The 268,863-nt window shown below is 35.3% G+C and overlaps 2 protein-coding genes and 1 long non-coding RNA gene across 8 annotated transcripts; 1 reads left to right on the top strand and 2 right to left on the bottom strand.

The window, feature by feature from the left end:
• Positions 1-14,832: 14,832 nt before the first annotated feature.
• On the bottom strand, positions 14,833-18,205 carry LOC134529652 (uncharacterized). The gene is made up of 2 exons (XR_010074651.1): positions 17,431-18,205; positions 14,833-15,031 (listed from the first exon to the last, which is right to left on the bottom strand). It is a non-coding gene; the product is annotated as an uncharacterized LOC134529652 (long non-coding RNA).
• A 12,319-nt stretch (positions 18,206-30,524) lies between these two features.
• LOC134529650 (afadin) lies at positions 30,525-209,423 on the top strand. Of its 5 annotated transcripts, none has more exons than XM_063363968.1 (33): positions 30,525-30,850; positions 44,432-44,548; positions 54,360-54,552; positions 56,288-56,397; positions 60,138-60,300; positions 65,130-65,416; positions 70,739-70,868; positions 97,153-97,314; positions 98,029-98,276; positions 99,776-99,900; positions 103,475-103,705; positions 104,027-104,306; positions 106,219-106,364; positions 111,220-111,316; positions 115,624-115,914; positions 117,236-117,385; positions 120,851-121,102; positions 122,865-122,996; positions 123,236-123,301; positions 127,935-128,008; positions 131,707-131,825; positions 157,419-157,538; positions 161,723-161,906; positions 162,976-163,305; positions 164,961-165,099; positions 167,176-167,328; positions 173,026-173,402; positions 175,221-175,308; positions 178,871-179,062; positions 185,486-185,683; positions 186,626-187,348; positions 189,339-189,439; positions 192,415-209,423. In XM_063363968.1, exons 2-33 carry the CDS (start codon positions 44,432-44,434, stop codon positions 192,731-192,733), a joined length of 6,297 nt encoding a protein of 2,098 aa, XP_063220038.1. In that variant the 5' UTR covers positions 30,525-30,850; the 3' UTR covers positions 192,734-209,423. The 5 variants fall into 5 exon arrangements, with proteins under 5 accessions (XP_063220038.1, XP_063220041.1, XP_063220040.1 ...); XM_063363971.1 differs by having other exon boundaries at positions 30,547-30,850; positions 117,236-117,379; positions 161,726-161,906; XM_063363970.1 differs by having other exon boundaries at positions 30,547-30,850; positions 117,236-117,379.
• LOC134529651 (protein unc-119) lies at positions 209,406-267,537 on the bottom strand. 2 transcript variants are annotated; one of them, XR_010074650.1, is made up of 7 exons: positions 267,217-267,537; positions 255,470-255,553; positions 219,002-219,112; positions 218,805-218,919; positions 218,532-218,704; positions 214,964-215,150; positions 209,406-211,661 (listed from the first exon to the last, which is right to left on the bottom strand). XR_010074650.1 is itself a non-coding variant. In XM_063363972.1 (6 exons), the coding sequence occupies exons 1-6, from the start codon at positions 267,353-267,355 to the stop codon at positions 215,032-215,034; spliced, it is 741 nt and encodes a 246-aa protein (XP_063220042.1). In that variant the 5' UTR covers positions 267,356-267,537; the 3' UTR covers positions 209,406-215,031. The 2 variants fall into 2 exon arrangements, 1 of the variants encoding a protein (XP_063220042.1); XM_063363972.1 differs by having other exon boundaries at positions 209,406-215,150.
• Between the last annotated feature and the right edge of the window lie 1,326 nt (positions 267,538-268,863).

The raw sequence follows: 268,863 nt of genomic DNA, 5'->3' as shown, positions 1-268,863 counted from the left end.
GGGGGCCGGCCCGATATTATTAAAACAAGTTATACAATACTTTTAACAACCAAAAAAAAATCATAGCAACCGAAATTTGAAGTATCCCTCCTGACATATCATAGTTATTATTATAACTTTACATAATTTTATTGGTTAAGTTCTTTATGTCACTGCTCGCTGGGATTCATTAAATAGTTTCTTTCGTTGGCGGTAGGGAGAAGTTATATTTTAGAATATCATCCAGGGCTTCAAGTTGGACATCTGGCCGGGAGGAAGCTCTTCTTAGAGAGAAATGAAGCAGGAGGTCCTGGACAATATGCTGGGTGCAATTTCGGCGCCCAAATTTTGGACCCTGTCTGAAACACAAGCCAAATTCCAAACGAATTAGACCTGCTTCCAGACAGTCAAACACAGTCGGCGCGAAAAGGCCAACAAACGGGAATTCGGGGAGGAAAAAATAGACCGAAGTAACTCACCAAACAGGGTATAGCTCCAGGGCTCAGGAGATGTCTCGCGCCGACATCAGAAAGACGCGAACCGAGAATTCCGCGGATGACGCGGTAAAAATCAACATTTAGGAAGATAAAAACAAGTAATAAAATTTTAACTAAAACATGACTTGTTTTCTAATTGTTACTACTGACTAGCTACTACTGAAATGTTAAGCTGGGATCACATCCCTTAAGACAGCTGACTACATTCCTGATTCGAAACGACTTTGTCGTTGCTGCGAAAAGCCTCTTAACACAGAGGATGCCGAGATGACGCGGTAAGTAGCCGAAGTCAGTGTACTAAGTGCCGCGATGGCAGACAAAACTCCTAATTAAAACGGGTGGTAGGCCCTAGGGAAAAGATGGGGAAGCTTCGGCTCTGGACCGAACACTTCCGGAGGTGACCGAAGGTGTTCGTAGCCACGACTTCAGTTGTCTGCGCCGAAGGGCGACTGCTGCGGTTTCTACCGGCAGGCACAGAAAGCAACATACAATCGACTTTTACAGGCCGCGAGCAGGAAGCATAGGGCCTTATGGTGTAGCTGGTGTTGCACTCTGGCAGCCTAACGGGGACCGAAAGGGGGAGTTCGGAAGATCGCCCACAGGTGTCGCGGGCGTCCGCTCCACGAGCTGGCTCCCAGAACAGACGTTACTGTTTCTGCCGCTAGATGTCGTGGGCGGTCCATCCTTGCACACAAATTTTTTTATGGCAAGTCGTCCTTGGAGTCGGTCACTGCCTGGCGGGGATCACGTCAGGTCAATGGTCCTGACTAAATTCTCAGAACTGAGGGGGGCGATGGGGGGGGGGGGGGTGAGCGGGTACAAAAACGCAACGATGGCTGGGAACGGGGGTCCACGGGATACTCGTTGCTTGCAGGCCAGAAGCTGCTCTATGCAATTTTTGTCATGTTGGGAATTAATATTACAAACCCCGGACGTGACTGCAAGCGGGAGAAATGTCATACGGGCTGCTAACGTCTACATTCGACTTGCAAAATATCAGATAGGTCCCTGAGAAAAGGTGCCTCGGTCCAGTGGCGCAAAGTTTAACTAGGTCGAGTACACCAGCCTAACAAAGTGTAAATCACCCTTTTGTAACTAAATGATATAGAAAATAAAATTTCCAAAAATAATTTAAAATTATAATAACAATTTTAAAAAAATAAGTGCCAAAATACCTAATTTCCGGCACACACCTCTATCACCGACACCAACTAAACTAATTCACGATCAAAAGTAATTCCTACAAAATATTTTTTTTCCTAGCTTGCTTAACTGTCACCATTTCTCCTTCCTGTGCATTACTAGTCATGAGAGTTTGCCTTGCTGTTTTGCCACTTAACCTCACTAATGTATTATAAGCAAAATGCACTGTGCTTTTGTTAAAATATTTTCTGTGCTGGTCACTTTCAGTAACCCTCCTACACATGTGTATATTATAAAGGTACCTGTCCCTTTTAGATAGGCCATCAAAGACTATTTGAGGCCCAATTGATGTGCAAACTGACAGTCCCATTTCAGGCTGAAGAGGGAGTATTGTCTCATCAAGAAAAGTGTGTGTGTCTGATGGCAGCAGTAAACTGGATTAATGGCACTAGGGATGATTGGTATAAAATTAATTATGTCTGAGCAGATGCTATTTATATAATCACATTGTTTAATACAAACATGTAATATTTTGACGTGATAATGGGCGGGGTGTCGAGGAGCAGTGGCCAGCTAGATCTGTGTGCTGTACTAGGTGTTTACCACTTGTGTTTTCCTCTCCTCACGCAGACATTATGTCATCACACATCATGCCAGTGGTACTGCACCAGTTGGGAGTACTGGCACTGGGTGGGCTGCCAGCTGCATTCCCTGCATGGCTCATCCTGCAAGGTTTGCGCGACTAGCATCGTCTGTGATGTCCCGCTGCGTGGTCGGCTGGTCGTTGCTGTGGGTGGGGGTTGTACTTAGGGGACGACTGGGAGTGCGTCCTCTGGCCGCACTTCCGGAGGGACTCAGCCCCGTCGGTCAGGGTGTCGTGATGCTCTTGCTCCCATGCATCGCCTTCATTTCCTGTATATGTCAAGTGCTGCAGCAAGAAATGTGTATTGTCGATGCTCGGTCGTGTTTCTCAAGAACAGCCGAATCTCAGGCAACATTAGTTCAAAGCCAATGGGAAGGAAACCTCGGGTCGGCTGTCAGAGTGTATGCACCCGTAAAGATAAAGTTTTGTATGGACAAAAAAAACTCTACGCCCTCGCTATGAATTTGCGCTAGTTAGTTCAACTCGCTTTGACATCGCGCATCGTTAAAGCATGACTCCACATGTTTACTGTACTGAAGTTCAGTAGGTAGCTATTATTCGCTGCATCTATTAAGTCACATTATAACATATGATTTAATGAACACCACTTCTGTGCACAATAATCTAACTGCGCAACAACCAAAACACAATTTTTTAAAGATTTATTTCACAAAATTCGGTAATCTCAATAGTAATCATAGTAAAATGATTAAATGCTGCAGTAGATGGATGTACCACCCACGCCTTCTGTGCTTGTACTACAGAAAGTAGGGTGGTGAAATTTGTCAATAATAGTTTTAAGTTTATATGTATGGCTTGCAGGTATTACAATCCAAAAAGGAATTTTTAATACTTAACCATATTTTAAAAAAATGGAGGAGAGCTTTGCAGATTGGGTAAATCATGGAATAAAGTGTTATAATAAAATAACCTTAATATGTCTAAATATTTAGAAGTTTGTTAATGTTTGACTAATGATTTTTACTAGTATAGTATAATAAGATTTTTAGATGTCACAAAAATAATAATTATTATTATTATTTATCTGTCCCACAATTTTAAGTAAATAACTCTGTATCGAAGGCAAGGTCTGTTTTGAATTAATTACAGCTGCAGGAAAAATACTTCACATAATATTAGTTGGTCCACATTTTCCATAGTAGCCAACCCGACTGTTAAAACCTAACATATGATGGGGTCCACTTAATGTTTTAAACACATGCTAGTAATTAAACATCAACATAAGAACTAACAAATTAGTTTATTATACAACATGAATAATTTTATTGAATAGAATAGTGTGCTTTTAATTGAAACAGACTGTATACTATATTTTTAAGCAAGGGAATGCTTACATTTAGGCTATCATTAAAGTCAATACCCACAAAATTGATTTTCACCATCATAACATCCACTTACGTAAGTGTTTCGTCGGTATGGACAATCTTACCATAGAGTTTCGCTTCGTACAAATAAATATCACTAATTTAGGGTGGTATTGAAACATGTTGCAACTTGATATATACTGTCGCATCCGCCATTTTTTCTGGCCTCGGCCAAAGTGACACCCTCAGCCCGGGTGCACCACGACTCGCTACCCGGTCTATGGCCCACAAGGGTTAGTGTCACCACCTGCCCACAGATGGCAGAGGGCTGGCAATCGTTATTAAGTGAACTTAATAACTCACCTATGAACAACTAGGGCGAGGTTAAATGTCATGTACATAGTGATCGGATTATGATAAATTGTATAGTTAAATGTAATGCTTACACATAGGTATGTGAAGGATATATGTTAAATCTCTGTATAGATAACCATGATGGAAGTGTAGACATTGTGTATATGTACTCGGGGTCAACCAGACCTGGCAGCAACATTAGCTTTTAAGTATATTTATAGGATATAAAAGATATTAAATTTAAAAAAATAAAAATTAACAATATTTTTTAAATATTTTACAAAAAAAAAAATAATCATGAAAAAAAATTGTGGCGAGGGCTTATGCCTGAACCACACAACCACTCCACTTACTAACTTTACATCCTGTGTTTCAGGTTTAAACAACGACAGCCTGGGGGCTAGCCACCACAGCATCTGGCTTAGCCTGTCTTTGACTGAACTATTCTTGGAACGCAATAGTTCGGTCCCTAAAGGTACGTTTTGCAAGGAGCGTCTCTAGCGATGATCGCTCAGCGATCATCGCGAGCAACCGGTCAGATGGTGTTTACATACATTTGTGTTGCCACGAGCGTTGATCGCCAGTCGCTAGCATCGATCGCGGGCCTGCTTCAGTCGCTGGTCCTGAGGCAAATATAATCGCAGTCGCGAGCGATTATTCGTCAAGGACGGTACGCTGCTCATTGTCTTCAGTCAACAGAACATCACCGAATGCAAGTTTATTTTAGTATTCTTTGGAAAATAATTAAAACGCAAATACTTTTATCAAACAAAACAATAATACTAATTTGTTTTTAACATTCTTACTATTTTTCTTCAAATTTAACTTACTGAAATTAACATTTCTCTCCTCATTTCGTTGTCAAACCTTCGTAAACGTACAATTATTGTCCCAATTAATTCTGTAACAATTTATTTTTGACTGCAGGAGCTTCTCGAACATAAGTTACAACAATGTTGACAATGTCATTGAAAAAGCTGATGACATAGACACCACAATCCAAACCTTGGAAACACGAAGACTCAGTTCCTTTACAAGTTCCCAATCAACATGAAACCAAGATTACATACGATCAACCAACAATCATCCCTAAGAAAACAAACTATAGAGATAAAATTTTGGTAAGCATGGAAAAAAGAACAGAAGAGAGAAATAGAGGTGGGTCGCAGAGTATCAACCAGATACTTTGTCACTGATACGCGCCTGTATCAGGAATGGCAAACGAGTACACTATTCAAGTATCAAGTACTTTAGTATCAGTGTAGAATTCGCCTTGAACAACACCACGGCCAATGTGCGCAGAACCCGATCGCAGATGACGGTCACTTGGGCGGAGCTTGTAAAAAGGGGAGGGAGCGGCACGACGAATAAGGGATAAAGAAGGGAAAGAATGTAGGGGAGGAAGCGCAGGGGAAGGCGTTGAAGGAGAGGCGCAGAGCGAAATTGTTACAAGTCGTTTTGTTTATTGTCCTACTTCAAAGTACGCTCAGTGCGCAGTGCGTGCTTCTTGCGAAGACTGAAGACTCTAGTTAGTACGCTAATAGCGATACAAGACCAAGGACACTGGTTCTAGATCCATCATCCTTAGTTGATAGATATGTGGATCCACGATCTAGGGAGAAAAGCTAAAACACCGTCTCGTTCAATAATAAAACTAATGAAATTTTAATATTAAAAAGTACATTAATAAAAGTTATAATATTTATATTTGTGCACCTAACAGCTATGAAAATGCAAATAAATTCTCAGTTGACCCTAATAACAGATGTAATCAACATATGGACTTTCTTTTTTTGAAAACAATTAGTAACTAGTGTTTTCATACATTAAAATTTTACGATTTTATCAAAAATTAAAAATAAAAAAAAACAGATAGGTACATTAGTGAGCATACTATATCAATAGACATTTGAGTTACATCAGGCAGATAGCAGTGCCAATATCGATAAAAAAAAAAACACTTTGCAAGTTCAGTCACTATTTAACAAATAGTTTTGCATTATAACTCAGTTTTTGTTTACACAAATTACACTTAGCAAACTCATTATTTTCCGTGAAAAAATTCCACACAAGTGAAGTCTTTTTCCTGCACTTATCCATTCCTTATTTCACTATAAAGATACTAACTACAGAGCATGACAGCCCGCAACAATGTACGGTGTAATAGACGGCCAGGACGAACTGAGGTGAATGTTGAACTGATTGATACTGGCTGTATTTAGGCGGGCATGAGCGTAACAGAGGTAGAGAATTACTGGACGTGATAAATAATGTATCAGAGATACCGATACCTTTTGACGGCACGGAGGATGTGTAACCTGTAACGAGAATGCTGATACCTTGTTGCTTCCTGGTACCGCTACTGCTCTATCTGATACAGAAGTATCAGATACTTGTAACTAGTACATTACTGTATCAGTATCAGGTTGGAACAGATACCGAAAATTGCTGTAACAACCCACCTCTAGAGAGAAGTGCCTTGAGCAAAAACTTGCTTAAGGAAGATGAAGACGATGACATCGACTTATTTTTCAAAAGCATTGCAAAGTCAGTGAAAAAATTGCGGCCAGACTTACAACAGCGTGCAAAGCTCCAAACATGGAACATAGTTAGTGAACTTGAAATGCAGATGTGGAATTTATCTTCAGGAATAGCTCCATCACCGGCAAATGATCCTCCATTTTCTATTTCTTCTCATGCTACGTCTTCACGCAGCAATTCCTATGAAACTTTTTTACCATATCCGTATCCAATGGAGAAGAATCAAACTCATATTTATTCTTCGTCTGTTGACTGTGGTTTTACTACATTACCGATTCATTCACCGCAACCTGCCGCCAAACCTGCAAAAGTTATACTTCCGGTTCATGGTACAGAATATCGGCCGCCTTTCCAGAACATTAATAATAATGAGCTCTTTTGTAACAAATGTTTTCAACTAGTCCATTGAATAGATATTTAGTATTACTTTTTCATCTCATTTAGTGAGTATTTTCAATTATTTAAAAAAATTATTTGATTTGTATAGTTAATTTATCCTCAATAAATTACATTTGAATAATTTTAACACAGAAGACTGGAAAAAAACCCAAACATTTCAATAGACTTATTTAATATTACGGCGATTTATTTGTGAAATTAATCCACATTACAATTAAGTTTCTGAAATAATTTTAGCAGAAATGTTTTTATTTCATTACAATATTCCTAGGAAGTCACAGATGTATTTTTTCCAATAAACGGTTCAGTGATAATTTTTTCTTACCTTAGTGTGATGGCAAGTTTCTCATTAGGTGTGACAGGGTATTGACTTACGTTGCAAGCTAACTTCTGGATGTCATCTTTTATCAAACTAAGCAGAAAATCGAACTGGGATATTGAAACCCTAAAAAATTCAGAAAATTTCTTGTCGTCTACACGAAGATGATTTGCTATCAATGTCTGAAAGAATCCCTCTTCATTTCTAGCTTTAAATAACGGATGTTTCTCAAATCTTGGTTTTGCGCAGGATTGAAGCAATTCTTCATCAAACATTTCCTCAACCAAGAGGTACTTAATTAACGCCTTCTTTCTCTTACTCAAACTCATTTCAGGCTACATCAAAACGCACAGAAAACTCAAAAAAACCACCCTTGCACAACTCTGCTAACATTTTGCCGAAAAGACGCTTTTGGGAAAACACATCACAGGCGATGATCGCTGAACGATGATCGCAGAGCGATCATCGCTAGTAACGCTCCTTGCAAAACGTACCTTAAGGCGGCCAGTAGTGTACTAACCCATGTAATTACTCTTTTGTTCACCAACACGACCACACGATGATATGCCTGTGCGAGTGTCGGCCAGGACTACCTATTACATGCACATATGGGCTAACTACCCATGCATGTTCTGTGTTCCTAGGGGTTCGGAGGAGCGGCTCGCACAGCTTTACAGTACACGCCACACCCGAATTTAACTAGGTCACTTGAAATTACAGTACTCAGACAAGCCTCTTATGCACACCAACACGACATTACATCACGCCAGTTAGCCGATCTAACTGGTGGGGAGCTTCACTCCCCTGCCGAATTAGGTACACGTAACTTTTATAGCATTACACAACCTACCAGCGCACACACAGGCCCATGTGCCAACTTATCCCACAAGACACGCACCCCCGCTGTCGATTCAAATGATTCTTCACCAGTGTGGCGTGCACCTGATTTACTATGCACTTAGCGAGTATAGAAACTTTGGTTTATGGCCTCGCCAACGCTTACTGCCCCGGATGGCAATATAATGAATCGGCGACATGGCAGCTCTCCTATCCCAGAGAAATCTTGGGTATCAGGGTGCAGTTGGTGTGAAAGTTTGCATTTCTGTTTCAGTGCGGTTTTCTGACAATTTTCTTTTATTTCAGGATGCTTTGAAACTGCGGACTTTAGCTTAGATTTGATTTATTCAGTGCTCTTGTTGGTAATTTAGGTTTAAGAGTGACTTTGTCTCTAGTGCCGAACCCTCTTCGGGTAACAGGGTGGACTGCTTGAGGTTTAGAATGGACCCAAGCACCTGTGTCTAGCCGCTGACAACTGTGCTGCATCTTCGGTTAGCCTCGGGATGCTCGGTACACCCGACACTCCTGACGAAAATAGACTGCAAAAAAAAAGGACTGCGCGGAAGAAGGGGCAGGATTACCGTCGGCGGAAAAAAAAAGGTCAAGTTAAAGGGGCTGGGGGAGTCAGCGTAGCTGACCAGGCCCTTGAAGCCAGACGTAAATTTTCGTGTAAAATGCCCGCTTTGTCCTGACAGGTTTACAACGAAAGATGACATTGTACAGCACTGTACTAGGCAGCATGATATTTCTGTTGTAAAAGAATCACTTGAATTTTCTAATGAATGGGATTTTTATGCTTGGAAGAGGAAAATAGAGAAAGATGAGGCTTGCGAGTTTGTTACATGGCGGTCCAAATACACATGTAAATCAGATGGTTCCACAAAGATGATGTTTGTGTGCTATCGTGATGGTTATTTTAGGTCGGAAAGTAAAGACAAGAGACACGAGAAAGTTCTGAGAACTAATAAAATAAATGGTCACTGTCCTGCAAAAATTGACGTTACATTCAATGGTACTTCAAATAAAGTAACAGCTCTATTTTGTAAAACACATGTTGGCCACCAGTCCGACTTAGGTCGCTTGAGGCTCTCCGAACCTGAAAGACATGACATCGCAAGTAAGATTGCTATGAAGATTCCATTTGACATAATATTCGATGAAATTAGAAATTCTATTACCCACGACCAGGGCCGCAACTAGGGGGGGTGGGGGGCAAGCGGGGCATACGCCCCGGGCGCAAAGCTGTGGGGGCGCCGAAATCGCCAGCTTGCATTGTAATTCCTACTACAAGTGGTAGTGGGTTGATGCATGGAAGTTACAGTAGCACAAAAACTGTTACATGTAGGTATGGAAAATGCTTAAATAGCACCATTTTCCGTGGGAGGGCCCCTGGACCCCCCGCTTTATTGGTGTGGTATGTGCAAAAAAAGAGGGGGGGGGGGGGGCGCATAAATCCATTCATGCCCCGGGTGCCAGAGACTCTAGTTGTGGCCCTGCCCACGACCAAACAGAACACATACACCTTTTAATGAGGAAAGATCTCTTCAACATAGAACAGCAGTATAATCTGAAAACCGAAGCTGTGCTGCACGAGTGTTGAATCGTGGATTCACGAGATGGAGGCTGTTAGGAACATAGTTTGTATTTACAAACCTCAGGGCATTCTTTTAGAGACACACCCTCAGTTACAAGAGTATGATTTTGTTCTTATAATTATGAACGAAGTGCAACAGGAGCTGCTCAAGAAGTACGGGAGTAATTGTATATGCTTTGACAGCACACATGGTTTGAATTCGTACGGATTCGAACTGACAACAGTTTTGGTACTGGATGACATGCTACAAGGTTTTCCGTGCGCATTCATGTTTTCGAATAGAAGCGATGTACATATAATTGAAATATTTATTTCAATTTTTAAAAACAAAATTTTTTATCTCACTCAAACCAAGCGTATTCATGTCAGATATGGCAGAATCCTTTTACAATGCATGGATGAAAGTAATGAAGCCACCTAGATTTCGCTTATTTTTATGTGGCATGTCGATCGAGCTTGGCGAAAGAACCTTTGTAAAGTAAGAACCCGCGAGATTCAAGCTGAAAGATACAAGCTCCTCCGAACACTACTCGAAGAGCGAGATAAGAATGCTTTTTCTTCTATGTTTCAACAGGCTTTTATAGACTTACAGAGTGACCCAGAAACTTAGTCGCAACCACAGCACTAATACTGAAAAAAAACATAGAGCAAAGGAAAAACATACTTTTGGAACATTTAAGGAAAATTCTGGATTAAGTTGAAGTAGAAGACTATGTTCAAACTGTCGAAAAACAATTGAAGCCTATTATTCCAACCATACGGGCGCGAAAATCAAAAGCTACTTTCGTCCCAGCTGAATTACCATCTTCTTCCAAAGTAAAGAAGTTCGAACCCCAAAGAAGATTTTTTTCCACAAAAAAAAAATATTCATCTAATAAAAATCTTTATCACTTACCAAGCCAGCAGATGGAGAGCAAGAAATAATTGCAGCAAAACTGCTCCTGAGAAGTGCATCCCCGCAACTTTAGAAAATAGTGCCATTGCATATTTAAACAAATTTCAAACGGCTTCCCAACTATTGTTTTTGAAGTGTTGTCTTTAGTATGTGAAACTAAGTGACTAGTATTGAATAAACAAAGTGTTTATTTTTCTTTATAGAAACTCATGTTTAGTTAATTATAACAAAATTTTGTGTTTTAAAAACAATCTCTGAAACTTCAAAAAATATGCTAGAAAACTCGGTGAGTTTGTATTGCATGTTTTTATTTTATTTTAATAATGCTTATTTCACCAATTTTTTTTTAAATTAAAGTAGGTGTGATAGTTTAACACTATTACTGATATATATTGTAAGACATGCACTATAAACATTATAAAACAGGAACGTATTAGGTATAATAGCTTGATTTACTTAAGTTATTGACTTCTTAATTTTATTGTTTATGACTTCTCTCATATTTCAAGCGTTCTATTCTTGAGAACATGGGATTTTCCACTTTTTCAAAATATTTACTTTTATGTGAAAGCGGATAAAAAAGGGTCTACATTACGAGGCACTAACCCATGACATTAGGTTTGTTTGACTCGGTCTCTTTTTGACCTGTCAACTCTCGGGGCGCCCTTTTCCGGAGGGAGACCTAAGATGCACATAAAGTTTGGACCCTACCCGAACTTACCCGAACAATTCACCTTCGGCCAACTTCGGGATTTGTTTAATTTTTGCGCGGGAAAAATGAAATAAGAGTGAAAACATGGCCCACGAAGATAGTGATAGTGAAATAGCAAAATTGTTTACAAAACGTTTTGAAAATGAACCTAATCACATCTTTGGGTATTTGGACTCAAAAGAGGTTTTTAAAAAGTTTACAGATGACTTAATAAAATTAGGTCATTCCTACTGTGTCTGGAACAGTAATCATTCCACAGCTGGTAAAGATTATTTTAATTAACACCAGTTTAATAAATATATTTATATATTAATAGAAAGAGAGTTAAGATTTTTGTGAAATGTGGTAAATGGATTTTCCAGGAGGGGGCTGTTTTCACTTCAAAGTTTTTTTTCTTCCAAAATTCGATTTCTGTTTCTTGTTAATGGGCTTGTCAATAATTAATGGTTTTCATTATCCAAAATTACTTCAAGCATAGCTGTCACGGTCAAGACAATGCCTCAAATCCCGCAAATTCACAAACTCTACATGTTTGTGTTTGCCTTGCACGACAACAAATTGTCAACAAATTTCTACTGCATTACTATTTTACTGCTCTAGGTACTCTTTTACAGATGATCCAAAAATGTATTTCCAGTACTAGCAGGGAAAGTTAGCTAATGTCCCTTCCATTGATTTCTTCGGCTCACCATTCACAGAGGAGAAATACCTTTACATGGTCCCAACTATCGACACACGAAAGAAACTGTTGACCAACTGGTAAATTGTATAAGCAATTATGTGTGTATTAAGCTGGGTTTTATATAACAAATATGGTAATTGTTTCGTATCCCGTATCCAAGTTTATCCCTCGATCCTGAGTTCATGATCCTGTAAATATTGATCCTATGGCATATAATGCTTCCTGTTTTAATTTAGTATGTCAAAAAAACTCTTAATATAACAATTTTATCTTAAATTTTTAGAAACACTTAAAAACAGTTTACAATTTTTTTTATTTTTTATTTCTTAAGTAAATAAATATAATATCTATGAATTTGGTTCCTTTTAGTACAATTCAGAACATACTACATTTCAACTGACATCATCATGTAGTATCTTGGCTTACTGAATTTATTTAACCTTGGATTACACAAACTCTGTTGGCCAAATAACTTATAGTTACTTTTCCTTTTTGCAAAGATTACTGGATTCGTTTCTCCTCATTAGTTATTGTCCATACAGGTAGACAGTTTGGAAAAAAGTTTATCTTTTAGGATTTCGGCCAAGTAGACCACAGGAGTATCACCTGGTGGTAGAATGTAAAGTGTAATACACTTTGTAAGAATAGGGTGACAGTAATGCCAGTATAGAAATAATACAGAAATTTCTAAGAAATATACAGTCTGCTTTCTCACCAAAGAATGGAATTATTTATGAAAATAGGCATTAACATTGAGTATTTTTTCAGGGTTGCTACACATTTTTTAAAATGAAATTCCCTGACTTTCCCAGGTTTTCCAGTCCATTAGAGAATTTTCCAGACCATCACATATGATGGTAATCGTGTTCGGTAATTTATTTCAGAAGTTCTTAAACTGCAATTTTTTTCCCAGCATGTAAGCTGCACGACTAATTATTATTTTTGTAAGAGAAGTCATTCCAGAAAGTGACTAGTTAGAGCTTGTTTTCCCAATTTGCTATGAAGCAGTGTCTTTTTTTAAAAAAATTAGAAGGTACAAAACCTATCTGTAGTACATGGTGATAATTCAGGACCATTGTGAGTTGAAGGTTGTTTTTTAAACTTGTGTACTTCGAAGACATATACTCAATAAACCTATTAGCCAGGTTTACCAAAACGTAATTTTACTTTGATTTTTTTATATGAATTGACAAAGGTTCTAAGCTATGTTCTTATTTAACCTTGATAATTCCAACAACAAAGTCTAAATGTTAATCTTCCCAAAACAGAAATTATAAAAAGCAAAGTTATTAAAAGTTCTATGTGATTGTAGATTCTATGCACAATATAAGTAAAAATACAAACAGTAGTTTTTAAACTAACCAATATTATTAAATAGATAATAATGAAATAATCACATAATCAAGGCATGCCATGGAAGTTATAAGAATTTTAACATTGCCCACATTAATTAGTCGAATTCACCTAATTATTGATCACAAGGTACATCACAGCATCATGCTATTTCAAGATCAGGCCGTATCAATTAGTTTAAATAACATGACACAAGGTCTATTGTGGATTGTTAAATGCAGTTTTATCTGTCATGACAGAATTAAAAATTATAGGAGGAAGTAACATACGTAACTTGAAAAATTTATATTTTAACAGCATGGGAGAAAGTGTTGTAAAGTAAATTCCAGATATCTTTGTGATTTCCTTGACTTTCTCAGCGTACATGGAATTTCCTGACTTATCCCTGTTTTCAAGGTTTGCCCTGACTGTAGCAACCCTGTTTTTGAAGGTGAACATTAATCTCGTGCCATTTTATTATTTAATCAGTAACATCCCTGCCCAAAATAACATTTTTTCTACCAACCTATACCACATACAATTTTACATGTTGTATTAAAATCTGTGTGTACAGTTCAGAAAGAAATTCATTTATGTACTGTGACACATTAGCAAAGTAAACATTAATTGTTAAAATGTATAAATTCTTCCACAATCTTGTATCAACAACTACCAATTTGCTTGCAAGACATCTTCATATTGCAGCGGTCAGGTCTGCTGCCTTCCCCTCCCTCCTTTCCCCTCCTAGTGTTGTGTACTGTTTCTCCTCGCCTCCCCTCCTGGGGTTGGCGCATGCGCGCTGTGACGACTTAATATAAGCAGCTGTCAGGGTTTTATTCGGGCTTGTCGATCCTACTTCTCCAGCTTCATTAGCTTCTTTTGTCAGTCACGAGCATGTAGTCAGCTAGTCTTCTTTTTTAACGACGTGTAAGTGTATTCGTTCTTGTGAGTGAGGCGGTGGCCCTTGCCTTAATGTAACTTGAACGTTTTGGCTGTCTTGTTTAAATTCTCTTTCGGTCGCCACCTAGAAAATTATGTTTCGATTAACTTCTCTGCCGTGTCTTTTTGTGTGTTCAGTAATTTCTATCAGGTAGTAACTGTTCTACCCCTAGACGTGGACGTTGTAAAGTTATAACAGTATGTAAACTTTCTGGAGTCTGTATACCAAATTTATATGTATTAATATTCACAGACAGCATAACTTATTGTTATTGTATTACCGTCAGTATTATGTATTGTGTACCTTAAGTAGGCTTCTTGCCTAATTAAATGAAAACCGTTTAAATAATAATTTATGTATCTGAAATAATCTGTCCCTTTGCAGTCCCTGTTCACAGATACATTTCCTTAGTCCATGCCATGGCCCCTCTTTGATTATAGAAAGATAAGCTTTCAATATTAAAATGTAAAATAATGGATTATGAAGGTCTGGCAAAAAAAATCTTTGTACTTTATTTCCTGTACAAATGACAGAATTATTTTCCTGTATGAAACACTTAAACCTTCTTTGACAAATTGTTCACATTGGTAGCATTGGAGATGTTACTGACATGTCTTGTTGAAATAAAAGGTTGTAAAAATACACTTCCTTTTTTATTCCACAAACCTATTTTTATTCCAACTTTCTTAATAACTATCAATTAAATGACACAAAAAAAAACATTCTGCGTGCAATGAAAAAAGCATAGTTATAATGAGTATAATTAATATAAATTCTTCTTTTCCATGGAGTGTCCAAGGGGTTTACTGTAAAGCTAATGGTCTCATTTCTTCTCATGCCTGCAACAAAAGGTACACAATTCTTAATTTTCATGGGTGTCTAAATAATTTAATATATGTCATGATTCTAATTTATTCACATGCCTGCAACAAACAGAAGCAATTTACAAGTACTGAGTATGTCATAATAAGTCATACAAATGGCACTATGGAGGCAGGCAAAGTGAATAACAGAAACTGTATAAGAAAAAAGTAATGTTTATGGCAACATAATACACACCAGGTGGTAAACACTACATTTCGTATGGTAAATTTAGGTATACCTTGATATGCTCAATACTTTAGGTATCTTATTTAACAGACATTTTTCTACATCTATTCACTCCTTTCTCTATTTTTTTCCCCAAAGACATCAAAAAAAAAATTTCAAACATTCTGTTATGCAAAAAAAAATCAAATTATGCATCAAAGAGAGTGTTTTGTATTGTAATAACAGTAATGTAATGGCAAAAAATAGCACCTACACAAATTAATTCTCAAAAATATGCAAATTTGCTTGTAACAAAATAGTTACAGCTCTTTTGTTTCTCAGGTATGTAGAAAGTATTTCAGAGTTAAAGGCTTTTAAAAACATGTAAAAAAAATAATGAAAACAATAATGTATGTTTATTAATGGACTTTTTAACTTGGAATTTATCTCCAATGGATCGGAGGGCACAATGTTATTTCTGCAGGAATGAAAATTATTTGTAATTTGTATTCATAATTTATTTTCTTCACAATTGGAGCAAAAAATTTAGTATGAAAGTGCAGATGAAGCAGATATTTTGATACCGGTAAGCAGAGCGTAAAATGATTGGTCAGAAAAAATGTAGGGGGAAGATATGACATCACTGAAATTGACCAATGATTACAAACTTGGAGAAACAAAGAGAAACATAGTATGTAATATTAAGAGTGAAATGCTGAATATTGTCAAGAATGTACTTAATAAAATCTTGTAAAATTGAAAAAAAAAAAAAAAAAAAAAAAAAATAGTAATGTATTCTAGTACCCGAAAATGATACGTTGCAAAATCTTCAAATATCAAAATTTTATTAGGCCCACTTACTTGAATAATCCAGCCCTGGGTAAAATTTTCGGGTCACAGCTTTACCGTAAATAAAAAAAATAAAATTTGGTTAGTACGTTTCTTTAAACAGTAAAGACATTCCTTTACTTACCCCGAAAACGGTGTTTCTAAATTAAAGTTGGTTTTTGAGAAATCACTGTTTATATGTTACATTACAATGCCTGTGCACTGACTCAGCTGCCGCTATGTTTTGCTTTCCCGTGTGTGTCTATATATTTTGAATAACTGAAATCAAATATTAAGAGTGGTCGGTTAGGTTAGCTACATTTAAACACTTTAAAACACTATGGACGGTTAGGTTAGTATAACTACATTAAAATAAACAGAGAAATATATTTAATGGTCGCTTAGGAATTACCATTACGAATCAACGATGTAGTTATCCTGACCTGAACAACCATGCACACGATTTCTCAGTATTTTTAATGTAGTTTTAAAGTGTTTTAATGTAGCTCACCCCACCTAATCGACCACTCTCAATATTTGAATTCACTTCTCCAAAACATACAGACCCCACACACGATAAAAAAAAAGGTTAAACAGAACCACACAATAAAACAATAAATATGGTGACAGTGCAAGGCATGGGTATTGTAATGTAACTTATGACTGAATATTACTAATAATTAAAAAAAAATTGGCGATCACTGGGCTACCAATTTCTATCTATAAACAGTAGTTTCTCAGAATAAAGTTGTAGTTTTCAAACCTTGTTTTAGGGTTACATAAGTAGTGGATAGTCTGTAGTGTTTGAACACACTGTGGAATTTTATTATTACTTTATTTATGGAAAAGTCTGTACTCTAGAAATTTACCCAGCTCTGGCATCATGAAGTTAAAAAATATTCTGAATTACATCGAGTAAACAGCTACCACACCAGCGACCCTGTAGGATGCTTTCGATATCCTAGACCCATGTCTTTAAAACCTGAACAAAGACAATAATAATAATAATTTTCACGTGCAACTAAATGCTAGTACCGTCCAGCTAATTCAACAGACAAGGACAGTGTGTTAGCTAAAATCGAGCTATATAAAATTTAAAAAAAAAATACATATAACACACGAATATATCAATTTCCTTAAAATTCTCCAATATTTTGCGCCAGCCATACAAGATTCCATTGTTTATCTATGCTAAAATATATTTTGATAAGCATCATGTACTTATTTTAAACGTAAATATGACGAAAGATAATAAATATTTTTTGCATGTAAGGAATTATTTTCCAATGCCTAACTTAAAAACTAAACTATTTTCCAGCAAATAAATTGTATCTTAATAACATTTATTTAACATATAACCAAAAATAGCTTATTCACTTACCTGAAAAGTTCTATATCTATTATGTGAATGATATAGCCGTGTTTATATTTTTGTATCTGAAGGATCAAAATAAACTCGAGGTTGGCCGAATGTGAATTGTTCGGGTAAGTTCGGGCAGGGTCCAAACCCTTATGTGCATCTTAGGTCTCCCTTTTCCGGAAGCAGTTTGGTGGATGGTCGTTTTACTCGCGGGGGCAAGTTGCTCTCAGGTCACTCAGGTCATGCTCTCGATGCTCCTCCTCTCGAGGAAGAGTTGCGAGGGCAAGTCGTCTGCTGGTTGTTTTGGCGCGACTTTGACGATGGAGTCAATATGTTATCAAGCTACATTTGGTGATGACGGTAATATTTTAATAGATGACGACATTGAAGCGGAAAAACATTACAATATAACTTATTCGGCGTCCTTTATTTAACAATCAAAAGATTTGCAATAGTTTCCTAGTACAGGTTAGCTTATGCATACCACAGGCGGTTTAAAGTCAAAAAGCAATAATTATATATTTTTTTTTACCTTTATCAAGCTCTCTCATAATTTGTAGTCCAATATATGGTAAATCAATAGCTACTTCATCTTCAGATGAACCTTCCATTTCCAAACAAATTTCTCACGATGTCTGCTATATTTTCCGCCATCATTGTTTTACAACAAATCGCGTTTTCTTCGTGTATTAAAAGTTACTGACTCTTTTTTCCCTCAGGTCAACTTGCTCTCAACTCTTTCAACTCCCGAGGAGCACGAGAGACCTCGAGTCAAACAAACCTATTATTCCTGAGTTAACTATTAGAGCCCGTCTACAATAGTCCGAACCTGTGCGTGGTCCGTGTCATCCGAATGTGAGTGACGTCACATTGTCTCACCGAAAACTTCCCTGTCCACAATTGCGATGTCCGATGTCCGAATGTATTGATTTCTAAAGTTGTCACCAGAGCGCAGTAAATGTGTCAAACCAAATGTTTTTTGTTTATTGTTTTTATGCTTTGTAGTTTGAGATTGAACTTATGAAAGTTATGTAAGTTATAAGTGACTAACAACACCTTCCATTTCCTTCAATAACAAAAACAAACACCATGTTTTCAGACGGTAACCGGAATTTCAAATATCGTGAGTGTTCTGTTCTTTTTCTGTGTCCGAAGTACACAGGTTGGGACAAAAAGTTCAAATTGACGAATGTCTTCGGACCAGGTAGGTTCGGACCTTCGCCCACTTGACGCATGACGTCAGGGGGTCACGTGGACCAATCAGCGACGAGTTTCCTTCGGACACAGTTTAGGACATTGCAATTGTAGACGGGCCATTAACCACTCAAGTAAGAACTCACCAACAATTGTGTATGTATATATCTTATGTGCAATGCTTATTTTATATTAAAGGGGCAGTTTTTGGCAGTTAATTAACTTCAATCATTGTCTCGTCGTTATTAAACCAAACAATTATTTAAGCTATGCAACTAACGGTAGGGCCAATGTCTGTCCGTGTTCAAATTGGTCATTTTGTAATTTGTGATTTAAGAATTTTAATTTTATGCCATCCCCATTCTTTGTTTCACAGCAGTAATAATGCATAATATGGTTAGATAGTAAGTACAAACTATATACCGATTCATGTAAATTATTTTAAATTTTTATTGTAATAAAATACATCTTTAATTGCCTCATACGTAACTACGTCATAATTTTTTTTCAATAAAGGCACTTTATTTGAACACGGAAACTGAAAGTGTGAGCGCACAAAAAAATTTGGTGGTGGTTGTGTCGTTCATGCACTGTCACACTCACGAGCAGCGGCGTGATTTCCCGAATAAAGCCGAAGATGCGGCACACTTGTCAGCAGCTAGACACAAGTGACCCAAGCAATAGTTCAAGCCCATCCCGAGCCGGGGGAGGACCGAGGCCAGAGAATCGGATACGTCGGGCAGGTCGTCCAACCATTCCAATAGTCGTAGACGTAAGACCAGTGCTTTTGATCCCCACAAGTGCGCAATAGCAGTAGGGAAAAGCCTCTGCTCACAAACCCGGCTGGACTCGAACCTTGTTTCACTTAATGTTCGGAAGCAACGCGTGACCGGAACCTCCCCTAGCGGACACACCAGCTCTCCAGAGCTGACCAGTGACATAGCATTTTCCTCTGCTCGTCCGAAGCTCCAGGCTCTACATTATGCCCCTCCAGGTGAATCTACTGTATGGCTCATCCCTGAGACGCCACCTACTCAAGTGATAGATGTCGCTCCCATCCAGGGTGATCATCAACTGCTAGATGAGGCAACTTCTTGCGGGCTCGCATCCCCTCAGCCTCACCCTGTCGCTGAGTCTCACCTAGAGGAACAGATGGATGACTCCTCCCAACATGGCGCCCCCTCATCGCGAGTGTTCGGCAGTTGGTTCAGCATCCTCACAGATTTTGATGATGGTGGCGATATGTCCACCATAGGTTCCGCAGCCGACTGGGCTTCCAGTCGTGACGATCTCAACACTGGCTCACAGCGCGTCAAGAACCCCAAGCGGAAACCGTCCCCCAGACAGTCATCCTCCGATGACTCTTACACCAGGGATTCTGCAGCAAAGACAGCTACGAGAAAAGATACCTCTCAGGGCACATCCCATCCACTCAAGCTCCAGAGGAACACCACCACTCAACCACCAAACCAAAACCAGAGTAGTCTTGGCCCTATTCGTACCGAGCACCCTACTCATCTTGGCCCTACTCGCACCGAGCACCCTACTCGTCTTGGCACTATTCGCACCGAGCACCATCCTTCTCGGCCACAGAAAATCCCCTCGATCTACTGCCGTGGGTCACTGGCGACAAGCCAATGGTTTTCCTTCGCTCTTTGGAGCAACAGTCGGGAACTTTTCAAGTGCTCCAAGCAGGGCACAAGATCCGATTCAACCTCTCTATACCTGCAGTTCACACATCACTTCTTCAGCTTATTGATAAGGAGATGGAACCCTTTACCTATCCAATGATGTCGGCCCGCAATGCGAAGGCATTATTTCGGCTGCCCCAAGGACTTGACACTCAAGACATTGCGGATAGTCTGGCCTCCCAGGGCTTCTGCGATGCCAAGATCTGGAAACTGGCTGACCCCAAAATCACCCGATCGCTGGGATACATGCTGCTCTACTTGATTACCCTTGAGGACCGCAAACAGGAACGAGAACTACATGCCATTCGCCACATCGGCCCCTTTGTGGTGAAAGCGAAGCACTACACACAAAATGGCCCTACTCAATGCTTCAACTGTCAGTGGTAATGTCACTCAACCCGGGCCTGCTACAGGAAGCCTCTATGTTTGAAGTATGCCGAATCCCATTTTAGCAAGGACTGTACTCACCTGCAGGACCGCATCCCTAATTGACCTAACTGCGAGGGCCCCCATGTAGGTGGCTCACAGTTGTGCCCTCGAAGACAAGCTTGGAAACAGGCAAGCATTAAGGCGATGCCACTTGTGTCGAGCTCCCAAGCTCCAATGTTTAAGACCTCAGATTTTCCGGCCATACCATTTGCTTAATTCCCCGGCGAGGCCCCTCTGCCACCTCGCAATTCATCGTGTTCTCGAACCATGGTCAAGGGACCTCCACCACTTGAGTCTCCTGTGGTGCAACGACCTCCGTCGACTTCCGGTCTAGGAACTGCGTCAACTACTAGACAATTTCCATGTGTTCGTACCCATTGTGAGGGCGGCAGTCCAACGCCTGCACGGTGCACGTACTACCGGCGAGAAATTCCAGATCTTGTTCGAAGTTCTGTGTTCGTTCTTTGATGGCAACATGGCTTAAGGTCGCCACTGTTATCATGCACTCTGTCGCTTGTAAGATGGGGGATCTTCTCGAGCTGCTACAAACTCGTCACCCCGACATCGTAGCCCTCACCGAGACATGGCTCACTCCGCAACATTGACCGTCACTTCCCGGCTACACCATCTATCACAAGGACTGTATTGACCGAGGGGGTGGATTCATACTACTCGTGTGTTCCTCTCTCTGTTGCCATCACATTCGGCTGCCTCCTCTGGACACTGTCGAGGCATTTGCCATCCGCCTGCAGAATGTGAACACTCCGACCACCGTCGTCTTAGTCTACATACCACCTGGGCATCGGTTTCCCATCGCGGACATGGAATCCATCCGTCACCTGGACCAGCGTGTTCTTTGGATGGGGTATTTTTATGCCACACACCGCCACTGGGGCTGTCCCACAACCAACCGGAGAGGCACCCATTTCTACTCCTACCTACGTCTCACGCTGCTGTGCATATTTCCCCCGCAAGAGTACACATACTATCCAGCGGCTGCCAACCGCCTACCGACTATTCTTGACTTTTTCATTACCACCAGTAACCTCATGAACACCGATGTTACCATTGTGCATGTTGGTACTTCGGATCACTATCCAGTTATCGGCCACATCCACCTTCAAACTATTTTTCGTAATAAAGCCCCCCAGGTTCAACTTCCAGCAAGCTAACTGGCGCCAATTCCAGCAGCTCATAACGCGCGAATTACTCCTGGACTTCTCCATCTGTACTCCCTGAGATCTGGTCCTTCGGGTCGAACAGTTAGCGTCAATGATCCAATCTGCAGCAGCAGCCTCCTTCCCCCTGAAGGGCTCTGCGGCGCACGACAACCCCTTCCCACCTTATTTGCGGACACTACTGGACATTCGTAACCGAATTCGAAGACTCTGGCAACACACACGGGACCCGCTCCACCAGCATGACTACAAGATCTTGTGGTCACGTTGTCGAACTCTGTATAAGTGGTGGTGCGCTCTCGAAGAATAACGCCGACTTTGTGCTATAGCTCGCAGGGGCGATACAGTTTGGGCTTTCGTTCGCCGCTTCCAGGCCTCCACACAAGAGGTGCCTCCACACAAGAGGTGCCTCCGCCTACCTCTGGCGGGCGCACTGCAAACACTGAAGAAGAGAGGGCAGATGCGATTGCTGTGCACATCACCACCACCTTTCCTGCTGCACCCATGCAACTTTTATCATCCTCATCATCATCGGATGATACACTGCATGCTGCCGAACCCGGGCTCTCACATCGCTTCCGCCATTGGCCCCTACACCGGAAATTAAGCTTGTCACCCCGCGCGAAGTTCAAATGGTCGTTTCGAGCCTACGCACTTCGATGGCCCTAGGTAGGGATAGTATTTCCAATGCTCGTCTGGTGCATCTTCCGTGGGCAGGGATTGTGTACCTCACGAAACTCTTGAACAGCATGACAGTGCTCGCAGTGTACCCCACTGCGTGGAAGACTGCTGTCGTTGTGCCAATCCCCAAACCGGGCAAACCCCCGGAACTACCGGACTCTTATAGACCGATATCCCTTCTCTCGTTTCTCTCGAAGATCGCCGAATGGATTTTCTACAATCGTCTTTCCACTGTGGTGCTAGAGAAACACTTACTGCCAAACTTTCAGTTTGGCTTCAGGCCTAACCAATCAACGACCCATGCTCTCGCTCGTGTGACCAGAGTTTTCATACCGCCTTCAACAAACAGCAGCGGTGCGACTTAGTGCTGCTGGACCTCAAGCGTGCATTTGATTCACCACGGCGGCCTCATCGCGAATCTAATGGCGGCAGCCATTCCCCACCACCTCCTGAGACTTCTTCATTCTTTCCTCAATGGCCGCACCTTTTGCGTTCGAGTGTTGGACTGCGTCTCTCGACTGCGCCCCATAGCTGCCGGGGTCCCACAAGGATCACTGCTCAGCCCGCTCCTATTTGCTCTTTTCATTCGCCTCATCCTTGTACCGAGGTTCACGACAATCACGTTGTATGTAGACAACACGGCCTGGATCGCGCAGCTACACGGATGAGCAACTCGGTCATCGCCTACGCACCGTCTTAGGGATCATCAGTCGCTTCTTTACATCCATCAGCATTAACTCAACACAAGCAAGACACAAGCTGTGTATTTCTGTCGCCTACGAGATGACCACATGCAACAATTTACACTCGGTGGTGCTTACATTCTTTGGCAGCCTACTGCCAAATACTTAGGAGTCACGCTGGACTCACACCTACTCTACCACACCCACATCAGGATCGCAAGTGGTAAGGCGAAGGGCGCCCTCCACACCCTCGCCACAGTACTCAAGCCTGGCACACCACTGCCGTTGCCACTATGTGTGAACCTTTTCCTGCTGTACTTTGTACTGCTTCGCACTTACGCTGCCCCCATTTGGACTACCACCAGGCGAACTGCCTTTCGCCCTCACTACGTTGCTTTCTACCTGGCACTTCGGCTTCTCCTCGGACTACCCCTGCAAACTCCTCGGCGCATTTGGTTAGAAGAGGCGAACATCCAGAGCCTCCCCTACTACCTTCGTCGTCAAGTTGACCGCTTCGCCACCTGACTTCCAGCCCACCACAATCCCCTCTTCCGGGCTTTAGCCGTACCTATACCCAGCAGCATCATTGCTCCGTTTACAGCGGACCACCTCCAAGAAGATTACCAGGTTCATCTCTACGACTAGAAGATTGGCACTCAACAAGCCTCCAAGAACTCGGCATGATGTCAGTGGTTTTTTTTACGCCGGGACCTCCGGTTTTTCCCATTCATCACGACACCTGACACACAGGAATGCAGTGTTCACCCATGCCACCTAGAAAGGGTGAACACTGGAACCAATGACAAATGGCCCCAATGAATTAATAAAATATTTCCCCAACACTTTTTACAGTCAGTAGCACCATACCTGGTGGGAATGACTGACAATCCTATCAACCTTTAGTCTTAGACATAACACGCCTCGGACTAATGAAGGCAGGCCAAAACAAAACAAAACAGTGGCAAGAGAAATTGGAATATTATTGCTACTTCCTTCCCATCTCCTAAGCTCTAGAATCCCTCGCTGGAGCGATCCTTGAGATTACGCTCTAGGTCTCCTATCCTCTCTGGAGTGGTCCCCGGGATTGTGCTCTAGGGCCCCCCCTTTTCCTCTCTATGCCTAGTAAGCATGCAGGGCGTAGGCACCTCCGACAAGGATACAAAATTGTCTTCAGATGATAAAAAAAAAAAGTCCTGAGCTTAGTTGAGAGGTACAAAACTGAAATAGAAAGTAAGTGGACATACACTGTTTAAAGTAAAGAAAAGTATGTTGCATGGGAAGAGTTGGCATTTAATTTTATGTAAGATACCTTGTTGTTTGCTATAAATATATTTTAATAAACTTTATGATAAGTTAAAACATGAAGCAAAAGAGGCACATTCCAATGAGAAAATTCCATCATGAGAACTGGTGCTGGACCAAGTTTTGGGTGCAATTATTGATCCAGTTCTTTTAAAGATGTATACTTTTATAAGGAGGAGTTTTACTATTCCACAGAATCCCTTTAACGACGATTTTGTATTTGGTGGGACAGAAAATGTTATTATTGAAGGTTAATATACCATTACAAATTTCTTGCTTCACATTAGTATCTTTTGATAGCCAACCTGTACCATAATTCACTTTCTAAACTAATTCATCCATTAGTTTTGGTTATTTATCTTTTACTATGCCATAAAATGTCAAACTGCATCATCAACATGGATGCCGGCGATGGTTCAATTGGATTCAAAGATGGCCTCTCACTAGCAGTCTACATTTCTCTACATCATTGGGCTGATTGCATTCAAATACAACATATTTTAGAATCTGGCATATATGCAAACTATGTTTATTGAAAATTCAGGTCATCCAACGTGTCAAATTAACATGGCTGTGCCTGTTACGAATTTGGTGATGTCATAACCTACCAAATTTATTTGACAAAACATATTGAAAGGTGTTGAAAGCAGAAATTTGACAATGTGGGAGGACCACCTTAAGGATGGAGATAATGACAATGATCATCCTGCATTTAATTACCTAACTAAACATTCGAGCCCATGAGGTAAGTTCAAAATATAAAATAAAACAAATAGGATTAATTAAAGAAGCTGGGATGACGAAGATCATTTTATTGAGAAACAAAGATTAAATCCTCGGAGAACGGATGACATCGTACCTCGGGTGGCGATGCGTTGCGACATGGGTCAGCGATGGCCACCAAAGTTACTGGAAAGCACATCTGATGCCAAGTTGAAATAACGGTTACTAGCTCTTTCAAATTTGTGATTAACATAATAATATTAACACATAATTGCACTCCTAAATTTACAACAATATTATTTCAGCCTCAAAGATATAATGTGAATTTCATTTATTATTAAGAGTACAGTTCAAAATTTATAAAATATTGAGAGATTTCGGCAAGTTCGGGTCCATCGCTGCAGAGTTATAAATAAAATAAACATGTTAAAGTGTTGCTGGCTCCTTAAATAACATTACACTTGGTGATAAAATAAAGAAAATTAAAAATATGAAATAGTATTTTATAAAAGAACAAGGCACTGTGTACCCATTTGTCATAGTTTGCGGTATTGGAGGCTCGCTATTTAATAATACACTACACTCAAATTGCTGGCAGGAGATTTGAAAGTACCATGGTGGTAGAGGGGCGTGAGTGGTAGTGGCAGTCCAGGCTCTGTGGGGGCAAAGCTTCAGATGATATTAATGTTCAATAGGAAATTTCACCCAATCAGATATGCCTATAAATTAAATAACTATCCACTTTCTATAATTCTTTTCATTAAAGACGTAGGGCCAGCAATCCAAGACACAAAAATAAGGGTTTAGGTGTTGAATATGCTACAACTATACCCTAACCATGTTCCTAGTGAATGATAGAACATGGCCAGTCCCTTATTTTTAGGCAACCGATTTTGTTATCCTATCCATTGCTATTGTGTTGCCCAAATTCTGCGCATGCACAGAGCTCAATTTTTCGTTGATTTCGTCCAGATGTCTGAACAACATCTGGTACCATTAACTAGTATATAGCAAGTTTTATGATCATCGAGGGACATACCAAGCATGTTTGTGTACCAAATGAAACTTTATAATAGCGAAACTATCCTGGAATACATTTTGTGCATTTTAATGGTCATAAAAACAAATATTCGCAACTTTGAATTTACTTGCCAAAATAAAAATTACACAATTTATTTCGCCTGATAGTGCTTATATATTAGGACTATTAACATAACAAATGTATCGATAGTTGGAAAACAACCACTAGAATGCTTTGAAATCAATTTCTAGCCTCATGCAGGGCATAGTTTATTCTCTTACAAGGATTGATTTTGGACCCTTTCTGGAATGTGGCCTGCGTTTTAATTTACAGTTATATACAGACAAGATAATGTGCATTCTCTACCTTATCCGAACGTCTTGGAATACCGCCCTAAAATGTAATATCTAGAATGTGGATACATCTACTTCTAACAATGCTATAGTACACCATATCCTGACAAGTCCTAACTCAGTGATTACGCCACATTGTACCCAGTGCACTCGCACCCACCCAGAGCCACACAGTGAAGGGGTTAACCACATGACTGAGGAGCGATCACGTGACTGATCACATGACCTCCCTCCCCTCCCACCATCCAGAGTGAATTAGAAGTGACCACTAGGTTCTGGATCGTCGTAGAACATAGGGGAAGGCGACCCGATGGGTATATAAACTCCTGACAGGCCACCAGCTGGAAGAAGACCTGCTGCCGCCCTGCTTGGACCACCAAGAAGATTGTCACTGCCTGAACGAACACTGAAGTCCATTATGGGACTTAGTCATTTTTCGTTATCAGTCGGAGTTAGCCCATTTCGCAAGGAGCAATGCCAGAGCAGCGCGAGATAGTCAGCGACTAAGTGCTAAGTTATTCAACAACGAGTAGTATCGTCTGTGTGGCAAACAAGATACTCATTGAAAAAGTTGTTAAGGAGGGCACTTTGTATTCGTGTGTCCAAGACAGAGTCTGACAATAACAGTGGGCACCGATACAGACAAGTGCATGTAGATGACAGTGTGGGCAGACAGAGGCAGGCAAACCAAGGACAGCTACTCATTTAGACCGGAGTAGACCAGTATTGACACACACATCGTACCTATAGGAGTGTGCACTTTGAAGTTATGAGGCACTAGAGTACTAGGTGCGGACAGCGCTCATGGGATTCGTGGCCTGTCCTTCGCAACTCTCTTCGCAGTCGTCAAGGGAACTTCATCTCGGGGACAACTGTGCACCAATGGTCCACCCACGGTGTGTAAGAGAAGCAGGGTGCTGGATATGCTGGTGAGCAACTTACAGTGGTGACTCGGCGAGCGACGCCCAGGACAGGACGACCCAACGAGTAGTATTGAGGCGAGTGTCCGGCTGTTTTGAATCTGATAACACGAGGGGTCTATTTCACGTGAATTTTATTGTAAGCCACAAGGCGGCTTAAAACTTAAGACTGTTAAAACACAGTAATATTTAAGGAAATATAAGACTTAATATTCTTTTGTAATTTATCTTATATATATTTATATTTAAGGTACTTTGTGTCTCGCTGTGGATGCTTAGAGGAAAGCGAGCTTAAGAACTTCAGAGATATTCTATTCTTTTGTAACAGTTAATACACTGTCATTTTATATGTATGCAATAATATTTGTTGACATATGCCTTAGCTTTGTGTTGACAGCAAGAAGGCATATTCAAGTGGGACAAGTCCAAGAAAAAACAATCATATTAGAAGACAAGTTGAGTGTATCGTAGCAACATGTTTATTTTTCTATTGCATTATTTCTTCATGTTAATAAAATTTGCTACTCTCACAACATAGTTTCCTTGTGTCGCTCTAACTCCCTTGTTTCCCCTACCCGGGGACAATATAGTGACTGTGGTAAGGGAGCTGGAGAAGGTGCAGCGAAGACTGGCGAGGTGGGTGATGGGTATGTGGCGGTGAAGAGATGGGCAAGAGGGTGAAATTCATAGTCCAACTGGAATGATAGAGCTAGTGTGGTGAGCATTGCTGAGGAAGAGAAGGGTGAAAAGGCTAGTCAGACTGTATAAGGTGCTAAAGGGTGAGAGAGGCCAGTAGCAGCTGGGAAATAGGGTACTATGCCCGGCAGATATCTTGGCGTCTGAGCTCCCTAGTCCTGTCTGGTGGGGAGGGGAGGGCGAAGAGGAAGCGATAACCCGATACCCTATTGTCAAGGTCAGCGGCCAGGTTTGTACTAGCAGAACAGAATACATTCGGCGCGTGACTTCCTACACTATGTAAGTCTATATCCACATCCGTGGGGGCCCCAGGGCGGTAAGGCCTTTTGGCTAAGAGCGCTGGGTTACCAAACCAAAAGTGAGAAATCCTATGAATTGTACTTGTATTACATAAGAGTAACATTGTGTAAATTGCAGTGGTTGTGCTCGAATATTTGTAATCATCTGTCAGGAAAAGTAACAAACTATTATCTAAACCTGTAACGTTTTACTTTGTTCCATTAAATATACTTACGGTGCCTGCTAATTATTATGCTAACCAAAATTAATTGAAATGTTAACTCAGTAACTAGCGAAAACCAGACACGATTTATTTTGGAATACTAGGTCACTTAGTATGTAAAATAAATTTAAAACTATGCTTCTCAATTCATTGTGTTCTCAAAGTTAATTAAAACAAAAGTCTTACAAGAAAAAGCAAACGACCAAAACATTACGCAATTATAGATCTCCGCGCGAAAGCTATCTCACAGTTGATGACCCAGGAGCCAGTCTAGCCCTTATCGTTCTCCGGTTTCCGTACCTAAAACGTTCCATTTAGTGCTGGATGTACATTTAAGTAAACATGGAGCTTGTTATGTTATATTTGCTGCTTTAACTAAATGTCAGTCGTTTAGGAAACACCTGACTACCAACGTTAATGGCATTTAAAAAATGCTTGTGTATGTGTGGCTTTATATTTTAATGCACCTATAATCGATTATTTATTATAAATGTAAATACAATTTGCATTGTACTTCCACTTTAGAATGCATATTATAACCTTCAAAACATCATATATATTATATGATAGGTTTAATGTAAGTATGAAGTTCTCTTTCCATGATAATTGATTGTATTAGGTGACGATAAACCAAATTAAGTTAAAATTAATTACTATTATTACTATTCTTATTACTTGCTCTATGTACTCCCGTTTTCACCGTTCTGTCATTTCGTCAACGCTTCATACTCATCATTTATCCACAATAGGCTATCAAGACCTTACTTGTTAATAGCCGCCCAACTCACACACACCCTAACTACCCAAATAATTTACTCCACTATACACTACGTAACAGTAACGTAGTAAAGATATATTTCCATTGTTTATTAAATACTTAAAATATCTGTTTTTTCCTGGCGTAGTCTGTGGGTCATGTGGTTGTTCTTTGCTGACTTTACGAATTCCGACTATGGACCGTTCACTCACACCCGTGTACTTCGCTGCTCTTGCCGTCTGTCTCTGTAAAGGCTCGAGCAGACATTTATTTTTTGCTTCTTCATCACAAAACTGCATCACGGTTTTTATTATTTCCCGCTCTCCGCTATGTATCACTTTACTGCGCCTCTGCGAGCTGCCACCTTCGGCTTCCATTTTCGGGTATACACTGAAGGGCGATATTTTCCTAACAGCCACTACACGGCTCTCGGCTACGTGTCGCCTGTTTACCCCCTCTTCTTTCTCCGGTCCCGCTGTCCCCGCACCCCCGCGCTGAGAGACGCCAAGATAACTGCCGGGCACAGTATGGTACCTACTACATATAGTAGATTATAAGGGGCGGAGAGATCGCGCATGGACACTCCAAAAAGAATGGTGGCCAATGGAAAGGCGTAGGAAAGCTTTTCTTGGGAGGACAGGTAAGGAGTGGAATGGGCTGGATGAAGGAATGTTATGGGAGAGAGATGCAAGGGATCTGTGGAGAAAACTGAAAGTGTGTGGAAGTGAGTGAAAAGGGAGAATTTATTTCTTGCCACCGAGTGAAAGCCTATTTGTGAACGAACATCTAATCTAAATTATTTAAACAATATTTAAATCCAATATTTACACTAATAAATGAGTTCTCGAATCCGATAGACTGAACTGAAAATATTTGATTTAATAAAAAAAAAAAACAGTTTCAAAAATTATTTTTCATTGAATTATGTATATTTCTAATACATTAATTTATATGACTATTTTATGTAGTGGGAGCGTTTATACAAGACTTGTAAGGTGTGTCTTTTGGTAATTGCGTTATTTGTTTGTTGGATATAGCTCAGTTTTGAGAATAGTCGCTATGTAGGCTTAGCGATATTTGTTTATATGTTATTTTTTTTAGTTCTTCTGTCAATAAATTGTTATTTCAATTTTTTTTATTAGCAGTGTCATTAAAACAGCAAGTGCTTGTTTTGATTTTGTTTATACTCGTGGCAGTGATATTTCAGCAGTCCTTTAAGAAATAAATATTTCTCCAGAAAAGTTTACTTTCTTTCAGATTATTTTCGTTAGATGTACAGAAGCAGTATTGGATTCAGAAGCACATTAACAGGTTAGTTTAATATCAATTATTCGAGTAGCAGCAAAAATATACAGCATGTTTTTGTTTTAGGTTGCGTTGATGGGCGTAACTGGACAAAGAATGTCCAATACGTGACGGTAATGTTTTGACACAGTTTTTAGGTTATTATGTTTACATAGCTTAAAACCAACTGCTTAAAATTTTGGTTTATATTTAGTGTGTTTACATAAGTGCATTTCTGTATGCTTGCAATAGGCTAAGCATTTGTTGGTTAAATGGTGTTGAATGTAATTTTTGGAACCTCCTATATGTGATTTGTAATACAATCTAAATTATAGGTATTAAAAAGTGTTTATTTTTTGGCATCTTTAAATATTGTTTAGGTAGTTGTTTTGTTATAAAGTGTAATATTCACACTATTTCTTTTCTTGTAAAACTAGGTTAAGTAGTAAGCTGGACATGATGAACGTTATAATTTTTGTGTTCATTCAAGCAAAAAATAAATATTTCTAACGAATTAGGTATTTTAATTTTAAATCTGGGTTAGTGTTGATCACATTTTATACAAAAGAAAAAATTCCCTAAAGACCTGACGTAGTAATTTGTCTGTATTTTATGCAACTATATTCAAGAAATTCCTATGCATTCATCAAAATGTTTATCAGGATGTTTCTTAGCCACACATTGCAGGCTCTGGAACATTTTGGACCAGCAACAAGGTTAAGCAGGTAACTCATCTACTTTTAAACACAGGCTGAAGAAGCATCTCTTATGCATCTATACTACATGATTACTTAAAGGGTTATTCACTGAAAACTTTTGTGTAAATGGTATGAATGTATTATGGCTTTTATATTGATTACTGTTTTATCACAGTTTAACTTGCAGTAGCTAGATGATAAGCTATTTTACTTTCCATTTAGCATTCTTAAATTTGCAGAAATAGTTGCAAAAAATACTAGCAAATTTTTTTTTTTTTAATTTTTATGGAAAAACTAGAAAAATTAAATTAAGTTGTTGTAAAATTATACTAAACACATGGTGGCTAAATAAAGTAACAAAATATGGCAAGAATAAGAGAACTGGCCTGTTTGATACTTTCTGAAAGTTTATTTATGAACAAGGCAAATGAATGTGGCATGAAAGCAAATATGAGAATGGTACAGTTTTAATCATAAGGGGACGGAGTCGCCCACAGAAAAATTGCATTGCTGTCGTTTTTAGTATATTTTTTACTGGTAATTAGGAACACATACACACAATAAATTACCGTTATGAGTCACTTGGGAAACATCAGTTTCTAGTATCGAATTTCACTACTGACTTGTATATAAAAAAATCCACTATCTCCCTGCAGCTACTTTTCTGGCCTTTCGGAAGAAGATAGTTTATGCAAGATCCAAGAGTGAGAAGCAGAGATAAGGAAACTTGAGATTGTGAGTGGAGTGGTAGTCATCCTTTCTGGTTTGGCTAAACTGGTCAGAGTAGACTCACTCTTATGAGTTGCGACTTGTGACTATACAGTGCACACAGAATTGCTTCATAGTTTGCTGGCAATAATTATCTGGCATTACTTAAGAGGTAAGTCGTCTAAGTGTAGTGTATTTCATTATATATTAAAAGCATACACATTCACAAACAATTAAACCAGAATTGGGTAAATATGTAGTTGAGCGGTGTGCCGGAAATTAGGAATTTCGACACTTTTTTTTTTCTCTAATTTTATATAATTTAAATTATTTTTGGAAATTTTATTTTTCTTTATAATTTGGTATCTTTGGGTGATTTACTCTTTTTTAGGCTGGTGTACTCCCCTAAGTTAAACTTTGTGCCAGTAGTCTGAAGCACCTTTCCCAGAGACATATAGGATATTTGGCAGATCTAAGACTTTGTTGGCTGCCAGTTTGAAATTTCCCTCGCTTACAGGCACGTCCCAGGCCTGTAACGTTACTTCACTTCATGACTAAAACTGCATACAGCAGCTCTGGACGAGCTGTTACCATTTCTCAGAGACGAGCTGACCATAGCCTTTACCGTCACGATTACGTATTAGGTTCTCTCCTCGAAAAGCACGTCATGGACGCTCGTTCTCAGCGTCGTTGCACTTTTTGTCCACCCCCCTTCCCTCCTCTCGGTTCTAAGAATTAGCCTAAGACCAATGACCGGTCAGAAACCCCAGCAGACAGCGACCGTCTCCAAGGACGCCTTGCATAAAAAAATGTGTGTGCCAAGATGGACCAACCCACGACATCTCGCGGCAGAAACAGTAACTTATTATCTTGGCCGCCAGAGTGTAGCACCTGACTGTCCCTTTAACCTTTGGTTTGAGCAGACGCCTTGGGCGAGTCGATTCTTTTTTTATTTCAGACACCTCTCAACAGGTAGTGCTAAAGTCGGCCAGTGCTACCAACTTCGAGACATCAGTCAGAGTTTTTTTATGACGCCCACTCGGGGAACTTCGGAACCTTTCGGTCCGGACTCCCGTTCCCCCCCCCCCCTCCCCTCCCTCCACTTTTGATAGAACAGTTACTTTTAATTACGAGACGCGGTTCTTCGCGGGACACTTCGCGTCGCGACTGCAGACGGACCATTTTGCGATTATCAGCGAGTCGACGAGACACTGCAAGACTTCCATCCGGCCACAACCGACTATGTAGTCGCCTAAATAAGGGATGCTATCCCTATAATATTTTTCAAGTAGTTTAGTCCGTCTGCGTAGTACAAAGTGTAATAGTTATTTTTCTTTTAAATTTTTTCCTTTTGAAATGATGAAAACAACTGCGCCTAGCCGCGTAATCGCGGGATCCAGTTCCTGGCGGGCGACGCATCGGTAAACAGAAGCCAACTCCCCTGTCTGGTGAGTAACGATCCGCGACTTTCCTCAACCTCCCCTTTACTTTTCGGGGCATTTTCTGCCCCGTATACTGTCTGTGTACAAGTTCTGATCAGTTTTGATTCGGACTGTTCCAGACAGGGTCCGAGAGCCGGACGCCGAATTGGCATTTTCATCTCCCTTCCTCAACAGGACACAAGCGCCCTGGCATCATGTTCCCGCGTGAGGTACGGGAAACGAAGCTCCGACCTCCGGCGCCACTGTATTGTTCAACTTTTTTTTGAACTTTCCTAAATTACGCCGTCAAACAAAGTTAATCATACAAACATAATTTCTGGTCTTTAAGTACATACCTCAACTGGGATAGTTTAAATATATTTGTATTTTTTTTATTGGTTGATGTATTTTTAGTAAATGAAACTTTTGATAATTTCATGTACGGCCGGCCCATAATTTTCTTTCTGAATATACCTGAGAGCTGTTTAAGAATGTAATTAATATTGTATGTTAATATTTTCTTCTATTTGTTATAAATTTTCCTTTAATAAATTTGACGTGATTATATTCAGACGGAATCACACCTTGTTTCTGTTCATTACTAATAACATTGTGAAACCTTAAGATCCACCCAGCAAAACAAAAATGGTAATCAGACCGTGGTTTGCTGCTACAGCGGTATTTGCGAAAAAAAAATGTGTAAAAATCCGAAAATACCTTTATTAGATGCTCTTCAACTTCCTCTTTTCATTAAAAGCGGCGGAGGTTAGAAATTCCAAATACTTTAGGAGATATCAAATTTTTAAATTTCATCATATGTAGTTGAGCGGTATTTGTGAAAAAAAATGTTAAAAATCCGAAAATACCTTTATTAGATGCTCTTCAACTTCCTCTTTTCATTAAAAGCGGCGGAGATAAGAAATTCCAAATACTTTAGGAGATATCGCAGTTCTTATTTTGCTATACAAGACCTGTGTAATCATTCGACCGATGCAATTTTTTTTATTGCCATGTGTTTGTGAATGTCTAATTAATGAAAATGGTCGATTAGGTCAGGTCAGTTACATTATAAATACTTTAAAACTAAGCGTACATTAAAAATAATATGAATTTATTTCAATGGTTCTTTAGTTTTAAGGTATTTATAATGTAACTGACCTGACCTAACAAACCGGGACAAAGGATGAACAGTAACAACTAACGTAACATTTTTTTGTTACTTATTACTTGCGCAACAATAACAATCAAAATTAAAATTAGAAACGTTAAAAACTCGCCAAAGTTGGTGGCGGTAATTAAACACAGTTTTAAACAATAAATGAACTAATTAATCACGTATTGGTTCATTTGAATTCTGGCCTATCACGAACAATCACGTGACATCATTATCCAATAAAAAATAGATAGGCTACTCGTAAACAAGAAACAATGGTGAAAGCCACATGAATGCACTGGTATAATTGTGATGAAATTTAAAAATTCGATATCTCCTAAATTTTTTGGAATTTCTTATCTCCACCGCTTTTAATGACAAGAGGAAGTTGAAGAGCATCTAATAAAGGTATTTTCGGATTTTTAACATATTTTTTTTCGCAAATACGCTCAACTACATATGATGAAATTTTAAAATTCGATATCTCCTAAAGTATTTGGAATTTCTTACCTCTGCCGCTTTTAATGAAAGGAGGAAGTTAAAGAGCATAGAATAAAAGTATTTTCGGATTTTTAACATTTTTTTCGCAAATGCTGCCCAACTACATATTTACCCAGAATTGCACATCTGATGTGCATTTATCTCCATTGAACACCTTCAAAATGACCAATTACTGAAGAAAAAAAAACTGAAATACTCACAAAAAAAAAAAATTCTACTTAAATAACTAAATATTTTATCAAAACTTCAATTACTTAGTTGAATTGTAACTATTTACTTCTTTATTTGCTATTTTTAACATTTGTCTTTCCCTTGTGGAAAACTTAACCAAGGATAGACAAATCTTAGGGTATGGTAACTTAAGTACCTAACATTCTCAAGGTGCTTTCAAAAATCTAGGTAATATTCTAGAGTAGGTTCACTTTTGAAAATATCAAATTAAAATTTTGAAAATTGTATTTTTGAGTTTCATTCAGTTTAATGATTCGATTAAACATCATTACAATATTTCTTGTAGTTTACTGTTTTGAACAATTTAAGGTAGGCTACACTAAAAATAGCCTTCTATAAAATCATTTGAATGGTTAGTTAGGTAAGGTTAACTACATTGAAAATACTATAAAATCATATGATTGGTTTCATCTGTAATACCTTAAATTGGTGTGAATTTAGGTTAGGTTAGTGACATATAAAATACTTAATGGGGCTTTTTGAGCCAAGTACTATTCAATAATTCAATTTTCTGAGTCTTTATTTTGCTAACTCTAGAAAATTACCAAATTTATAGTGTTGGGTTAGCTAGGTTTACTCTTTTCACATGATGGAGTTAGTGAGAACATACTGTGTTAACCATTTAGTTTTTCGATGAGTAAGTAATAATTGCTTATAAATTTGTTAAGGCACCTTAAAAAATGAGATGATTTATGTTTCATTTGTTTAAGTACGGTACATAAACAGTTAAATAATAAGATAGTTTTCAGCAGATAAAATTACAATTTGTGGTTTTCAATACAATAATTTCAAATAATTTCATTTCCATCACAAATCAAAGCTATTTGTTACATATTTTTATCTGTGGATTAATTTGTTTTGATATACGACTTAGTTTTTTCAATGATCTTGTCAAAGATCTTGTCAAACAAACTGCTTCTACTTAGGTTTTTCCATATTTGTTTAGGTTTTCTACTGCACTTTTGTGCACATGGTCTACTTGTTTCAACTTATCCTATTATCATGCAATGTTAAATGTGAAGTGATAATCTAAATAATTGATTTAACCCGATCCAGATTTAGATTGTGGGTAAAATAGAGGGGTTCGATATCTGATTGGAAAGAGTAAACTTATACTCAGATTGAATTAACCTGGTAGAATTTAGTATCTTTTGTTAAAATTTACTGAGAGAGAAAAATAAGCAAGTATTTGGGTGTTCCCTAAGTTAATGTTTTTCTCCTTTTCCTAAAAGCCTACTGGTTTATATTTTAAACAAGTAAAAAAAAAAAAAAAAAAAAAAAAAAAACTTTGGTTTGTGGTTTCCAATTGATATTTTTTGTATGTGCAAGTGTTTGTGCAAAGGTATCGAACAATCATGTTAAATACAAATATAAAATAATACAGAAACAACAAACTAACTTAGCAAATAAACAAATATTTCTTCTATTCTTCCATTTTCTGAAACTGCCACAGGTTCTGTAGCATGTGTAGCTAGTCAGCAATAGCCAATTCTAAAATAAAAAAAAATCATTAAGTAATTGTTTAGTTTAGAGGCTCATTCAAAAGAAGTTGAACTGACTAACATAATACATTTTTTCTACATCTACAATTATAACTTTGTTGGGTGTTGCATATTGTGATTTTTTTTAAAATTCAGAATACCTTTACTTGTCAGTTGGTTTATATAATCATTATAATTCCTATTTAAGTTTCACAACAAGAAGTAAGGCTTGAAGTCAGAATTTAATGTAAAAAAATTCTGTTTATGTACATTGCATCACATCACAACCAGAGGAATGGTGAAGTAAAAATAATTAAGTAGAAAGAAAAAAATGGCAGTGGGATCTAATTTGCTATAGTGAAAACCACGTAAACAATGAAATAACTTGAGGATGGAAGTGAATCTGAAAAGAATTAAATTAGAGAATCAAGTATTCTAATAGGCAGTTAATCCAAATCTGTACCACACTACTTCCTGAAGCCCAGGCATAGCGAATGTGGAGGGCACACATGTCTTTGTGCAGAATTTGATCTCGTTTGTTAAATTTATTAAAAACAAAAGAGAAACAAAACATCAAATTCTTTTGGAATGTGGGTGTGCACTCCGCTCACAGTCAGGGAAGCAGAGTGGCACAGATTTGTGGAAGGACTAGTATGAATTTATTAATTTCCTTCTTAAAGTTCAGTCTCACATGCTGAGTTCATTTTTACATGTTTGTGTCGTGATTATTTATCAAGGGATTTTCCTGTGTATGTATTCTGAGAGCTCTCTTGCATTTATTGTTGGGTCACAAATTTTGTCGCAAGCTAGTTATAAGTCATTTTCAAGCTAGAAGGTGACGTTTTATCGCAATTAGATGATATTTAGTAAATATATCTATTGAGAAAATATGAGATGAAACAAAATGCAATAGTGTTACTATGATACATTTACAGGAAAATCAAATAACAGTAATGTCAAGAAAATTAAATCACAAATATGGTGTTTAAGACCAAGTCTTTGACTATATCATCTTGCAGAGAATTTGAACTATTATAATTTTACTAATTTTATCATCAATGTTTACTCATTTTATTGTATCTTACTGCACAGTCTTCTTCACAGTCTTTTCCATATACTGAATTTTTGAGAATTCAGTGGTAATAAAAAAACAAATGTTTCCATGACTTTCAATAATTTAATACTGATTGTTATAAATTGTTAATTAGGTTGACTCAACCTCACCTGTACCTTCGGTCATAGTCCTGACAACATAGTTTTTAAGAACCCAGCCATAATTGAAAAGCACATATTTGCGGAAGGTAATAATGAATAACATTTGTGTATTTTCAATTTGGTGCAATCAGACCTCACCCTAACTTTTGTTCATAGCCCTTTCAAACTGCATTTTTGAGAATTGTTGCAGTTAAAAAAACAAGTATTTGTATGAATTTTAACAATATAACTTTACATCTATCATATTTAAGGAATGGGAACATAAAAGAATAAAAATGCACAAATTCGTACTCATTTCGGAGATGGTAACAATCAGTTTCAGTGATCAAGAAGTAATCCAGATGCTAATGTTTGCCTGAAAATTAGCGCCATCATGATATTAGGAAAGTATTCAGATACATAATTGTGAATTATTACGAAAGTTCATACGGTAAAACTAGCAAAAACCACAACTGGCAATTAAACCATGTATACATTTATTTTAAAATGTCAAACATTTTGCTAACAATACTATCTTAAAATTATGTACTTAGCAAAGTATGTTACGTTGAATCAGCATATCTGGTTTCTTTGTTAGTTGAAAATACTTATTGCTTGATATTTACTAAGAACCAGGTAGCCAGAGTATCACATGTGTATAGTGGCCTGGATTGAGATATAGTTTTCACAAGTTGTAAAGGAATGAATTTTATCCTTATGATTTTTGCCCAGCAGTCTAACCAGCACGTCCTCTTAGCGAATAGCTTGAGAGGCAACCAACTATAGCGTATAATAGGTATCAAGAGGTGTTTGTGTGATAAAATTAAAATAGTAATAAGATTCAACGTTATACTTGTTTGCAAATGTGTATCTACTTCATACCACCATAACGAACACATAAAATATATACCAAACTAATTATTCTACTCAGTTCAATCTTTGTTACAGTTGCTACTAATTTTATCAAGAAATAAATATCAAGTGGTTTTACAAAATAACATCTGTTTTGGTATTGCTATGTTATGGCACAATTTAAACATATACACAGTATGAAAATAATTGATCGTGAATTCAGAGACAACCCAGTATCTACACTAAAAGCCTCTTTTTAGTTATTGCCCTTCAATGTAATTAACATTAGGTGTTTCTAGTGGTAAGGCCAATGACACAAACACAAATGTTGTTAGCTAACTGAATTTCAGTCCGTAGATTCGCAGATCGTCGTATCCAGGACCTCTGGATAGGTTCCCAATGCAATAATAGCAGTAGGATAGCTGAAAGAAATGTCTAAAGACTAAGACTCAAAGCTTCTGCATCAGGAACCAGAATTCAGCTAATTCCTCGTGAGCTCAAAAGCCTATAGATAGGAACATTCTCACCAGTATTGGACTCCTAGTAACTGGTCAGTTTAGTCTTTATCTTGAAGCACTGTAATGTGGTCTCGACCGAAGCAGTAGGAATCAACGGGTTTGAACAGACTCCCTGAATCTGACATAAATAAAGTCAGATGTCCTTAATTCTTTAATACTAGTAAAGATATATCTATGGTATGGTAGGTAATAATCTTCTGGTCACTCTTGCAGGGCTCAGAGGATTCGGAAACCCTCACATACAGGAACGACATCTTCGCTCCTTCAGTGGCGGACCTCTTTTCTTTATTTCCTTCTAAAATTAGCTTTTATCGTTCAGTTTGTTGTGACAACCTAGGAACAAGGCTGCTAAGAGAACTAACTGACTGAAGACTGAATTCATAACAACTTGGAGGAATGAAACCATTAAATAAACTTTGCTTGGTGCATGAAAATAATAAAATGGAATATTCAACCAAAGAAATATGTAGATGAGACTCCAACAAAGATTAAAATATAACCAAATTAATGACTAGCTGCAATGAGATATGGTTTTACCAGGTTGCTCTAGTTCACTTACATACTTACTTACATGATCAAATCAAAATGTGGATTATTTAAAAATAATAATTATGATGATAAAATATGAGAACAATTACTGTAAACATGCTCAATGTTTACAAGAGGTAAACTAAGAAAATATTTTCAAATATTTTTCCATTTTAATTCAATGAGAACTGATTTAGAATAGAACATATTGATTTTGTTTGATAGGGTATTACATCACATTTTTATGCCCAAAGGATTAAAGGGATGGGGGATCTATGATTACACGAATGTCAAAGGGATTGCTCCCCCTTTTATTTGTTAACCCAGCCCTCTTAGCCGTGTGGCCCTGTCGGCCTGGGGCATGGATACGGGCGTGGATACGGATACGCCGTATACGCGTAACAGGAGAGGTGTTAGAGATTAAGCTATGCCCAGAGGCTGAGGCTACCCATACCAGTATAGACACCACCGTCACCCCTTGCCTCACTCAGCTAACCAGACTAGTGCTTGCATCCCAAGCTCTAAAGACGAATTCAGCATTGCGAGCGCCTACCCCATTCTCCCATATCTCACTGGGACCCCTCAATCACCCAGTGAACCCGTGGTCCGGTGGAGGCCTATCCAACCTCTACTAGCTGTCCAGGCTAGCAACCAGAGCTGTGTCGTCACAACGTCGACCCCACATCAGGCTAGAGAACCCTTGGAGTCTGCTCCAAGCAATCGGAGCCACCACTACCAAGTACGTGGCCTACCCAACAAGAATCCATGGTCTTAGAGGAAACCTCAACGGCACACCATTCAAACCTGATGAATCCTTCCCGTACTACTACCAACTTGGCGTCGACTCGGCAGACCGTTCGCCAGCAGCTAACCGACGGCCACTCTTCAGAGTTACTCCACTGGATGTCCTCGTCTCCTTGGACTACCCTCCGACCTGCTGTACCTCGGCCTGGCCGATTTACAGCCGATTAAGGCCCGGACGTGCCTGAACTCATCCGGCGGCAATCGCAGGAAGCCCTGGCTAGAAATGATAACCACAGTGCGTATGCTGGAGGGCCTTGGGGTTGCCTCGGTACCCCCCCTCCCCCGACCACTGAACCAGGGGAACGTATCACACCTAGTTGAGCAGTTTACAGCTCTTTTTTAAGCCCGGGTGCACCCGAACACCGCAGCGCCATACTCGGTCCTTCCATTACCATAGGCCTGATCCATTCACTATGGGGCCCTTTGGGGCCGATGCACCGGGGCTCGGCAGTCGAACCCCCTAGTAAGGTTTCAATCGCATCTGCTGTTGCCCGCAGATTCAGCCAATCCACCATTTCTGGTCCCATACATGCAATTGAGGATGCACTGAGGCAGGGTTATGCCCGGCATTGTCCTCTTCAGTTAAGGCGATGCTATGACCAGAGGTTGAGGCTACCCATCCCAACATAGTCACCACGATTCGCTCCCAACAGCGGTGTCCACGTGGAGGCAGAGGATTGCCACTTGGTGTGGAGAGGCTATATATTCGCATCCTTGCACCCATTCCGTGAACCTGTTGGATCATGTCTCGGATACTAGAGCCGGCAACAGCTCCAACACCTCAGGGGACTATCACCTTCCCCGCAGGTTCAGGTCCACTCCCGCTTACAGTTGGATCCCAACCACTTGGCACCACTTTTGTGCACAAAAATTGGAGTCATGCCAGGTTATTGTGGTCAAACCTACAATTCTTGCCACATAAGAGTGAAACTTTAGTGATCATTGCTACTGGGGACTTTTTAACGTGTTGACATTTTGTGTAACTATGCACAAATGTAAACATTTTAGCTTTCAGTTGTTTGGAGATTTTTTTAATCATGGCCTAAATGTGTACTGTTGGACAAAAAACTCTCTTAAGGGCGCCGACTACTTGCGACAAGAAGAGTCGCGTGTAGCTTTAGAAATACAGCTGCTATAAAAAACTAATTAATACTTTGTTAGGCGGTTAAGATATATAAAGCATATAAGAACTAGTAAACAGCCTATAGCTGTGTCAGTTTCTATATTGATTTTTAAAGTGTATTTTGTAATGAATGTATATAGCGAAAGGTTTTTAAGCAAAAATTTGATTATTCAAGAACTGATAGTATTATAGAGCTATATATATAAAGATAAAACCTTTTATATTTGTTCCTTCCAATAAATTGATGATTACGGAGCTGAGGCAATGGAGGGGAAGTAGATTCATAGGGGAGGTGATAGTTGCAGCTGTGATGCACACATAGTATCAATGTGATTTCTCGTGTTCAGCTCTGTGCATTATCTCTATGGCCTCAATCAAATGCAATCAAATTTGCCACTCGCTTTGCTCCAGCAAGTAAAGTTAAAGACCTTCTATTATCACTACTGATTTGTAATCACTGTGTTTTGATTTATAATTGAAGGCCCGATAAACAGTGGAAGTACATTATTAACAGTATTATTATTGATTAGTTAGATTTTAAATAAGAGCAACAAAAAAAACTAAGAAATGATGCCGAAATAAAAAAAACTTTGTGAGCAAGCATAAACAAGGTTTACTTGTTCAGTAAAATCAACATTCACTGAGTTATTGACATACCCTAAATGTGCATGGTTTTTCTCTGATTAACCTGAAATAACTCAGGCATATAGCACTTGTAAGATGTTATCACATCGCCTTTATTTTTTAGCTTTTTAATTGCACAAATTACAAATTATGGTATTCTGTAAGGGTTCATGCATCAGTACACATTTAAAATGTATCAAAAGCAGTACTATGAAGGGTTTTTTTTGGACGGGAAAACTTATTTTATTGGACTTCTCGTCAACAGCAAGGTCATAGGACATGTAAACAAAGAATAACTCGGATCAGGGATATTTGTAAAGGAATTGGCAATAGGTGTGCAATGTGCTGATTAGTATAGTTTGTAATTGTGCATATGATTAGCATTATGCATATGATGATTTGATAATATTTCCTTTAAAAAATGTTAAAAGTGGCTTTTAATAGATATTGTAGGTAGTTTTCTAAGCAAAATTTTATTTTTTAATTTTTGAACTCATCATTAAAATTGCCAGAATTTTTTTCTCATCAACCCTGAGAATGAAATTGTATTATTAGTTCTATTATTATATTGCAAGGAAACACCAGATGTTCTGGTGTCTTGAGATGCTACTTCACTGTTTTTCATTGTAGACCTATGCTATATATTTTGCATTTGTTAATGTTTGTAATGCTTTGTATTGTATGTATTGAAGAAAGCATTCTATTAAAACTTTATTTGTTTTGAATATGGTTTAGGCTGACATTAAATTATACTTTATTATTACTAAAATGATCAGTATATATATAGAAATGAATGTTAGTTATATCATTGTATGTAACCTAGAATTATGTTTTTGCAAGAAAATACATTTTCGTATCATGCACCCTCTATCTGGTAAACCATGTGTTTGAACAATCAGATCCATTGAGCTGTAAAAGAAAAAAATACAGTTTGAAGGCAGTTTTTTTATGTTATGCATATTAACATATTGTTTAGGATTATAAGAAAAGGAGGGGGGAAAACTATTTTTTTTAGCATTCAACTTTAAAATTTAGATTGATGTGTGAAATTTTACTGGTGAAATAAGTAAATTAATTGCATTAATACAAACTGCAAAATATTTCGTATTGTTTTAAATTGACTTTATGTAGTTTTATTAGTTTTAGTTTAGTTTATTACTTCCATTATATCCTGTGTATAAAAATTTGCACAAAGATTTTGGGACAAGTCTTATTATACAAAATGCATTAATACAATGAAAACAAATTAAATAAGCAAATAAACAATATTTTCCTTTTTATGGAGCTGCCACTGTCTTGCAGGAAGTGTACCTGGTCATAAATCTAAATATGTATGTATGTATGTATGTATGTGGGTATGTATAGTAAGACACCGGACTCACAATTAGAGAACCTGGGTTCAAATCCTGGCCCGGCCATCCTGATTTTAGTTTTCCAAAATCACTCCAGGCAAATACTAGGATGGTTCATTGCAATGGGGTGTGGCCCTGTTCTGTGAAGGTGTGTATATAAACTCTAATGACCTGACTTACAACAAGTTACCTAGTAAAAAAAAAATTGCTTCTAATACAAACATGAATAATGTTGCTCCCCATGCTGCTTCCTTCTAGAATAACTTATAACTACATTAGAACTTGAGGTTTCTGGGAGTGATTTAATTACTTTCTCCTTGTCTTAGCGAGGAGGAGGATTGGCACTGTGAAGCATTTACTTGACTGACTTCTGATGGCCTGCACTGTGATTTGTATAATAATATTAGCATGTGGTTTCAGATGAACTCTGTGGAAGTCACGGCCCGAAAACAACAAGAAAGAGAAACATTGCGCAACGTGATTGCGCAATGGAATGCCAATCGCCTGGATTTGTTTGAGCTATCCGAACCAAATGAGGTAGGTTCTGTGCTGTTTCTTTCTTGTTTTACTTGTAAAAACCTTTTTCATTGATTATGTGTTTATTATTAAAAGAATAGCAAAATATTGGATATTGGATGTCATTTTGTAATAATCGGCTCAAAGCCACTTAGCCTAAGTTGTGCCTCTTTTATGTGACGCTCATAAATTCCATAGTTGGCCAATATCATGAATACAGTACATATGCACCGAAGTTGAATGTACACTATAAATAGTAGGTACTGCACAGAAAAATAGTGCATTCATAAGAAAGCAATTCCTATGCACAGCCAATCATCAAAATCTACTTCAGTGTGTCACCATTGTTTTGTTTACATTCTGAACCATAGATGATTGAAACATTAATTTTAAAGATGAAAAAAAGAAAATAGTTTTGGAAATATAAATTTTTTTGTAGTAGGTAAGTGTCCCCAAGTGGTTAGAAACACAATTTAATAATATAAATACCTAAGAATGTGTAAACATTTAAAATGGAACATTTATGTGGCATGTGCCACTTTTTTGGTACACAGTTGATTTCTTTTTTTGCATTTTAATTATTGCATGTTATTTTTCAAGTTACCTTGTATTATGGTTTTTGATGCTGTTTGATTTCATTTGTGTTATATTTTTATTTAGTTTTGACATTTGGTTTATAATCCTGGTAAATTTTGTTGTATGTTTTGCTAAGGTTGGCTACGTGATTGTGAAAAAGTAAATGAACATTCTATAGACATTGAGAAGCTAATTTATAATTTTAGTTTATTTTAAGTATTTTTATTGTGTTGGTTTTAGGTATTTTTATTATTTATTTTAATGGGCAGCATAAAACATACTTTATATGTCTGATAATACGTTGGTGTTTGGTTGAAGAGTGCAATCCAGTGACTACTTTCTGCCACGTACAAATACAGTGCTGTGTGGCGGCCGAGCCGTGAGTCGCGAGAGTCGTGTGTCGCCGGGCGGACGGAACTTTGCGTGCAATGTGACACGTTTTACCCGGCCCACGGATGTGCTGTTTGATTTTTACTGGGCGTGTAAGAGCTGAGCATGGCTTTTGAAGTGTTCGAAAGTGCTGTATGTGAGAATTTAAAGAAATTTTGGGGATGCACGAGACATGTGATGATCAGGCGCGCTGTAAAAATAAGCAGCAATTTGGTGTTTTGCAATTTGGTTGTCATTCTGGATCTGTGTGTCGTCAAGTGTCAGCTGTGGACTTCAGCCACAAGATACCTCCTTTTGTGTGCAAGGCAAGGCTGTGTCTGGTATGCTTTTCAATAAAGTTGCGAGAGACAATTTTACGAGGTACTGTATAGATCATCTGCGCACTGCCCAGTGCATCATCAAGTAAGTCACCCGCCCACTCCTGATAAAACATTTAGCACAACGTTAAACAGGTTGCCCAGAAGGATGTATAAGAACAATCTGAAAAATACTTAAATAAAAAAGGACTATTATCGTTCTATTTTGTAACTTTTAGGTAATATTTAATCGTTGTAATTTTTTTAATATGTAGCTCACTAATATGTATTTATATGAGTTAAGTAATTGTACATGGCATATTTAATGATAAATGTAATAGTATTGAAATATTTTATATTTAATATTTTTCTTTTAAAACATTTATATCTTTTTAATCATGGTAAACTGCATAATTTGTATACAAGATGCAGGCAAATACACTTCATGAAGTATATAGGCATTGTACTGAGTACGATCATATTAAGGCTTATTAGGCCCTCGGCTACGAGAATAAATTTCCGATGATAACACATCTGTTGGTCGTTTTCAGAAACATAGGGCAAGAATGAGAAAAAAGTTCAACTGTTGTCCGTAGGATAGCGCCATGTCAGGTCATTTTCTGCTGCCTCCGTCGAACCTTTCCTCCTCCCCATCCCCCACCCCTCCCGGGTCTTTTCTTTATCTTTGACACCAAACACTCGTGTTGACACCCGATTCACAGAAATGACGCTCAGCTCGTCCCATCCCTGGTTGTTGCCAAACTGCAGACGGAGCGATAGAGTTGGAGTGCAGTCTGCAGCATTTTCGGTTCTGTCAAAATGCCAAAGTGGCGCAAATTTATTTATTAATTTATTTATTTATCGTCTTTATTGGTGGCGAAGTTAAGGTGGTACGCCTTTTCTTACACTTAACTACTTTTCTGCAATTACATCAAATAGAGGAATATTAAAAATTAAGCATTATATAAGCATATGTTGACTAAATATTAAGAACACAAATTAAAATTTTATCTTAATGTTCAAATATTAGCTATTACAAAAGATTCAACCATAACTAATTTAAAGTAATTAAAAATTAAGCATAGACATACATAAAAAGGAAAGTGATTAAATATACAGCAAATAGTATTTTTAAAAAAATAGGTGCTACTACATTAAAACCAGTCACTCGCACATTCACACGCAGATTCAAGCAATAGGGTAGCGGCGAAGTGGTCATGGTAAGCAGTTGTTACAAAGATGTTTTTTCTGCCTGTACTTAAAGGAAGCTAGATTTTTTGTTTACCTCGTCGCTTGGTCTAGACAACCAATTTTTTTTTATCAAGAAACTGAATAACGGTGTTAAAAGTAAGAAATCGTTGGCAAATTTGGTACAGACATCAAGAGTGGAGAAACACAGGTGAGTTAAAGCAACACCTATTATTAAAAACAGTTAGACAAATGGGTAAAGGTCTCAGGAACATTGTATTTAAATGTTTCTTAATGCCTAACGAAAAAGACACATTTCCGTAGAACAATCGCATAGCCAAAAAAAAAAAATTGGTTGTCTGTAAAGTCGGTTTACGGACGATAGTTTAACGTGACAACGTCATAACAAAATATTGATGAAATGATTGCATACTTTTATAAATAAAATTGAAACCTTTTTATTGAATTATCACTATTTTGTATGGATACAAAGGAGTGAAATGAAATCTACAATTTAATTGATAGATTTACTTTTATTTGCACTCATTAAATCAAATATGTTTATTACTTTAACAAAGAGATTATTTTAACTATAACTTTTATACATGTTTGCTATTTAACTTCTTCCAATCTGTGTTATTCTGTTAAGGATAGGACGATGATAGGAAAAGTAAAAGTAGGAAACGAATGGGAGTGTTTCAAGTTTAATCTGCCTCGAAAAAGTTAAATGGATGATTGTTCCTATCGAGTGGAAGAGAGATAGATGCGGCGCAAGCGTACAATAAGCGTAACGTGACACAGCGAAACGGGACAATGTGCGTTACGGGCCTTTTTTTCGTGCGTGCAGCCGGCGTTCATCGATTTATTAGACGTCACGTCAAAATAATTTATTCACGACTAATTAGTAGGGCCATGAAGTTCGCGAAAAAATTCTAATGCCCATTAGACCGCAAGAAGGTATGCCCACGCCAACGGTTTCCTCCTTGTGACTGTTGGCCGCCTGCAAGAGAAGACAGCCCTATTTCACCGTGCCGTTCAGAACACGTTTTCTCCCGCGCTGGATGGCTGTGATTCATGTACTAATAGTAAGCATGTGCTTGAACGAAACTGAACCAGTCACGAAACATAGACAATACTAGTGTTTTAACTCTCAGCTAGTCTCAAAATCTTTTCGCAGAAAATGCATGCACTTATTAATAAGGAAGTGATGAAGATAAACTTAGTATTTCTGCACTATTAAAATATAATTAATGATTGCTATTTTTAGATTAAAAAAAGATACCTGATATCATCATAAGGCTGATGATATAATAAGTTGCGAACCAGCATTCGAAATTTTACGTTATTAACGTAAGAATAAATCGTCCGTCCAGGTATGGCCATTTTGTTAATGCTTTGTCACTAACACTAGCCTATACCACAGAATAAACAATTGGTAACAGAAGCGACAAGATGTGGCTTTATCCTTGGTTTGTGCGTACCAACACTCTGATTGGCCAGTTGCTCTCGGGGCGTACACGAATGTAAATAAACAATGTTTTCCTATTGAAAGTAAGGGGTTTATGATTTAATGAATAGTTAGTGTGGTAGTAAATACAATAATTCGTCTAATTTCACAAATATGTTTGAATTCATAGTATTTAGAGTATCCATGCATGATTCCAATCAACATTATTCTTTTGTATTGGAATAAATAAGCTAGTTCTAGCCTTGTGTTCCGTGATTCAGGGAATTGTACAGTAGGTACCGAACAAATTTATTTCAGAAAAAATGTATAATTTTTGGTGAAACTTGTCCACATGTTTTTAAATAATGATTGAAAGCCAGTAGGTGTCTTCTTGTCCGTCATCTCGTTTGCTGGAAAGAATGCATGATATTTGTGTAACTCTCTGTGCTTGCTGCCATGCAACGTGTCTCGATGCTTTTTTTTTTGCCTCAATGCACCTAAGACTACAGCAATCAAAATGTAGTGTGATTTTTGTCTATAATTTAATATGCCATTTATATTACAAATGCCACACTTTACATACGTGTGATTTATTTTCCTGTAGGCCTAATGTAATATTGTTGAGAGTGAATTCCTTTAAGTCTTTGCTTTTAATTGGCCCCTACGTTATGTAGTTAACACGTAGCAAACATGTATTTACATACTTATAATATAATAAACTTTGTAAATGCACATCATGTCTATTTTTAATGTTGGCCTAAATAGCTAGCTATGTTTTTTGGCTTGTTAACTAAGTGGAATCTCATAACACAAATTATTTTAACATTTAAGTTTACTTAACCATTTTCTTATTGACACTAACTGAAGAAACTTTCATGTCTGTAAATTTTAGCTCTTAATGGGAGGACAACATATCAGTATGTCATTTTGTTTTGCTTATTTTGTCCATCTTGTCAGATCTTCTGTGTGTACACATTTGTACAAAGATATTAGACGTAAATACAAAACAAAAAAACCTTGCATAATGTTAATCAGTGTACGCAAATGTGAAGCCTACATAATTTCCTGTCAATTACTATAAATAATGCAGTAGAAATATATACCAGTAATTAATTGTTTGTAATCGTGCCTAGCCACAAATACACCATTTCATGATATGTTCAGTACAAGGTTTGCTGGAAGCTTCCAAGTGACCTGTTCTAGTAATCTACCATGCAGGCAGTTGGAAAGTTTATCTAGAGTAGGCTAACCTGTCACACAAATCTTGTTACTACACTTAAAATACAAGAGTAAATGTATTTGTAGAATTGAACACTTTTGAGAACTTTACAGCACTTCATTATCTCAATAATAATAATAATATTGGAAAAAAATTATATAATGCAAGATTTAAATACACAGTATAGGGTATATAAATTTGAGTGAAAATATAAGGAAGTTAGTTCCTTGTGGAAATATACACAACACTTTGTGCCTTAAGGAAGTTATGCGCTTTTGAAACTCAAATTTTAAAATTTCCGTGTATTACCATACACACAGATTTAGAAAATTCGAAACATTGCTTTATATTGTTGGGATATTCTGATTCACAGCAAATAGTAAGTACGTAAGTATTTATTTCCTCTTATGTTTTACAACTGTCATTACAATTCCTTAAAATAAACGGGGAAAAATTGCAAAACATTTCACGAACTCCACATTAACTTACGTCATGTATACCCTTGAATATAAATAATAGCACGCACAAATAAAACAAACTCAAAAATAGATCATCGCAAGTACACACTTAAATCATTTACAATGCCTGAATTCACTCGCAATCACTAACTAATACAGTACTTAATTCAAATCCGACTAAACTGCTATCCCGGCATTGGCAAAACGCGCCCCGAAAAGATGGCGACCAAAAAGTAAACAAACATTGAGCGAGTTCGGGTGTAAACCCACTCTGTCGCTTCTGTTACCAATTGTTTATTCTGTGCCTATACCGAGGCCACGTAACATATTAACATTTGCGAGCGATATTTTGAATGCATTGACATTACGTTAATAAACTTTAACCCGCTGCTCTTAAATATTATTTTGAATAATTTCATTAGCGTCTTTGAAGTGTTAAATGGCACAATCATACGAACATTCAAATACACAACTGACTTACAGGTATTAAGACTATATAGATCTCAAGTTCTACCGGACAGTTGATTTAATTTATGAGCTAGCAAACATTCGAAACGTAAATTTATTTGTACATTTGTAACGGTGTGCTCATCGTATCTCGCCAAGATAGATAGGAAAAACCTGAATGTTATTTCTGTTAAACGTAAATACTGAATTTAGGAATACATGGTATTTATTTATTTGTGTTTAATTAATATATTAGTTTTAAAATAATTTTATTATTTTGTATTCCTATTTATGATTCTACCAAAAGTAAATGTCAGCTATTCATGGGTTGTGTATATCATGACAAATATTTATTTTTTTCACTAATTGATATTTTATCTTTTTACAACTAATGTGCATAGTGCAGTGCACTAGACACCACAACCAGTGAGGGGTATTGTGTTAACAGTGTAACAAAATAAGTAATAAGATAATAAAAAATTTGTAAAGTGTGTGTGGATGTATTATCATATTAAGATAAATGTAGGGCTAATGAATTTTGTGTTTAATGTTCTACAAGTTATGTTTGTATAATGTAGTTTTTGTTACAGTATTAAGAAATTATAAAAAAAAGTTTCGTTCTACGAGTTTAGTGTTTTGAAATTTCGTTTGTGCCACTTCAATGCATCAATTATTTCTGGTAGTATAGTAATTATGATGAATCGTTTATATGCATTGAAGTGTTAAAATTACAATCATGCTGCTAAATTATTAATGTTTTATCCAAACTAGCGTGTACTAATTTCAAATTAAATTTTGTGAAATTCCCTTGTAATAATTAGACTGTGTGTTGCTTGGGTCATACTTCCAATAAATAACTTTTCCGTGGAGAATACAAAATTTTATGCTAGGTTATTTCATTGTTTCGCTATTGCTTTGCTGGATCATTTTTAACCAACGTTCAAAACTTGTTTTCATGGCAATACAAACGTAAAAACATATAGTATTTCTCATGCTATTCGTTTATTGCTATGATGGTTTATGTCAACAACTTTGTGTGAAATTGCAAATATTTTCTTCATTTCTAAATGTTACTATCCGATTTCTGCTTTCCTGACAATAGGTAAGGAAGTAATTTCTAAATAGTGTAGCTGTGTGCCCACATGAGGGCTGTTTAATATAATTATGTTAATATAAAATATGTAAATATATGTAACTATAAAGAATATTAGTTCAGTTATAACCAGTTATTTTTGTGTTTTGCACGAGTGTTCCTAGAGAATTCCTTTCGTTGTGGTATTTTTAAATGGTTTCAACCAAAAGTTTGCAGTAAATGTTATTGAGTACAATTCAAAACATGTTTTCAATTGAATGATGGGCCGATTCGGGTATTTATTTATATATATACGTATTTTAATTTCTCTTTAATATTTTTTTAAACAAAGGCATTATTAAAATTTTACATTAATGTTACCTAAGCTCAAATCGTTAACGGAAACAATTTTTGACTTGTTTTCTATATTGTCATTAGTATATTACTACATACAACTTGTCAAACGTTTTAACGCACCTTGCACCAAACCCTATGCCTAAGCGTTTTTGAGTTATATTTTTTTCCGCTCACCCAGTTGGTAATATTCCTCAAAAAATTAGCGACGATGTTTCGGTGGCGTGTGACGTAATACGTTAATGGCATAAGCCACGGACTTTCTTAATCTTTGTCCTATTAATTTAGTACTACATATTTTAATATTTGTTCGAATGAAAGTCATTAATAATTTTCTTTTTACACAAATACGTTACATTGACTTCCTTTATGTCCCCAGTTCTCCCCTCTCCCATCACCGTGTTAAACGTTTTTCATAAACAAACCTTAAACGCAATGTATTAAATAAAGAACAAAATTATTTCATGCATTGCCAAAGATAAAATTTACTGCAAATATTTTTTGAATTGAGATATTTAAGATTGTATCTCACTTTGAAAGATGGTGCATAGAATGACTCGAGTCAGTTGAAAATCTACAAAAGGAAAAGGTCCTTTCACAGTGCATCACTATAATTAAACTGCTTAGTACACCTTGTATTGAATGCCTTACACTTGTATAACTAATTCATGTCATTTTGAATGTTATTATATTACCCGAAGTAACTAATAAATCCATTTATTTATCTCCATATCTTGCCTGGACCGCTCATATAACTGGACGCCTGGACGTTTGCCCCATTCGTTCCTCCCCTCCAGACGGCTCATTACAAACAGGTGTAATTAATATCCGAATGGCAAAAACTACTACATATCGCAATATGTTTAAATGAACATTGGCCCCTATATGTGTATTTTTAGAAAATCTTACAATAATAAATCTTAAAAAGGCTGTAAGCAAGTAAAAGGGTCCATAAAATTGTTTAAGCAAAATAAAATGATTTTCTTTTGTATCTTTTTTTTTTGGTTGAGAAACATAAATCGATAACAAATGTAATGACTGATACAAATATTTGCTTGATGTTCATGTTCAATGTGTAAGTTTTCAGGATACCATACATCGTTGACTTCTTAATTAGCGTATTGCGGCCTCTTCACATCACTCATTATGACCTCCCTCAAGATTTATAAAAATTATTGTAGCCACACAACACTCTGTGCCCAATATTGCTCGGAACTGCCACTTGCTTGAGCAGTCTAGCCTTCCTGCCACAAGGACATCTGGCAACGCTGTCCTGGGCCCTACCTACCCCCCCTCCCCCCCCCCCCCCCCCCCGTGCAGAAAGAAGACCCTGTGATCCACCGCCGATAGCATGTCAAACGACACCTCGGCTTCATTCATACAATCTTGGAGAGAGGGGTAGGGGGAAAATACGTGGCGAGTCTAAGCAGTTTGCCTCTTTGCCGCGAGAGCGCTGCACTGTACGGCCTTTGAATATTACATCTGTCTGAAAAATGCAAGCTTTTGTCTTAGCTGCTCCAGAAAGAAAGCTACGCAATTAAACTTCAACATTGTTGAAGATATACATAATTTAAATGTTTAACAATGCTCGTGTGGTAAAAACTTTCTACCTTTTTGATACAAACTCATTTAATTTAGTGTTGAAAGTTATTAGAGCGCCACTTGAAAAAATGTATTTTCATCTGAATTTAAATCTCAATATTTTAAATTTTTGAAGCACAGTTTTAAGAATCTTTTTGCATCAGGGCATTCTTTATACTTTATTGTTTTGTAAAAACAAGTTACTTGAAAAAAATGTTGCACTTGCTTCATGCTGGAGGTTCTGCAAAACATGATAAAATTTTAATTAAATTGTTCAAAATTCATTAATATATTTTTTTTATTTTTTATTTTCTTCACAGGAACTCATATTTGTAACGTAATGAACAATTTCAAGATAGGAAATCTTTATCTGAGCAATTTTAATTTAGGGATCAATACCCCTTAAAAGCACCAACAAGTAAAACATATTTTTTTTCGCTAACACCTGTTACTTGGCCCTCCTTAAAAAAAATTTGGCATTTTTTTCTCTGCTCACAGGCTTGCAAGTAATGAGCAGCTATCATGATAATCGTAGTGTTTAACAACTCACTGTTTTTAGTGATTTAAAGTTGCAATGTTTTGTTTACCATGTGTAAATGTGACTGCTCCTAGCAAGTTGTCGGGACTGTCACTGCCTTCTGTCCTTGCGGGGGACAGTGACAAGTATAGTCACCCTAGATGCCCTCTTCCGCATTAGTGTTCTTTTTATAATGTTTCCAATGTTTTTGGGAAATTTAATGAGGTGTTTTCCAGGAGCTAAGTATGTTATTGTATTATTAATGTTTGATGTGTTTTTTTTTACAGGACTTGGAGTTCCATGGGGTAATGCGATTCTACTTCCAGGACTCAGGTCAGAAGGTGGCAACAAAATGCATCAGGGTAGCTTCAGATGCAACTACACAGGCAGTTATCGAGACTTTAATAGAAAAGTTTCGAGCAGACATGCGTATGCTCTCATTACCTGAGTATGCACTCTATGAGATTCACGAGAATGGAGGTAAGCGTGAGTAAATTATAGGTAGTAGCTTATTCTGGCTGAAAGAATGTTTCCTTGACAGCGTAGCATTAGAGATTTAATAGATCATTAGGTTGTATCTGTGGAAGTATTAGCAGTATCCTCCATCAATTATTTATTTATTTCTGTGAAACTTCTGGACATCTTATATCAACTAGAATCTTTTATGATTTAGTGGGAGTTGGAGATATCTTGTGTGTAGCAGTGTGAGGTGTCATGTTGTGGTGCCCCTTGAAACTCATGTGTGTGTTATCTGATTCCAAGTGAACCAGGTGTTCCTGGACTATTGTGTATGTAAAAATTTTGCTTGAGTAAGTAATAGGAACACATTCCCAAAGTTTAAAGAAAAAATTTCAAAAACACATGAGAATGCATGAATATGTGCACAATTTTTTTTATAAAAATGTCACTTGTTGGCAGCCAAGTATACCATTCATGATCAATTAGTCAACTTTGGTTTCTTAAGTGGTCATCTGTAATACCCTCAAAATTATTGTGTTTATAAAATGTCACATTGATTTATTTTAGTGATGGGATTTTCGATACTTCGATACCTCGATACCTTTGATACTTGACGGTATCGCAAAGTATCGAGTATCGAAACTGTAAGTTCGATACATTTTTTCGATACCGGAATGCTTGTTCATTTGTCTTGAATTAAGTTTTGAGTCGCCATCGTACAAAATACAACTACAGTAGAACCTCGATGATACTTCCCGTTTCATACATTTTCCCGTGTCATACGCCGATTAATTGTGGTCCCGCCGAAAGTACTATATTTACAATGGTTTACTTTCCCGGAACATACACTTATAAAATCATTAATTTCCCGTTTCATACGTTTTTACGAAGCGGAAAAGTCCTAAAATTCACAAATTTTTTGTTAGATATATTCCTCCTGATAAATTACGTTTTAATTAATGCTTTTATTTTGAAAAATGTTCATTGTTTACCTTTGCAAACGTAAGAAAATAACTATATCGCACCATAGATATGAATAGTATCAGGAAAGCTGTGCACTTTGCTAGTAGCATCTATGGCCAGCACCAAGCGAGACTAGTGGCGCAAACTAGCAATGATTATGAAAATGGTGCACGTGCTTTACCAAGGCACGGATCTCATATTTTATCCTTTCATTAATCTTTGAACTGAATATACCCTTTTGTTATTGTTTTCTTACGATCGGATTGTTTTGTATTTTACGTTTCTCAAGTTAAAATTTTATTGAAAATTGTTCTGTTGCATAAAGTTGTTTGTAAAATGAAACAAACAAGCAAAAATTTCTGATTTTCTTTTTACAATAGCCTAATTTTTTATTTCTAATTTAGGTTTGGTGACTTTTCCCCCCCTTCAAGAAAGGACTTCAAACATTTTGTAAGGCCACTGTTTCTCATGTCAGCTTTACTTGATTTTGGACTGTATTTTACATTTCTGGTGGTTTTATTATATGTATATATAATGATGAATTGATATCTTTCATTAATATAATGCAATTATTTACACATTATGTATTTAAGTTTAATCTGACATTGTGCTGGTATGATAGATTGAATTTATATAGTTTAAAACTAATTTATGTTATTTGTAATAATTGTTACTTAATGGGAAAATATTTTTCCCTGGAGTATCGAAAGTATCGAACTGAAAAAACAATACAGAATCGAGTATCGAAAGTGTGGTATCGTCCCACCTCTAATTTATTTTTTATCTTTTTTAGATGAACGAAGGTTGGGTATGGATGAAAAACCATTGCTGGTGCAACTCAACTGGCATATGGATGATAGAGAAGGAAGGTTTCTGCTGAGGAGAATTGATGACACTACCATTGTGAGTATATTTCAGTAAAGGAGAAATAATTTTAGACCAAATAAAACTACTGTAAGTAACACTAAACTATTACATCGACATCTGTACCTTAACGGCCTCAGTGTTTCTAACCCAGTCCTACGTTTGATTAATGGACATCCTTCATCACCACTAGTTCGACATGCTCAGTTTATTTAAGAACCTAATCTTCTGACTTTCTTCTCCTGTCTTCCCATCAGCTGTCATCTTCACACTGCCCAGAAGTCAGACTTCTTGTCTAAGTGGCAGAGACAGGCAACAGCACAAATTCAGGGAAACAACTGCTAACGTAAAAAATTGAAGGGGGGGGGGGAGACTTTGTGGGTTCCAGGACCACTGAAGTTAAGGCCTGCAGTATCCCTGTGAACGTAAAACACAGTGGCCAGTAGTGGATAAAACAGTGCTCTCAATAATACAGTAAGTTTGGGATTGAGAAAATGTGACTGATGTCATATAAAAAAAGTAACTTTAGTGGTTACTTTTCAGTAGCCTTCATAGCTTACAGTTATGCATTAAGTAAAAAAAGAAAAAAAAAAGTATAATTTATATAGTTTTTCATGCTGGTGAGCTAGTCAGTTTGTGGCAGTGTACACTCTAAAATAGTCTAATACACCTAAGACTGCATGTTCATCCAAATTTTTTTTTGGAAATGTGCCGAGAACCAATTTTACCAAAAGTGTGATAGGCAATTTTACTTACTACAACATGGAACTAGTTTAGTCAAGTACACTCCGTTTTTCCTAAAAGCAATTTGCATTATACATTTTTCATTTTTCCATAAAGGTGATTTACCAAGGCGGCATTGTGCCAAATTGCATTCTGTCTATGTCGTGCCTAACTGCCATTCCCGTTATTGCCTTTTGCCTAATGAAAACACTCCTAAAATGCAAGTTTTTGAAGCTAGAAAAAGGAAATTGAATTATGCTTAATTTCATTTTTCCTAATATTGTTTAGCCTACAGGATTTTTACCAAACAGTATTTTGCTTAAATTTTATTACTTTAGTTGTATCTACCTACATTTCTTCTATCTCTGTTTTGCCTAATTTTGCTGTGCTGCTGGTATAACTTCATGTCATCTAATTGCCTTTTTTACGTATTTGCACTTAGCTATATTTCTGGTCCTAAAAATTTCATTTTCACTATAGTTTTATCTCAGACAATCAAGTTTCAGTTATTATTGTTTTTTTCTCTTAAGGAAAGTGAGTGCTGGAAACTACTTGAGAAATCAATTTATTTTTTCTGTGCTAGTTCGTTAGTTCCCTAGCTTTAAAGATATAAGTTATGTTAGAGTTTGAGACACGAAGCTTCCCGGGTTTCTTCGTCAGAACCCAGAGAGAAACCCAAACCACCCAGTCCAGCACCACTAACTATCAGATGATGCTATTCTATGATGATGAAAAAAATATTTGACTATATCGGAGATGCAGCCACAGTGGGGTACGTGAAATGCCTTGTGTGTGCTGCAGAGGACACTAGGGCACGGAAATGACTTGCTGCCTTGCAGGCCGTAACTGTCTCTATCTGCATGTGTGGCAACTGGGGTGAGCCTCTTCTCCATCGTACCTAGCTGCAAACGGCTAGGGTGTGGAGGGCACTGGTACCAGTTGCTCTTGCTCATACGTGTCACCTGTCGATGCTTGCACGTGTCCAAGCAGACGTGGCAGAGCTCGGGTTATAGCATCTCCTGGAAAACAGCACCTGCAAGGCCACAGCTGCAGTTGCTGTCTTCAAATCTTTCTGGAACCACAGCCAGGCACAATCGTACTTTTGACCGAACTTGTTGTCGATGAAAGTTGATTTCAATTGCGCTATAGTCGGCTACCAGCACTTATGGAACTCGGGCGCAGGTTTAATCTGTTTAGGCTTTGGTCCTGCACAGGGCTGTTAGTGTACCCTGGCTGCTCCTGGTGGATGCTGAAGGGGCAGCCCTAACTGGTGCCGCCCAAAACTGCTCGAGCTCGCTCCTACGCTTGCCTCCATGCAGCACACTTCCTATGGAAAGGGACACATTTTGCCATTGTCAAAGGGAGTGGGTGAGGATTGGCATCCCTCTGTCTTGCTGACTCAGTCTCTTCATGTCATTTATAAACCCTAATGTTAAAATGTGGGGGTTACCATAAATGAGCAATTGTCAAATTTATGCAATAAATTACATACTTGTAAGTCTTAGAACTCCTGGTGAGCACTTGTTGGAATTATACCTACTGTGGCAGAGTGAACTCTGAAACACCACCACTCCTGCTCGGATTGTTAAATGTACTTCAAGGCTATGCCTTTGTGAACGTCACACACGAGGTTAAATTTACCTTAAATTGCATCATGGATGGCGTGAATATGGTGCCATCTGTGCATGTGACAGATGCGTGATTGAGTAATGGCTTATTTTCTCTATACAATGATGGCTAAGTAAGGCACGCTGGTAATATGGCTGCAAAGATATTTATGCAGGTTACATGTCATTCATCCTATATAGCCCGCACCACTTAGTTAATGAAGTATAATCCATGTTTCTTTGGTGATAGATAAATTTTCAACATTTTGCAAAGCAAATAGAAGTCTTAACCTGTCAACCAATATTTTAGGATCTTTCCACGACATGGAAAGCACAGTTATAAAAAAAGATGCACATTTGGGACGTACATTCAACGAAAAGGACACAATTTTAGACGCACATTCAATGAAAAGGACACAATTTTGGACGTATGTTTACTTGTATAATCTATTTTTGTTTTGCCTGATTGCAAACAAAAACAAAAACGGCAATTTGCTTCACAGTGATTTTCCCCAAATGCAGATTTACTGAGAGAGTAAGAAAACGCCAATATTTCCCCTAAAATTTTACCTCTACGATATCCCTATCTTATATTCCCAAACAGAATTTTACATAACTGGGGTATGCCTCATGTTGTTTTCCTTAACTGCATGTTATGTAATGGTGTTTTGCCAAATTTGTAGGCAAATTTACATTTGGGGGAAAAGAATCACATATCTAATCAAATAACTGTTGTGTTTCTGGAACAAACTCTTTTCTGTCTTTTTATATGTGAGTTATTGAGTAACACAGCACCTATATATTTAAAAAAAATATGGTTAACTTTATTTTTAAATTAGGCACACATTGTTTATTTTTTTAAAAAGTCAGTAGTTATGTTCATCTCTGGCATTTATTAATATAGACATTTGGTTTTTCTTGTTTAACATTTTGATGAATAGCATTATTACAACACTCAGGAAACATTCATTATATTGCCTGTATTCTGTTTACTTTTGTAGACTCGTTTATATTTACCTTCCTGTATTTTTATATTCTCCTATGGCTTAGCTGTTTGCCGATTTCTATGTAGGTTTACTTTCTTTGTATCTGATGTCTTTCTTTCTGATTTAAAGCTTATGTTTTGTGTATCATTTTGAGCATTTTCCATGGCTTTCAGCTGTAGTATTTATTTTTCGTAGTGCTCTGTTATACATTTTTATAAATTTTGCTTTTTTTGGCTTATTCCAATTTCTATTATTTTCAATATTTCTTCATTTCATTATCCTGCATTATTAGCTTTTTATGTGCTAGTAATGGTAACATGGATTTCCAAACTCTGTATAATATATCTTCTCCCTTGAGCCCATGATTTTACCAGTAGCCAATTTCTTACTCTCACTGATTTTACACTTTCCAGGATTTTCGATACTTTTGTAGTCTTTTAACTGATATACTAATTTTTTTCAGGTACCTGCAGTTGGCTTTACCCAAGATTGTGGGTCAAGTTTCCGACGGAAACTGTCAAAACGTGAAAAGAAACAATTGAAAAAGATAGAGAAGCAGAATAAAGCTAAATCGCCCAGTACACCGAATGGCAATGATTCAGGAGTAGCTGAGAAACTTTATACAGGTTAACTTAATGTTTTTATTTTTATATTTTAAGTAACTAAGAGTGTTTTGAAATGAAAAGTTGTAGTTTGTCACAAAGCAGTATCAGTTACAGAATTGTTACAATATTACCTGTTGCTATGTTTTTCAATTAAGTCATCAAAAATTGGTAATTCATTTTTTACTCCCAACATCATGTGTAACCATTTGTGATCCTTTTCTCTGTTGCTTTATTTTTAATACTTGAGACACATGCATAACACTTCAAACACTGTTCAAGCAGTTGTACTTAGTCCAAATATTTAAAACATATTCCAAGAAATTGGTGAAGACCATCCAAAAATTATTCAATAAGTTTCAGTAATCTGTAGTCTACTGGATTAAGAAAAGGTCAATATAACATTTTTAATAAAATCATACTAGTGAAATGCCAACCCTTTGATGATTCCTTCACAACAATCACTAAGGAAAAAAATATGATTTCCAAAATTTATGTGACAGTTTGCTCTGTGATAAAATGGTTATTAGTATTGCTAGTGACAAGATAGATGCAATAAAAACTACTGGCTGAAAAAAAAAAAAAACTAACATTTGATTAAGCAGTGAAAATCTGCAGTGTGGCATAACTTAAAAAACAACAACTAAGTAGTTCTATAATGTCATATCATTCTGCAAATATTGATACAGTTTGCTTAGAACAAGTGGGGAAAAGACTGCAATTGGTTATAAAGAGACAGTTATCATCAACAGACTTCCAGTGCTCCAAGTATGGGTTTATCCATCCACACAGTGTCCTGCATTCAAATAAATCCAGCAGGAAGTATGGAAAAAAAGAACTTTGTGTACAGATGTGTAGGTCAAGGCAAGTGAACACAAGACCTAACCAGAACACCTAAGATAGGTGAGTCTGAAGACCCATTTATGGTTTCATGTTTTTCTAAAGATAGAAGGCATCAGATTGAATGGAAATTCGAACATTACTCACCAGTTGCAGTCAGGTTGGAAACTTGATACGAATGCAAAGTGTGATATTTTACCTATCGTAAGTACATACACGTGTAAGTTAAATATCTCTCCATCAAAAACAAAATATCTAGTCATTCAGCAGAGACTCAATACCAGTACTTCATGAAGCAAAGTCATGTGTGGTAACTAACAGAAAAAAGTTGCCATGGTGCATAGTTTTTGATAGCTGAAAATGGACATCACTGTGTTTTGGGAAGGAAAATCATATGAAAATCTGTGTTTCATCAAAAAGACTTGAAACAATTGACACTAATGGCTTATTGTTTGGTGTCATTAGAGGTTTAAAGGGTTTTGAGTATGATACAGATCTTATTGATCAATTGAATGTGAAAATGTACCCACCCAAGAAGGTTCCTTATCCTATACGAGATAAGGTTAAGGAAGAACTGGATAACATGATATCCAATGATATAACCTATCACAGAACTCTCTCCAGCATCTGTAGAGATGGTGGTAGTTAATCAAAACATACAGGTTCGTATATATATTAACCCATTTGACATCAACAAAGACTTGAACAGGAGACAATTTACTCTTCAAACAATTGAATAAATCACAGTTGTTTAAAAGGATCAAATTACTTAACTTTGTTGGACTGCAAAAAGGGTTTCTGGCAAATAAAGGTGTCAAGCAGAACATCAAATACCGTACTTTTGCAACAACTTGGGGAAGATATGCATGTAATTTGGATTAGTTTTGGCTCCTGAATTTTTTCAGAAAATTATGAATCACACTTTCACAGACACTGAAGGTTCTGTGGATGACATTTTAATCCATACTTCAACCTAAGATTAGTTAAAAGCCCCTACAGGAAAAGCTATTCACAAACTGAAGCAAGCTGGATTAAAACTAAATTCCAGCATTTGCCTAATTAAACAAGAACAGTTTAAATGCCTTGGCCATATCCGGTCAAATGAAGGAATGTTACCAGACCTGTAAAAGGTTAAAACCATTGGACAAGAATTACAGAGTTTTTTTGACAGGGTAACTTCTCTGTCAGAATACATCCCAAATGTTTATGAACTGTTGGCCCCATTTTGACAGAATCTTGAAAAATACATGGCCAGGAATTGGGGCCACAAAAAAAATTAAGCATTTGAGAACAAGCAAAGTTTATGGTCCCACCAGTGTTAAGGTATTACGAACGTACAAAACTAGTAACACTGGCTACTTGCATCTAGATACATTCAGTGGGAACAGTAGTGGATCAACCAATATTGTATGTTTCAAAGCACTTACTTAAGTCCAACTGAATTACAGCCAGCTGGAAAAAAAATCCTTGCTAATTTAACGGTGGGCAAGAAATTTTATGAGTTTATCTGGGGTAATCAACATTTACAAGTGGAATCGAACCATAAGTCAAATTTTCAAAATATCTATTTCTGAATGTATTTGGAAGGCTATAAAGAATCCTGCTTGAGGTACTTTCATGTAATCCTACCATGACACAAAAAAAAGGTTCATAATAGTACATTGGAGATACCCTCAACCAAGGTTTTGACAGTGTGGCAGAAACTCTAGTACCACCTACCTTTGATCTTCATGTCGTGATTTCAGTGACAAACAAGTGAACTTCAGACCTAAAGAAAGTAATAAGACTCAAGTGAAGAACTGTCAGACATGCACAACACCATACTACATGGATGACCTAAGAAGCATAGCCTGTTAAGATCAAATATTCAAAAATACTGGAATGAAAGAGAAGAAGAACGTGTTTATGATGAAAGAATATTCAAAATGGACTCATACGTTTATCCCAGAGACCATGAAAGTGCTTGTTTTACACCTGTGTCATGCTTACAAGGGAGTCCAAGGCTGCTTGAAACTTCTAAGAGATCATATTTTCTTCCCAGGAATGACTTAATATGTTCAGAAATGTATTACTTGCCCTAAACTACAAAGACTCTTCACAAGAATGGCTTAGTGAAGTATGGCCTATGGATATGCATTGCTTCTAACCTATTCTAGTTTCTAAGGTTTTATTACTTGGTCATAGCAGACAGTTACTAGGGTTTTTTGATTTAGTTCATTTGAAATATACTACAAGCCAGCCAATAATCAGTAGATTGAAGCCCTGGTTTTCACTGTATTGAATTCCAGATGAACTTAAAATAGATGTAGGCCCTCAATAGTCTTCTAGAAAATTCAAATCTTTCAGGATTGAATGAAACTTCAAGCTGCTCATATCCAGCTCCCATTTACACCTTTCAGATGGATTGGCTGAACGTTACGGAAGTGGCCAAGGTGGTCCGTTTTGATAAGTCTGTAACATGGTGATGATAATGTGACCATTATTGGTAGTTTTTGCTGCCATTTAAGAGAGTGGATATTATTCACAACTTGAGACATTGCTGCATACTCCATCACTGCCTGACCAGATCATATGGGTGAGCTTAAGAGAGGTATGAGTGCAGGGAGGATCTGAGTTCAAATCTCGGTCAATCTATCCTGATTTTAGTTTTGCTAAAGTTCTATAATCACTCCAAATAAGTGCTGGGATAGTTCCGAACCATAAGCCATAGCCAAGTCCTTGATTTTTGGTGTTGTGGGTTTCCATCTGTAGTAACCTCACTTTCAGCAAGATGTAAAATCAAAATAAAAACAGTGATAATTTACATTGGAATATAGACAGTTTTAGATGATGTACCAGGAAAGAGAACTTTGGTAGTGAAATAAGACAATGAAAGGAATGATATGAAATTTGACCACGTATAAAGTAGATTGGAATATGAAATGAGTACCTTGAAGGTGCAGAAAGGGTTTTTTCAGTGACAAGATGAATGTGGTGCAATAAATGAAAGAAGAAAAAAAATGTAGGAAGCTTACTGCTAGAACCCATGACCAGTGACTTGCAAATTTGACAGTGGTCATACTTTGATTTATTTGTTTTGAAGGGGATCGCAATCAAGAACATCTTATATGTTTGTCTGTCTTCCTATAATTAACAGCACCGGTATGAGATGGTTACGACTCTGAACGGCTGACAGCAAAAACAGCGTACTTACTACATCACCTCTTTTTAAAGGACCCAGCACACTTTTTATTCCACTCTGCACTGAAAAGACAAAGTGTGGATTATTCCAGGCTGGTGTTAACCCTAGAGCTACACTTAAGGACATGTACCACCGTATCCTATGGCAGGATGTCATGTTCGTTGTCTTCGCCCATGCCATTACTGAAGGAGATGTTTCACAAGCCCATTTGGTCTATTGAAGTTTAATTTCTGAAGTGTTTGTCTTTATATTTGGTATAGATAGCTTTAGAATGCCTAAAGCCACATATAAAGTATTTTAATGTTTAAGGCTATGATAAATGACTTTTCTACTTAAGTTCATGCATTGAGGCCTTGAACAGTTTTGGTTCAAGGATTTTTAGGAGTGGGAGCAACTTGGGTATGTAAAATCCTTGGGCCTAAACGGAATGGTGAAATTTTTTAAGATGAATGTAATTACTTTAGAGACTAGTTTGTAATTTACATTTATTAAGGTTGTAACCAATGTTTACTAAACCAAATTTGCAGTTATCAAATCATGCTGTAGTTTTAAATGCAGTAATTCATTATGATACTGGAATTTCTACTAAAATTCTAAGCAAATGATGCAAGAATAATGTTTCAAAGTGTTGTGTTTCAGTATGTCAGTTGTCGTCATTATCATCTTATACTATGTTGTCCAACCAAGGGCAAGTAGAAAATTACATTAGTCCAGATTGTTATGTTGGCAATTTTTATTATTATATCATTGTAGGCTACTTGTTTCTGTGAGATTATTTATTTAAAAGCAAGAAATATTTTATCACTAACATGAACTTTTGATACATTTTTAGAGCTTCCAGAAACAAGTTTTACACGGTCCATCTCAAATCCTGAGGCTGTGATGAGGCGGAGACGTCAGCAGAAGCTGGAGCGTAAATTGCAGCAGTTTAGAAGCAAAGATGGTGGGCCCGACACTGGTGGAACACTAAAAATATATGGAGAATCCTTGTGTCGTGATGTGCCGTACAAGACACTGCTTCTTTCTGTTCGAGATACAGCACAACAAGTTGTTAAGGAGATGCTGGCCAAATATGGACTTGAAAAAGAAGTGGATCCTCATAATTTCTGCCTTGTTCAGGTTTGATTTAACCCAAAAATCTAAATAAATTGTTTATTATTCTATTACTGGAATGACAGTAGTTAATAATGTTAATAATGGAGGCTTATTTAATGCCAAAGGTTTAAAATGCTCAACTTGATTTATCTTAAGTCATATTTACAACCAGTCTTAAGTAACCTAAGACCTAAAATATTTACATTCATTGTGCATGGATTTTAATGCTATACATAGGTGTAGCAATATAGTCAGACTTTTGACCTTGAAATAAAATCCTGTAAAATCAAGACATGATGTAAAGCATAATTTAAGCTACAGTAAAAGCAAGATAATCACTGTGATTTTTGACATAACAAGCAACTGCACTAACTGCTAACCACATTTTATCAGAAAGAGTTACAAAATGATGTTACAAAATGATGACTAAATACATGTCTGTGAAACAGCCCATGTATGTGAAAACAGTATACACTGTAGTTTTGAAAGTTGACATAGTTCAGGCTTTCTCAATCCAGATTTTTGGGAAATAAAAATGATCTACAAGATTAATTTTTAGTTACATTTTAATTTAGTGTATTTAATTCATTTGCTCTTGTTACTAGAGATGGACGAGTTGCAAATTTTTGGGTCGAGTCGAGTCGATTTCAATAATAATAAATACCTTCGAGTCAAGCCAAGTTGAGTCCACACTTCATAATTTTTTTTTAGTCCTTAAAAATCGAGTCAAACTCGAGTGATTAGAGACATTTTTGAGAATAATTTTATGTTCCTGGCGTTTATGTTGCCCAGCGTTAAGAAGACTACGTCTATGTGTGGAAGGTGTTCTAGGGAGGAAAAACATAATTCAAAATGAAATTTAAGAAAGGAATGCAGATACTCACTTGCTACCTGCATTTCAGTGGAACGTTAAGTTAAACCTGAAATAAATTATATAAAAAGTAAGCTGGTTTGTTGCTCATATTTAATGATTAATAGCCATTTTTGAATGGATTTTTAAGTAAACTAAAAGCAGAAAAAGTAACAAAGATTGTTTCTGGTTCTCGAAAAAAAAGTAAAAGAAGAAAATAAAACTGGCCAGTGAATAGTATTTTCTTTCTAGCAGTTTACATAATTTTGCTGATTAAAATCGAGACAAAATTAATCTTTTTTGCAGGTGAATCCATTTGAGATATTTTTTTTAAGCTCATTTCATTGCCCCTAAGGTGTGATCCTTGGACCAAAACTAATCTGGTGTAAAACCATAATAATATAATTCACATTCCATTGAACTTGGCTGATATTGCGTGCCGAATGTCTGGTGGTGGTTGGTTGAAGGAGTGGAGCTGGATGCTAATCAGTGTGCAGGCTTCTGGCATTCACGCGTCTCCTGAGAACTCAGAGAAAAGTACCCACAGGGTAGTCTGGTGGGAAGATTTAGCTATAGAACCAGAATCCAAAACTGGAAGATCCGAGACTGGAAAACTACTGCGCACACAAGAACAGGCAGTTATAAAACAAAAACTCGTAAAGAAACAAGCTGATGGCAACAAAATTTTCAAAATATAAAACAATAAATTTAGTGATAAACTTAGGTTGGTGGTTCCACTTACCGCATAATTGGGGAGGCATCCAGAGTTTAATCCATTGTTGATAGATAGTATATACACTAAATCTTTAGGTAATTTTTTTAATGCCATTTAATAGCCATGCCAAAAATCATGCATATTAACTATAAAGTTACCAAAACAAAAAATGTCAACAAACAAAATTAACTTATTATTAGCTTTATTTTCTTCTGCCTTTTTCTGGTTTATAACAAATGTCCCATCTTACAAAAAAGGCTATTTTTAAGCATTTTCAAAATGTCACTTAAAAAATTTATTTACAGAAAAGACATTTAATTGCATGTAAAATAAATAATTATTTTTTTGTAGATAAAAATAAAGCAGTCCGTCATTTTTTACTAGATGATCAAAGATATGACGATACATAGTGCAACACTTAATGGTTCATGCCAAACAGTGATTATAATGATTTTAGCTGTAGATTTTAATTCCAGACCAAATATTTTACTTTCTGTATTTGGTTTTCTATGTTACAAATCTATGACATACACCAGGTCATTCCAAAATGGCATCTTTTTCAATGTTCTGAAACTTGAATGTGGTAATAAACATTTAACTTTTTTCCGGCAGTTAATTATGTAAACTTATTAGGCCTGTGCAATTATTTGAATTTTGGAAAACGAATAATAAACTATTCAATTCAGCCTCGAATACTAACACTTCAAAATAACAAATATTAGTTTTCTTACGAACATTTGAATAGCACACCCTGTGAGTTTGTCATTTGTCCGATATAAATACTCTTTTTTTAATGTTTTCCTAAAACTTCATAATCAAAAACATGAAAAATTAGTGATGTTTTAAACATGCAACAAGTTCTCAAAGTTTTTTTTTACTAATGTATCGCTAAACAGTAACAGAAAAATTGTGTGAACGATTCAAAACACTGCTTATTTGTAATTTGAAATTTGAAAACAAAATATTATTTTTATTCATGTTTGTATTCATTTTGTCACACACACCAGAGGTGGGGAAAAAAAATATCAGCAACCATTGCCTACAACACCACAAAACATGGACACTTCATTGCAATGACCATTAAAAGAAGTAAACGCCATAGTGTCAATGGCTTATAAATCAATAATCACAAATGATCTAACAACATGCAACACAGTAGTTGCTTACTTGTATGTATCTATGATGAAACAGACATTGCATCCCAAAAAATTTATAAAAAAAATTAAATAATGTTTTTGGATTCCAGAGTAAATTAGCAGAAAGTGTATTTATAATATTTCAGAACTAAGATACAGTTTACCTGCTGCCATTAACAACAAAAAGTGAAGAATAAAAATGGTTTAAATATGTAATTATGAGCTTATATAATCACTAATTTTGAATACACCATTTTAAAATATTCACTTTTTTTGTGAAATGGATTGCATTGGATTTCTCAGTATTTTGCATTTCGTGAAAATTTTCTGGATCAATATATGTAAAGTAGCAGGTTCGGGAAAATAAGGCAAATAGGAACTGAAATGAAAGGTTGGTTGGTTAGGTTAAGTTATGTTAGCTGCATACATAAAACCAATTTTTCATTTCATAATTTAAATATTTTAACAAACATTTTACATATAACTATTGTAGCTGACTTAACATAACCAACCTTTCATTTTAGTATCATTTGTTTAATTTACCAGAAGCCACTACATTACACTTTAACTTTTTTTCTCCTATGTATTTGTTACATGATGTAAAAAAAAATTTTTTAGTGCGATTCTAATCTGATTTTTACTATTCTAATTTGATATTTGTATTAGAGAACATTTTGGTATTCGTATTTAAGAATAATTCGCACAGGCCATAAAAAATTTACCATACTTTAAAAAAATTGTGATAATGTTAATATGAGATTACTCAGTAAGGTGTTTGCAAAATAATTGTACATGATTTTATGTTCGTTGCACATGTCAAATATGTATCGTGTTATAAGAAAAGATTGTCAAGTTTCGTCTTGTTGAGTAAAACGTACTCAACTTTTAAGTCGAGTGGAACATCCCTTGACTCTGCTCACTTTATCGACTCCACACTCCTGTACCATAATAACTGTTTAGTGTATATCCTTTTAAAAACCCACTCACGAATGGTGTCTTCAGTGATATATCACTTGCATAATATTCCTTATTTGGTATATTCTTTTGCAACCTCCTGAGAGGCTAAGTCCCAGCAGACTACAAATTTGTGCATGACGACAAGATAAACACTTCACCTAAGCTTGATTAGGCAGCCAGAGAGGTCCTGTGTTCTGAAAGCAAAGTAAACAAGAAGACATTTCAAGTGGTAACAATGATAAACGTAAATATTTATTCATGTATAAATACTTCTTAGCAATTGGAATAAAATAATTTTACCATGGTACAAATAATCAACAGATATCAATATATCATGGCTCCATTTCCAAAATAATTGCAAACCGATGGAGTAAAAGGTATATAAGCAAGAGCAAAAGTCACAACATGAATTTAAATTGGCGAAAATATGATCATAATGAATATACGACCCGCATGTTCAGGGTAATGCAAAGGGGGAAAAAACCCATGAAGACACCATAAGGCAAAGTTAAAGGTGTAGTAACATCTATAGTATCCAGTCAAAGGGGGCAGACAGGCGAGTCTGCCATGTGGCAAATCACACTTCAATAAGAACACAACTAGAACTATTAACATTACGTTAAGCCACACAGAATTCAAACATCCAGAGGCACTGGACAACCCAGACGGGGTAACGAGCTGACGAACTAACAACAAAGCCCAGACGGGGCAGAGAGAGTACAATCACTAAAGGAAATGTCAATACAAAATAAAATATTAAAGTAAACAAGCACTCAAGAGACACTCACCTGATACAGCCTTGCTACATTTGTACACATCACAAACAAGAAACAGTTTAGTTACTTTCAAAACAAAATTATTTTTAGAAAAAACAATGATGCGCTGAACATTATACATTACTTTCGCAAGGGCTGGTACCCAGCATTGTTAGCACAAATAAGGAACGTAGCATGAAAACTTAGGTCACTGTTCCTGCTGCACCATGTTACGTCGAACTAGCAACTCAGTAGGAGCTGAAGCCTCCACAAGCCCTAGAGACCCGTCCCCCTGGTCACTGACACTTTATAGCATAGCCATGACACAACCGAGCAAGCGCACGGCGGGGAGAGAGGAAAGTCGGAGAGCACATCACTAAAGCAAAGGTAGGTCGGCGAACATGCAGAGTTTGAACTGAGTTAGCAACCGGTGCACTCTAAAACACTTTTATTTGATTTTTTTGTTTTATTTCACCACTTTTAGATTAAGCTCTACATTTTTGCAATTGCAGCCAACTGCCTATCTTGGCTCTTGTGAACAGACTCCACTGTCCCTCCCAATCTGACACTCCGTTGTTTTTCCTTTTTCACTTTCAACTACCGGGTGGTTCTCTTTTTCACCCGTCAGAGGCACAACACATCACTGACACGATGCTTCGCCAGGAAGAGCTAGCACGGATTGAAAGTTGTCTTTCATAAGGTGCCGTAGGTATGACGCCCCCGTCATGCAGACAGCGTTCATTTAGGCCATCATAACAGCCGACGATGTGTCTTCCTTTAATTTAATACTGGAAATAATTATTTAAAATGTGTCCATTAATATATTATCGTTAAATTTAAGGTTTTACCTCAATCCTATATACTCAGAAGTATTGCTACTTGTGCTAAAACATTGTTATTCTAGTGGTACATGTTTATGTATTTTTTATGTAGGTAAATACTTCTGCATCAGCTGACAATGGTGAAACCAAGGAGTATCATGGAGGCAGCAATAACAGAGAGTATATTTTGGATGATGATGAATGTCCACTTGCAATTTTAATGAACCATCCTTCGTCGAGAGGTGAGTTCATTATTTTGGCTTGAATTTATTGACAACAAATATAAATGTTATTGTTTTGATTTTTTTTTAAATATCAAGGTTTTTATTATTAAATAAAGGTTAATTTACTAGTAGATTTGCAATATTATTTTAGTACATGTAATTGTTAGCCAGTTAAAAAAAATTGAGTTTTTTTCACATCTTAAAGAAATTGGATGTTTTATGTTTTTTTTAAATATTTTTTCTTCTATATAATTATAATGCATCAATTGCAGTGCTTAGATCAGCAGAGATGAAGTGTTATAACAGTTCCATCATTTGAAAGCAACTATGGGACATCTTTTGAACAGAACTTTAATATTTGCATCACAAAGCAAGGAAAGGTTTGCATGTAATAAACAAGAGCTTAGATCTGTTAAGTGCCTGGCTTACTATTCTGTTTTGGAAGCTGCCACAGGGATATTTTTGTTACTGCCAGGGACATGGGATGTTGATAGAAATTGGAAGGGGATGGGTGATGACATGTAAATTTACGGTGGCATTTATCGGAGTTATACTTTGGGCACATTGGGGGTGAAAGTTTAGTATGCAGTGGAATGTGCATGCCCATGCAACATAAGTTTAAGGATGAAGTCCATTGTGTATCTGTGTTCAAATGCAAGCCATGTAACTTATCACTGGGTTTATAGTTCATGTAACAAACAAATTAAAAAAATATATATATTGTTACGAATTGCTGAGAAATAATATTCGTAAGGATAGCTCTATTTAATTAAATGTCTCTTTATTTACTATACTAGTTTAAAATTTACTATATTATCTTAAAATGTAAACATTCCAATGTCCATGTGCAAAATGATTAAAACTTGATTAATCTACTTAATTTAGATACATACCTCTTGTCCTTCGTGTCTGTACACTACTGTCCCTACTACTCACTCGCATGCACTGTGTTTTTAACTCCGCCTTGTTTTCGTCACCTCTGGTCTTCCTCTTCGCCCACGAAGTCGCAGCTCAGTCGCTCGTCCCCGGAGAACTGGCTTACTGGATGTTATCACCAACCAAAACTCACTGGTATCACTACTGTTTTGCTGCAAGGACTCACCAGTATAGCTGCGAGGACTCAAAGTATTGCCGTCAGCCTCTCGGCTGAACTTTCTACCCTGCCGGACGCTCTCGTCGGCAAGGACCTTATATAACTTGTGCGAAAGTCCGTCAAAATGCCTGGAAACCTCCTGATTGTACTACATCACGAGGGCAGCAGCTGAAACTCTGCTAGTAGCCTATTGGTATCACCAGCAAGCCCATGACACTTGAGCTGCATACCACAGGTCAGGCTTGACACATGACACTGCTTCTAAAGCATGTACTAGGTCTGAGGAGGAGGGGTTGATTGGAAAGGCACAGGCTATGATGCTCACGCCACATATCACTAGTCGCACTGGAGGGGGAAAGGGTGGGTTTCCCAGAGGGCCACGCCAGGCCAGCCGTGCTTGGGTAGATGGGGCTAGCTGTGCTGTAATGATATGCTCATATGTATTTTTAATATTGAACTAATAACTACAACTACTAGTACCATTTGTTTTAATACTGAAACCAACCAACACAGTTTCTGCAATTTTTTTTTTTTAAGGTTTACTTATAATTGTTTGAGAATATACATGGAGTCAGTAATATTTACCACTTGGTTGGTTCTCTTAAATATGATGAAATTTGTGCTATCTGTTGTATTATATTTTGTTGCCAGGAAAGAAAATGTTAATATAGCACTGAGTATTCCCAACTAGCTTACAATATATTTTCATGTTGTGTTATTAAAATTGCTTTTGGTTGCAATTTACATTCCTCCAAATCAAAAATTAGACTAAATTCTCCATTTTTTGTTAACGTTGTTTACTTCTGTAGACAACAGTTGGAGGAGCTTTTTTTGGTAGAGGATAGACATTGTTACCAAAGATTCTCAATGAAGACTTTAATGTAAATTTTGGCGTACAAGATTCTAGGCTGCATGTGGAGTTGGTCTAAGAGCATTTAATTATAACAATAAATAATAATCTTATCTTTAAATGACATGACATGGTACCACTATTGGTGCTGTATTCACATGATATCTCAACAATGTGTATTTGAAAATATTTATATTTTACTTATCACAAACCATTTGTAACACATGTACAACATCAGTCATCTGCGGAAGAAGCTACAGAAATTATGTAATTCTGAATGAATAAATTGACTGCATGCTGTCCTTTGTCGTGGAAGTAAATCTAAAAGGTAATAAGTCATTATTCTCTCTTAATACATGACAATGGAACAGCTGTTAATAATAATTTATAAGTTTTTAAAAGAAAGGTTTTTAAGTAATTAAATCCTTAATTACATGGTTTTAAAATTTTGATAATTAATTTCTGTAAGGAAATACACATTGAAAGGAAAGAGAAAAAATAAAATCCTTTTATAGAGGTAACGATGGTGATTCTTACCAACCTTGCGTACTGCTCCCAAGTATGGAAAAATATCTGGAAGTACCAAAATTTTTTTTTAAATAAAGCTTACTTAGATTGTTTTGTTTTTAAAATCTTGAAAAAAAGTGGTCCTCAAGTTCAGTAAAAAGAAAAGAAAAAGCAGCATCCTAACTATTCTATTTTCAAAGTAACACACATTATTATTTCTCAAGCATTCAGTTTGTGTTTTGACTTGGACACAATTTTTGTCCATTTTCAAGTGGCCAGTAGAAAAAAAATTTTGAGGGAAATTCCTTCAAATATATTTCTTTAGTTTAGTAACAGTCAAACGTACCATTAAAAAAAAATATAGAGAAATATAGCTGGTTAAGTGACACACTTCACTTATGGCAGTGTACGCTGTTTGCTTTTCAAATTCTTTCCGTTGGTTGGTGGGAATAATAGGTTTGTCAGGATTTCGGAGGGGGAGGGGTATATATCCTACCCTCATCCCCATACGCCCCTGCTTATAGATGCCTAAGTTGTAAGTTGGCATGGAAAGGAGCTATTCTAGATTGCAAATCAATTTCTTCTTTAAATTACAGTAGTTTTTCATGGTTGAAAAACATATTGTTAAAAGGCAGCTAGTGATGAGCCGGTACGCCAGCCTGTGGGAGGGGCGCAATTCAGGTATAGCATATCCCTCCCCTATTGCTGCATGGCACGGCGCTTCTCTGTCCCTCTCGGAGGATTCGGCATGTTACCAGAGTCCCGTCCGCGGAAAGTGGCCCAACTAGGACGCCATTGTTCTTGCAGCTTTGAGTGTTAAGTCGGGGTATCTTCGACGACGCGACACTTCGGATCAAATCCATGTTACATCTAAGTATGATTTTAATAGCTTCCATTGAACTAGTAGAAAACAAAATGTATGCACTAATATCTCAACTGTATGGCAAGTGCGTTTATTCGATGAACAATATCAATGATGATTTGGTATAAAAGTCCAATTGTCATGTTTATTTTTCATGTATTCATAACACAAGGAAAACATTATGCAAACACTTTTCTAAGTTATTGTATCTCCTGACCAAATTTAAGTCAGTTTATGTACCTGTGCCCAAAATATTTTATTATAATATTTGTCCAAATAATTTTGATGGCATTTCGTATTTAAAATAAATGTCTAATTGGGATTTTGTTATATGTTCTGAAACGTTTTGATAAACAAAATAATATTTAATAAGTTTTAAATGATATTTAATAAGTAATATTTAATAAGTTTTTAACGCACAAAATGTGTACGTATTCAAGAAGGTATAGGTTAGTGCAAAAAATATTGTATCTTTTAATCGTTTTTGACAAACACAGGAACTTAATTCTGAATTAAATGACACAGTTCGCAAATATTAGGGAACTAACCGTAGGATAAAATACATTTTTTCTTCAAAAAACTTAACTTTATATTTTCCTAAATGACTGTAAATACATTTCAAACTTATATTTATGTATTTGGATGATTATCTAAATTGAATTATTGATAACAAAATCCTTACAATCGTTGTGAATTAAAATATTTCAGATTATTACAAATATATTTCTCAAATTTTTTTTTGATAACACATACGAAAATTTAATTTTAATCATCAGATTTTAACCATGAACAGTTAATATAACATTATGCATTTCATAGAAAGAAAAATGATTAAAATCACATTAATTTAGTTTTAAATACAAAAGCATCCAGTCGTAGAAGCAAAGAGACTTGAATAAATGAATTACACTTTTAATATATTTGATCTAATTGTACGTAGTAATAAATGCTGACTGAGTTAACTACATCTGGATTAACTGCAGTGCGTTTTCGCCAATAAAAAAAAATTCTTAGTACCTTGTATATAATGTAATAGTACTACTACTTCTAACAATACTGTTATTATTATTGCATAACCATAACATAACATTTAGCACCAAATATTTTTTAGCGCAATGTAAAATTTTGCATCACAGGTTTACCAGGCAATATCTACATTTTAAAACTTAAAAACATGCGTGTGCTTATAGAATTGAAAAACGAATATTTATGTTTCGAAATGATTGTTTATGTGAATGATACGCCTTGTGTTTCTATAATATACTCGAATGTTAACGCATAATTACGGTGTATAGTAATACCATAAACGAGAGGTACTGAAACAAATATTGGAATATTCCGCATTATACTTATAGTTACAGCTAATATTGGTAAAGGGGGAGGGGATTGAATTCTTTTATATATTTTTTTTCATGAGCTTAAAAGTTAAAAAGAACTACGTATCTACAGAATAATCAATTATCTTTTAAAATAAAAACTAATGTTTACATAAAAGTAGTGCCTATGTTCGAAACGAAAGATAAATATTTACTCGTACCGTAGTATTGGCTCAAAATTTTCCCTTGGAATAGCTAAAAGACATTTATTTTTAGCGTCTTCATCTTGAGGAAATTTAAAAACGTGCCCTGTTGGCCCGTTGGTATAATTTCCTCTACAATTTGGAACACAGCAATTGTACACCATTCTAAAATATTATGTAATTGCAGCGTGCACTTGAAACCATCAACACTGTACGCAAACTGCCGACCGCCACAGAAATCACAACGCAACGCGTCAAGGCAAGTACAAGATGACTGCCTCGCTCATTCAGGCATGGGCGTCGCAACCGGGGGGGAGACATGTCCCCCTCAATAATAAGTCTCCAATTTCATCCCCTCCAATATATTTAGTTTCTTAGTTATATTAAAAATATGATTTCTGTGATATAACCCATATGTTGTGCATGGTGCATTTTGTCCAATCGTGGTAATGTGATCACTTTTTAATTTGATCTTCGTGTATAATCAAAATCAGGTCCGATACCGAATACAGATATGTTAACTGTGTTTTTACAAATTTGTTCTCTGAAAATATTTTTTTAGAAAAAATAAATTATAAATTGCAACAACTATAATTAGTATATTTAGGAAAGAAAAATGCCTAAAAACCACCTTTTTGCACCTTAAAACCCCGCTTTTTTTTTTCCAGGGGATGGATATTCCTCAACAACTAAATCAATTGCAGTCCCCCCAAAAAATATATCCTTGCGACGCCCATGGTTCAGGTAGCAGGGCTAAGGGTCCGGTCAGGGGTGTAGAGTAGTCGGCCTACTGTGCGTGACGTCACCAGCGCTCAGGCCTTGTTGGCCAGCCCCGCCCTCGGGGGACGCGCGCTGACGTCACGCGAGCTGTGGTGCGGGACGGCTCAAGTGCGCCTGCGCAAACCCACGCGGGAAACCTTGCTATTCACTTACCCCGAGTCAGATGCCCGAATATTCAGCTTTCGTGCATCTTCCAATTTTTATTTTCTGTTGTGAGGCTGGGTTTATAAACTTCGCAAGAAACGCAATAGCGCAAGGACGCAACAAAAGCCATAAAACTACAGTAGTTGATGAAACATGCAAGTCGCAAGACATCAGCAACCCTACAATTGAAACTAAGATGGCAAAAAAAATTTCATTAATAATATTTTTCATGAAAACGTGTGAAATCCTTTATAATTTGATTGACAGTTTCATTTTATTTTTTTACTGTGCAATATTTTCGTAATGAAAACGTCATGTTTTGATATAAATAAAATCCTACCATTCTAGACACACTATATGTGCAGATTTAAAAGTTTTCGGAGCGCTCACTTTAAGTACAGAAGGTGGAAAAGCAACAAGCCGAAACCCAAGTCATTGATTGTTGGTCGATTGAGTCTTGTGTAGTTTATCAACATACATTTTTTTTTGTACTTTTTGCGTGTTAAGTTACTTGCGTAGTTTATAAACCTGGCTTAAGATTAAAATGTTGGATTAAGTCTGTTACATACAATTTCTATTTAAAAAAAATGTGTTATTTCTTCCCGGGAGGGTAGGTTTTCTCATGTCTAGGTGATTGGGTAAGGACAGCGACATTTATAATACTCTAAAATCGTGAAAATGTATGTATTCCCGCAAAATATATTTTTTTTCCTAACCTAACTGAAACTAACTTTAGTTTGTAAGAGGGTCCGGGTTAGGGAGGAACCTAGGTGCGTCTCAGACCGAAGTCTATACGCCTGGCCATGCTGGGGAATAGTAATGCATCGTGTGCTTTGCTCGAGGATTGGCCAGCCATGGCAGCTATTGAAGCCATGACTAACTCCCCTATCTTAAATTTAGTTTAAAACTATGTTAATTTGGGAACAGGTAAAACCTGTATAGATACAAGGAAAACCTTGGGCACAGACGTGTGGGGTGCAATTTGCACGTATTAAGTGTAGGAGAATACAGGAGACAGGATGGTCTGGATGAAGAGTTGGACGAGTCAGAAAAGAGTACAGGGGAGGGGGACGCTGTGTCCGTTTTCGTTCTTTATTCCACTTCTGGATTTTGATAACCAGGGACGCAAAGCGCCGCTGGCGGTGGGTGGCTACACACACCACCACCGGCCTCCATCTGCACCTAAACTAAGGCAAGAAGATAAGCAAGCTTACAAACCAGGCACTGGATTAGCACACGTTACACTGTGTGTATGCCCTGCAGAGATCATCGAGGCTTGAATTGCCAAAGAAGTTTCACTTCTATCACGTATCACGTGTACTGAGTTACGCACGCTCTTTTTTGTTTGCTTTTGGGAGCACACACTGCTGGACGGTATTGTATGCTAGGTACCTACGCTACTTATACTAGTTAGTATTCCACACCACCTATACTAGTATTCCACACCACCTATACTAGTATTCCACACCACCTATACTAGTATTCCACACCACTTATACTAGTATTCCACACCACCTTTACTAGTATTCCACACCACCTATACTAGTATTCCACACCACCTATACTAGTATTCCACACCACTTATACTAGTATTCCACACCACCTTTACTAGTATTCCACACCACCTATACTAGTATTCCACACCACCTATACTAGTATTCCACACCACCTATACTAGTATTCCACACCACCTATACTAGTATTCCACACCACTTATACTAGTATTCCACACCACCTATACTAGTATTCCACACCACCTATACTAGTATTCCACACCACTTATACTAGTATTCCACACCACTTATACTAGTATTCCACACCACTTATACTAGTATTCCACACCACTTATACTAGTATTCCACACCACTTATACTAGTATTCCACACCACTTATACTAGTATTCCACACCATCTATACTAGTATTCCACACCACCTTTACTAGTATTCCACACCACCTATACTAGTATTCCACACCACTTATACTAGTATTCCACACCACCTATACTAGTATTCCACACCACCTTTACTAGTATTCCACGCCGCAGTGCTGCCCTGCAGAAGCCACTTCCTCGGGTTTGAATCTGAACTGCCTATATTTTGACATGGAAACATCTATTCGCTCGTTACAGTGATGGTCGAACTTTCTTGTGTGACAAAATACCTTCAGATAACTACGAGACTTAATAGTGAATGCGTTCAACAATGGTTGAGCCCTCAACGGATGGATCACGTCTGCACGTGTGTGTCGCGCGGTATTTGTTTCGTCTGTGACGTCATCGTACCAGCGTAGGAGTATGCGCGTGATTGTTACGAATTAGCTTTGTGTAAAGTTATGAATTGGGTGTAGCGTGGGAACGCGTTTAGCCAGGACATTGATTCGGCTGTTGTTGTGAAGGGCTTGCGGAGCTCTACTAGGACCCAAAGTAAGACAAAAAAATTGGTTGTCTGTAAAGTCGGTTTACGGACGATAGTTTAACAAGACGTCATAACAAAACATTGATGAAATGATTGCATACATTTATGAATAAAATTGAATCATTTTTATTTTAATAATAAAAGAATAAATACTTGAAATTATACTAGTAATCAGATTTTTAAAATGCAAGAATAATTAACCTTTATTGCCGAAATTGTTGTTGTAATAAGCAATGAAAACCACATTAACTTTTCACTTCACTTTATAAACAGTCGACGAAACAGTTCACGTGTAGATGACATGTAATTAATTTTAAAAACTGGCGTTTAGCTATAAAGTTTAAATATAATTATGAACAAGTTTTCATATAAATAACTGTAATCAAATATCTATCATCAATTATATGAATCACCATAATTTTTTAGTCAATTGTAACATGACCTATTATTACTGCACTCGCCGACAGATGCTACTTTTTTTAATAATAAAAGAATAAATACTTGAAATTATACTAGTAATCAGATTCATTTTCTTACGTACATTTGACGTAGAAATTATTTCATATTACACAATTATAAACAAAGTTTTAAGTTTTCACTTCTGTCGGTGCGGCGCAAGCGTACAATGAGCGTAACGGGACACAGCGTAACGGAACAATGTGCGTAACGGGACACTTTTTCGTGCGTGCAGCCGGCGTTCATCGATTTATGAGACGTTGTCACGTCAAAAATATTCGCTGAAATATAAGTGCAAATTGGTATTAAATTGAAAATACATGTCGATGTCGTCTCATATGACTCGTAAATATGCTTGGAATTGTAGGAAAAAACACTTCAAAGGAAAGCTCGCGTCGAAAGGAATACAAAAAGTCGAATAGTTCAGTGACAAGCGAGTGTGAGAGTTACGGAAGCGTCGAAAAGGAAATGAAAAAAAAAAAAAAAAAACTGCGCAAAGCGATTACGTAGCTGGTACATCAGACATACAGCGGCCGGCGACAGTCCAGACTTCTACGGATCATGCGCAGGCGTCGTTGGAAGGCAATTCAGAAAACGGTGATAATATTATCATCCCGACGTTTTCACGTAAAAAATCTGCTGCGTGGACACAATCTGCGCCTTTCTCTATTTTTTTGAAGTGAAAACTTCTTTAGCCGCGTTGAGCGATATTTGGCAGGGGCAAAACTTATGGGTTCGCGTCACCGACATGCTAGTGACGTGTTGCGCCAGACTGGCGAATCGCAGCGGCCTGTGTACATGTATACGCATATATACGCTAATACATATATATATGTATATACTCGACTGTATCATGTGCGTGTTGGACTCTTTTTTAGATGGGTAAAATCTTGTGAGTTCGCATCACCGACATGCTGTAGTAGCAGTAAGTGAAGTTAATTTGACCACGTGACCTAGGTCTGACATCACTGGTAAGTCATAGCTAGGTAATGAATTTTTACGTAATTTTTACATGCCACTTACATCTGTTGTGACTAAAAAAATGATGTAAGGATAAATTATATGCTGACATCGTACTGATATAATACCAAAATAATTTTATTGCGTACATTTGACGTAGACATGTTGTCATATTACACATTTAAAAACGAAGTTTTAAGTTTTCACTTCTGTTGACAGTCCCCATGACTGGCTTTTTTTTTTTTACAGGAGCCCTGTATTATCATGACATATGCCTAGGGGCAGGCATTTTTCGCGAATAAATCTTAACGCCTATTAGACTGCAACAAGGTATACCCGCACCAGCGGTTTCTCCTTTGTGATTGGCGGCCGTCTGCGAGAGAAGTCGTTGCCTTATTTGACCGAGCCACTCAGGACGCGTTTGCTTCCCCACTAAATTACTGTGATTGGTGTTGTGACAATCGACGTGTGCCTGAAAGAAATTCACCCAATCACGAACATAGACGATGCTACAGTGTTTTAACTTTCAGCTAGTCTCGGAGTCTTTCAGCGAAATATGCATGGCCCTCATATGCCTATACTCTTATGTGTAAATTACACTGTTATTTACAGGACAGAACTGTCAGCAATTGTATATTCTATTTCGACCGCGAAGTTGCACGAGCGATGTGTTCGGGTATGTTCGGATATGTTCGGGACTGATCGGGGGTCGATGAATCGTCGGCCTCCCGCACGAACACGGGCGGCCAGTCGACGCGCGGCGCAGCTGACGACACAACTGCCCCTTCGAATGATTTAAGCCATCCTCGTTTCCGGCGCCATGATTGGCCTGTGGTCCTTCAAAAACCCGTACCATCGCAACATGAAGTGCGAAGTGCTCCTGGGTTAGTTTTTGAGGCTCATTGCATTGCTACGTTTGTGTGCACCGTGCACTTTTCTTTGTACTCTTCTGCACGGCATCTCGCACAACCTCTACCAAACAAACAACTTGCAACTTGACTTTTTTTTTTTCATCTTTTTGTGTACTGTGTGGTAAACGAGCACTAATTTAAGAAGTTACATTTGATAAGTAATAGCTGTTTCACAATTGATCTTTATGAAGACAAACATTGTGTTGTCCCTCTCGCTGGAAAAGGAGGGGGGGGGGGGATGCAGAGTAAAATAGAAATTTACGTTAAAAAAAAATGTTTTGTAAAATAGTTAATTTTTTGTAAAAGTACAAGAAAATTCTGTAAATTATACAGCACATTATTTGGGGGGAAACAGAGAAACTGCTGCATTTAGACAAATGAATGTAACTGTTATCACTCAGAAACTGGAACAAAAGAACGTCAAACATGTTATCCGAAACCAACAGCTTAGCCCAGCTGGTTCGTGAGACCTGCAGGCAGTGTTTACTGTAATGTCACAAGTGGTTGCACTTCCTCCTGGTAGTGACCTTCTAGACGTTACTCGAATTAGCTGCCTTTATCTTGCATGCATTTATTTCTCAGTTTGCCATGAGATATAGTCCTTTTCCTAACTTATTAGGTTGAGTAAAGCAACAAAGTTCGTTGTACTGTTTTTCTGTCAAAATTAACATCTACGTTAGTCCAGTGAGTCAGTACCTTTCCGTCTCGGACAACTGCAAACTGAAAAGAAAAAAAAAACTTCATTACCTTGCCATTTATTATTCTTATTTCATAAAAAATGTCAATTTTTTATACTGGCCACGAATTCTAAAATAACCCCGATAATAGGGCGTCATGGTGTGGAATGAACTTCGCTAGGCTCGATGTGAACTTACCCGTGTAGTATAACAGGTAAGTGTGTGTATTCGTATATATGTATATATATATATATATATATATTTTTTTCCTTGACGTCTCGTCGAGCGTGGTCGTCGGACGGAGACTCGCGGCGACACAGACCAAGGGTCTTGTGAAGGACAAATCGGCCACGGCCTGTTGAGAGGCTTGTCTGGAGTGACCTCATGACCTCAGGGGGAATCAGCCATCTCGCTGCGCTGTTCGCAGCTCGAGCACGTATTTGCACGTGTAAGCTGTCTCTGTTCCGGATTTCAATTGCAATCAAAGTAAATTAAATGAAAAGAGGGTTGTCTGTAATGTCGGTTTACGGACGATAGTTTAACGTGACAACGTCATAACAAAACATTGATGAAATGATTGCATACTTTTATGAATTAAATTTGAATCATTTTTATTGAAATATCACTATTTTGTATGGATACAAAGAAGGAGTGAAATGAAATCTACAATTGAATTGATAAATTTACTTTTATTTGCACTCAATAATTCAAATGTTTATTACTTTAACGAAGATTATTTTAACTATTACTTTTATACATGTTTGCTATTTAACTTCTTCCAATCTGTGTTATTCTGTTAAGGATAGGACGATGATAGGAAAAGTAGGAAACGAATGGGAGTGTTTCAAGTTTAATGTGCCTCGAAAAAGTCAAATCGATGGTTGTTCCAATCGAGTGGAAGAGAGATAGATGCGGCGCAAGCGTACAATGAGCGTAACGGGACAGCGTAATAGGACAGTGTGCGTAACGGGACACTTTTTCGTGCGTGTAGCCGGCGTTCATCGATTTATTAGACGTCACGTCAAAAAAACTGAGCAGTAGACAAACTCGAGCAGTGATACAAGAATTCCGTAGCATCACTGCTGTGTCATTTCTACCTCCCCCCTACCGTCTCCCTACCGGTCGTTACAACTAGCATGTAGCATGCTCCGCTACGTACCTTGTCATCTTCCCCTTCGACCGCTAGCGCATGCGTTGGAGTGGCGTCGCCGCTGACGCACTCTCCTGCTCTACCGGTTCCCCCACCACAGACATAACTATTCCCCTCGTGCGATAGTAATTTTCGTAACGCTCGAGAATGGTAGCCCCCTCAGCAAAGAAGTTTCACGTCAAAAACTACTTGTAAAAACATCCAGCCAGTTTCGGGCCGAATCTTAAAGATGCGGTACGTAGATACTTGCTTTGTCACACACGTTTATAGTCTGTGTCATGCCAGCGCACATCTGACAACATGGCATGGGGGAGCGCTGCTAACTTTAAAAGCTTTTGCGACTGCTCTCCATGTCGATCCAAGGGATGGCCCAGTCATGCATGACGAGAAATAAACCGTCTAACAGACCGTTTCAAGGAAATGTCTCAAATTTGAAAATAGAACCAATGGCCTACGTGTCCTTCTGCCTCTGTTGATTTGCCAGCGGTACTTGTGAACGACCTCGCGCGGTTGTCGTTCGCAAACGAACAACGCGGGGTGCTGTGCAGGCTATAATTTGAGACAGTTGGCACTGTGCGCGACACAGGCGCTACCCAGCGCTTGGCCCCGGGAAGGGTTGCACTCGGAGCGCGGCGGCAGCAAGGGGCCAAGTGTGGCCAGACGTGGCCAGACGTGGCCAGACGTGGCCAGACGTGGCCGCACGTGGCCGCGCTGAGCGATCAATGTCGGCCTCGGGGTCGCACGCGCCGCCTCCAGCCTAGCGCCATAAATAAATTAGTGCTTTTTTGACGTGACAACGTCTAATAAATCGATGAACGCCGGCTGCACGCACGAAAAAGTGTCCCGTTACGCTCATTGTTCCGTTACGCTTTCGGCGAGTGCAGTAATAATAGGTTATGTTACAATTAACTAAAAAATTATGATGATTCATATAATTAATAAGATATTTGATTACAGTTTATTTATATGAAAACTTGTTCATAATTATATTTAAACTTTATAGCTAAACGCCAGTTTTTAAAATTAATTACAAGTCATCTACACGTGAACTGTTTCGTCGACTGTTTATAAAGTGAAGTGAAAAGTTAATGTGGTTTTCATTGATTATTACAACAACAATTTCGGCAATAAAGGTTAATTATTCTTGCATTTTAAAAATCTGATTACTAGTATAATTTCAAGTATTTATTCTTTTATTATTATAATAAAAATGATTCAATTTTATTCATAAAAGTATGCAATCATTTCATCAATGTTTTGTTATGACGTTGTTACGTTAAACTATCGTCCGTAAACCCGAATGTACAGACAACCAATTTTTTTTTTAATACGGCAGGACTACCTATTGTCGTACGTTCTTCCGACTCGGCAAAACTTCTTGGACACAATTAACGGCTGTTTATTATAAAAGTACCTCGGAAATACAGCTTAATGAAAATTAATTCATAGGCTTCTGATCATGTTATTATTTTGCTTTAATTTCTTTTGAGATTGTTTTGTATAGTTTAAATTTCAAGGTTTTTTTTAATGAGCTCACAGTTTTAATGCTCTTAAAGTTTCTGATTTTTTTTCGAAATAAAATAGAATTTTTCCATTGCCAAATATACTGTTGGCAAAGGAAACTATTTAACATACTTTAATAATAAAAAAAAGACACAAAGCTAGAAAGCAACGAAAGTTCTATCAGTCCCAGAAACTTTTAACAACAAAAAATGGGCAGGATTGAAAACGAAGAAAGAAAACGGAAATAGGGCTCTACAACCATGATAAGTTCACATTAGGAACACTCATGCATGCAAAATAATTATTAAGTAAAAAAAGGACTGTCTTACGTTCTTTGTAATTGATTAATTTTTGCTTTGTAAAAAAGTCATTTGAAATTGGCGTAATTTTTGTAAATCGCCAATCTGCGTGTATAACAGTTTCTGACTTGTAACTGTGGGACGTAAATCATCGAATACTTTATTTGGGCGACCTCAAAGCTAGAAACAGTGGTGCTGGCTGAACAAAACTGACTTCTGGAACCGCCTTAAACCAAGCCATGTGGTGCTGCCACCATATTAGTTTAATTTTTACCCGCTAGAGTGCAGTAGTATGTATTTCCGTGCATCCGCCATCTTGTCGGTCATATTGATCGCCATCTTGAAAATCTGTAATTATTTAGTTAAAAATTTAGAAAAAATTTCAAAATTCATCAAAAATATCTTAATAAAATAATGATTAATTCAATCGATGTAGTCCTTGGTTCTATTCTTGGTCAGTAATAAGAGAAATTAAAACGTGAAGTAATTGTTGAATTTCTTTTTCCCTTACGTTTCGCCGAGCTTACTACGATCAAGGACTCTATACAAGACAGCTGCCCGACAAAATGTGTAACTCGCTATCACTATGTCTACCACGGAGGCCTTTTTTTTTTTTTTTAAAGATACTTGGAATACCTTTTAAACAGGCCATGAACAATGTCAGATGTGTAGGCCAAGCGACCCCGAAACATGAGACGTTCTTCTTCGATACTCGGCGTACCTTTCAACCAGAACATGTCCAGTGTCAGGCGTATAGACCAAGTGTGTCCGAACCACGAGACCTTCGTCGAAACTTTTATATATTTCAGCCAGTTATGTCCTATTTCAATTATATAGAACACATATTCCAATAAAACATACATTGAGTAAATTTAAGCATCCACAATTTTGCACTTAAATTTCCTCCACAGCTCTGAGTACGCACAAAAAGGGCACATACTGTAGCTGCCGAAATATGTAGGTATATTTTTCTATCTGACTCCAGGCGTAATAATTGTTTAGTCTGCCGTCGATAACAGTAAATAGCGCTGAACATACAGTAATAAGCCGTTTATGTATATCTTACGTCGTTGACGTATTTTATAGGCTTAGAGGTGTTTAGAAACAGAGTTCACATTTTTTTTTCTCTCAACAAGTAGGCATTGCAAATAAAAGAAACAAAATAAAGCTGGCTAGGCTGTTATGGAAACACAGACGCAAGATTTTTTTACGTGATTTCGTCTTTGCTTGTGAATACTGTCAGCTACGTCGCTGACAGCGCTTTGCCCGCCGTCAGTGGTTGCATGCCGTCATGTAGGCCCATTAACTTAGTTGCTTTTGCGTGTGGCCGCGCCCATCACGCACCATTTACGGCGGCCAGTTTCTTCAGTTGCTTGTACGGTTCAGTGAATGGTATATTTTTGAATTCCTTTTGATTAGCTGCATCATTTTGTGTACATCGTTCCGATTTCTTCACGTGCTTTCTACACAGCGATGCATCGTTGAACTAACCTCCAAATGTGCTTTTGTCCAAAGAAATATCACCTGACTGGCCACATGTGTATAGGTTAAGGTGGGTCTACACTATATAACAAAAACATGTTATATTTGTAATATGTTATATAACAAGTTACACAACTTGTTTCATAGCATGTTACATAACAAGTTAAATAATAAGTTATATAACAAGTAATACAACTTGTTTCATAACATGTTACATTTTTTAAACATGCATACCAGTGTGGACAAACGGCCAACATGTTATAAAACAAGTTATTTAATTTCCTTTGATCTTTACCGACACTGCATGGGAAACATATAACTTGTTTTATAACACTTATTTTGTTATAAAACATGGTGTTATATAACATTTTTCTTCATGTTTTCATAACAAGTTATATAACTTTGTTGTATAACTTGTAATATAATTTTCATTCTTTTCATTTTGTAACATGTTGTATAACATTGTAATATAACATTTTATAACTTGTTTTGTTATACAGTGTAGACCCACCTTTATACATACAATTTTGTCGGTATCGTCTGGACATTAACTACCACGATACCCTTGTATCGTCAGCTCGCAACAACGTTGCGTTTTGAATTCCACAGAGTCACGGGGCTTGCGCTCAGACTGTGGCGCTGCGCGCAAGCGTCCAGGGAGGTTGGGGCGATGCCGTACAATTTTGTATTCAGGAATTCAAAACAAAGAATTTTTGCAGAGTTGTTCGAACACGAATATCAGCATTTATGTGGTCAGCTATAGTTACCGTCTTTATAACATATGATTATTTTGTTGTTAATATTTCGCGTGTGTATGTGGGGAAAAAAAGGGTGTGGGGGGATGAGGGTTGTGTACCTGATACGGGCATATCGAAGGGAGAGAGAATGCGTGTATGAGCATTAACTTTGGACTACTATCCAATGTAATGCCGATGTCTTGTGTGCACTTGCATTTTGTGTTACCAGCTCATGTAGAGACAACTGCAGAGTACCTACTAGTTGAACTCGCCAACTTGCTCGCTTAGTACAGGTTCGGCAGGCAAGTGGTATTTTTATGCGTTATTTTCTAATTGCAGTATATTTGGTAATATTTAATGAAGTGAAACACTAACTACATTGTTCATTATTTAAAAAAAAAGCCGTGCTTAATTTCTCGGAATGAAGTAGCCGATATACGCAATATTTTAACCGTCATGTTTTCCAATATATTGTCCAAGTTGATTTATATTCTCTATTTTTTAATCTCTGACGAAACTTAGGGCGCGGTTACACGGGACCCTGAACTACTTAAGGTGAACATGTTTAAGTAAACACGTTTACAAACGCGAAAGTGTACGGTTACACGGTAGTTGCTGAAAAGTGTGTTCAGCTCTAAAACCGATTGTCTACTGTCAACGAATGACTGTTGTTGATCTCTATTTTGTATCCAGAAAACGCGGGATTTTCTCACTGGTTTATACAGTATTATCAGCAGAAATGGAATGTGTTTTCATATTGCTCAATATTTTATTTTACAAATCGGGAATTCAAAACAACATGCACAGTAAAATTTCTTAAACTTATTTTTTATTATTTTTTGAGCGAGAGTACCTATCTCAGTTTTAAGAAAATTAAGGTCAGGATCAATTAAAAAAATTATATATATATAATTACCTGTTGATTTTTTTTGTTGCATTCGGTAAAATATTACTCGAACTTGTGCCAGGAACACTTTTCATCTTGAATTTCTGCAAAGGACTGTTTATATTCTAAACAGCCAATCAGAGGCTAATGTAGAAGATATGTCGATCTGTACTACTTTGCCAACCTGTTTAAGTTAAATGGGAAATGGCCTCGAACGAAACATGTTCAGACTGTGTGTAACCGCACTCAACAGCTGAACATGTTCACCTGAAGTAGTTCAGACTCCCGTGTAACCGCGCCCTTAAAGTGCTACAGTAGTTAGTCCCGCAATTACTGTAATTATCAGACTATCGACAGCTAAACTCTCGGCGACTCTACTAGCCAGGTGGCTGTGAACGAGGGAGGGGGTTGGGAGGGCGCCAGCCTCGCTGAGGTGCGCCCATCAGGCGAGGGCCTTGGGTCTCGAGTTACAAGCATGATGCATCCTTGTATCCGAACATATTACAAGTCTCATTCTGGTCGTGCACAGAGTAGCTTCAACACTGTGGGACCTCCAGGATCACAGCAGGCTCTGCGTCATTTGCTTTCTGACTCGGTGCTACCAAAAGAATTTCGAGTCATACCGAATTCCTGAGGTTTTTACTGAAAAGTTAGAAAATATTGTGTGGTAAATATTTGCGGAGAATTTTTTAGTAGTGTTTTACGTCGCACAGTGTTGCACAGAGGCTGAAGGCGACGGTAACCAAGATTATAGTGGGTCCCGAACCACTTGAGTAGGTATCAAAGAGTATATAAAGGATAAGAGTTTTAACTCAATGTTATTACGAGCGAACCTTATCGAGCTCATTTGTTTGCCGAACATACCCGAAGTACGGACCCCAATTGTGCCAACTGCTAAACACACTAAATAAATAAAATTTGATTTGTCATCGCTGCCACCATCATGATAAAATTATTTATTAAATTATATTAAAATACAATGATTAAACAAGTTGTACACGTTTTAATTAATAGTACACCATTTTATTACTTTCTGTAGTACATTTTTATTAAAATAATGGTCATTTTTTTATATTACAACGTTTGCAGCATGTTAGACCGAATCCTCGGAATTATTCGGTAAGGAATTCGTTGACCTATTCGAGTTGGAGGGGCCTGGTAGGTATTAAGTTGTGAATAAACCCACGACCGTAGGGCCCGTCTAGCGGAGGAATGTGCAACGAGGCATTGGCGGGAGTAGCCGCGGAAGAGATGCCACGACGTGGACACTGGGTGACCCAAGATGGCGGGCGAGGCCGGGCGGGGCTGTGACGTGGACGCGTGACCTGGCGCGCGAGGGGTGCGTGTCGCCATATTGATCCTCCCGCACGCGCGGGCCGTGCCCGGCGGGCATGAGCGTCCTTGGCATAGTTTCCCGTCACACGTGTGCGTTGCGGCAGAAGGTTCTTTCTTGTGAGATGGCGCAGTGGTAAGGCATGCTGGTCCAGTATCCTGATTTTAACATTTCCTTGGATGGCCACTGCCCGATTGCTCTCCCAGTTTCATTGAACTATTTTATTTTATCGTATGGCCGGGGGTGATTTGAGATCTAGTTCGGCCGCCATTTTTGTAGACACACTGTCATCCTGCTCTTGCAGTCCGTTGCCCAGAGTGCACCATCTTTGAGGTTGTCTACACGTCTCACTGGTGTTGTTATGAGGACGGAGCATTGGCGGAGTGGATTGGTGGGGAAACCCCAAATGCTCACGGCAACGTCCGCCACATTTCCTACTGGCGAAAAATCCGGGTTTGACCTCGTCGGATCACGTTTTGACCACTCAACCACCTTGGCCCCTCGTGAATAGTGATGTTGAGTTTATTACAACTAAACCTGGTCTGAGATGTAATTATTTTTTTATTTAGAATATACAGTCACATTTTTTAGTTGATAAAATACCTATACCCATACATCAGCGTCGTTGATATTTACATTGGCACAAATATAATGGATAATGGAAAACGATAGTCACTTCATGGTCTCCATTCCTCTCCTTTCTTGACCAACTTGTGCAGGGTGAAGACAAAGAATTTTCTGAAGACTGTGCTGTGCCAAGATATGGCTTCAAACTCTTTCCCAGCAATTTTAAGTTGTTCTGGGGCCAGATAGCATTTTTAACTGTGCATGGGTTCTCCAGGTGTGTGGTCTGGCTGTGATGAACAGTGGTATGTTAACGGGCTGTGGAGTTCCAGATGGACGGGTGAGCATGATGAGCTGGTTAGAGTAGCAAGATGATGTAGCATTCTCATACTACTGATGTAACATGAGAGCTAGCAACAAGATACGCACTGCCCACCAGACTGCCAGTAATCCATAATTTTGGAAGAAGTCAGCACCATGATTGTGTTGGTCTGATCAGCCCTTAATGAAACACAAGACCAATGCTTGCCTGGACCTTAATTTAATTGTTGAATCCAGAAATCCAAAAGTTGCAATTTATGATGAGTCATTTGGATTAAATGACATAATTGGACTCGGGCCTTCCAGGTAACCTGACATATGAAAAAAATTGGTTGTCTGTAAAGTCGGTTTACGGACGATAGTTTAACGTGACGTCATAACAAAACATTGATGAAATGATTGCATACTTTTATGAATAAAATTGAATCATTTTTATTGAATTATCACTATTTTGTATGGATACAAAGAAGGAGTGCAATTAAATCTACAATTTAATTGATAAATTTACTTTTCTTTGCACTCATTAATTCAAATATGTTTATTACTTTAACGAAGAGATTATTTTAACTATAACTTTTATACATGTTTGCTATTTAACTTCAAGATCGTCGAGAATGTTTTACGCTTTTTCGCAATTACACATTTAACGACGAAGTTGTTCGTCGTGAAATTAAACGTAGAATTTAATAAAAATGCCCTTGCAGTTAATAAAATAAGTATTAGTAAGTTTAAGAAAGAATTTCGGCTTTAATCTCCAACCCAGACGCTCGTGGTGCGCTGGGGCCGAGATTAAAATTCGTCTAGAATATTTTACGTTTTTATGTCTTCGAGTGCTCAAAATGATATGCAATTGTGGCCCCGGGCACGAAGTTTTATTTATAATTCATTAATAATAACGCCCCTCGCGATAAACAAAGGAAAATATGTATTAACGAGTGCCTGGAAAATATGTATTAACGAGTGCCTGGTTGTCGTGGAAGCTAATAGATAGCGCGATTCGTTCGGTTTACGTCCGTCACCGTAGATAACAGCACCGTAGGGGAATAATATTATTTCGTTTTTATAATACGATTTTATAAGAAATACGCATCCCAAATACACCAAACTTATTTATAATGTGTTACAATATTTTTTAAAACATTGTGCAAAAGATCCCGGGTGTAATTTGAATAATTATGTGTAAGTGTAAAACATTGTTCGTACAAAAAACGTATTTGTAAATTCAACATTACTTTTAAATAACCGTACCGATTGTGCTGAAAATCGGTGGACGATCGTTAAATTACATAATATTAATAATTCAAAACGTCGAAAACATGATTGAAAAGTCAAATCGATGGTTGTTACAATCGAGTGTAAGAGAGATAGATGCGGCGCAAGCGTACAATGAGCGTAACGGGACATATCGTAGTGGGACAATGTGCGTTACGGGACACTTTTTCGTGCGTGCAGCCAGCGTTCATCGATTTATTAGACGTTATCACGTCAAAAAAGCCACAAATATCAGCACCTGTGTCAACTCTAATCTGTTGCTTGGTTTCTTAGTCTGTAATGTAAAAGATGGCTACTAGAAGTTGGGATTGTATTGTTGGCCACAATACATGAGTCCACTGGTAGTGGAGTGAATACAGGGTGCGGTACACTTTTCCAACTCATGTCCAAAGTGCTAGTGGTACCAGCAGAGCAGGCCTGGGTGAGCTCTTGGTGTTGTAGTGTTGGCATAACGATGCAAATTGAGGAGCTGTCACATCGAATGTGATGTTGACTGTGGTAAACTGCAGCTGCTACAATCTCCTGCCTCAGTGCCATAACAATTATTTCTATTTTAGCTTTCATGAGCAACAAAATGACCCCAAGAGAGGTGGCATGTGTCTTTGAGTTGGCATCTGCAAGGTCAATCAGCGACTCCAGGGATGTTCAGGTTTGTGAGCCAAAATCGCTTGTGCAGGCTTTGGGAGGTGGCCCAGCCACAATTACTCAAGGAGGAAGTCAGTGACTACTATTTTTGAAAGCTTCAGAGGTATCTTAAGAGTAGTATAAAACGGAGAAGTCTGGTACAGGGATGGGGAGCAAGGAGCAGGTCAGTGACCGGCCGCCATCTTGGATTTATTTCATGGTCGCCATTTTGGATGACTTTGAATTGTTACTGCTTGATGGAAATTTAATACTCAAGGTGTAATTTGACTTCTTGAGTCCATTTTTAACTAAAAGCTCAAAACATAATTTTTATTAGAACATTATTTTAAAATATAAAAAAAATTATAGAACTTATATAGTAAAAAAGAATGCCATACCATCTGTAGTCCCTGGTTCAAACCATAAAAGGTCAAATTAATAAATATTTTTAAAATATTTGAAAAATTAAAAGGAATATATAACAAATTTATAAACATATTTTAATAAAAAAGCTCTTACATCATGTACTTTAGGTACCGAGTTAAATTATTGATTGAATGTACTTGTTATAAAACAACAGCTTTCAACAAACAATTCCACTAAACAGACTGACTACTACCAAGAATTATATATTATGACAGCCATCTTGTATCCACCATCTTGGATTTTCTTGTCATTTGCTAGGATGTGTTACCTTAATGTTGGTTTATTTGTTAGTCAATAGAGTACAATATTGTCAATCACAGGATCATCGACTATCGTAGCATCTGCCATATTGACGGCCATCTTGGCCGCCCTCTTCAAATCATTTAAAATTTATCAAAAAATTTGAAAAATATTCCAAAATTAATAAACAATTTACCTATCCATATATTTACTGATTAGATTGATTGCAGTCCTTAGTGTGATGCTTGGTTGATGAAAAAAAAGTAATTTTAGCTTAAAAATACTTATTTAACTAAATATGAACTTACCCAGTCATTATTTGACTACTTGCGATAGCTTGAAATAAAAAACTCAATACTTTGAAAAAATTATATTACATAAATTTTACTACTCCACTACATGTACATACAAGCAAATTATTGAAGTCTTTAGTGTTTCCGAATTGCTGCATCTACTACCCAGGAATTAAAGCAAGATGGGAAGCCTCACCATTTGAAGTATCATGTATCGTGTACCCTTTTTCTTAAACCAATCCTGCAATCAATCTAGTCAGTGTATTGATAAGTAAATTTCTTATTAATTTTTGGAATTTTTTCAAAATTTGCATAATTTTTAAATAATTTCAAAATGGTAGCCAATATAGACGACAAGATGGCGGATGCTACAATAGTAACAATCTGGTGATTGACTGTACTGCACTCTTATCGTCTAACAAATAAACCAGTATGATTGATGGCAGTGCAGCCTAGCAAATGAAAAAGAAAATCTAAAATGGTGGATCCAAGTTAGCTACCATAATATAATCTGGTTTACATAATATATATTTCTTATTAGTAGTCATGGAGCATTTGCACGGGTAGAGTAAACAGGATTGTAACTAGGGCAAGTAACAGGATCAATTACATGAGTAGAGTAAACAGGATAACATTACTTGATGTTACTATTCTGTTTACGCTACCATTATAATCAAACCCATTACTTGCTCTATTTGCTATCCTGTTTATTCTACCCGTGTAAATACTCCTTTAGTCTATTTAGTGGAATTATTTGTAGAAAGCTGCTATTTATATTACCAGTACATTAGCCATAAATTGAACCCAGTACCCCAAAGTCCATGGGTAAGAGCATTTTGTATTAAATTTTTTTTACATTTATATATATACATTTTTAAAAATATTTTTAAAGATATTTTATTACATTGACCTTGTTGGGTTCAAACCAAGGACTCTGAACTTTATGGCGTAAGTTATTTTTTGTTAAATAAATTCTATAATTTATAAAGAATTTTTTAATAAAATTAATTTTTTGAGTTTTTAGGTAAAAATGAACTTGAGGTGTCATGGGTGTCATGGTATTAGATTTCCTTCGAGGAGTTACATTTCAAGGTCAAGGTCATCCAAGAGGATGTCCATGATGTCACAAATCCAAAATGGCAGCTAGTCATTGACCTGCAGCCTGCTCTCCAGCCACCACCCCTGTCCTAAACTTCTCCATTTTATATTACTCTAGACCTGTAAAGGTCTTAATTTGCTGCTCTCTTCATGTTTTAGGAGTTCTTTTTTCATGTGTTTCTGTGTTGCACTCATCTGGCTAAGTTACCTCTGTGTTAAAAGTTTATTGTATTTGTATTCTGGATATGGAGTTCAAAATGAGGATCTTAATAGCAATTTGATTGATATAAATAGTGGAAAATGGATAGTCACCGAAGATTGCTGGAGTGTCCTCAAACCAACTGGGTCAAACTACTATGGCATGAGCGTGGCACAGATACCAAAGTGTCCCTGAACTATGTTGTTTATTTTTCTAAATGGCCGCTACAGAACACAGGAATGCGACGTGGGTGACGCAACCGATGTTCCGACGCTGCAACGTTTTACGACACCAGATGTGGATGAGACAACCAATGTTCAGCACTGTAGCACATTAGCTGATGCGATATGGATGTTGCAACAAATGTTCAATATGGTAGCGCGTTAAAATGCATGGTGCCGATGATGCAAGAAATTTTTGAAGGAGTGGCACATGTGCTCGCGCATAAGGGTTATCAGTCATTCGCTGCCGAGTGCACAACCAATCTTCAGTGTACATTGAACGACTGCTACTGCATCTGGATGTGAAGACTGTTGCTCTTGTTTGCTGGTAGACAGCCCGGAGATTTTCCAGCATCCATTGTGTGGTGGCAATGTACCGCCATGTCTGGAATTTGAATGTCTTAACCACTGCATTACTTTGCTCTACTGACACAAGTGCAGGCGTGAAGTGCCACATGACCTCTATTTGCGAGGAGGCAGTGAAAAGGTGTACAGTTTTTTATAGTGCTGCATGCAACTACGGGATAGTGGTAACACTTTCATTTTGTTTTCAATTGTATAGCAAAGTTCAATACAGGCTAAGTGAAACAATAAATATTAAAACCAAAATTATTCATATACTTAACATACTTTAAAAAGTACCTAAATAAACAATTACAACTAGGGAAAAAAAAAACCATAAAAGTTTTAAATTTTATGGTCAGTTGTTGGAGTTCACTTCAAAACTATTAGCGCAGTTTTCTGGGAGTCTTTACGGTAATTTTGAGGGGAAAAATAGTCTTTGATAGATTAATAAATGAAAATTTAAATGTAAAAAATCATAAGTAAGCCTTTGTAGATATTCAGTGAGTTGATGTTATGATATAGGAACTTAAAAAATGCAGTTTTTTGTAGTTTTGAAGTGATGAAATATTTTGACCATTAGGAATTAAAAATGGTCTCCAAGACTAATTTGAAGATAAAAATTATTAAAACTGTGTTCTATGCCATCAATTTAGATGTAAATATTCAGGTATCTTATTTCGAAAGTGATCTAGGGATTTATGTTAATTATTTTGCAGTAAATTGTTGGGTCACTGATTAATATACCGTAAGGGCACTTCACTAATTGAAAAATTGCACATTATTTATCGTGAAGCACCTAAAAGATACGAAATATCTAATGCACAAGCTAGTTGCTGGCACCTTCCCATTTCTTAGCTTCTAGACCTCAAACACAAAAAATACTATCCGACAGTTACCTTAATGGCTGTGACATAGCAAAAATAACAGGACATATCATTGTTGTGTGTGTTGGTAGCATAATTTGTTTTGGGCACCAAAAAATAATTAAAAATAATCCATAATGCTTCTCTTGAAATTGAATTTAATTAAAATTTAAAATTGTTTGCATTCTACTTGGTTATTTACATTAGTTTGAAATGTAAATAGAAAATATGCTTGCAGTAACTTCCTGCATTAATGTTGTAGAAGAATGGTGACTAAAGCACACTGCTTATAGCAGTCAGTACTTTGCACTGTGACTGGAAGGCTACAGGTTGCTTGGTGTGTAAAGTGATGAATAATGCAGTGCAGAGAAATTTAATGATTGTGGTCGGGGTTGTGCTATTTATAAAACTTAAATCTTTTTGACTTTGTGATGAAGTACAAATTTTTCTGTGAGTGTTTTGCCCTGAAAGTCCATGAGAAAGGTCACACAATAATTGTACCCATGGAGCAAAAGACCCAGCTGCCTGCCTGGTTTTAATAAACACAATGGAAGGAGGAAGTTTAATCTTAGAAAACAGTAATTTTGTTATGTGCAACAAAATGATAGTGTCATGTTTGAGCAAGGATTTTTTTTTATCAAGATGATACTCCGATGTTTGATTGGAAAGTTATAAGACTTAGCTTGTCATTTAAAAATGGCAGTACTTACAAGCAATTGTGATGGTCTCCTTCAAATTTGTCCCCTTATGACTGAACACACTGGCTCCAGCGTGTTTTCACTTTTGGAGCATTCCTGGAAATCTTCTTTCTTAGTGGTCTTAAAATACCTCTCTGTATTTTCCTGGACATCTTCTTTATCAGTTCCCTTCCAGCATAAGTGTCAGTTATGAAAATAGAAGTCGGCAGGGGATTAGGGGGTTGCGGAAGCACAGGAACTTGGCCAAAAATTCCATGATCGAGAATGCTCTATGATTGGAGGTGTTGTCTTGGTGGAGGAACTAATTTTTTTCTCGCCAGAGTACAGGCCTTTTCTTTCGCAATTTGTTGCGAAATGTTAAGGACTGTTATGTAATATTCAGGTTTACCGTCTACCCCCATAGAATATATCTATAATAGCAATGTTACTTTGTTTTGCTAACTATAGGCAAGTAATTACAGTAAGTCTTATAATTTAAAGTGTTTTTTTAAAAAATACATATTGTATGTAATCAAGAAGTTCCTGTAAGAAGACAATGCTATTATTGTGTTGACGATTTTATCGTATTTGTCAGGTTCAATCATGTTCCACGTGCGGCGGAGGCCAGCAGATTACCATCCTCGCAAAAGGAAGAAAAAACCTCAGCAAAAGTGGAACAACAAACCTAGTGATTCTTTGGATTACCGTTATGAGGATAGCCTGGACCGATTACCTTACTTCCTTGAGTTAAATCCAGGTGAGGTTATGGAATATGTATATACATACTAAATGTTTTCTTTCTCCCAATGATCATTAAGATGTTTAGTGGTATGGTTTAAAAAAATTAGCTTCAAAATATTTTTAAAAGCAAATACACCATACATTGAGATTTAAATTTTTGTTTAAAATTTTTATTATTATAAACTCTAAAAGTTTGATATTTCATAATAAAAAATTTTATTCCGATGGTAGTTACATAGGTTTTATTATCAATATTGATCTAAATTTGTGCAATTTTTTGTTTAAATTATTTTAAGTAGTACCTCATAATCTTCTGTTTAATATTTTTGGTGCATTTAGTTTTAGACAGAATGGGTCACAAGGTCATTTTGTGTGTGTGTGTGCGCGTGTGCGCGTGTTGGTGTGTGTGCGCGTGCATGTGTGTGTGTGTTTGTGTGTGTGTGTGTATATATATATATATCTTCCTCTCTCCTTTTCAGCGAAGCTGTCTCTGAACCATTTGAATGGCTTTTTGAGTTTTGTTTTCCGGACATGTTCCCTAACAAAAATTTCTTGTTTTGGAATTACCTGTCACCCATTAAAATTACGCCCCGCAATTTGCGAACGTGTTGTATGCAATATAAGATAATATTGGTTATTGAGATGTGGCATAAGTATTTTTAAACAGGTAAATTTATTGTTGGTTTATTTCTTTTAACTGATAATATGACATGTTTTTGCCTTTTTAAAGATGGGACTGATGTAAATGGTACACCAAAACGTCACAGACTCCATCCAAATGTGACTGAAGTTGGAAGTGAACGCTCCACAAACAGCCATGGACAGCAATCTCAGTCATTGCAGTTATTTGGTTTCAATGTCCAACCTCGCCACTGTGTTATTGCCAACACGGAGGGCATAGTGACCGTCACACCTTGTAGTGGCAATGCAGAGACATATGTAAATGGACACCGAATTTACGAAACTACCATATTGCAGGTGTGTATATTAATTTTAAATGTATGTTGTCACTGGTCTGCTGGATACATTATATGTAGTTATTGTAGTTTTGATTATTTACTATGACAGTTATTCAGAACATTGTTGTAAGTTATGAAATAATCTGATGAAATTGGCTTATTGCTTGGCAATATGAGACATGCTTGGTGCATGAGTGCTTCATGTCACTGAAGGTTTGTAAGCTTGTGGAGCCTCACACATCCTTGGTCTTGTTGCAGAGTCAGAGTGGAAAACTGGGTTTTTCAATCCTGTCAAAAGTTTGTCGGAGTTCTAGTGTGCTATGTTTGATTGACAGCTCTTTAGGGCTACACTGTGGCATAATGTGTTGTTTTAGTAGTAGTATATTTGCAATATCCTTTCCTTCCATATTTAAGTTTTGACTTTTGTGGACTATTCCCGTGTATTTGGTCACCATTTCCTTGCATTTGAGTTTTGGAGTTTGTTACATGAATGGTGCATTAGGTAGGTTTTCCTATTCTTTAGTCTCATATGTGCATGATTCATAAGCAATGTTCTGGAAAATCATTATGGAACTTTTTTGTTACATTGACTATTTTTACTGTCCTTTTTTTTTTTGTAGGCATTTATGTGTACTGCAATTTATATAATTAATATTTTTATTTCCTGGTAATTAGATTTGATTGCATACCATCGTATATTTTGTTGCTATTGCTGAGTATATTTCACATGATAGATGGCTATTTGACTGAAGACTAAAATTTTAATTAATTAGTTGGGTTGACTTTGATAAACTTAATAAACTAACCATTTTAGAAAGTTTTTTTTTGGAAGAAAATTACTATTTTTAAGATTTTATTGTAAATTCTTAGCCAGGTTTTTGCCAGCTGGTGAAACATGAACTATATCACACCTTTCAGAGGGTGTATTGCTGTTCATGAGACCTCCTTTCAGCAAATTTAATCCAACATAATTGGTTGTACATTTGCAGCTGTTGGTATGATTCACTCTTCCATCGACCCCCATTTCAAACATTGACACAATTTGATAAAAGTAACAAACTTGTACAAGATTGGTACATGAGTTACATGATGTGTACATAGTTGCTATGTTACATAGAGAGTTTTTAGAGTCTTTTTTAAAGTCATTTCGTATAAGAATTGTTAAAAACTAATAATTTTTGAAAGTGTGTGTATGTTTAATTTATTTTTGACATCACTAGTTGTAATGTATAAGAAATTATTTAAGTATAGTAACAAAATGGCCAGCAACAAAACAGCAGCTTACTGTATCATGAATATTACAATGGTATGGTTTTTTTATTGTATTTGTGAAAATTTATCATCTTCTTAATTATGTTTCCAGAGCAGTTGTTGGGATTAAAAATGTCCATGTGGTGGTATCATCTGTCTACATGTTGTTACCATGCTATAATTTAACCCTAAGTTTGAAATCCTTTGCCCTCAAGTTTGTTACTGCAAAAAAACTAAGCTGTGTGAAACATGTATTATTATGTTTAGAATGGAGTAGTGGTGAAATTTGGCCGCATCCATAGTTTCCGGTTCATAGACCCTTCTGTTGAAGAGAGATCACGCCAGCGCTATGACTCTGCACGACAGGTTCATGAATACAATACTTACGAAAGGTCAGCTCAACATCATATGTATTATAATTTTATTGTAGTGAAATAATTGAATGTTGGGTATGTTTGATAGTTTTAAGTTGTTAGACTAAAGTTTTATTAATAGAACTAGATGCATTCACTGTATTAACCCAAAAATTATGGGACTCTGAATATAATTTGACCCCAAACTTTTAAATTATGAATTTACGAAAAATATTTTATGGGGTGAAAATCATAATTTTCCAACAGCTTTTCTGGTGCCACTTCCTGTCAGTAGAGTGATTTACAGGGCCTTTTTTGAAACAGCAAGCTGACAAATAGAAGAAAAAAAGAGTTTTATGGCTGTAGTTCTTAAGCCATTTGTGAGAAAGCAAAGAATGCTGTGATAGATGGTGGTTTGGTCAGTGGTTGGTCACTTGGAAGGAAATAATTTGGGGAGGGGGTGCGTTGGCTAGCAATCGTAGTGAACTGACTCCCTCTCAACTTCATGGCATTCCAAAGTGTTATTCTGCCTCACCTGTCACACCTGCTTAAACCCACCTTCTCTCCAAGGTTCAGAAATCTGAACACAAGAGTGGACTAAAGTGGCGTAAGTGACTCGGTTCACAGGCAAATCGTGTAGTTTTTCAACTAAGCAGAGGTTCAGGCGGCAGTAATTAATAGAGTTCGAAAGTGGCTTAAGTGTGGCAGTTACGAGGCGGTCCGTTTGGTTTTTCAACTAATCTGTTCCCATCACTTTAAATACACATCTTTCAGTGGCAAGATACAAGTTTTCATTTTTAATGCGACCCTCACTTTTAGGTTTAACAGTTTTGGTAAAAGCAATCACAGTATATTCAGGTAAATATGGTACATTGGACACCAATTAGATGTACAGCACGTTACAGTTACTTATGCAGAAAATATATACAGTCAGCTCTAGATTATCTGCTTTGCGACTAATGCACTGCGACTATAGAACAATAGAAATAGCTTATTCGACTATCACGAAATTATGAAAAAAATATAAGAAATATCAATAAATTATCATTTTTACTTGCAACCATAATTCAAGTGTAGGGGTTGTATTGTCGTCCGTAATTGGTACACCTTAGTATGCTAAACAAAGCAGTCAAAAACTGATTGAAAACTGCAGTTGTGGTTTAAAACAACTCTTGTAACATAATTTGTACCACCGTTCACCTCGTGAGACAAGTCTGTGTGCAACATTGTAAACGACCATAATAAATATTACCACAGTATGAGTTAAAATGCTTCATTATACCTGTGTAACTTTTGCTTTAACTTGTGTTTATCCAAGCTTTAAAGTTATCTGCAGCATTTCTCCTTTTTTTCTTCCATAATTTTAAGTTTACTCTGATGCAAAACAGAATACATAAAACACTTGATTGTCATATTCTCATCAGCATTTATTTTTGATGGTGGGCAAGCCTTTTCAAACAATTTGTTCAAAATGAAATAATATATAATTTGTGTTGAATAAGCCACTGTTTTTGTTGTGATAGTAAATACCATGAACATTTGGGAAGCTTGCTGTGATGTCACAATGATAACATTAAATTTTCAGCCTGCAGCATGTGCTTGTTAGGTACTAAATTACAACTACTTACACAATGGTGCTAAAAGTTGTTTATGCATTTATACAGGCATTTGTTAAAAAATTAACGAATTGCATACTTTTCGAAAAAAATAGTTTAATAAAACAATGGATGGCTATTCCAAACCCAATATTTGTGTGGAAAAATTACAAGACATTTGAGAGTAACTAAAACTGTACAGAATTAGTGTGTTTTTGCTAGAGGACTAAATAAAAAAAAATTACTTTAAAGTTTCAACTGATAAAAAAAAAAAGTAAAATTGTATCAATGGCAAATGCAGTAAATCCTATCTTAGAAAGTCCTGCATTATAAATTTTCCCACATAGTAAATTTCTATTTTCCACTCGTTTGAATTTCAGCATATGGCCACATATATTTATATTCATCTTACTTGTACTGTTAATAATACATCAACATTAACCTGAAAAAAAAGTGTTTGAAAAGCACCATTATTCACAAAACTATAATAAAATCAAAGCTTTTAGCTCAAGTTCAGTGTTTAAGAAAAGAGTCATAGATATTGTGACACGTGATAACTATAGAACATTCTGCACAAAATGACTACTATCCAGTAGTGCTGTACACATGAAGATATCCTAAACTAAGTGACAATCAATTGTTAACCAAGCATCTATGATCTTTCAACCTTTTTGTACTGGTAGAGTTGTGGTTAGTTTGTGCATCCATGAAATTGAAGGCTACAAAATTTTTTTTGCCCTTGTTTATTCATATTCAGTACGCGGTCTAAAAGTTTTGTGTGAATCTTTATGTAGTTACTTTTTTTTAAAAATGTAAAGTGTGTATGGTAGAAAATAATTCTATTATGGATTCCGGCTATTTTAAACATGAGTTTTGTATAATTATGTACTTTATTTATACAACATGAATATTGTTTGGATAGGTTTTTTTAAGTTTTTTGGAAATTAGTAACTTATACTAAAATTACATAAGTCATTGTTGAGCCACATTGGGTTGTTAAATTTTGAGTATGCTGCATTCTAATACTTTTGTTGACTTTTCATTCTAATTTCCATGGTAAGAAAGTTTACCAAGCCTTTTATTTGGAAATTTTCTTAAGATTTTATTGTGCACAATATTTAAAGAGGTTGTGTCCAACCAAAAATTCTAACACGAATCTGTCTCTCAGATTAGTCATTAATGTTGAATGAAAACTTAAAATTTGATGATAATTAGTCCTAAAAAATGCAAGGGAAATGTTTTTATTTAAGTGCATAGCATAGAAAATAATACACAATGTAAAACTTATTAATTGTGCTTTAATCATTTTGACATTAATTATTCATACATGCTGTATTTTTTTTTTTAACTTTTTTCAGTTAGAAGCTCTGGTGTTGTCAGGCATGCTATGTAATTATTTAGAGCACGTAGTAATTATTTTCATCATAAAGTAAAATAATTCACATTATGGTAATTTGGGTGAAAGCAGATGACAATGATCATACAATTTTTGCCTACCTCAAGATTTGGCCAAAAAACTCATTTTAGAAATGACATTTGTTTTCACCATCATAGTCCTCACCAGAACCAACTGATGTGGGTTTTTAGAGTAAATGTAACTTCTGCTGAGATTTTTTCTTTAGCGTGGAAAATTCTGAACATTTAACCTTTTTAATGTATTACTTTGTAACACTGGAAAACTGAAAATAAAATATTTAGAAAATCTTTGTGCAAAGTATGTAAAAGTGGTGTTAAAATTCATTACAAAATTTCATTATCGGTATAAAAACTACATAACATTGAATAAAGAATATTTCTTTGTGTTTGATCTAACACAATTTTTATCCCAATTAGAAAATAAAACCCGTTTTAATTTTTAATTTAAAAAAAGGTTTTATTCTCATTTATTCAGTGCTGCAATTTTTACTGTAAAATTATGTGAATAATACCATTATAATGAATTGCTGTCAACAGCGTATGTTTAACATTTTTCTGCATTTGTTCTGTCGGTTTACTTTTGTATTCTTTGCTTTGTGTAGACAATCATCACGGGAAGATATAGTTCCCATTGGCTCGCCAACGTCTGTCCCAAATTCCAACAGTATTAATACTAACAGCCCTAGCAATGGGGGTCCTAATAGTTCCTCACAGAACTATGAAACAACTTTTGATGTTGATGGTAATGTAGAAACTGTTTCAACATCAAGTCTTGGGAATAAAGAAGAAACCAGGTCTCGACGATCTGTTAGCAGTAGCAGAGATGGAAACAGGTAGGTACTGAACCATCATAGCTTTTCCTTCTCTCCAGATATTAACTGTAACTTACTAAGTGTGTGACTTGATTTCATGTCTGAGAAAGGCTTTCAATTATTAAGACATTTAACTTGTTGACATTTACATGCCTATTCAAATGTAATATGACTGTGAGTGGTGTGTTTTTTTTTAATTTGAGAATATTATTGTATATATTTTTTAAATGTTTTCCTACAATTTGTTGTCAGTTAGGAATACTCACCATTTGTAGTAGGTTAAAATATTTATAAAATAAAAAAAAATTGTTTTAATAATATTTATTTGTGGAAAATGTGCAGATTTTCAAACTATGAACGTTACCCGCGGGGAACTGATCCAATTCTGCCAGCTGTGCTTGAGTTTCGAGAAGAGACTGAAGAAGCATTTCTGCGTGCAGTAATCACAGACTTGGATATATCTGTTACCCATTTCAAGTTGGCACCCACATACACTCTGTATTTGGTGGCTCGATATCGTGCATCAACTCACTACGCACACGAGCTCACGCCTACCGAGCGTGCACATCGGCTGACAGCATTGCTGACTCGTGTAGCCAACCTTATACACGGCGTTATACAGGTAATGCAATAATTTATTTCATAGTTATCAGCGATTATTGTGAAATTAATAAACTTTTGCAAGTAGAAACAATCAAGAATGCCACTTAAAGAACTCTTCAGAACTCTAATGAGAATACGTATTTTCTAAATTTTTTTATTGGCCTTTAGTGTGTTGCTTTAGTGTATGCATTTAACAAATAGTGGTAAATTGTAAAAAATGGTAATTTTTATTCATGTTTCACTTTTAAGTCAACTTTGGTAAGACTATCAGTGTCAAATAATTTTGTCATACCAATAGTAATGGCCATTTAAATGACACTGGCAGAATTTAAGAGACTGAGTGATTTTCGGTCACTTTACATTTTTACCCAAATATTTTCATTTTTTTTAAAAATCTCAATAGAATTATGTAATATACACAGCACCTGTACCAACAGTCAAAGTAATGATCCACTCAGCAAAATCATACCTGCATATACTACAATCCAATAAAACTGGCATAACTGTATAATATACTAAAGCATGGAAATGTATTCAGTTAAAATATATTTCTCTTGTTACTGTAGTGGTGTAAAAGTACATCTATCCAACATCTATCCATTATTTAAGTGAACCAGCAAACCGTTAAGATGCGTGCCTCACAAGATTGTTTGTCCTGAAATAAAAATACTTAACCTCTAAAGTTGGCAGGATCATAAACATCTAAGAAAATAATAAACCAGCTCTACTTAGTAAATCACTCATTTTTTTGTAACTTTTTTATTTTATTTTTTTCAATCCTTAAATGAACCTAATTTTTTCTATCTGGGGTTCTCATTATTATTTTAAAGTCTTCAGTCTTGATCAAGCTTAATGAACACCAGCAGGTAGTAAGTACATCACAATAATAGCTCAGGTTGCTTTCCCGTATGGTTACAATATGTAATTATTGCAGTTATTTATAAACATAGCAAATATCTTAATAAACACAGAAATAAACAACATGTACGTAAAGGAGGATGATTCCATATAACAATACATACAGAAGAAGTACTTTTCACTCAAACGGTTGTTGGGCATAAATGTAACTCCGCACAGAGAAATCAAAATATACACCGATTTATTGATTATTGATTGTATAAAGTTCATTGTCTGGCCACTTATATTCACTTATTTTAGTATTGAAACATACTATCTATGGTGATGTCATGTTTTTAAACAACGAATATTATAGACATATAAAACTTAAACAATAGTTGGAAAAATCATGTATGCTGAGATTTTTCATTGCTTACTTGCCATTTCTGACTCTAATTATATAAATCATTGTAAGTTCATTTTTAAACATCAATTCACAGTTTTGCCAGTTTTTGGAAGTGGATCTTCATTATTTTTTAAAATGTGATAAATGCATGTTTCTTGTAATCATATTTATTCCAGGCTTTACTTTAAAAAGTAACATCAGAATGCAATTCATGCTGAAATATGTAAAGGTTTGATCACAATTTTTGATGGGGAATGTTTATTCTAGTGTATTAGTTTTTAGCTTACTTATTAAAGTGTGTAAAGTTTTTATAGTCCCGTGCGCCATGTTGATTTAAAAATTTTTTTTTACAATTAGTTTCTGTAAATTTAACACACTACTTCTCTTAAATTTGTTGTTCTGTTATGAACATTTTTAATTGATACTTACTAAGTTTAATATAGTGGCGGTAAATAGTTATGCAAATGGTAATAATTCAAATTTATTGTGACCTTGTACACCTATTGTATTAAATTTAGTGAATATCTTTTGAAAATATTTGTGACAGGACAAAATTGCAAGACAGATATTGTGTTCAAATTTATACAAATTTCAATTAGCAAATTAATGCCATAAGCATGAAATTTTCAACTTTTAAATTCTCTGACTTTCATTGTGTTCTGTACTAACATATTTTTTCTGTGTTTAGGCTAAATATTCCGATGCCAAATTTTTGGCTTTCTGGATGGCAAATTCTTCTGAATTGTTGCATTTTCTGAAGTCTGATCGCCATATCTCTGCATTTTCGTTAGAAACTCAGGATATCCTCAGCGACTGTGTGCAAATTGCATTCAGGTGAGAACTTCACTCGTATTATACAAAGGTACTCCAAATAAAAGCACCATAAATAGAAAGTGCTCATTTTTACTAAATATGTTTGTTCAAATACATACATAATTAAAGTTTTTGTCAATAATTTGTAATGCAGGTCAAATGTAAGAAAGTAGTTGGTACTGCTGGACTGAATAATCCAATACTGGGATGTGGCTGTAAAACTATTAACCAGTTACAAAGAAGACTTCACACTATAAATAAGTAAATATTTGACATAGGGACAAAAACATGCGGTGACATGCAACATTAGGTCCATTGGCAGCAGAGCCAGATGGGGGAAAGTGAAGAACTTGCACTAATATTGCTTAGAAGTTTGAAGTAGTGCTATTTCAAAAACTTAGGGCAAAATATCATATCAAAGCTAAATAATTTATAAATCTTCTCAAGGTGAAATTTAAATGACTCATGTTATCAAGATTTTTTTTAGGTAAATTTATTTTTTAAAACCTAATTTTTTATAGTTTTTATTTTTATATATATTTTTTTATTTTATTTTATATTATGTTATTCAAGAAATATTAAAACTTATTTCTATGCCTGTGCAAATATTCAAATTTTCAATTACAAATAGTTTATTATTCATATTCGATTTGACTTTGAATACTAAAACTTTGAAATAACTAATATTTCATTGGCTAAGAAAATTTTATAAAGCATACTTTAATGTGTTTGTCGTATACCAATGTTCACTGTTGAGATCAGTCATTTGTGTGATATAAATACCCAGTTTAGACTTTTTAACGGGACTAAGTAATCAAAAACATGAACAGTTTTTGGTGTTTTAAACATGGAACAAATATTCAGAGTTAATTTACTATTGTCTCGCAAAACAGTAGCAGAAAAAAAAATTGTGTGGATTATTCAAAACTCTTGAGTATTTGTGTAATTTAAAACTTGGAAATGAACTATTATGTAGTTCGTTTGTCACATGGATCAGTAGTGAGGAAAAATGATTAAAAATCAACTTTTATGGATTAAAACACCAAACATTGGCACTCTTTGCAATTGTCACTATAAGAAATGAACACGACTGTTGCAACTTCATTTAAATTGATAGTCACAGTCAGTCTCCCACAATACGACACATTAACAGCCTACCTGCTATATGTTTCTATGACGAAGCAGACGTTCATACTCAAATCAAAATAAACATTTGTAATTAATGGTTCCGGATTCCAGAGGAAATTAGCAGAAAATGTTTGTAATGTTGCTGAACCAAAATACAATGTACCACGCTGGTGTTAACAATGAGAACGCATGAATAACTAGAGCTAGTTTTATCATTGTTACGAAAATACAGCATTTAAAAAAAATAATGTTGCATTTTTTGTGAAATAGGTTGGATTTTGCAATTCGCTAAATTTTTTCTGGATCATTATGTGGAGTAGCTCAATCTAGGATATAAGGCGAATAAAAACTGAATTGAAAGGTTGGTAGGTTAGCTGCATAAAAACACATTTTTTTCTTTCAAAAATTTGAATACTTTTATAAATTTTTTATGAATAATTATTATAGCTTACTCAAGCTAACTAACCCTAACCTTTTTTACTTCATTATTATTTGTCTAATTTCACAGAAGCTACTACACTGCATATTTACCTTTTTCATTTCCTGTTTATTTGTTACCCGATGTGGAAAAAAATTTTTAGCGGGATTCCAATTTAATTCTTACTATTTAAATTCAATATTTGTATTTGAGAATTAGTTGCTATTGGTATTCAATTAGAAAAAAAAATTCTGATATCTGCACAGGTGTACTATTTCACCAAAATAGTGTAATTTTTACATTGATATATGCTTAATTTTGTTACAACAAAATAATTTGTAATAAGCATGTCTCTGACAGATTTGCTCAGGGGGAAAAAAAACATTTGTTTGTTGAAAATCTGTCAACATAAGTTATCAAATAAAGTAGTTGATAAGAGATAAACACACAAGAGAAAAACTAATGTTTCCAATTCATTTGGTCCATACATTATGCTACAAACTTAATGCTAAAAGAATAATTAATTGAATTTAGCATATTAATAAATTGAAATTTTCATATTTAAGTTAAATTTTTATTTTTTGCCATTTTATTATTTAACTTATATTTCAGTGTTGTGTGAACTTTTAACTGGCATTTTGTTGCTATACGTTTAACTGACATGCATTTAAGTTTAATTTCAATTCACCATAAAATCTTATTCCTACTTATGAATTGTGTTTGCAACTAAATATTCATATTGTATGCAAAAATTTTGATTTCAAAGAATTAATACAATTTTTTTTTCCATTGAGTAAAGCATTTTGTATTTCAGTTTGTTGAAGGATTTTAATCAGTGTATGTACAGTGAACCAATTTTAAAAAGTCTTTGTTTTTAAGAAAGAAATACAGATTTAAATTCACTGTTCTATACACAGATTTGGTGGAATCCCAAATTCTATTGCTCTTAAATATGCATAGTTTAGTAACGTTAATAATGATTCAAGATAATCAAACTACTTTCAAAATATATGTTTTTAAAACAGTATTGTTGATGCTGTTATTTGAAAATTAAGTTAAGTTCTTGTAAATGTCAACCAATAATATCCATATTTAAGTACACCAATCCCTCACTTAGCATTACTAATGTATTCCTAAAAATGTTTGTGTTATTCAAAATTGTATATTCTGAAGCATGTCTCCATAAATAGCAAGGCTAAGTTACTTAATGTGTTCCAAAATGTGTAGGATAATATTCTTTTCGTAATAGAAATGCGTAGAATAACAATCAATGATAATTATGTCACACCATTTATCTTTATTAGTCTACCATTGAAGATTTTGTATGACAAATATGACTCCGCGTAACGGGAGATAGGTGGTTATGTACCTCAGTCAACTGGTTTGCTTGCCCTCCCGGGCGTGACCGTCAACTCACACCACTTATCTTTACACAAACTTTCCAAACCATCCTTTACTGGCAGTGAAACTGGTATTACGGTGTAGATATTTACATTATAATTTTTCAAAAATTAAATTGCTTATTCGCGTATCACTGTTTGGTTCACACCAATCCCGTCAGGCCCTTGATTTTTTTTGTTGCTTTGTGTTTGTGCGTGCGAGTTCCCTGCCACTTGCTAGACTGATGTTCATCACGACCCGGTCTGTGGCCGGGCGACAACGGTACAGCACGACGGCATACACGCAGACGTAAAAACATTTGGTCCTTTGCACTCCATAGCCGCAAATGAACTTGTCATAGCTGATGTTTGTACAACAGCCGATAGTGTAGTCAGACCTTCGCACGCATCTCTTCTCCCCTCGTATAGCTAATTGTATGCCACAGCACATCTGTTGTTTACCGAGTTGAAGCAGACTTTGTGGCGTCATGCCAATTTTTTTTTTTTTTTTGCATGTATCAATTTCGTGCTAATTGAAATTTACATACTTGCTATTCAAGACTGGGGCAGTAAAATTAACATTGCGGTAAATGAATTCGCGCAATTTGAAGACATGTTAAATGAGGGATTGGTGTATTGCAAATAAACTTTGGAAAGATGTCTGATTACCAGCTTACATACAAATCACAGGATGACTAATGTACTGTGTCGGGTCTTTGGTTGCTGTGATCACTAACTTGTCCTGCTTGTATAGTGAGAGTGATGAGATAAATCCCCACCCTGAGATACCTACGTTAAAAATTATGGGGAACCGGTACTGTGTCCACAGCAGAAATTGAAATTTGAAAAACCAGGCATGAAACAAGCAACATGTATGCTGCTATCTAGATGGATATATAGAAACTAGTGATGCATGTACTGCCACTAAGCAATCAACTACCAAAGCTGCTTTTTACCTGTTCCTACAATATATATATATATATTTTTTATGTTGTCGAGTTATAAAATTTAGGTTTTTTTTTTTTTTATTGATTGAGAATAATAAGGTATTGCATTTATTATATACCAATTTAAAATCACGTACTTTACCTTTTATATTAATGAATTTTACTATATAATTTCATATTATTAACCATAAAATTGTAATTGGGTGTTTTAAGTATAATACACTGCTTTAATATTTTTGTCTTGATTTTAAATGTTTTGGAGTCCTTTGGTATTTATGTCAAACTAATGTATTTCCAGTGCTAATATATAATTATAGTATGTTGTAAGTCATATTCAAGCATTTCCATGCCAAACGACATGTTTTACCACTTTGTGTCTCTTGTTAAAAAATACTTTTTTGTCCAACAATTTTGCACAACAGTCCAATAAAATACTACTTAATCTGTATACGTGGTCTTAGCCAACATACTTCTGAGATTAAAGACCCAAACTGATTCAAAGGACAAAAAACTAGCTGCTTTGGTCACACCTACATATTAACAAGTTCTCTGATGTCAAGGCTACAAATTACATGGGATCAGTGTTTTAAATGTAAAACCATACTCTTTCTTTAAATGCCTTTTTTCTGGTTGTAGTCACATGCAAATGAAATGGATGACATCATGATTCTTACAAATTATCCTACTTTTTAACGGGGAAAAAAAAATAAACCATCCTTATTTTATGAATTAGTAATAAATTGAGTAGGTGGCATTTCATCTTTACTGCCATCATTGAATACAAAAATAATACTTAATTTAAGTTTCTACCAGGGAAATGAGAAAACTGAATTTTGTAATTGCATGTTTATTTTTTATTTATTTTTGAAATCAACTTCTTGTCTTGTATTTTAATGAGGCCATTAGTGATGTTAATGTGTTAATGCTTGTAGCCTTTTAACTCATTTTCGATGTGCGTCAAACATTTTGATTAAATCAATGCCATTATTTTTGTTTGCCTACAGGAACTTAGTGTCCTCCTTACAAGGGGAAGTTGTCTCTGTGATGCCCAGCTTCATGTCTGAGGAAGACGATGGTCCAGAAAACGACAACACATGCCCTGTAAGTACTTGGAGGTTTTACTCAAGTGACTCCTAAAGGGTGAACAGTAATAATAAGAATGATAGCCAAACATTGGGAATAAACAGTTTATAATTACATGGTTATTAGTTAGACCATCTAAGAATTCTGATCTCCTTAGTAGCAGAAAAGAGGGTACTAAGCGGAAAAGAATATTGTGAAGTTTGTTTTTAAAATCCATCCTTTAGTTTTGTTATAGAAACTGCTTGACAATTTATTTACCTCATTGAATCCATTTTAAATTATTTTATTGATTAGAGTTCTTGCTTTCATTCAGGGTATTTATAGTATTAAGGATTTTGTAGGGATTCTTTCGGGAAACTTTAAATGTGCCTACCCTCAGTAAAAAATCAACCTTTGACTTAACAAATCGTTGGCATCTACAAAGTCCTGCTACTGTGGATTAGTTTGTGTAGGATGAACATGCAGAAGAAGCTCACAACAAGATTAAAAAATGTATTTGAGACTACAAGTAAGACAACTATAAATAGGTCGCAGCAGATCACTTATCCATCGCCAAACATAGCTTAGATGTTAAAAAATCTTAAACCATTCTTAATATTGACAATACATGAAAAGGACAGTAAGAGAAATGGTGTAAATATTAAAACCTAAACAACATCAATGAGCACTGTGCTCTGTAAGTTGCTAGGTTTAGTTGCTGAGCAGACTGCAGCAAAAGCAATGTGTTATAGAAGTTTATTCACAATAAAAGAGCACAAGGCACCTTAACAACAATGCAAGAATTTTTTTTCCACAGAAATATAAATCCACATAATTTCAGTAGGCCTATGCGAAGCTTCGACTAGTGAATTAATTGATGCTCTTTTCAATATTTGATTTGACTTAACTAGAAAATTTGCTGTTCACTATATTTGAAGCATCATTTCTGATATAAAGCTTCAAAACATTGAAATCCTAAGATTTGCTCATGTAAAATTTTTTTTTGAGTTATATATGCTTTGCTTGAATAAAGTTGGTTACTTAAAAAAAAAACAAAAACAAATGAAAACACTCCATTTGCTTTTATGAATTTTCAACATTAATATTCTGCATGGTTATTTTATAATTTTTTTTTAATGATGTTATATTAAGGGCCTAATTGGTTAGTCACTAATTCAGTTCAAACATTACAAACATTAAAAGATTTTTATTTTTACTTCAATCCTTTATTTGGTAAAATAATTGTAATAAAGCTTTGCTAAGGACAATATTCGAAATTCAATTGAACTTTGCGACTGTTCTAAACTTTTAATTTGATATTCGCTTTGCAACGAAATCTAGTATTCATACGGGCCTAAATTTCAGTGAATTAACTTTCCTATTGAGACACTTTACAGTTACTTTTCAAGACTTTCATTAACTGTTTATAATTTTATACTGATGTATCATTTCAATTTATGTTGTTTCAAATTCTCATTTGATAGCAAGTGAAATTGTGTGTAGAGAGATTGTGGTTGTATCACTGATTCTGTAGACATATAAACTCTCAGCATGTTTGTTATTTTATATAGCTATGATTTTTGAGCAGTTTACTATTTTTGGTGTTTAAATCAACAACTTCAGGACATAGGTGTGGCTACAAGATGACTTGACAACTTCCAACATTCTGTTGATGTGTATTGATGGAGTCTCATGTAATGAGACGGCATCTAGGAAGCAGCGGGATGATAGCCAGCTCTCATGGTTGAGGGAGGGGGTGGGGGCTGGAATATCAAACTGCTCTTCGGCCAAGTATCTGAAACTCCCCATGTACGTCTTCTTGTTTCCATTTTTTCCATATTTATGCAGTAGTAACATTGGCAATGGCTAGGGATCCTGAAAAAACATAAATAAAATTGATCAAAAGCTGTGTTAAAATAATGCAAGAGCAGTGTATAAAGTCTGTACTAAAATTTGAAAGCGGTGCAAAGAATTGGTGTAAAAAATTTAACATTAAAATTCAGTATCAAAGGTTCATTTTTGTCTTTTATTCCCTTAAAAATTGTTTTATATACACTGTGAATCGAAACTTAAAAAAACTTTGGGTAATTCTAAAGAAAAGCCTCCTTTCCAAAAAAGTATTTAAAATGCTTTCTTTTACATCTTTTTTTTTTTTTTTAATCATTCTCTAAGAAGGTGTTTTGATACTTAAAGTAATTGAAACGGTTTAACAAGTTGTTGTGTTAGCTACATTAAAAGTACTATGCCATTGTGTGAATGGTTTGCAGGTTGCTACATAAAAAATTCTGTAAAACAGCTTAGCTACATTAAAAATATTTTAACACTGAAAGGATGGTTGTTTAAGTTACCTAGTTATATTTTAAATTAGTAATTCATAATGATCTTAAGTATTTTTAATTTGTCTAACCTAACCATCTACACTATTTTTAAGGACTCTGAATTCAACTTACCAAACATAATAACTCATTAAAATGGTAAACTTTTTGAAGTATTTAAGCACCTTTTTAGAGAATGTTTGAACTATATGTCAGGAAATTAATAAAAAGCAGTTTTATTATTTTTTCCAGAGAGGAGGATCTTCTTCAGAATTACGGATTAAATATACACCTAATTATCTCTATAACTTCATAAAGTTCTACTAAAAACTAAAATACCTTACTGTTTAATCATTGATACGTGTTAGATATTAAAAAAAAAAAAAAAAAAAGCAATACACAATACACATACATTTGTCATAACCTACACAATTTGTACATTTCTAGATGTATTAACAAATTAAGTAATTTTAAACAAAGGAATGGGGCTAAACGTATGTAACACAATATAAATATGTTTTATCATATGTTAATTTAATAATTATTTTTTGGCCTAAATTGTAAAGTTACAAAAAGGTAAAATGTAAACACACTAGAGGATAGGTTATTTTCGTATTAACGTTTTTTGGTGGACAAAGTTTTTCTCAGCTTAAAAAAAAAAACTTATTGTTTGTGTCACATCAAGTAATTAAAGAAAAGTAACATAAAGCCTGGTATAATATAAATTCCCACTTCTTAACCAAATAACCAACAATATAATAAACAAGATGTATAACTCCACGTTGTAGGCACAGCACAAAGAGCATGGACAATGTCCAAAGTAACATGTTTGAGGCGGTCATAAATAGTATAGATTTGTGCTGTGGTAGAAAAAATACTACGTTTGAGATATTGAATTACTCCGTTATTGAAATTTGTTTCTTGTGTTACAAATCTATGAGCAACGGCATGACGTTTTCAGAAATGGCATCGATCATCTCTTGAAACTAGTTGTATTTTACGCCGAACTTTGTGTTTAATCAAAAATGTTTAAAGTTTGTGGAAAACTTCCAAAACAGGTGAATTTTGTAATGTTTCGCGAATTTCGAGGTTCACAAAATTTTAGGGTTCCTACCAATGACACATGTACCAAGTAAACACTGCTTAGCCAAAATAAAAAATTCTTTAAAATTCTTTAAAATTATTTTTTAATGAAAATGCACTTTTTTTTGCAGCTTCTAGAAGCCATTATTACATTACCTGAATGTATGTTTTGTTTTCGTGGGTTTTTTATTTCTTATTTTCTTGTGGTCTGCAGTGCCACTTTTCATTTCAGTATTGAGCACAGGCAGTATTTCATAAAGTTTTGATAGCTGATATGAATAATTTTTTGGCTAATCTTTGTGGCTGCAGCAGCTAACCCTAATTAAGAATTGGTTGGCAATTTGTTCACATCCAAAGTTTTTTGTTTGTGACATCCAGCAAACCACAAATTGAATTAGGTGTTTTTAATTAAAATTAATTTTGCTTAACACTTTTGAATCATTTTGAATTTAAAATTACAACTTTATCATGTCTTTATTTCTTTCTTTAATTCTATTTTAAATTAGTAAAGAGATTTAAGTTAATGACTTGTTGATGATATATCTGCAAATATTTACAGTGATGATTAACCTTTGTAGCTATAGTCCATTTCAGCCAATCTGAGCACTCAGAATCAATTTATGTTTCTAATGCACAATTTTACAAAATTTTGCTTCAAGTTAGCCTTTGCTGCACTCACTATAGTAGACAACATATGTTAGAAAACAAGTGATTCAATAATTTTTTGTCTTATTAACTGATACGGTAAATTGCACTATTTTTTAAGAATCTACAAAGAGGTATAATTTTTTTGTATAGTTTCGTATATGAAAAAAAATTCTAACTAAATATTCTTAAGTCTATAAACTTAAAGTAAATTGTGTTTTATCAACAGTGTTTTATTTACTAGCTTAATGTTTTTTGTAGATGAGGAACCAAAGTTGAAGAAAAATATGTTTTTTGTTTCAGGTATTGCAATTGCTCTCGTCTACAATGGGTATTCTTCGTCGTTGCCGCGTAAATGCCGCTCTTACTATACAGTTATTTTCACAGCTATTCCACTTTATAAACATGTGGGCATTCAATACTGTGGTGACATCATACAGCACTTCTCACAATTTGTGTTACTGCACCCGTGCGTGGGGCTTGCGCCTTAAATCACGACTGGCTCATTTGGAAGCTTGGGCAGAGAGACAAGGTCTTGAACTTGCTGCTGATTGCCATTTGGCAAAAATTATCCAAGCTGCCCATCTACTTCAGGTATGGATGGTGTAAACCTCTTGTTATATTTTTATTGTTTGGTGGCAGCATTTATAGATTAAAAATTATTATATATTACTAAATGATTTTAATATTATTTTAAACTAACAATATAGTTATTTAGTAGTACAATCACAATTTAGAATGTAGAATAAAGGAAATAAATAATAGTGGAAAGTGGGACTATTTCTAAACTAATGCCAGTTTTTTTTTTCCTTATCAGAGTAGATTAAGAAGATTGAAACACAATACATGTATTTTCATAATTTATGTATGGCTGATAGTGCAGCACTTTACTTGTCAGTAAAGTAAATAGCTTATGAATTCAAACATCATGCTTATAGTCAACTTGGAAATTTGGTAGATCTCGCTGTGAACTTCTGGTTTTTTTGGGGTGCTTGACACTGTAAACAATCTTTGGGTTTTTTGCTGTTTGTAGTTACTAAGATCATAGTTATGTTCACCGTTTTGCTTTTCCCATGTGGATCCATACTATAACAATTGCAGCTGTTCAGCCTAACTTGTGCATGCAGTATGGGTGAGACAGTGATTTTATCCGATGAAGTATGCCTGACTGAAAGTCATTTTTAATTCATTTATAATTTATAATAATTCATTTTCATTTGTTGCTTCTAATAAGAACAGTTAAAACAAATTTCATGGGTGTTATTTCTTTTGCAATGCACAGTTTCTTGTAATTTAAACTATACCCTCATTTACACTTTATCTACTTTTATTTAATTTCTTGTTTTTCCTTTGTTAAGTATGAAATTAAGGTTCTACTGTGCATAAATGGACATATGTACATGTATATTGTACATTATTTGAAGCATTTTTGCAAAGTGATACACCTACATAAAAGTAGGCTGGCTTTTCATAAACTTTTAGTTTTTTATGTGCACTAGTATTAACAAAGGAAATGATTTTCAGATCTTTAATTTATACTTTAAGACTTTAATTGAATAGTTGGCATAAATTTACCAAAATCTGAGGATGCTCTACCATTTTTTCCACAAATAGTTGACATACATCATAACCTCAATTTCCCTGGCTTCAGCTGTTTTTTTTTGGTATGTCTGTGTGTTATTTTATGACAGATTAATTTTTTTGCTATTAATTTTTGGGGTATATAAAGTACTTCTTTAACAATGATATGGTTTTTTTTGTTACAACGCTTACATATCTTTAGGCGTGACTTTGTTGTTTAATATTATAACATGTACTTTAGTACATAACAATTTTGTAAGCATGTTGAAACTAGAAATCAAACGTAATTGTGATTGTCTTTGGTCTAACCGAAAATGTATTTGACTATTTTCAGGCTCCAAAATACAATGCAGATGATCTTGCCAACTTGAGTTCAACATGCTTCAAATTAAACTCCTTGCAGTTGCGAGCATTACTTACCAAGTATCAGCCTGCCCCAGATGAACCAAGAATACCTCAGGAACTTATTGAAAATGTGGTGAGGGTGAGTTTTTATGTCTCAGAATAAAGGGTAATGCATATTACCTAAAATTATTTGTATAAATAATTTTCATTAACTTTTGAATTGATTTTATTTCACAAACATATTAGTCCAGTAACCTTTGCGGGGCGGGCATCTTGCAACAGATCTAGTAGTTCAAACTTTTTTCTAAGTTGTTTATGATGTTAGCCGAATGAATAATCCAAGTTTGACCTAGAGCGCCGAACGTAACATTGTCAAAAATAAAAAAATTTCCAAAAAAAAAACCCCACAAAATGTTCTACTTTTCTTCAGTTTTTGGTGATTTTAACCCTGAAGGACTAGTTTTTGATTATAACTATGATATGCTTTTTTGAAGATGACTAAATTTGCTACAATTTGGGATCAAAACCTTTTCTGTAGATCAAATATTTTCTGAAATACAGATTTTCAAATTATATCTTTTTTTTTAACTCTTGACATTTTTAGCAGTATTTTGTTGTTCTGTGGGAATTTTGATAATTTGAATATGATGGATGCAGAATAAAGTAGTTAAGAAGAGGCAAATGGAGGAGGATTTAAAATTAGTTTAGTACCAGACCTTCTAGGCCTATTTTCTTAGGTAGTAGAACTACATTATAATAGGCATCTACCTGGAAGGGACCTCGTCATCTTTATTGTTCCTTTTTAGACAGCTGCAGGTTGTGTGACTGGCCCCTGTCACTTCCTAACCCCCACCACTCCTTCCGCTTATACTCCCTACCTGACCTCCCCCTTTGTAGCACATCAGTTCTCGTCTGACCGGCTGGCCCACGAGTTGTCCGTAGTCTTCCGTGCTTTTGAATTCAAAATCTACTGAATGTCGGATCCCGGTCCCAGCATGAGTTTGTGTTTTATATGCAAGGAGAGTTTAAGTAAAAGTGAAGAAGTGTTAGTGAAGGTAATAAGGGTAAAAACCTTACTTGCGTCGAGTGACTTTTCTTAATAATCATGAAAATGTACGTTTATTAAAAGGTGTGGATGAGATATATGTGCACAGTGCTTGTCAGAAGAGACATAACAACCTGAAGTTGATCCAAGTAGCTTTTCGCCGTGGAGACACAGGTGTGAAGCCATAAAAAGCCTCATGATCAGTCTCTGAAGAGTTCAGTTTCAGAGAATAATGTTTTCTCTGGAGATGAAATAACTGAGGAATTCCTTTTGGCTCAAAGGAAGAAGAAGCCAGAGAAAAGAAACAATGTTATTACTGTGGAAAAGATGTCTCCCAATTCAAGAATATTGAAAGCAGCTGAAAAATTTGATCATGAATTTGCTCTTAAAATAAAAGAGGGTATATCTGAGAACACAAATTTAGTAGCTCTTGATGAGAGTTACCACTGGTTTTGCCAAACAAAGCAATGATTTGCCCGATATAGAGATGCTGGAGAATAAATTGTGGACAGATCTCACAAGAAGACATTGACGACCCGGCTCCAGGTGTTTGTTTACAGTGGAGAAACCGATGATACTCAACCGGGCTTTTCCATGAGGGAAAAATGTACATTAAATTCCAGAAACTAACATTTAGATAATTATTTTATTTACTTTATTTTATTTTTTCAAAATGTTAAATTTTATTTCAATAAATTTTTTAAATACCATAAACGTTCTTTGTTTTCTTATATTTTCAACAATATTATTTTATGTCTAATCATTTATATTTAGAAGTTATAAGAAGTTTTAATAAATATTTAGTTTATTAATACTGTAAGCTTATTTTTATACTGTGTACAATAAATTGAAACATTATGCTGTGATGGTTTTGGGCAGAGAGGTTTTTGTGAATCTGGACCTGACTGAATTACAACAAAGTATTTTTAATTTTGAATAAATTTTTTTTATTTTTATTTTTTATTTTTTCATTTTCTTGGCATAGTTATAATCTGAAACTAGTCCTTCAGAGTTAAAATGGCCAAAAACTAATGAAAGGTAGGAACAATTTTGGTTTTGTGGACTTTTTTTAAATTTTTGGCAATGTTGCATTTGGTGCTTGATGTCGACAAACTTGGATTATTCATTCGGCCAACATCATAAACAACTTAGCAAAAAATCTGAACTACTGGATCTGATGCAAAGTCTGATGTATATGGTTACTGGACTATATCTTCTGTAGTATTGTCATATGTCTCTATGTACAAACATGCATGCTTAGTCATAGTTTTTACTTGCACTCATACAGCGGCACTATTCTGTGTTTTTTAAAAATACATTATATTTAATAATTTGTAATAGATTTATGAATATGTAATGCCATATCAAAGGCTAAAATGAACTGCATCCCTCTCAAAAAAATATTACAAATAAACTACAGTGCATCTGATGGGAAGCAACCTGTACTATTATAATTATAAATATGGTGAGGCGGACTACTAAGCTGTGCTCATCAGATAATAAATTGTAGCAATGGAAAATAGTAAATAAAACTTCTGTAAATAAAATGAGTGATTTCTCTGTCAAAACTTTGAAAAAAACATTTTTCAGTAAAATGTTGAGCAAATTCCAATATTGTATTTTTATGAATATGATTTTATTATAACAATTATTGTCATGTAAACTTTTTTCTATCAAATTCAGAAATATTGTAGGCCTATTTAATACTGCAATAATACTAGTTTACAATAATCATGTAAAGTAAAGAAAGTGTGAATATATTTATGAAACTAGAGCTTCTAGGATACATAAATATTTAATGGTGCATTTCAAAATCGTGTAATCTTTTGAGAGCTAGTAAACAACATGGGTGACTGTTTGACAAATCTTACCATGAGACACTCTTTGGGTGCTGCAAATGAATCTAAATGGCATCAACTCACTGCATAGTATACTGCAGTTACATTTTGTGCTTCAACAGTAAAAAAAAAACTCTGTGGTTGTGCCATGTTCGCACAACTGGCATGAAAACGAGTGCAGCATATTCCATAGATTGGCAAATGCTGTCTCTATCCTTTGCAACCCTCTCCTTCAGTACAGGGCTGATGTGCCAAACAAGACCTTGAAATAAAAATAAAAACTATTGAAGTATGCCATAAGTGTGATATTTAATAAAAGGAATGTGTTGTAACAATAATGAAATGTTAATTCAACAGGTTTTTCTTGGTGAAAATGTAAATCAATCTCAAATCACCTGGTTCTAGCCATGCAACTTCGGTAGTGCCTCTTGATTGCCTTGACACCTGATGCTCGGTGGATGTCTCAAAGCCTAGGTGGTCTGTCAATGTCCTTTGGTTACCAAACATAATCATTATGAAAAAAAATGTTATTTATAATTTTTTTTGTTTTGTTTAATACATAATGACTTTGTCTGAATATGTGCATTACTTAAAACAAAGAATCATTTATAAAATGCCTGCCCGGGGGTACCATCTGGAAAGCAGTGATAACGTTATAGTTTTCCGGAGCAGATATTCTGACATCAAGACTAAAAGCATTTTAATTGTATTTTTGCAATAGGCAGCTGAGAACGTAGCAGATGAGCTGGCACGCTCCGACGGACGAGAGATTCACCTCGAAGAAGCGGCGGAACTGAAGCTGCCGTTCTTATTGCCAGAGGATGGTTACAGTTGTGATGTGGTGAGGGGGGTCCCACAAGGCTTGGCCGAATTCTTATTGCCATTACAGCAAGCAGGACTGTGCCGCATGACGGTGCAGCCAACTTCAAGTGGCTTGTGGACCATTTACCTGAACCAGGATCACAATGCCATGGTAAGTCCTATTTATTTGTAAAGAATTTTATTGAATGTATCTTACTGTATACATATGTATGTATATTTTTTTTATTCTGCAGTACTGATCATCAGCATAATAAAAAATTCATGTCCATAAAAAGTTAATGTAAACACTAGGATGTTCAAAGATTTCCTTTATACCTTTCGATTGGTTTTATACATCATTGAAGAGTGATGTGAAAAGGCTAGTGAAAAATGAAATGGCTTCTACAGTAGCGCTGCTCTAACTTTAGTACCGGTAATTTTTTCCTGTAACATGTCTTATCGTTGACAAGATTGCACTACTGTTTTGCATGACAGTAGTGAAGTAACATTGTATATTTTTTATGTGTTTAGAATGTTGAGAATAGTTTATGTTTTGAATAAAGTGGTGCCATACTTAAATGTTGTTATATGACAAACTTACAAGGTTTGCTATGTCAAATATTTGTACAAAATTTAATATTTGTTATTTCAAAGTTTTGAGTATTTGAAGTTGAATCAAATTTGAATAATGAACTATTCCTATTTGTATTTGATAATTTTGAAAATTTGCATCTGCTAATTTTGGCTTATAGTATTCTGAATATTAGTGGTGCGAGGCTTTTTGGCAAGAGTGGCTTATTCCAGAGTGTGGCTTATTCAGGTAAATACGGTAGTTACGTCAAAATATTACACAAAGAAATGTTGGCCATTGTTGTTACATTGCAGGTCAAATGATTCACAAGAGCAAATGCAATCATATTCACCACAGGAAAATAAAAATCCGGCACGGAAGCCAAAACGTTTTGGTCATCGCACCAGAAAAACATATTATCTGGAAGGCCACAGGATAAATTATTAACATTTTGAGGCTTGTCTCAGAAACAGTTGTGTGACAAAACAAAGTTGTTGAATAGGATTAATTTGCAGGAATGTGTATGAACGTCTATCTTAGTTGTTTCATAAAAAGTTACTGTTACTAATAGATACATAACACAATCAACGAAAGCAGCCATAGTATGCGCATATGTCCTGGAGACATTAATTTCCTTTGAGGATCACAAGTGACCATAACTGGATGAGAGGTCTGACTGCGCTGCAAAACTTTGCGAGCTGGCAGGGAAGGTTTAGGTGAAAGAAGTTGCCTGTTGTTTGAACTTGGTGTTGCATTGGTGGTGTGGGGAGGGAAATCCTGTTTCATTGCATCTGGTATGGTGGCTGACTTGCATCACATTGTCATGTGCTACAGAATACAGAATGCTTGTAGACAGCATCCTCAAGTTTGAAAAGGTGCAGACATTAATGGATTTATTTTTGGTGTACCCATTAGTAATGTAAATTACTTTGTACTAACTCATGTTTGCTGATTACAGCCTGAAATAACTTGGAGTAACTTAACATTTGCTCTTTGTCACACACTAAATAAATATCTCAGGATTATACATCAATTTACTTAATCACCATTGAATGCACTATTTTATTTTCATTAGCTGTTCATTCTTTTAAACTAGTTATTAATTCTTAAAGTAATTGTAATCATACAAAGTGCACAGTCCCCATCAGTTCATTAAACTATACTGTATAATTGCATTTCATATTTAGTGCATAACTAAAACTGTTCCCATATACTACTTGGTTTCTGTTTGTTAAGCTTGGGTCTCTAGCAACGTTACATATATAGTTACACAGTCATGCTGCTCAATCTCCTAAAAATAATTTGACTATGTTTTGAGCATGTTGAAATTGGATGAAAATAAAATTGTGCTTAATATTTTCAGGCCAGAAGTCCGAGTGCTATGAGTAATAGATCGGGGGGTGGGTTTCGCCCAGCGCAACCTGAGCCAGAAATCCAGGTCATCACACTCAATAAATCCAACAATGGCATGGGACTTAGCATTGTGGCTGCCAAGGTAAGTGGTTTATGCTAATTACAGTGAAACTCTGTTAAGACGTTAACTCTGACATTAAGCTTGAAAGTGTTTTTGGCATGTCGCTAAGCAAAAATAATAGAGCTTGAATCATTAGGTTCAGGCCAAAATGCTGGCAGTATTTAAAAATTAACCATTCTCTTTGTAACTACACTGGGTGAAAACTGCATTTTAGTAATTTTAGTATCGAAGTGCTCATATGAACTAAATTCCTTGTGTAGGGGGCTGGCCAGGACCGGCTAGGAATCTACATCAAGTCGGTGGTGAAGGGAGGTGCAGCTGATGTGGTGAGTAGTGGCTGCAGCTAGTTATAAAAATAACCGTCATACTTACACTAGTGCTGGATTAATTTTGCTTGGAAATCATTATGAACATTTACTTGAAATCTTTATGTTTAGTTTAAAATTGTTGTTCGCTGGCCAGAATAGAATGGTATCAACTTAAAATGTCTTTTGTGCCTCAATAATTAGTTTGAACCTGAATATTGGTTTGAAATTTTTTATTTTTACTGGGAAAATATTTAATCAACTTGGGACATTTTTATTGAATGTTATAAAGTGTTGGGAGTCAGATAAGCCCAGCTAAAGATGACCTACAATGATTACAGTACAAACTATCTTACATACGAGCACTGCAAACAGGAGATAAAAATTTCCAATTTTGTGGTTAGTTCTTTCACTTCAATTTAACAGTGATATAAATCATTTAAATAAAAGCATTTGGTAACGCTTTAAAATTCTTCACCAAAAACATTTGTCGAAATACGTGTCTATGCACTGTTGCAGAAGGTTCTTTTCACAAAACACCAACAATCGTTTTAGTTGCGCAAACCAGTAGCTTTAAAAACAAGATAAAAATAAAAAATAATCTTGATGAAAATCATTGGAAATAATGTCCCTTAGTTAAATTTTAGCTGGATACAACCCTTGGGGCAGTTTCTTAATGGGCAATCTCATGGTTGCTGTGGGTCGAATATTTCTAGTTAAAGTACGTCAAAAAATGTCAAAGGTATGGCCTGGCTTGGACTAAATGGCTGTTAAATTCTTTGTACTATATTTAATATAACAATTGGTGAGCTGTCCAGCAACACATAACCTTCTCTGAGTGACGAATGATGCAACATCCTTCTAAAACATTCTAGTTTCTATTGTAAATCCAAACATTTATTTATCTAATAATTTATTTTTACTTTTTACATACATAATTACAGGTTTTAGTCAACTATTTCTCATGACCTCAACACCCCTTCTCAAGTTTACTGGACTTCCCTTTCGATTGAGAATGAGTGATTCCAGACAGGTGTGGGGTTGACTCTTAGGGGAGAATATAATGGCCCATGACATGTCGCAGCTGTTGTCAGCTCTAACAAGCACATGGAAAGGGTGGCTATAGCAACATGTACAGCTTTTTGCCACTCAAGGCAACCCTCTGTCTCCTCGTACTGTTAGATTAGCAGAAGAGGGCTTTGCCAGTTCCTCTTCATTACTTGGGCATCTTCAGGTGGGTAACAGCATCCTTAAACAGGGTACTTCTGAGGTGATTCTCCTCTGCCAGATGATGGGCTAGCTGGCTTACAGTCTGGAAATCTTACTAGTGCCATGAAAATTTTAGAGTGCCATGAGCTGATCCAATGAAGTAAGTGGTCTCTGCTGAGGTTTCCTTTGCAGTAAGGCCAGGGTTGGACTGGTGTTGGACTTATGGTGGCAATGGTTGCCTTCAATGTTTGGAGCAAGCTCAACAGGAATTCCCTATCCCAGTGACGAACGGACGCAGTAAGAGGAGACAGAACTCTGGTACTATCCTGGAGATCTAGGTTCACAGGTTCTCTAGGTGGCTGGGTCCCATAGTGATGTTAGAGGCTGAGATGAGCACCAGCTAGCCATATATGTGGGGGTGCTGAGCCTGAGCCAACTAACTGGTTACCAAAAACTGTCAATTGTGCAGAAATGGTGTATCTATTTCCCTCGCTCACGGGTGGCGCAGGACAGCAAAGCTTCTTTGCTAAGAGCGCTGCGTTACAGAAGGAAAGGGGTTTGAAACACATGTATGGATGAATGTATGTCCAATGATTTCCGTTTCTGATATTGAGGATTTGACATGAATGGATATTTAAAATTACCTTGAATAAAATCCACACTATATGGCAGGAAAATTTAACTAGAGTGTAGAACGACTGTGAAGAGCTCATTTGCTAGACATTTATTTAATGTTTGAAGTGTAATAGTTAACTTTAAAGGCTTTATTTGGATTCAGAAATTTTACAGCTGTAATTTTTTTTGACAATGTATAACTATAATAATTAATTATCTGTATTAAATTTATGTTAAGTAAGAGGTTATCTAATTATGGGCACTTCATTTATTTAATTTGCGCTATAAGTGTTACTTTTAGTAATGTTTTGTCTAGTATATTCCAGTAAACCAGTGCATCTCGAGAAAATAATATGTGCCTGGTTTTTGTTATCTCTATCACTCAGTTGGCTAAATGTTTTGCCCCACACTGAGTGAAACAGGCATACCCAGTCCACGCTACCACGAGACCACTACACATTCGTCCTCTGGCGACAAGTAGCAAACCGTTTTTCGCCCCTCCTGCAGGAAAAAAGTACTGACAATCTTAGATGTGACATGGAGTTGTTTTCATTCTCTACTAGAGGGAAACCACCCAAGTTCCAGTCTGCCAGGAAGAATGATACACTCATCATGACATGTGGGAATTATGTGCCGGAGAATGTTTTACTTACAGTCTGAGAGTAGTCTCGTGTGTTACCAGTTGCCATCCAGTCGAACAGGCCGCTTGCCTTGCTCTACGTTTGTGTCGCCCAGTGTATGTCTCAACGCTACATACTCAGTGCTTGTTCTGCCTATCACTCTCTCTCTCTACACCACTTTCACTCCCATGGCAGCTGTTCACCATCCTCAGTCACGTCCAGTGTGTGACAAGCCCATGTTTAGCATGCAGAAGCATGCTGCCCATGCTGAACATAGGGTCTTCTCGCTTGGTCTGACCGCTCCCTGGGAGTGTCTCTCCGTGCCTAGTACGTCCAGGCTTCCATTCCAATCTCGCTCTCCTCCCCTCACCTTGTGGGTAGCTTCATGCCAGAACAAAGCCAGCCTTAGATCATGCAGACAATTCACTAGCATAACAAACAACAGTTTCTAGTCTGTTCCTGACATAACAAAAACAGTTTACTAAAGTCCAGCTCTGAGCAAAGATTTACAAAGTATAGAATGAGGCAGTTCACTTTATGGTCAGCATTCCATCACAGCCCCACCTTACTTTATGTTTACGTCTTCTGTGTTCACAATGGTAAGGTATATAAGATTTACTTCTGTGGTATGTTTATCTTAGGTATTGAATTTTTAACTGCTAAGTAAAAGAAACAATTAAAGACAGTTTTGTATTTGCATGTGATAAAGAGTGTGGCAGTAAGAGACTAAAGGATATTCCCTTAAAGCCTTCACGACTATGCTTGTGCGAATATTCAAATTTTCGAATACGAATAATAAACTACTTCTATTTGATTCAACCTCGAATACTTACACTTCAAAATAACTAATATTTGTTTCCTAACGAATATTAGACATAGCATACCTCATGAGATTTTGTTATATAAACGATCACTGTTGAGGTTAAGTCACTTCTGGAATATAAATACCCTTTTTTGATGTTTTCATGGACCTTCATAATTAAAAACATGAACAATAAGTGACGTTTTAAACATGCTCAAGTATTCAAAGTTTTATTCTACTACTGTCTCGCTAAACAGTAATGAAAAAATTGCGTGGACGATTTAAAACACGGCATATTTGTCCTTTCAAACTTGAAAACAAAATATTATTTGTATTCATTTCATTGCACGCACCAGAAGTAGGGAAAAAATAAACATACATCAACAACCATTGACTACAACATCACAAAACATGGACATTCCATTGAGATGGACATTAAAAGAAGTAATTGTCATAGTTTCAACGGCTTACAAATCAATCGTCGCAATTGATCTAACACCATGTGATACAGTAGCAGCTTACTTGCTGTATACATCTCTGATGAAGCAGATGCTGCTACTTAAAAATGAAAAATATAAAAAAAAAATAATAATGGTCTCAGATTCCAGGTGAAATTAGCAAAAATTGTTTTTATAATATTGCTGAACTAAAATACAATTTACCTGGCGGCCGTTAACAGCGAAAACTTGTGAATAACTAGGGTTTAAATATGTAAATATGAAATCAATCAATCACCAATTTGGAAATACAGCATAAAAAAAATTAAAGTTTTTCGTAAAATAGAATGCAATGGATTTCACTGTATTTTGCAGTTCACGAAAATTTTCTGGATCAATATGCAGAGTAGTAGGTTGTAGAAAATAAGGTGAATAGGAACTGAAATGAAAAGTTGGTTGGTTACGTTAAGTTAGGTTAGCTGCATAATAAAAAAAAAAATAAATAAAATATACGTATATCATATTTTAAATATTTAAAAAAAAATTCTTATAATTATTGTAGCTGACTTAACCTAACCAACCTTTCTCTTTAGTATTATTTGTTTAATTTTCCAGAAGTTATTACATGACATGAAAAAATGTTTTAGTGTGATTCTATTTCACATTCTTACTATTCGTATTCGATATTCGTATTCAATTCTAACTAAAAAAAAACTGATATACACGCAGGCCTATTCACGACACAAATAGTTTGAGGACAGTTGCGGAAACTTAGGTATACCGAAACAGAATATATTATACAGGTCACGGAGTGAGCATCCCATGCTGCCCTGTTTTCTCATAGCTATTAAAATACGCAGGTTATTTATATTTTCAAATAAATATTTTTAATGCATTTATAATAGTGTGAAAGTTTTGCAAGTGTTGATGTATAGTTGGTTGGCTAATGTGTTATGTGACTTCCTCTTCAGGATGGCCAGCTAGAAGCTGGAGACCAGTTGCTGAAGGTTGATGGTCAGAGCCTTGTTGGGATCACACAGGAGAAGTATGTGATTTTTTCTCTAAGACAGCATCACACTATTTTATATTTTAACTGTAATAATCATATTAATAGCTAGGTTATTAATTTATAAAATATTAAAGCATTTGTTTAACTTGAAAATTGGTGTTGGTTAAGACTTTGACAAAATATGTGTTACTTTTTGCCAAGTAGCGTAATCACAAAATATCATGGAAAACAAAGAATATAAGCTGTGGTTTTTTTACTGTTGGATGTGTATTAAAACATAGCATTGTAATTATAGGTTTTATATTTATGTTACACCTCTTCTTGTTCAAGTTGATGGTCCCCAAACTGTTTTAATGCAGTTTTCCATGCCCTATTTATTACATGCATTATAGCTGTTTAGTGAGAAATTCATTACACATACAAAATATATTTGTGGTAGCAACTCTTTCTTATTTAGGTGTGTAGAAAAAATGTGTGCATATGCATGCAGTAAATGACAGGATCAATATTTATGCTTGGGGTATGCTGCCTGATGTGTTCACTTATATTTGATACTAAAGACTTGATATTTTCTATGTCTGTCTTATCAGTGACAACACTTAACTATGGCCCACTGGCTTATTACAGCTATTATTAATTATTTTATGTTTATAGCCCATGGTTTATTTTTATAAAATTGATTTATGAACTTATTTTGAAATTTTTTGAAATAATGGTTGTTTTAGTTAATTGTTACTGTTCTATATGCCAAAACAATACATTAGTTTAGATCTTATCCAGGAAAATAGTCATAATTGAGACTCAAGAGTTGAGTGTTACTGTTCTATATGACAAAACAGTACACTAGTATAGATCTTATTCAGAAAAATAGTCTTAATTGAGACTCAGGGTTACTCTATATGACAAAATAGTACACTATTTTAGATCTTATCCAGGAAAATAGTCATAATTGAGATTCAGGACTAGAGGTGCTAATGTGCTATATATTAATGAAGGCTGCTGTACATGCTATAAATGAAGTTAATGTCAATATGATGCTGAAACTGTAATTCATAGTAAAAAATTACTTAAGGTTTTGAAGACAATTTGGTTTTTGTGTCAGACTATGTATTAAATTTTTATATGAATTCATTAGTTGGCTTCACTGTATTAATAAATGCTAAAAGTATAGTTTTTTTTTATAATTTAGCCTTTTGAATCATTCTGCTTTGGTGCTAAGTCTTGCATTCACATATTTGAATCTAGAGGACCCAAGTTAGAACCATGGCCCAGCTATCCTGATTTTAGTTTTCCATGGTTTCTGGAAATATTTACAGGCAAACGCTAGGATATTTTTATAATGTAGGCTATTGTCGGTCTATTTCCCAATATTCCTGATTCGTGTTGTGTTTTACTATCTCTATTGAACTTGTCGATGAGACGAAAAAGCCCAACTGAAAAAATAAATCATGTTGAGCTGTAATCATATTCTTATAAATTAATAAATTATTGGGAATTTTTTGTATTGACTTAGAAACATGTTTTCTTAAAACAAAATCATTGTCTTCAACATCTGAATTCTTACTCCAAGAAAAATTTTTTGGTGTTGCTGAATATACTTTTAGACTTTTATAATGTTCACGGGCAAAAATATTGAGTAATTAGTGATAGCATTAGGTCTATAAATTTTTACTTATATTTTGTGACATTCAATATTGAGTACGTATTTGTATGGCATAATGATTGGTCGAGTCGAGTCATTAAAATTCTAGCCAAGTTCTAGTAACTGCAGAAATTTTAGAGAATAATTTTATGTTCCTTGTGTTTATGTTAATGTACCATTAACATTATATTAAAGTTTATGTATGCCTTCAACAAGTTAGTCATCTGTGTTGAGAAAATAAGTAAAAAATAACTATAAATTATACCTATATATGAATACTTTAAAATTGAGTATTTTATTCCCACTGGAGTCTGGAAAACTCAGTAGCTGTGAAGTCCTTTGAAGTCGAGGGAAATTGTGTGGTTTGGCTTATTGAATAATGAAAAAATATTGATTGTAACTTTAACAATGTTTTACTTGTTTTAAATGATTTGAACCTTACAGTATCATAGCTAGTTATTCTAAAGGGTAGCATCTTTTCTATGGGAAAAAAATCCTTTTTTAAATTTTTTTTATTTCCTGACATGTTTACAAATTATTGTTTTCTAAAAGTGTGGTTTGATACATAAAGTAGTTTATCAGTAGTTCACCATTTTGAGTGGTTTGGTTAGGTTTTAAGTTTGCTACATTACAAATGGTGCAAATGATCAAATGAGTTAGGTTAGCTACATTAAAAATACTTTAAAATAGTATCGAAAGTGAGATTTGCAAGGTCAGCTACATTAAAAATACTGTTAATTGTTTGAATAGTTTGTTAGCTTGGATAAGCTACATTAAAAATACATACTATAAAACAGTAGGGATAGTTGTTCATGTTAAAATAGGTATCCTTTTAAATTTGTAGTTCCTAATTAACACACTGTAATGCTAGGATTAATGTACCTAACCTAACCAGTCCTTAAAATTGTAAACTACTTGTATTAAAATGCCAAAGACATGTCAGGACGAATAAAAAAAATGGAATTTTGGAATTTTTGTGGACAAAATGTTTTCCATAAGAATTATGTTCCGACTGTCTAGTTTCTTTTAAGAAGTCAGTCCGGTTTTAAAAACTGCGCTTTGCAGCATACTCTAGCAACATTAGTACATACTCAAAAATATACTTTTTAAAAATGTTTTATATTTTTCCCCTAAAAAATGATTGATTTCTTCCCCTAAAAAATTATCTATGTCTTTAAGTACTTTTTTTAATGCCATTAAAAAGGCTTGCCAAAAATAATGAGAATAAACTATTACCTTACCGAAACCAAAAATGTAAACAAACAGAAAATTAACTTAGTATTAGTTTTCTTTTCTTCTGCCTTTTTTTTTGGTTGGAAACCAAATGTCCTGACTTTAAAAACGGCATTACTTAGGCTTTTCAAACGTCATGTCAAAAATTTATTTGGGGGGCGGGGGGGGGGGGGGGGGGGGGGAGAGGCCATTAATCAATGGGTAAAAAGCGATATTATCTTTTTTTTAGACAGAAATAAAGCCCTCCACCGTTTTAACCAGTGCCAAAGATATGAAGATAAATGGTGCAACACTTTTTTTGTCCCGAGCAGTGATATTATTGATTGCCACTGTACTAGGTAAAAGCAAAAATGTAAATTTCAGACAAAATTTTATTTTTGTAGTTTGATTGCTAGGTTACAAATATATGACGTACAGCAGGCCATTTCAAAATTGTGTCTTTTACAGTGTTCTGAAACGTAAATAGTAGCATAAATGTTTTACATTTTTCGGTAAATATAATTATGTAAAATTAACTGTACTTTAATAAAACTGGGAAAGTGTAATTATGAGAATACAGTGTTAAGTGTTTGCAAAATAATGGTATGTGATTTTATGCTCATTCCACATGTCAAATGTGTATCGAGTTACAAGAAAAAGATCGCCAAGTCTCGTCCTGTCGAGTATCATGAACTCGACTGTTCGAGTCGAGCTTTAGCTATTCACTCTGTTTGGCTTGAGTTTTCGAGTCTGGTCTCATCTCTACTTATGTAATAATTACGTGGCTACTCATTGATTGTCATTGAAGGAGAAAGATAATCATGCACATATCCTTTTACCAACTCAAGCTGTCATTATATATTAATGAATATGTTCACAGAGCAGCTGAGTTGTTGGTGAGGACAGGCAACCCAGTGACCCTACATGTGGCTAAACAAGGAGCTATTTATCAGGGCTTGGCAACGTTGCTGCAGCAGCCATCTCCAATAATAGGGAAAGGTAAGCATTAATATTGCTATTTCATTCACACAATTTTTGATTGTAAATTGCACATATGTTTGTAATAAAAGAAATGGCCTCTTTTCTAGTTGGTTGCAATCTTTATAACATATTCTTCATTGTAAATATTTATCTGTTTTTTTTTAGTAGACTTAAAAGAAATCCATTCAAAAGATTTAAAAAATATCTTAATGATACATTTTTATAGCTAATATTTAGGATTGCAGGTGAGTATGGTTTTTTATATACCTCATTTAAAAATTTACAAATAATGCATGTATAAGTTAGCAAAGCTGGAGATCCGAAGGAATCATCTACCAAGAAATTGTTGAACCAATGTATACAATTTATTTTATTGAGGATTAGTAGCATTATTTTTTTATTTTCTCTACAGAATAAAATCTCAATACTTTTAAGTTTTAAATTTAATAAATGATTGCTAATGGAAAAATTATTTCATTCAAGAAGTGCATACGTAATAGCTAAGAATTTTTTGTCAGTAAAAATGTATCAGGTTGGTTAATAATTTTATTTAGTTATAGTGAATAGTTTAAGATTTGAAGTCTGATTTTATTATATAGATTTATTTTTATAGTATGGATTTAAGCTTTATTTATGTCTGGTTACTCATTTAGTGCATTCATTTGCTGTTTTACCATTGGTTAAACATAATGAGTTAAAAATATCTGAAGGTAAAGTTTAACCACCTAGTTTGGCCTGATAACTTTTTAAACACAGCTTAAAATTTAAAAAAAAAATCTACCTAATAAATGTCAGACTATATAATGAAAGATTCATGCTATAATGTGTTTTTATACCGTTTTTGAGAAATATCAATAGCTACTGGTAGCTAAGCGTTAAATTTAGAAATTTTGTTTCTTATTACAGAAATCTTAGACCCGGAAACATAGTAAACAATATCATCCCTCTTAAGTTATAAAATAATGGTGGCCTTATTTTTTGCATGTAATAACCCTAAGCTGTAATTAATTCTCACTGGGAGTTCTTTTAAGCAGTGCATTGAAATTAAAGAAAAGGTTTGTATTGTAAGAAGACTCTTGGTACGCTCTTTTTGAAAAGCATATATAAGTGTTAGAAGCTAAATTTGGATTGCCATATATGTAAGCAACGTGCGTTATTTACAATATGCTAATTATGATTTACCAAGGGACTATAAATGTAATACTATGGCAGAATTAGCATACATTATGTACTTATGTCAAATAGTGAAAAAAAGTGAAAACTCTCTCTCACAAGAACTGTTCAAAAGTTCAGCCATGATCATCAATACCAGCATAGAATTGTTACAATATTGACTGTTATGCACCAGGCATTGCTCATATGCTGTATGCAACAGCATGTTTCTGCTGGACAGGATCAAAAATGCATTTCCTATGAATTCATGTGGCCTCACACGATAACATCGGGGTCTGTCATATGAGATGATTATGCTAGCTATGACACAGGACCTCCCCGACCTGTCCAACAAGCATCAAGTACTTATGCATATTTTTTGAAAATTGTGCAGTTGCACTGTCATGCTGCTGCCCGATACCAATACAAATTTTGAGAGAAGTAAATTCTATTAAATTTTAATAGTCTCATTGAAAAATGCTTGAACATGTCTTCAATCTTTGTGAAAGGAATTGTAGTCCAAGCAAAATAACCATTTATGAAAATGACGTGAAATAGGCAAATAGCCTTACATGGAAGCGGAAGCCAAAACTTGGTAATCTCTAAAGATATAAAGTTGTGGATTTATTTTTGTCTTTTTTTTTTCCTTATATGGAATCACACACTGGGCATTATCATTGTTTTATGTATACACTGTGAATATAAATATTGAAATACAGTGAAACCTCATTAATAAAACTGTTTATAAAAAAACTCTTATTAATAAAAAGTTTGGTTAGTACAAATATGGTTACATATTTGAAATAAAAGTAACCTTATATTCTCCCCTATGAAAAGATTTACAAGTATTAAAGAATTATTTATACAAACATCACCAAATGATGATGAAAAACAACATGAAGTTAAATTTAAAATTAAAATCAAACAAAAAACAATGCCATCTCATTAGTTCTGTCTGTGTAGGATTAAGAAAACAGTTGAGATAGTAGATAGTCATCCAAAATGATGGTATGTCTCCTGCAAGTAATTTCTGAAACTTTGGTAAATTCTGCTGATGTAAATCCTCTTAACATATTAGTGCAGAGTTTATGACTGGTTCGAAAACCAGAAAAAAAAAATGTAATATATAATATATATATAATATAATATATAATATATATATTGACATGGCCAAAGCCTAACTGTCCTTATGCTAAGTGGGGGGGTTCGCATCGATACCTGTACTGAGATTAATTTGTGGGCGCCACCGTGCAAGGGGCACGGACCCGGGAGAGACTCTTTTTCAGGGCCGTGACGTCGCCCATGTGAGGCCCTAAAGCCAATCCTAGTACTCGCCACTTATTCGCTCTCAGCGTCGGGTACGCTCTTCACCTACGCAGTGGGCTCTTAGGGCATCCCACACGCCGTCACACTCAGGATGTTGAAATAAATAAATACAAATAAAATGTTATGCCCTGGTTTATTAGTTGCTACTTCGCCTACACCTTTAACTATATCACACAACGCTTGCGGCACGAATCGGTTCACGTGGTGTGACCTGACCATGTGGTCACACTCTACAATTAGATAACTAGCATCAAAAGGACCATAGTGGTCACTCATACAATTATTTAAACAGTCCTCCCGACCGAGAGAAGCCCCGAGGAATTACGAATGAAAGATTTAAGATGATTAAGATTTAACAGAATTACTTAGCAGTGCAGGCAAGCGGTGAGGTCCCCGGGGGGCTGATGCGTCTGCTCTCGGTCGGTGCTGGTGAAGGACTGGGGTGAGCTCAGGGCTTCGCTAGCCCAACATGGCGTCTTTGCGCCGAACCAATTACCGTTATACCTATTTACGATTACGTGCCACAGGAAGCTACAGGTAAAACATGAAACACTCTTAATAATTAGATTACCTACACCTAATGCATGATAAAAACTATTAATTAAAATTACAACAATATATTATTAATGATAACCAGTCCGGCTTCGGCGGACTTCGGTTCGCCTCGTGCATGTTCGGTACGTCTTTTCGTTGTTTATGGCTTAACTAAATATTAATTACTTAAAGTACATAAAACACTCCCGGCCGATCTGCCGTCACACGCCACTTGGGGAAAAATAAGCAAAAAAGAATTACAATGTTTATCTCCAGTTAAAGGGGTGTGGTGCACTGCTGCTACAGCACGCTATTCAAACAACCACCCGACCACGTACTCAAGACGGAGCGGCTGCCAGTACGGGAAGTGTGGCGGGGGATGAGGGGAAGGTGGCGGAGGCTGACCAGGCTTCTGGGGCGTAGGCGCGGTTGACGTATATATATAATTTTTTTGAATGATTTTTCTTGAATGCTACTTATAATACTTGAATGCTTCTTTAAAAATACTTTCTATAATATAGTGAACTTAGGATATTACAATTTGTAATAGTACATACTGAAAATATATTGTTAACATTTTTTTTCTTTACTGACTTGTGAATTCTTATAATTATCACTGTTTTACATAAGAAAAAAATTTTCATACACACATTTGACTATATTAGAAGTAATAAAATTGTCAAGAAATCCCATTAGATTGATTATAATTACACATATGAAAATAATCCCTCAATATAAAGCACCAAATAATTTTCAGGTTGTTATGTTCATGTAAATTTTGACTGCTTATGAAACTTTTGGAAGCATTCTGGCATTCACAGAGCACAACCACAGTCTTCGCACCACCGAGTCTCTTTCCTGCTGGCTTTACCTTAGAAATACTGGTCCTCGGTTTTCTGCTTTTTGGAATATTTTCATGTTTAATAAAAAATTTAATCATTTATGATAAGATTAGTTCATATTTTGTACTTGCTCAAGTGTAAGTACAACACGTTTCAAGCACATTCAGTCAAATAATTGTATACAACTCTGATTTGTCTGAATACTCAGACAATGATTCATACAAAGAGTCTGAGCTGCAGCCATCAACTTCTGAACCAGAAGCAGCATAAAATTCTTTCTATTCAAAAAAATTGTCACTTTTTCATGATATTTTTTCACATTAATGTCAGCTTAAACTGCAAGAGCAAAGGAACAGCCAACCCAGACCTCACTGGCTAGCTGTGGTCTGAACTGCACATACATTAAACACTTCAGTAATTTTTGCTGGGCACAAAGAAGAATTTAAGTTCCATAGAATGTTACTTTATAGGTTGTCTGTTTACTCTGATGATGGTCTTGTAAAAAATAAATGCAGTCACGAATAAAGTTTGTTGATTTATTATTCTCTTTTTGTCAAACAATGAACACGGCTGCAATTTTACCAAACTGTAGTATTTACACTCTGAAAACTAAAAACTCGCAGACAAACAAATCATCTTACAAAAATTGGTTCATTACTTGTTCATTATAGAAAATCCCACTCTCGCTAATGATGCACGGTACAAAGGGTTGTCAGAACTTTGTCTGCTTGGCGTGGTCCCCGATTTACAAAAACAGCTCCAAATGGGCCTACGCTGCTGCCTGTGGTTGAAAATTGTAATTAAATAAATATAGTTTAAAAAACTAAAGAAACATGCTTTTAAAGATTATCAAACTAAAAAGTAAAAAATAATTTTAAAATTTAATTTATGACTATAGTATATAAGCAATACTAGTATAAATGAGAAAAAAGCTTGAGGCGCTTTGTGCCATATTTTTTTTATATTAAGCGCCCCATGCTTTTTTCTCATTTATACTAGTATTGCTTATATACTATTGTCATAAATTAAATTTTAAAATTATTTTTTACTTTTTAGTTTGATAATCTTTAAAAGCATGTTTCTTTAGTTTTTTAAACTATATTTATTTTTAACTTTTTAGTTTGATATTCTTTAAAAGCATGTTTTTTTAGTTTTTTAAACTATATTTATTTTTAACTTTTTAGTTTGATATTCTTTAAAAGCATGTTTTTTTTAGTTTTTTAAACTATATTTATGTATAATTATCATAGGGAAATGAGTTACCGACACTACCTATTACCATCTGAGATAACTATTTGGATTTGCAACGTCACAAAGAAATGGTAAAGTCTCTCCGAATCATTTACAGTTAGATGTATGGATATAATCTTAGAATTTACCGGGAAAAAAAATTTTATTCGGCGTGGCCGGGAGTAGAACCCACGACCGCTGAATCCGAAAGCTGACGTCACAGAAGTCGCGCGCCTTAGACCGCCCGGCTAACGAACGTAATGAAATTGGTGGGACATTTTACTGTGATAAGCCACTCACTCTTAGTCGAAAGAGTTACAGACGGACAGACAAACATACAGGTGAAGCTAATATAAAGCATGTAAAATATCTAAAACAATTTTCCCCAGCGTGGCCCAGACCACAGCTGTGAAATTCTTCTCAACTCTACATTATATGTAAAATTTGGCGAGCTGTCTCTTTAACCATCTACTACCACAGATGCCCAAGCGACAATCAACTACGAGGCTACGAATCTGTATCCACTCGAAGGAAGTGGCAGATGAGTGACCTCTCCAACCACGAAAGCAGAGCAGTATACAAATTTCCTGCCCCTCGCAACAAGGCTTTTTCCATAGGGATTGCAACAAGAAAAATTTATGAAGTCTGGAAACTTATTTTTTAACCAATAAAAAAATTCCATCGAAAAAATACCAGCCAATCATGACACATGGCAACAGCAACCCAACAAACTCCAGAGTTTTTTTTCTCATGCTCCAAACTCTCTGTTTCTCTCACATTCTTACACAACTGGACATCTCTTACATCAGCTCGTTCAAACTAAGAACCAAGGGTGGAAAAAAAGTTAACATGCAAATACAAATAAAGAAAAAACAAGCAATCCTTAAAAAAATAAGTCAAAACACATAAAAATGTAACTACACATATAAGCAGATAAAAATAAACATAGCTTATTCACTATAAAGCAAGCAAATTTGTCAGAACTTAAAAATCATGAAATAGTGAAACTCATGATTATAAAACATATGGCAAACACACAAATACTTCCTAAAAGGAATAAAAAGCTGTTATTTAAATCATACCAGGAAACCTAACCACGATACTTAATATGAGACATACTAATAAATCATTAATTAAACCATTTAACAAGTGGGAAGGCTTAGTAACCAATGTTTTTACAAAGTTAGGCTTGAAATAAGCAGAAATAGATGATTTTACATTTCCAAATAAATTAACAGAGAACTAGGCAATGAGAGCGAATTTCATAAAAACCTGAACCGCACCCTTAATATCACAGTACTGAAACATTTTTTTTTTTAACCACATGTGTAACTACCCTGAAATAGTAATTGATTAGCTTTTAGAAACTACTTTTGGTACTGTATAAAATTCTGAGGAGATTTTCTTATAGCACACACTATGTTTTTAAGGAGTGTCAGCATGTAGTTACTGATATAAATATATTTTTACTCTGTTTTAATTTTCTTTAGAAATTGTAAAGAATTTGTGATTTAACTAACTAATTTTGCAAAATGTATTGGTTAATACAAACCTAATTATTACAGAATGCTTAAATTATGGTCTCTTCCACTTTACATAATGAGGTTTGACTGTTCAGCTACATTCATGTCTAAATGTTTGACAGCTTGAACTCATAACATAGGTATAGATATCCTTTGCATTTCTTAAAATTTATGTTTCATTATTGAATTATTGGTAGCAAATTAACATTATACAGCTGAATTCAGAGTTTTTTCTTTAATTATGTTTTTTTTTACATAGAGAATGTATACATGTTAACATAAATTTATACTTTATGCTGCCAGTGTACTGTTGCTTTCAACAAATTTTTTAAACAATAAATTTATGTTACATTTTTTTTTCATGTTATAAAGCGCTAGAATTTTGAGTATTAATTTTAATGTATAATTCATAACATATAGCCTTTTTTAAGTTAATAGTAATTATTGAATCTAAGAAAGGCATTATGAGTATGTCAGTTTTTTAATTTTTTTAATTTTATAACCTCAAAGAGAAGAATTAAGTTTTGTTTTCATATAAATATGCAGTGTCTAGTATTTTGAAATAATGTAATCATTTAAAAAATAATAAAAAATAATTATTTTTTTATGTTATAGTTTTTATTTTTGTGAGAAACATTGAGGCAGGATATTAAAAAAACATTGATTATGAGAATTACAGTTCTATTTTTATAAATCCTACATAGTTATTCATGTTTTATGTCGCTAAAAGTTTTACACCTTGTGTTTCATACATAAATTCTGTCTTGGTAGTACAATGTGATTACTGCATTAATGGAATAACATTTTGGAAAAGTATTATAGTTGATAACTTTCATTTTATAAGACATCTTTTTGGGTCTGTTGCACAAAGATTTACATGTTTACAACAATAATAATAATAATACTAATAATAATAATAACTATATAATAATTTTTATTATTATATAGTAAGCATACTACAGCTTGTAAAATTGTGTTGCACATAAACAATTTAAGTTTTTAAGCTAGAAATTTAAAACTTAAAATCTTAGTTTTTTTATAATTTACATATTGGCTGCATAGTAAGAATGTTTTCATGAAGTTACTAAAAAATATCTCACACTAATTTTATATTCAACAAATGTATTTCTTAAATTACAAAGTTGTATTTGTAAATACACATTGCAAGGTGATCTTTACATGATTCAGTTATTAGCTATGTATACTATTAAAATGTGACTTTGTTATTTTGTTTCGTGTGTGCCACCAGTCTAGTACGTACCCTATCTCGATTCCAACACATTTGAATACCTAGAAATTTTGTACTTTCAGTAATAACTTTGTAAATTCAATTTATTATTTTTTGATGCTCTGTATTTTGTATTAGTTATGTTGTTGTTATAATAATATGCATATTAATTTATCTGTGCAAACCTATAATTGATGAAAAATAATAATGTTAGTTTTCAACTTGCAGGTGAGTTTATTGGGGTATTTTTCTTTTATGCTTACCTTTATAAATGTCATAATGCAGAAGTTTTGGATATTTATTCTGTTATAAAGGTTTCTCTGTAAGATTCAGTCTCAATGAAGGGCTCCTACACATATATCAGAGGTTGAACATTTATTAGTTAGGAATGAATTTTAACTTTGGAAATGATGCAAAGTTGAATGAGAGGTTCGGAATGAAGTTAAGTAAAGTGGATTAATTAAACCAGAACTTGGATCGATGTTAGAACTGGTACCACAAAAAAATGGTGCTTTATAACTAGAGCACCAGTTATATCTATCTTTGCACTGGCTTGGAAGTAGAGCTCACACAGGGGTGGATATGCACTGGTTCATAATTCTACGGTTTGCATCGTGTCTTCCATAGTTTGTGAAGTAAAGTGTGTGATTTAACATAGTTTCTTTGCTGCCAGAAAACACTCCTTTAGAAATTTGTAATTCCTATTTAATAATAAACTTTCTACGTGTTTTTTGTGTGATTGAGGGTTCTCTCATATCTCTTGATGCACCTAGAATGAGTGAAGAAACTTTTGTGGAGAGAAAAGGTGGGCATTTCTTACACTGCATGTTGGTGTGTGGTGCTTTATGCATGGTTTATTAAGCTACTGCAAAATGGCCTGGAAGTATGCATGACTTTCGTGCTCCATGAGGCAGCATATTGTGGCAATGTAAGAAAAGGTCTTATTCCTAACGATGTACCCGTTGGGGATTCGCATACCCTTTAAGACAATGGCAGTGAAAAAAAATTACATTGTGATAGAAACAATGATGTAAAAAGTAGGTGTGAGCTTGAACAGAACAACTGGAATAAAACAACATTTAGCCTGAGGTAAATCATTAAGAGGTTGTGAGAACAAAGCATTGCATATTGCAATTAGTCTTGTACAGTATCAGATATTATAATTATGATAAAAGATGCAGTTTTCAACATGTGTAATAAATTTGATGGTTAGAAGTATTTAATTAACTGTACGTTTGTTTGCGCTATACATTTAAAAAAAAATATTTAATGATTAAGAAAAAATTATGCAAAAAAATGATTCTTCTTTTCATGTGTCTTCATGAAACCTCTCTGATCACATATTGCAATTATAAGTAAACTATTAGGAAAAAAAACATGACTTGCAGCAATATGTTTTTAATCCAAAAAAAGTTTTTTGTGAAACTTAAGTGCAAGTTTTTTTTTTTTTTTTTTTTCACAACTCTGAATATCTAAATAGTACCCAATTTCAGCCTAAATAAACACTTCCTATGACATTGGAGTTGATGACACCTTTGATCTTCCTGCTTGAGTTAGCAACATCATGTACATATGAAACACAAACCTGGTGTTTCACATAACTTAACATCTTGAAAGTATTAGATCCTGATTGTTGTCGATTTGGTCATCATTATAATGAAAAGAAAAATTAACACACATGGCTGAAAAATCAAACTCTAAAACATAGCAAATATTTTCGAAGGGTCTTGATAAATTGTTTTTGGAAAGCTTTTGCTCTATTAAGTAAAATTGTCTGAAAAAATATAAGTTACAAAGCAAGGCCTTACATTTCTTAAGACCTGGGTGTAAATATAAGTTTAGCCATTCTGATTTAATTTTTCATTGTTTCCCAAAATTTGTCCAGGTAAATACATAGTTGGTTATAAATGGCTGGGCTGTTGAATGACGGGATATTAGGACCAAATACACTACAGACTAATACCAGAAATTTCGCTACTATCAAAACAGGGGAGAGTTGGGAAAGTTACAGCAACGATCCTAGTGGCCTGAGGTACCAAGTGCCCGCAAATTTCACTTATTGTTCATTGTATTTTTAATAGGTCTTTAAAGTGAACATTTTCTTGCAACATTTCTTTTTTTTTTTGGCAAATATTATAGGCTTGAATATCCATTATTTTTCAAGATACAAACTATGTTCATTGTTATTGTGAAAATGGAAAATGAGCTTGAGTCACAAACAGGGTACATAAAATAATATGGCTATAGACATGGTGTAAAATGCTTGAAATATTAAAGTATCTAAAGATTGGCAGTTGAACATAATTTGTTAATGTTGTTTCAGTTTACCAAATTATAATTTTAGTGATTGTATTGGTGAAGTACCATATCCATAACTGGCACCAATTTAATGTGCTTCTAAATCGCCATTTTCCATAATGGGAGCGTTATATATTGAATAAAATAATTTATAATACAATTCCAAGCCATACTGTTAGCTAATTTTTTTATATTTATGTTCATCATCTCTAATCTATTTCAGATAATACTTTATCCCTATTATAAACTTTGAATTAAACTAGAGATATCAGAACATTTGCAGTAGAAATTGGGTGTGACAAAAACTTATTATATCAGTAGGAAAACTAGTTATTCATGGAGTGAATTATTTTTTTTGGGACAGTGGCACCAGTAGTGTGGGTGTTGTTTCAAAGGTCACTTTACTTATATATTTCTTTTTTTGTATGAGTATTCCTAAACAGTGGTTTATTCATTTTCTTTATGAGCTCCTGAAATGTCGTTAGCTCTACATTCAGTCTGCATTATTATTCTCTCTCTCTCTTTTTTTTTTTTTTGCTTAAGCGTGGATTCAGAGTTTTTTTTTTGTGGGGGGAGGGAGGGGAGTTTGATTCCAACAATTCAGACTTGGCACACTTCTTGGGAGCAAACTGGAAACAGAAAAAGGAAGATAAACTTTTATTCCTTAAAACGTAGTGATATGAGATGAAGGTATTAATTTTAAATAGTAAATTCCATTTTTACAATGATACATCTTGCAGCATTATCAGTAGTCCTATGTATAATGAGATAATATTAATGATTACATTATAGAGCATTCTAGTGTTCAGAAAAAATCCTTGACAATTATGACATAGTCCACTATAAACTGTAAGTGCCACTTGTTGTGTAAAAACCAATTTATTAAACTTATAGACTTAGAATACTCATAAATGTTACTTATCTCACGGATGCTTAACTCAGGTTTCTGAAGCACCTAATGGAAAATGGTTAAAGCAAGTTTTCTAATTCTTTGTGTGTTTCGGTCCATGATTTTTAATGATTTTGACCAAATCTTTTGGTAGCTGCAAAGACAAATAATTAATTCTATTATATACTAATACCTACATTAATATGGTTCCTAATTATTTAACTTAATAAGTTTAATGTGTTATTATAATTTAGATCAGCCCGGCTAGATGATGACCTTACTTGCAAAATTCATAAACACTTCAAAAATAATTAATAAATTGTTTGTTGATGTTTAAAATTTTTTGAGGTTAATTATGAATTTGTTTATGCTGTTTTTACTGAAGAAAAAGAGTTAGCAGAACGTTAATGTAGATGTATTTTTTAGATTTGCCCAAAAACAAAAAAAAAACAATCTGCCATTACACAATGTTTAAAACAGGTCTTCACAGTTTTCATAACAAACAAACTAACAAAATTTCCCTGCTGGAAAACATAAATGTTTATTAATTTTGATGTTGTACAAAACATTCTTAATACTCACTTTCCCATTTTACATTTAGTAAATAAGTTCCGAAGTCATTTGGTGTTGATGGTACAAGCCAAGGACAAAAGTATTCTTGGGATGATGGCAAAAAAATCACTTAAGCCCGATCTTGGGTTGATTGTGTTCACTGAAATTCTTAATACATGTCCAAAACGAGGTTATTTACCGGCGCAGCCTGGACCACAACCGTGAATTTCGTTACTTAGTACATATTATGTAATTTTTCTTGAGCCCCTGCCAAACACAACTTATTCAGGTGACATTGAGCAGAGAACTGGCGAGATGATGCCACTATTTCCAGCCAACAGGGTGGAGGGATTCACTTGACCACTGCCCAATCACAACATAGTTCTCATAATAGGAACCAATCACAACACATTTCACTACAGCAAAACTTCCAGAAGTCCATGCCTACTTTACTGTCTCTCTCTCTTACTCTAGTCATAAGCTCCGTGGAATATGCACAAATTCAACTTTCCCCTCATAAGAATACCTACGGAAATTGGCAGAAAGCCTCTGAACTGAAAAAAGGTCTGAAAAAACCATGGCGCCACCAAGTTGCGCGCCTGTCCTTGTCCTTTCTTTTACTCAAATAATACCAAATGTTCTAGAAAAGTTATTAAAGCTTCTGAATAATTTCAAACATAAAATATAGGCATTAAAACAAAATTTCAAATAAATAACATACTTAAAAAATACCCTCATACCCTTTTCTAAATAAAACATCTTAATATAAAAATTATTTACAAGAATATTAGTAATGATGAAGTACAAGTATAAAAAACTAGGTCACTATGACCTTAAAACTATATAATCAGCTGATTTATTATGAATGAATAAAACATCATAATTTTTCCTCAACAAATTCTATAGAAGCTGGGAAGGGCAGGGTCTTTCCATGTTACAATGTAAACAGTAACTTACAAAATGACTGTACAGATTGCAGTTATACACCACACAAATAAAGCCTGACATTGTAATTTCCTTAACAGGATTTTCCATTAACATTACAAATATTAATCAGCAATCTGTTTGTCTTGAAAATACACACCTACAAATGTAAACAAATGTATTATCTCCTCAAGCTGGCAGGGCAAAGGGTGGTACAGTTTTAACGTTTAAAAGCGCAAGCTGTCCAGGATTAGTCCCTATAATGTTTTTTAGAACTATTTTTGTTTGTTGCACATACTTTACTTGAAAACTTACATCTGGACATGCTTGAGTAATATGCTGCCTTTCAATTCCTTATCTAGCACCTACCGTATTTACTCGCATATAAGTCGCCATCGCATATAGATTGCACCCATAATTTGAGGTCTTGAATTTGGTATTTAAGATTCCCCCCATATAGTGAGGGTAGTTGGGGGGTGGGAACTCCTTGCCACCGGGCGGAAGCCTAATTGCAGGTGTAAATTATTATTATTATAGGTCGCACCGGTAATTTAATAACGCGAACGGCCGGCGCGCCGTGCACGAAAGAGTTAACGGGTACTGTAAAACTCCGCTACTACGAGAGCTGATAATGGCTTGATAAATTGTTGTAACAAGTACTCGTAATAACCGTATATAGAAAATTGAAGTCAAGTTAGATTCCTGACTTCTTAAAATGTCTTAATTGTAGACTATAACTCGAAAACAGTGCTTTGTATTGAAAAAATGCACAGAATAAAAGTTGTAGTAAATTTAAGTACGAATAAAAAAGGCCTGTTATGATTTTTTATATCTACAGCGGTTTTCGTTATGGGTTCCGATAAATACTCACGCTAAGTGAATTCACGTCACGCGAGTTCGGCTATGCTAGCCGGCTGGTTGTTATTTTCGTTCAAAACGTGGCGAAGGAACTTGTGTGGATCAGGTAGAAAACATTCGGCTATAAACGAAAAATATAAGAACAAAGCTATCCTGAAATGCTGTGACATGTTTTTGGAGTAGATAATCACAGCGACAGACCAACAGGATGCGCTCCCGCCCTTGCCGTCAGCGATGTTTATTTTGACAGCTCAAGCAATTATCTTTTCCACGACCCTTCACAGCGTAAAAAAAAAAAAAGAGAAAAAAAAACACGTTCGAATGCAGATGGAAAAGTAACTATGCAGTAAAATAAATATATTTACGGCCCTGCTAAATTTTTCTATTCAATAAAATTCGAGGTATTAGTGATTTTTCAGCAGAAACTGCTGTGTGACTAATAAACAACTTGTATCATAATAACTTAAACTTATAAAGTATTTATTAACGGCGAAGGACAGTCGTATAAGCCCATAAAAATATTTATTTTACCGAGAATGGACTATACAACCTGGCTTTTGCCGCACACGGTGTGGGAGGGGAGTATGATGCTGACAGTTTCTCACGCAGAAGGTTGAAATAAGGGAGGGAATGTGTTGAAATGTTAGTTGGAGAATTGGGGGGGGGGGGGGGGGGGGGGTTACATGGTTTGTGGCTCTGGGAGGGATGAGTCTTGAAGAATTAGCAGGGGATGGAGAGATAAGCGTCACTGTCACGTATGGCGTCAAGCCGCAGCTACCGCCAGCCTGGCCGGACGAGTTTCTTATGCTCTCGCAGAAGCTACCACAGTGGCTTTTCGTGCGGGCAGGTAAGATACATCATGACAGCTGAGACGGCTTTTCGTGCGATAGTGGACGCGCCAAGCTCGGCTTGCTTACAGTACAGCTCTCGCCAAGATAAACGTGAACACATAGCGCCCAACAAAGTGTAACAGATTGGTTTTTCAGCCGATTTTACTCAAATTTTCGACTTTCTCTGCTCAATTTTTTCACGGTTTCTCAAAAAAACTGTCGTATTAACGGAATGGACGCATCAGAGGGGGGTCGCATCGGCGGGATTCTACTGTATTGCAAAAAAAATTCCTCAAAAATTTAAAAAAAATTTTCTTCACACATAGGTCGCACTTCATTTTTTTCCCATCAAATCTGGCAAAATTGCCGCGACCTATATGCGAGTAAATACGGTATGCGTAATTTTCCAGCTATACCATCCATGTTTCTTCGGTTTATTTTTTAATAAGACTAATTTAACCTTCCGATAGGCGCACCTATGTTTCAAACATGGATTGGCGCAATGCACCTGTGAGGTGCTCCTCCTATTTCCACCAACATAAATCCCCACTACTGAAGAGTTTCATTACAATACCATGTAAATTTGAACTGTATATATGTAAAGATTTAAAATGTAAATTTAAAATTTATTTAACATAAGAATCTTCATAATTTATTGTTAATATTACCACAGTATAAATGCATAAAAAATCCAAAACAATAGCTGTAGATCAGTAACAAAGAAATTCAGGTATAATATTTTAAAATTATTTTTCAGTATTTAAATAAAACATAATTTAGTGAGATATGTTATGAAATATGTAAGTTCTTATATTTCGATTAATTCCATGCATTATTTACACTTCTTATTTGGTACATACACAATCCAAATCTTTGTGAAATTAATAGGTAATATACAAACTTTTCTTCTCGTATAAATGAGTCCAGATGGAAATATGTTTTAAAGTAAAATAGCATGATAAAATGAAAAAACAAAAGCACTAAAAATTCGGAGAACACATAAAATATAAAAATTGCAGACACTGTTTGTTTTTCAGCTGTCTTTTTTTTACCAACTCACAGGCCTTTTGCACTTATTCACTATCAACTTCCAAACCATCATCTGCAGAAGATGTCTTACATTCATAACAATCTTTGCAAATAATAGTGACATGACTCAAACACAAACATTTGCCACAAGTAGCGCAACAATATTTGGTATTTTTGCGTTGTTTGTCTTCGCGACAAGGCTCACACAATTTCCTTTTATTGTTTTGGTCGTTCATCTCTTGTGATTTGCTGTTCGATTCCCTACACTTGAGAGGCTGCTTGGTTACTTCTGTCAATCTGTGCCGAAGTGTTATGTGTAAATTCTGTTTTTCAGCACTGCGTCGTGTCATTTCTTCTGAAACAAGACCTTTGGCAAGTTGGCGTAAAAATGTCCTGCGGTTGGCTACAACATAACCGTTTCCAGAGTAAATGACTTGTGCGTTGATACCGGCCACATTGAGCATAGCAAAAAATATTACCAAAGGCCACCGCCGAGCATTTCTCGCCACGTTATACGTTGCACACAATTTATCCACCGTATCCACACCACCTTTAGTTTCATTGTAAAATGTTACGATGTCCGGTTTTTTTGAAGGCCCAGTAGAATCATCGATTGCATCGTCAAAATGAAGGCTGGATATGAGAAATACATTTTTGTTTTACCTAGGAACATAGGAAAATAAAGTCCCTTCTTTTCTGAATCCAAATATACTGGACTTTTCACTTCTGTTAGCCATGTCTTTGAATACGTCAGGGATTTGCCATTTATTTTTTTTCAGTGTGGCAACAAGGGATAGTTTTTTATCGGCCAATCACTCAAAAGTGGAACATCACTGAACCAATTATCAGTAGTAACATTTCGTCCTGAGTTGACTATGGGCGATACCATCCTATGAACAACATCTGTACAATGATTACTGACAGCATACGGTCCATCTGGTTGTTACCCAGCATATACTTCCATATTGAAAGTGTAATACATTTTGGAATCTACAAGTGCAAAGATCTTGATTCCATATTTGGCAGGTTTTGAGGGAATGTACTGGCAGAAACCGCAACGACCCCGAAATGCTTCTAATTTTTCATCAAGTGTGACATTCTCTCCAAGAGAGTAACTTTTCTGGCAATTAGCAACAAATGTTTCAAAACATTCTCGTATTGGTGCAATTCGATCTAGTTCTTTCCTTTCATTTCTCGTCTCTTTGTTGTCAAATCGAATACACCTCATCAAAAATCGGAAGCGTTTTAAGGACATGGTGAGCCTAAATGTTTCAACACCATCCCCAGAGGGATCCCAAAGGTCTTCTAAGTTCAGGCGTGACCCACGATACACACCAGCTAGGTACAACAAACCCATAAAAGCCTTCATCTCTATTACATCCGTCGAACGTGCATCTCTGAGGCGATTAAATTGAGGTCTTACAAGTTCAATATGTTGGTTTGTCCATGCAACAACAGAGTCGAGTATTGACTCATCAAAAAGAATAAGCCAGGTATCTAAAATGGTTTCAGCATTCATTGCTGTTCCTATAACCCCAGGGATGTGTAATAACAAATTTTGCTTACCTCTTCTCCTCTTGTTCGGACATGGGCATTTGTTCCATTGGTACGAATCGACGATCTTACCATTTTTCTTATGGTTTGCCATGTAGTAAGATGCATTACCGGGATCATCACCATCTGATTCATTACAGCTTTGCTCAGTGTCTGAATTTTCCTCTCGCTCGTGTATCTGATCTTCACTATCAGAATCAGATTGTTCTCCAAAGTCCTCATCTCCCGAAGTATCATCAAACAGCATACTATGGATTTTCTTGACGTCTTCAGGATTATCCAAGTTATAAATTATTTTTTTCCCAGCCATCCTGAAACACATATTGTAAAACAAACACATGAAGTCGCGTCACACCTACTAGGTGATTCTATTTTTTCAGTAGTTAATGTTAAATTCACAATCTTAGCTAATAAGTGTGTAATTGAATAGAATTAATAAGCAATTTGGTGAAGATAGCAATTGAAAATATCATAGTCGAAAAACTTACGTCAGTAGTCGCGCTGCACCTGCAGGGTGAAAATGGCTGCCACAGCCTTGAAGTAACTCCGTCAACAGTCATGCATGAACTAACCAGAGAAGAAACAAAAGTTAGGAAGCTAGACGATAGCAGCCCCCTCCCCGACACACGACCTCGTGCAGGGAACATAAACAAGATAAGAATGCACCTGTCAGGCGCGCGCGCCTAACGGAAGGTTAAGGTAGGTTCTCTGTCCACCTGGGTCTATCCCTTTGCACATCTATGTACAAAAATGTCTAGAAAACTGCTTTTTTAAATGATGTATTGGTTACAGTGGACTATCCAGGCCTCTGCCACAATTTCCAGATACAACTTCGTGTGAGTTCACGTTATGGGGTTACCTGAATGACAAGGTTTATTTTGGCTTCACCAGCATATGAAATTTCTTACCTCCGCACTAAGATTTGGTTTCTTAGGGTTTTACGTTGCACGGTTATGCAGATAGGCTTAATGCGACAAGTCCTCCAAGATTATACCAAGCTTCGAAACATTGGGTATGATTCAAGGCTCATAAAATTTGAATTGCTGGTGAACAGTTGTGGTCCAAGTGCAAAATCACTCACTGAGATAATAGATCATTTGTAAACAGTTTCATCATAAAATCTGTGTAATAGGTGACTTTTCCAAAACTAGTAGAAATTAAAGCAAATTGTGCACACTTTACTAATCACTAAAACACACCTTGCTAAAGGTACAAAAAAAGTTATCTCCATATTTGTTTTGTTTTTTGGCATTTGGATCACTATTACAATAACCACCCAATTTATAGTTACAACAAAGGCATGTCAAATTTTAAATTAATAAAAAAAAATTTGTTTTACTTCCAGTATGTAAAAGTTAAACAACTAATAATATGATTTAAATGTGAAACAGAAAATGTGGCCTTCTATACCTGTAATTTTTGCAGCATTAAATATATTTAGTATGATTCTCTACAAATTTAAAAGGTAAAAATGCAAGTTCAAATGTAACCATGAAAGCCACAAATTTTTAATAATCGTATACAGTTAAACTCCTAAATAATAAACAGCCATGGGGAAAGTAAAATTGTGCTCTATTGAGAATTGGTCTTTATTGAGAAATAGATAGTTTTATTTAACCTCACCTAATTAAAAATCTGATAAATTCAAATTTTGTAAAGAAGGGGTTTGAAAAAATATATATATAATTTACAAATTTGTTAAATATTATTACAGTTTATTTACCTTTAAACTTATTCATCTTCACATACACATCTCATGTAGAGCACTACATATGATGTAAAAAGTCATCAATCGTCATTCACTTTGGGAAATGTAATGTTGTTGCTTCTTGTCCTGCATAACCATTCAGCTTATCTACTGCTAACCCTTCAGTTTTTAAAAATGAATGTTTAATTGAAACATAACCATTGTCCATCCATAATTTTGTAAGTTTATATTCACTCTTTATAATTTATTCTATTTGTGTTTCTCCCACATCAAATTTACTTGCTATCTCACAAACACTAAGATGTTTTCGTTTCTTAGCCATTGTTCATTCCCTCCGAGGTTTCTCAAATTACGTTAAATAAAGCACAAAATTAAACAAATTTTTTAACTTTTTCATGTTTGGTAAAAGATGCAAAAATGTTAAAAGTTATCCACTTTGCCCATAGGGCCGATAGCACTGAGTTACTAGGTAAAGAATCCATATGTTAACACTAGCTGAATTGTGACTAATGTCATGCTGTGCAGTACTTTTGCCAAAGCGAAACCTTTCACGAACATATGATGTATATATTTTTATTGTCTTTATGATGAATAAATGCTTAAATTTTCAATTACGTAAATGTAAATAAACAACATTTTTATTCTTTAAAATTGTAATGTGTGCATATTGTTGAGAAAATTAAAAAGAAAATTTGGAAATGTTGATGTCCTTGTTAGTTGTTTTAACGTCCGCTAAACAGAGTTGTTACCTTAATAAAAGCCAGTGTTGGTGTGCCAGAGAATAGCAAGTGTCTGTTACTGGAAGTTTGACTGTGTGTTATTTCCCAGAGTAAAATGGTTAACTTCATTTCTATCAAATAAATTTACTTACATTTTATCTGATATTTTTGTACCTTCTCCATTTTGACTAAAAGCCTAGTGATTCAACCAATTTAAACAGAATTACTGTTTACTTTTTCACAGTAGGCTGGCCCTGATGTACACCCTATATTTGCCGTCCATTGGCTAACAAATTAATTTTATTCCACACAACATTTTTTTTGTGTTCAAATAGCTTGTTACTCATTACACAAATTTGTACAGGTGTTTTGTTGTCAAATCTTTTTAACAACTAATAGTTTTAGTTGCAACTCATATGGCTTACCCATTCTTAGCATTTAACAAAAATGCATTTATGCTTAAACAATTAACAGCTCCAATAACTGTAGAATCATTCAATAAAAATAAAAATAAAATTAATAAACATGTTATCCTGTTTAAGAATAGTCAATATTTATCATTTCATTTGAAACTTGTAAAATTTACTTGTAAAAATTGATTAATTTATATGGTAGGAAATAATTTTTTATAATGCAACACAAATTACTACCAAGTATAATTGTAACTAATAACTTGTAAATGTTAATTAGTAATATTATGTCAACTGTGCAACAGGCCCCTGAAGTGTTTTCATAAACAATATATAGTATATATATATTTTAATTTTGTTTGGTTGAATTTTTTATTTTGGTTATCATTAATGGTCTGTTATAGGTTTGTATGTTTTTATTGCAGGTTTAACTGTTTAATTTTATCTTTGACATCTAAAAACCAAATTTTTACAGTATAAGTTTGTGTGTACTTTTGAATTAATTGATTGTATTCTGTTATTTACTAATTTTAGATATAAAGTAGTGTCTCGATTAACCGAGTTAATGTGGACTGCAGAAACCTTGAATAAGTAAAATCTGGAATAACAGGATAGAATAACAAAACAGATTTTCTCCTTTGAGATACTTAAAATAATTACTTTAGTAACAATAAGAAAACCTTTTTGTTGTTTTAATCATGTAAGGGTTAACAGGACTTAAAAAAAAAAGTACTCTTAAACAGTTATTTCTTGATAGTTCATCAGTTTATTTCACAAGAAAAAAATTTATCAAAGTACTAAAATAGCATTTGTATAATGTACTGTACTATTAAATGACTATTACTGAAGTTATATTATAGTACATACCTTTTACACGCTTGAAAATCATTGATTTGCACATTTTGGAAAGAGTTCTTTGCATATTTATGTTTGATTGCACTGCCTCCTTCTTAAACGCCCTACTGTGTGGACCCTGCAAGCTAATGATGTCAGCTGATGACGTGTCATCTTGTTCTATGTAGAGTTGTGTCATCTCGATAGCGCTCAAACCATCAGTGTGGCTGATGCTGCTTGCTAGGCCTCCCCCGTTGATGTTATCTTTGTCAACAATAGTTTTTTTTATTTTGTGACACTAAATTGGCGATAGCCTCCTCCAAAAGTTCACATTGTTCATCATTTAATCAATTGCTTACATTTTTCTCTGACTATTTCTCTAACTGGGAGCATTTCCTAAAGGTGGTATGGAGGCAAATCATATTCATCATCTAAATAAATAGTCTTGGTTTATAGTTGGCTCAGTGGTATCATTTTTTGGCGTGATGTTTTTCAAGCTATTCTTCAGTGTAGATTTTTTCACATCACTCCATGATTCGCCCAATCAGTAAATGGCAACTTTGAAGTTAATATTATTTACAACTGTTCATTTTCTAGGTCATCAAGAAATTTTTTTCAGCAGTCTTTTGCTGGTAATGTTGCTTTATATTGTTTAAGATCCCTATTTGAGTGATTGAATTAAAGAAGTAATGCTAGGGGTCAAAACAGAACACTTATTTCACCACCTACCTATTCCCAATTATCTTGGAGTGCGGGTGCATTGTCTAGAGGGAGAAGAGTGTTATGTGGAAGAATTTTTTCATCACAGATATTTTTACACATGGTACAAACTGGCCAGAAAAGTGTTTTTTTTTAAGATTTTTAAGATTTTTGGTGTAATTTACCGGAAGATAATCCATGCTACTATTATTGAAAGCCCTGGGTTCTTTGACCTCGCGTATCAATATAAATTTAAATTAATAGTCAAAGTACTGTTTAGCGCACACCTGCAACTCTTTCCTTCCTTATTTTATTACAGAAGCTGATTGTTCCTCCTTAACTGCTGTGCTAGTCTTGCTCAGTAACATTTTGAAATTGAGTCCCATTTCATCTCACTCGTAAATTTTTTTGTAGACTTTATTGGGTTTTCTTAACTATACCATCTAATTTACTTACTGCACATGCATGGGTTGAAAACAACTCGCCTGAAATTTTTTAAAGCCTTGCGCTATACCACTTCTTCCAGCGATCTAGCAAAACCTATACTAGCATTATTCCTCTTCTCCATCTTGAAAACACTTTAAGAACATTGGACCAGATAATGGACTACCCTTACATCTCATGTGCTGAAACCATCAAACCATTGCCTTCAATGTTTGTTCATAATTACTATTATTCATTGTTTTCGTATATTTTATGATGTTTTTATTGATAATGTGCGCTGAGAGACCCACTCTTCAATCTGTGCCCTTTTCCTCCTCCACCAACACCCAAGCCATTTGCCACTTTTTTAAGGTTTCACCTTGATCAAAATATTTATTTGCATTAAGCTTATCTTCCAGAGAAAGAATATGTTTCCTTTTTGCACTTATTACTGTACTTTTAATAATCACTAGATAGATGAACCCTTCACTCACTGTGGTTGACACTTGACATGGCAAAAGAAGGGATAAAACAAAAGCGAACCATAGAAGTGGGGAGCCAAAAGGAGGCACTGTAACTGATACGGTCAAGAAACTCATACAGTCTAGTGCCAATTAAAATTGTTCAGCCAGGATAATACAGAATCTTAGTTAATTGAAACTCACTGTAGTTAAAAAAAAAAATATATATATATATATATATATATATATATGTGTATATATATATATATATCTGTAAAATTAATAAGAAACTTTTTTTGGTAGATATTTTAAAATATGGCACTTAACAATATCCAGGTTTTTATTAAATTTTATATTCTGCTTTTTTGACAGCTTTGATATATATATATTTTTCCCATACTTGTTATTAGCTTTAACCAATTAATCAGAAAAGTGTTAAATTTTAGTTAGTCACAAAATAAATACCCAGTACATCTTACTGTTCATTTTTGTATCTCATTAGCATGTATTTCCCATCTATGTAAGATATTTTTTCCTTGTAAATCATAGCCATAAATACACAATTTTATTACCTAAGTTAAAAGTAAACATCTTCTGATTTAATTTCTTGTAACTATTTCCTGCTAGACAGTAATTGTTTAAATTGTCCAGTTTTGTAGCATATTCCATGTATGATAAGCAAAAGAAAGTAAACATATGTTAAACAGATGTGAACTGTAAGCCAGGATTTTCTCTATTATCTTTGAAAGATTTGTGCAATGGGAGTGCATGACTTGATGTAAGCTTTTGGACATAACGCCATTGCTTAGCACATGTATGTCTGTAGAAGAAAACTACAAAAAAAAACATAAATTAAGGAAAAAATTGCTGTTGTCAGGATTTAACGCCACACAATACTCCACAACAGGAATGGTCAACAAACAAAGAAAAACAAAGAAAAATGGACTAACAGAACGGACATCCCTGCAGCACAAAACAATAGCCAATACTCAACCTACAATAACCAATCCGCTTTAACTCCAGACAGCCAATGGGGATTCAGCTTGTCTGTCATTGGCTAAGCAAGATGTAGTCCATTTTCTGATAAATACCCTCATTTTTTCATCCCCTTCTCAGTCGCACCTGTGTTCCTGTACCATGTGCGTCTCTGCCTGAGGACGGGAGCAGATAGCAGTTCCCGAAACGTCGCTTGTTTCTGTTTCAGAAAACTGTTGTGTTTGTTTCGTCTTTTCGTTTGGTCTTGTTTTTGTCTCGTTTTGACTGTTGTGCTGAATTTTTTTGGGTTCAATATTTTTGTGCTGTCATCATTTGTGGGGTTTTTTTCATTTCTCTTTTCTTTTTTTTTTGTTTTTGGAAAACTATTGTGTTTGTTTCATCTTTTCGTTTTGCTGTGTTTTTGTCTCGTTTCAACTGTTGTGCAGAATTTTTTTGGGTTCGGTATTTTTGTGCTGTCATCATTTGTGGGGGTTTTTTCATTCTGTTAGTCCATTTTTCTTTGTTTTTCTTTGTTTGTTGACCATATTCCTGTTGTGGAGTATTGTGTGGCGTTAAATCCTGACAACAGCAATTTTTTGCTTAATTTGTGTTTTTTTTTGTAGTTTTCTTCTACAGACATACATGTGCTAAGCAATGGCGTATGTACAAAAGCTTACATCAAGTCAGGATTTTCTCTAAAAGACTGAGACGTGCTAAATTTTATTCAAGGAGCAATCATGGAAGTTTGTGGCAGTATAAAACTAAGAAAATAAACGTACTTGAAAACTGAGAAGATATTGTCATGTGGTCTACAAATTTAAACATTTATATTAATTTTCATAGTCAAAACTGGAAAGCAACACATAAAATAAATAAATAATTTTTAGCTAAACATTGTGGGAAAACTTTGCACTTGTCGGTGTTTTTAATACTGTGTCTTGGAGTGGTTTCCAAAATGCTTTAAGAGAATGCCTTAGAAGACAATGCAGTCATGAAAGATAATCGGAAGTATAATGATTCCAATGCCCAACAAATGGCAGTTAGCCATGGTATTTGGAAAGGAAAATGATAAAGAGAAAGATAAAAATTTAGTAGGAAAAATGACTCTTTGATGTATAAATTTTGACAAATAGATTAATAGTACACTAATGAAGGCTAACATCCATTATACAGGTGTACAAGATATTTCGACATAATCATTCTTGTCAAATATTTTCCTAAACTTGCATCCTATAACAAGTGCTTGAAATATCATAAATGGTGTCAAATGTTTACTAAAATATTTTAAATACTTAAAAATGTGGAAATTATTCCACCCACCCACATAATTTACACCTGTATGACATGAGTCTCATGCAGTCCATGTATTGAAAAGATAGCGAGAATGACAAGTGGTCTTTGTTTTAGGATCTGCATGACAGAATCTGAAAATTTCTTGTTTTTAGAGGAATCCTGAAATATGTTTTAAAAAATGTGACAGTGCTGTATGATGTACTATATTACATCAGTGTGAAACTAGTAGAGGTTGAGAAAAATAAATTTTTTTATCCGAATTAAGGACATGCTACATCTTTCTAGATTGCATAATATATTTTTGCTTTCAAATTTTATGAAATACTGTTGGGTGTTACAGATACTAGCATGGGTATATCTAAATTATGTCAAGCATTTGATAATTAAGATAAGTAAACTTTAGATTCAAACACTTAAAAATAACAATACTTTTTGTAACAAATGACCATTCTTGCATGCTCCTGAAGGAAGTATTTGGTTTTCTGTGAGCATTTGGCTATTTTGTTTTGTTAAAATGATTTAATATGTGAGAGAGACTGTTTTAAATGCTTCACTAAGTAATAACGTACAGAACTAAAAGTCACATCAGTTTGAAACTCAAACCAACAAAGAGAAGTGACATGTTAATAATTTCATAATGATGGGTTGTTATAAAACACCACACATTCATTTTGGTGACAGAAGAAGAAGTAACTGCAGTGAGATGGGTTTTGATGGTGCTGCCAGTTTTTAACTCGCCATCGGCTTGGGACTGATGAAGATGGATGCAGTTTCACCAACTAACAGATATTGCAGTAAGCATAGAAAATTATCATAACAGCTTTAGGTGTGTTTCTGAAGCTTTTATTTTGTGGTCCTGTTTATGATATGTTTTCAATATAGTGTTATATTTTTTTCTTGTAGTGTCATGTTAATTTTATAATGAATTGATGTTATATGGACTTTGTTGTTGAGATGTGCCATGCGTTTTGCATCATCTGCATTGTGTATTTTAGTGTTATTAGGATTGCATGTGAGTGGAGCATGTTGTGGAGACTATTTGTTAATGTAACAGTTATTAGCTTCAATAATTTAGTTTTGGATGTTTTGAATTTCTGTAGCATTATGCAAATATGCAGCTGAAGTATGGATATGCTTATTGGAAGTAGGTCTGGAAGACTGTGAAAATAGCCTTCCGGTTTTTTGTGGTGTTTTCACATGCAAGCCTGAAAATGATTCTTCGTAGCTGTTACATGGTTTTGATGATAGAAGTTTACTTATTCATAGTTCCCTAGCTTAGTTTATGCATATTGTGTGGACAAAAATGTATTTTCTTTATAGGCCGACATCACAGTGAGAGAGACTTGTCATCTGGCATGCAGGGTAAACCAGGCATTCTGGGAGATCACAGACAGAATATGCCAACCATACAGAGTTCTAAGTCGGTACCATCTCTTAACAGTAAGTGCATTTTTTTTAAGTGCGTGATTTTAAATCATGTATGATAGTACTGTGATTGTGTGCATTGCATGTATTTTTTATTGAACTTTTCTAGCTAACAATTTTTTTTTGCTTATGTGTGTTAAGACTACTCTAGAAGAGATATGTATTTTGATTTTACTCCTTATTCTGTAGCCTTTAATTGAATTTAACAATGTTTATTCTAAAAAAATCTTTTTGGCATTCTATTTTTATTGATAAAATGTGTTAAAATACTTTTAATCATCTGGTGAAGTTTAATCAGGGTGTGTACTAGTTATTAAAAATAAAAATGCCTCAATTTAAAGATTTTAGTCAGGAAGTTACCAAAAGTAACTTCAGCAAATATGCTTTAAAGAGTTAAGTTTCAACAGCATGGAAATCTGCAGTAGTTTAATTTTTCTCTTGTAACCAAATTTTTTTTTATGTTTACTGAATCATTGGTTGGTTGGTAAGTAATGGCTATTTGTTTTGTTTTTTTAGATGCAAGTTATGTTTATATAGTTTCCACCCAATGACAAAACTGTCATAAAGTACAGTATTGTTAATAGTTTTTTAAAGGGAACCTCATAGATATAACAGTGCAATGGAAAACATATTGTTAGTTGCAGTTGAGGTACAGTTATACCAAAAACAGCCCCTTTATAAAAAAAATAAACATTGTTTAATTTGTAGACAGTATCATGAGCTTATTTCTTATATGCAAATAAGTGTGTTTTGATAATATGGTTTAATTTTCCCATTGGGACTCTGTACTGCATGGCCATAAAATTTTCATAGTGAAGTCATTCAATTCAGGCATGATAACTAATTCAACCTTAGTGATTCAAGCTAAGCAGATTAGCTATGCCTATTTTGTGTAAAATTGTGGGATTATTTTTTAGACATTTTGTATATACACCTAAATTTTCACTTTTTAAAGTAACTTTTCTTTTAGAATGTTAATGTTTGATTGTATGTTTTGATGGCTACTGCCATGGTGGGGTTGGGATACAGGGGTGACGTGATGACTAGGGGTGGCTGACAGTGGGTGGGAATCACAGGTGGTTGGGATTGCTCGGAAATAGTGCCAGCTAGCTTGTGAAAGGTGAGGAACTGCGCACTAGCCTGTGGAGAACACGAGATTGTAACGGTTCTCTGGGTTTGTGACATCAATAGTAACAATGACATAGGCAGCAAGGTCGTTGCCTAGGTTGTAAGTCCTCAGGTGGCCACTAACTAAACAAGAATAGAACCTAGCCCAAAGTTGATGAGCCTCACAGTCATCTACACGCAGCCATCCTCCTGAGATGGCTGCTGCGAGGTTGTGGCAGGATCGATTAGTGACTTTGCAGCCTCTCGACTGTTCGTCGATCCATTTTCACAGCAGCATGTCATAACGGTCTTAGTAGACTGGAGTGGACACCACATGCACCCCATTTTCCAAGGATGTTATCGTTGTCGACACCCTGTACACTTGCTGAGATGTGGGCACTTGGGGTAGGGGGTTTCTAAAGAAGTGATCGATGTACTGGAATGAGTTTTGCAATGTAATTTTTTGGAGGGAGGTGTGGACGAAGACTGGGCATCAAGGCTTGTGTGGTTTTTAAGTAGGACTATCTGGGGATTTAGTTTCATCAATTCAAGTCTCGGTAACGCTGGGGTGGGATATGAGTCGGTGTATGTCACAGCGTTGGTGTTAGCTCTGGATCTGGGTCTGTGGCATTGCTCTTCACCTGGATGGCTACTGGAGCATCTCACACTAAGGTACTTATACATCAGGCAGAGCCCCATCTATGTTAATTGTTGTGGGACTGTCTCTGTCAGGGAGGGTTAGTGTATCCAGGTCAGTGATATTGACATCTATCATTTAAGTTACTGGTCCATCCGGACCATGAGTCAGCAGGCGAGCTTGCTAATGACCCATCGGTTGGGTGCAACACCCCTGGGACGGCATCTTCGTCGTCTCCCTATTTCTCCATTTCAGCATGCACCATCAGGGAAGGGGGTGGAGTATCTGTCTGGCACTTCAGCACCGCAAATAGCTTTAACATTTTTTGTGTGGATGCACCCACAGTCCTGACATGTGCCCTTGGCATCTTGTCTTTACCCCAGTTATTTGAGCTTGGGGGGCCCTGGGGGTCACCCATTAGTTAATTAGGTCTGCTCCAGCATAAATGTCACCTAGGCACTTGAATCAGTTACTACATTGGGGCCTGCCTCTTGGCACCCTGCTTTTGCTGGGGCGATGGAAGATGCATCATTGTAGATGGTTTGTGGAGCATCCATTTGGACCAGCTGTAAATCATTGAGATAAACTTTGGCCGCCCGCCCGCCTGCCCGCTCGCTCGACCACTTTGATTAAGTATTTGGAGGGGTCATCATGTTGCCTGACAACTTCACAAGGTTTTGTCAATTTTGGGGCAAGGCCCACACAGTAGTAGTAGAGGCTTCCAGTTGACAGAGGAAACACCTCGGATGCCTAGTACATTAGCCATATTCCCAGCTCTCATGTTTGAAACTGCAACAACTCCACCCAGCAGGTGAAAGGGTCAGTCACAACTATGAGGAAGTGCAAACCCCAGTTGTGCAGGGTAAGTGTAACTGTGTGAATTGGCTAACTGCTCAAGCAGCAGCGCCAGGTGCTGTGCGTGTTCTTCCCATGTATGTGGCCATATGGTCACATCAAGGTATGCGGAAGCCAATTACCAGACATGGCCATCCAGCACCCTCACTATCATGGCCTTGCAAGTGGTTGGAGTGTCCATGAAGGCAAATGGCATGGCACAGAACTAGAAACGGTACCTGTCAGTGTCATGAAGGTTATTTTCAGGCAGTAAGTGTATGTGCCAATATATTCGGTGCTCTGTAATCTTGCATTCTTCAGTTTGGCACAGTGTACAATCCAGCACCGACCATGCGCTCCAGATTTTTTTGGTGGGATTCTGTTTTCTAATGTGTTACTTATCACGTTTCCACAATATTACAACTATGTACATACAATACACAGCCATAGGGCAACTTATTACTACTTATTTTATGTATCCTTGTACTGTATTAATTTATTTCCGTATTCTAGAGAAAACTATATCGACATTCTATACTTTCTCAAACCTGTAGATTTTAGAGCTTTTACTCTATTCAGATCTAGTTTTCTTGCTAGTGCTATAGAGACACTATCCATGATAACTTTTATTAGTTGGAGATTAATACTTTTGACGTGTTCCTGGTTTTCATGTAGTGGAGGTGTCAGCAGCTCTCATATGACTGATGGTAGACTGGGGTGGTAAGTTACAGTCCTCAAAAGGTCGCTCTGGGGAGGGAGAGGAGAAAAGCAGTGAATAAACAACCTAATATTCTTGAAGGTATTTATTTCCCCAGATTCATCGGGGGAAGGCAGTTTTGCTGGTGACTGATTGCCAGAGTTACATATACAACAATGATCTACTGGAGTTAGGTACATCAGCATCACACTAAATACATACCCTGTATATATTAGGGCATGGTACTACATAGTACATCACATACAAGTACATTTACCATCCTGTAACACAGTATGTGTTACATCAACAACAGGCTGCACATTACATTACCATAGGCCATTGGTGATTGCAGTTAACTGCCATTTATTGGCGGTGGTAAAATTTTGCATCCACCATAGATAACATCCTGCACTGCGAAGGGTTGTAGTGTGTCTTTAGAGGCTTGGTGCAAAATGGTGTCGTAGTTGGTTGCTCCTTTTAGGGGCTTGGAGCAACATGGCGTCTGCTCCAACTTCATAGGGTTGCTGACCGAGGCCATTGGAGTAAAGGTCTTGTCATTCTCATATGCAATGAGACAGAACACATTCATACACAAATGAAGGTGGCAGTCACTAGTTTTTATTAATAATGTTTTATGGTAGTCATTGCTTGTTCAGTGAGTATCTAGGTGCCTTCGTACATGAAAGCTCCCTCTACAATAAAATTCCAGCTAGGGCACACATTATGCTTTAATGAATCTTCTTCTTAAGTTTATCAGTCAAATTCAATTACGAGCTCCGCTGCAAGCATGGGGATGCATTTTGTGCCCCCAAGCTCTGTCTCCAACATGTATCACTATTAGGTAATGTTACCATAAAACTATTGTTAACAAGAGTGACAAATGTAATCATCACTAATTTGGCACTCTGTAATTATTTTTTTCAGCAGACACTGGTGATATGTTGCACAGCCCGACAATTCCATCCTCTGGAATAGCTTCCGGAAACAAACATGAAGTATTCAACCCTGGTTACAGCCGCACTTCTTCCACAAACTCTATTCCACAAAAGACTTACGAAGGAGGCCCGCCGGCATCAGTATTAACACCTGCAACAGGACTGCGCTCTAAGTACGTTCACATCTTATAGTTGTAAAAACTTAAAATGGAGTAAAGTGGTAGTAACTAGATAAAGTAAGTAAACTCTTGATTATCTGCGGTGGATTATCCAATTTGTTGTTTATCCACAGTACCCATAGAAATAGATCTCATTTCTGTAGCATGGTGCATGCACATTTCTTTCCATACCAGAATTTCACTATCAATGTGCATTAAGAAGTATGACTTCAAAAATGTTTACTTAAGTTAGTTAAATATTTTATATTAGCAATTTGATTTCTGTGACATGTTATAAATCTATAGTGTACCACGTGAACTTCATTTCAAAATGACATTGATTTTCAATGTTTTGGAATGTCAGTAGCAGGACAAACATTTTCTAGGCAGTGTAATTTAAGCTATTTGAACTGTACATGTGATTCAAAAGACATGGCAGGAGATTAAATACCATCTAGACATCACCAGAGCTAAAATTAGCACCCATACTTAGTAAGCTGAGTCTAAAACTTTAAAATTGCTGAACTTTTTACGACACCACATGTCTATAAACATTAAATACTTATTTTACGATAACAGTTTGGAATCCCGGTAATAAATTTGATGAACCTGAAAGTACCACATTGATCCACTGAGTGGCATGGATAATCTAGAGTTTAATGTATGTCAATGAAGTAAATATTCAAAACTTTTGACTCTTCTGTGTAAGCAGTTATAAAGAGTAAATAGCAAAACATTTTCCTTTAATGCTTGGTTTAGTATTTTTTGTAATATATTTTGGAATAAATTTTGTTTGTAATAACTCCCAAAAATGATGTAATTAAATTTATTGTTATAAGATATGTCTATTGAAGCAGAACTTTTATTGTTGCCACAACCTGAGGCCAGCTGGAAGGAAGAGTCTTGCTTTCCGCCTTCAACTTCCTGCTCTTTTGTAGGACACATTGTAGTAAATATTAACAAATTTTGTGAATAAACAGTAGTGTGTATATTACTTCATCTTTATCTTTTGTCATCATTGATTTTAAACATACTTATTATAATTAGTAAATACATAATGATGAGCGATTTGGTTTTGTTACAGGTCTAGCCAAAATTTAAATGACATGAGACTTCCACTGACAGGACTTGGGTCAAGGCAATCTTCAAACCCTAGTTTGCACCCACCTGCACATGGCCATGTGCAAGGACATTTGTATTCTAAGCCATCAGCCAACCATCCTCCAAACACCGCACCTCCGACCCATGTGATGTATAAGCATGGAAACACAGGTGTCCAGCACTACAGTCAACAAGGCGTGGAAGGAGAGCGGTTCTACCAAAATTTGAGTGTGTATCGTAACCAGGATACTTATAACAACTATTCTGCTGCAGGACAAGAAAAAGCACCAAGCCCACAGAATGTTAATGAAAGGTAACCTAAGATCATCTTACATATTGATATATTGTTGTGTACTACATAATGTTTTTGAGTAACTACATTAGTCATACAGCAGCTAAATAAAGAACTAACTCGATAATTCACTAACTGAAACTAAAATTGTATCACCTAGCAAAGTGTTTAGTATAAAATAATATGGCTACTAATCAGAAAAAAAATCAGAAAAGCAATTGCTGTAAGAAGATACAGCTGGAGCTAATCTGAAAGAGTTTAGGAGAGTTTAGGGCAAAAATAAATATTTTAAACTATTTAAATATTTTATATGTCAAAAATTATTTTTGATTTTTTGAATCTTGAAGGAACAAAATTAAGCAACATCTTCCTTAGAAAACAATATTTTACTAATCAAACAACATTATAGTACATTATATCAAAAATACAGTACAAACTATGAACAGAACAAAATAAGCAAACTCTACAAAGTGGTGAAGAAAATAAGTATAACATGGTCTCTATATCAGTTATATAAGTTCCAAAAATGTTACAATACTGAACACATGGTCACTGATATAAGTCATGGAAGGGCTCATATTGGACACAGTTTTTTGCACTGCATAGTGAGTAGGACTGTGAGAATATTCAAATATAAATAATAAACTGCATATTCGTATTTGTTTCGACCTCGAATACCAACACTTCAAAATAATGAATATTAATTTGCTTTCGAATACTTGACATTGCATGCTTACTTTGTGAGTTGGTCATACACCAACATTCACTACTGAGATGAAGTAATTTGTGCAATATAAATACCCTTTTTTGATGTTTAATAGGACTTCATAATCAAAAACACATACTTTGACGAAAATTGTTCCATGTAAAGTTGTATTTTAATGAAGTGCATACATTAATATTCTAGCTACGTAATATTGAATGCTTACTCCAATCAAACTGAACACATACAAAGTTATAAGAGGTTTATAACCTCAACAATGTGCGAGCTGCATCCGCCATGACACATGTTTTTGACAAAATTTTGCCAAACAAATCATTTAAATTTGCGTCCACAAATTTTTTAGTACACATTGTGAGATTGTCTTACATATAATGATTAACTATACATACCATAAATTCTGTTTATGTTAATAGTGTAAGTTTTATGTAATGGTTCATAAGCTAGCAAATATGGACTAAGATGCAAAAACCAAAGAACAGTCCTTACATGATTAAAATCTGCTGTTTTCTATTCCTTGAAGCATACACATTTTAGGTGAGGAATTTTTATTTCTGAGTCATCATCTATTGAGGTTTATTTAATCCTGAAGATAAGTCTGCATCTATTATTTGACCATATGCATTTTTTTTGTACTGTTCCCCTGAAAAACTATAGATAATGATTTGGTCTGTACTTTTTTAGCATAATTGTCACGTGGTTATTTTGTGAATATTATAAGTTTAATTTGCTACAATTGGAGAAGTCTATATTTAAAAAGTATTCAATTGATAAGAAAAAGTGCACAGATAATATGATTACAAAATCCAGTTCTAAAATATGTCTTACAGTTTATTTTTTGATTGACATTGAATAGCCATATATATTTTATTATGTATTTATATAACTGAGCAGAAGTAGCCTTGTAAATTTAACTATGTGAAAATGTAACTATTTTCATAATATGTGTTTACAGACCTCCTACCCAGCAATCACAGAAACCCTTTTGTGGATCACAGTCGTCTCTTCATCGTCCACAAGAAGTGATGCTTCATGATCGGGACCGTCCTGTATCTGCATACATCCCTCCAATTGAAAATACTTTGCAGAAACAGGTAAGGTTACAAGTTCAAATTAAGTTTAACAAACAGTCTAGAGCAAATTTTCAATATGGTGGGTCGTACTTGTTAGACTCATACTTTGTTACTCAATGAGAAAGAAGGCAAGTTAAATAAACACAGGAAAGTATTTTAAAATTGAAATGGCTGTGTATGAGTTAGCTATCTAATGACACTCGCCTGTCAGTGTGTGTGTGAGTATATGTATATGTGTGTGTGTGTATAATTGTTAAGTAATGAGGTCAGGGGTGAAAATTTGTCAGATTAGTGTCAGGGGGTGGGTGGGTTGGGCAGGTGGGCTGCAGAATTACATTTATCATTCCCTTTTCACAGTTATGTTTTTGCATGAGGTTGTTGATGAAAAAAAGTAATTCCCCAGATTTTTTTGAAAAGGCACAGAGGGACAACTTTTAAACTTTAAGCAAAAAATTTGTGTTGCTTAGAAGATAACATTTCTGTGATAGAGCATGTATAGCCATTTATTATAAAGCAAAACATATCTGTCTGTCAGTGTACTTTTCCTATGTGACATTTGTTTGTGTAAATATTTATTGCTAAGAAATTGTAAAAAAATTTATCACATTACATAAAATGCAACTTATGCGTGCCATGTTTTCAATGTGTGTTTGAATATTTTTGTGACGCTACTTTAAGAAGGAAGTAACGTAGTGCAGTAAACACTAGAATGTACAGTCAACTCCATTATCTGACCCTTCATGGTTCCCGTGAAAAAAGTTGTTTTTCCAAATATTTGGTTATTATAATTGGGAACTATTTTAACCCTTTCACAACCTTTAAATTCAAAACTTAAATTTTTGTGTGAAGTCCATTTTCAACACTCTCTAGCATAAAAATGATAACATTATTTTTTGTTAAAATATTAATTTATATTTCTAGGGAGGTATCTTGGAAGCAAAGTTATACCTTATAATTGTATGTACGACCTTATCTTGATTCAAAAACAAGTCTAAACATGACATCCCGCATATGTTTTAACAAACTTGTGCATTCTAAGACCATTTTCAGTGGCTTCTTACTACAAAAACAGAATTTAATACTGAAGTGTAAATTATAATTTTTAAGTACTTACTCAGTCCTCCCTCTTTATATACCCTTGTTTTTCTACAAATTAGTGTTTCCTGGCTACAAACAACCCAATCCGAAGCAGCACAAACTTTCTTCAATCATTTTCGGAGTTGTAAACAGTATCTGGAGAGTTGATCAATTTTGAGGTTAAGCATCAAACACAAATTTACAATGACAGTATGACAATCACAGTGACAGTGACAGTGACAGTGCAGTTCCTTAGACAGTTGGTTGCAGTGAGAGATGCTCTTATAGCTCACTGTGTTAATAACTTCTTGTATATTCATAGATGGTATTTTAATTACTTTAATACAGTGTTAAGAGCTAGATTATCATTTAGTCACTAGTAAACACTTCTGATGCATATATTTATATTGTAAATTCTTTTTGCACTGTGTCTCAATGTATTAGCCCAAAACTCTAAATCTAACCATTTGAAACTGGTCCTGGCAATATTTCTGCTGGCATGTCCCCTCACCAGCCTCAGTACTACAATGACTCAGATATGCATTTGGTTCGCATTTCACTGTTACATAGAGCGATAGAATTTATTTATTTATTTATGTAATGTGACTATTTTCACTCTAAAAGTTTGTTCAATAGTGGAGGGGTGAGTGATTTAGAGATGGCTATTTTTCTGAAACCCATCATTATTTTATCAGTGTACAATTGCAAAGTAAGTCATGTCTCGTGCTCTTAACATAGTTTTTCTGTCCATCTACTTTTTTTATTGTTTAAATTTATGACTATTACAATTTAAAAAAGAAAAAGGTGATTTGCTGCTGATCTCAAAAATCTGGAAATCTCGTATCGGCTGATTACCACAATTGGTTATCGCCATTGGCCCAGTGCTAGTATTTAAATAACTTTGTTTTATTCAGTTTGTATTATTCTTGATATTGATTAAATACTGCTTGATTAATTTTTTCTCTAAATATTATTATGTTTAGTGTCGTGCAAGACTGACTTAATGTGTTTTATTGACAGGGTGCCCTGCCTCGTGCACAGTCAGCAAGAGACATTATTCGTCAAGATGCCAAGTTCATTGAAATGCAGGAGGAGGTACAAAGAAAGAAAATGGAGGGTATTGGGTCCCCAGTGCACCAATATGTTTTAGCACCTGCTTACCCTCGAATGCAGGTAACACTCAACTTGAAAATTTTTCTGTGGTATCACTGTATTTTTAGGACACTGAAAGCTGAAATATCCTTCTGGTTTAATATTCCATTGGCATGTAAAACTAACGTAAAAATTTGACTATGAATGAAAAAAAAATTATTGGTAAAGTCATTATTGCTAATGAATATATGTGGATGTGGTTATTAAATTGTAAAGTAGAATCTCTCACTGCACTTGGAATCCTGCAAGTTGACAGATGTGTTTGACTATTGCTTGTTCGCACCATTGGTTCTAAAATTTCACTTATAGATTTAATTGCCACATCATTTAAGTATTTTTTAATTTGTAATATCATACAGTTCAACAGATGTACAGGCCTCAGCTTTTGTTGTTACAAAAGTTTTGTGGTAAAACTCCTCTGCATAAGAGCAAATTCACATTCCAACTACTGTAAATTTACTGTCGTGGCATATTTCTAAAATTGCAACATGTAACACTTTATAATATCTCTTAGTGTTTTCCTGTAGCTTTTTATGTTTAATACTGTCTTAATTGTTATATGTCCTTTCACTGTGCTTATTAATGTCTGTCGTGGTCACTGCATGTATGTGGTACACTCTACTTACGTGTGTTGGCCAATTGCAGACGTGCCTGCCTGATGTGTTCCTTCCCTTCTGATAGAGCTGCCTGCTCTTGTTATCAGCGTGGGGGAAGTGTCCACGTACCTGCAGTGACCTCATTTGTCCTCATTGGTCTTTGTTGTTTGTGTTGTGCCCACCACTGTTGGTGGGAATGTAACAAATGTAAATAAATAAATAACTAAATAAATAAAAATAAACTGAACAGCCTCTGTACATACATAATTCAGGGCCATGCCCAAATACTTTTGCGTTACCTTTTTTTGATGTCTGCCCAACTATTACTAATGCCCATCATAACTAGTAATTTAGCTGGACGAAATTGCCTTTAAATACAACAGTATAGAAAATGACAAATTTTCCATGTAAGCACATATAATTCTTTTGTTTTATGAAGACACTCTGAACCTGACAAACACTTTCATATGTGACCACAGTGAACCCTCCCTTACACAACGCAATGCAAACTTCAGAAACAATTCTGAACATTAGAGCTCCTGAGTCAATGAGTTGCAGACTGACCTGAAGCAAACATTCTGTTCTACTGAAAAATTACCTCTTCAAAGCTGCTGTTCTTGAAGAAAGGAAGAGAGGAAAGGTAAACAACCCTTTTCTGTCTCTGACTTATCTCTCAGAACTATAAGCATAGGCCTACACCTTCTCGAGTGCATTATTCAATATGAGCACAACATAAATAATTACAACACAACATCTTAACATCAGCTTACAAATCACTGTTATCTACACACAGCTTATTACAAAAGTATTCATAAAGTATTGCTCGAAGTTACCAAAATGCATACAACCACAGTACTAGTTTTAGTGTAATGCAAATATCACAGTTTCATTGTGCAGAATTGCAATGTGACAAGTATTACAAGTTAGTACCAAGGAATCCCTGGGTATTACAATATCTTGTAGAAGACAATGCCATTATTGTGCTGGGTTTTGTGTTGTTCTTAATTCCAGAGCCCCTGCTTGGGTTTACTGCTCTAAAAAAGTCTTGCCGATTAATAATAACCCAGAAATTTATTACAACAGAAAAAATACAATCCGAAAATGAAAATGTGCAAGGAAAATAAAGTTTGAAAACTAATACACAAAAACTTCCCGCACCATCTTGTATGTGTTCTGTATTGGAATTTTTTGCATGCTACCTCAACCTTAGTATCTGTAAATCAAAAAAGAAAATGACATTCATAATTCAGTTAGTCAGGTAATGCCTTGAGTAATTGACTTCTATATATTGGTACACCTTGGTGCTGTATGTACAAATTGCATTGTATGTATTACATGACAAATAAAATGTAAATAATAATATTACTTATTTAGTTTCCATTTTGAGACTTATCATTATTTGGTTTCCATTTGGAGACATATCATTCCAAAGATTAGGGACCTACGTATCATGGACGAATTTACATGCTGGATATCTCTGAGCAAGTTGCTGGCTAGCATAGTTGTGTTTGCATCAAAGTTGTCCTGGCTTCACTAGCCATGTTGGGTTATTGTATTTTCATGCCATTATTTTTTTATCCCGGACTTTTTGTTTTACTAAAGTAGGTATGTATGCAAATTACGGGGCATAAATTTAACTGACGACAGGGAATGCCAAAACAATGAATTTTCGTTACGGAACATATGTCTGTAAACAAAGCCCTGCAAGTTACAGGGGTGAACAATAGTGCCCAAATTTTAGTTTGGTGAGTTTCAGGCGATTATTCCACTGGCTGAGAGGATGTGCAATCTTAGCGTAGTGGCATTCAAACGCTCTGCGGGAAGCAGTCAGTCATATTTTGGTTACATCACCCTTAGTCGTATGAAACTTCCAGTTTCATGCAGTCCCTGGTACAGCTGTACGAAGGTCTTCCTATTCGGTAAATGTCTGTGGAGAAAGCACCCTTGGTAAATACACACTGCTCCTGCAGCAATTTTTTTTGTCTGCCTGCACACCATTAACATATCGGCCAACTCTGTGAATATAGAGTCTGTCATGCTATTGCTGTTTGTCAAATTTATAACAACAGCACCATACTCACTAACAGTCATCATTGCACTAATTGCCCAAAGATAAATGTGAAAACATCCTACCATCCACTATGCTCTACACCAGACTGCTGGTTGCTGGTGCATTTGACTAACTCTTGATGTTTGTTGGTCACCTGCTTCCAGTGGAGTAGCCTCGTAAAGCGTACCAAATTCAAATTTGGGTACTACTGTTCACCCCTGTAACTTTGCAGGGATTTATTTCCAGACAAATTACAAAAATTGCTTGTTTAGGCACTCGTATTTATGCCTTGCAATTTGCAAAAATTCTGTATACACGCATTGAATTTTCTGTTTTGAGGCAAGTTTTGTCACCAGATATGTGTTATTTGTTATTTGCTATTTGCAAAAAGTTGGGCAAATAGTTGTTAAAATTTTCAAATTACTAATTGCATCATGATCAATCACTAGAAAATTGTTTTCTGGGTTTCCTCATCAGGGTTACACACTCAAAATTGCCTCTATAAAAACTAGGGATGGGGCGAATCCTGATTTCCTCGAATCCGAATCCTAACTCGAATCCTCGACTGGAATTGCCGAATCTCGAACCCAAACCCGAATCTTTTAATAGATGATGTCCACATATCTAATGTAAGTGAGATGTATTCTGCTTGCACTAAAAGTCCCTTGACTTTATCACATGTAGTTTGGTACATTTCTGGTATAAGTGTATATAAAGACAACAATTTTTTCTTAAAAAATTTCAGTTTTAGTACAGATTAGCGGTTAGGATTTTTTCTATAAATAAGCTAGAGGTCTGCGAGCCTAAGAATTTTACTTCGAGCCGAGCTCGAGCTTTTGTGGTACAGTTACACTTTTGGGAAATAATTTTTATCTTAAACTTAATATCATGTCTGAATAAAGTATTAAAATGAAGTGGGCTTATTAATTTTGGGTAACTATTTACAGTGTGTGTTTACATTTTGCACTGCTAGAATAAAAATAACATTTTTTTTCATTGAATCTTACCTGTTTCCATTGGTTCATTAGTAACTGATATCATCCAACTAACATAACCAAGTATATGTTTGTGTAAATGTAACATATCTTTGGAAAAATTTCACCCTTGTCAATTTTTCTGGAGTCCTTACTGAGCTTCAACAAACTTAGCACCAAAAATCATGTTGTTTGAAAAGTACATTCACATTGTTTCAACATTTCCACTTTTCAGCACAATAATTCTGAGAGAGATTGTCACAGAGTATTAAATTCTGTTCTTTAATCTATCATTCAGAACAATAATTTGTTCTGAACGTTCAGGAGTTAAATTAGCTCTACGATTGGAGATAGTGTTTCCAGCAGAAGAGAAGCGTCTCTCGCTGGCAACCTGCTTGGCTGGAATGCTTTAGTAAAATTGCTTAACCTCAAAATTAGTGTCATAAATATCTGTAACTGGTCATTAAAGTTTAATCAATTGAAAGTAATAAAAATAAAAACATTTTACTTGATTCAATTTACACTTGCAAAAAAAACATACACACAATAAACCTACAAGGAAATTAAAGTCTTTTTCAATATCCTGAAGTCTGAAATATGTTTACTCATGTCATTAAATGTAGAGCTGTATTGAAGAAGCCGATTTTGCCAATATTTAGTTGAATCGGCATTTCTGCCGACTTCCGATACAGTACGCTCGTTAATTTTCGGCCGATATTACTGAAAAACGAAAGAGACTGCCATAACCTAAAAATCCACGAGTACCATTCTCACTTTTCGTAGTAGTACTGCATTCTTTCAGATCGCATTATTTCTTAGCAACATGTGCGAACCGTACATATCAAAGTTTAACATCCTTTTTTTTTTTAACAATGTTCTTTAATTTAATATGTCATAAATAAATAATACATTACTATCACGGTAAACATACATCTCAGTTGTTACGGTAACTATAGTGCAAATATGGTAGCTATCATGCTTCTGTAGTAATTATGGTATTATACAAAGAATCTTTAGTTCTTTTTATGGTAATTATCTTAAAATAACTATTGGGTTTGTACTGTAGTTATGGTACATCATCCATATTTCTTCGTATGTTGTTGTTCATTTGTCTTTTCTTCATATTTACGTGTGCCATTATTTGAGACAAGAAGTTTCAGAAAAAAATTTAACGGACATTATATCACACATTTAATGGCGTAAATGACGAGACCTCGGGCAATTTAAACGCTTTATACGGAAATACCTACCATGCGGCACCTCTTAAGCGAGTTTTACTGTATTTTTTTCCCGTAAATAGTAAAAACCGAATCCTTTGACGAATCCTATATCAGACCCGCCGAACCTTCGAATCCCTAGGATTCGGCGGATTCGGCGGATATTGGATTCGGTCGCCCCATCCCTAATAAAAACATTTTTTTAATATTTCTTCATCAAAACCTAAAATTAGCAACAAAAAAAACATGGCAGGTGAAACCATCCCTTAATAGTGATAGAAGTAGTGTGTCTCATCTGGATACTGTGTGCTGCAAATTGGCATAAAAGTTTGCAGAAAAGAAAAAGAAGATTGCAGATGATGCATATCCCAGACAGTGGATCATATGCAGGTTATCAATTACATACCTCACCCAGTCGTCTGACCTCAATTTCAACAGTTTCTCTTTATGGGGTCTCGTTGAAATGTTAGTTTACGATATTTATGTTGGCCAACTTTGACAGCATATTGTGGATTCATTAAAACACGTTTGCATCAACCACTACTTATTTGTAACGGTTGTTCATGGATACATTTGGAAGATATCCTCTAGCACAGCACACACACTTTGGGCACTGTACTATATCCAATTTCCTGGTTTGCGTACTTCGTCCATTTTAGAAAGACCAGTAATCCTGGGAAGAGAAGCTGGATTGACCGTGATTTTGCTGGTGTTTTATTCACCATATTTTATGTACAGAACGACCTGTTAGCAATGCTCGTAGTTTTTGAAACAACCAGTTTATTTCTTGGGGCATGTCATTGAAGTAGATTGGTTTCTTTTAGGGGTATCTGTAGACTATAAAATTGGCAAGAATGATAAAATCTTTTTTTTTTTTTCAGGGAGGGCCAGGATTGTTGCAGCGTGGCGTACAAGGCTATGCTGGACACAGGCCTCCAGGTTTACAAGGTCATCAGGGTCTTGTATGTCGGCCGCAGCCACCTCAGATGATCCACCACGTACCAGTGGACCACGGTCATTCGAACCCTAGGAGCCACGGCCCTCCGTTCAGTCCATCAGGCCGCCCTCCGGTGCCAGCTTCTGCTTCGTCGCTCAACCCTGCTGTGTTTTCCCAACCACATTACGCCCCAGCGCCAGCTGCCACGAACAGACAGTCGTTTCAGCCTGGGTACTGGGAGAGTCCGCCCCCACCACCACCACCTACTTCTACTCACCCGTTATATCAGACAGGCCAGCGGATGATGATGCACCCGCCTGGGTTAGTGTTTCAGAGCTCATTTAAGCCTACCTTTATGATTGAAAATCATATTTACAATATTTTATGTGCTGTGTTGGTTTTGTAAGGCACCACCTACGGTTTCAAATGCACAGTATATTCATATGTTTGTGTGTATACATACCAAGTGAAGAAACACTTTGACTTTAATTTTTAGAGTACACTGGTTCACCTTTTCATTTTTTTGTAAATTAGTTTAATAATAGTTCAATGCATTTTAGAAAAGTTAGTAGCTCTGGTATTCTGTTTTGTTTGTTAGCATTTATGTAGAAAAAAACTGGCAGCACTATGATACAAAGTTACTGAGCATGGAAAAATGTACAAGAGGCTGCATTCCAAATTTTGCTGGCCTGCACTCTGGGCACTTAGACTTTTCTGAACAACCATTACAGGCCACAAACACAAAGCGACTTCTGATCAAAAAAAAATGCAACTGCCTGACAACATACATTTTTGTAAGCTTTACTAAAAACTGTTGTCTGATTGAATGCAAAGAAAAAATTCTCTACAAATTCTTCTTTTATTTCAGTTTTTTACATGTAATTAAAAATTCAATATATGGATGATTATCTGAGTAGAACAAATGTGCAATAATTTCAAAGTGAGAGAATATATGTGAAGTATTGATGGTTATTTATGAGCTGAGAGCAGTTATTCTGTTCCCCATTAGTTTGGAGTGCAGTCCAACATAATTGTGGAGGTGATTTTTTTTATATTCTGCTTTATTACACACAGAAGAATGACAAAAAACAAAAACAAGAATTGTTTTACATATCGCTGTGTGCAAATAATGGTTTCCTAATAATAGGGCTGTTTAAGACTTGTTAAATTTCACTTTTGCATTTTCACTTTTTCTGCATTGGTACTTCTACATTTTAGAATCGATAAACACTTTTGTTATAAAATGGTGCCTATGAGCCACTTATTTTTGTGTAGTAGAGTGTCTACAGGTCAGGAAAGTCATGAAATTCATGAAAAAGTAACTAAAATGAACTAGTCGCGAAAGTCGCAATAAAGTACCGAAATAAACAATAACAATGCTGGAAGTTAAACTAATAAATAAATTAGTTTTTTAGATTGCTCACACTTCCTGGGTGAACTAGTGCAAGTGGTGAAGGGAGAGGAGAGAAAATATTGGAATATTTACTAACCATTACTTTTCTATGTCACGTGGATGCAGATAGTATTTATTCATTGGTGGCTTGAAGTGAAGTTAGAAAGATGTGTGCGTGTGTCGCCGATGCATCTACGCACAACCGGGTTCATACCCCACTACCATTTCTATTCATGTTTTAAAAAAAATTTTTTGGTAATTTGATAGGTTTGTTTCCTTATGGAATGTGAAAACTATAGCTCTAGAGTTAAAATGTGTTCTCCGATAGCCACGTTTTACCGGGAATCTTCTGTAGTATTATTTTTATTTTTATTTTGAAGCATTCTGTAAGCATGAAAAAATATCAGCTGTGCAAACTTGAAAGAGTGGTTTCACTTAGTCACATTTCACACATCTTAGCCAAGCTTGTTTAAGAAAAATTTCTTCACAATTTTGCACAGAAGCTCTGATTAGGATAAATATTCCTTACTTTGGTCTCAAAAAAATAAAATTCATTTTTTTTCTCCACAAATAACTGTTTAAGCTTTTGAAATGTCGGTGAATTTCTTTTTAATATATGTATCTGTAATAAATTTGTGTTAAAGAAATTGTTAATACATGTAGCAGTGTTCATTTATTCCTTAATGTTTACTCTTTAAGGAAATTTCTTTTAAAATTTTGTGCTGTAATATTTAAAAATGTTCCAGGTATACGGATGAAGCTAATAGACTAAGTGGGTCACGACCATTTCACTATGATGTAGCTAATCCTTGGGAACGTGAAGAGAAGGAAAAGGTAAATAACTATTCTTTTTCCATGCTTTGACTGTTTTTGAAATATTGCTACTCACATAATAAACAAAAATTTGTGCTTTTTTTTGCTTATTATTTGAGTAACATAAAACAATAACACAGTGCATGAAGCATTTAATCTTCAGCCGTGGTTTCCTAAGAACTAAACACAATGAAGATAATGGTGGTAGTTCTCCCTTTCAGATACATAATTCTGTTGAGAACCTCATTATTTTTATTAATGAGACCACCTTGCTCATCTAGAGATGACATAGGTGCTCAACCCATTAATAGCATGCCTTTGGAATGCTCAGTCTCATTCTTGCTTCTTACATAACTCTACCACAAAGCAAGCTTATATGCCTTGCACATATACCAAAGAAATCTTTCAACAGAAACTCATTTGAATTCTTAGGTGGGCGAGTTCAACCGTAGAATTCCAGCCCACTACCCAAGAAAACACTCTGATAAACAAAAGTGTACACACAAGTTAATACCAAACACACATAGTGTGCTTCATTAAAAAAAAAAATTCAGGTCTGCCAACAGAAAACATACAAACTATGTGGTCCCTACTATGTGGTCCCACATGGAGGGAGAGCATACATAAAACACTAATAAAGTATAAGTCTATAAGGGATGACTGTCACAATCTCACTGATTTTAAAACCATTTTGATAGTCGAAAGATTGTTTGGTAGATGAAAATTCAATCTCTCAATGTTTTCTTATTGCAAAAACTTTAATATATTTTTTATAATTTTCTTTTACTGCTCATTGACAGTGAGGTCATTGGTGATGGAAATGCAAATAACACTAATCAGGGATGTCTTGGAAATTATGGCCTTCGCCTATTGTAAGTAACCATCCCAGAGTTTGCCTGGAGTATTTTTGAGAAGAAACCGGTAAACTTGTAAAACTGCTGGACTGGGATCTGAGCCCTGGTCGTAAGAAATGTAGGTTCAGTGTTTCAATATTGTGCTACCTCACTTGTAGCCAAAAACTTGTATGTACTTTTGCAAAGTTTAAGTAATTAACTTTAAACTCTGCGTTAAGGTAGAATAAATAGAGGAGAGTGGTAAAATATAGGGCTGGGCAGGATCCCAGTTTTTCGAGGGGAAACAGGAACATATCATTCTTGAAACTTAGAGCAGGAAATTAAATTTTTGTTTCCCAAATTTATTGCATTAGTATTAGGGATGGTCGGGTACCCGAAATTTCGGGCAGTGTTTCGGGTATCAAGTATACCCGAAATTCCGGGCGGGTATTTCAGTGCCCGAAAATATCGGGCACCTTGGAAAACGGCAATACCGCACGGCGCAAGTAAACAAAGCTTCTTTTTTTTGGAACGCGCGGCAGCTGCAGGAACATGCCACGCCGCCGCCGTCCCGGCACCAGCCGGTGAAGTGAGTGTGCGTGAGAGATAAGATAAAGAAGGTGCCCGGTCAGCAAGTGTGTTTGTGGGAGGGGGAGACAGATATAAGAGAGCGAGCCCTGCAGCAAGCGGAAGTGGTCAAGGTCAACATTTACCGTTACTCTCGCTGGCTGACTAACGATTCAGCTGGTCGCCCGCCTCTCTCTCTCTCTCTCTCTCGCTCGCTCTCTCTCTCTCTCTCTCTCTCTCGCGTGCTCTCTCTCTCTCTCTCTCACGTGCTCTCTCTCTCTCGCGCGCTCTCTCTCTCTCTCTCTCTCGCGCTCTCTCTCGCGCGCTCTCTCTCGCGCGCTCTCTCTCGCTCGCTCTCTCTCTCTCTCTCTCTCTCTCTCTCGCGTGCTCTCTCTCTCTCTCTCTCACGTGCTCTCTCTCTCTCTCTCTCTCTCTCTCTCTCGCGCGCTCTCTCTCGCGCGCTCTCTCGCGCGCTCTCTCTCGTGCTCTCTCTCGCGAGCTCTCTCTCTCTCGCGCGCGCTCTCTCTCTCTCTCGCGCGGCCGATGCTCACTGCTCAATAGTCACAAAGTAGTGTTCGAGGCCGGTGGAGCTGCTTGCTGTGCGCGAGAAGGATTATAAGCTGACTTTAATTACACACATTGTAGTTGCGTGGCATTTGCAGAAAGTGGTTGTGAATTGTTTCTATTTAATTCATGTCATTATTTTACCAAAATGGATACCAGTGGAAGTGTAGGTCAATCAGCAGTGACAATGAACCTTCAAGCAGCTACCCAAACACAATTTAGTTAATAAGCACTTTATTTCCAAGATTAATATGCACTCTATTTTTTAGTTTAATGATCACTTTCAGTGGTTGAAAAATACATTATATAATCACTACTGTCATGAAATGGATTTGGAACAAATCTTATTCAAAAATATAAATACTGGCTATTTTATCATGTTTATTGTGTAGGAAACAATTATTTGTTAGTTTTGTAACAAATATATATGTATATGAAATGGTCTACAACCATGAAAATCATAGAAAACCCTGGGTGCTATTTTGCTAAGGATGTTTTAAAGTTACATTCAAACTACCACCATGTTCACACAGTAGTAGCTTACTCGGTACATTTATCTATGACACTAACTATAGATGTTGCAAAATAAACGTTAACGTAAATAAAAGTGCCAGATTCAAGTGTATATTTGCGTAAATGTTTTTGTAATGTTGTTGAATGGATACGTAGTCATTGCAAATAACTAAAATTAATAAATAACTCAAGTTTAAAGTGTAAATATGAGCTAATTTTATTACTTTTTCCATTTTTTTTCAGGTATCATAAAATTTCATTAATTTTGTAATGTTGTTGAATGGATACGTAGTCATTGCAAATAACTAAAATTAATAAATAACTCAAGTTTAAAGTGTAAATATGAGCTAATTTTATTACTTTTTCCATTTTTTTTCAGGTATCATAAAATTTAATTAATTCTTATTATGTGGTATTTTGTAGGGTTGTGAAAATGACCTGCCTGTCTCAGTTAATAATCACTAGATTTGGTCCTACACAATAAAAATGTCACAATTTTTTTTTCTCTGTAAAAGTATAAATAATTTCTAAAATTTGTAACTTCAAATTATTTCCAATTCCATCCCATTTCCCACAGGAAATTTTTTCCCAACCCAAAATTTTCCCATCCTACTCAGATCTAGTAAAATATCCTTAAAATATACATTTTTTATTTTGTATGCATATTTAACTAGTTCATCTGACAAATTAATTTTAGATTTGCACAACATTCTATAAGGTAAGAGATCTTTAAGTTCATCACCTTAATTCCTTGAAAGTATTGGATTGTATGGTAAACTTTTTTCACTTTAAGAACAGAGATATTCCAGTTTGAATTGTTGAGCAAATAAGCGATAGTAAAGACATTTAAACAGATACTACATACATCACTTTCAATTCTTTGTGAAAAATAGATACATGTTCTAGAAAGACAAAATGCTATTTTAGATCATTGTCAGTATGAAACTAGCTTACATTGCACAATGTACAAAAATGTACATATTGTAATTAATGAACTTGCATTATCAGTATGAATCATTAATAAGTGATTTTTTATCACACAGTTATGTAACTTTGCAATAAACTTCTGTGACTGTAGATTAAATACATTCCGCTTTTTTTTATAGGAACAGCAACGTAGGCTCGAAGCTGCTAGATTGTATAGAGACCAACTAATTTTTGAGTTGATTAACAAGCAAAATCGTACGCCCAAGGAAGAGGAGCAGCTTCAAGCCTTGAAACTGGAGAGAGATTTCCAGCGTCGTGCAGAGGAGGATGCTGCAGCGGGGTGTGATGATGAGGAAGAAGGAGATGACCAAGTATGGGTAGTTTGATTGTTTTATGAAACAAATTAAACTTAAAAAACTAAAATTATGCACCCATTACTATTGTTCCAAGTGGGGAGAACAGGTCCAGAAAGGATTGCCCAATTAATTAGTTTTAGTTTTCTTTATTAGCTGATTGTTACACTATCAATTAAATTAAATTATAACAATCTAAACGGTCTGTCCAAAAATTAATCTTGCTTACCTAAGTTCATCATTCACTGTCTCTACTGGAGCTTGACTCGGCAGTAGTGCTCTCTACTGTTTGTCTCTTACCATGCATCTTGGTCCCAACACACTGCTTCACACTATTCATTCGTCTGCACCGCAACCCTGTCTCCGATGCACGAAGCTTCCCATTCAAAGCCCGCTCGTCTCCTGCTTATCACTCGCCAAGGGAACACTCGCCCACTTCACTTCACTACCCGAGGATTTACCAGTATCACCTCGAGCCTCGTACACACACATGCACGCATGCACGCACACACACAAACCCCCCACCAGAGTGAGAGAGAGGGTGAGCTTGCAGGTCGGTGTCCGTCTTTTATCTGCTTTCTAAATCCCACCTTGTCTCTTAGCCTTTGCAAGTGTCGTGTCATCATCATAGTTTACTAAACACTCAAAGCTGCAAGAAAAGTGGCATCAGTTGTGCCACTTCATGCAACAGGTCTCTGGGAGCCTTATGGATTCCCGAGACGGAGCAGTGGGGTCCCCCGGACTCTTTGGCAAGTATCTCACTTTGTCGTGCTATTTTTCATTTTTCTGTTACCAATTAGTGTACTTTTACCAAATCTTACCTCCGATACCAATACCGGGTATCGGAACAGCCTTAGTTTCTTGCGTTTGTAGACTGTAAAAGGCCATGATTTTTATGTAGATTTCAAAGAAATATTACCTGTTATATTGTTAAAATTGTTACAATTTTGCGACTTCTGGAAAATTTTGGTTTGACTTCTTGTTTCATAGTCCAGAGACCTCAAAAACAAAGTTACTCAAAGTTTAATGCATATTTATGTACCGGTTTAATCTGAATAGAGGCTGACCCCCAATTTTTCTATGCCTCTGCACCGAAAAATAATAAATCTATTTTTCTTCTAGGCTACATCAGAATCACTTTCTCCAAATTGTTTTAATAAATCGGCTCGTTTTTCTACATCTTTTGCTACCACACATCATTCTCTCATAACCTATATTGGCATGCTGCTGTACAGTTTTTGTCTTTTTGCAGTATGTTCAACTCTGAGGTTACAATCACTTTCAGAACAGTTTTTTTCTTGTTTCGAAATGTATGATGCAGGTATGCCACATTTTTTGACACAATCACAAATAACAGGTAGATAACTGTATATTTAATTAAAAAAAACTACAGTTGTACTTCATTAATATGAATCTGTGCAGTACAAAATTCCAGCTTTTTCGAAGTACTTTTACAGTTCCAGAAAATGAAGTATGCTTTGGTATGTTATTCAGTACTTTTAATATGAAATTTGGTTAGTATGAAATACAAAGTGGTTTTGATCCCTCAATTTGCTGCTGTTTATGTGTATAAGTAAATAGTTAATATGAATTTGACTACTGAAGTTCAAAATAGATAATCATGTTTTCATAACCATCAAGTAAACAAAAGTTTCTCCGAAGATGCATGTATGTATCCTACAGTGCAAAATGGTTGAAAAACAAGACGAAAAGTGTAACTCTAGTGGAGATGTTAGTAACTAAACTAAACAAGACATAATTTTGTAAACTGAAACTAAAATGAAGGTACTCTATACGGTATTTATTATTTGGAAGTGCAAATATGGAGAAGTTTAGATAATGTATGATAATTAATTTGGGAATTTTCTTTTGTTTGCACATATGCCATAACCTGAATTTTGAGTATGTATTGAGTTATAAAATGACTGCAAAACTTAAACGTAAAGATATTACATTGCAAGTTAAAACAAATGATCCAAAAAGTTGACAATGGAGAAAAAAAAATTGTAATAGCTAGAAATTTAACATCTCGCAGTTGTCCTTATCAAAAATATAAAAAAAAATCACGAAATAATTTAATTTTTTGCAAGTTCTTGTGGGTATATAAAAAGAATACATATAAAGAATATGTATAAAAAGAATATATATAAAAAGAATGCAAGGTCCAAACAAAACATGAAGAAATACGTGCGGCATATTTTCCAATTTCTGGACCTATGATGCAGAAGAAGGCAGATAACTTAGCATTGAGGTTAGGGATTTCGCAATTTAATTCAACAGTGGTTGGCTTCAACGGCATATGTAATACAGTGTATATTATAATCTTTATGGTTGTAATAATAAGAATTAGAAAGTAATCAATTTATTTATGTCATAATGTTTTCCCAATAGTTTGGTTAATACAAACCTTGTTATTACAAAGCAAAAACAAGCACACCACCATGAGAAATAAATATTTATAGCATGTGTTCCCTTAGCTTTTTATTTTTTTCAGAGTTGTAGACAGTTAGAAGTAATGGATAGAGCTACCTGTTTGTCGCGACGTGCGAAATTGCGAAATTTTCGCCATAATCTAGGAATTTGCGCAAAATTTACCGCGATGGCGATAAAACGCGAAAAAAATCACAAAATTAACGTATTCCTCTCGTTGTGTTTACTTTTATTCGATTGAGCACTATAAGTCGATCAGACTGTGTTAATGTGAGATATATCGATTATATCGATATTTCGTCGACTAGCTCGTTGCTGTCCACAAAAAACTACCATTTCCAAACAACAGAATAACGAAAACTGCTTACGCTCGATAAATTTCGATATCATGTTCGCGCTAAAGAATCGGCGGGTTTTTGTTTACGTGACAATTACGAGACCTCTGTCTGACCGGGTTAGGTTCAGGTTCATGTTGTTAAGTTAGGTAAGGTGCAAAGAGAAAGTTCGAAGTTGTGAGAACTTAAATGCGAGCAATGTGAAGTTGAAACACGTTCTCCAACTCCAACAGTTGCCTACTGGACGTGCGAGAAGAATTCGTCGATTATATTTATTCGGTTAGTAGTATTTAGTCGAATGTCGGGAGTCTTGCGGTGTTGTTATTCTGTGATTATTTAGTCTCGTCGTAGATCTGCTTGTTTACTGTTTGCCTTGTCGACTGCGTGTAGTCTACGAAGGTTTAATGTAACTTTACAAAATAAAAGGTTTAGAATGGTGGTTACAATTTACGACCGCGAGAAAGAATTCTCGCACGAAGTATTGTAATGTGCGCATCGAGTGGGCCAGGAAGGATACGTGTTTGAAACACATTAATGGCAGCGCTTCCCACAAAAAGAATAAAACGTTCGCACAAGCTGCAAAACAATCTGAAGCAGCAAATACGTCAGGTGTCAAACGTCAGATTTCACTCACCGACGTAATTTCCCGCACGAAAAAGGCTAAATAAAAACAAGAATTTCTTATGTCAACAGTTTGTGCTTTCATGGAAGCCAATATTCCTTTAAAGAAACTTGATCATCCTAAATTAAGGGATTGGATGAACAAGTGCATTGAAGGTAGGCCTACTTTTAAAAACATCCTTTGATTTACAAACTTCGTGATTTTTTTATTATTGTTTTCACAGAAACTTGAAACTACACTGAAATTTGTAAAAAAAAATTAAATTCCAGTCAATGAGCATAACATTTCAATACACAAGAACTGAAATGCTTTCTGTACCTAAATAAAACTGAATAAAACCTAAATTCTCATAATATTTTTAACATTTCTAGTTTTAAATTCCTGAAATTCTATCCAAATGTAGGAAATGCCCTAGGCCTAATTATATAACATTCCTGACGTTCCTTACTTTTCCCAGGTGCTGGTGATTTAAGTAAAAATTTTAAAGATCACAAATTACCTGAGTTTTTAAAAAGAAATAAAAAAGCATTAAAAAGAAAAAAAATTAAAAAGCGATGAAAATTTTACCGAAATTAGTTTTAAAAATGACGAAAAATACACCGAAATCAGTTTTAAAAATGACGAAAAATACACCGAAATCAACAAAAACAATTGACGAAATCTGCCATTTATTTTCACCGCAAACAGGTGGCTCTAGTAATGGAGTACACCCTGATTCAGTCACCATATTTTTCTCTCTAGATTGATTACCAAATTTTCTGTTTACTTTTTTCTCCTGTTTGTTGACAGAGAAAAAAATATGTGTGTATGGAAATTTATTTTACTGCAATATAGTAATAGAAGAGATCAAGAGAGACAGTAAATTAATGTAAGAAACTATTTTAACATTATTTTATGGACTATCAATAGTATTTTCACGATTTTGCTCTTAGTTATGTAAAGTCTACTTTGATTTTTCTTGGTGTGCGAAACCAGGTCAATGTATGTTTTCATGAGCGGTTTTTATGAATAAAAATGTTATCACTTCAGACCTCTCGGGCTAGCTCAAAATTCGGCCTGAAGTCGACATTCATAAACACTTGCATGAATAAATTGGGTGCTGAAAAATTACGATAGTTCCAAAGAAATTGTTACTTTTGTCGATTGGTTACTGAAATAATGTCTCTCCGGCACAAGCTGATACTAATGTATTTTTATTCATACTCCTAGAAATTTCACAGTCAATGTGGAAGCCATCTTGAGACCACCTAAACAAATGGAGGTAGAGGTTTTTTAAAATACTGAAAAATCTTTTTAACTTATGTAATATATAAAATAATTTTGCTTCTGTTTACAGACATTTTACCTCTTATGATTAAAACCAAAAACTTGTCTTTTGAACAGTTTTGATATCACCAACCATTATCCTGGTGATTATCTGCTTTATTTATACAATTAAAATTGACACCAAAACAATCTGATTGCAAGCTGGATTAAAGAAGTGAATCAAATCTACTTAGAAAATTTGTGTTCTTTCTCATTTCACTTTAGATCCTGAAGGTGCGTAAATGTTATCAAGTAATACATAATAAATACGCCCTGCCATCACTCAATCTGATGGAAGGCAATGGAAGTCTTTAATTTCCAGTGCGAGTGATTATCGCTATTTCCCATTCCCGATACCAACACTTTTCTTTGTACGTTGAAGATTTGGAAGCCCAAAAAATCTTCTCTCACCAATTCTTGTAGAAAGCAACATTGACTGCCTGTGACCTTGAAAAGCTTTTTTTATCATTGATATACATACATGCAGTAGCTGATATTGCACAAATATTTAACATTTCTATGGTTATTACTGTAATCATCAATAAAAAACCTCTAACAAGTCACACAGTTTCAAGGAAAGGTGGTGTGTGAATTTATACATATTTATCGTGTTTATAGTTCTTTTGTTATTATGTGTGGTCTGGTGTTTGTGAACCACACTTTTTTTTCAATAACAGCTTTTGCTAATGCAACGATTCTTGTTGGACAGTTAGCTGGGGGTTTTCACATTGAGAGGGTACCATTGTTTTTCTTACTGAGATTCTACTCTTAGTTCTGGTGTTCATTTCTTCTCCCGTGGCATGTTTGAACTCTTGTTGAAGTCATCTGCTTATAGTAGTCTAGTATATAGTATCTAGTTGATTTTACATAATCAATTTTCATAGCACCATTTTTGTTCTGGTACCTCATTTAAGTGGAGAATTTTTCTGTCACTGCTCCCACTATAACCTTATGTGCATGTATCAAAAGCATGTTATAGTTGACAGGTCGCTGCTAACTGGTTCCACAATCTCCATTTGTACTGGTATTTTCCAGTTGCATGTGTATAATGGCGGTATTTCTCTTTCCTAGAGGTCAGAGCAGTTTCATTAGTCTTATAACTTGTGCGATTGTCAGCTGTCTTTAGTGTGCATATTTTTTTTATTTTCTTGAGGCTAGGAAAAGCAATATGCTAGTTCGTAGTATGCTGACAATCATAAAAACTAATGTTGAAGGTTTACGTGTGTATTTATCGCACTGAGACATTAATCAATTTAAGAGGCTAAATGACATGACTGCCTATAAAAATTTTGTTATTCTTGTTTCATGTTCAATTAAAAAATTTTGAAAGCCTGCTTCAAATAAGGTTTTAGCCTGTTAATGTAGCTTAGCACAGCATTATAAAATTTTAATATTTTTTCAGCCTAGTGATCTTTATCCATCATTGATCATTTGAAATTATGTTGTTACAAACATAATTATGTCACTGTTGTGTAATATGTACATAACATATATTTAAATCGACATAAACCTGCTTGAGTAACCACCAGATTAAACTTTATACTTTTAACTGATAATAGATGGAATTTTATTTCCCTGATTTATTGTCAACCTTACTGGGAGCAAACCAGATACTGTTCAAGTTAAATTACCTGCATTCATATGTAAAGCTGTTTTTCAATGAGAGAAAACCAAAATTTTTCAGATTATTGCTATTATTCCTTGTTTTCTATCACAAGGAAAATGTCAGTAATTATGTTTTGATTGCAGGAACAAGTGGAAACATCTGCGTCACTGACACAACCACTTCAACCAGCTGAACATCATGTACATGGTGATACTTATCCTGCTACTGGTACAGGCGCTTATTCAGCACTGCAGCCAGGGCGACCCACTCATGTCGAAGGAGCTGTCGATGATGCTGAACACAAACGAACCAAAGATGATCATGAAATTGACAGCAGAAGGGTATGGATGTGGCAATTACTGAGAAATTGAGTTTTCTTGAGTAGAAATGGAAATATCATTTGGGTTGAAAAAAATGTATAGTATTAGAGTTGAAGAAAAGTCCTAGTAAAACACTGACAAAGCTCATTCAATAAAATGATAGTAAAACCCATTTTTTATGACCCAGTTTATTACGATCACCTCTATTACGACCCCTTTTCAAGGAATCGTGAATAAATTTGCGTTAAAAAGTCAAAGGTTTGATAGAATCTGCTAAAAGTTTGTTTGAAGTATGATGTGCTGTGTTTCTTTTGGCAAGCACTGAACTACACGTGGCACACATGATAATTTTCCAAATTTCTTCTCGCATTATATTTATAAACCAAAGTTTTGAAGGATAGTTTGGTAAAAAGGTATTTTTAACTACTAAAAGGTTTCGTGACTCTATGGGTAGTTCTTTTCGTGGTGGAAATATATGGACTTTTAACCACAATGTTAATAATTTAACTATACTGTAAATGAGGTGATACAAGAAGTATTTATTAGAATGGTTCATTGTGTGTTTAACATTGCCTTACCTTCATAGCAATCATTGTTGTTTTGCTACTAACCCTGCTACCTTAAACCTCCGTGGTTTAACAATATCCTGGGTTTGAGTTTCAGATGAAGCACAGATGTGTACCATTTTAGGCATTTACATTAGTGTGTAGCTTATCCATATCCTTCCCTATCCCTTTATTTTTGCAAGATATACAGGCAGAAATGGGCACAGTTAAATATTTCAGCACTTGTATTTAAAATTAATGTTTTGTGTTGATTGAAAGATGTTTTCTCAAAACTCTGTGTTGAATTTCTTACATAAATAAGTCTGATTTTAAAAATGTTGTAGTTCAAGAGATTTTGTTTGTAGTGTTTAGACAGTTATATTAAAATTTTCTATTTTTTTCCTTTTATTTTTTCCAGGATGATGGTCTGAAACAGCAACAGAAAATGTCTTCAATTCCAGTTCAGGGAAATCGTCAACCCACCAACATTTCCCAGAATTACTCCCCTAACCATCACTCCATTATGACAGGCAAGCCTGCTGTGTGTGCTACCAGTAGTAATTTGCATACAAGTGTTCCAGCAGCTCATTACTCATCACCATCTGTGCCTAGGGCAGAAATGGGTCCGTTGCGACTTGATAACTTGATCACAAATGAGTCCAGTCCTGTTGGGAACAATACAAATCACCAGCGTGGTAGCTATCAACATAATTACAATGGGTATTTGACAGTACAATCAAGTACAGGCTTTCAGAATAACAGCCCTTACTACCAAGAAGCTGGAACTGGCAGTAATTACTATGCTTCACCTGGTGGTAGCCACACCAACAATCAAGCAAATCCACAGTCTGGAAGTCAGAGACTTGATTCACTTCTGTTAAGTGATATAAGTGATCTGCCACCCCAGCCACCGGAGCGTGGATCTTCATTCTCAGTCATGTATCAGTCTCGAGGAATGTCAAGTAATGCAACTTTGCCAGGACCCAACAGGATACCTGAACCAGTTGCAGACAATTCCTCCTACATTGCTGAAACTACAAGTGGTATCAAAAAAGTTTCATTTCATGAGTCATATACAAGTCAACCACAGTCTCCTGTTATGCAGTCTTCTTCATTTGATCAAACAATTGAGGATCCAAACGTAAGTTGAATTTTGTTTAGTGTCTAGCACGTTCCATCCATGTAGACCCTGCCTCAAGCGGGAAACTACTTGTTGGTGTTTATTTCCTAGTATTATTCAAATATAATTACAAAATATTTTTTCATAATTTCATGTAAATACTCTGGTTTTGACAGTTATACACATTCAAGTGAATATGTGGGTAACTGGTACACACAGATACATATAGTTTAAATTAATGGTTCAAGACAATTTACATGCCAAATAAGACTGATAAAGTTGTGACATTTATTTAAGCAATCATATGTTTTATAAAACACTTCATTTTATACTTTAACTAAGTGTGATCATAAATATTTCCCTATTTTGAATCTTTTTAATCCAGTTGTTTTGATGCATTTGATTTTTAAGTGTTAATTTTCACTAACTTTTATGGTCCTCTACCAAAATTTTAAGATTGTATGGTTTTATTGGTTTAACAACGTATAAAATATTTTATATAAATCAAAAATTTTGTGAGAAATTTCTATCTTTGTTTTATTGTTGTCAGAAATATTAATTTATTACGTGAAAAACTGAATTTTCCAATAATTAAGTGTTGCTACAAACAATACCAATTTGCAATTACTAAGAAAAATTATCTGGGAATACTGGGAAAATTCAGGAAACAAGAGCTTCACATTCATGTGTATTTGTAAAGTGTTAATTTTAATGTATGGTAAGTAGGCGTGTGCAAATATCAGTTTTTTTATTTCAAATAGGAATACCAAATTATTGTCGAATACAAATATTTAATTTGAATAATAAGAATAGAAAGAACTGGAATTCTACTAAAAAAAATTTTTCGCATCACTAAAAAGTGTAGGGAATGGAAATGGTAAATAAGTAGAGTAGCTGCTCCTGGGAAATTAAACAAATAATAACTGAATGAAAAATTGTTTGGGTTAAATCCACTAAAATAGTGATATGCAAATCTTTAGTTAAAATATATACGTTCTCAAAAAAATTAATTTTTATGAATCAAATCTGACTAACCTTTCACTTCACTTATTGTTCGCCTATTTCCAAGAATCTGCCAATCCACATATTGAGCCAGAACATTTTTCGCAAATTGAAAAACACCGCAAAATACAATCCATTTCACAAAAAACGTGACATTTTTTTTTAATGCTGTATTCGCAAAATAATGACAAAATAAGCTCATATTAACATTTTAAACCCGAGTTATTCTTCCCCCATTTTTGTTGTTAACGGCAGCCAGGTACTCTGTATTTTGGTTTAGAATATTATGAACGCAGTTTTGCCATTTACCTCTGGAATCCTGATTCATTATTTACGTTCATTCCATTTTTTTGAGCCCCATTGTGTGTTTTGACATAGATAAATACAGCTGGTAGGCTACTACTGTGTTGCATGGAGGTAGATTGATCATGACTATCGATGGCTGTTGAAAATAAGTGTTTTAATGGCCATCACAAAGGAGTGTCTGTATTTTTTGTTGCAGTCCATGGTTATAGGCTTTTTTTCACTAAGGGTTAGACTCCTCTTTATCTTTACTAAGGGTATGAGTGACAAAACTATAATAGTGCATTTTGAATTTTAAAATTACAAAAAAAAATTTTTTAACTGTCCACGTAATTTTTTACTTTACTGTTTTGCATGACAGTAGTGAAATAACTTTGAATGATTATGCACTTAAAATACAGAGTATAGTTCATGTTTTACATCATGTGATCCTGTTAAAACATCTAAAGTGGGTATTTTATCGATAAATTGATTTAATGGTTGATATATGACATGCTCTGTCAAATATTTGTACACAATAGAATATTCATTATTTTGAACTGTTAGTATTCAAAATTGTATCAAATATGAATAATAAACTATTCATATTTGAAAATTTGAATATTCACACAGGCCTAGTGATAAGCTTTCATTAGATAGATTGCAAAGTATTAAAAGATATGTGTGTGAATTATTTCTTCTAACTGTTGTTGCATATGGCTTTCAGACCTTCATCAATGAAACTCAAAATATTCTTGCATCAAGGAGCCCTGATGGGTCAGGCTTTGGAAACACTCCTGGAGTTATTGGAGCTCAGGAAGTTTACAAGTATGTATATCATGCTCAATTTTGGTATGCAGTGAATGAAACCTTATTATAAGTAACTCATTTTAAAGGGTTTCTGCTTTTCTCACTTTAAGTGGTATATATTTTCAGATCCCTACTTTCACTTTTCAGCACTAAAACTTTTTTTTTATATGACGTCTAATAAATCGATGAACGCCGGCTGCACGCACGAAAAAGTGTCCTGTAATGCACATTGTCCATTACGCTGTGTCCCGTTATGCTCATTGTACGCTTGCGCCGCATCTATCTCTCTTCCACTCGATTGGAACAACCATCGATTTGATTCTTTTTCGAGGCACATTAAACTTGAAACACTCCCATTCGTTTCCTACTTTTCTTATCATCGTCCTATCCTTAACAGAATAACACAGATTGAAAGAAGTTATGGTTCAAATAATCTCTTCGTTAAAGTAATAAACATATTTGAATTAATGAGTGCAAATAAAAGTAAATTTATCAATTAAATTGTAGATTTCATTTTACTCCTTCTATGTATCCATACAAAATAGTGATAATTCAATAAAAATGATTCAATTTTATTCATAAAAGTATGCAATCATTTCATCAATGTTTTGTTATAACGTTATCACGTTAAACTATCGTCCGTAAACCAACTTTACAGACAACCAATTTTTTTTTTTTTTAAGTGCGCTGAAATGAGATTTCATTGCAAGCATTATGTAATGCAATCTGTTATGAATTATTTTTATCTTGTGTGTAAAAAAATTGTTTTTATTTTAATGATGAGTAAAATTAATCAATTTTTTTTCTCTCTTTATAAATCATATTTTGAGTTGGTACCTCATGTCGAAATACAATTTCCATCAAGGGGTCTGCCCATGGATTTAGATCTCCTGGGGGGTGGGAGGGAGGGGGACTATTTGAGGGGGCTCATTTGTACTGCAAAATCTTTACTGTGAAATGGGAATGATAGACGTAATCACTTTCAATCAAAAACTGCGTTGTGCATTGTGAAGAGCCTGACTCATGCTGGTTGCACAGCACATTGAAAATGCTTAAAGAGATACGAGTTATATTCAATGGCAGAGGTAAGGAATACCACAGAACCGGGATGTTGTGGAATAATTTTGTCTGACTTTATGTTTAACCATTTTATATTACAATTAATTACAGTATAACTTACATTGAAGATCCCAATTAACATATTATAATTAACACGTACAGTAAGGGGGCCCCATACTAACAAATTATTAAATAACTAATATGCATATATATAAAATATCTTTCGAAGTCAAGTAGTCAAGAATATCACAGTTTTATGTAAGTTATTGAACAAGATTATTTTTCTTGTCTCTCATTCTAATTTACAGAGTCATGCTTGGCCCATCAGGATGTACTCACTCCACCAAGATTTGATCATGGAACCATTTTAGAAATATGAGCCGTTTTTCCTACAAATAGTTTAAAGGTTTATGTTACTCAAGTTAATCAGCATTAAAACACAATGTAGATCAAACAGTGTTTTTAAGGCCTGACTTGTGGAACTGCGATTCACAAGTTGTATAGTAGAACTTGATAGTGCTGCGCCAAATTGTTAAAAACTGACTTGATTTTTAATGTAATGTTACCTGCCGATTTGCAGCTAGTGCCATGCTTTTCCCATAGCATTTATGAATTCTCCCCTAAGTCGCAGACGTGTTGGTGGTTAATCGTTACAGCTGACAGATGCTTAATCGACATGATGCACAGCAAGATGCTCATGATAGTAGAACACCACCTTGTTTTGATGCACAATCATAGATGTCATCATTGATTGCCGGCCACTCTAGTGCCTAGCTTTGGAGCACATGTGCTCGCCTTTTAGCTCAATAGTTATTAGACTCATGATGCGCTTGTTGCTTCGTATATGATTGACTGGAGAGAGACACCTTGCTTAGTTCACTCGCTAAGAGACGTCATTGTTTCTACTCTTGTATTGCCAGCGCTTTTTACCCCTCATGTTGCACTTAGAGGCACTAAAAGTCCACCACCACTGAGTTCACACAGTCGAGGATGTTGTGATACTTCAAGTAGTTTACTGGTAGTTCTCCATTTTAATGAGTGGTTAGGTTAGGTACATTAAAAGTAGTGTCAAATTGTGAGAACATTTGGTAAGGTTCCTCATCTAGAGATAGCTTACAGTTAAATTACTGCGTGTTATCTTAAGGTAAGATATTTGTTCACTGCAAAATAAACTTCTTCCCACACTCTGAACACGCTTCTTCTCACACGGAGGCCACAGGGAAAAATTGGGTGAATCTTAAGCTTCCCTGCATTGTTCACACTCATGTTTTTTGTTGTTGTTATCCTTAAAGGAACAAGTTCCAAACCATGTGGATAGTTGAATATTATAAATATATTAAAGACGGACGGGTCTCCAAATTTTTGAGGGTTGAGTTGAGCCGAGCCAAGTTCAGTAATAAAACTTTCGAGCCAAGTTGAGTTGACTTAACAATTAATAATTTTTTAATTGAGTCGAGTCCTTAAAAATTGAGCCAAGCTCGAGTAATTGCAGAAATTTTAGAAAATAATTTTATGTCCCTGGTGTTTATCTTAGTGTATTATTAGCATCATGTTAAAATTCATATATGTCTTGAATGGGTAACAGTCAAATTTTTAAAAATTTTAAAGTTGATCAGTCTAGGATAACTTTGAACCTCAGATTATCAGAATCAGGTATTCAAGACTATGTACTTTCAAAATTAATTTAATTTTCTATTTCTGCGTGTTTAATTTTACATACAGAGATTCTGGTGACAAATACCATATGAACATGTAATCTGTGTTGGATATACATATTAGTGTTATTTCAAGTAAAGAACATTTTTTGAGTAGCAAACATTTTATGATCATACATGCATGCACGTTGTGCAAATGAATGCAGCATATGTTGTACGTGCGCAACAACTGTTATTTTATATTGATATTTGAAAACATGTGTTTGTTTGTTTGTGCAGGGACCCTCGAGCTCGGATGTTGGCACAGCAGCACCAACAACGATCGACGAGAACAACTCCTCTCCCTGAAAAACTTTCATTCAAAGAGAAAATGAAAATGTTTGCAATGACAACTGGAGAAGATGGGACCCCACGTGACAAAGTAAAAATATCACGTGCACAACGAAATATTGATAACCTCAACAGTCCATCTCATGCCAGCAATGCTGTCACAAACAGTAGCAGTACTAATAATGATACAAATGGTAATGAAAACGGTCATTATAATGAGAGCAACTGTAACAATAACAGCAATAAGAACAGCAATAAAAGTAACTAGTGTTGCTGGAGCTGATGCCAGTAGTTAATTATTTTTAGTGGATGCAGCTATATTTTTGTACTATATCATTAGTGTTGCTAGGTATTAAAAGGAATGGCAGCTGTTTATCTGAATCTTTAAGTGCCCTAGTGAGATTCCGTATGTTTATTTTAAAAAGTATATTTTCTATATATATATTTATAGTGTTCCTTAAAATAATCACATTTAGCAAATACATAAAGCAAATAAAACCATGTTTTGCCTTGGGAAAATCATTTTATTGTGTTGACCAATACAGATGTGCCGATTACTCAATGTACCAACCACACTTGCCTAAGTAGCTCATAGATTCATGTTTGTTATAATTTAAAGCACTTAACTGATCATTGCATGTAATGGTTGGTTCAGCACGATTAGCTAAGATAGTGCAAGATTGTTTGCAAAGTGGATATGGATACATTTTTGCATGTATGGTAATATACTTAATGTATTCAATGTTTAAGAGTAACATATTAGTGAGGAATTTTCATGAAATGAATTCAACCCATTCAGAGTAAAAAAATATGGACCTGGAGATAACTGTAAACAACCAAGGCAGACAGTATGAACTTGAAGTGAAAATGGCTGTAGTTTAATGATAAGTTTCGACTTCAGCAATTTTGAAATTGTTCTCAATTCTGGTCCTATAATCTGTGTTTTTCATTTCTGATGCTCTGTGTTCTCTCACTGTTATCCAGTGATTTGTTACCAATACTACAAAAACTGAACAAACTCCTAAACTCCTGCATATTTTAATAATAAAAAAGTAAAAGTGTTGCAGCTGTTGTTACTTGCATATGGTTTTTTTTATGGTCAAATGGCCAACAAATTTTTACCAACGTCCAGAATGTAAGTTAGATTTTCTCTCCAAAGAGTATAATTTAGATTACTAAAATGATGATATGGATTAGCTCGCCTGCTGTTTCACTTTGATGCAAATGTGTGTGTAATTAAATATCAACTACAGTAAACTCCTGATTTTCCGCACTAATTAAGGTAAATGATACAGATAATTTAAAAATGCAGATAATCCATTGTACATGCTGTATGTAGAGGCATGATAAAGCATTTCATTCAATTCATACTTTTGAAATGTTTAATTTCCTTGTTTACTGGCTTCTTATGAAAATATTTAACAATTTGTCAATGAAATGTTCATTTATTCGATTATATGTTCCAATAACATTTCTTTAGTGCATATATAACATCTCTTATTGCCAAAGGAATCATAAACTCCGAGATGTGCAGAAAATTTACCTTACAGGTGATGTAAGTCCATTTTTAACTTGTAATTATGTCACACATCTTTTGAAAAAAAGTGATATCACAGACGGCAGTATTCAACATCATCTTCTCACAAAAAAAAATGCATATAAACAGTGTGACAAATAAGTTTTAGCAAAATGTGCACACTTATTCTATTTCCATTGTTTTTTTTTGTTTTTTTACAAGAAACCTAATATAAATTTTACTAAATTCATGAAATAGAAGTCTCCTTAATTTAAAAAAAAATACCACGAAAGGGCAAATGCGACCTCTTATTATAGCCTATAGTTTAGCACTGTGTACATGCAAGGCCTATTTCACATAGCTTTTTGTCACGCAAGCTAGAAAATGTTTTATCCTGAAAATGTAGATTTACTTCAGTTATAGATGTCTCAAAGAGGTATTCTTACTAAAAAAAAAAAATATTTTCTTATTCTCATTTGTAAAAAATAAGTAAATGCAGAATAGTATCGTAACAGCTTACCAAATTAGTGTGTATGAGGTGATGCATTTCGAGCATGCATCATGTAGTTACCAACTCGGTATTCTTGCATGTGGAAATAGAAAGATGTGGGATAATCCAAAAGACAGAAGACAGCAGACACCTGACAACCACGTCATCTGTACTAGCTAAGACATTACTAACGCAAGTGTAAAACAGAGAGCATTAATTTGTGCATGTACGTACTAGGCTAGCGAAAGCGTGAGTAGTGTTGCAGGTGACAATTTTAACCACCGTGAGTGCTTTTTTTTTTCTTGTACATAAAAAGGCGTATAATTAAGGTAAGCCTCAATATAACTTTTATGTTTAATCACTCGTAGCCAACCAAAACTTTTTCTATACATTTGCATTTATATGTCTCATATTTCTTTGGTATTTCTTTAGAATCAAAGGAGCTTATTGAATCATTCTATAGGTGCCGCAGATAAGCAGCAAAGCGAATAATTGAGAGTTTACTGTGAATTGTTGAGTCCATTTTGTGTTCACTCTTGACCAAAAGTATACTTCAAATTGGGTAATATTTGTTCAGCTAGTACAAGTATAGACATTTGTGTAATTTTCTAGCACCAGTGTGTTTGTGTAATAATTTTATTGATCTAGTACCCTAAGAATTCTGTTGTAGTTTTGTCACATATTACCAATATTGAAGTTTTCGATAAATATTGGTGCAGAAGCAATACTGTACAACTTAAAATCATTTTTTAAACAGTATTTTTGTAGTTCTGTAAGAAACCTGTTCATGTTACTTGTAACAGGAAGACATTTTGGAGTTTATTGTAAAAAAATATCATATTTTAGATGGATTTTTCCATATGGAATTGGTGTCGTAGAGAAATAGGAAATATTTCAAAAAATTACTTTTCAAAATTGTTTTGAGAAGACATTTCCTATTTACTATCCATGCAAAATTTTAATGATTTTATGTGATGTATTTGTGTTAGCTACTCTAGCTTAAATTGTAAGTAATGTGATAAAAATTATTTTAATTTGGGGCATTCAGTAATAATAAAGTAGCACACATGTACTTCTTAAAAAAATGTAAAAATTATTAACTGTCAGGTTTAGATTTTTAGGCAGGTCTTGAAAGGCTAGTTTCCAAAAAATGAAAAACATGTATGACAGCTGACATCAGAATCTTTGTCTACTCTGCCACCAAGATAAATAAACTGCATTTATATAGTGAGAACATTTAAAGTACTTGCAAAATACCAAAGCAGCAACATTAAATTGTTTCTTATTAAATTGTATGCCATGAAATCTGATTAATTTGCCCTGCAGGTGACCAACATTACAAATGTTTGTCACAGTTTGCTGTGTTATTTTTTTTAGCTCAAGACACCATGATACAGTTTAAGCTAATAGTATATCTAGAGTTCATTAACTTCCAAACTAGTCTAGAACTTAAAATGTTCAGTATATATTGCCATAATTATAATATTAAAACAAAATTTTTTAAATTTTTTGCACAAAGATTGTATTTCAGTTTGACGCTGGATGTACACTCACTCTGAAAAAACACTTGTATGCTCTCCTCTAGCTATAAAGCAGGAAATTTAGCAGAGCCTCAGAAAATATTGATTGGAGGATTCAGGCTGATGAGTTAATGTACAATCCATGGTAACATTTCACAGACAAAACAAATTGTTCATTTACAAAATCTTGTCACAACTGACAGTATGTGCAAGTATAAATAAAAACAATACTGGTAGTCCTGACTACCCTGTGCACCATGAACCACTAAATGACTATGAAGCCAAACTAATTGGTAAAAGAGTGTATGATACAACTATTTATAGAAGTTAACAGAAAAAATTTTTTAATCCAATAGAAGTTTATATTGTTTCAGAAATAACACTATGTATTAAGGATATTTTTGACTGTAAAAATGACAGCTGTTGTGCCTTCCACCACAAAATGGCTGCTATGTAAGCACCAGCAGCATGTTCCATGTTGTATGCTTGTATTTATTTGCTTTAAGTAACAGGTGAAGCATTGTGTAAAGTGAATGAAGATAACACGTTATGATTTAACTATGAGAGAAAACTAACAAACAAGTGATAATAATATTATTTTTTTTTACAAGTAAGAGAGGATAAATTTACTTTCACTCAAATAGTTAAACTATGATTGAAACAACAAACCACCTGTGGAAGGAATGTAATCACTGGTCAGGTTGGTAGTATACATATAAATAATTATTTTTCTCTAGGTACATTGTATTTTGAGTTGGTATGTTTGTGTATGTTGTGTTCTACAACATACAAATTACTTGAAGTTTCATTACGTAGGAATTTTTGAGTTATTCAGTAGAATGTACATGCCACTTTTAAAAAATTTAACTTTGAATTGCAATTTTAAAATTTGTTTGTATTATGAAGTTTATATTGTACATGTTATTTATTATAATAGTTTACATTATCAAAAGTTTAGGAATTAATTTAATAGTCATGATTGAATGTTACATTGTAATTTCATTTTATTTCCAAGGTAACATGTATTACACACAACTACTTTCAGAACCATTAAATATAAGTGTTCTCATTTGTGGGATTACCTCAATTGGGTGTGCAATACACTGTAATATGCTGATTTAATGGGAATGACTGCCATGTCTTGTACATGGTAATTAAATGGTTCAAGTCAAAATTATGTTGCATAAATATATCTCAATTAGTTAAAGTGTAATCAAAATTGGTAACATAATTTATGATTCTAATGGAATGTGTGCATTTTGGTTGAATTTGTTAACCACACAACTCCATCATTTTAACTTTGCTTTGACTCTAATTTAGTTTTGAGTAGAGGAGAGTAAGCTAATTGAAATTTCAATTTGATGTTTAAACTTAAATTCTATCTACTGGATATAAAAAAGTCTTACCTGGCTATTAATATTTAATAATAAATGTACACATGGTAAATGTTATAATGATGCTTAGGTTTTTATGAATATTTTTTAGTGAAAATGTTTTAGTAAAATACAGTGTAAAATAATAAAAGTCACTGCACATCAGTGAAATATTTTGCCAGTTTCTGCACGTATTTCATCTCAATTTGCAAGATGTGATATCGTGGAATTGGAATCAACTTTGTATTATCGTGTTTATTTTTATTTGTTCTAGTGCTAGTTGAAGCAATAATATATGAATAAAAATATCATCGAGATTTAGACAAAGGCACTATAAACATAAGAATAAACAACAGCAGTAAAACCAGCTCCAGCCTCATGACCCATCACTAACTGTAGTAGTGCCTGCAAGGCTCAAAGAGCAGGCTCACACTTAGTTCATGTGGTACAGCACAGAGTGCATACTGCTTGCAGCTGGGTGTGCATTCTCTGTGGAGAATCAGGACTATCACTGTTACCAGATGAGACCATGTCATATGCATGTCACACGAAAAATAGCAACTAAACCATTTCTGTAAAATACTCGTTACAAACCACCTGAAAATTTTGTTGATTAATAAGATAAGTAAATTGTTTGCTTTGCAATAAAGAGTACGTTTCGTTAAAAATTTATGTTGTTTACATTAAGATCAAATTTTTTTGATGTTTAACTAACAGATTAATTCAAATTTAACTAATCAAAATTAAGAGTAACATATAAGTGAGGAATTTTCATGAAAATAATTCAACCCATTCACAGTAAAAAAATATGGACCTGAACTTAACTGTAAACAACAAAGGCAGATAGTATGAAGTTGAAGTGAAAATGGCTGTAGTTTAATGATAAGTTTCGACTCCAGCAATCTTGAAATTGTTCTCAATTTTGGTTCTATAATCTGTGTTTCTCATTTCTGATGCTCTTGTTCTCTCTCACTGTTAATCCAGTGATTTGTTACCAATACTACAATAACTTAACAAACTCCTAAACTCCTGCATATTGTAATAAAAAAAGTGAAAGTGTCGCAGCTGTTGTTACTTGCATATGGTTTTTTTTATGGTCAAATGGTCAACAAATTTTTACCAATGTCCAGAATGTAAGTTAGATTTTCTCTCCAAAGAATATAATTTAGATTACTAAAATGATTATGTGGATTAGCTTTAAATTAAAAGTTTTCAGAGTAATTGCCCAGCTCTAACAGGATGTGCATAAGTAATGTTACAGTGTTTCAAGGTGTGTGCATAGTACAAGTTAAAGGAAGGAAATTTGAATATATAAGGTCAAAAAGATTTCCTGTCACCGATAGACATTTTAACATGCACAATGCTATATATAGGCTTTAAAGTTTTCTGTCAGTCTAATTTTTTTTAATGTGACTTAAATATATGTAATTAACTTTGCTGTCATTTTTGTTGTAGCAGTTCCCTATTGAAGTTATACTACTTTAGCGGCTTTGAGGGTGAAATGTTAGTAAGCAATGAAATGGGCATGCACCACGATATGGAAAATAAACAAATTGAAGTCCAATGCACGTGCACGTTTTGTCCATTTTTGTTCAAACACAAATCATACATCATATTTGTTAAATTAGTTTTGTCAATGAATGTAAGTATATCAAAAGCATTATAACACATTCATATATACTTATTGTTTACATTATGTGACTGAATACTGTTTCAGATAAACTTTTTTTTGGGAAATCATGGACAATATCCAAGAGGTTGATCAGAATCTAGACTCCTTTAGTTCCTGAATACCATAGCTGTGTGGATGCTTGTTAGCCATCTTGACTAAAGTGTAAAACCTATGTTGATCTGGTGATATGTGAAAGTTTATCATGAGAAACATTTGTAGTTATCTCAAATGACTCTAAATTGTTTCCGAAACTTGCTTGGATTCTTGCAATGCTCATCATATTGACTCAATAGGATACAAGGGGTTTCATGTAACTTAGCAAATAATTGTCTTAGAGGGCTAAGTTCCTGTGTTTTTGGCAGCAATGGTGTAGGATCCCCTCGACCAATCTAGCAATTCACAAATGTTTGGTCAAGTGGCTGGCACACTACATGTGAGAAGTGAGTCAATTATTTTGAACCATTTTTGTGACTTGTACATGAAGGGGCCCATCTATTCAGCGGTGTATCTGTGTGAGGCGGGATGATAAGTACGATGTTCGCTGGTGTTTCTAGCGCGGTATCGCCTTTAAGCAAGGCCCTGAGCTGGCGCATAGTCAGACAACTATGAAATTTGAGCGGTGACCGTAACATTATATGCTTAAGAAACTAAGATAAAGGTGTAATACAAGTCCCTTAAGTGCTTTCAAGAATCTGTATCAGTTGTTTTATGTCTATAAATAACTCTGAAAACACGCCTTTCAACCATTTTAACTCTTATAAGAATACACTTTAAAAACTTTATCCAGAAACAGAACTACTTATCGGCCCTCAGTGAATTATTAAATACTTTCCGTTAACAGACCCCACTAGGATATCTTGAGTAGTTTTCCTATTGCATTGTTTTTTTCTGAATCTCTGCGCATCGTATGTGTTCCCAGGTAGGCAGGGCCCTTAAAAGACCCCTCTTCAAGTAGCTTAGGCAGCATTTCTGTAGATAGGTACATTGCAGCATTGTGGTAAAAGCACACAAGGGAAAAACAGGCCCCGCAACCTTTTGCTTTGCCAGTTACAAAAGAAAACATTTCTAATCTCATTTCACTAGCAAAAAAAAAAAAAATTCTTTTAACTTGTACTATCTAGTCTGAAATATTGAAACTATTATTTATCAACCTCAGGACAAAGCGATCTTCTCTACATACAAAGTGACACTTCATGTAAGAGTGGGGCAATTGACTGATGAAGCACATGCCACTTTGCTTTAGAGAATAAATAAAAATTATAATACTGAACATAACAAAAATATGGGATTGATCTTTTTGTACATACAAATTATTGTACATTCTATTAGGGATTTATTATTCAAATCATAGTCTTGCAATGGCAAAATTTGTAGTTACGTAGCCCATGTCAATATATCTGATAAAAGTTTGTAGGTGTGTCCTAAAGGTGGCATTAATGGGTGTTTTTGTAAAGATAAAAAAATGTTGATACAACTAATAGTAGTTCAGTTGCATTGTCACCTCTCAGTATCACGTGTGTGTCAGCTGTAAGATGATAAAATTTGTTACTTGGATATTTTTACTGTTAGAATCTCATTTCGTGTAGAAATTGGCAAAATTGGGAAAAACTGCCTAAAATACCCAAATTAATTTTATGGTGCAAAAATTCCTGATGTGGTGTTCCCATTTATTATTTATTCTTTAATTTATTTCCCATTTCATTCCTAGAATGTATTTCTAAAGTTGAATTCATTTGAAAATTTATTTTTGTTTCTTAAGTGAAACTATCCTTCATTTTGGTTTGTATTTTTGCAACTATTTATTAAAAGCTTGTAGTTATGTGTTGAGTAGTCAGTTTGCATTTATTCCATTTTTTAAATAGTATAAGTGAAATAATGTTTCATGAAATTTAATGTTTTAATTTTAAAGCATTCATAACTTCACAGTTGGGTGCCATTTTTTTTTTTTTTGTATATTTTCCTCCCCTCTACACACAATGCTTTATTGTGGGTACTCTCAACTGCTGCCTTATACTTACATGGCATCACTTTGCTTTTTTCATTAAGTGTAATGATGTTACAAATTAAGTTTCAGTATTTCCATACAAAGCATTATTTTATTTTCAGTATTGTGTAAATCTGATGGTAGTTAACACCTAGTGTGTTATGAGGTGATTAAGTAATGTACATTTGACTTTCTGAATTCTTGGCTCAGAGCCAAGGCTTCAATTGTTTATTTTAATCATTTTCATGTTATTTGTTTACAAACAAATTTCTGGATTATTTTAACTCTTTATGATTATGTTGCTTTCGTGCTTTACAGTGTATATTTTGATATCTTAAATAGTATGTGTTATATGAAGGTAGATTAGATTACTTGTAGAAATATTCAAAGATTATTTTACATGAATCACAATCATTAAAAGTTACTGATTTGTAAAAAAAAATTTTTTGTTGTGATAAAACAAATTTTGCCTTATGTATCTTAAGAAAATATATCATATTGTATGTAAAGTATTAAAATCATTTTTATTAATGTTTTCAGATATTTAATGTGTAAACCAAAACTAATTTTTTTCACATTTCTATGTAATGATGTGTATATATTGTTATAAAGTAAGGTACTTTATGAAATTATTCTTTAATTTTTTCCATGTTTTTAGTATTCTTAGTGACTAATAGAGCTGGGCCGATCACCTATTTTGCCGATCATGCCGATGCCGATCATCTGCTGCCGATCTTGCCGATCTTCTGAGCCGATTAGAGCCTTTCAAGTACCTCTGATTACACGTTGCTTTTGACGGATCACTATAAACGGTGAAATATTCCCAGACAAAACTACTTTTCATTGACATGATTACTTATAAATCACCACACACACGTACACACAATTAACTGCGTTAAAATGTAATAAGGTCAAACCAAATCTTCAACCTAATCACAACTCCGTCATTCTGTAATCCGTGTGTGCCGGTAGACGTCAGCGATGATAATTTTATTCCCCCCAGTGCCGCCAACAAACTTTCAATAATTCTCGATTGTAAGTTAATTTGTGAATACGAAATACAGTAGAACCTCGTTAATTCGTAATGGTCGGGACCAAGATAATCACGGATTACCGAATTTCACGGACTAGCGATTATAAGCCCGGAAGGTCTTTTCAAGCTTCTTAGACACCAGCGTGCAGCTGGGTTAAGGCCAAGGTCATGTGATGTAACATCTCCCGAGGCTTACTGCGCCTTGGCAGCAGATGGATAAAAATAGTAAACTCCCCATTATTCATGTTAATTGGGACCCGCCGATGCCCGGATAATTGAAATTCTGTAAAAAAAAATAATACTAATAATAAACCCGGATAATCCGTTCACGGTAAGGGTCGTCTTCGAATTAGTGTCTCGGCTTAAAAAAACACGGCACTGCCTAGCCATTAGTTCACGGTCATTTACAACAGCCGAAGAGAGAAAGATAAGATCGTGCTGACCTTGCACACATAAATATTGGGTAGCCCCCCCACCCCCCTCCCTTCATACGACCAGCCGAATGCCAGCCAGACACGTCACTCGCCAGGCGCCTGCTGTGCGTAGGCGGGCGGAAAGTAACTCAGCAGCACGTGAAACAACAGTCAAACAAACGGGAGACGGGAAGCAGAAGTCAGGACATCCCCTCAAGTTTAAAGAGTGACAAATGTGACAGCTGAAAGGGGGGCGACACAAAGGGTCGGTACAAACAGCGTAGCAGAGTTTGACGGCCCACGCGATGGCTTGCAGTGTTTGCCGGCCACCGGCCCGCGTGACGTAAATTTTAAGCTCTGACAATTTTAGATCTTCTTTTTTTTCCTGCACTTTTAAATCGTCCCGGATTATCCGATTCCCGAATTAGCGCGTCACGGATTAACAAGGTTCTACTGTACCACTAAATGGGGAACAAAACTCTTCATCAACCAGGTTTTTATACAAAAGAAAAATAAGCTCTATTTCCCGCTAAACAGGGTAAGAATATTAATTTCGCTAAACAAAACTTTCAATAGGCCATATTTAGCGAGAAAAAACTAAATAGATGAATTCCCGAAGAGGTAGACTAACCACAAGACTACTAGCGCTATTAATCTGTACGATTTCCGTCGCGCGACGCGCGTCACTCTAATCTCTGGCGTCACATAACCAACCTAAACAACAGTCGCCATTCGCCATTGCGGTAATATTAACCGTAAATGGTAAACAAATACATAGTTTTCGGTTCGTAAATGATAAATAACTTTGCAAATAGTATAATGGAAAATTATTTTACCGAAAGTACCGTAAATATACGTGGAAATTGATACTTAGGTATGTAACTGTTCAATGTTTATAAAACATACGCTATTTGTTTACTTAATTGGTATATTTTTTTCGTGTGCGGTTAGTTTTAAATTATTAAATCCTATTATTTTTCGATGAATAATTGAATTTTCTTCCCGAAAAGTACCGTAAACAAACATGGAAATTCGTTAGATATAGGTAATTATTCAATGTTATAAGTTTGCAGTAGGATACCAATGATCGGCTCAAATAATCGGCTACGTTTTGCCGATCATTATGATCGGCAAAATTAACAAAATCGGCCGATTATTACGATCGGGGATCGGCATCGGCCCAGCTCTAGTGACTAATGATATAACATTCTCGACATGAACACATATCTAACCACCAATCACAATAACAATATTTTGTTTTTTCTGAACTTGCTGTCCATAAATATATAGTTAATTACAGTAAAAACCCGTTGTTATCACCTCTCATGGTTCCAGTTATAGGGTCATAATAAGAGGGGGGTTTGTAATAAACATTTTGAACTGATTGACCTACCCACTACCACTGTACATCAAAATATACCTTTTTCACACTAAGTGTGTTTTCTGTTGTCCCCGAAAAGAAGTTCACCAGTTTTCATAAATAAATTTAAATTTATTTTAATAACATTTGTCTTCCAAAAAAAAGATACTCAAGAAAAGCAGATAACCTACTGTCACCGAAACTAGCATAAACATAGTGAAGTGCACGCAACTGTATCTATTAACAAGCTCTAAACTATATTTGATATTGATTTCAGGTTTGAAATTGCAAGAATTTTTTATTAACTTCAAAATTTATTAGACATGGGCTGTAACTATATACGTCCATGCCAGAGAGGTCAAGAAGGTTAAGCACCATGACAACACATTCTAGGTTATAGCTTGCGTGGTCAGTCCGTAGTTGCTTTTGTGGTCGTTTCTCTCTCTCTCTCTCTCACACACACACACACACACGCACGCACGCAGTGCACCTACCTACATTCCTTTTCTCTATTGCACCTCCCCCTCCAGAATTCCAAACCTGTCTCATCTGTTGCATCAGTGGTTCAGGAGGGGACAAAGGTGGCATAAATAACGCAGTCTAAGAGGCAGAGCATGTAGTTTATCGACTACGCTCTTCACATAGCTGGCAGCAGTAAGTGTTATTCTTTGCATTTTTTTCGATAATGCACCATTTTCAAGATACTTTAGCCGAGAAAGTCGTGAAAACATAATTCATAAAATGAGACCCTATTTTTGTAAAGATTCTTATTAAATATGAAATGTGATTTTATTTTTTGTTCAACTTCAAATCATTACAAATCACATAATTTTTTTAGTTTATCGCTATCACAAAATTTTTCAGGTTCTAGTAATAACAATAACAGAAGTAAACAGCGAGGGTAGCATAAGAGCAAGCAATATCCCAATGGTTTGCTGCTGGCGGGTGGATGGAAGACAAATTGGCACCACTGAACTGGAATCTGGGAAAGGAGGGAGGAGATCAGATAGGGGGAGCTGGTGTCTGCTACAACACATTCAGTACAGTGCTCGCCAAGAGAAACACAGTCAAATTTGCTTTCAATGAATTTTCAATTTTATTTTATTATTTTTTTTTAATACATTTCAACACAAATTTGTTAAGTTTCCTCAAAAAGGGGGCTAATAGAGAAGTGGTCGTGATAAATGGTGTTCGTTATAACCACTGGGTTTTACTGTAGTTTTAAAGTGCAGTATATATGTTCTTTGCTTGATTGGCACTTAGCTAGTAATCACTACATTGATGCACAAAATGCTAATCAAATAAGTTTTTGGTTGGTTTGCCACAAAGTGATTTGTATTATTTAGAGAGAGGGCAGATTAGAATGGTTTCTGGAATTAAAGTGGACAGGGCAGCAATCTCCACCCTATAATATAACTGGGCTGAGAGTCAGTTACACACTGAATAGCCCCTTTTCACAATGGTGTGCTCCAATTTTTTTTAGTTATTCATTATAATGAAATGTGGTCATTTGCAACATTTTACAGAAGTGGGTTTTTAATATTCCTAAGATACTGTAACGGCCGAAAATACTGTAGGATACCAGGGAAAGCTTTTTTTTTTGTTTTTTTATAGCTAGCCAGACGATCAATAACGGAGGGACACGATGAGGAAATGACAAACGCAGCAGGAAACATTGAAGGGCAGGTGAAGTGGGAGTTGGGGGGGGGGGGGGAAATGTTTGCTAACATAGCATAACACGGCCACGGAAACAAACAGGGGGGTTGCCACTCGCGCTCAGCGGGCGCGACCTTGATCACAGCGCAGCGAAACTCGGTCATAGGCACAGGGAAGGAGGGGGAGTGTGTAATGACGTCAGAAGCGGAACTGTTTATGTTATTAATAAACAGACGCAAACAGGGTCAAAACGGGCTTCTTATACGGGGAGATTTTATTCGAGAAGTCAGAGTCACAGAGTCAGGGGGAAGCCATGCTACTCCGCCATCGAGACAACACGACGATTGGTGAGTGATCAGCCACGAAGCGACGATGGTTTAACACTAGACAGCAGCACAACGGCCTTATGCCCATGTAGCTGGAAATCTTCGATATCTCTCTCACTCATTTCAAAAACTAAGAATACGCAGTTTAACAATAACTCGATAAAAATTATGAATAATAAATTAATTTAAAACAGTCACGTAACTTGGGAGAAATTAGTCTGCAACAGTTGGTAACTGCACAAACAAGTAAGAGACAAATGAGGTTAAGATTAAGCTCTAGGAAATGGCCGACAGCACGGTTTATTTATTAACGACAGTATCCCTGATAGGCACGACTATGGTTCAGTAATTATGGCCAATTTATGTGTGATAAATAGAATGTTATAAATTGTAATTATAAAGACACAGAAAGTAGAGAATTATATATGTGTTGAATAACTTGTTAGTTGAAACTGCGGAAATAAACATGTTCTTGTGGAAACGTTCACCCTTAACCTCTTTATTTAAAATGTTTTGCAAATAGGGACTCGTCACCCTACCTTAAGGATAATTAAGGAAAAACACGAGTGGTGGAACCGCCCCCAGAACCTGATACTCATGACAGGGCCGTCACGATTTCAGGAACACAGACGATCCCGGTAGATTCACTTCCATTCCCTTTCCCCATCATCCTTCACGATTCATTTCATTATCATCATTTCACGTACATATTCCCTTCATTTCCATCTTTACGGTCGACACAGATAAGTGTGAGTCGACGGCCGTAACAATACATATTTGATCTACTGCTGCTCTGTCGGTTATAAAATGTAACAAATTAAATACCATGCAAAGTAATACCATTGAATGTAGGTAATAAATTAAGTTGGTTTTAAAATTTAAAATTTATTTAAATATTATAGATAAAGACCACTTTATCAAGTTTTTTTGACATGTTTAACACACTAGTTAATGTGCAACAAATAAGATTTAGTTTTAATTTTCCAACTTAGGTTCTAATATTTAATCAATTTAAAAACAATCTAATTTGAACTTTTGTGCATACAAACTGTAGATAATTCTAAAAAAATTTTGCTTTTCCCTTGAATTTTCTAATTAATATAACAACAAATTTGTAAAGTTTAAATTTTATTTTGGATGATTCAAAGTAAATGGCCCAGAACGTGTCATACAACATGCTGAATTTTGCAGACATTATCTTTTATCAATTGAGGAATAAGTACTGTTTGCAACCTTCAGGTCTTAAACTATGCTACTCTGCCAATAGCCAGGTAGCAAGCGAGGAATATCCCTTTACCGGCATTCACAATTACCCTCTTGTTTTCTCTATCTGGCTGCATATAGCTCTTTCTGGACGCATACAGTACGGCCTGTTGATATATGCCACATTCAGCCACCCTGTGCTTAGCACTTCTACAGTCGTTGCAGTACTTTCTGCGACTGATGCAAGCGTACAACTCTTTCTAACCACAATGACTTCAAATGTAAACAAACAGGATACAACAGATAGTAAGATAAACATTTTTGTAGTAGGTTAGAGGATTGCCATGCTTCTGTGAGTGTGTTTTTGCATAGCATTGCTATTATTTATATATTGACGTCGACCAGGGCTACGCCCTTCGTAAGCCAGATGTGCCTCATGCCACTGCCTACACCCTCTGTTTCGAACCTCCCACCGAGTGTTCGGCCACCCGGCAAGAGGCGCTGTGTTTGAGCCTGTGTTGTAGCCACATACCATTTATAATTTAGTCAAATTAATAAGTATGGTTTTCTTTTGCTATTTCTATTTTTCCCAGGGTAATTGTTTTCAGTTAATTATGAGGATGGAGCAGCGCCATGCGCGACTCTTTTCGGTGCACACCCTCAGTTGAGCGGTGAAGACTCCCCCTTTAAGAATAATGAACATCATAAACAAATAATTGTAATATGTAGTAATTGATCCTAAATTAACGTGTACTTTTTGAAAAATTTAAACATGCTATGTATATGTATATTTGCTTTGCTATATTAATAGACTAACTGTAAATCCACCACTTCCTGCAGCCATGACACCCTGGCCAATAGCCACTCTCTTCCATTCGCCTTCCAGGGTAGGAAGCATCTCCGCACCTCGTCGACTTCAACCTGTTGCTCGTTACTGATCTGTTAACATCTGCCGTCGTATCTTTAAACTATCTACTATTTACTATTCATCTTTGAGGCCTACCTTGGCGGTAGACTGTTTTACCTAATTGTTTAAAGCTCCCCGGAGCGTTTCAAATAACATGACTATCTTTGTACTTTCGGGGCCAAGCAACGTGGTGTCCTGGTCAGCATTAGAGTCTTGTTAATGTATGCGATGGCACCAATAAAACCGAAGTCACCGACTCGTTCGTATTCATCTCTTGACCACCTCAGTGCAGAGACTGAGGTGTGTGGGGCACCTCAAGACGCCACTGGCAGTCATCTTCGCCGATAACATAGCGTGCCCACTGCTGAGAGCGGGCCGGTAAGTTCCAGTGTATCCACACAGGGGGAAATTGAGCCTAGCTCCCCACGGGCCACGTCACGACCCAGGGACAGAGTCAATAGCTAGGTCAATGTGCCCATCCACAAGGTGGTGCCCAAGATCTCTATTTACACCAACCCGAACCCCCCCCCCCCCCCCCCGACGATATATTTTTAAAAACATGCTTTTGAGTATTAAGTGTGACATATTATTGGTATTTTAGACACTAACAACACTATGTAACTTTTTAAATTCATGTTTTCATAATACATTTACATAAAAAGGGGTAAGCAAACATTCCATTTTAAAAATAACATCACTATGGACTGTCTCATGCCTAAACCTTTATTTTGACACTTCTAAGTTTTTTCACAATCTACCTGTTAACAAGTAGTCAATGATATGAATGTTTAAGTCAACTGCAAGCAGTTGCACACAAAAGTGTGCACACTGACAAGTCAGATGTAATGCTTGCATCTGCACACCCATTAAAAAATTACTTAAATGCATAACTTGGGATGTTGCAATACACGTCAAATATTGAAACTTAAAAATTGCTTTGTCAGAATTTCTTCTGAACATTGGTTGAAATATTATATAAAAATTTAAAGAACCACCAGCATGATATGATTATAAAATACATCTTACATTCTCTTTGAAAATCTTAGGGTATATTGAACAAGCCAATTAAAGTTGCATCAGAGGACTGCTGAAACTTTCACTTGCAATTCATGTAAAAAAAAAAAAAATACATTCCTGATTTTAAAACTTGACTTGGAAGAATCTGTAAACAAACAACGTCCCTTAATATAGTTATCCTCAAATTCTGGGGAGATAGACCGTAAAGTGGGAGTGACTGAGTGGCAAAAGTTACTTTATAATGTGTTATTTTCAAAAGCTTTCTTTGTTGGTTCATCATGTCAACAAAATATTAAAAACACAAATGTTTGTGTTTGGTACTGTTCAAATACAACAATATCACTCCAACTTACCGTACACAGAATTCTTCCTCTGTTGATGTGATTATAAATATTCAGATTTAACTTATTGGCAATCATTGTCACAGTTGACACATTCCATAGATTTGAAAGATATTTAAATAAAAACAGTTTAAAATAAGGCCAGGTTTATTTCTTAATATCTAGTACACACACAAATAGTTTCAAAATCAACAACTCACTACAGTTTTGCTTATACTTACAGTATTATACTGGACAGTAAGAAAACATAACTCTGTTCAATTTAAAACTGCTTATGATGGAATCATGTTGTTACCGAGTTTACAGTTTAACATTTTGAACAGCAAGTTATAAACAAAATTTATCACACAATTTTCACACAAAACATTATTCAGAAAATCTTAGTTTAATTTCAATGTATGTTTGTTAAGTGCATTTTTACTTTTGTGTATTCCAAAAATTCAAGGTTTTGCTTATCAGACTTCACATGCCACAAATATAAAAATTAATTTTATCATTCCAGGCTAGCATTATCCTTTTGTTTGACATAAATGCAGTTTAAAAGCCTTTTGATATAACATAGCACAAACAAATCTCCAGTGACTATAGCCCAATGAGACAAGATGCATAGCATATAAAAAGTTGTATTACACTACATAAATGCTGAAAAGTGATTTGAAAATAGCTTAACTAGTTTAAAAAATATCTCAAAATTAATACTTCATGAATCCCAGCTCGTCAATACAAATAAATAGGTCACAATCATAAACAATAGTTTCAACCGGGTTAATCAATGCACATATGGGAGAATCGCACCAAATGTCGCAACAAGTTCCATAGCAGCACAAAATTATACCTTTAATTGCAATTTTTGGAGTAAGCAAAATTGTACCATGGTCACGTGAAAGGTGTTAGAATAATAGATTCAACTTGTTTGCTTCCTAGCTGTGTCACCCAACCCAATGTGAGAAACCTTTGCCAAACAAGATGCTTGAACAAAAGGATGAAGGCTGGTGTTGTGGCGTTATTGCCTCAATCCTTGTACGGGAAACTACTTCAGAGAAATTGTAACTAATATTTAATATATTCTTAATATATTTTACAGAGAACTGCTTATCAAGCTAGTCCTAAACATATTGATATTGAGCTGAATCTTAAACATGGGCTTAGAATAAGTAAAGATGGAATTGAACTCCAAAGAAATATTTGGAAAGTTATAAATCATTGCATGGTGGGGGAGAAACTCCAGTACCTTTAATTTTAAAATGAACTGTTAAAAAACTGTTACTCATTATTTTTGAGAAAGTTGCTTAATGGTCAATGCATGGACATTCTTTGAGTTTTTGACGGGAAAATGTCTATTAGCTCATTACAGTGATAGTCAGCCAAAATTTCTAGTGTGAAACTGTCAGATTTGAATTACTAACAACTATGAGACTAATAATGCATCAACAATGGTTAAGACCACAACAGATAGATCATGTCTAAACGTGTTTGTCGCGCAGTGTTTGTTTTGCCTGTAACGTCATCATACCAGCGTAGGCATATACGCGTGATTGTTACGCATTAGCTTTGTGTAAATTTATAATTTGTTGTAGCATGGGAATGCGTTTTGCAAGGACACTGATTCGGGTGTTGTTGTGAAGGGCTTGCGGAGCACTACTAGGACTCAAAGTGAGACAATAAAAATATTCGCTGAAATATAAGTGCAAATTGGTATTAAATTGAAAATACATGTCGATGTCGTCTCATATGACTCGTAAATATGCTCAGAATTATAGGAAACACACGTTAGAGGAAAGCTTGCGTCAAAAGGAATCCAAAAAGCCTAAAACGTCCAATGCCGAGCGAATGCAAGCGCTACGGCAACGTCAAAAAGTAAATGAAAATATGGTGCAAAGCCATTACGTAGCTGCTGGCCCCTCGGGCATACAGAGGCCGGCGACAGTCCAGACGTCTATGGATCATGTGCAGGTGTCGGAAGGCAATACAGAAAGCAGTGATAATATTAAATTACAGATTAATACGAAACACTTGTTATGTTTTCATCCCGACATTTTCACGAAAAATCTACGGCGCACACACAAAAAGTGTCTTTCTCTAGTTTTTTTCCGGAACACGATGATTAGCTGTCTGGCCTCTGTCCATGTAAACACGACCGGTAGAGTCTTGGAGGATAACTTTGTTGTTAAGAAATAGGCTCTGAGGAGACAAAGCTACCACTTTTGTTTGTTTTTGAAATAATGTTTTTCCTTGTGTAGTTCTAGACCAGTACAGGAATTGCATTGTGCCTTCACCTCTACTCTTCAAGAGACTATGGGAAAGACCTAGTTCTGCCACAGTCTCTCCTTGGTGATGAGTGGTGACCCCAACAAGCCTTCACCCCGATCACTCCTCAGCATCACTCTGGGCAGCAAAAACCACAAAAAAAATTTTTTAAGAACCAATATTTTTAGTTGTGTGACATAGCTTGTATCTCATAATTTGTGTGACTCCCTGTTCTTGAGCACAAGTAACTCATAATGAAAAGAAAATTACGCAGATTTTATCTCAAATCATTGGGTGTCAATCATTGCATTGTTTGTGCCACAGTGTCAATCCAGGTGACATAACAAGTCTACACTCCATAAATATGAAGCCAACTAGTTCTGCAATGTATCAAGAAGTTTACTAATGTACAACTAAAAATTTTTATCTGTGAGTATTCCGGTGTTACTATTTTTCTGACCTTGACAGAAATGTGTTTTAACGTACTGTGCATGCTTGTAATTTTTTATTCTTAAAAAGATAGAATGATGAAGCAAGCATTTATATGGATAAACTGCAAATTTCAATGACTAACAAGCATAGAAAAGAATTCTTAACACACTATTGGTGCCTAAAAATTACAAACAAAGACTATGATGGTGAACACATTATTTCATAAAAACTCTTTGGTGAATAAAGGAAGTTTTAACACACCACATTTGTTTATGTTGTACTGACATCAAATAGAATCCTCCATTGCACCTGTATAATAAGTAAAAACAAAATTTCAAAACCATTAATTTGGTAATTGTAATATGTATCTATTTATTCACTGAGTATAAATAATTGAATTTCAAAACTAATCCTTTTTTATGAATTCCACTGCTACAAGATGCCATAAAAACTACCTGCTATGTTTGGATTTTCTAAGTAATTTTCTTCACTTAAATGAAGATTGTTAACAACCAGGATTGAACTTATTACAAAAACTAATGGATATTCAAGTGCCAAATACAATTCCAGTTATAAGCTTTTGAATTAAGGAAATCTAGGCAAGTAATAAACATTACATCATAAAAACTACCTTCTATGTTTGGATTTTCTAATAATTTTCTTCACTTAAATGAAGATCGTTAACAACCAGGATTGAACTTATTACAAAAACTAATGGATATTCAAGTGCCAAATACTATTCCAGTTATAAGCTTTTGAATTAAGGAACTCTAGGCAAGTAATAAACATTACATCAGAGTCATTCCATATCAAATCAACCAAAGAAAAATTAAATTAGAAACTTCATGTTTCAGATTTATATGATTTTTTGTATATTGGTAATATCAACTAAATACATTATAAATCTTTTTTTTTTTTTTTTTAAATTTTGAGTAGTTTTTTTTTGTATAAATTTTTGAAAATTGCAAAAATAGCCATTTATAGCAATGTTTTGGATCACTCAAATACTTGTAGGTTTCCAACTAATGGTGCTAGAAGGCTGTTTGACAGCTCATTTTAAAGGTCATTGAATGGGCTTCAATTTGATATGTAACATGACCAACTTTGGAAAAAAATTTTTTTTATTTGTTTTCAAAAATTTTAATATTGAATTTCTAAAAAACACCATTTTCGATTTTTTTTAAAAAAAAAGTATGTTATTCCTACATATATTGGTTAGATGTGCCAAATTTCAAGGTGGAGAATCAATGGGATCATGAGTAAATAAAAATGAGAAGTTTAGTAGATGCTTAAGGGGGCATGGTAGATAAATAAATGCTTTAAGCATCAGTTGGACGTTATTTGTTTTTGGAAGACAACATTGAAAAACTGCAAAACAACAATCCTACATAATGTTATTTGCCAACTTTATTAGCAGACGTCCTAAAAAGACAATTCTCGAGCGTTGTTTCTTCCGCAGCAATTAAATGTTCGAAATTACCAAGGCAGAAGTTTTGGCTTCAAGTAATCTTCAGTTTTTAATTAATGCATTTAGCTCTGGTTTAGATACCATGCCGCCTTAAGAAATAGTTGCAGCAAGGAAGAGTAGCATAATTTTACATAAAATTTTGACTTAGTAAAGTATTCAAATTTTATTGTTATAGACTAAAAAATTTTTACAAATTATAAAACACGGATAACAAATCTTACCTTACATTCATCCAGTGTTCTTTGATTAAACATTTGATCAATATGATAATACAAAGCACGTGATCTTGCTGAACAGATGTAGCCTAAGTTCAAAGCACATGATCTTGCTGAAAGGATGTAGCTTAAGTTATAACTGACAAAACATATAATTGCTTATGAAAAAAATCTGTTTAGTATATATTTAATTATTTACAGTTTTCACTAAGGTTGTGGCATACTTAGTTCAAGCAGGTGTGATGTCTCTACAATCTCTTTTTTAGTGAGTGTAAAAGTTCTCCCAGTTGCTGTACAAGGTTAAACCTTTTTAAGAAGATCTTCAGTTCTAATGTCTAGTATATCGGCTCTTGGTGTTGGATAAAAAAAGGAAGCAGCAGGTCCTTTGGGATGTAAAAAACTGACTTTAACTTCATTATTCTCATTATTTTTAGCCAATATACATGCAAGCCACCAAAAGTTATCGTATTTCACAGTAACATCTTAAGCATCTACTAAACTTCTCATTTTTATTTACTCATGATCCCATTGATTCTCCACCTTGAAATTTGGCACAAATCTAACCAATATATGTAGAAATAACATACTTTTTTTTAAAAAAAAATCGAAAATGGTGTTTTTCAGAAATTCAATATTAAAAATTTTGAAAAATAAAAAAATATTTTTTCCAAAGTTGGTCATGTTACATATCAAATTGAAGCCCATTCAATGACCTTTAAAATGAGCTGTCAAACAGCCTTCTAGCACCATTAGTTGGAAACCTACAAGTATTTGAGTGATCCAAAACATTGCTAAAAATGGCTATTTTTGCAATTTTCAAAAATTTATACAAAAAAAACTACTCAAAATTTTTTTTTTTAAATAGATTTATAATGTATTTAGTTTATATTACCAATATACAAAAAAAACATGAAAATCTAAGGTGTAGAGGTTAAGGCCTCTGGTTGATTTCATATGGAATGACCCATCAATATTTGCCAAAATAACACAACACTGTAGTTAACAAGTACCATAAAAATATAGCTGTTTGCACAATAGACACTTCTTCACACACATTCATACACACTCAAAGAACAACACTAATTCAAATAATTTATCACACAAATATAGTACAAAACTATTAAAATTTATAAAGCTACAATAACTTAAATCAATATAAAATAATTACACTGCTGGTGCCAAGCTCAATAATCTAAAAATAAAAGAAATTCTGTTCAGAGGCATAAATTTTACATCATCTCCTTCCACGTGTATTTATGAAAAACATCACATATATGCACTCATCATGCAATATCACTATCATAATTTGTCCAGCTGATTCTCACCTGAAAGACCAATACTTTAAAACATTAACTATGAGTGAAAGTAGCAAGTTCACAAACACTATGTGAGATCACTGCTGAAGACCGCCATCATATGCATAGTCTGCTTTGTTGTGCATAATTAGATGATCATCCACAAAGTAAAAGCTATCCGAGCGTGTTTCAAATGGATGTGAGATCATCTCCTTCACTGTAAGTAAAGAGGAGTGTTAATTATTCAAAATACAAGGTAGTATGTGATACAACTAATAAAAAGCAATGATATGTTTATAAAACGTTTCTGTAAAAAACTGCACAAAATGTCTTATATTATAAATTATGCTGAGTTTCTGCAGTACTATTGGTAGCATAAACTATAAAAATCATGTTTTAGTAGCAGGAAAGAAAAACCAGAAACTCCAATAATTAATGAGTCTATTTTCCATTAAGCCAATAACTTTAATGCATTATTTAATCTCATTTCTTCTTTCCTCCTGAATGAGTTTTGCAATAAAATCTCAGAGACTGTAATATTAAAATGGTTAATAAACTGACATAATTGTTGGGGAAATTTCTATTATGTGATCCACGCGTAAATCATGGCTCATTTAAAAGAAGTTTGATCAAATTCACAAATTTTAACAGTGATTCAGGATCAAAATTTTACAGTCCTGAACATTAGTTTGATGTGAGGTTGCTTGGCTTGTGGGTTCAAACAGTGTAGAAGACCCAAGGGTTCACTGACGTTTCGGTCGACATTGCAGTTGCCATCTTCAGGGTAGCAGTTTCCTACTGAGGGTCTTGGAACATCTGTGAACCCTTCTACTTTGAAGGGGCTAGAACCCAAAAGCCAAGCGACATTAAATTCAAAAGGTATTTAAAGTTTAAGATACTGTATTGAAGCACAGTAAATCCAAACAAATTAACTTAAAGGAGGTTAATAAGTAGTAGTTAAAAAAATATAATAAGAACAGGCTAAGTTTTTTTAACCAGATATAAAAATATGTATTATATGATTTATGTTAAATGTATATTTAATATTTGTCACAGTTTTTTTAATTTTATAATCAAGTCTAATGCAGGTGTTATCAATAGATATTTATCACATACAAACTTACTAAGAACATACCAAAATATTTTCATACCTATAATATATAATTCCAATAATATTTCAGTACAAACATTGCAATAATTTTTTTTAAGATAAAAACTGGGAAAATTCACTAAAAACTAATCAAATGTTTTTGGGTATTTTAAAATGTGATTAAAAAAATTTAATGTTTTAATAACTTTATGATGCAGTAAAGACTACAAGTTAAATGCTAGTGTCTTTGAAACAACATTGATAGTCAATGTGTCGTGCTCATGTGGAGACAGTTGTGGGTTCTATCGCCCCCTCCCCCTGGGTTCTATCTCCCCCTAACCCCATGAATCAAATTTATGAACACAGTTGGTACCCAAATGGTTTGGAGCCCACCATGGTCTGAGAATAACAGTGCGATGTAAAAAAGTAACAAATTAAAATCACATAAGCATGAAAGAGCAAAATCCGTAATAAATTTTAAAGTTTGTGTTCATGAGAATTGTAAATATGTAATGTTTATGTGAGATGAATTATTATTGCAACTTATATTTTTAAAGATATTAGTGATTATGCATTTCATTGCTTAAGTAAAGTGCTAGCAATAGCCACTATTAGGCAACTTTGTTTTTGAGACAATATTTAAAAATTACAAAATACCAAATTTTAATATAAATTCTCTCTGTCCAAGTAAAAAGGTTTTGTATGATTATTCATCAAAATAATACAAAAAATGTTATAAGAGATCAAAATTATACAATTTTATGTTGGATTAATTTTTTTATACTACGTATTTTAATTTTTGGAGATATTGCTGACTTTGTAATTTATGTCTGAAGTAAAGTGGCAGTGTGCTAACACATGTTAAGGAAAATTCATTTGCTATCAGTGTTCACCTGGGTCCCGGGTTCGAGTCACGATTAAGCAGTGAGAGCACGCAGCATCACATCACTTTGCACAATATCAGTCTTAGTTGAAAGGCCAAAATAAATCGGGAGTCTTGGGTTCATGTAACTTTGGGGGTATTCACTTCAACCCCAACTTACTGCCTCCTGAATAGCTAAAGTGACCAAGATGGAAGCTATCTGTTAATTCTAGGGCAAGGATAAATTTAGGAGCACTTGCATGCTTTTTTTTTTACATTTTTATATCATTTTTGTGTTATCTGCAGCTACTATATGTTATTCAATAAACTTTTAATTTTATTCTCATTATAATAAAACAGCTTCACTATAGCTCTATTTATACAAGGGTTATACAAATTAAATACACAAACAAGAATGAATGTTTGAGAACAAAGAGCCTCAAAGATGTTATATTTCATTTGTAAATCAACATTTAGTTTGTCTATTGTAATTTTTAATGCTCCATGCCACAAAATGAAAACTTTCTTACATAGCATAGCCCAAATCAAAAATCTAAATCTTTCAGGATTCCTATTCATCAAAACCACCATGAAAGAAGGAATATCTTCACTGCACAGACTTATAATTTTAACAGAAAATTACGATAAGTGTGAATACACAGCTAGCTAACACAAATAAAATCATGGTCACACACCACTGCAGAATCAGTCTGAAGGTGTGCTAAAGATAGAAATAGAGTTAAGTTCCTGAAACCATGTAACCATTTTATAGTAGACTAACTAATTAGTTTGCATTGTTTTCAATGTTTTGTACAGGTCTGTTGATTTGTTTTTGTCAATACTGTCTTGGTTCTATCATCCAAAATTGCTTGCATGTTTTTGCTTCAATGTTTCTCAATTTTATGCCATTTGAATGTTTTTTATTTTTTTTTTTATTTTGCAATGGTTGATATAATCCCTTCTATAAGAATTCCCTGTGCGTTATTACGTTTGTGCATTTGTTCATGCAGTAGAATGTTCAGCACACATGTAAAAGGTCATTGGTTCAATCTCTGTCTATTGCATTATGGGTTGTTTTCTGCATAAGCAGTTTCCCAACCCCCCATTCAGATTCCAGTTGAATGGTGATGTAAGTACATAGTTCCTTTAAATATAGCTTCCCCATTCCTTACCATTCAAGAAGCTAGGCAGTACTTGGCATCAATTAAAAATAAATATATGTATTCAAAAGTGAATCTCACCTTGTTTCCCATCTGTGTGTGCAAATTTGTCAAGTCTTGGATTTTATGACACATAAATAGAATCTGCAGTGGTGTATGCTCATAATTATTCAATTACGTACTTGTCTTCATTTTAATAATCATTAAAATACTGCTAACACAATACCTGACTACATGCAGAGTAGAAGGGCTGTCAGACTAATATGTTCCTATTTTTATCCATGTCACATAACTAAAGTTACAGTGAATGTTTACCAATAAATCTTTTTATGATTTTTAAATGTTTTAAATGAAGGCCTTTGAACATTTTAATGGCACTATATTTTATAAAGTAATCATAATTAAAATAGCATTAATTTGTATGAAGTTAAGGATACTTAAAATATATATATACATATACTATTCATGTACAATTTGTTTTCTTACCCAGTTCTGAAGCTAACGTGGGGAATTCATAAATATGTTCACAAGTATTTCTGCTGTTTGGAATGCAAAATCCAAATTCAAAATCAAATGTTTTGAGTAACTTGTCTCTAAAGAAATGACGCTCAATCATTCTAAATTTGCTGACTGCTTTACTGCCAACAGTGAATTCCACTCTGCAACACACATGGAGAAAAAATCATAAAATATCAGCAAATGTTTACCTGATAGTGAATAATAATTACTTTTAGTGCATAACAGATAATGCTGACTTACGTAGCACCCACAGTCTTGAGTTTGAGGAACTGAGGGGTAAACTGGTACCTGACGAACCTACCCGCATTTGGATCATTCTCATCTTGGTCGAATTCTGCAACAATTTCTTCAGAATCTGGAGAAAGAAATTTAATTTTATCATCTTAACAAACTATGCTCTACTTGCTTTCTTTCTTTTTTACGGATAACTGATTTACCTAATGGTGGTTTTGCAATCTCGAAGAGTACAGTTCCAGTCTCCAAGTCTCTGATCTTAAACCGAGTGAAGTCAATGTCATACACATTTGCTTCTGGTGAGCACAAATAATCTGAAAACATGAAAACAAAGTGAGAAAATTACTCACAGATGGATCCAGAGCAGAACGGTTTCAAAATGATCAGTGCAGTTTTAAAAATACATGTTAGAAAACACAGAACCCTTGGTGGTGGTGATTACTAAGGATTTGCTCTTGTGGTGAGTCAAGGAACCAACTTTAAGAGCATTGAGTCAGTATCCAAATAGCCTGGAGCCTACTACAAATACTGAAGGCTGAAATGTCTAAATACATCTTGTCCATAACAAAGTAATCTAAGTCCCTAATTGGCTTTTTAAAAAATACAGGTAAATTTACTACAAAAGTACACCAATACTATTGTTTGTATTTAATAACACAAGTACAGACATTAAAAAAACAGAACATGGAAAACACACTAAAAAACACAGCATTTTAAACAATATTATGGCCATCAGAAGCAGAGATAACTAATAAAACCTAACAAAACACTTCCTAAAACTTAAAATTATTTTATTTAAATGATTATATAATCCCCAACAATAAGTAGAAATACTGTCTACAGGTCAGAATTGAGGTTTCACAGAGGCATGAAGAGTATGATTTGTTTGTATTCTTGTGATGTTTAGAGCTACCATGTGTGTTTAAATTTATTTCAGTGAATGCTTTTTATTTGGGTATTTATTGGCCCTAGAGTTATCTTTTATGAAATTCAGAGACCAGTTAAGTTTATGTAACATTTGGAAAAGAAATGTCAAGTCATTGGCTTAGATACCTGTGATTGGAATTAACAACAAAACCTTACACTAAAATGACCACTAAATAGTAAGAAATGAGAATAGTTTTACAATTTTTTTTTGTGGCAATGGTAGCAACATAATGGCTGCAGAGATACAACATTTTTTATTTATTTTTTTATTTGTATTTGTGACATGCCCACCGACAGCTGAAACACTTTTATGGTGGGCACGAAAAAAAAACTAAAATACAAAATACAGAAAACACAAAAAAAAAAAAAAAAAAAGCTTATAACAACACAGAAACACAAATACATAAACAAGACAAACAAAGATATATAGAAATAAGAACAATAACAACTAGGTCATTAACAAAAATAAAAAACAAATACAAACATAATTAACACAGGTAAAATCAAATTATTAAATGTTAAGAGATATTGAAGGAAAAATAATATAGCTATGACAGACATAAATCAGAATATATATAATTAAACACTGTTGGAATTCAAATATATATTATTGTAATTTGTTATAAGTCTATAAATAATATCATTATTAGTAATAAGAGTACACAGAGTAGAGCGTAAGCAGGAATTGAATTGAGGAATTCTTAAGGCAGTATTTTCAAGAAGATAAGGGCATCTGAATTTATGAATGTAACAGTTATGAACAAAAAGAGCATCAAGATAGGCCCTACGGTCTACCAGAGGTGTCCAAATGGGGCGTGGGAGATTCCTTGTAATAATTAAATCTATAACTTTATTTTGAATACTTTCGATTTTTTCAGTATCTGTTAAGTTGATACCATTCCAGATAACAGAGCCATATTCTAATTTTGATCTTATAAGTGCCATGTAAAGAGAGATAAGTGAGTCTGAGTTGGTTGCATAAGAAGTAATAAATTTTATAAGCGCTAGAGTTCTTCGTGCATAGGAATATATGTAATCTACATGTTTATGGAAATATAGTTTTGAATCAAGGATGATACCGAGATCCTTTGTGTAGTGGGCTTGAGAGATGATAGAATTCGCTAATTTGTATGAATATTTAATCGGATGGTATTTCCTAGTGAACGATATAACCTTGGTTTTATCTTTGTTGAGTTTGACCAAGTTTCTTAGACACCAATTATTAACTTTAATAATATCTTCTTGTAATAATTCACAATCCTCTAAGGAATAAATAATTTTATAAATTTTTAGGTCATCAGCAAAAAGAATTCCAGTAGAGTAGCAAAGTACTTGTGTAATGTCATTAATAAATATATTAAAGAGAAGAGGTGAAAGAGTACCTCCCTGGGGAACACCAGAACACGCATTATACTGAGAAGATCTATGATTGTTGATCGATACAAAAAAACTTCTGTTGGATAGGTAGCTTGAGAACCAATTGATATAGTTTCCACAGAGACCAAAATGGGATAATTTAATAAGAAGTAAGGAATGGTTTACAGTATCAAAGGCTTTGGCCAAGTCGAAGTAACAGGCATCGGCCTGACCCCTATTTGTAACTATATTATATACAGGATTAAGAAAGGTAAGAAGATTAGTGGTAGTAGACATACCAGACCTGAAACCATGTTGATTATTGGTGAGAGTATTACTAAGTTGAAAATTTAAAAATTTAGCTATAATTTTTTCAAAAATTTTGGAGAACCCGTTAAGTAATGATATTGGCCTGTAGTTTGAGACGTCTAATTTTGAACCATTTTTATGAATAGGAATCATTTTTGCTATTTTCCAATTATTGGGAAATATATTCGTTTTCAGACTGGTGTTAAAAATGTGATAAAGTAGGGGTACTAAAAGATGGGCACAGCCTTTAAGAATAAAATTGGGAATGCCATCAGGACCAGTGGATTTAGTTGATTTTAAGTCCTTAATTGCCCAAAGTATTAGACTTTCAGAAATTTTAGGCACAGCTATAGTCTCAACAGACATGACCGATGTAGTTATTGGGGGAGAAGTATTTGGGGTTACATATACACTAGAGAAATACTGAGCAAACACATTCGTTACCACATTCGGATCATTTGATATATCCCCATTTACTTTAAGAGAAAGTTGTTCATAATAACCATCTTTCATTATTTTAACATATCTCCAGAAACTTTTAGGGTTCTTCTTGATATTGTTGTTTGTCGATTGAGTCCAGTGGATTTTGTCACGTTTAATTAGAGATTTCACAGATTTTCTAAAATGAGAGAACTTTGCATAGTAGAATAGATTATTATTTCTTTTGTACAACTTGTGGAAATGTTTTTTAGATTTAAGAGCACTTATTAATTCGTTGGAAAACCAAAGGGGATATTTAGATTTTTTTTTAATAGAAAGAGGTATATAAGTATCAATTTTTTCAGAAATACAAGTTGTTAGTTGATCCACGAGATCATTAACATCAGTAGAACTATAAAAGTATGACCAGTCACAGTCATTAATAGAGTTGTAAAGACCAAGATAATTCCCTTTTTTGTAATTTCTGAACACAGAAGAGGGATTAATATTATTATGACATGTTTCTAACATGATGTTAATATTTAAAGCGGGATGGAATATATCTTCTTTGATAAGGATATCAGCAGAATGTGATACCAAACAATGAGGAAGATTAGAAAGACACAGATCTAAGAGATTTATAGCTGGTTGGGTACAATTAAATTGTGATAAACCAAGACTGGATGTGAAATTCAGTAGGTAACTGGCTTTAGATTTGACATGTAAGTGTATAATGTTATCAGGATTAGAATTAGACCAGTCAATGCCAGGCACATTAAAATCACCAAGAATCAATATATCATCACAACAGACTAGCAGTTTATCTTCCAAGGCTTCAAAATAATTCCGGTAAATATTAGGTGTGATATCTGGAGGTAAGTAGATAGTACCAAGTATTAATGATTTCGTAGGCGTTAGTTTTATTTTTAACCAGACAGCTTCGATGCCGGGGAAAACGTAATCATACAAAGGATGCACTGATAAGAATTTATGCTTATTGATGGCAGATAAGACACCTCCGCCTCTATTCTTCATTGTCAGTTGTGAGTTTCTATCGTCTCTAAAAACTGAATAACGGTCTGTAAAATAGTGAGAGCTGATATTATTTTTGTTAAACCATGTTTCTGTTAAACAAATAATATCAAAATGTGAACTAATTAGGTTTTCCTGAAATTCAATAGATTTGGTTCGTAAACCTCTCACATTTTGATACGCAACTGAATATTCTTCAAGAAACTGTTTCACAGGTGGAGATTAAGATGCTCCTCCAGGCACCAAGATTGAAGTAGATGTGGATGCGGAAATAGAAGTAGAGGTGGATGTGGAAGTGGATGCACTAGGCCTGATGATGGGTTCTTCAGATGCAGAGTTGTTGTTTAGAATTTGATCATGATGTAGTTTGCCGTAGAAGGGGCTTAACAAGCAGCCGTTAGGCCAAAATACAATGTTATTTATTCTAGAAAAGTCCTCTTCCAGCACGGAGATGTGGAAAGATGCGTAGGAGTTGAATTTAGTTTTGAGTTTAGTTACTTTAACTTGGGATAAGTTCAGTTCATTAGATATGTAATCAATGATGTCTTGTTCTTGCACGGTCGGATCAAACCTAGTTATAAAAAGTGCCTTCTTTTTTTATAAATAGGTTTGGGAATCATTTTTAACGAGGATATATTTCTAAAGCCCACTTTCATGGGTGTTTTTTTCATGACCAGTTCACGCTTCATGTTCTACAGGTTTTGAAAACTTGAAGATGTTCAGAGAAAAGCCAGACATAGACTCCTAATTATGTAAGCCACTAGGAGATGGTATTAAGTTTTAGTGTAGTGGCTAGAGGAGACACCAAGTATTTTTAAGTCAATAAGGAAATGGACTGCTAGGTCAAAGTTACACACCTACAGGAGGGTCCAGCTATTTTCATTACTAAAGACTTGTCAATTTTTCTTGGGTCAATGAAGATTGTGAGCACAAATATAAGAATTTTGAGGTCTGAGTGAAGGTCTAAGATGAATTTTACTTTGCCTTATACATAACACCAGTTAATTTTGTTGTGGTTGTAATTGTAAAGAAGTTTGAGAGTATGATGGGCCTTACTTCATGAAGCTGTGTACCTCATGCGGGAAAGAAAGAACAACAGGCTTTTTAGAGTGGACATAACAACGTCCTAGAGCAGGGGTGTCTAACCCATGGTTCACCAAGCTTTGCGCACTTGCCTGTAACATGTTGGAAACAGCGGGATTTAGCAATGTATACTACCACATAACTGTTAAATAAACACACTAAACCAAAAATAGTATGATCATGTAATATTTAATTTATAAAAGAGTTTAGTGTAAAGGTCTAAATGATAACAAAGTTATGAAATCTAATGAATACACATAAAGATACAAATCTGGCCCATCAAACTTTCAATAGGCCCTATATTCTAAAAAAAATTGGCCATTCTTTAACTACAGTACTGTGGTGTTAGCTTATTTCTATCCTAGTATACTATAACATTTCAGACCTCCAGACTAGCTCAATGTGGCCTGACTGTTATATTTGGCAGCCCAAGTATGGCTGGTAAGAATTTCTACATGCTTTGAGAAGTGAATATAAATCATAAACGAGAAAGAAAATGGAATATAAGCTGTCGTGAAATCAGTCCAGGATCATGGGCGAAACTGTCTACTGCCCAGCTGAAGGACTGAGTGTAGTTGTCTACACATTGTGGGAGCCAAGGCGGTATAAGGTACATAGGTAAAAGAATCTAGTATACAATACCAAGTATGTGTACAACATGGGACTTTGCGGGACATGAACATCAGCCAACAACACAATGCAGAACTTCAGACAACTTCATGTCGCAGGGGACTACGTGGAAAGGACAGCATAACACAGCAAGTCAGACACAGAGTAAACTGATAAAATTTGTTAGGAGGGTTACCTTTATGTGGATTTTTTGTAAATTTTGCAGTAGATTTATTTTGCTAATATGAGCAAAATTGAATAATGAGGGGGAAAATACAAAACTGAGGCATTTTCCATGATGCCTGAAAAATTTTGGAAATGTGGAACTTCATTCAGAGGTTGTGGGGGGGGTTCAAAAATGGAAATGTCTCACATGATAATACAAAAGTTGGAAAACCATTTTACACAAAGATTAGAACAAACATGACAGGATCTAGGAAACAAAATTTTTCACAAAGCACCAACAACAAAATGGAGAAGATGTCATTGAAACAACATATCACACAGGAAAAGAAAAAAACTGAAAAACTGGAACCAGTGCAAAACAAAATTAGTCAAGAAACTGTGCAAGTTAGGAGAGAAATAATAACACAGGTGTAACGCGAATCGTCAAGGGTAGAAACTCGAATCAACAACGTCAAAACGGATCCAAACAAACCTGTTTATACTTATACCTAAAGGATAGATAATTTTAAATCCAAAATTACAGAATTGCAGGTTGACTTTGAAACATGTGAAAAGGAAATGCGGATTGCGAAAGAAAATATTACGTTTACAAATTAGGACGTATAGGAAAACAAAGGTAAAATGGCAACTTTGGAGGAAAATTGTAGGCAAATACCAAATAAAATTGGTAGAAATCAAAATGAAATCATGGGCATTCATGTCAGGGTTAACAAGAATCTAGGGGCATAAATATAATGAGAAGAAAACTCAGAAGGTTGAAAAGAATTTAGAAAGTTAACTCAAAATATTTTGGTCAGAAAATGTAACTCTTGGCAATCACATTGAACATTTTAAAGATGAGGTAGGCAGAGAGTGTCTTGGTTAGAATGGCAGTTGTTTGTTTGAAATTATGAAAACAAAAGATTTCAGAAAATAATTAAGAATATTTGTCAAACCATGAAAGTTTAAAAAAAATTTGAATTTGTTGAACTATAATTAATTTTTGTTTTTCTGTTGTGACAACAAAAGAGGATTTGGCAGTAAAAAGGTTTTTGTGGGTGCTAACCAACCTTTTTTTAATAATACTGTGTGCAATGAATTTCTTATAATATACATCAGTTTTGAATACGTCATGATGAAGTTTTTCTATTTCACTATTTTATGTAAACTTTTCAATTGAATTTCAAACCAATATAATTAAAAAGTGAGAGGGGTAATGTAGCATCACAGATCCTTACCATCCCAACTTATTAAGGCGATTGGTGCACAGTAAAAAATGGTCACAGGCCCGAAAACAATGAATTTTGTATCATATGATCACTAAAGAGTCTAGATGCCTATGTAGGTGACCGTTACTATGTAGGGAGGTCAGGAGCTTAGTTCCAGCTCGTCAGTGGCGAGATGGCCTTCAGACGGGAAGGGTGTTGCTGGCGGTCGCTCTGCGGCCTGCCATCTAGGAGAAACTAACAGAACCTCGAAGGTTGTATCTCACTCTCCCTCTAACACACAGCCGATACGGTTCTATCGTGCCCGGAGGAGGGGAAGGTTTAGCAGGTTTCTCTTTCACTCATCCTTCGCCATGGGCAGGTGGAATGGATTATTTTTTTGTCCGCAACTGCGCACAACGTCATGTGGCTTAGAGCTAACCTCTGCCACTCCCGCACATCTTCTCACTAAACTCGCTCGTTCTCTCACACTATTTCAATAAATCTTTGCAAATCTTCAACATCAATACTTTAAACCATTGCGCTTCCTACGGATTAATTATATTTCATGCACGTGCCCGAATTCAGCTGCAAAAAAATAAAACGGGTAGTCAATTTTTTTCTTCAAAAACCTTCCGAAACACTGTGTGTTAAAAACATTCTGAAAGCGAATTTTTTAGATAAATGGAAATTCTAAATCACCTACGCCACAAGGAAACATTGTGCTTTAATATTATGTAAAGAAAACACCTCTTAGTTTAATAGTTATGTAAAGGTGGTGTGATATGTTTTAGATGTCGCACCATCTTATCATCCATGTAGAAGAGTTACCCGAAAAGCTAACAAGACTATTGCCATGGAAATGGAAATATGGTTAAGGAAATATTTTTCAAATGTTTGTAAACAGTAAACAACATATAAAAAATCTTATAACTGTAAAATTAAAATACAAACAACCCTATAGCAAATTTAATTTCAATATTAAAAAAGTCTACAATAATGTTTGCAAGAAACGAAATTGCAATAGCAATACAAAAATATCGCAATTTTGTTACATTGTTAACATATATATTATTTTTAATAAAGGCAATAGATATTACATATTCAATATTTGGAATACAATAAATACCTTAAGCCCTACATAATTGCTGCGATATTCACAATAAATGCTTTTCTTAAATATAGTAGTTAAAAACATCGAAAATAAATTATGAACATACATATTATGGTGAAGGAAAGTGGACACTATCACACTGAAAAATCTTAGAAGGTAGTTTTCCTCAACTTATTTCTTTCTTTGCGTTTTTGGTCTTTTTCGTTAAAATATTTCATGTTCGAATACTTGATACGCATATACGTTCTTGTCCTGACAAAACAGTATATAACATCTTCTGGATATTTATTTTCAGTAGTTCCGCAAATAATTTTAGTCAGTGATTCAAAAATCCGCTCTTTTTTGCACAAATTGTTGCCATTAACATTATCAAAACACATTTTGGCGATCTTTATTAATTCAAAAAATTCATTAGTGGGACATTTTAAGTTACCCTTTGATTGTACATGTATCCAGCTATCGTCCTCCGAATTGAAATCCGTAGTGCCAAGGTCAGGATATTTATTTCTGAAACGGTGAGCTATATAGCCAGAAACATATTTCAGCCCTTCAAGAGAAATTTCATCACTTGAAAGGGGCCTGGCCTTTAAATCTAAGTCTATTTCTTCCATGTCAGTAAGATCTATTTCATTTAAAGGTGATTTCTCTTGAAATGTCTTTGTAAAATGCATTTCCTTGAACAAAAGTAGTTCTGTACTTTCATTCTGATAAGCACTGCCCTGTTCCATTTCATTTGACGAAAAATCACTTACCAAACACATTTTGTCTGTCTTCTCATCCGTGTTTTTCCGTTCAGCAAAAACTGCTGCAGAATGTTTTCATAATATGTAGTTTATAATTCTGTATTTAAAGTCAATGGGCGACAGATGCGTATTTTGATGTCCTATACCTCTAATATACGGAAAAAAAAAAAAAAAAATTAAAAAAAAAAAAAAACACTCTAACACATATTGGTTCAGTTTAACCTTTGAATATATATATATACTGTATAGAAGTCGCGAGTGGATAGGATTTACTCTACGTTTTTCAGAAGCGTATGATGAGCAGCTTGGGAACTTCACCGCTGCAGTGCGCTGCCGTAACGCCCTGTATCGTCTTAGTTGTTATTTACACGTTAGAGCAGCTTGGGAACTTCACCGCTGCAGTGCGCTGCCGTAACGCCCTGTATCGTCTTAGTTGTTATTTACACGTTAGAGCGCAGCTTTGTCGCTCGTTGTCATTCCTCGCACCCCCCATCCATCATTCACTGCAGCTCAAGGTCGTTCAACGTGAGGGGGGAAGGAGTGTTTGAAGAGTTCGACACTTGTCCGTTAGGGACCACCACAAGTCGATGCCCTAGAGATGGTGGCGATTGCGGCGGTGAATTAACCAACTACCTCAAAACCGTATTAGAAATTTTAACCTGGGCTGGCGACTTCTATACAGTATATATATTCAAAGGTTTAACTGTTAACAAATATTTAGGTTAACAGGTCCTATACATATTTTCGAGTGTTTTACTGACTGAGTTATACAGGACATTAATTAAATTGATCGCTGATATTTATACTTTTAAACGAAATTTTGGATTTATCATTTTATGTGAACTCTAATGCGTTAAAAAGTGTAACGCAACACTACACACAGGTAGTGATGTCTAGTGCACTGCCCTATGCACATTCGTTAACAAAAAAATAAAATAAAATATTAATTACTGATAAATAATACCTAGATGTCGTGATACAAGTAACACATTCTTATCTGATATTTATCTCAATTAGAATACGAAAGAGGAAGACAAAATAATTAACTGATTTTAAGACTGATTTATTACTTACACACGAATAAACAAATACCACGTATTCCTCAATACAGTAATTCCATTTGACCAAAATATCACTCCGATTTTTTTTAACTATCGTTGCCAGGTACATGGGCACGACTTCGCAAATGTCAATGTTTCACGTAGAGTTCAAAAATGGATTTCCGGTTCGAAAAATTTACTAACTCATAAATTAAATCAATTGTCCGATAAAACATAAGACCTATAGACTCAAGACCACTAAGATAGTTGTGCATTGTATGTTCATATGATCGTGCCATTAATAATACTGAGAGGCTAATTAATTTAGTAAATATAATATTTAATAGCGGCTGGTTTTAGTTTATCCCAGCAACATCAACAAAGTCATAATATCAATCGGCAATGTTAAAAAGTTGTAGGGCGTCAGTACAGCGTTTGTGATAGAGTAATAACAAAATGGCCATACCTGGACTAATGATATCTTCTGACGTTAATAACTTTAAAATCGTGATTCCCGTTCGTAACTTAACATACCATCAGCAGTCTGATGATAACCTTTTTATGCATACTATTATTACCGCACACATAACATATCAAATGGTAGGCCCGCGTCAGGAACATCCTGACGCAGAGCTGCACTCACCAAAACGGCCAAAACCAAGCTTCTTTTTAGTAGCGTAACTTTTACAACAATAGGCTCGAGGCACTTTTTGAAAGTTCCGCCGAAACCTCGGGCAATTTCTGGCCGTGAAAAACGTAATTCCGAAAGCCGCAATTACTTAATAATTACATAGAGAAAAGCCCAAACGTTTGTAACAATGTCAGAAATATAGTTCAAAACCCAAAATAAATTAAACATATAAATTTAAATAACGTAGCACAGAATAATAAAACAGTAAACAAACATTTGAAGTATTAAGGTTTCAGTGTTCTGTGCAATGTAATATTACAAAAGGACATTTGTAATTAGTGTGCCCGACATTCTGGCATCACTAGCTAACATTTCCAATTTTTTTTTATTTCATATAACTGGAATAGCCTAGTGTTGATTGGATATTCTAAATAAATTTTAATAAATATAAAATTTATTTTTTTGGTTAAATTTAGATCTGTCATTCTAGTGTGCATATAGCATACCCTAACTAACCGGAATACACAACTAATGTTCTATGCTGTCAAAACATATTAATTTGGAGGGTAAAAATTTATTCATATGTGTAAACAATCACCACAAAGAATAATCACCGTGTCAGTATTCAACTTCAAGTCAAAACATAACCGCTAAAAAGAATTTCGCTGTACGAATTTTTCTGTACAGAGACAGTTTCCTTGCTTGAGCGAAGATAGACTCCACTATGAAGCGCGACCTTGACAGACCATTCGTTTCTTCGCCCTCCTCTCTCATCCTCCCTCTACACCCCATTCTTCCCCCTCTCCTACCGCAGGCAGCGGCCAGCCGGCCGGAACTCCGCCGGACTACCTGGTTCCGACAAGCGCCGCCCCTCAGCGCCACGTCGCGGGGACATTCTTCCCGGCGGCGAGTTTTACACGCAGCACTAGAACTGCCACTCCGGAGGGCGTGTTTTCAGTCGGATCGTATCAAAAACAAAAGGATATGAAAATATATACATAACTCAATAGTGTTCTGCCAATTATGTTTTCATTTTCATTTAAATTTATTCTTTAAATCGCTCCTGAAGTAGTTCAGCAATGATCAATAGAAATTGTCAACATTAAACAGTAATTTTGACGAAGAAAATTTTTTTTTCTTACTTTTATAGGTGCAGAAACCTATTCGTACACTCGTTTCTTGAACTATACTTAAGTTTAACATAATTATGTGTTTTCTAAATAATTCTGGCTTGGAATAAAAATAAATGCATTTAAAATGACATAACTCAGTAAAAAAAGTTTATTAAAAAAATCCTAGGTATATTATGTCTTAAAAAGAAGCATCAAAAATAAATATGTACAGTTAAATTAGTTTTGTCGTAATATTTACCATGCACCAATTGCCTTAAACTGTTATGTTTGTGCCGTTTCAGTGCTACTTTCAGGCATAAATGTACGAATTTAAATTTAATTTTTAATTTTTAAAGAAGGAAAACTAATAATAAATTTGCATTTTTAAGTTTCATTTAATTTTGTTTCCAGTACTGTACACTCCGACGTAATCATGTGCAACCCAGTGCACCTGCGCTTGTTCGCAGGCTTCAATTAGATACTGTTTGCTGACGATTGGCTATCGCATCAACTCGGCCGCGGTTCGCGTCATGTTTTCTCCATGTAACAGAATGACTTTCGTGTTAGCGAACGATACCCCAAGCCCACTGCTAGAAACTTTCATTTCTCGGAGACAAGCATACGTAAGGCTTTGCCAGCACGAACTGAACTAGGTTACAGCCAGCGGCGAAGCCTCGGGACGGTCCACATGACGCCTTTCCCAGGCGATTTAGCAAATTTAAACCCCCCTCCCCTCATCACCCACCTGTGGCTTCACGGGAAATCCAACCCGGAGCATCGACCCCCAGTGAACATAGGCGGGGACATTGTCTCTTCAAGGACTTTCGCCCTTGTCAAACAGAGCCCTCAGCGAAGTCTAGCGGCGGGAAAAATCCCTAACCTTGCTCTGAGCGCTGGTCGCGAGCGCGCCCACTGCACTCTAGCGGACGTTTCTGTGACCCTCCAGGCAGGTTCTCGTCTTGGCCGCCAGAGTGCACTACTCATCCCTCCCATAAGAGACAGCTTGTCACAATCGACCTTGGCAGCAGTTGTAGTGCGATTGCGATCTTAGTTCGCCGGCGACTCGCGTGAAAGCACGGCGAACATTTTGCAGTCTGCATCGCCCCTTCGGGCGTTCCCGGACACCTTCGGGCAATCACCACCCCCCCTTCTTTGGCTGGGGGCAGTTGCTTCCTTTAATTTGGCACCCCGACGCCATTTTTTGGTGATTCGGCGGGCAGCCTCTGGTCTGTGCGGACCACGCGTCGCGATTCGCGAGAGTCAATCTCCGTTGTTCGTCCCAGACTCGACACTACATCATGTAGTCGCCAACGTCAAGGCATAGAGGCCTCAATTTTCTTATTTTTAAATTTTGCTGCCCGCAATAGTTTTTTGCTAATCTAAATTATTTCACTATCTCTCAACATGACTACCGCGACCTTCCGTGCCGCGAGCTGCCTTCTCTGCTCCTGCAGCCAGCCTACATGACTTCACCCCGCTGTTTTGGGTAAGTGGTCGTCATCCCCCCCCCCTTTTTTTTGCCTTTCCCTGGGCATAGTCTTGCCCAGGCTTAGCCGCCTGTTAACCAGTCTAAGTTATTTGGGACTTTGGTTGCAGACGGGATCCAAAATCAGCCTTGAAGTTTATCTCCAAAATCAGCGTTGAAGTTTATCTCCAAAATCAGATCTCCAAAATCAGCCTTGAAGTTTATCTCCAAGATAACTCCAAAATTAGCTCCAAGTTTATCTCCAAGTTTACACAAAATGATTCCTTCTGGACTTTAATCGACCGAAACCTCCGGTGCCAGGACACAGGATATAATTAAATTTCAATGTAATTGTTTCTTTCTTTTGAGCCTGCGAGCTCGCTTAAAACCAGTATTAAGTTCAAGATGTATTATGGTGTTACTTTTATATGTATTTTGTTGCCCCGGGGCTCCCTCCATTTTGCAATCAATATGTTTTAATACCAGTGTACTTAAAAGATACAAAAAAGGTAAATTATTTTAGTAAAAGGGCACTTATATAAATCAAACCACCAGTCTTGTTATTTCATTATTATTCATCCCCGATCCACATAGCCTACTAGAGTTGCTAAGAGGTTATAAATAAAATTCTTTTGTACGACGTCTGGGCACCTCTGTGATTATTGTTGTTATTTTTTTGTTTTCTGGGCTCATGCTTCCAAGGCCTTAATTTAATTATTCATTTTTGAGTGTTTACCTGCAGCCCAGCGTTCATTATAAAAATGGTAGCAGAGCGTGGTTTGATCTTTGCTACAAGTTGGTAGCATAGAGCAATTCAAGTTGGAAGTTGGTAGTATTTAACGTGGTTTGGTTTATATGCATACCCAAATAATATTTTTAATTTTTAATTTGAAATTTAAATTTTAAATTTTAAACATAATGAAATATATAACTAAAAGTTTTTTTTAGAGTTTATTTAGATTCAGATCGTATGACATATTATTGTAAGTCCTAAAACTGGCACCCCCTTCTTTATTCTTAAATTCATTTAAGTTGAAATTCTGTTTTCCCTTCGACCGACGGTCGAGTATTTTTCTCCATGCGGCCCAAGGCGGGCTCCCGGCCTCTTCACACAGCTGATGGTGTTATCTCTAGGACTTGCTCACCCGGTGTAAACCACACCCTCCCCCCTCCGCTACTTATCACTCACAGCACACGTAGCCGCGTCGAGTTCAGTTCAGCGCCCTGGGCGACCTTCACAGTAAGACTTACTGTACTTCCACAGTGGTCTGCTGGGCACACAACTCGACGAACGTCGTTCGTTCCACGAGCCAAGCAGTAATAATTAGTTTTCATTACTGGCTAGGCCGCATGTGTTTGACACATCCTAGGTATAAAGTTAAAGTTTTCTATTTAAAGATTTTTCGTTATTTTGGGCACATACTTCCGACCTGCTGGAGTAACGATGATATTATTAAACTAAGTTAAGTTAATAGTGTCTTATGTATAGAATTTAAGGTACCTTTTAAACAATAGTTTTAAGTTCTTTGTTGGTAATTTTTTTTTAGACCAACCAAAGTCAAAATTTAGTTTTTTTTTTTTATCTTTGTAACATTTGACCAAGGTCCAACGACGAAATGAACACAATGCTCACGCCGGAGTATCTCCTCCGTGACGAGCTTATGTATGAACTACAGTTTCGAGGCTTATCAGACCTCAGCGACGTGGCCACGCTCCGGAAAAGACTCCGAGCGGCGTGCGCAGAAGAGATTCAGCCACAAATAGCTAATCTCGCACACGTGGACCCATTGAATGAATTTAATTGTGTTTGTAACAAATTTCAAGATCTCTATAGCTATACTAATTCAGTAGCAGACGAAACAAATACGAGCAACATCCTACGCGTGCTAACTCGCTTGAGCCATATCGGCACGAGGTTTACTAACCTCAAGATAGTAGCCGCAAACAAATTAAATGGGATCTACCAAAAGGAGATAGACAAATGTAGGCAACAGATCCCTGGTCTAACCTTTCAATTGCGGAGCAAACTAGCCGCAATAGATCAAGGATTACTTGAACCCGTAGAGGCATTGGCAGGAGGAGTAACTGACACTCAAGTACAGCCACCTCCAAAACAAATGCAAACCGGAGGTAGCTCATTCCCTACCCCCCCCCCCCTCCTTTAACCTCTCCCCCTCCATCACCCCCCGTAATACCACGCCGTCAGGCATTCCCTGTCACCACCCCTACATCCATTAACTTGCAGTTTCCCTCCGCGACTGTCATGGCGACTGGTACTCACCTGAGCACCAAGGTTACATATACTCATCCTATTCAATCGTTCACAGCTCACCCTTTTCACAAGCCCCAACCCATATACCTACCCTCCACCTCACCCACCATTTTCAACCCCTATCGTGAATTCATGTCCGCCTTTTCATCCCTTCAAACCTCCCCGGAAGCCCACCCCACCTCCTCGGCCATTGAAAGGTCAGCTTCGCCACTTATAGCCTTTCCTTCCGCCCTGGCAGCTACGCTGCCACAAGCAGCATCTGTGCCACCCGGTGGCCGGATAGAGTCGCAACTTCCATACATCAGCCCCGCCACCACATACCTGCCATTGGCCCCGCAGGTATATCAACCTCAACCTCAACCAGCTCCACCTCCATCCTCTACCCTAGCACCGAACCCAGTACCTGTATTTTCTACCTCAAATCAAGCAGCTGGAGGCAATTTCTATGCTAAGATTCCACATCCTGTGGAGAGGTTCTTAGACAATTTCAAGGAAACCACAGGATTGGAGCCCAGGAGCCTAATCGAGTTCCTTAAGCATTTATTCAGAATCAAAGAAAAGGCTAATATTCCAGACAGGGAACTGCTGGAAATAATTTTCCCCTTCACACAACCACCCTTGAGCGAGCGAGTTACGCTCGCCATAAAGCAGAATTATTCATTTGACCAATTTCACGAAGACGTACTAAATTTTTTTATTCCAGCCCGTTTGATGACCAACATCAGACTGGAATGGTACAACAGGCTACAACAAAGAAGTGAAGCCTTACCGAATTTCATAGCAGACATCAAACTAGCTGCACAAATTCTTCGGTTGCGAGTGTCTGAGCACGAGATAGTTTCAAACATCCTTGATGGACTTAATCCGCACAAAAGATCGCGGGCAGTTTTCCAGTCTCGACCGCAAAACTTTGCCGAGCTTGACCGCCTGTGTATCTCCAACACAAACGTAGAATACGCTGACCACCAGTGAAATCGAGAAGCTAATTCATACGCCCACAACAACGCACGGACAGCAACAGAAAATAAACAGCAATTTTCTAATAAACAATTCCAACAAAGGCCCAACTCTGAACACTTTGCTAAGCCCCAGTACAAAGATGAGAGCATACCGGTTTGTAGATACTGTAAAAAGTCTGGGCACTACATTGAACAGTGTCGTGCAAAAAACTATCAGCCAAATTTTCACTATTCTCAAAATTCAAAAAACGTGTAAATCGCTGGCCAGAAAGAATCCTTTCTGAGCCAGTACACCAATCAACTGTAAGAAATATTTACTTCCACACAAACGTAAATAATAAATCTGACAGCAACAAACCACAACAAAACACAGCTTCCCCAAATTGGTGGAAAAACAAACAAAGAAAATAAAAACACAAAACAAACAAGAAAGTCGGAATTAACAAAAGAAAACAAACTGATCATAGCAACACTGTTACGCTCAGGTGTAAGAAATGTAACTGTCCTCGCACGACTGACAAACGAACATGTCATAACATTTTCGCCAATCTACCCACAGTTTTGCCCTACGCAAACACAACAATTATTGGAAAACAAGAAGTCCCAGGTCTAATTGATACTGGATCCGTGCGATCATTCGTGTCAGGCCAGCTGTTCAGGAAATTACAACAGGACAGTTTGACTCAAAAGGTAGAGCCAATAGAAATACAGTGTTTTACAGCTGCTGGACAGCCTTTGAAAGTAAATCGCATTGTCCTTGCTAAAGTAAAAATCGACTTGTTTTCTTGGACTTTCCCATTCTTAGTAGCAGATGATTTAGCCACAGATTTAATTTTTGGTTCAGATTTCATTGTTAAAACAGGCATGATAATTTATTTGAAAGCACGAAAATTTCACTTCAAATTTAACAACCAAGTTTTTGTTTCTTTTGTGTCACCTGACGCAAAATGTCAGAGCAATGTAAATGCCACTCACGCAGATGCTAAAGGTGAAAACAACATTTCACTAACCCACCTTAACTCCGAACATAGACAAGAAATAGAAAAGTTATGCAGGAACTTTCCCGACGTTTTGAGTGAAAAATTAGGACGCACCCATCTCACACAATATGAAATTAAGCTTTTGGACAAAACCCTAGTTAGGTGTCATCCTTATCAATTATTAGGACCTAAAATGCAGATAATGCGGGATCACATACAGAATTTGTTAGACAAAGATGTCGTCGAACCTTCCACCTCCAGTTTCGCCTCCCCGGCATTTTTAGTACCCAAAGATCAAGGTCAAGGTCAGCGCATGGTGGTCGATTTTCGCAGTGTCAACCGTAAAATTGAAGTAGAAATGACGCCATTACCAGACCTAAATTCGGCATTTCACTGGTTCAGTAAAGCCAAATTATCAGTGTGTTTGACCTAAACTCAGCCTATCATCAAATACCACTAACTCCAGAGTCAAAACACGTCACAGGTTTCTGCGTTCCGTGGAATCTCTACCAATACAAAGTAGTACCTTTTAGTCTAGCCACAGGCGCGCAAGTGTTAACACGACTTCTAGACCAAATTTTCGGCGACCTGAAATTCAAATTTGTTTTTAATTATCTTGATGACGTCGTTGTTTACTCAGAAACTTTTGAAGAGCATATTGCTCATTTGCAAGAAGTTCTTGAGCGACTACGTACAGCCGGCCTAACTGTCAATACAAAGAAGGTAAAATTTGCAGTGCAGGAAATTTCTTTCCTCGGACACCTGATTTCAAGTCGAGTAGTAACCATAGACCCAAGTCGCACACAAGCAATAAAGGATTTCCAACCCCCTAAAGATGCTAAAGGCATTTCCAGATTTATCGGCATGGCAAATTTCTACGCTAAATTCATACCTAATTTTGCTGAGCCTGCAGCACCACTGAATGCTCTACGTAAGAAAAATTCAGTTTTCAATTGGGGTCCAGAACAGGACAAAGCCTTTGATTTCCTCAAACAGGCAATAGCTAGTCCCCCAGTGCTCAGAATGACTGATTTCAGTAAGCCTTTCATTCTGCAAACCGATGCATCCAGTGTGGCCATTGGTGCAGTGTTATCCCAAGAGTTCGATGGTTGCAGGCAACCTATAGCTTTTGCCTCCCGCACCCTAACACACCAGGAGAGAAAAGCCTCCTCGGTATATGAACTTGAGTGCCTTGCCGTAGTTTTCGGCATAGATAAGTTTCGGCCATATCTAGAACATAAAGAATTTCTACTAGAAACAGACAACCAAGCCCTTGCTTGGCTTTTAGCCCATCCGAAGCAACTAGGTAAATTAGGTCGCTGAATTGTAAAAATTGCTTCCCTCAAATTCAACATCCAACATATTCGTGGTTCACAAAACATCGTGGCAGACACTCTTTCTCGAATGTTCGAGAACCCTTCCAACTCCGATATTCAGGAAAAAAATCCCATTGCCTGCCACGCATTGTTAACAGATTTTCCACTAGCATTTTCCGACATACAATCAAATCAAAATTCTGATCCACAATTGTCAGACATAATTAACCAAATAAAATCAGGCTCACCTCCAAAACATTACAAACTTTCAAAAGGCATACTTTACCGAAGAACACAACAAGGAAAAAGATTCAGAATAGCCCTACCTCAAAATCTCAGGGACATGGTTTTTCAGTATTACCACTCGTCACCTTTAGGCGCACATTTAGGAATTTTCAAAACGATTGAAAACATTCGCAGGAATTTTATCTGGGACGGGATGCACAAGGATATTACATAAAGGATAAAACTATGCAAATTATGTGCATTGAGTAAACCTGCGCAGCAGACCCAGTTCGGCTATTTAAGTTCTGACGTGGCCGACAGGCCCATGCAAAAGCTTTTCATAGATTTTGTGGGACCCTTCCCAAGATCAAAGGACGGAAATACAATGCTTTTGGTATGTGTAGACGCCTTTTCAAAATTCGTGTGGCTAATTCCAGTCAGGAGAGCCACGGCCGAAATTACCATTCGAGCCCTACAAAACAACATTTTCAAAATTTCTGGAGTTCCTTCCATCATCGTTTCCAATAATGCCACAAACTTTAAATTGACTCTTTTCAAAAACATGTGTTTTTCACACGGAATACAGCATGTAGCCACTACACCATACTATCCCCAGCCTTCGCATGCGGAGCGTTTCAACAGAAACCTCCGATCTGCACTCATAGCATTTCATGCGAACTCGCAGGATAAATGGGACTCTAACCTCGTGTGGTTACAGTTGGCTTTCAATTCGGCCAGACATGAAGGTCACAAAACAACACCGTTTGAACTCATGTTTACCTACCAGCCCAACACCCCACTCTCTAATCAATGGTCTTTGAAAGAGTTACTACCAGACGACCCGAGGAACATTAAGGAAGTCTGGAGTAGAGCTCGTAGAAACCTGCACTTAGCCCATGAGGCATGCAGACAGAAATATAACAGAAAACGTTCTCCCAATCCCTACAGACTAGGTGATTTGGTGCTGTGCAAGGCACACACCTTAAGCAAGGCTATCGACAAGCGATCAGCCAAGCTTTCGTATCGTTGGAATGGCCCCTGGCAGATACAACGATTCCTCACGCCAGTAACCGTCGCTCTAGCCGACCCGAGTTCTGGCGAATTTCGCTGAGCGCCCACATCTCCCAAGTGAAGAAGGTGCACCCTCACATGAAGTAGGGGCACTCTTCCAGGCGCGTAGGAACCGGGGGGGGGGGGGGGGGGGGGGGGGGGGGGGGGGGACAACCCAGGCGACTCTGCCCGGCCATAACATTTCATGGCCGGGCAAAGTTATGGTTTTGCCCAGCCATTGCATCAGATGAACAAGAGGCATTGTCTTCATTGCAATGCTAAGTGGTTTTGTGGGATTTTCCTGTCTGTGCGTTACCTTATTCTTAAAATAAATTAAGACTTTTCGATAAGTGTACAGGCACAATAAATACGGCAACTGTTCTTGTTTTCTTCTAAATATTCACGTTTCACAGTGCTGATAGCGGAAATATTATTGTGGGATATAAGACCAGTAAATGATTCCACTCGTTGCAGTAGCTTACGCTCCGTTTTTGTCCACCCTTGTCTACCTGACCTTCAGACCCTTGCATTCACCCCGCCTCGTTTACCTAACGGTAAGGACCTGACGTGCAGAGCGCTTTCCACATCAGTCATCATTCAACAGCTGTACGTCTTGCTTTTAAGTCCAAGAAACTTTGTGAGCCGTACTACAGAACTGTTTAAAATAAACTTATTTATCTATAGTATCGTGAGTGAGTAGTGTGGATTGGCAGTGATGAAAAACATTTAGGGTTTAAGGAGAAAATTTATAACATTATTTTAATTTTTGCGGCGTACAATGACTCAGAAAAGCATCAACTTTTTCTTCAACAACCGTTCTGGACAGTCCTGCAGTTCATCACAACCACCACCTAAAAGGCTGTAATGCCTGTGAAGACAAAGATCCTAAAGAAGAGTTGGATTCATTTAACTCAGGTATTACTTTTGAGCAGTTTAGACTGAGACGAATTTTTACATGATCCCGAAAACCATATGTAATATACCTACCTATTTAACATTAAAGTATAGTATATCGGTACATTATTTTTTTCCGCTCGTAGCTCGTGATTATTCCATCGAGTAATAAAAAAATTTCGTTGAATCTAAAAATCATTGAATCAAGCAGATTTGCAGTTATTTTTAAGCATCTTCACTCACCTATTCTGTGGACTTCGCATTTTTAACTTATTCTTAAGGGGAGTCTGACAGTAAAAAAAATTAAAATACTGACTTTTTAAATTTTTTATACCAAAATAAAATTTCGACTTTCCTGAATAAAATGATATGAGTGTTATTGCGAAAAGCTTTCTTCCATCTTTTATTTTTAATTTTTTTTAAAGTTGAACTGCATTTTTCGAAAAATTAATTTTTGTGACTTTTTAAATTTTAAATGCTAAAAAAAATTATTTTGACCTTTCTGAATACATTACAATGTAAATACTTTCTAGTACTCCTTTCAATAAAAAATATAACAAATAGTAAATTTTCAAAACTTTGGAGCCCGTATTCAGATTTAGTTGATGTATAGACCTTTCCTGTATTGACCTTGATTTATTAAGTCTGACAGTAAAAATAAAAAATAAATAAAGTTTTTTGTTCATTTTTAATGTCAAAATAAACTTAAGACTTTCCTGAATAAAAATATATGATTGTTATTGCAAAAAGTTTTTTTCCATCTATATATGTTTTATTTTTTTAAGTTGAACTGCATTTTTCGAAAATTATTATTTTTAACTTTCAAATTTTAAATGGTAAAAAAAATATTATTTTGACCTTTCTGAATACAATCTAAATACTTTCTAGTACTCCCTTCAATAAAAAATAATAATGAATACTGAATAGTATATTTTCAAAAATTTGAAGCCTTACTTTAGATTTGATTGATATATAGACCTTTCCAACTTGCCTTTAAAATGAATTCTACGAGGCGAAAACTGAAAAGTGAACACTGTTTTGTGATGCCGAGCCTTAAGTAAATTTGTTAAAAAAAAAAAGTTAAAATTTCTGCTAGTAGTACATTCTATTTTTATGTACGAAAGATGCTTAAATAGCACCATTTTGTTCCTTGGAATACAATTTTATTTTCTACCGGGGGAGAGCCCCCGGACAACCCCTTTGTTAAATCCACCACTTATAATGATACTCTCCTTTGCCCCCCAATTAAATATTTGCTTCCTACGCGCCTGCACTCTTCACTACTTTCCTTACACAAGGAACAGCGCTAATATTCCGGCATGCAATACTCAACACACAGTGTTGATATTTCAAGAAAAATTCCTAGGTCCTAATATTAAGTAAAAAAAAAAAAAACACGGTACTAGTTCATAAGATATTTAAGTTAAGAAGTGTTATATTAAGATGTCTAGTTTTAAGTGGCACCACTTATTCAATAAGTTATATGTAAGTTTTAGCTCTTATTTAAACGTGTAAGAATTTTTATCGGTTGTAAGTAGTTTACTACAATAGATCCTGGTACAGGGTAAGTCACTTAGGTTTTTGGTGGCTCAAGTTGGCCACCCTGACTCCGTCTTTCAGGGGGGAAGTATGTGCCGTTTCAGTGCTACTTTCAGGCACAAATGTATGAATTTAAATTTAATTTTTAATTTTTAAAGAAGGAAAACTAATAATAAATTTGCATTTTTAAGTTTCATTTAATTTTGTTTCCAGTACTGTACACTCCGACGTAATCATGTGCAACCCAGTGCACCTGCGCTTGTTCGCAGGCTTCAATTAGATACTGTTTGCTGACGATTGGCTATCGCTGCAACTCGGCCGCGGTTCGCGTCACATTTTCTCCATGTAACAGAATGACTTTCGTGTTAGCGAACGATACCCCAAGCCCACTGCTAGCAACTTTCATTTCTCGGAGACAAGCATACGTAAGGGCTTTGCCAGCACGAACTGAACTAGGTTACAGCCAGCGGCGAAGCCTCGGGACGGTCCACATGACGCCTTTCTCAGACGATTTAGCAAATTTAAACCCCCCTCCCCTCATCACCCACCTGTGGCTTCACGGGAAATCCAACCCGGAGCATCGACCCCCAGTGAACCCAGGCGGGGACATTGTCTCTTCAAGGACTTTCGCCCTTGTCAAACAGAGTCCTCAGCGAAGTCTAGCGGCGGGAAAAATCCCTAACCTTGCTCTGAGCGCTGGTCGCGAGCGCGCCCAATGCACTCTAGTGGATGTTTCTGTGACCCTCCAGGCAGGTTCTCGTCTTGGCCGCCAGAGTGCACTACTCATCCCTCCCATAAGAGACAGCTTGTCACAATCGACCTTGGCAGCAGTTGTAGTGCGATTGCGATCTTAGTTCGCCGGCGACTCGCGTGAAAGCACGGCGAACATTTTGCAGTCTGCATCGCCCCTTCGGGCGTTCCCGGACACCTTCGGGCAATCACCACCCCCCCTTCTTTGGCTGGGGGCAGTTGCTTCCTTTAATTAGGCGCCCCGACGCCATTTTTTGGTGATTCGGCGGGCAGTCTCTGGTCTGTGCGGACCACGCGTCGCGATTCGCGAGAGTCAATCTCCGTTGTTCGTCCCAGACTCGACACTACATCATGTAGTCGCCAACGTCAAGGCATAGAGGCCTCAATTTTCTTATTTTTAAATTTTGCTGCCCGCAATAGTTTTTTGTTAATCTAAATTATTTCTCTATCTCTCAACATGACTACCGCGACCTTCCGTGCCGCGAGCTGCCTTCTCTGCTCCTGCAGCCAGCCTACATGACTTCACCCCGCTGTTTTGGGTAAGTGGTCGTCATCCCCCCCCCCCTTTTTTTTGCCTTTCCCTGGGCATAGTCTTGCCCAGGCTTAGCCGCCTGTTAACCAGTCTAAGTTATTTGGGACTTTGGTTGCGTCCAAAATCAGCCTTGAAGTTTATCTCCAAAATCAGCGTTGAAGTTTATCTCCAAAATCAGATCTCCAAAATCAGCCTTGAAGTTTATCTCCAAAATCAGCCTTGAAGTTTATCTCCAAGATAACTCCAAAATTAGCTCCAAGTTTATCTCCAAGTTTACACAAAATGATTCCTTCTGGACTTTAATCGACCGAAACCTCCGGTGCCAGGACACAGGATATAATTAAATTTCAATGTAATTGTTTCTTTCTTTTGAGCCTGCGAGCTCGCTTAAAACCAGTATTAAGTTCAAGATGTATTATGGTGTTTCTTTTATATGTATTTTGTTGCCCCGGGGCTCCCTCCATTTTGTAATCAATATGTTTTAATACCAGTGTACTTAAAAGATACAAAAAAGGTAAATTATTTTAGTAAAAGGGCACTTATATAAATCAAACCACCAGTCTTGTTATTTCATTATTATTCATCCCCGATCCACATAGCCTACTAGAGTTGCTAGGAGGTTATAAATAAAATTCTTTTGTACGACGTCTGGGCACCTCTGTGATTATTGTTGTTATTTTTTTGTTTTCTGGGCTCATGCTTCCAAGGCCTTAATTTAATTATTCATTTTTGAGTGTTTACCTGCAGCCCAGCGTTCATTATATGTTATAGATTTATTACATTTTTATAATCAGAGATGATACTTGTTAGGTATGTAAATAACAGGTATTTGTCCAATTCAGAAGCATTTCAGTGTTAGCAACGTGTTTTAATGATAATATTTTACATTCGCTCATGTTCTCAACTATTTCTGATAGTTTGCTTCATTTGATTTGACAATGTCATTTAAGTGATTTTTATATCATTTTTGCTAAGTTGGTTAGGTTTTCAAGTGTTTTCGCATAATTTTTTAAGTATTGTTTGCTGTATTTATTTTACAGTGTAAACTATTTATAATGTCACTCGATTTAACGACAAACTACATAAAACGTCAAAATTGCTTGACTTTGGTTAGTTTACCTTGTTTTCTATACAATAATACACTTTATATAGCATCACGCTCACTTTATTTAACGACAACAATACGGCATTATAAATCATTCAGCGGTACTTTCTAAGTTGCCGAAGCTGTGTACGTCTTTTGTTTGCTGTTTTGTTGTTGTATTATCTAGCACGTGTTTACTTCGACTGACGTACCGGAGATTCTAAGAAATTTTGTTTTTGTTTTGTATGATGAACTTGCATATGTTTACCTCAGTCACTAGACTTTTGTCAAGTTGTTACACGTTATCATTATCACAGTTGTTTACAGACTTTCGAACTGTAAACATGGGAGAGTAACCAAAAATTTTTGTGTATTGACAAAATTTTTTTATTATTATGCTCAAAAGAGGCGGGAGAAAAGATCAGTGATGTTGGAAGACGCTTTGGATTTAGCCGCTCTACCGTGTCTACAATATGAAAAAACAAAGAAAAAATTCTGCAAGCAGAGGAGGTTGTAAAATCTGCTAAGAAATTAAAGAAACCTTAATACGAAGATCTGGATCAAGCGATGCTATCATGGTTTTATAGACATGTAAAATGTGTACTATATTAGTAAATATGTGCATATTATTATAGAATAGTAAAATATCTTTTATTTCTCTCCATTTAATGACCATTCTCTATAATGCCGAAAAATGCTCAGTCCGTTAAGTGTCGTTATATAGAGTTTACATTGTATTTACTAATGGCTGAATGCAACGATGGTTCTAAAATTTTCTAGAACATTTTAATGATGTAATAATAATAATATCTGAACGATTACTGCTGATTCGTCTCATGGAAATTGTGATGTAGGACGTAAATTGCAAAGGATCATAGTCTGTTTTCAGTAACAAAAAGTGTTTTATTAGCTAGGATTGTAAGGTGCTCTGTGATTGGCCTACCACTCCAACTCCTTCCAGTGGGGAAGGGAGTGATTCACCAGTAGACATAGTTCAGTCGCTGCTCTGTTACTTCTTGCAGAAGCAGGACGTGTCGTGTGCCAGCTTGCCAAGTATAATTTTTTAAATGTGAGTTTGTGGATAATTTCACGCCTGTAGTCCCGGCAGTGTAATCAAACATTTGTTTTGGATTTTATTAGATTAGAATATTTGACCACAGGCTACAGCGTACGTGTTAGTGGAGCCTTTTTGGTAAATTGGTGTCCACACTAAAAATACAATGGTCTCTCTCTGCCATTTGTACCGCAATTTGGTAAACAACCGCAGGATTTCCATATTTAACCTTAACTAAACATAGTGTCCGAGTGATGAACTCATTGGTTTAAGCAAGTGAAGTTGTTGGTTTCAGCGAGTTTTGTTTGTCTTGTACATGTTTTTTGCTGAATGGCTACCATAGTGCCTTGTTAATTTTCGAGAAGGAGAATAAAAAACAATTGAAGTCAATAAATGTTTTTCAGAGACTTTATTTCATAACAAAATCATCGCTAATCACAGTTAATGGTATATCAATTAGTATTTTTGACACCCAGCAAAAATTTCTTCAAGTGTTCATATGTATGTAACAGTCACACCACATTGCGCTAGTCTGGAGTTCTGAACTGTTACAATTGGTACTCCTTGCATCACTTTCATATTAGGCACATGGTTCAGTGAACAATACTGACATAAGTATCTTCTGTATTCTCATTGTGTATTTACACATTTGGCCATGGTGGTTATTTATGCTTCTTTATGCTGCTTCTTAAATGAGAAACTGTACTATAATTCTCTCAGTGATGAAACCGAATGACTGAATCAGAGTTTAATTCTCTCAGTGATGAAACCGAATGACTGAATCAGAGTTTAATGTCTTATCAGCATCGAGGCACTTAGAGTTGCTTCACAACAATACAATAGCGCAGCAACAAAATGCATGGGTGAAAAAAAAAAAAAAAAAGTGTCCAAAGAAAACCCACTGGTTTGCTGAAACATCTACCACATTTCTCACCTGTGAAAAATCCAAGTTTGACCTCACTAGCAAGCAAACTCGGATTTCCTCGGTGGGAGGTGTGTAATCTGACCACTCAACCACTAGACACATTGGATATGATTGGTGAACCACACTTTACCTTTAATGAACAATATCATTTTCTAAATATTAATGTTTATGATATAATTATATTTATGACATATAGTTTAGCCCAATACAGTGAAACCCTCTCAAGAGACAATTGGCTTTTATAGTTCTAAATTTTAAGTTAAAAGGAAAGTGATGCAAGAAGCAAAGGTGCTGCAAGCAATTTTTTTTCAGGGGGTGGGGGGGGGGATGGCCACTAAATTTTTCTCTCAATTTTTAAAGTTAACTATTCTTAGATAGTTTTGTCATAGTACAGCACATACTTGAAGACTTACTTTCAACATATGCCTATTCTGCTAACAAAAAGTGTTCAAAGTAATTGTTATTCTGAAGTTACTCTCAACAAAAAAAAATTAGTTTGTGCCATAAGTAACAATAGTAGTATATAATGTAACATCACAATTTCAACGATTGATAAAATTCTAAACTGGGAAGTCACTTTTTATTCATACTAATAAAGAATTTTGAAAAGAGTGATATAGTTCAATTCACAAGCAATACACAATAGTGAACACAGTTTTCTCCAATTTAAAGGCATGAGATACACATCCTGCCCATTTCAAACTCATTTTATTAGTCACGAAGGGTCACTAAAACGCTTTTGTTTTATACCTACATTGGTCGTATTTACTCTTTTATGGAATTTTATTATTCCTGAGATGTCTAAAAGCAAAAATGAATTTACATATATTTAAAAATAATTATTACTTTTTCATAAAAAGCTTGTGAATATTAATAACTTTGTGCACACATTTTGTTAAATATCATACATCACTCGGTGCTTTTGCTTTTTTTTTTTGTAACAAAAAGACATTGAATTTATCCATTTGTGATACTACATATTTATTTGTAGGGCATGTTACTAATAAATAAGTTAATATTCAATAAATAAAATAATTTGTTTACTTGTAACACATCACTGAATTTGACGGTGTGCTGGTCGATCACCGAAATTTCAGAAAGACTCTGTGTTCTAGTTTCCTTGGACGACGATAGGTTTTATTTCTGAGTATCAATATGTTTGGAGGATATAAATTATTTAAATTGATTAATGTTGTACTAATAAATCATCAAGCATTTTCGTATGGAGCCACTAAATGACAATAAGAAAAGCAGATTATCTGTGATTTTGAATTATCTGCGATTTAAAGTTATCCACCATTTTGAAATACACGCACCATCACCTCTTGATTAAGGAAACTGAAATAAAACTTTAATCTTAACTGAATGTTTAAGTCAAGTATTGTTTTGTTTTAAACTTTCTTGGAAATTTAAAAGTGAAAAAAAAAAGTTATTTAGGATATTATGAATATAAGGTAAGAAAATTGCTTGGTGGTTTAGAAATTAAATTTTTTTTAAGGGTTATATGGTTATAGCTTATTTTGAATTTGATTTACTGTGTTTGATTTGGTTGGCTGAGTTAGCAGAGATTACGTGTCACCCAGAATAAAAAATTATAGCTACATTTTTAATTACCAATCATTATTTAAAAATATACTTTATTACATTGTAAAACAACTGTGATTTTCATGTTGTTTGCGCTATGCATATACATATTTATTTTGTGATACAAAACTTTTATACTTTCTTCTCATTTCACTCATATCCACAGAAATAATTTAAGATTCATCCAAAAAGACAGAATTAATTCAAAGATGGCCTATTTACCTGAACTGAAAAAAAAAAAATATATCTCAGATATTTTTGCCAGTGATAATTCTAATAGAAATCTTAGAACTAAAAAGTTTATTTCACTGTAGTTTGGTTACTTTCCAATTCAAGGTAAGCATTACCATAAGAAAAAGTTAATTTTTTGCACATGATTCTTGACTTACAAGTGTGCAGTTCAGCTGTGAGTTCAATTCAGTTCAGTTTTCAGATTGGAGGAAAGAAAACTTTTAGTGCAAAAAGGAGACAGTTTACTAAGTATAGGGAATGAATAATTGAGGCTTAACAACTTGTCGACATCAAGGTCATTCAAGACATGTAAGAAGGAAACGATGCGAGTGGAGCAGGGACGGAATGTGTTAGTGTGAGAAATGGGAGTACCTCGAGAAAACTTGGGTCACTGCAACATCCACCACATTTCCCCTCTAGCGAAAACCGTGGGTTGACTTAACTAGGTTCATATTAAATTTTAAAACTGGAATTTATGTATATTATATCATCTACAGAGTCTAATTCCCCTGATAGCAGTATGGAAAAAAAAAGATAACAGACTTTTTACATGTAAAACCTATTAAAAAAAATTACAAAGTAAACCAAAAATAAATTGTTACCAACTAATAATTTTATAGCCTAACAAGATAATGTTACTTCAAATGACTGAAACTATTAATAATTGCATCCTGTCCATCACTAAATATTCTCAAAATAAGTTGTTGTGCTTTATTGTAATACCTATTTTATCAAGTATTACTTTGTTAACCCAGGTACCCAACATCTGAGCGCACTAAAAATTAATCTTTGTATGTTATATATTTCTTAGTACTTTTTTTTTGAGTTTTAGAAATGTTTATTCGTGTTTTACTTACATAGGCCTATGTGAAAGTTTACTAGAAAAAAAAATTATTTTGAAAACATTAAGAAAACACTGTATTTATGATTATTTTCAACAATAAATAACAACAACTTTAGTAAAAGTCAGCATTAATATATTTTAGAACTTAGCCTGCATGAAATGCAATGGGTCCTTGGTGGGTATGATTGCTGAGGTGTTATGCTTGTTCAAAGAGGGTCGTAAGTTCCATACCATCTCCCAAGATGACTCCACTATGACCACTGAGTCAGTATCAAACGTGGTTCCCAAGCAGCCATGATCACAGATAAACAGTTTGTAAGTAGCGAACAGTGCAAAGTAAAACATTGTTCCATTCCATACATATTTAATTATTTTTTAATGCTGTACGGGTGGCTGGAGTCTTGGCAATGATGTCATATGTAGACAAAAACATGTCTTACACCAACCTACTTTACTAACAGAGCCCTGGCTATCCCTTACCATTCAACCTTGCCTCTTCACTATCAGCCTAAAGGTTTAAAGCTGAAGATGTATCATAATTTACACCATACATTTCATTAATTTAATTTCTTCCAATTTAGGATCTGGTTAAATAAAATTCTTTTTCTGGGTTATTATTGTGATTGGGGGGGGGGGGGGGGGGAAGAGGAATTAAATGACACAAGTAACTATTGGGTTGCAGTTCCCATTTTTAAAAGCAAAACAAAATTAACATTTTTTTTTATTTAAAACAGGGGAAATTTTTCTTAAGCATTATAGATTGAGGTACAGAAAATAATAAATCAAAATATCAAGTTAAACTGAAAACTCACTTAATGTCAATATTGCTTTAAAGAATTCTGTAACAGATATGTATTCCTTGAATTTTATTATAAAATGTGAATCCTTAGAAAGCTAAGAAATCCTTACCTTTAATGCCCACAGTAAAAGACTTTAAACAAAGAAAGATGAGAGACAAACACAAAATGAAGAAACAACTAATCCAAAAGAGGCTACAAGAATCTGGACATAATCGCTAGCTCTGCACTCCTCTGCTGTGAACATCTTGGACTAACAAGTTGTGTACGTTTTATTCCCCTCTCTTCCTCACACTGCCTTCTCTCGCTTTACTAGATGCAGCTCTGTCTGCACAGGCATCAGGGTACGCATCAATGATACTGCGAATGTAAGCTGGACTAATGCGTTCTAACGTGGTTTCAACTGTTAAGTCACTTGCTCTGCCTGCAGTTTAAGTTCAGGAATGATTCCTAAGTGAGCTGGGCTGAGCACACACACGTAGAATTTGCTTGGCTATCAATGTCCTCCTTTTAATTTTCTGAAGTCATGTTTCATTCCAACTGTTTTGATTCCTTTTGAGCTTGAAGCACCTAGTTATAGTATGTATACGATTAAGTTCATAAATATGCCATTATTATAATGATTCATAATCCATTTTATATAAGAATTAAAACTGCCAGTTGCCAAAGGCACCATGGAACAACATTCTCTAGCTCACTGTTTAATGAGGTGCATAGAAGGACCAATGAACTTCTCTGTATCTGGCACAGCCTTGTTCGTTACTGTTTCAGTGAACCTGCACTACAATCACTAATGCAAACTTAACCACATCTCCTAAACTATGGACTAGTGTCCCTCTACTCTGACTAGTCTGGACTCTCTCAAATCCCAGACACTGTATAAAACAAGCTTCGGCCAAATGTTCTATCAAAGCTTGCAACACCATACATTTTATTCCCTTAACAATACTCCAAGATGACTTTGGATTAGTCATAACAGAATAAATTCAGCTATTTTCACCAGACACAATGAGTACACTTGACCAACAAATTTTCTTTAAAAAGGTTTTCAAACACTTGCCACTTTTACAGTAGTATGTGCCGATGCCAGCTTAAATTTAGCTTCACTTTGCTTAACAACCCCATTACTTGTAATAAAAAAATTTTAATTTACTTTTACTACCAGTGAATGGCTCAGTTATCAAAATCATTACTTCTGGTACTTTGTAAAAAAAAATATATATATTTTATACCCTATTCAGCATTTTTATTAAGGATCCTCAAGTACTTAATGTTTAGCCTAGTGTTACACATTTGTCTACGTTATCAAGGTGTCTGCTCAGCGTAGCTTAACGTGTTCACTGCAACCCTCTCTCTCTCACCATGACCACCGGTGTTTCTACAGCTGCTATCGCTGGAAACTTGAACAGCTACTGTCAAGTCAACTACAAGCCACCTCTCACCAAAAATCAATATTTGCACTCTGTCACTAATAGATTTAGGCTACTCAGCTATATTAAGTTATTGAGAAGTTGTGGCTGGAACCTGAGATCAGGCAGTGAAAAGACAAGGTTCGAAAAAACGATGGTAGACTGTGTTAAAAATGGCCAAAATCTATATTGAAATTCTTTCTGTACCAAGGAGATATTGAGTGTTTGAAAATATTTACATTAATCCTCATTAACAATCATGTGAATACAAAGTTTGGCCATATAATGTAACTTATTAAGCCCTCAGAACTTAATATAAAGAAATCCATTTCGCAAATTGAGTTATTTCAAGACAGTAAACAATAAAGCATATTATAAACTATTGTATAACCAACTGGATTATAAATTTATGCTGAAGCATTCCAAAGAGCTTATTTGAAATTTTTTTAGTGGTATTCAATTTTTGTTAATTTTTACTGAAAATAGAGAACAAGAAATTCTTAAAGTACTATTTAAAAGTGTAACTGAATAGTATAAAATTCAATAAAATAATTTAACTTTAAAAATAAGGTAAAATTATTTATGAATTTTTTTTTTTAATAGTATATAAATGTCACTGGGCTCTTTAGTAAATCACTGTTTAAAGGATTTCAACTAAGGTTATAGGAAATAACATGTCCATTACGGGTTGAAGAAAATAAAATGTGGAATTGAAGCAAGAAGGGTGTTTCGTACCTATAAAAGACTGGTACATCTACCTATTTCTAGGTTACGGCACAAGCTGCACTAAAATAAATAAAAGAATGTTAGTCTACCCGACATGAACACTCTGCCAGGTGAATGACAAGCAGCACGAGGAGCTTCAGGTGTCAACAGTTAAGGAACACCTGCACAACTTCAATGATTCAATTTATTCTTAGAAAGAACTTTACTTTCCCAAATTAATCACCACAGTTATTTTTAATTTCTTTATGTATTATTGAGTTTTTACATTTCACTGACCAGGTCAAGAGACAGACACATACGAGAATTATGCAGCAAAATCAGGAAAGGAATCAGCTAAAGCCTTGTAACAACCCAGGTCATGCCCTCCTCCTTTTCAAATAAGTTTATTAAAGATACATTATGTTTTTATAATCAGAAATGATGGTTAGGTTTTCTATAGCATTATGTAAATAACAGCTGTTTGTTCTTTCAAGCGGTATTAGTGCAATTGTAACATGTTTTATGAACACGTTAATTTAACATTTTTTTTATATTTCTGATAATTTGTTCACTTAATTTTGATGAAGCCATTTAAAGTTATTTTTACTTAAATTCTGCTTACTCATTTAAGTTCACATTTTTCTTTTGTATTTTTTGCTATGGTTATATGTTTGAAGGCAGGCTGATGCAACAGTTTTGCCAGTTACATAAGCATTAGAGAGAGACACATGTATTTTGTGAGTGGGAAAACAGATCATGTGATGTGTCTTGTAGAAAGCTACTCTGCAATGCATCATGGTCATTTTTACGGCCAAAAAGTATTGTGTCATTGATCGAAAGTTGGCCTACGACTCCAGCTCCTTCCAGTGAACAAGAAGCTGTATTCATTGATTGCCATGTTAGTCGTTACTTGGGCACCTGAGAGAGTAGACGAGATGGGTAACGGCTTGCAAATTTAATATATTAATTTAGTGAAGAGAAAAGAATTTCCTGCCTATTGTCCTCCCCGAATTGTTTTTTAACCTTATTTCAGACAGCTATTTAGTACTTTACAACCACAGGCGACAAGATAGGCCCAAAGTGGCATCTTTTAGTCAATTGGTGGCCATTCCGAGCTGACAATGGTCTCTCGGCCATCAGTACCATGTCTTGTAAGCAACCACGGGATTTTATCAACTTACAGTTTTTAGTAAAGTGCCTAAATAATGTTGTTTGTTTCTGCGAGTTTCTGTTTTTTTATCATGTACTTGTTTTCGAGGTCAAAAGAGGGCGGCAATTGTTACTAGTTAGTTTTTCGTTAAGGATTAATAAAAAGCAGTAAACATCAGTTTATGTCCAAAAGATGTTATTTCAGTAATTGATCATAGAGAGTAACAGGTATTTTGGACCTAAAATATTTAGTTTTCAACAATCACTGAAATGTTTCAAGTGTTCATGGCTATGCAATTCAGACCATTTTTGAGCTAACCAGAGATCTCGAATGTTATAGTCTAAAGTAAAGAACCATCCCAAAAATTTGTCTACGTGATTTTGACAAAGAAACGGCAAAATAAATTCTGATGGTCGGACCAGGATTAGTACCGAAGTCCTGAAAGTAGTCCAAATCACCACAATCATATAAAACTACAAGACAGACTTTTTTCTCATTCTTCAAAAGTAAACTACCAGCCTACCAATGTCTGTCATTTATAAGGCCTGGCTTCAAAAATATTTTAGTAACCTGTTTTTCAGGTTGGGTCATCTGATTTTTTTAGTTGGATGTTTCTTTCCACCATTACCAACATTAAAACTAATATTGACACATTATGTTCTGATTGAATTTGTTTGCATTATAACTATCACATGTACCAAATAATTTGCCAGTGTAGAAAACTGTGTGTTTTTTTGGTTGAAACATGTTTCATATTATATACATGTATTTTCACACTCTCTCAATATAAATACATCAAGAATCATCATTATTTTTTGTCATATTTCCTGTCACATCCAAATACCAAACAAAATATTATTAATTATGTATATATTCTGTGCAGATGATTTCTCTAAAACACTAAAATAATAAATTTACTTCAAAAGAACACAAGCATAACAGATACAACCATAGTTAGACATGATAGATTAGTATTTGCTTACTTGGAGTTATCAGAAAATGAATGACTGGATTAATAATTAAAGTCTCCTCAATATTGAGGTCATTTTAGATGATTAAGGGTGAATTTATGTGGACGGAGCAGTGATAGAATGAACTGATGGGGAAAACTTATGTATATAAAGAAAATCCATGGCCTCGCAGAAAATTACAACACTTTTTCCCAGGTGCAATGGTTGAAACTGCTTGAACCTGAACTCAGATCCCCTTGTAAGACAAGTGATCAGACCATTCAGCCAACATTGCCTTGCTAACAGACAAACAAAAATAATGCTGAAAATTATTACCAGTTGCCTGGTAACTTTTTCCCTAGGTTGGCAATTATAATTTTTAATACGTTTTAGTAGCTGCTTTTAACTACTATTTAATAATTGTAGTGTTAATTTTTATTTATATTAATTTTATAGTCTAGTTAAAGTATTCTTATTTTTGCTACTAATAAATAATTTTATGTTATTTTTCTTGTAATTTGCGTTGCCCGAGGGACGCTTGCTAAATATTCCCTCTTCGGTTGTTTTCGAAACGAGCCGAGTGCGCCCGAAGACTGACAAGAAACAAACCACCATCGGCAGTGTGCTGCGGTGTGAACTACCGACGGCCCAGGGACTTGTAATTTTGCCGGCTATCGAAAGCGGAGGTCCAAGCTGCCAGCGACGGACGACGACGGCAAGTTAACTCACACCATGATTACGAGGGACACCTCTGGACTCCTGTGTCGTGAAGTGAATTAAGGTTGACGACTCATAAATAGATTTAAGTCATTGGGAACAGAAAATACACAAATTCGGAAGGGCAGATTTTAATGTGAGAAAGCATGCTGTTGCTTTGAATGGGACAGCTAAGAGATTTAACATGTGTATATTGGTTCCCAAATTTTGCTACGGACGTTTATGTTGCTAACGAACAGTCATGAATAAATTGTCTTGCAAACGGAAAAAAGTTTGAGCGATTATAATAAATTATGTTTTCCGCCTTTACAAACTGTGACAAATTGGAAACAGTTAAATGAGAAGTCAGGGTGGATTATGAAAATACTGTGTGCACAAACAGTAAATTTCAAGTCGGCGAATTAACGTAACTAATACGAATTAAAGTCTAGGAAGATGCGTGAAAAAGATAGTTGGGCAAGCGTGCTTATAATTGAACTTGAAATTCATGATGAACAGAAAAGGCCTAATGAACTTTAATGTAAGAGCGCTCCATTAAAATTGTAGTATTTTAGATATTTTGTTTGATTACCTTTTTTACCTGGTAACAAAATAAGACTTTTTTATATCTCATTTTTGTATTAATGTGAGGTTTTCTTAACTTTATTGTGCTATTATGAGGCATGTATTTTAATCACAATATTTTTATCAATACTTGTAGGTATAATATATATTTTTGAAATGATTTTTATGGTGCATATGTACTTTAGAAAAGATTTAACATGTGCATGAAAAAGCATGTTAAAGTATGTCGCAACAGCCATGGTCGGTTTCACAATTGTAATTGAATTTAATAAGCTGCAGAAAGTTACCTTAAAGTTTAACTGGATTGTTTTCTTTTCATCACTATCCATTTGATGCTTTTCTATAATATTTTATGATAACGTGTTGGATAAATTTCTGGAATCTCGCATTGCATTCTCAAGGAGAGGGGGGGGAGGATTCAGGCTTCGGGGAAGCGAGTGTAGACAGCTTGTTTCGGGCAGCTGTGTGATTGACCCTCTTGGTAGCGCGTATGTGGGGAATTTTCGTCGACCTTGACCGTGGAAGTAGGTCAAGGTCGTGACAAAGTTAATTAGTGGATTTCATATTTATTTACTTGGTCTTCACCACCAAATGTCTACCAAACTTGAATAAATCAATCAATTTTTTTATAGTTAAAGTTTCTTTTTCAATTGAAATATTACGTACAGTAAGTGAAAACATTTTGCAGACTTCCACATATCTTACATAAAATGAATTTTTTTGCAGAAAGCCATAAAATTATAAATAGCAAAATGTATTTACAGAACACTTTCTTCTTTAAAAAAAAACCACCCGAACAGAACAACACGTGATGAAAGTGCCAATAATTGTAAAAAACAAAAAAAAAATTTAAATTGCACTTACAGGATTATATCTGTGGGGATTTAAATTGCATTAAACAGTAAAATACCACCAATAATCATACATACTTTCAGTTATTCTTGGGAGTCTCAGCACATCATCTGGTGAGACAAAACCTTTCTTGGCCAATATTTCTTCTGTTACATTAAATCCTGAAAGAAAAATAAATTTGATATTACACATTTTTAGATATGTTATATAACCATTCAAAATATTAAATACATCCCAAGTAATTCTCTTTTGCATAAGAACATATCCGTAAAAATATACATGAAAATATAACATAGTTATCTTTAATATAATGAGAAGATAACTTCATGCTATATATGCCATCATAAATGATTGCTTTTCTTAGGTTATGAATACATATTGTTCAAGTGAAAATTATTTTATGCATACTAGTCTACCCGTGCGGAATTCCGCAGTGTGTACCAAATCTTTTTATGTGGCATTCCATTCTTTAAAAATTTGGGAGAAATTACATGACTAACTGATGCTATGATAAGTAAATATAAGAGGTTATGTTTGTGATACAAATTATTAACAGTTATTTCAAAAGTACTTACTTATAAGAAAAGTCTGACGTGCCAGAAGTTTTGGTTAAGTGGTTTTTTGGTGGAATTTTTTGGTTAAGTTGAAAGTATTCTCTAAGATTTCTTTATCATAAGTTGTTTTTTATGATGGAAGTACAATTTAAAAAATAAATATGTAAACGCTGATGTTTCAAGTGGATATCTGATTCAATATTTATAGAATCTGATTAGATATCTATCGAAAAATCGATGCCTCCATTAAAGGACTTCTTCTTAGATGACTTTAAATCTCAAATTTAAGAGAAACGGTACATTTTTAAACTGTGAGTCTATTTTTCGTCATTAGCCGGCACGATAAACTTTGAAATGAGGGGTAAATCATGGAATTTAATGAAGGAATAAGGAAAATCTCGTGGACCGACAGAAAAACAGGCTAGAAAAATAATATATAAAATAGAGATTCAAATATTTACAGTTTTCACACAGCTCTGCAGGATGTTTGAAAATTGCTGGGAATAAATTTAAAGGGTGGCAGGGAATGTCAAAAAAAGGCAATTTTTGTTAAGGAAAATATGTTTCATAACTCAACGCTGCAAAGTTACAGACGTGAACAGTAGCGTGCAAATTTCAATTTTGCTCGCATCCAGGTACCCCTCCACTGACTGTGAGGATGAGCCCTCGCAGCAACTTGATGGTTAAACGCTCTGCGGGGAAAAAGGCGACCAGTCTGGCGCAAATGTTTCAAAGTTAGACATAGGCTTGCAACTTTGTTGTGTATATGTGTGTGTATATTTTGTGCCTACCTTAAAATGTTTTGTAAACTAGTGGTACGCTTGTGACACATAATTAAATACATAATTAACTTAAATGGGTTCGTTAAAAAAATTCCTTGTTTTGGCATTTTCTAACACACATTAAATTTATGCCTATGCACACATGCATGCATTGTGTACACTAGTGAATTAAAAAACAAGGAAATATTGATGGAATGTCATTTTTGAATTGATAGGGTTTAATGTCAGATGGTTACACTCAGCGGCTTAAGGCAGAAGGACCTCCGCTAGTGGGCTCCAAACCACTTGAGTACCAACGAGTAGATTTGAGCTTCGTAATATATGGGCATAATAGCACGTTAGTCTATGAAGAGCCTTAAATATTGATGGGAATTTATTAAAATCACAGTCATTAATAACTTTTTGACAACTTTCACATTTATATTTTCTAAGTTTTAATGATTTTTAACACACAATTTGTCTGGACTTCATCACTCTCACTAGCTAGCAAGTTTTTTTATAATCAAATAGTGATTAAAAAATGTGTTTTTTTAATATACCTAAATATACCAGATTTGAATTATTTTTTATAAAAACCAGAGTATTTTTATTCAAATCTAATTTTTTAAGTCATTATTTACAACTTCAATTTTACTACATAACTGTTTTGAACATTTTAATTTTTTCATTAGTTTTATTAAGAATATTATCTGTAATATTCCTTTCATTTATAATGAAAAACTGTTTCATTTTAATTTACTGACAACCATTCTTTGCATGTAACTTAAAAAAATACAAGTTTAAAGTGAAATAAAGTTTTAATGTAAGCTGTCTATAAAAAATACTGTTCATTAGTCGAACAGAATAACATAGTCCTGAAATAACAATAACAAAATACATGACTTAGGAGTCGTCCATTAATCACGTGATGTTTTTTTAGCAAATTTTTAACCCCCCCTCCCCCTAGTGATTTGTGGTGAGGTTTTAGACTAACCCCCCCCCCCCACCCACAATAAATCACGTGTATTTTTGGTACAAAATATTTTTAAAATTTTGAGAATATTATCTTTAAATTTAGGTATAATCTAATTTAATTCTGGAAAATTAAGCACAGTGATAAAAATGTCCAGACAAACATTAAGATTGGAGGTTTTTATTCTCACTGGCATAAAAATAATAAAGGAAAGGCTTGTATATGTGATATACGCATGTATTCGGCGTCAAAATCACAGACTTACTGGCGACTGGCAAGCCGAGCCGGGTGGTTCATATTGCGGCGGGCGGGGATATTGTTGCCTGGCTACGGCGAGTCAAGGTCACGCGTCGCTTTTCGGTTTAGTAGAAATCACGCTAAAATTAAATACACGTGATATCTCTCTACACCCCCCCTCCCCCCTTGTGATATTTCGTGATTTTTCCTAAACCCCCCCCCCCCCCACCCCTTTTCGAGCCTCACGTGATTAATGGACGATCCCTTATTAACTGGGAAGAGGAAAAAAATTCAATTTCAGCTAAGTCATAATTTATATGTAACTTAATAAAAAAATTTATTTACATGATCAAAAAACTAAAGTAATTGTTTTGCATTGAATTAAATATAACTGTATATTATGGACCCATGCAAATAATACAAAATAATTAAAACATTATTTAAAAAAATATGACATCAGATCCTACCTCCACAGAAGTCATTGACAGACTGACCTCCTATCACTTATGCCAAGGTATATATATATCACCAGCTAGTATGACGTCATGTCCTTTTCCATAATATCATAAAATCACAAATAAAAAAATATTAAAAAATAATAAAAATAGAAAAATTAAAATTAAAAACAAAAAAAATTGGTTGTCTGTAAAGTCGGTTTAGGCACAATAGTTTAATGTGACATCATAACAAAACATTGATGAAATGATTGCATACTTTTATGAATAAAATTGAATCATTTTTATTGAATTATCACTATTTTGTATAGATACAAAGGAGTGAAATGAAATCTACAATTTAATTGATAAATGTAATTTTATTTGCATTCATTAATTTAAATATGTTTATTACTTTAATGAAGAAATTATTTTAACTATAACTTTTATACATGTTTGCTATTTAACTTCTTCCAATCTGTGTTATTCTGTTAAGGATATGACGATGATAGGACAAGTAGGAAACGAATGGGAATGTTTCAAGTTTAATGTGCTTCGAAAAAGTCAAATCGATGGTTGTTCCAATCGAGTGGAAGAGAGACAGATGCGGCGCAAGCGTACAATGAGCGAAATGGGACACAGCGTAAAGGGACAATGTGCGTAACGGGACTTTTTTCGTGCATGCAGCCGGCGTTCATTGATTTATTAGACGTTGTCACATAAAAATTAAATCAAATATGGAAAGAATTCTTTCATGGATGATAATAAAAGCAGAGTTACAGTTAACAGTAAATCTAATAGATATATCATACATACATAATATTAACATCACCATCTGAAGTAATGTACAATTTTCATTATTCAAGAGGAAATACTTTGGAGAAAACATAATCAATGAACAGTATATTATTGAAGAGGTTTGAGTTTTGCTTTGAAGATAATTAGACTGGCAAAAATGTAATCTTGTTTCTGTTCATGGTTGATGCAAAAAAAAAAGTTTCTGCTTTCTCTCTGGCTGTCAAATGTTTACCACAGGAACAAGGTTTAAGGAGATAAGCCATAAAAATGTGCTTCACCCAAAGCTTAAATGTAGCATCATTATATTTGCATTAACTTGACCAGCACTAAAATTACTTTTAAGTTTTATAAAGTTGATAAAATAAAACTGATTTAAAAGTCAGTGTAGTTGGCATAGAATTATTACTTTGTAACTAGCAATTAATCAACAATTTTTTGACATGATAACGTCTTATAAATCGATGAACGCCGGCTGCACGCACAAAAAATTATCAAGTTCCGCCTGAGCTGAGCGTGGAAGAACCAGCAAACCACAGTGCAAGAAAATCTTCTAAAATATCAAACAGGTTAAGACGGGCTTTTTAACTAATTGTTCGTGATTATATTTAAACAAATTATTTGAATTAAATTTGCAAAAACTGTAAATAATATTTGAAAATTAAAAAGTATGCAATTTTTCATCAATTCTTTCTTATGACGTTATCACATAAAATTATCGTCCGTAAACCGACTTTACAGAAAACCCCCTTTTTTTCAATCTTTCGAAATAGTTTAGACTTACATAATAATTAAAATCAATTTTCTCTGAGTATATTGCATTTTCAGTGTAATTATTTTAATTTATCTCAATTTCTTTTTAATTCATTATATTCTGGTTTCAAAGTAAAAGCATTTCGTTAAATCTACTCAAATGGTTGATTCAAAGTTCTAAGTTGCTATTAATAATCAACCGTTTGAAGTTTCAAAAGTAGAAATGAAAGAAGGTTTAGGGGATGTGTCAAAGAAAACTTCATTTGGTTTGTGAATGAGCACTGAAGGTTAGTAAGCCTAATATTGTGCTTTTGGTTGTGGTTTCGACTAGTTAACTTCCATGTGATTTTTTTGTGATTTTCACTTTTTTTCAGGTACCTTATAGGATTAATGTTTCCTCACAGGTCTCCCAATGAACACTAGTGTCTGCATCAATAACAACTGGTTTGCAAGGATCTTGATTTGCCTCTGAAATAGGCAATTTTATTTTTCTGGTTTTCCAGTTTATTAAATTTTGCATCCTTTTCTTCTGCAATGTCATCACGTGCTGTAATTTTCCTCTGAATAATGATTTGGTTATGTCAGCCTAATTGAAAATAAGTTAAAGGCATTATTAACTATTCAAATTCTTGAAAAATTATGTTTCTTTAATCCATTGGATTCTATAAAAATCTGCTATTTAGTGAGACCTATGATAAAAGTAAAAATGCAATGAGTTACATAAAAATAGAGAAGATCTTGTTGCGTATGCTCCGCATACGCACATCAAGATGTGTCGCGCGGCGCCTAACCGCGAGCCGATGCAACCAGCACAAGCCAAGTATTCGTGCGCTGCACGCATGACGTTCGGAGCCGCTCGGGAGCCCTCGGGGAAGCTCGTTTTGGCGGGCCGCCAACCGGAATTCGCCGAAGGTGCCTGTTCCGGTTGCCCCGACCGAGAACAATCTGCCATGTTCGATACTAGCAGTTCAAAGGGTATAAAAGGGGTCCCATTTTCCGCTGAGAGAGGAGACTCGTCGCGACCACCAGCGACACCAGCCGGAGGCCCTGCTGGCCTTTCCTGCCGAAGGAAGCTACACTGTCAACACGTCTCGCCGGTCTGCCGTCACGCTGCCCGTCGGAAGAAGCTACCACTTGGTAAAGTACTGTTTCGTCGTAGACACCTATAGACCAAGTGGGTAGAAAACCTAGAGTGAGAAGAGGGGCAGTGGTGACGGAGGCAAGGCTTGGAGACGGCGGTGTGAGCTTGTGAGTCCCGATGAAACTTTACATCTGACTGGACACACGACACTTATGTGCGAATCCCGGCAGCGACACGTGAAGAATAATGCCAGTCCCCACACCGACGAGCATTTCTCCCGCTACGATAGTTTGGGGAGATAGTCAATGGTAACCCCTGCATCGACGAATAAGAACTTGCCCGCAGATATACGTGTCGACAAGAGTAATCTAAGTTCACGACTAGTTATATTAATAATTAGAGGTCTGCATACCCTCGTGAAAACATGTATAGTGGTCCTTATTGTATTGGTCATGTTGTGTATAAATAGCATTTTAGTTAAATGATATTAATGATTATAGTGATGTTTGCTAACTTGCGCATTGACAGAGGTGTGTCGCATAATATTCAATAAGTCGAGGGGTCTTGTTATATATGTACTTTCATTTGCACTCTGGAAATTTACGTACGTTAATTGCTTGTAACTTAGCTTTTGTTTTGACAGTGTACCCAGCGCCAAGTGCGGTGCCAAGTATGAGAGCACGGGCAATTGTGAAGTGAATTTGTTAAACTGCATTCACGTGTCTCACGTTGCAATAATTCCTAAACGTTTCTGTTCGCAGACTTTTGCATCAGAGCCACGCCGCAAATATCAACTGTTTACATTTTTGTCATTAATGAAGTTGTAATGAATAATTTAATGTATAAGCGATAATAAATGTGTTGTTACCATAGAGTTGTAATACTATTAGATGACACTTCGCCGCACTCTGTTCCATTCCTACTCCTTGTTCCCCTCGAGTGTTTAACACGAGAGGCTACAATCTCAATGAAGAAAATCTTAAAGCCCTAATTAAACAGGGAAAGAGATTTTAGCAAGGAATTTCAAGACAAAATAAATTATATAAACTGTGGTCTCATCAACAATCTGCACAACGTTTTTCCTCCGGAGTGCGAGCGGAACAAGCACAGAAGTCACACATACTTACCTGCAGGACCATTTCACTGAAAAAACTCTATCTAGATTGGTTACTAAAGAAATTTGAAATTTCACTATCTGATAATTGACATTCAAACTACACCTATATAAAGTTTTTTTTTTTATCTGCTACCATATTGGATTAAAATAGGGCCTAACATATTGTGCAATTGCTAGCATCTGGCTTGCAATAAAGTATGATTTTTTTTTTATTCATGTATAATATAAAATTCATTATTTCTGAATGTTTAAGTAGGTTGTTTAATGTAATTTTGTATTTTATAATGTTTTTAATTATTGTTATTTTAATTTTCTAGTTACAAAGTCATATACTTTGCTAAATCATTGAACGTTGGTATCGTTATTCAGACATTTGGTATTTAAAATGTAGGAATGAAATACTGTTTAAGGAACTTCTAAGGAAATCTTCGATTGGTTTCCAAATGCACAGTGTGAGCAATTCATTTTGAGTTTTGTTACAGTTTTTCACTAGTTGTTACCATATAAATTCTAATGATACTCCACAGCTTTTGGAGTACCTCAATGATTTACAAAACAAATGCATATATCTTACAAATTGTATTTATTGTTTTAATTTTTATGTTATTGGTGCAAACATTTCAAGTATTTATTATTTACTGTGTTTGCCTGTTACCTATTTTGCTAAATAAGTCTAAGTTTTTTCAGAAACATTTTGGTGTGTACAAAAATTTTTTGTTCATCTTAGGCTTCCATTTTAGTATCCATTGTAGGTATTTCAAAAGTAGTAACAGTTGATCATTTTTTAAATTTTTATTTAGCACATTTTATAATGGTGAATTTTATTGTGTTTATCAGAAGATACTACTATGTAAATTTATGTAATATTGCACAACTATTCAAATATTTTACCAAAATCATTGTATATAGATCATGATAATTATGTTTACCAGACATTCTCTATGAGAGCATGGTGATAATTCATATAGTTCACTAACAGTTTACTATTTTAAAAAGTGGTTGTAAGGTTAAATACATTAAAAATAAGGAAAAATCACGAGAACACTTGGATAGGTTACGTCATCTTCTGTGAAATTGCGTGAGCTGTTAGTTTGGTTAAGTTTGCTACATCAACCCTAATACCCAAGATGCAGTCTCCGAGATCGCAACACGTTATGGTACATGTTTGTTTTTCCGACTCGCATGTCATGGAGTCCTCCCATTCCATCTACCTTCCTTCCCTATCATCTACACCCTCAACCTGCGTCAGCTCCATCGCAGCTGCCTAACAAGCCGTGTTACACAGTGTTGGTTTTTAAGCAGTCTCAGAGACCACACATTGCGATAAAAGTCATGGAGTGTGACAGTGGACTGCAGAAAAAAAATTGTGCTTTTTATCCCGATTTTTAAGCCATCGTGAGTCGGTGACTTCTGAAAGATCACAAAGAATACTGCAGTAATTCTAATGACTGTGAAGATGATATTGCCATTCACAGTGACCATTCCAATCCAGAAAGGTAAAGACACTAATACGAGCGACTGAGCACTCAGTTCTAAAAAAAACTATGGTAAAAACAGGCAGAAAAATCATTTACATTTTGTACATGAACACAGAGGCACAAACACAGAGGCACAACTTTTTTTTATTGCAAGCTTTTGCACATGGTTTTGAAGCAGATACTGAAATTACATGGAATTTAGTAGAGAATGATGTAATGCATCACATAATTTTGAAATTGACACTAATCAAACTTCGTACACAAAGAACCACAAAATACAATGCAAATGTGACACGACATATGTGGTTTGATTTGTCAAAATTGAAGACTAAATGGTCTGCTAATTTATTCAACAGTTTTCAAATCTAACTCTGAGACTGCTATGATCTTTTTGCAAAGTTATTTGTGGGAGGGACACTTTTAAGTGTTTTATAAGAAACAAACTACCAATATATATATATGTGTGTGTGTGTGTGTGTGTGTGAGTGAGTGTGTATAAAGTATATGTTTTAAACTATACATAAGACACTTCATAGATGTTCAACTTTTTTTTTAAAATGTAGCTGAAAGTATGGTTCTTTACCATTTGTGTTTTGGTTTTTAAAAATGTAATTTTTTATTATTATTTTTAAAAGCAGGGTATGTTAATAAAGAGTTCATGTAATAATAAAAATAATGTATCTTTTTTATATTCATTCTTTTTATTTAATTTTACTTCTGTTTAATATAGTTTTTTTTAAAAACTGAAAATTTTTAGTAATTTCCTATTTAGTAAATGAAATTTTCATATAATTACTGTAGCAAATTTTAGGAAATAATTTACAAAATATTAAGTTTCCACAATCAGGCAGTTAAAAATGACAGCGTGTAGGCTTTATTAAACCAAAATACATCGGTGGTCTCACAGACTTTTATTTTGGGAAAAATGCACTTTGAATATCAAGAGTTAAATTACTATAAAATAGTAAGGATGGTTTGGTAAGTTAAATAAGCTACATTTTCAATTGGTAATTCTTAACCAATTATTCAAACTCTTTTGAATGTAACTAACATAACCTAACCAACCATCCACTTATTTTTAATGTTTAAAATGTTGCTTAACTAATCATACCGACCATTTTCAGGGTATCATGGTATTTGTAATATATACACCTAACCTAACCACCCATTAAAAAAAAAAAGTTTAAGAGAATGATTGTAAAATAAAAAAAAGCATTTTTTAATATTTTTTTTTAACACAAATGAGGCTGTCCTTCAGAATAACCCATTTGTTTTACTTGTGTTTGTTCCTTTAATGTTATTTTACTTTGCCATTAGCTGTGAGATTCTTAAACAAAGCCAAAGTGAACACAGACATTTGTATTTATTCCAGTGTCCCTTTAAATTGAGGATAAAGGTTTGCGGTAAATATGTAGTTTTGAGCGGTATTTGTGAAAAAAAAAACGTTAAAAATCTGAAAATACTTTTATTTTATTGTATGCTCTTCAACTTCCTCTTTTCATTAAAAGCGGCGGAGGTAAGAAATTCCAAATACTTTAGGAGATATCGAATTTTTAAATTTCATCATATGTAGTTCAGCGGTGCAAAAAAAATGTTAAAAATCCGAAAATACCTTTATTACTTATATGCTCTTCAATTTCCTCTTTTCATAAAAAGCGGCGGAGATAAGAAATTCCAAATACTTTAGGAGATATCGAATTTTTAAATTTCATCACAATACCAGTGCATTGATGTGGCGTTAACCATTGTTTCTTGTTTACAAGTATCTATTTTTTTATTGGATAATGATGTCACGTGATTGTTCGTGATAGGCCAGAATTCAAATAAACCAATACGTGATGATTTAGTTCATTTATTGTTTAAAACGGTGTTTAATTACCGCCTCCAACTTAGGTGAGTTTTTAACGTTTCTAATTTTAAAGTCTTATTTTTTATTTAAATATTGTTGCGCAAGTAATAAGTAACAAAAAAATCTTACGTGAGTTGTTACTGTTCATCCTTTGTCCCTATTTTGTTATGTCAGGTCAGTTACATTATAAATACTTTAAAACTAAAAAACCATTAAAATTAATTCATATTATTTTTAATGTACGCTTTGTTTCAAAGTATTTATATGTAACTGACCTGACCTAATCGACCATTTTCATTAATTAGGCATTCACAAACACATGACAATAAAAAAAATTGCAACAGTCGAATGATTACACAGGTCTTGTATAGCAAAATTAGAACGGCGATATCTCCTAAAGTATTTGGAATTTCTTATCTCCGCCGCTTTTAATGAAAAGAGGAAGTTGAAGAGCATATAATAAAGGTATTTTCGGATTTTTAACATTTTTTTTCGCAAATACCGCTGAACTACATATGATGAAATTTAAACTTGATGTAAGTTTTTTGGACATACGCCATTGCTAAGAGCAATGGCGTATGTCCAAAAACTTACATCAAGTCATGCGCTCCCATTGCACAAATCTTTTAAAGATAACATGAAATTTAAAAATTCGACACCTCATAAAGTATTTGGAATTTCTTACCTCCGCCGCTTTTAATGAAAAGAGGAAGTTGAAGAGCATACAATAAAGGTATTTTCGGATTTTTAACATTTTTTTTCGAAAAAACCGCTCAACTACGTATTTACCAACTACGTTAGGTAAACTAGATTCGAAAATACACTAAAAGCATTATAAGATTATTAAGTCTACGGAAAAAAATGATTCAAATTAAATTTTAAAAAAATTCTTAGCAGAAAATAAAAAAAAATAAAAAATATTAAACTAACGTGGTTTGATCCTTTATTCCGAAGCTATTTCACTGTAGGAGTTTAATGATTGTGATTCTAAGCTCCAATTAAACTATCTTCCTTTTAATGATATTAATAACTCTCTCCACTATTAAGTTTCTTAGAATCCAGTCAGAATATAAATCTTTTCATTTGCAGGAAATTCAGCAAAATTAAATAGTATTTCTAAAACTATTTATTTATTTTTTTTAATGATTTACTAATTTTCTCCACATTCACCATTGGTTCTTGCCCACAATTTACATGCAATAGACTTTCCTGATATAGTTTCTTGGATTACAGTCTAAATTGAATACCGCACTTTTCTGAATAATTAAGCTACTTTAGGTTTGTTCGACTGAGGTTCCCATTTTGCGTACAATTTACCGGAAGCAGTATAGTGGCAGGACTTGAATTTCCGAGGTCAAAATTCTCCTGGGTAGTTGATGCTCTTCCTCCCGAGCTGAAGTTGTGAGGGCGGATCATTGCCATCTGTAGAAACAAGAGCATTTTTGTTTGCAGACTAGTGTCTCTAGGGTTCGTTTACCACCAACAACGTTCAAAACTTTAACTGGGTCGCTTTGCTCTTGACCCTCACAACTACCGAGAAACTAAATGAGAAACCCAATCGAACATACACTTTTGGTAGTAATACCAAAACCTCTTTCAAATTGTTTTACATAAAAGCCGTTTGACTCCCTAATTACCCATTACGGTAATCCCTCGAGCATACACTTAAAATTGATTTAGGATAACCTGTTATGTCATATTTACTTGCATCCAATCATTTTCAGCATGATGTTTCAATTTCGAAACATTTTATAGCTTCACGTATGTGTACATAAAATAGAATCATTATTACCTGGCTCATTAAATTCTTTCAGATGTTTAGTTTGGGTAACTTCTACGTTAATTGAACCGTTTTTCTTAAGTGGCCCACTGGTAATGATGCTCATTTTTCGTAAAGATAGCGGATCACTCAAAACAGTATTAATAAACATAAATTAAATAAATATATTTATGTCATTTTTGGTGACTTTCTTTTTTCTCAGACTTATAACATCAAACTTGGAAACAAAATAATTTAACCTTAATTATTAGCATCAGTAAAAACACAACAAAACTATATATAGGACCAAAGAGGTTAAAAGTAAATGATAAACACTTCCAGCATATACATCATAGAGAGATTACTCGTATTTTGCTGCAAAACCAATTCTCAAACAGCTGACAGAAATTGTGCAGATGATACAACACATAGTGCTTTTGAATAAATATGGTGAATTAAAGTACTGTGTATGGATGCATCCAAAAATTGTTAAAATTGACCGATGTTTCATTTCAATCAAAGATTGTACCGTATATAAAATATTTGGTTTAAGACAGTGGTGGGCCTTGAATTTGTGGAGTCATAATATTATAGAATGGGGCCACTTCTAGGGGACCTGTGGGGTGTATAATAAAAATAAAATAAAAGCCAGAAACTTTATAGTAACATTTTAAAGCAAAGCAGTGATTTCTACAAAAATTTTACTAATTTATCTTAAGAAATTTTGATATTTTTTACTGATTAATTGTTTTCGGTTTATTTTTATAAATCATAACAATTAAATTTTAGTTATATTGTGCCATTTAATTAGAAAATAAGATCTATGATTTTATATATATATATATATATATCATGAAAACTAAACTAAAATCGAAATTTTTTGACCAGAACTTAGAATTAAATGTTAATATTACCATCACCCGTGGTCCTGTGTCCAAAACCTCGGTGTGAAGTCAGTGTGGCAAATGCGAATTTCCGCGAAGAGCGCCACTCTAGTCTCCAGAGCTATACAAGTGATAGAGGGGTAGGGTGTCGTCGGCTCCGTGTGGTACACTGAGTTCAAGACCGCCATAGTTCGTGACCTATTATAACTATTATTTCAGCATTCCCCTGCTCATCTTAAGATGCTGATGCCTAACTAATATGGACCTATGAAAACACTACAAATAATTAAAATTGTTTGGTCAATAGACTAATCACACGTGTTTGTCGGGACTCTACACAGCCGCATAGGCACATCACACACTATAAAATAATGTACTCGAAACACTTGTGACTTGATTCTGCAGCAGTCTCTTTAACCTTGCGTCCCACAGACAGTGCACGTGGTACCATTAAATGGTCAGTCCCGTGGAGTAGGTTTTACACACAAATAGCTGTATATAATGATAGTGCAGTCGGTAGGTGTGTGCACAACACAATTACCCGCAGATCTGAGATGGGAGTCACCCAGTGCAGTATGTAAGCAAAACCATATGCGGTGGTTGAGCTGTAGCCGAACAAAATTAATCCCTTACAGTGAAATGATTCGGAGTCACATTGGTTAGTGTAGACCAAGGCTCCAACTTTATTACTTACCGAACATAACGACTTGATCCAAGTTGCAACATTGAAGGCTATCCCGCATTGCAAAATGCATGCGCTCCGGACCACGGATGGATGCAGACTGCCAGAGATGGG

This window comes from Bacillus rossius, chromosome 2, assembly GCF_032445375.1.
Source record: "Bacillus rossius redtenbacheri isolate Brsri chromosome 2, Brsri_v3, whole genome shotgun sequence".
NCBI lineage: Eukaryota > Metazoa > Arthropoda > Insecta > Phasmatodea > Bacillidae > Bacillus > Bacillus rossius.
Note: the sequence above shows the minus strand (reverse complement) of the source record. Positions and strands in the feature narration are given on the sequence as shown.

What these genes read in the sequence shown, in the direction of transcription:
- LOC134529651 (XM_063363972.1), bottom strand. Translation starts at nt 267,355, where the DNA reads ATGTTTATTAATACTGTTTTGAGTGATCCGCTATCTTTACGAAAAATG. An exon ending in GAAAGAATTTAATGAGCCAG is followed by an intron (nt 255,554 to 267,216) that starts GTAATAATGATT and finishes TTTTTCTTTCAG; the next exon opens with GATTTAATGTAACAGAAGAA. An exon ending in GATTGCAAAACCACCATTAG is followed by an intron (nt 218,920 to 219,001) that starts GTAAATCAGTTA and finishes TTCTTTCTCCAG; the next exon opens with ATTCTGAAGAAATTGTTGCA.
- LOC134529650 (XM_063363968.1), top strand. Translation starts at nt 44,432, where the DNA reads ATGAACTCTGTGGAAGTCACGGCCCGAAAACAACAAGAAAGAGAAACA. An exon ending in GTCGGTACCATCTCTTAACA is followed by an intron (nt 157,539 to 161,722) that starts GTAAGTGCATTT and finishes TATTTTTTTCAG; the next exon opens with CAGACACTGGTGATATGTTG. An exon ending in AGGAAGAAGGAGATGACCAA is followed by an intron (nt 179,063 to 185,485) that starts GTATGGGTAGTT and finishes TTTTGATTGCAG; the next exon opens with GAACAAGTGGAAACATCTGC.